Source organism: Manis pentadactyla, chromosome 11 (genome assembly GCF_030020395.1).
Source record: "Manis pentadactyla isolate mManPen7 chromosome 11, mManPen7.hap1, whole genome shotgun sequence".
NCBI classification, from domain to species: domain Eukaryota; kingdom Metazoa; phylum Chordata; class Mammalia; order Pholidota; family Manidae; genus Manis; species Manis pentadactyla.
The window spans coordinates 49,569,656-49,858,013 of record NC_080029.1 but is presented as its reverse complement, the minus strand read 5'-3'; the positions used below and the strand labels follow the sequence as shown (position 1 = coordinate 49,858,013).

The 288,358-nt window shown below is 38.6% G+C and overlaps 5 protein-coding genes, 1 long non-coding RNA gene and 2 pseudogenes across 16 annotated transcripts; 4 read left to right on the top strand and 4 right to left on the bottom strand.

Annotated features, from left to right (window-relative positions):
• The window catches only part of LOC130679650 (40S ribosomal protein S15a-like), a 3,173-nt pseudogene extending 1,463 nt beyond the window's left edge, over positions 1-1,710 (top strand).
• A 59,836-nt stretch (positions 1,711-61,546) lies between these two features.
• VCPKMT (valosin containing protein lysine methyltransferase) lies at positions 61,547-66,880 on the bottom strand. Of its 2 annotated transcripts, XM_036917226.2 has the most exons (6): positions 66,460-66,872; positions 66,252-66,362; positions 66,011-66,083; positions 65,050-65,169; positions 63,985-64,089; positions 61,548-61,865 (listed from the first exon to the last, which is right to left on the bottom strand). In XM_036917226.2, the coding sequence occupies exons 1-6, from the start codon at positions 66,723-66,725 to the stop codon at positions 61,851-61,853; spliced, it is 690 nt and encodes a 229-aa protein (XP_036773121.1). In that variant the 5' UTR covers positions 66,726-66,872; the 3' UTR covers positions 61,548-61,850. The 2 variants fall into 2 exon arrangements, with proteins under 2 accessions (XP_036773124.1, XP_036773121.1); XM_036917229.2 differs by lacking the exon at positions 66,011-66,083 and having other exon boundaries at positions 61,547-61,865; positions 66,263-66,362; positions 66,460-66,880.
• A 1,608-nt stretch (positions 66,881-68,488) lies between these two features.
• Positions 68,489-150,008, bottom strand: SOS2 (SOS Ras/Rho guanine nucleotide exchange factor 2). 2 transcript variants are annotated; one of them, XM_036917202.2, is made up of 23 exons: positions 149,772-150,008; positions 119,327-119,452; positions 116,817-116,948; positions 115,795-115,959; positions 112,383-112,586; positions 109,894-110,037; positions 106,498-106,608; positions 102,918-103,016; positions 96,934-97,061; positions 95,817-96,472; positions 95,345-95,426; positions 93,704-93,826; positions 88,002-88,105; positions 86,176-86,398; positions 83,251-83,370; positions 82,937-83,099; positions 79,189-79,306; positions 78,074-78,246; positions 75,291-75,407; positions 73,618-73,879; positions 73,054-73,095; positions 69,920-70,029; positions 68,489-69,061 (listed from the first exon to the last, which is right to left on the bottom strand). In XM_036917202.2, the coding sequence occupies exons 1-23, from the start codon at positions 149,856-149,858 to the stop codon at positions 68,552-68,554; spliced, it is 3,999 nt and encodes a 1,332-aa protein (XP_036773097.2). In that variant the 5' UTR covers positions 149,859-150,008; the 3' UTR covers positions 68,489-68,551. The 2 variants fall into 2 exon arrangements, with proteins under 2 accessions (XP_036773097.2, XP_036773105.2); XM_036917210.2 differs by lacking the exon at positions 73,054-73,095.
• LOC118928204 (NADH dehydrogenase [ubiquinone] 1 alpha subcomplex subunit 5-like) lies at positions 119,467-121,390 on the top strand (annotated as a pseudogene).
• Positions 150,009-154,620: 4,612 nt separating the features above from the next.
• On the bottom strand, positions 154,621-211,636 carry L2HGDH (L-2-hydroxyglutarate dehydrogenase). Of its 4 annotated transcripts, none has more exons than XM_036917248.2 (11): positions 211,481-211,636; positions 205,595-205,710; positions 204,772-204,923; positions 202,560-202,691; positions 179,923-180,085; positions 179,031-179,065; positions 166,804-166,971; positions 165,745-165,902; positions 164,508-164,639; positions 156,483-156,695; positions 154,621-155,261 (listed from the first exon to the last, which is right to left on the bottom strand). In XM_036917248.2, exons 1-10 carry the CDS (start codon positions 211,618-211,620, stop codon positions 156,500-156,502), a joined length of 1,392 nt encoding a protein of 463 aa, XP_036773143.2. In that variant the 5' UTR covers positions 211,621-211,636; the 3' UTR covers positions 154,621-155,261; positions 156,483-156,499. The 4 variants fall into 4 exon arrangements, with proteins under 4 accessions (XP_036773143.2, XP_057344458.1, XP_036773138.2 ...); XM_057488475.1 differs by having other exon boundaries at positions 154,621-155,181; XM_036917243.2 differs by having other exon boundaries at positions 154,621-156,695.
• DMAC2L (distal membrane arm assembly component 2 like) lies at positions 211,476-224,119 on the top strand. 3 transcript variants are annotated; one of them, XM_057488479.1, is made up of 5 exons: positions 211,476-211,599; positions 221,257-221,368; positions 222,248-222,456; positions 223,042-223,213; positions 223,986-224,119. In XM_057488479.1, exons 2-5 carry the CDS (start codon positions 221,265-221,267, stop codon positions 224,098-224,100), a joined length of 600 nt encoding a protein of 199 aa, XP_057344462.1. In that variant the 5' UTR covers positions 211,476-211,599; positions 221,257-221,264; the 3' UTR covers positions 224,101-224,119. The 3 variants fall into 3 exon arrangements, with proteins under 3 accessions (XP_057344462.1, XP_036773182.1, XP_036773197.1); XM_036917287.2 differs by lacking the exon at positions 211,476-211,599 and adding an exon at positions 211,717-211,859; XM_036917302.2 differs by lacking the exon at positions 211,476-211,599 and adding an exon at positions 212,213-212,354.
• A 2,494-nt stretch (positions 224,120-226,613) lies between these two features.
• CDKL1 (cyclin dependent kinase like 1) lies at positions 226,614-273,208 on the bottom strand. Of its 4 annotated transcripts, none has more exons than XM_057488476.1 (10): positions 273,120-273,208; positions 272,034-272,305; positions 247,934-248,055; positions 238,423-238,495; positions 235,958-236,048; positions 235,160-235,360; positions 233,053-233,135; positions 230,174-230,230; positions 228,869-229,024; positions 226,614-227,318 (listed from the first exon to the last, which is right to left on the bottom strand). In XM_057488476.1, the coding sequence occupies exons 2-10, from the start codon at positions 272,199-272,201 to the stop codon at positions 227,211-227,213; spliced, it is 1,059 nt and encodes a 352-aa protein (XP_057344459.1). In that variant the 5' UTR covers positions 272,202-272,305; positions 273,120-273,208; the 3' UTR covers positions 226,614-227,210. The 4 variants fall into 4 exon arrangements, with proteins under 4 accessions (XP_057344459.1, XP_036773173.1, XP_057344460.1 ...); XM_036917278.2 differs by lacking the exon at positions 273,120-273,208 and adding an exon at positions 272,753-272,860; XM_057488477.1 differs by lacking the exon at positions 273,120-273,208 and adding an exon at positions 272,353-272,620 and having other exon boundaries at positions 272,034-272,136.
• Positions 261,051-272,741, top strand: LOC118928262 (uncharacterized). The gene is made up of 5 exons (XR_008992497.1): positions 261,051-262,302; positions 262,494-262,573; positions 267,312-269,600; positions 271,758-271,847; positions 272,619-272,741. It is a non-coding gene; the product is annotated as an uncharacterized LOC118928262 (long non-coding RNA).
• Positions 273,209-288,358: the final 15,150 nt, after the last annotated feature.

The window sequence follows — 288,358 nt, the reverse complement described above, 5'->3', positions numbered from 1 at the left end:
CTCCCTTCTCCCAGGCCAATTCTGGGAGGCTGGAGTGATCACTTAAAGACCAGAGAGCCTCCAGGTGCGCAGGATATATGTCCCTCTGTGCTTCAGATTCTCCAGAAAGGGTCTGGCCTACACACAAGTATCAACCTCATTGTTATTCATGATACTGACTTCTGGCAGAATTTGTACTCAGATTTGCCACCCTCCCCCAACCCTGATATGGTCTGGGAAAACCTAAAAGTCTGCTGCTTCCAACATGAATCTCACTGTTATTTTAATTGTAAATACAAGCTGATGACTTTCAAATCTATACCCAGACCTGGTCCTTGCACTGAACTTCAGACTCTCAAATTCAATTGCCAGATGGACTTCTCTACCTAGATGTCCCCCCAAACTTGGCAGTTCTAAAACTGAATTCATTATCTCTCTGGTCCCCATATATCCATGACTGGGAGTCTGCTAGTAACTCACCAGTGAGTCACTGTGTTTCTTGGGTTCACCCTTCATTTCCATGGCCAGGATCCTGGACCAAACCCTCAGTTCTCTGGCTCGCACAACCACGTGAGCTCCTTCACCAGTCTTCCAGCTCCCAGCCTGTCCTCCTCCAGCTCCCAGGGGATCCACCTGAAATGCAGGCCTGCTCTCTCCCTCCCCTGTCTTGATGCCTCCACCCCCTTTTTTCTCTGCTGGTGTTCAGCCCCACAGGAGGTGCTCCCACCATGCAGAGCCCCCTGCCATTGCCTCTTGGGCACTGGAGTTCTTCTTCAGCCCCCACTGCTCTTCTCCTGAGAACCTGGCCACATGGCATGGTCTCTTTGCCCCTGAGTGAGGCAGGCCTAATGCTCTCAGTGGGTCTGGAGCCCCAGGCTACTGTGGAACATCTTCTTTAGGTATCTGCCTCCCCCATCCGCAAAGGGCAAGTGTTCTGCTCATTGCAAACACCCAATGTGCTCCTCACAATGTGGGAAAAGCAATGGCCTGGGAGCCGGAAGCCTGTTCTCACAGCAGCTCTGCCACTGACTGGTACTGCCACCCTGGGCAGGTCTGTGCACCTCTCTGAACCTCCAGTGATTGGTTTGTAAAGAGGAATACTACATTCTGGTCTACCTCATTCCTTCCATAAGGTGTCTCTACTGAGCTGTGACTGTGCCTGGGGGCAGCGTGCATACCCATATACACTCAAAGCCACTCCCTCTCTGTGCCATTCATCAGCCCAAACAGAACAAAGCCAAGCCCCAGTCTTTCCATCATCTTTCCCTGCCACCACACTGGTGCACATGAACATCCTGGGCCGATGCTCTCAAGAGCATCAGCTATGTCAAAAAGAAAGGCAAACACCAGGTTCTTACTAGGTCATGCTACACAGTTATCATCTGATTTCTAACCTTGATGATGAAGCGTGGTTACACTGGCAAATTTGAAATCACTGTTGATCACAGAGCTGGGGAAACTTTTGTGAACCTCACAGGCAGGTTAAATAAGTGCAAGCCCCAGATTTGATGTGCAACTCAAACACCTACAAAAATGGCAGAGCAATCTGCTCCCATCCCTTCAGTTTTGTTTCATTGTACTGATGACCTCAGCTGGCATCATGGAGGAAAACATACAGGAGGGAAAATCCTGGATGTTTTTTCTAGGGATGTAATACATACAAAGAAAATGTTTCAATGGACAAGAGGGACTGAGAGAGAGAAAGAACAAAGCCTTGGGTCAGCTGCCTGACAGCTGCCACCAAATCCCAGCCAGAGTTCCAGACAAGGAGGAGCTCAATCCTTCGGCATCTACAGGGGCATCTAGACTAGAGATTGTCCTTCTGGGGCAGGCTGGGCATCTGGTACATAAGGAGTTCTCACTGAGGAAGTCCGGAGCAGTTAGTGTGCAGTGAGGGACACAGGTGGTCTGTGGAGCTCCACCCAGCAGAACCCCAGGCTAGCCGTTAGCAGAAGAGTCAGGGACTGTGGGCCCTAGAGCCAATGTGCCTGCCAAGGGCATCTACGATATCTTTATTTTATCTTTTACCTGCTGAGTGGAGGGCTAGAGAGTGCTATAAACTAATATGGGGCTAGAGAACATGATTTTTGGAATGGTTAAAATTATTGTGCCGAAGTGAGATTTGAAACTGGACTATTCCTCTCCTCCTCTGCCTCCCCCATTCTATTAACAATGATTTATGACACTCTTATTGTGTGCCATGTGTAGTATTGGGTGCTTGATTTACATTTAGCATACTCTTTTCACAAAACTGAATTGAGGTCCTGGAACTCATGTGACTTTAGAACCTAAAGCAGAACCTAGAGCTTCTGATTCCCAATTCCATGTCCCTCTGGCCATTGGCTTTCCTGAAGGGTTCTAAGTAAAGTGCAGTCCAAGGGACCCTCTGTGGTGAAATGAATTTGGAGATGTTTGCATGTTGCATCCTCTTTGATTTCAGGATGCTATTAGCTGAAAAACACAGAACACCCCATTGTCTGAACAACCGAGAAACACAACCAAAAAGTTTGCAACAGCTTAACATCAGGGATTGAGATCAGCTTCCTTGAGGTGTTTGTGGCTTTTCCCTCATGATTCTAACATGACTGCAGCAGCCTCAAGAGTTCAGGATTTTTGGAATCCAAGAACCCCAAAAAAGAATTCAGGATTTTCCCTCCCCTGTGTTTTTCTCCATGCTGCCAGCTGAGGTCACCAATACAATGAAACCAAAACAAAGCAATGGGAGCAGATTGCTCTGCCATTTTCCAGGCGTTTGAGTTGCACATGAGATCTGGGGGTTGCACTTATTTAACTTGCCTGCGAGGTGCACAAAAGTTTCCCCAGCTCTGTGACCAACAATGATTTCAAATTTTCCAGTGTAATCACACTTCATCATCAAAGTTAGAAATCATATAACTGTGCAGCATGAAGCTCATGTCTTTACATGATAATGTCCAAAAATTGAAAGAGGCTTTGGTGAAGAGAACCTTTCTAGAAGTCCCCATGCCTGATTTGTCTAACATCCCTTGGGCAGGGTTGCCTCACATGCACATAGCTAAAGTAGTCACTGTCAAGAGAGATGGCTTAGACCAACCCACATGCCTTCTGTAAGTCCAGAGAAAGGAAATCCTGGGGCAAAATACCTCTAAAACCAAAAGCAGTCAAAGGGAGAAATAATAAAACCCATTTACTGCTTACAAACTGCAGTCCAGGCCCTTCTCTCTTTCCTGCTCCAGCAGAAGCAAAACTGGCCCTCCCCTTCACCTCTCAGGTACAGATAAGCCCTCCTTGCCCAGGTAATTACCCGTTGAAATGGAGATGAACTTCTCTCCACCCCTGAGGAATGATGCAAATGCACTAAAGCCATACTTCTCTCCACCCTTGAGCACCTGTTGATATGCAGATGTACTAAAGCCAGGTGAGATATTCTGGAAATATTACAATTTACCCACAGGCCACCCCTCCAGAAATCTTGCCTTACAATTTACTCATTCTCCCTCTTCTGACCAAACTAATGACATACAATAGCAACAACAATAAAATCAAACCAGAGGATTCAGCCTATGCAGAGTAAGTAAATATACTTAACAGCACAATCTCTCACTAGGCACAAAATATGTTTCTACACTTGTTTACTCATTCCTAACAACCATGCTAGATTACTCACAAAACTTTTACCAAACTGTAGACAAAGCCAAGCCTCTCTTTAAGCATGTTTTTTCTTGACAACAGCAACACAATCATGATTCTCAAGCCAGAGGACTCAGTTAGTTCAAAGTCCAATGCAGATTAAGTCCAAAGCTCATCCATTCCAGCCATCATGCTGCAGCTGCAGCCAGGGGGTGCATCCAGGACACAAGGACTGTAGAAGCAAATAACCGTGATTTTGGGGGGTCACTTTGCTGTTATTCCAGGAATACACAGGAGGCTAGCTTGCAGGCCTTTCCCCCAAGGAGCCAGAAGAGCCAGCCATCGCCGGTCCATGTGTCAAAATGTCCAGGGCCACGTCCATTTTATTCCTAATTGCTGCACCCATCCTTGCAACACATGTCCAATAAAGTAGGTGCCTTGATTGCTCTCAATCACCAGTGATGGGCCATTGGCTGCAAAGAGATGCTCTAGGCCCCTCTTGGTGGTTTGCTGATCTGCACAATGTGCAGGGCACTCCTTCCTGGCTTGGCTGACTCTTCAAAGGTCAAAGGCAAGCCCCGTCAATGGGCCCACATTGTCTTTTGCCCCATGTGCAACAAATGTTGATGTAGCTATTGGGCCACATCAGAGGCAGCCTTTCCTTCTAGCCAGCACACATGGGCCAATGCATCTGCTTCATTTTTCCCTGGGGATGCCAAAGGCCAGTCACATGATATACGGTAGATGTCTGTGCCACACCACTCCATGGCCTTTGGGTCCAGTCTCTCACCCACCCCACAATGGGATAGGTGGTTATTACTTTGGTTGGAGCTGTTCTGGTGATGGGCTCCTTAGCCAGCAAGGTGTGGTACACAGCAGCCAGTTGCTTCTCTATCAAGGTGACCTGGACCTCTGCTCCTATCCATAGTTGTGACCAGGCTCCAGCCAGCAGCAGAAGCAGCAGCAGTGGCAGAAGCAGTAGCCTTAAGCTCAGGCCACAGGTGGGGTCGGTGAGGCCAGCAGTGGTGGTGCCACCACACCCACATGAGTGTAGACACACTTCCCTCGGCGCAGGGGCCACTTCTCCCCATCATTTCTTGGGGCACCTCTCCCAAAGGTCGCACCCATTATGACAGATTTTGGGTTCAGAGGAATCCTGCCAACTGCGCCAGATGTAAGTCCGGAGAAAGGAAATCCTAGGGCAAAATACCTCTAAAAACCAAAATCAGTCAAAGGGAGAAATAAAGTTTAAAACCTGTTTATTGTTTACAAACTGTAGTCCAGCCCCTTCTCTCTCTCCTGCTCCAGCAGAAACAATACCTGCCCTCCCCCTCACCTCTGAGGTACAGATAAGCTCTTGGTTGCCCAGGGAATTACCCATTGACATGGAGATGAACTTCTCTCCCCACCTGAGGATATGCAAATGCACTAAAGCCATACTTCTTTCCACCTCTTAATGCCTATTGATATGCAGATGCACTAAAGCCAGGCAAGATATTCTGGAAATTTTACAATTTTACCCACACCTCCCCATCATGGGGAAGAGCCCTAAAGAGCACAGGTATCCTGACCAAACAAAATTCAAGTTATTGGAGCAAAGAAGTGGGGCAAAGAATGTTGAGAAGGAAATATAAAAGGTCTTCCACACTCTTAGAGATTCACACACCACATTAATACATTTAAAGCTCTCTAGAGTACAAAAACCCATTTGACTTCTTCGAACCCAATGCTTCTCAAACTTATTTTTTCCTGGAATTCTTATTAACTTCCTGCAGGCACAGTGAGAAGAGCTGGATCCCACCATGCTGTCTGTCCTCAGTGAAATAACCATCCTGAGAGCTCTTGAGCACAGCCCTGGAGCCAGATAGCAGTCCGCGCAAACCCCAGAGAACAATGAGAAATTTCAGTAATTTGAAGGAGAGATTTCTTTGGCCCAATTAACGGGAAGTAAAGGCAGGAGTTTTCTTTCTTCTGCAGGCTCCTTTTCTTTTTGGCCATTTGAAATTAATAGGTTTAAGATATTCCTTTTAGTTAGATTTCTTTTTGTGACCTTGCCCCCACAGAAGGAGAAAATGATGGCTGTTAATAACGATTAAAGAGGGACTGATGTTTAGGTCAAACCAGGACTGCACTTCCCTTCTGCATGCACATCAGCATTAGCAAAGCCTCTAAGAATGTTCTCCTTGACTCATTACCTCCCTGGCCACTTCTCCAAAGCCAACAGTTCGCAAGCAGCCCAGACAGCTGGCAGTTGGCTCTCACAAAGGGCTCATCCCTGCAAACCTCTCCCTGTCTCTCCTCTCCTTCTCACTAGTCTTCCTGTCTTCCTCACCCTGACCCCTCTTCTCCTCTGTGCCTCTTCCATTGTTGGAAATTTCTTACCAGTTTACAAAAAGGAGACCTTGAGTTTATTTGACATTGATTTGAATGAAAATAGAATCCCAGCTGTAGTCCTCTGCTTAGGAAAGCAGCTGGGTAACCTTACTCCTGAAGGTCCTCAGAACCACTGAGAAGAGGAAAGGGTTTGAGCTGGCAGGAAGGCCACATTTTGCATCAAGAAAACCAAGGTTCAACTCAATTTCACAAACATAACCATTGTTTTCTCTCCTGTTTATCCCTGGGTCCTCCTGTGGGATGATCATTGTTACTATTCTTGTATGTGGGCTTCAAGAGGCCAAGCCATCCTTCCAGGCATAGCAGGGAAGGACAGGCACCCTCAGCCTTCACTGTCTTCCTCAGACAGCAGTCCCGCAAGCTGACAAACCGAGTCCTCTGGGCTAGTGTCTGGAGGAGAAGATTGGGTGGGTGAGTCACACTTTGTTAGATGACAAGGAGCTCAGCTCAGCTCACCTAGCTTACCCAGGCATGGGAACAGTGCAGCAAACAAGGGCTATTTGCAAAGCGGAGGTTCCCAGGCCCTGGGGTCCAGGCAGGCCTGGGATGGGCCCTACCCAGGCTTGAGCTCTCTATCTTGTGGTCATCTGCTCACTCCATGTGTCTTCCTGCTCCCTGAATGCTGCAGCTGCCTGGTCGAACCTTCCCACTCCCTAGACTCTCACTTCCTTGATCTCTTCCTCTCCCATTTCCTTTACCCTATGTCCCAAAAATGTCTCCCGTCCATCTGCTTCTCTCCATTTCCATGGCCTCTACCACAGTTTAAGTCACTGTCATCTCTTGCCCAGACTGGTGAGCCGCATTTCCACTCTTCATGGCCCAATCCACTCTCCACACCACAGTCAGCATGGCCTTAAAAGGTCACTCATCTACTTGAAAGCTTTTGGTGGTTTCCCACTGGGTGAAGAACAAAATCCAAAACCTTTACAGTGACCCACAGATCCCAGCATTGTCTGGCCCCTGCCCCTCAGCTCCCGTGATCAGCCATGCTGGCCCCTCTCAGTTCTGAGCAGGGTTAGCTTCAAGGGCCTGAAACCAGTGCAGCCACACAGGGCCCTGTGCTCAAAGTGAGACAAGGACAGTGAGTGTAGTCAGAGTAGAGTGAGGGCCTCCAGGAAAAGCAGGGCGGAATATTTACAGTCAGAGCAATGTAACAATAGGCAAAGAAGTCCCCATTGAAACTCTGTTAAGCATTATGCAAAGTCAAAGTCACACTAATTCTCTAAAGAAAGATACCTAAGAATATAGACATCTTCAGTGAGATCAGTTAAGACAAAAAGCCAAGAGCAACTTGGCCTGGAATGTTTGATTGTTCTGCAAGAGTATCAGCATAACCCGTGACTCCACTGCCAGCCCTGGCAATCAGACTACGACACAGCCCACCTTGAAGACAGAGCAAGTGATGCAAGTCCACACCCCTAAGTTTTATCATGTTCTCGAAAAATCCTCAACTGCCTTTAAAACCCCCTAGACAACGCACCACTAGACTCTCTTGTCCCCTCCTGGCGTAAGCCGGGAGCTCTGTCTTTTCACTGTATCTCTAAATAAAAGCCTGTACCTTGCTCTCCTACCTTGACTGTTTGTGAAGCTCATTCTTCGGCTCCGCAAACAAGAACCCTAGCATCAAAAGGAGGACCCTGAGCCTGGGGTTTAGTACTCTGCAGTCGCCATCCTGAATTTCTTAATTATCTTTGAATTTGTGTTTGCACATGAAGTCTGATGAGACAGTGGAGCACACCATTTGCCCTGGGCCTGGGGCCTCAGCTCACACACGGTCCTGCCTGCTGCCCCCTCCCTGCTCCCTGGGCCCAGGTTCCAACCAGCCTCCCCTTCCTCCTTCTCTCCACCTCCTCCCTATGACCACTGCCACCCTCGGCCCAGTGACCAGGCACACTGGCAAGGGGAAGGCCCACATTCTACTGTCACTCTTCACCCCTGGTGGGAGCTGGACAGGGTTGTAAGTCTGGCACCTGATGTGACATCTCACGACCAGGCAGAGCAGCAGCTATATCCACCCAGGGTTGGCAGCCCCACAGTGCATTTAGCAGATGACAATTGGGGTATGTCACCCAACCTGGGTCCAGGTATCCAACACCTCCTGGGACATAAGTTACAATCCTTTGGGGTCTCCAGTCTGCTTTGGGGTGTGGCTGTGAGCCCTTGGGGTGGGGACATTGGCCTTCTCACCCCTGGCTGGGGGAGCCCTGGCTGGATCTCCGTTTGCACTGGGCTTAATTAACTATATAGTCAGCCCTGGTTCTGAATGTCTCGGCCCCTCTGCCCAGACCGCTCTTTTGATGGTTAACATCTCATCCTTCATATCGCAGCTCCCAGATCATCCTGCCCTGCTCCTCCTAAGTAGATCAAACCTCTTATCCTCTATTTGTTTTCTTCATATCATTTATCATAATTCATAATAATATATCTGTTTTACTGCTTGTTTTCTGTATGCCCAGGAAATACAAGCCCATGAGGGCAGGTTGCTTGTCTGTCTTGTCCACAGTTATGTCCACAAAACTTTGCACGACCTTTAATGTTAGGCAGGAAAATAGATATGAGTGGGGTGGAAAGAGAATAAGGCCAGGAAAGCCCACTAAAAAAGACCCAGAGTTAATAAGTTAATCAGTTAAAGCTCAAAAAAAGCCAGGAGCAACTTGGCCTAGAAGTTTGAATACCCACCAGATAAGGAAAAGTATCTCAGCATAGCCTATGTCTTCACTATATCAATTAGAACATACCATTGTATGATTTACTTTAGCCTGCTCAAAGGCCCAGCTTATTCAGGGAGAATTCTATCTTAAAGCTAAGATTGCATTTTAATCGGATGGACAGTGGCTCAGCCCACCTTGGAGGCAGGGCAGACAGTCTTGATTGATATGCTTCCAGACAGAAACTGATATCCTGGAAAGGAATCAAAGCGGTATATTTCTTGTGTTAAGTTAAAAAAAAAAAGAAACAATGTCTTATCAAAGACCATTCTGAGACCATTTGGCAGGTCCACACCTGGCCCTTTGTCACTTTCCTGAAAATCTTCAACCACCTATAAAACCCCAGACCCTAAACCTCTCAGTGAGCTCCTCTCTCTGAGGTTGCCGGCACTTTCTAAGTGCATAGCGTTAAAAATTTATTTCAACCTTTCAATGTGCCTCTTCTGTGAGGTAGCTCACACTCCCCTCTCTCCAAGTGTGCACCTGCTCTCTTTAAATAAAGTTTAAATCTTTCAGGGTGCCTCTCCTCTCTGAGGTCGTCAGCACTTTTTCTCTCTTTAAGTAGCTTTAAATAAAACTTTTACTCTGCTTCACTACTGTGTCTCTGCCCTTCAATTCTTTGTTGTGGTGGGGACAAGAACCGAGGAAAATACACAGCGCTCCCCCACCCTGCATTTAATACGTGTCTGGCATGTAGAATATGCTTAACATATATTCACTGAATGAATAAACAAATTTATTTCAGATGCTGCATGACGACGATGTTTCCTATTTAAAAAGCAAACCTGACCAAAAAACTGCATGGTGGGTCCACAAGTGTTTGTTATTTTATTCTCTAAACTTTCCTGTATGCTTAAAGTGATAACATTTCAAGGAAGTTTTAGAAAGAAAACAAAGTATTTGGGGGGTTTTATATACAAATCCTGTAGGTATTATATTCAAAATGCTCTTTTCTTCTCAGCAGCAAATGTGCAAGGGGCTTTCCACATCAGTCTGCATAGATCAATTCATGGTTTTCAAATTGCTAAATGGTTTTCCACTGTGTGCTGAAGCAGTGACACAATTTATTTAGCTGCTTCCCTATTGCTAGACAACTAGATTATTTAAATGTCTTTTTGCTATTATAAGCAAGACCTCTCCGGAAGTGTGTGTGAGCATTTCTCTAAGGCAGATACCAGAGCGAGGAAGTGCTGGGTTTATAGGGCTTGCACATTTTTTTTTTTTTTTTAATAATTATTTTTTATTGAAGGGTAGTTGACACACAGTATTACATTACATGAGTTTCAAGTGTACAACACAGTGGTAGAACATTTATATACTTAATTCTAGGTTCCAGCTATCACCCTACCAGGCTGTTACAATATCTTGACTATATTCCTTATGCTATACCTTACATCCCGGTTACTAATTTATTTTACCATTGGAAGTCTGTCCTTTTTTTTTTTTTTTTTTGTGAGGGCATCTCTCATATTTATTGATCAAATGGTTGTTAACGACAATAAGATTCTGTATAGGGGAGTCAATGCTCAATGCACAATCATTATTCCACCCCAAGCCTAATTTTTGTCAGTCTCCAATCTTCTGAGGCATAACAAACAAGTTTTTACATGTAGAACAAATTCTTACATAATGAATAAGTTACATAGTGAACAGTACAAGGGCAGTCATCACAGAAACTTTCGGTTTTGCTCATGCATTATGAACTATAAACAGTCAGTTCAAATATGAATACTCATTTGGTTTTTATACTTGATTTATATGTGGATACCACATTTCTCTCTTTATTATTATTATTTTTAATAAAATGCTGAAGTGGTAGGTAGATACAAGATAAAGGTAGAAAACATAGTTTAGTGTTGTAAGAGAGCACATGTAGATGATCAGGTGTGTGCCTGTAGACTATGTGTTAATCCAAGCTAGACCAGGGCAATAAAACATCCACGTATGCAGAAGATTTCTCTCAGAACGGGGGAGTGAGGTTCTAAGCCTCACCTCTGTTGATCCCCAATTTCTCACCTGATGGCCCCCCTGCGACTGTGCCTGTCTTAGGTTGTTCCTCCCTTGAGGAATCTTACCCGTCTCTGGCTAACCAGTCATCTTCCGGGGCCATACAGGGAAATGTGAAGTTGGTAAGTGAGAGAGAAGCCTTATTGTTAGAAATGGTTAGCTTTTTATTTCTTTGCATATTTATGCCCTGTAGCTTCCATGCCCAGCATTTGTCTTGAGGTATCTTTACCACTTGGAAGAATTATGATACTTGGTAAATTTGATATGAGGCACGAATTCTATTTAAGGGTTGTAATTAGGAAGGAAGAAGAAAAGCTATAGAAGTAGCAGGCGGAAGAAAACATGGGAAGATTGATTATTTCTTTGATATATCTTCTTGTAGAGTAACTTCAGCATGTAAAGGTTTTAAGCTACTACTTAAATTGCACACACACATTAACATAATAGGAGTATAGTTACATAACCAAAGCATATCTGTAATTACCAGCCATCTGCAGTGAAACCAAGAAAACCAGTTAGGCACCTTAGGCATTTGTGAAAACTTATCTATGATATGGTGGATATTGTCCAAATGAACTTGAACAGTCTGAGAGAAATCAGACAAATTAAAACAACCCATTCCTGGGGACTGTTCACATGCCATATGTTCTTTTAACAATAAATAGTTTGTAGTTGTAAGACTTTGGAGCGCTACAATTTGCACTTCTCCAAATTCTTGGTTGAGTTCCAACAGTATAGATCCAGTCCAATTTTGTTGTTTTACTGTATGCACAGGCCAGCTTAGATATCTCCTTCCTCATTCCCATGGCAGGTCCAGGAACTGGTGGGATGAGTGCATCTACAGCTGTAGCAGTGCGTGGATCTTTGTTGGGGTTTTTTGATGATCATCTTCTGGCATGAGTCTTCCAGAGGGTGCAGATGTTGGAAGTTCTTTTTCATATCGTATCTTAGTTCATTTTCGGGGTAGCCCAATTAGGCTTTGATCCTCTGTATAAACACAAACAGACCCTTTGCCTACACTTTTATATGCCCTTTATACCCTTGTGTAGAACTCGTTGGAGGTTACCACACAGGAACTGCCCTTTTTTTTTTTTTTTTTTTTTTTTGCTATCACTAATCTACACTTACATGACGAATATTATGTTTACTAGGCTCTCCCCTATACCAGGTCTCCCCTATAAACCCCTTTACAGTCACTGTCCATCAGCATAGCAAAATGTTGTAGAATCACTACTTGCCTTCTCTGTGTTGTACAGCCCTCCCTTTTCTCCTACCCCCCCATGCATGTTAATCTTAATACCCCCCTACTTCTCCCCCCCTTATCCCTCCCTACCCACCCATCCTCCCCAGTCCCTTTCCCTTTGGTACCTGTTAGTCCATTCTTGAGTTCTGTGATTCTGCTGCTGTTTTGTTCCTTCAGTTTTTCCTTTGTTCTTATATTCCACAGATAAGTGAAATCATTTGGTATTTCTCTTTCTCCGCTTGGCTTGTTTCACTGAGCATAATACCCTCCAGCTCCATCCATGTTGCTGCAAATGATTGGATTTGCCCTTTTCTTATAGCTGAGTAGTATTCCATTGTGTATATGTACCACATCTTCTTTATCCATTCATCTATTGATGGACATTTAGGTTGCTTCCAATTCTTGGCTATTGTAAATAGTGCTGCAATAAACATAGGGGTGCATCGTTCTTTCTCAAACTTGATTGCTGCATTCTTAGGGTAAATTCCTAGGAGTGCAATTCCTGGGTCAAATGGTAAGTCTGTTTTGAGCATTTTGATGTACCTCCATACTGCTTTCCACAATGGTTGAACTAACTTACATTCCCACCAGCAGTGTAGGAGGGTTCCCCTTTCTCCACAGCCTCGCCAACATTTGTTGTTGTTTGTCTTTTGGATGGCAGCCATCCTTACTGGTGTGAGGTGATACCTCATTGTAGTTTTAATTTGCATTTCTCTGATAATTAGCGATGTGGAGCATCTTTTCATGTGTCTGTTGGCCATCTGTATTTCTTTTTTGGAGAACTGTCTGTTCAGTTCCTCTGCCCATTTTTTAATTGGGTTATTTGTTTTTTGTTTGTTGAGGCGTGAGAGTTCCTTATATATTCTGGACGTCAAGCCTTTATCGGATGTGTCATTTTCAAATATATTCTCCCATACTGTAGGGATCCTTCTTGTTCTATTGATGGTGTCTTTTGCTGTACAGAAGCTTTTCAGCTTAATATAGTCCCACTTACTCATTTTTGCTGTTGTTTTCCTTGCCCGGGGAGATATGTTCAAGAAGAGGTCACTCATGTTTATGTCTAAGAGGTTTTCGCCTATGTTTTCTTCCAAGAGTTTAATGGTTTCATGGCTTACATTCAGGTCTTTGATCCATTTTGAGTTTACTTTTGTATATGGGGTTAGACAATGGTCCAGTTTCATTCTCCTACATGTAGCTGTCCAGTTTTGCCAGCACCACCTGTTGAAGAGACTGTCATTTCGCCATTGTATGTCCATGGCTCCTTTATCAAATATTAATTGACCATATATGTCTGGGTTAATGTCTGGATTCTCTAGTCTGTTCCATTGGTCTGTGGCTCTGCTCTTGTGCCAGTACCAAATTGTCTTGATTACTATGGCTTTATAGTAGAGCTTGAAGTTGGGGAGTGAGATGCCCCCTACTTTATTCTTCTTTCTCAGGATTGCTTTGGCTATTCGGGGTCTTTGGTGTTTCCATATGAATTTTTGAATTATTTGTTCCAGTTCATTGAAGAATGTTGCTGGTAGTCTCATAGGGATTGCATCAAATCTGTATATTGCTTTGGGCAGGATGGCCATTTTAACGATATTAATTCTTCCTAGCCACGAGCATGGGATGAGTTTCCATCTGTTAGTGTCCCCTTTAATTTCTCTTAAGAGTGACTTGTAGTTTTCAGAGTATAAGTCTTTCACTTCTTTGGTTAAGTTTATTCCTAGGTATTTTATTTTTTTTGATGCAATTGTGAATGGAGTTGTTTTCCTGATTTCTCTCTCTGTTGGTTCATTGTTAGTATATAGGAAAGCCACAGATTTCTGTGTGTTGATTTTGTATCCTGCAACTTTGCTGTATTCCGATATCAGTTCTAGTAGTTTTGGGGTGGAGTCTTTAGGGTTTTTTATGTACAGTATCATGTCATCTGCAAATAGTGACAGTTTAACTTCTTCTTTACCAATCTGGATTCCTTGTATTTCTTTATTTTGTCTGATTGCCGTGGCTAGGACCTCCAGTACTATGTTAAATAACAGTGGAGAGAGTGGGCATCCCTGTCTAGTTCCCGATCTCAGAGGAAATGCTTTCAGCTTCTCGCTGTTCAATATAATGTTGGCTGTGGGTTTATCATAGATGGCCTTTATTATGTTGAGGTACTTGCCCTCTATTCCCATTTTGCTGAGAGTTTTTAACATGAATGGATGTTGAACTTTGTCAAATGCTTTTTCAGCATCTATGGAGATGATCATGTGGTTTTTGTCTTTCTTTTTGTTGATGTGGTGGATGATGTTGATGGACTTTCGAATGTTGTACCATCCTTGCATCCCTGGAATGAATCCCACTTGGTCATGGTGTATGATCCTTTTGATGTATTTTTGAATTCGGTTTGCTAATATTTTGTTGAGTATTTTTGCATCTACGTTCATCAGGGATATTGGTCTGTAGTTTTCTTTTTTGGTGGGGTCTTTGCCTGGTTTTGGTATTAGGGTGATGTTAGCTTCATAGAATGAGTTTGGGAGTATCCCCTCCTCCTCTACTTTTTGGAAAACTTTAAGGAGAATGGGTATTATGTCTTCCCTGTATGTCTGATAAAATTCTGAGGTAAATCCATCTGGCCCGGGGGTTTTGTTCTTTGGTAGTTTTTTGATTACCTCTTCAATTTCGTTGCTGGTAATTGGTCTGTTTAGATTTTCTGTTTCTTCCTGGGTCAATCTTGGAAGGTTATATTTTTCTAGGAAGTTGTATATTTCTCCTAGGTTTCCCAGCTTGTTAGCATATAGGTTTTCATAGTAGTCTCCAATAATTCTTTGCATTTCCGTGGGGTCCGTCGTGATTTTTCCTTTCTCGTTTCTGATACTGTTGATTTGTGTTGACTCTCTTTTCTTCTTAATAAGTCTGGCTAGAGGCTTATCTATTTTGTTTATTTTCTCGAAGAACCAGCTCTTGGTTTCATTGATTTTTGCTATTGTTTTATTCTTCTCAATTTTATTTATTTCTTCTCTGATCTTTATTATGTCCCTCCTTCTGCTGACCTTAGGCCTCATCTGTTCTTCTTTTTCCAATTTCGATAATTGTGACATTAGACCATTCATTTGGGATTGCTCTTCCTTTTTTAAATATGCTTGGATTGCTATATACTTTCCTCTTAAGACTGCTTTTGCTGTGTCCCACAGAAGTTGGGGCTTAGTGTTGTTGTTGTCATTTGTTTCCATATATTGCTGGATCTCCATTTTGATTTGGTCATTGATCCATTGATTATTTAGGAGCGTGTTGTTAAGCCTCCATGTGTTCGTGAGCCTCTTTGCTTTCTTTGTACAGTTTATTTCTAGTTTTATGCCTTTGTGGTCTGAAAAGTTGGTTGGTAGGATTTCAATCTTTTGGAATTTTCTGAGGCTCTTTTTGTGGCCTAGTATGTGGTCTATTCTGGAGAATGTTCCATGTGCACTTGAGAAGAATGTATATCCCGCTGCTTTTGGATGTAGAGTTCTATAGATGTCTATTAGGTCCATCTGCTCTACTGTGTTGTTCAGTGCTTCCGTGTCCTTACTTATTTTCTGCCCAGTGGATCTATCCTTTGGGGTGAGTGGTGTGTTGAAGTCTCCTAGAATGAATGCATTGCGGTCTATATCCCCCTTTAGTTCTGTTAGTATTTGTTTCACATATGCTGGTGCTCCTGTGTTGGGTGCATATATATTTAGAATGGTTATATCCTCTTGTTTGACTGAGCCCTTTATCATTATGTAGTGTCCTTCTTTATCTCTTGTTACTTTCTTTGTTTTGAAGTCTATTTTGTCTGATATTAGTACTGCAACCCCTGCTTTCTTCTCACTGTTGTTTGCTTGAAATATGTTTTTCCATCCCTTGACTTTTAGTCTGTACATGTCTTTGGGTTTGAGGTGAGTTTCTTGTAAGCAGCATATAGATGGGTCTTGCTTTTTTATCCATTCTGTTACTCTGTGTCTTTTGATTGGTGCATTCAACCCATTAACATTTAGGGTGACTATTGAAAGATATGTACTTATTGCCATTGCAGGCTTTAAATTCGTGGTTACCAAAGGTTCAAGGTTAGCCTCTTTAGTATCTTACTGCCTAACTTAGCTCGCTTATTGAGCTGTTATATACACTGTCTGGAGATTCTTTTCTTCTCTCCCTTCTTGTTCCTCCTCCTCGATTCTTCATATGTTGGGTGTTTTGTGCTGTGCTCTTTCTAGGAGTGCTCCCATCTAGAGCAGTCCCTGTAAGATGTTCTGTAGAGGTGGTTTGTGGAAAGCAAATTCCCTCAGCTTTTGTTTGTCTGGGAATTGTTTAATCCCACCGTCATATTTGAATGATAGTCGTGCTGGATACAGTATCCTTGGTTCAAGGCCCTTCTGTTTCATTGTATTAAATATATCATGCCATTCTCTTCTGGCCTGTAGGGTTTCTGTTGAGAAATCTGACGTTAGCCTGATGGGTTTCCCTTTATAGGTGACCTTTTTCTCTCTAGCTGCCTTTAACACTCTTTCCTTGTCCTTGATCTTTGCCATTTTAATTATTATGTGTCTTGGTGTTGCCCTTCTTGGATCCTTTCTGTTGGGGGTTCTGTGTATTTCCGTGGTCTGTTTGATTACTTCCTCCCCCAGTGTGGGGAAGTTTTCAGCAATTATTTCTTCTAAGATACTTTCCATCTCTTTGCCTCTCTCTTCTTCTTCTGGGACCCCTATAATACGGATATTGCTCCTTTTAGATTGGTCACACAGTTCTCTTAATATTGTTTCATTCCTGGAGATCCTTTTGTCTCTCTCTATGTCAGCTTCTATGCGTTCCTGTTCTCTGATTTCAATTCCATCAATGGCCTCTTGCATTCTATCCATTCTGCTTATAAACCCTTCCAGAGTTTGTTTCATTTCTGCGATCTCCTTTCTGGCATCTGTGATCTCTTTCCGGACTTCATCCCATTTTTCTTGCGTATTTCTCTGCATCTCTGTCAGCATGTTTATGATTCTTATTTTGAATTCTTTTTCAGGAAGACTGGTTAGGTCTGTCTCCTTCTCTGGTGTTGTCTCTGTGATCTTTGTCTGCCTGTAGCTTTGCCTTTCCATGGTGATAGGAATAGTCTGCAGAACTGGGACGAGTGACGGCTGGAAGGACTTCCTTTCTTGTTGGTTTGTGGCCCTCCTCTCCTGGGAGAACAGCGGCCTCTAGTGGCTTGTGCTGCGCAGCTGCGCGCAGACAGGGTTTCTGCTTCCTGCCCGGCTGCTATGGAGTTAATCTCCGCTGTTGCTGTGGGTGTGGCCTGGCTCAGGCAGCTACTCCAAAATGGTGGAGTCGCGTTGGAGCAGGAGCTGCTGGGAGGCTATTTATCTCCGTAAGGGGCCTCCCTGCTCCCTGCAGCCCAGGGGTTAGGGTGCCCAGAGATCCCGGATTCCCTACCTCTGGATTAAGTGACCCGCCCTGCCCCTTTAAGACTTCCAAAAAGCACCCGCCAAAACAAAACAACGACCACAAAAAAAAAAACAAGAAAAAAAATTTTTTTAATTAAAAAAAAATTTTTTTAATTAAAAAAAAAAAAAAGGTGGTCGTTCGTTTTTCTTTATTCTCCGGTGCCAGCCTCAGGCCTCTGCTCACCGGTCTTTCTGCCCTGTTTCCCTAGTATTGGGGTCCCTGTCCCTTTAAGACTTCCAAAAAGCACTCGCCAAAACAAAGCAGCAAAAAAGCAAAAAAAAAAAAAAAATGGTCGCGCGCTTTTCTTATGCCCTCTGTCACCCAGCCTCCAGCGCCTGCTCACTGTTCTTGCTGCCCTGTTTTCCCAGTATCGAGGGCCCTGCACTCTGGCCCGGATGGCTGGGGCTGGGTGTTCGGCAGCCCTGGGCTCCGTCTCCCTCCCGCTCTGCCTGCTCTTCTCCCGCCGGGAGCTGGGGGGAGGGGCGCTCGGCTCCCGCGGGGCCGGGGCTTGTATCTTACCCCCTTCGCGAGGTGCTGGGTTCTCTCAGGTGTGGATGTGGTCTGGATATTGTCCTGTGTCCTCTGGTCTTTATTCTAGGAAGGGTTGTCTTTGTTATATTTTCATAGATATATGCTGTTTTGGGAGGAGATTTCCGCTGCTCTACTCACGCCGCCATCTTCCGCCCCCCTCCTCGGCTTGCACATTTTTAATGTAACAGATACTTGTGTTTAAACCACTCATCTCTGGCCCAGAAAGGACTTCCTGGGAGGCAAGGTAAGAGAGAAGATGCTGTGTGGGCTCTGCCAACTCACTAACAGACTTCAGTTCCTTCCCAGCCTCGCATGGTGCTGCTGCCTCTCTGCCCTCCCTGATTTCCTCACTGTTAACATAGCGAAGGTCCTGGCAATTACTTATCTCAAGGAAAAAAGAGATTCTCCGTCTATATTTCTACTTAGAGTTACTCCTCTTCCCCATGGGGTGGGTTGGGAGCAGGAAGGCCTGGAGAAAGGGTATAAGAAGTCCTATGCTTAAAAATAGCAGAGAATTGCCATTCAGTATTTTTCCTGACTTTTGTGTATTGAAAAACCTTACTCCACCTCCTCTTTTCAAGATGGATAATGGAAAGGCTTGAAGCCATCCTAGAATCTAGCATACACACATTCATTCATCAAGTCTTCACTGCACACTTCAGGGCTGTGGCATGGGCACTGATTAATCAGGACACCACAGGTCCTAATGCCCAAGTAGGACCCTGGAAGCCCCCTACTGCGTGAACCAATGCCTGCTTAATTGGTGTTAAGGACTGAATGTTTGTATTGCCCCCAAATTCATAGACTGAAGCCATAATCTCCAATGTGATGGTTTTTGGAGATGAGGCACTTGGGAGACAATCATTTCCTTCATCATATGACCAAATATATATATTTCCCAGGTATATTTGGTCTTCATCTACAGTTTCTGAAAACACTGCAGAGTCTTAAAGGTGAAATGGGTGTTTTGTCATGTTAATGAGAGACTTTTGAATCCCCCAAGGGTGGGGGCTGGAGTTTGGATCAGCCAATGGCCAATAATTTAGTCAATCATGACTATGCAATGAAGTCCTTACAAAAAACCCTTGAGAAGAGCTTATCTCTCTCTCTTTGCTCTCTCTGCTCTGCTCTCCTGGATCCTGCTTCTTGGTCAGAGAGAGCTTCGGGAACCAGAACACCTCCATGTGCCACCGAGCCAGGCCCCGAGCTCCACGAGGGTAGAAGCTCCTTTATTTGGGACCCTGCCCTATGTATCTCTTTACCTGGCTGTTAACTTGTATCCTTTATGGTATCCTTCATTAAACTGGTAAATGTGTTTTCCTGAGGTCTGTGAGCCTCTCTAGCAAATTAACCAAACCTAAGGGGGAGGTCGTGGGAACCGGTAGGTTAGAAGCACAGGGAACTAATCTGCCTAGGGCTTGCGACCTGCGTCTGGAATGGGGAATGGAGGGCAGTCTTGTAGGATGGAGGCCTTAATCTGGGGATCTGGTGCTGTGTCCGGGCAGATAGCATTAGAATTGAGCTGAGTTCTTGGATACCCTGCTGGTGTTCGAGAATTGCTGATGTAAGCTGTAAGATAAATTCCAATAAATTCCAACCAAAATAAGCAGGCAAAGAGAGGCAACAAAGGGCCAGGCAGTTTATTTGAACGCAAACCTGGGTGATGTTCCTCGATTTGAAACACAGGCCAGGGAAGTCACACCCAGCAGGGCAGGCAGCAAGTTTTTAAAGAAGGCAGGGGGAGGGAGAGCAAAGGCGTACAGTGGCACAAGGATTGGCTCATCTAGGATACATGGGGGTCTCTCATTGGCCTTTAGCCAGGTACTGGAAAGTTACCACTAATCTTTCAGCTTGGGGGAGGGCTCTAGTTGGGAGGGTTATCCGATCAGGCTCTGGAATGTTGTCAGACCAGAACCTGTTGGTCTCTTCGCCTAGTTTGGTGAGGCCTGAGCTTGTCCATCAGTCTCACCCCTTCCCCTGATGCCTCCAGCCTTACATAAGCATGTGTGGGAAGACTGCCTCCCACATACTTACACACACTGGAATTGGGTCCGGGTACCTGAATGAAGTTATAGCACTATTACTGCTGTGTATAATATTGTTATTGTTATACGTATGTGTAGAGAAGAAATACATCATCACATTTGGTGTGGGAAGAGTGGGACTTGCACATCCCAAACTGACTGAGACTACTGGGTACCTGGGAGGTACCATGGGGGTACATGGAGACTCAGACAGTGGCTAGTCACCAGTTGGATCGGAAATATTTCAGTATTTTAACAATTTGTACAGATATGCTGTCGTGTACCAGCCATGTTCATGGAGTTTATATTCCAGTGAGAAGAGGCAAACAATATTCAAAATAAGCAAAATAAAGTCAATGGTATTATGTGCTATGGAGAAAAACAAGGCATGGGGAGGATTAGGAAGCACCATGGAGGAGGGAGGTTGCTATTTTATGTTGAAGGAAGGAGGAAAGAGAAGGAAAATGGTAAGTTCCCCATCCTTTAAGGACACTCTCTAGAAGTTGCACATCACACTTAAAGCCTATTGCTCAAAAGTTAGTCACACAGCCACACCTTGCTGCAAGAGGAGATGGGAAATGCAGCCTTAATTCTGAGAAGCCATGTGCACAGCTCTTGAGAGGGAGGGGGATTCCATTGCTGAAGATGCAGAGAATGGATACTGGGGAACAATCAGCCACACTAGGGGAATACCATGACTGAATTGTGTTGTAGAGAAATAATTTTCACACATCTGCTGGGAGACAGCTCTCTGTGGGTCTCTTACATTTGTGGATGTCCTAAGAGCAGTGGCACTGGCTGCCTTTGTTCTGGACTGTCTTTCCAAGATATATAGCAGATAGTCTTGGAAGACAGAGATAGTATCTTCCCCTGGAACAAAGTACAGGCAGGCTAAATGTCCACTGAAATAAGATAGTTTCCTTCTGTAGATAATGTCTCCTCTGCTTAAGAGGAGATCTATGGCCTATTATAAAATGCTTGGGTTCCCTAGCCTTAGGGTTCCTTCCCTGTAATATAACCTACTGCATGCTCAGGGATCACCTGGCTGTCTTTGCATTGACATGTGGAAACTGGGGTTCAGGGAACTGGCATAAGAATATATATTCATTTAATTATTCTCAGGTATCAGAGGAAAATGACACTTTTCCAACAGAGAAATCTGGCAGATACACTCTTTACAAAGTGATCAAACACCACTACCCACAATGGGACAAATTGACATCATGTATCTCTTAATGTCACGCCCTGAGAAGAACCCACTTGGTATTTTTCCTGATTTCTATTTATTGAAAAACCTAACTCCAGCTCTTCTTGAGTTCAAGATGGACAATAAAAATATATAGTATGTTATTGTATTATATGCATTACAAAATGGTGAACATTTTGTAATGCATATAAATGTCAAATAACTATGTTGTACACCTGAATCTATTTATGTCAACTATACTTCAATTATATATATGGCATGAGAAGAAATAAATCATGAGAAAAAATAAATCCAATTGAGGGATATGTTGTTAAAATATTAACATTATGGAATACAAAAAAAGAATAGGGGAACTTTTCTAAACTGCAGGGGACTAAACAGGAGAACTAAGTGCAATCTGTCACCCTTGATTAGATGTTGAATTGAAAAAGGAAAGAACAACTATAATATTACCTAACATACATCCATATTCACAGCTCCCTTAGAATAATTGAACATGGATTATATATTAGTTAATATTATGTCATTGTTAAACTTCTTGAATGTGATCATGGTATTATAATTACGTAATAAAATGTTCAAGTTTTTAGGAGATACACACCAAAATATTTAGAAGAGAAGAGTCATGGTATCAACAGCTTACCTCCAAATGGTTCAGGAAAAAAACGCGTAAAAGTATATAGAGAGAGCACAAATGTGGCCAAATTGCTAACAACTGGTGAATCAAAATGAAGGATTATGGGTGAGTTTGACGTTCTTCAAAACAAAAACTTGGAAAACATGGTACAGGATCTGGGTGATCCTGTGGAGGATGGAGTGGATGGAGGCTAGAGCTAGGCTCAGGGATGGCTGAAGGAGGAGCTCCAGCCACTGAGGAGTTCTCTCTATCATTCTTCAGAGCTTTTCTCGGCAGCACAGTCTCCTCTCCTGCTTCAGACAGACTGCTTCCTGGCAGCAGGGCTCATGGTCACAGGTCCCTCTGAATTCCCAGCCTTCCGGCTGGTAACCAGAGAGGAAAGAAGTGCCCAGCAACCTGCTTTCGCTAGAAAACTCCCAGGGAAAGGGCTCTGATGAGCTCAGCTTGGGTCATGCACCCATCCCAGGTCAGGAAAAGGCAGGGGAGGGAGCCATGTGGGCCGACCCACTATGGGCTCTGTACTCCAGGTGGTGAGGGGCAGACAAAGACACCAAGAGGGAGGGTCAATTACACAGGGGGAGCGGGAGGAATTAAGGATGATTCAACATTTTCTAACTAGGGTGACTAGGAGGTGAGGCTATTAACTTAGAGAATATAGGAAGACAAGGTTGGAGTGCTCTATTTTGAACTTAATGAATTCAGAAGCTTTTGGGGCATCTAAGAGGAGAAAGTTCACAGAGTTGGACAGAGTTCTGTAGCAGAAACACATTGGCAGTTCTAGCCGCTCGATGAAGGCATGGGTGTGCTGGCTCCATCCCAAGAATGTGGAAAGTGGCCCCTTGTCCAGAAGCCTAGTGGCAGAGACTTCTTGTAATTGGGTCCCTTGGTGAGAGACCCCGGCTAATTAATGGGGAGCAAACGTTGAGAGCCGCTAAAAGACACTGCATCACATTTCTGTTTAAAGATTTGGCATTCAGCAACTCAGAGCGGCTGCTCCTGCTGCTTGTTCCAAAGCACACTGGCAGCTGCAAACATTTGAACAGCATTTAAGTCCCAAACCTGCAGTGGTCTGAGTCCCTAGCTGCAGAGCCTCTGCCCCGGGGTAGGCAGCCCTCTCAGCTTCTCCCTCAAAGCCAGCTTCAGCAGGGGCCAGGCAGTCACTCAAGCTTGAGTCTGGCTTTCCAGAAACAGCCTCCTGCCAAGAAATGTGTCACTGGGGGAAAGAAGGAAAAGGAGTTATCACCCAGGGTACTGGCATCTTCCCCTTTCTGTCTCTCCGAAAAAGACAGCTTTCCTTTCTTTACGGTGATCCTGTTACTTTCTATTCTGATTTCAGCAAAATTGAGTCTGGTTAGTCCTTGAGATCCAGAATGAGTCACGGATGGGTTTGTATTCCAGTTTCTCCATCCTCCAAAAGGGAGTAACGACGTGCCTTCCTCCTGAGAGCAAGTGAAAGCCAGTGAGATGGCCCTGGTGAGGAGCTCAGCACAGTGCTGGCGTGTGGGGAGCAGAGATGAGTGTCAGCTCCTCTCTGTGGGGAGTGTGCAAGCAGGGCTGGGGGTGGACACCTCCACTCCTTGTGCCTCTCAGCCTCCCCTGAGGCTTCCAGTGATCAAGCAGAAGAGATGGGCCTCAAATCAGATGCCCAAGGATGCAGCAGGGAGAGGCTGCAGGAGGGTGGCTGGGACCTCACTGGTGGACACTGCACACCTAAAATAAGCCCAGGCAGAGGGCTCGGAGTTTCCTATATTCTCCATGGTAAATGTCCTATTTATAAAGCTGAGTTAGTGCAAGCCATTGTTTCTTAGCCACTCAGCATGTGGCAACAGGCTGGAACAGGAAGCAAGGAGCACACCCGTGTATCTAACGGGTCCCCCACGCTCACAGAGACGCCCCGGGTCTGGCCTGGTCTGGTTCACCAGTTCTTGACAGTACCGTGACAGGTGCAGAGCATTTGTGTGACTGGACCAGGCTTACTCTCTCTCATCCCACTGACCCTTTTCCTCACTTCTTCGCTCCCAAACAGCCTCCTCTGCTTTGAGGTTATAAATGTATGTGGAAAGTCTGGCTTCCAGGCAATGCCAATCCCGTCTCCCACTGAGACCCAAGGAGTCTGGCCTCTGAGTGGGCTCTGCAGGCATCTGAGTGCTTCCTGGCGTGACCACACCTGCCTGGATGCCTCTGCTCATCCCAATCTCTATTAAAATAAATGAATTCTCCTAGGAGAGTTTCCTTAAATTCAGGACTCTGAGTGCCTGGGGGCAGAAAGAGGCAAAGGGGAGCAGAGGTCAGAGCAGCTGCACTTAACATGCTCCTCCAGCTGACCAGGGCGGGCCTTGGGCAGAGGGCCTGGAGCATACCCTCCGACTTCCCGACTTCACAGCCGCTCAGCCAGCCACTGAAACCAGCACCAGCAGCAGGCTGCTAAGCAGGCCTCCCCACCTGCCCCAGCCACCCCAGCAAATGCTGCGCAGAGGGGAGGGCAACCCCATTTCACCATCTCTCAGGCATGCGGGGGTCATTCAACAAGGTGAACAAGCTGCCCGGCTCAGACATTCTCAAGTCCTGACCCTCATCAGTGAACTTCTCTTCAGGGCCCAGTGTGGGACCCCAGCGTGGCCTTGTGGAGCCAGCTGATTTGAGGGAGTTCTGGGGACGGAGGACATTCAGAGCCTAGGAAGTTCCCAGGCCGCCAGTCTTTGGGCTCTAGGGCCACAGCAGCCCATGGTGACAAGGCTGTCACGGGGCAGGGCCTTCGGGGTGGTCGGTCGGCGCTGGCTGCCTGCTGCTGGGAGGAGGCCGGGTGCCCATGCCTGCCTCCCACCTGCTTGAGTCCCATGGCCCTCTGGACTTGGCTGCCCTAAGGTTTCTCCCTGCCCCCAGGGCTTCTTTGGGTGGCACTGCTGGATGGCAGGCCTCTGATCCAGCTACTCTTCTGAAAGCAGAGACTCTTACCATCTACTGTCCCTGATGCTTCCCAGGCCCTCAACTGACTCCCCCATTTCATCAAAGTCCCCCTCAAAAGAGCCTTCCCCTTTTCTCTGTCTTCCTCCTCTCTATCCTTCCTTCTCTCTTTTTGGTGACATCCCTCCCTCCCCTTCCCCATTATCCAAGAACTTTAGGCTGCCCTCTCTCCCCCTGCAGTGATGGGTGGCCTGCCCAGCAGGTCCCCGAAGCCATGGAGAGCCCAGCTGTCGGCGTCACAGGGCGCCAGACCCCTGCCTGGGCCAGGGGGGAGGAAGAAACATTTTCCACTCCTTCCTAGTGACTCATTGCTCCCAACTGCCCCCCAAACCTGCCACATAAATTAAGTGGGGGGTATTGTTAATGCAGCAATGGAAAAGCTAAATGTTAAGTTAGAGAAAACAAAGATTCAAACAAATTAGAACTGATAAGGTTCAGTAAGCTTGCCAGATACAGGATGAACCTGCAGAAATCAACAGCATTTCTCCTCACCCACAATAGGTCTTAGAAAATATTACTAAAAAGACACTATTCACAATAGCAACAAGAATTACAAAATGTTTAGACATTAACCAAGAATACACAAAACTTCCATATAAATTCAAAAAATTCTATTAGAGGAAACAGAAAATGATCTGAATAGATAAGAGCTCTATGCTTCTGGACTGGATGGTCTAATACAAGAGGACCTGCCTTGGATGACCCTGTGAACCTAATAAATTAACGATTAGCCTATAAATTTGGCATACTCCTACTCAAAATTCCAGTTGGATTTCTTTTTGAAGAACTCAACAGATAAATAATTAACTTTAAACAAGAAGCGCAAAGAAGGGAGACTTGTTCAATGAAATACACCATCAAACCACAGCATAGCAGTGTGACACTGGCTAGCTAATGGCAGCTATACCTGGGGAACAGAACAGAAAGCTTGGCGGCACATCCCTGTACTGCACACACATGCGCACACCTCCGTGGGTTAAGCCACAAGTTAAGGTTTTGTGGGGAAATACTGCTTACCACTAGCGTTGTACCAAGTATATCTAAGGAATAACAAAACATGCACCCTGAGGTCCTTGTGTGACTCGACATGAGCTACATAAAATTGGCTCTACAGAGAGAATAGCACTTAGCGTTCTACAGGCCTAACTTTTCAGAGCTACCTCCTACAGTTGGCAGCCACACTTCCCCGCGGCACCAGACGTAAGGAGCCCAGGCACAGAAAGCTGAGGCAGGTTGGTGCGCGAGGCCACAGGGTATCCATCTCTGCGTCAGAAGGAAAATGGCTGCGTTGGAAGGGCTGGTGAGTGAGCCAGAGGGGGCGGATTTAGGCTGAGACAAAACGACAAGACTCTACAAGGCCGCCTCAATGTGAGTGTCCAGCAACTTTAACTTCAACAAATCCATGCAAATGTTCAGTTCTGACTTCCTAAAAGCATGAACAACTTAAGAAAAGTACGGCATAAAATTCAAATCTCATAAATTTTGTCTTCATTCTCTTTACCTGATTTATTGATCACACATTTAGCACCTTTATAAAATAACATCCTTTCCCCTTGTTTTAGTCTAGGTTGTGTTGTAGTAACAAATAAGCCCCAAGTCACAGAGGCTTGTATCTTGATAATTGCTGAATCTAAGTAATGGTTATAACAGGTCTGATACACTATGTCTCTGCTTTCATATGTTTGAAAACTTCCATAATAAGTTTTTTTTTAATCCCATGGCTCAAAACAACAAAAATTTGTTTCTTGTTCCTACTACATGTCCACCATGGATCAGCTGGGTCCCTACTCCCACTTTGTCTTCAAGGAGAGGCACAGGCGGGCATGCTCCCACATCTGGAGCATGGATGGCTATGTGGCAGAGGAAAGAACCATGGGAGAGTCATGTGTTGTTCTGAAGGCTTTTGCCTGGAGTGGAACCTATCATGCTATTCACATTTCATTGACAAAGCAAGTCACGTGGCCACACATAACTTCAGTGGCTCAAGAAAATATGATCCTCTATGTGCTCAGTTGAAGACAAATTGGAACTATTTGCTGACCAGCACTAATGATTACCACAGCCCTAAAGACAGGTGAAATTAGGAATTAAAGGCAAAAAGGTGATCTGTTACAGTGTAGTTTTTCCCAGTGGATTTCACCCCAAAACAAAGAACACTCAGCTTTCTGCCTTGTGATAAAACACTCAAAATCGTCCGAGTTTGACTGTTCCACATTGTCAGGATAGTTTACCTGTCCAATACAGAGCACCCTGTCTTATTTTTAGCAGGTGTCAAGTGAAGCTTTGCTGAACTGAAGAGACACTGGAAGCAGTGTGAATGTCCAGGCATTCCCTTACAGAACCCTTTTCTTGGCTTTCTTCTCATTTTTACCACACTCTGTCTTAGGACATTTCCAGGCAAAGCAGGGAGGAAGCTGTGTTTTCTGGGGTATTGGTTATTAAGGCTGTCCTATGTAGCCAGTCCTTCTCAGCCGAGAGTCCTGAGCTTGAACCACCAATGTCAGGGCTGCAGAAGGGGGCCTCAGGGTCATCCATCCCAGAAGCATGCATCTCACAGGTGAGGGCCCGGAACCCTAGAGTCATGATTTCTGTTTAAGAGTCAGTGGCCTCCGACGTCCCTTTGCCTTACCATTCTTCAAAATGCTTGTAGCTGAACTAACTTTGCAACCTGGGTATCCTGGTCCCCAGTCCAGTGCTCTGTCTGCCATATTGTCTTGAGTCATGCTATAAACTGCCATGGGTTCAGTAAACTGAAATTAACCAAGTGGGGCAGAGAGAGAGATTTATTTAAATAGTGAAGGCAACTCTGCCTGCTATTCCACTCAGGAAAGGATATGAATCTGCTATTCCCACTAGGTCTTGGTTCTTGCCTCCTTATCATGTGTAAGAATTAGCAAGGCTTTGTGTAGTTCTAGCACAGCTCCTAAATACTGTCCAACCCTTCACCTGGGGCACTACTGAAGAGACAATATTCTGTTCCAACACTGGAGGGAAAGTTGGTCTTTTTGACTTAGTGAGGAACGGTGTGATGGTCTCCAACATGGTGACTTCTGACAGGATTCCCAAGGGTCATTTAGACCTTCCTCACTGTCTCTGGAAGCTAAGCCTGTGATTTGCCAGCACAGGAGACAGGCTGCCAAGAAAGAACCTACTCAGAACAATGCCATGTGTTTAATTACCCTTTGGTGAACTCTTGCTGGAGCATCTTGTGGGCAAGGGAGCATGGAGAGAATGGAAATGAACAAACCTATACATCACTGGACTATAAAAATAATTAAAATATTGAAGAACTTAAAGACTTAATGATCCAGCAAAGATGGAAACTACATTTAAATGCAGATCTCAGTCATTAAAAATACATTTTGCATGCCACATTTACCTCCCATGAAAATGGGAGGAAATCCAGTGAAGGCAAGATCGCCACAGCTCTCCAAGAGGGCAGGTTAGAAAATCAAGTGACAGTCCTCATTGAGTGACTAATGAGGCAAATGCTCTGATGCAAGGGTTGTCTTTCTGTGGGGGCTGGTGACTCTCTAACCATTTAAAGCTGTAGGCAGTTCACCTCTCCAGAGACTTCCAAATTGCGCAAGATGCAGGGAGCATTTTTCAGAGAGAAATGCTCTCATAGGGGAAGTTGCCAGAAAGAGTCTGGCTTGGCAGAAGCATCAAGAAGGCAGCTGGAGAAATGCATATGGCGAGAAACACCGAGGGAAGCAGCTTATCAGACAGACCAAATTAGTCTCTTACCAGTGCATGTTTGCTTTTTCTTACCAGACTTTTGTCTCTGTGTTAGTTTACTAGGGCTTCCATAACAAAGTAGCAGAGATGTGGTGACTTAAACAACAGAAATTTACTTCCTCACAAATGTGGAGGCAACAAGTCCTAAATGAAGGTGTTGGCAAATCTGCTTTCTCCTGAGGCCTCACTCCTTGGCTTGCAGATGACTGCCTTCTCTGTGTCTTCACATCATCTTCTCTGCACCTGTTTGTGCCCTAATCACCTCTTCCTATGAGGACACCAGTCATATTGATTAGGGCCCACTCTAATGTCCTCAGTTTAACTTAATTACCTCTTTAAAGACCCTGTTTCCAAATGGGTCACATTCTAAGGTACTGGGGGTTAAGACTTCAACATAAGAATTTGTGAGGGGGCATGACTTAGTCCATAATGGTTATTAAATGATTATAATAGATCTAAAAGGTTTTGGGGGGGTTATTTTGTTTTACAGAGAAATTAAAAGTTCAGGTGGGTGAAGTGTTTTCTGTCTTTCTAAGATGTTTGACTCAATGAAATTCCAACTTGCAAGGACTCCTATTGGCACAGACAGTGGGGGAGCAAATGCTGGGGCTGTTAGCCATGAACCAGTTCTGTGACCTTCAACAAATAACATACCTCTCTCAAGCCATCATTTCCTTATTTGTGGAACAAAGGAATTAAGTCAGTGAGCTGGATGTGGTGACTGACACTCCAACCCGCTTCTTCAAGCTTTGCTGTGTGGCAGAGACAAGAAAACTGAAAATTGTACTTCTCAGATTCCTTTCCAGCTAGAGTTCTGGTTATGAATTAGGTCCCCCAACAAGATTCACTGTGGATGGCGGACAGAAGCAGAGGCTGCCTTCCAGTTGCCATTAGTGCTGGCCATGCCAACCGTATGGCAAGCAGGCACAGAGGCTGGCCTTAGTACCCTAGAGCCACACAACCAGGCTGAGGGAGCACTCACGGTGAGCAGGCAGTGGCAGAGTCATGCCCTAGGAATCTCTCCCAACAATATGCTGGCAAAATATGAAAAACAGGCACAAGTTGAACATAAGTGTGAGCAATTTTTTTTCTGGACACATCTTCTCAGGCAAGGGAAACAAAATAAAAAATGAACAAGTGGGACTACATCAAACTAAAAAGCTCCTGTACAGCAAAAGATATCATCAGCAGAACAAAAAGGCAATTCACAGTATGGGAGAATACATTCGCAAATGATTTATCCAATAAGGGGTTAACACCCAAAATATATGAAGAACTCATATGTCTCAACACCCAAAAAACAAATAATCCAATTAAAAAATGGGTGGAGGACCTAAACAGACATTTTTCCAAAAAAGAAATACAGATGGCCAATAGACACATGCAAAGAAACTCCACATCACTAATCATCAGGGAAATGCAAAGCAAAACCACAATGAGATATCACCTCACACCAGTTAGGATGGCCACTATCCAAAAGACAAGAAATAACAAGTGTCGGCGAGGATGCAGAGAAAGGGTAACCCTCCTACACTGTTGGTGGGAATGTAAATTAGTTCAACAATGTGGAAAGCAATATGGAAGTTCCTCAAAAAACTAAAAATAGAAATAACGTTTGATCCAGTAATTCCACTTCTAGGAATTTAGCTGAAGAAAACAAAATCACTGATTAGAAAAGATGTATGCACCCCTATGTTTATTGCCACATTATTTAAAATAGCCAAGTTATGGAAGCAATGTAAATGTCCATAAAGAGATGAATGGATAAAGAAGCTGTGGTACATATACACAACAGAATATTATTCAGCCATAAAAAGAAGAGAAATCCTTCCATTTTCAACAACGTGGGTGGACTTAGAGGGTATTATGCTCAGTGAAGTAAGCCAGGTGGATAAAGACAAATACCATGAGATTTCACTTATTTGTGGAATACAAAAACAAAGCAATACAAAATGAACAAAACAGCAGAAGACTCGGAAACTGAGAGTGACTAGTGGTTACCATGGGGAAGGGGCTGGGTGGATGGGTGGGGAGGGTGAGGGGCATAAAGGGGCACAAAAATGTCAATCATAATATAAGCTGGTCGTGGGGATGGTAGTAGAATACTCTACCCCAGCAGGAAACCTGTTTGATATACACAGTTAAATACACCTATTTCCAGGACTTAACAATCTAGGGAACCCACAGACACACTGTAAGGTACACTGAAAGCAGGAGCAGTGGGTTCTGACACCAGTCCTCTTGCTCTTGTCAACTCAAAAATGAAAACCTGTCACTGAGCAGCCAGGACACTGGTGTGGGTGCTGTTACCTCCAGGTGGGTGTCCGATTTTCCATGGGCTCCATGTGGTCTGATCAGTGATGTGATGTCAGCTTTGTCTTTAGGGTCTTCATTACTGAGCCCATAGATCTCAGTTTGCTTGTTCACCACAGGATTCCCACCTCTCTGTTCTCTGCCACCAGTTCCCTGCCCTTGGGTTCCCAGCCATGATCATGACTAGCTCATCACCACTCCAACTCAAATCAGCCCCATCTTCTCCTTCCGAATAGGTTCCCTCTCTAACTTTTTCCATCTGCTTGATGGTATCACCTAGAAAACAGATGTTATTGTTTGGCTTTCTCCTCCCCTCTTCTCTATATGCAATCTCTTACCACAAGATGGGGCTCAGGGGGAACAGAGATGGGTCTCCTCCCTGCCTTGCCTGAGGGTTTCAGCCCTGAGTAAGGTCACTATGGAATCAGTGAGCCTGAGAAATGACAAGGGAATGTTCTTGGGGTAAAAAGGATTATGTGCAGCTTTATTCTCAGGGCTGTAGGTTGAGCACTAGAGTCACATCTGCATCCAGCAGTCTGCAGGTCGATAACCCACCTCCATCTCTGCCTCTTACCAGAGCACTGGGCAGAGCTCTTTATATAGTGACTCAGCCAATAACAGCTTATTGCCTGTGGGTGTGGAAGCATTAGCCTAGCAGTAGGTCAGTTACATCATCAAGCAGTTTAGGGTCAGGTGAGGACCCTGGCCATGTTGGCTTCCATTTTCCCTACACAGTATTACTGTCCTAATTTTACAGGTGAAAAACAGAGGCTCAGAGCGATTCAGGGCTTTGAGAGCATGCAGCTATGAGGTGGAGGTCAAAATCCAGCCTGTGCTTTCGCACTCCACAGTAATATTCAGCCTGATTTATTCTTCCTTTGGTAACTGCCAAATGTACAGCTTCTCTTCTGCCTTAGCCAACACTACCCTCATCCAGGCCTTCAGCACTTCCTTCCTGAACTGCTGTAACAGCTTCCCAGCTACTCTGTATCTATTCTTTTCTGCCCCAATTTGTCTGTGTCCAACTGTTTTACATTTATTTTATGTTTCCTGTAGTGCCTGGCCCAGGATTGGACCTGGGGTAGACCTTTAGCACATTCTGTCAACAGAATGATATGGGCCTGGCAGAGCAGGACATTTACTTTCTAGCATCTAACTATGATTTCTGACTGGGCTAGGTGTCACCTGCTTGTGCCTTGAGAGGATACAGTAAAATCATACCAGGTACACATTAGGTTCAGTAATGCAGTTGACTTGTTCCCATTGTCAGTCATCAAGGATGAGGATGAAACTTCGATGGGAAGTTAACAGCTGCTCTACAGCACTTTCCGTGGCTGACAGCTTTACTCCTCTCCTCTGATGAATCTGCAACCAGTCCTGTTTCTCTACCACTGTACAACTTCAGGTGAGGACAAAAAGCCCCAGGGTGTTCATTACCTACACATCAAACCTCCAGCCTCGGTAGGAGTCTGTAGAAACCACAAGTCAATGGAATTGCTGGATTATCAGGTGACTTGGATGAAGAAAGTTAAATAATTTGACTTAACCTGACCCAGGAATGCACACCTTAAGAAGTACATTTCAGAGGGGAAGGTGGATTTCATAGAGATGAGTTCTATGTATCTGATGTAATCAGGAAAGCATATATGTTTGAATCATAAAAATATTCCCTTGACAAACATGGGTGTAGATTAGAAAAGTATGGTGTTAGGATGTCCCAGTGAAATGTAGTAAATATCCTGCATATTTACCAGTTGCTAGATATGAAACCACACCTGACTCTTCTCTGGCTGTGAGAGTAAATAAAATAAATTCTGATCCAACCAAACAATGAAATTCTATGAAGTTATGAAAAAGAATGAGGTAAATCTTTATGTGATCACACTGAATATGGAATGTGCTACAGTATATGTTAAGTAAAAAATCAAAGGCTCAGAGGAGTGGGTATAGTGATAGCATGTGTACCATGTGTAGTGTGTAGCAGGCTTATTGTGTATAAAAAAGGGATTGAAGCATTCATTCATTTATTCAAACTTAATTGCCAGCAAGAGCCTCTTCTCCATGTATTTACTTGCTATTGAGTTTATTGTAGATTTCAGAAAACTCATTATATGATTTAATTCGTTCTAAGAAGCAAAGGTGCCATCATTTCTGAATCAAAACAAGGAGAAAGGAGACTAAGGAACTAGGTACCACATTATACAACCTCAGGAGAAAAATGCAATAGCTTTGCTGCTTTTGCATCCCTTCGCTATTCTCCTAAGTGAAATATCCTGCTCTCTTTAAGCTGATATTAGTGGGTTCTTGGGGATTGGGTTCATGTAATGTCCTTTCAAAAAATCCATAATACTGAGCCTGGCTGGCTCCTTAGGCCATTTGTGGACTGAAGAGCAGAGCTGGGTCCTGATTTTCATCCAGCAGCATTAAGTAAGGGGTGAATACTGGAGATTATAAAAGATCCCACCTATGTTTCCAGGGAATTTTCAGACCAAGTTTGATAAGGGCAGCTAGACTAGGGCATTAGGGATCATGAGATTCGGTTCCATATGCCTAACTCTGGAACGGTAATGCGATGTATGTGCATGAGGAATGTCTAAATAGTTCCTATATCCTTAAGTTTGGCACCTTCACTCTCTCCAGGTGGTAGAGCATAGTGGGTAAAAACAAGGCTCTGTAGTCAGATTCCAAGGTTCAGTCCTGGTGATGCTATTTATTAGCAATCCGACCAGGAATTGGTTACTCTCTGGTTTTAGTTTTCTCATCTGTAAAATGGGGATAATTCTAGCTCCTATCTCCTAAAGTTGTAGTGAAGATTAAAGTAAATATAAGTAAAATACATATCAAATACTTAGCAATGCTACTACATCCTTGGAAGCTAATCTATTTCAGAAAGTCACATTTCTGTACAGTAAGCATTAAAAGCCTCAACTGCTTCACTGCCCCTCCTCTCTCCAAGCTCCCTGAGGCTATGAGTTAAAATAACAGACATGATCTTTGTCTGCTAAGTTCAACACAGCAGTTTTTCTTAAGCAATGTTGTGTAGTGTAATGCAATTAATGCAAACTATTCATTTTATCTCAAAGTCATTTCAGAATTCCACAGTCATTAATTTAAAAGCCAGACTCACCTTTGCACTTAATTATTTCTTTCAGGAGTCAAGAATATAGCACTTTTCATTAATTTACCATGGTGGTGGTATCAGCAAAGATTCAACGGATCACCCGGGTTGGTGTGCTAGAAACTCTCACTGCTGCTTCAGCAGGACCCAGATGGAGTTTCAAGGCTAAAAGCATGGCAGTTTCCCTACTGTGTAGGCTGGACATCAGATTACAGAAAAGGAGGTAGTTGTGGGATCCTGAACAAGCCCTCACCTGTCTGGACCTAAGTTCCATCAGGTCTAAAACAAAGGGATTGAATTAAATGGTCTAGTAGGTTCTTCCCAGTGCAAAAGACTTTAAATGGATATGAACCCTGTTGCAGGAAGCTGGGTTTTTTGTTTTTTGTTTTTTAACTATGATGAATCACTCTCCTCTGCCCCCAACATTGCCAACCACACACCTAAACACAGAGACGGTGAGATAATAACAGCTCCCATTTATTGGGGGCTAAGTGCCAGGTGCTTTACATACATCATCGTACTAAATGCTCACAGTAAACCTTTAAGGTAGCTAATAAATTATCATACCCAGTGAGGCCAAGGTGAAGGCCAAAGTAGGAAGCTAGATTCTTCTCTGTAAAAGAGGAACTGGGACTGGATTGCTGAGGCCCCTCCCAGCTCTATATCATTCTATAAATCTAGAGCCACTGGGTCTCAAGCTTCCACTTCAGCCATTTTGGGGGCAGGGGTCTCGGAACTGGGCGATTCCTGTGGTCCTTCCTGACGTAAATGGTATAAAATTGCACCATCATTCTTGGATTTCTACTTTTTCAATTTGTTTTGTTTTAGCCGCACTGGTTTTATGAAGCAGCATCCAAGGAGTTCTCCTAGAGCCCCTGAGAACCTCCTTGGCAGACAGAGATTCTGTACTTTTGATTCCCAACCTCCTTCTCAAAAACTCAGCCCCCTCCACAGTTTCACTCAGGAGAGAGATTCAGCTGAGTTCTCCCATGGGTTTGCAGCTTGCATCAGGCAGCTGGGCAAAGCTGAACCAGAATGCGGAGTGATGTGACCTCACTTTCGGTGTCTGGTTTCAAAGCAAGTGTTTAAGTCTGATCCTCCTGCAGAGGCACATCTTCTGGGCTGTCATCTTCCATCCCCACCTTAAGCATTTCAGTCTACCCAGCCAGGCTCTTTCTTTCTTTCCCTCTATCACTCTTACTCACACACACACACACACACACACACACACACACACACACACACACACACACACACACACACACACACTCACTCCTGTTCTCATTCATTCTCCATCTCTTTGAAGATATTTCATAATTGAAAATAAACATATCAAGATTAAGATTGTTCCTCATGACAAGAAAGCACATACGAAAAAAGTGAAAGCCAGGGCTGAAAACCTCAGCCATTAAGGAATGTCTTTGGAGCTATCCTCTTTTACAGGTCTGAGAGCTGTAAAATAAAGAGACTCAGACATACTCAGAATGAGAAATGCACACATTGATTATGAGCAGCTGCATTCATTTTTTTCCCTTGAGGGATGTGGGAGAAGACTGGCATTCATTCACTCTGGAAAAGGCTGACACCAACTGCACCCAAAGCAAGTTCCCAGCGCTGTGGGTGGCGCCCACTAGGCAGCAGGGTCCACCAGGCAGCCCCCTTGCCCAGCAGCTCCACCACCAGGGGCCCAGTCTCTGGCCTCCTGAGGGCAGGGTGGGGCTGCGTGGGAGGACTGCCCGAGCCCTCCCAAAGCCTTTTTCTGAGGCCTGCCTGTAGTGCCGGAGAGGGGCAGGACCCAGCCCAGCAGCCTGCAGGCCCCTCATCATCCCTTCAGGGATGAAAGTCCCTCCATCTGCAAAAGAGAGGCACCACCTGACTGCTAGCTGGGTCTTCACTGTCAGGGGTTTAGCCAATAAAAATACAGAACACCCAGTTAAATTTGAATTTCAAGATAAGAAATGTGTCGGTATAATATGTCTCAAATACTGCAGGGAGTATACTTATTCTAAAACATTTTTTTGTTATTTCTCTGAAATTCAAATATAACTGGGTGTCCTGTATATTATCTGGCACCATACCCCCCTTGCTGTCTTCCCTGGGGCTAGGCCTTTCCAGGGGGTGTTTATTCTAGCTTTGTGCTCTCAAGCAGAAAGTTGTTCAGATCTGATTCTCCTAGGATTCCTGGTAAAAAGGCAGACTGCAGTCCACATCTACTGAATAAAATCTCCAGGGGTGTGGCTCAGAAATACATATTTCATCAAGTTGTTATCTAGTGATTCTGATGCACATTTGTATTAGTTATCATTGCTTCTAAACAAATTACCCTAAAACACAGAGGCTGAAAATAACCAATATTTATTATCTCAGTTAGTACAGGTCAGGAATTAGGGACTGATTTAGCTTTGAGTTCTGGCTCTTGGTCTTGTGATGTTGTAGTGATTTGGTTCAAGCTGCAATGATTTCAAGATGCCATGGGTGCTTGAGAATCTGCTCCCAAGCATTCAGCACTCACTCATATGGTGGTTAGTCGGCTTCAGGTCCTTGCTAGCTATTAGCTGGAAAGATCAATTCCTTACCATATGGGCCATTGGCTTTTCCCAGAGCTAGGGGTCTGAGAGACTGGGAGAGTTGGAGCAGGAATCATTGGGGCATCTTAGAGGCTACTTACCACACTATTCAAGTTTGAGAATTACTACTGCAGATCAGTCCTCAACATACTGCAACCAAGACCATATTTTGGAAATGCGAGTCAATGTCTTTTTTTTTTTCCTGTTTCCATCTCTCCTCCCCATCCATCCCTTAGAGATTTGAGACAATAAAGAAGTAAGAAGAAACAAAGAAGAAAAAATAGTAAAAAATGACCATCTTAGGAGAATAGCAAAATGTTAAAATTTAACATGCCTGTAAATATTGCTTTAGTAGAAGGAAATTATAGGCAAATCCTATGCATATATAGCTGTGTCCTCCCAAAAAATTTTAGCACTCAGTGTGGCTCTTGATGAATCTCCTATGAGGACTCCAGGAAGCATAAGTAGGGTGACCAGTGGTCTCAGTTTTCCCAGGAGTCTCCCATGTCATGGAAAACCCTTTAATCCCAGGCAAAATGAGATTGTTGGACCCCTTCTTAACAAGGAGTGAACAAGAAATCATAACAGCCACTCTGCCTCTATCTATAAACGGAATGGGTCCACCTGGTGATGAAGTGGAGTGTGGGCTTTGAGCTAGAAGCCTACCAATGAGTACCCTTAGCTGTGGGACTAATACTATCTCATCTGCAGTAGGGCCCACAAACCTGCTTTAGTGAAGCTTAAATATAATAATGGTGCATATGCAAGTGCCTTGTAAACTGAGTGATGCCTATAGATACCCTTTGCTGTCGTTTTGAAAAGAAGGGCCACTCCTAGCATGAAAGGTGGGACCAAAAATGTCACCCCTTCATACTTTTGCAACCATCTGACATTTTCTCTTTCAATGAGGCTGGCTGTGCTGATCCCCTGAAAAGATGTACATGACTCACATCACACACCTTTAATTTTCATTTTCATTTGCAATTTAATCCCCAATTGACTTACACTCTTCCCTCCAGAAAATGCTAAACTACCAAAAAAGGACAGTCATCTCTACTGTATCCTCAAGACAAGTTTCCCAAAAAATCTGTATGAAGTCTTGATGGAAAAGACATGACTCACTTTTCACAGCTCTGATGGTATGGCTGCCGCCCCAGGGAGAACACGGGCCATAGCAGCACTCCTTCCCTGGCCTGCCTCCATTTCCGTTCCTCAAGGTTTGGGAGACTTTTTGGTTGGTGAGAAAGGCAGAAATTGTGTTAAAGTGCTCATCCCCCTTTTTTTTCCTTCTGCCTTTACTAGTTCTGGGTAGACCTGCACATTTATATGATGCACAAATCTCTAATTCAAAATAAACAAAGCCATTTTGAATTGACTCTTATTTTTCTTTGCAGTGGGCCAATCAGCAAGAATGGCCATGATTTGCTTTTTGTCCATAGTTCTCTTCCAACCACCCCTATACCCTGACTGTGAGTCCCAGGCACCCAACAAAGACTGGGTGGATTATGAGGCAGGAAAAGATGATCTCAGCCTGTTCTGTTCCTGCCATTTTGCAGTCATAGAACATAGAACCTCCGTGAATCTCAGTGAGAAGAGTCACATCTGACTCTCCTGCAGTATGGGGTGGTTTGCAAGGATCAAACCAGATTGATGTAAATGAAAGATCATTTAAAATCTTAGCGTGCCATATAAATATAAGGTGCTTATTTTTTACTACAGTCCTTCCTTTTGATGTGCTTCAGATATCTGGCCAGTTGAGTATTCCTGCAGTATTATTATTTGCATTGTTTACTAGGTGAGACTTTCTATTTACTGACCTTAGCAAGCTTACCTAATAGCTATGATAATCTTAATACACAAAGCTGTTGCCTGTTTTATACTTTTTCACTGACTTCTGTTTTGGAGTTTTAAAACTTAAGAGGCTGATTTTTGCCCCTGAACTTTAGACCAGTCCCCAAACTGTGTCTTTTTCCTGACATTCAAGATGGTGATTTATACAGAATTTAGCTTTTAGTTTAACACCATTTATACCTAAGATGTTATAAAAAATCTATTTTTGAAGTTAGTAGTTCTATCTCAATGATTCTTTTAAAAATGAGCAATGCTTAAGCTAACCTTCAACAAGTACCATAATTTAAGAGAACATTGTAACATATTTTCCCTACTAGTTCATTAAGTTGCATGCAAGCTTATAGTTATCATATAATTAAAACACTATAACCATATCAAAGGAAATGGGAGAGAAAAAAAAATGCTCATCTACAACCCTATCAGCCTCATACAACAAATGAATAAACTGAAAATGAAACACAATAAATTGTTTCATTACAGCATTTTTCTCCTGAAGGAGAAAGGATAGGTGAGTAGGGCTCAAAGACTCAACCTTGTACCACAGCCCTTTGTCACCTTACCAGGGCATGTGGGGAGTAGAGGTCTGGGTCAGGGCCACGCTTAAGCTCTCAGAAAATTCTTGACGGAGCAGGGCAAAGACATTGTGATGGCTGATTTTATGTGTCAACTTCACTGGGCCACAGTGCCCAGATATTTGGTCAAACACTGTTCTGATGTTTCTGTGTGGGTGCTTCAGGATGAGATTAACGTGTAAACTGGAGGACTTTGAGTAAAGCAGATTGCCCTCCCTAACGTGGGTCTGTCTCAACAAATCAGCGGGAAGACCTAAATAGAACAAAAGACTGGAGGGCCCCAATTGAGTACCTCAACTTCTCTGTCTTTATTTCCTCATTTGAAAGCACTTTGTGAACACTGCTATATAATGTCTAGTGTTATATTTATTTGTCATAGTTTCTAAATGAATAGTAATTGCCTATATGTGAGGACTTTGTATGTGCCAGGCTTTGTACCAAACATAGTTTCATTTAATCCACCCAACAACCCCATGTGATGAATAGTAGCATTGTCCCCATTTTACAAATGAAGAAAATGAAGCACAGAGAAGTTAAGTCACTTGCATCAGGTCAACAGCTGGGAATGCAGCAGAGCTGGGACCTATACCCAGCTCTGTTAGACTGAGAGAATGTTTTCCCTAATGAGTAGCTCTGTGAACATGGAATTATTTAACTGCTTTAAGTTCTGATATTCTTGTTTGTACCATGGAGTATCTTGCAAGTCTGTTTTGAGAATTCAGGGAATCTCATTTGGGAAGTCATCTTACACAGTGCCTGGTATGCATTCAAAGAGTGAAAAGAAAACTCCTACTATAGGCCCCCTATGTCCCACACCACCAGCTCCTTTGCACAGAGGACATCTAATCACATGTGTGAACAGGGGAAGAAGCCAGATTTGCTGGAAATCAATGGCTAATATGCCAGATTTATCAAAATTTTAAGAAATATTCTTCTGAAAAGAGTCAGTGAGTTTGAACAGTGTTTTATGTTGACTTTTAATATGTTAAGTGAATATCTTCTGGAATATATTTATGAGAAGTCTAAACTACTCTAACTCAAATCTTTTGACAAATCATAAACATTCCTGAAAATACTGATGAAATATATCTCATATTTTAAAATGTAGTTATGAGATTACTGTGTTAGTTTGCTGGCTGCCATAACAAAGTCCACACACTGGGTGGTTTAAACACCATAAGTCATTTTCTCATGGAAATGGAGATCAGAAGTCTGAGATGACAGTGTCGGCAGCGTTGCTTTCTTCTGCGGCCTGGCTTCTTGGCTGGAAGATGGCTGCCTTGTCTGTGTCTTCCTCTGTGTCTGCCTGTGTCTTAACCTTCTCTTCTTAAAAGCATACCAGTCATACAAGGTTAGGGGTCCCTCTAATCATCTCATTTTAACTTGATCACCTCTTGAAAGACCCTATCTCTAAATTCAGTCACACTCTGAGTTACTGGGGGTTAGGACTTCAACATATGAATTTTGGAGGGACACAATGCAGCCACAACAAATTACATTAACTATATTCATAATAAAAATATATTCCTATTTGTTGGACATCTACAGAATCACTGACTATGCATAAAGAATATATTTATATTCACTGACTATATTTGAGAACATTACATGCATGAATATATTCATACAGAGAGTACTCCTTGAAACAAGCTTTTGGTAAATTAGTTTTTTTGGTGTATTTGGCAAGGTGGCCACATGGTGAATTGATACTTTCTGAGAATTAACAATGTAGCATATTGAGCCAGAGTTGATGTAAAATCTGTGAGCCAAAATCTAATGAGACCTCCCCACCCCTTACCCTCAAGATCATCAGTTACCTGAGAGAGAAAAAGTACCCAAAGCCATGAACACCTACTGAAATGGCAGCGGTTAGTTGACAGGTAGCCGGCAAGGGGCATTCTGAGGGAAGGGAGTGGGGGCGTCCAGACCCGGAGAAGGCCAGCTCAGGGGTGTGCACCCCTGCGAGCGTCCAGGTCCTGGTATGTGGGGGGGAGGAAGGGAAAGATGACCCTAGGAGTAGCTCCTGTTTTCCAACTTTGCATTTCCTTTTCCCTGATCTCCTCCAGCCAGGCCAAATGGCCTTTTCTGTGTCACAGATGCCACTTCCAAGTCACCCCAGCAACAGCCTAAGCTCCCTAATGTCAGGGGCCCACGTCCTCTTCATTCATTTAAACAGTGAAGCTGAAGGACATTGATGACAGACTCTTTTCCCCTCCACATTGTCCAAATTTAGCTCCATGTTCCGCCCTGTCTCCTTCCTTCCAACAGTCCTCCCTAAGAGGGGACCCTCTTCTTTCCTGAATGGACTCACCCGCCTGTGCTCTGGATTTCATTCCTTCTCTCCGGGCTCCTGCACACCTCACTGCATCCGTCATCTAGCCCCCCAGCAACCTCTCCTTTCATCCTTCAGCCACGATCTCTCCCCTTTCATCCTCTCCACGTGCCTTCTCACACCCCCACCCTCCGTCCTCATTCCCATCAAACTCCGGTGAAACATGTTACTACTCTTTCTCTACTTTACTGTCTAACTTTTCATTCACATTACTCATGTTTATTCCCTACAGGACCTACCAACACAACACAGAAGCTCAAGAAAAGGTAGCTGGATTAATTATAACCTGGATAATGGCATATTCCTCGAGCAGTAAATGCAAGGATCATGCGGGATGCAGAGATTGTTCTTGTCCTCAAGGAGGGGGCCATGGAGTTAGTGAGACAAGATAGAAACATGAAAAAAATGTCACCAGAGCCACACAAGACAAACAGCTGACTCTGAGGTAGGAGGTCCTGGGAGAGGCCTGGGCGAGGCCAACAGCTTCCTGTTTCCACCCAGCGTTGATGTGGGTGTGAATGAATGATCATAGTGAGGTGCAAGGACCAAAGGGGAACCCCATCCATTGTGCCACAGCTGGCAGAGGGGGCACAGAGGCATGTAATAAGCCTTCCAGGTCCTCTTGTGTTGAACGGGTAGTGTCCTTGGAAGGAGGAAGTCGGCGGTGGACAAACGGCTCTGAGCCATGCTCCACTGCGTAAGGGGCGCGGGATGGCCCTTGGGAAGATTGTGGCTGAGGACTGAAGCTGCACGTGGTCCTGACTTCCCTGGGAGGTGCGCCTGCAGTTTCTTCAGCTGCAAACCCAGGGATGCTGCTCTCAAGACGTGGAGGGTGCGCAGCAATCTCAGGGTGGCTTCCGCACTGCCGTCACTGCGTCCTCTGCCACCTGTATTCAGCCTCCCAGGCGGCCCCAGAATTTCCTTTCTGCGCAAAGTTGGCAGCTGAGAGTAAACACCAGGGTCCTGCAGCTGAGCCTCGCCCTGAGGTTCAGCCCTGGGGAGAGCCCTGCCCTATGAGCTGGGCCCTCGGGGCCATGCATGGCACCCCTGGAAGCCCAGTGCCCAAGCCTTAGTCTCCACAGCAGGGCTTCCCATGATCTGGGCGGCTTTAAATCGGGCCCCAGAGCCCCCGCAAACCAAAGCAGCATTGACTGAACAGTCTGCCTGGGAAGACCTGCACCCCTGAATTCCCTCAGGATCAATGAAGTAAGACATAGATGAGGAGACATGGTAACTCTGTCTGGATATTCCAATAAGACAAAGAGTGAGGGGGAAGATTGGTAAGGTCTGGCCCAAGGCCAACTCAGGAAGGAAGAATGCCTGAAGGGGACCTGAGCCACAATTTGTCTCCACTCCCTTAAACGGACCTTCACCTAAGAACCCTTGCTCATTCAGAGAGGAATAGATCTGCAGACAGCTGAAGAAATCAAGCCTTTTGTCCAGCATAAGCACCAAACACAGTAACTCACATTTCCATCCAGCTTTCAACTTGACATCTGGCTCTCACATCCATTTTCCTGCTTGAACATCCTAATGAAGTCTGTGGGTGGACAAAACAAATGTCACCACCACCACCATCATCCCCATCTTGCAGAAGGAGAAACAAACTCAGATGGAGGAGCTCACAAGGACTCACAGCTGGTCGGCAGGAGAGGTAGGAGGGCAGCCTTCACCCTCTGGCTTCCATCCAGCCTGGGAAGTTTCCACCAGATGTGCAGAGGCAAATCTTTAAACCAGGAGAGGTGACCTGAAGGGGGTCTGCATGGCCAGCCACTCTTCGAATTGGAGTCTGTACTTGGCATTGATGATTGGGAAGATGGTAGCAAACTGCCCTGGGAACTCATGGATGATTCAGAGTTGTGGGAACTCTCCTATGGCTGGAGAAGAGTTTCTGGGCAGATTTCGCCCTCCTCCTGACCAGGGGAGGCTGTGAACACCAAAGTCCTGGGCTCTCTCTTTACAGACTTGCACTCCCTTGCCAGGGTCCTCATGAAGGACAGCAAACAATATCCTTTTTTGTTGCTGAGCAACACATTTTTTCAAGGCTATTTGGCAAGTTATACCTGTGCTGTAGAGACACTGTTAGGAAAAATAAAGCTATAGAATCTTTACAGACTTTTATCAATTACACACCTACTTACAGCCTTCTTACTCCCCCACCTCCTCTCTCTGTCTCACACACACACACACACACACCATTCTCTCTGTGCACATTTCACAGGTCTGGGCAGAAATCTTTATTTAAAAGCAACACTGAATTGCTAAGTGGCAATATTAGCTTCGGTTGTATGCTATACCTGATCACATTAAGCAAGATCACATATGGTAGTGCTTATATCTATTATGACAGTCCTGAGCCCATCCATAGCCCCTCAACAGTCAATCTGGTTTCCTATTGGTTGGTAATTTAATTCTCCTACAAGTGCAACCATCACCTGTCAACCATCAAAGCTGCCTTTAAAATCAACCCAGGAATATTGTGGGAACAGTAAGTGAATGGTTGTTTTATGTCTTTCATAAATTGGCCCTTGTGAGAGTCAAGGATCATTTCAAAAACTTTTGAAATTCATGGTCTTTAGATTTTTTTCTCAGTTTGGTTTCAGGATGCTGTATGGTTACAATATAAGGACCTAAGGCACCCCAACAAGAAATTACAATTTTTAAAACTACCTTACCAATTTGTTTGGAATAATATGATGTGAGTATAAACTGTATTGACAGTTTCAAATCTGGTCATATAAAAAGATGTTAGACTTACTCCAATCTTTCCAAATCATCTTGACTTTTCTGGATTGTTACATCTAAAGTCCAGTAAAATGTGTATTGTATTTATAAAATATGCACCCCCAAGGGCCCGCTCCATTCCAGAGCACCCCTCTGATATATACGAGGATAGATGAGTTTTTATCTTGCAGCTCTGAATGGTCCAGCCAGTGTGGGTGCCCTCCCTGGCTCTTCCAGCTCTGCCCCATCCATCTGGTGGGGCCCTTCCAGAGATGTCCCTATATGCAGATGCTGCTGCTCTCTGTGGGAAGTCCCAGAGGGTGAATGTGGGGCAAGATTTTTTTTAATCCTTACCTCCTCACTTTTTGTCACATGGAGGCTATACCCAGGTGTTTGACTTTCCTGAAAGCTTTGTAACTAAAGGGAATTACAATAAAAGAGGTAAAAAATTGAAACTCCAAACTAAATGTGGGCTTAACCCAAGAGAAAAGCAGTAAAGAAGTTTAACCTTTCTTAGATGACGTCTAAGATTCCTAATCTTGCTTTGCAAATCATTTTCTGATGCAAAGGTGGTGGATTTGTTCTTTTGTTAACACAGGAAAATTAAACCACTCCCACAATGGTTTAATTTTTTATTATTTTAGTATCGTTAATGTACAATTACATGAGCAACATTATGGTTACTAGACTCCCCCTATTATCAATTCCCCACCACATAGCCCATTACAGTCACTGTCCATCAGCGTAGTAAGATGCTACAGAATCACTACTTGTCTTCTCTGTATTATACTGCCTTCCCCGTGTCCCCCCAACCACATTATGTGTGCTAACCGTTATGCACCTTTTCCCCTCTTATCCCTCCCTTCTCACCCATCCTCCCCACTCCCTTTCCCTTTGGTAACTGTTTGTCCATTCTTGGGTTCTGTGATTCTGCTGCTGTTTTGTTCCTTCAGTTTTTGCTTTGTTCTTATACTCCACAGATAAGTGAAATCATTTGATACTTGGCTTTCTCCACCTGGCTTATTTCACTGAGCATAATACCCTCTAGCCCCATCCATGTTGCTGCAAATGGTAGGATTTGTTTTCTTCTTATGGCTGAATAATACTTCATTGTGTATATGTACCACATCTTCCTTATCCATTCATCTATTGATGGACACTTAGGTTGCTTCCATTTCTTGGCTATTGTAAATAGTGCTGCGATAAACATAGGGGTGCATATGTCTTTTTCAAACTGGGTTTCTGCATTCTTAGGGTAAATTCCTAGGAGTGGAATTCCTGGGTCAAATGGTATTTCTATTTTGAATTTTTTGAGGAATCTCCATACTGCTTTCCACAATGGTTGAACTAATCTACATTCCCACCAGCAGTGTAGGAGGGTTCCCCTTTCTCCACAACCTCGGCAACATGTTGTTGTTATCTTTTGGATGGTGGCCATCCTAACTGGTGTGAGGTGAAATCTCATTGTGGTTTTAATTTGCACTTCTCTGATGACTAGCAATGTGCGGCATCTTTTCATGTATCTGTTGGCCATCTGAATTTCTTCTTTGGAGAAGTGTCTATTCAGTCCCTCTGCCCATTTTTTAATTGGCTATTTGCTTTTTGTTTGTTGAGGTGTGTGAACTCTTTATATAATTTGGATGTCAACCCCTTATCGGATATGTCATTTATGGATATATTCTCACATACTCTAGGATGCCTTTTTGTTCTACTGATGGTGTCCCTTGCTGTACAGAAGCTTTTTAGTTTGATATAGTTCCACTTGTTCATTTTGCCTTTGTTTCCCTTGCCTGGGGAGATATGATCATGAAAAAGTTGCTCGTGTTTATGTCCAAGAGATTTTTGCCTATGTTTTCTTCTAAGAGTTTTATGATTTTGTAACTTACATTCAGGTCTTTGATCCATTTTGACTTTACTTATGTATGGGGTTAGACAAGAATCCAGTTTCATTCTCTTACATGTAGCTGTCCATTTCTGCCAATACCAGTGTTGAAGAGGCCATCATTTCCCCATTGTAAATCCATGGCTCCTTTATAATATATTAATTGACCATATGTGCTTGGGTTTATATCTGTTCTCTCTAGTCTGTTCCATTGGTTTATGGGTCTGTTCCTGTGCCAGTACCAAATTGTCTTGATTATTGTGGCTTCGTAGTAGAGCTTGAAGTCACAGAGAGTAATTCCCCCCCGCTTTATTCTTCCTTCTCAGTATTGCTTTGGCTATTTGAGGTCTTTTGTGGTTCCATATGAATTTCAGAACTATTTGCTCTAGTTCATTGAAGAATGCTGTTCGCATTTTGATAGGGATTGCATTGAATCTGTAGATTGCTTTAGGCAGGATGTCCATTTTGACAATATTAATTTTTCCTATCCATGAGCATGGAATGTGTTTCCATTTATTGGTATCCTCTTTAATTTCTCTCATGAGTGTCTTGTAGTTTTCAGGGTATAGGTTTTTCACTTCCTTGGTTAGGTTTATTCCTAGGTATTTTATTCTTTTTGATGCAATTGTGAATGGAATTGTTTTCCTGATTTCTCTTTCTGCTGGTTCATTGTTAGTGTATAGGAATGCAACAGATTTCTGTGTGTTAATTTTGTATCCCGCAACTTTGCTGAACTCACATATTAGATGCAGTAGTTTTGGAGTGGATTCTTCAGGGTTTTTAATGTACAGTATCATGTCATCTGCAAACCGACAGTTTGACTTCTTCCTTGCCAATCTGGATGCCTTTTATTTCTTTGTGTTGTCTGATTGCTGTGGCTAGGACCTCCAGATCTATGTTGAATAAAAGTGGGGAGAGTGGGCATCCTTGTCTTGTTCTCAATCTTAAAGGAAAAGCTTTCAGCTTATCACTGTTAAGTATAATGTTGGCTGTGGGTTTGTCATATATGGCCTTTATTATGTTGAGGTACTTGCCCTCTATACCCATTTTGTTGAGAGTTCTTATCATGAATGGATGTTGAATTTTGTCAAATGCTTTTTCAGCATCTATGGAGATGATCATGTGGTTTTTGTCCTTTTTGTTGATGTGGTGGATGATGTTGATGGATTTTCAAATGTTGTACCATCCTTGCATCCCTGGAATGAATCCCACTTGATAATGATGGACGATCTTTTTGACGTATTTTTGAATTTGGTTTGCTAATATTTTGTTGAGTATTTTTGCATCTATGTTCACCAGGGATATTGGTCTGTAATTTTCTTTTTTGTGGTGTCTTTGCTTGATTTGGTATTAAGAGTGATGTTGGCCTCATAGATAAGTTTGGGAGTATTTTCTCCTCTTCTACTTTTTGGATAACTTTAAGGAGGATGGGTATTAGGTCTTCACTAAATGTTTGATTAAATTCAGCAATGAAACCATCTGGTCCAGCCGTTTTGTTCTTAGGTAGTTTTTTGAGTACCAATTCAATTTCCTTGCTGGTAATTGGTCTATTCAGATTTTCTGTTTCTTCCTGGGTCAGCCTTGGAAGGTTGTATTTTTCTAGAAAGTTGTCCATTTCTTCAAGGTTATCCAGTTTGTTAACATATAATTTTTCATAGTATTCTGTAATAATTCTTTGTATTTCTGTGGTATCTGTAGTGAGTTTTCCTTTCTCATTTCTGATTCTGTTTCTGTGTGTAGACTCTCTTTTTTTCTTGTTAAGTCTGGCTAGGCATTTATCTATTTTGTTTATTTTCTCTAAGAACCAGCTCCTGCTTTCATTGATTCTTTCTATTGTTTTATTCTTCTCAATTTTATTTATTTGTGCTTTAATCTTTATTATGGCCCTCCTTCTACTGACTTTGGGCCTCATTTGTTCTTCCATTTCTAGTTTCGTTAATTGTGAGGTTAGACTGTTCTTTTGGGATTGTTCTTCTTTCCTGAGGTAGGCCTGTATTGCAACATAATTCCCTCTTAGCACGACCTTCGCTTTATCCCACAGATTTTGTGTTGTTGAACTATTGTTGTCATTTGTCTTGGTATATTGCTTGATTTCTGCTTTTATTTGGTCATTGATCCATTGGTTATTTAGGAGCATGTTACTAAGCCTCCATGTGTTTGTGGGCTTTTTTCATTTTCTTCTGTGTAATTTGTTTCTAGTTTCATACCTTTGTGATCTGAGAACCTGGTTGGTACAATTTCAATCCTTCTGAATTTACTGAGGGTCTTTTTGTGGCCTAGTGTATGATCCATTCTTGAAAATGTTCCGTGTGCACTTGAGAAGAATGTGTATTCTGTTGCTTTTGGATGGAGTGTTCTGTAGATGTCCGTTAGGTCCCTCTGTTCTAATACGTTGTTCAGTGCCTCTGCCTCTTTATTTTCTGCATGGTTGATCTGTCCTTTGGAGGAGTGGTGTGTTGAAGTCTCCTAAAATGAATGCATTGCATTCTATTTCCTCCTTTAATTCTGTTTCTATCTATTTTGCAAATGTAGGTGATCCTTTGTTGGGTGCATAGATGTTTTTTTTTTTGAGAGGGCATCTCTCATATTTATTGATCAAATGGTTGTTAACAGTTAACAACAATAAAATTCTGTACAGGGGAATCAATGCACAATCATTAATCCACCCCAAGCCTAATTCTCATCAGTCTCCGATCTTCTGAAGCACAATGAACAAGTTCTTACATGGTGAACAAATTCTTATATAGTGAATAAGTTCTTACATTGTGAACAGTACAAGGGCAGCCATCACAGAAACTTTCAGTTTTGATCACGCATTATGAACTACAAACAATCAGGTCAGATATGAATATTCATTTGATTTTTATACTTGATTTATATGTGAATCCCACATTTCTCCCTTATTATTATTATTATTATTTTTAATAAAATGCTGAAGTGGTAGGTAGATGCAAGATAAAGGTAGAAAACATAGTTTAGTGCTGTAAGAGAGCAAATGTAGATGATCAGGTGTGTGCCTATAGGCTAAGTATTAATCCAAGCTAGACAAGGGCAACAAAACATCCATGGATGCAGAAGATTTCTCTCAAAACAGGGGGGGTGAGGTTCTAAGCCTCACCTCTGTTGATCCCCAATTTCTCACCTGATGGCCCCCCTGCAACTGTGCCTGTCTTAGGTTGTTCCTCCCTTGAGGAATCTTACCTGTCTCTGGCTAACCAGTCATCTGGGGCCATACAGGGAAATGTAAAGTTGGTAAGTGAGAGAGAAGCCATATTGTTTGAAAAGGTTAGCTTTTTACTTCTTTGCAGATTTATGCCCTGTGGCTTCTATGCCCAGCATTTGTCTTGAGGTATCTTTACCACTTGGAAGAATTATGATACTCAGTAAATTCGATATGAGGCATGAATTCTATTTAAGGGTTGTAATTAGGAAGGAAGAAGAAAAGCTATAGAAGTAGCAGACGGAAGAAAACATGGGAAGATTGGTTATTTCTTTGACATATCTTCTTGTAGAGTAACTTAAGCATGTATAGGTTTTAAGCTACTAAATAAATTGCGCACACACATTAACATAATAGGAATACAGTTACATAACCAAAGCAGACCTACAATTACCAGCCATCTCCAGTGAAACCAAGAAAACCAGTTAGGCACCCTAAGCATTTGTGAAAACTTATCTATGATATGATGGATATTGTCTAACTGAATTTGAATAGTTTGAGAAAAATCAGACAATTTAAAACAACACATTCCTGGGAACTGTTCACATCCCGTATGTTCTTTTAACAGTAGATAGTCTGTAGTCTCAAGATTTTGGAGCGCTGCAACTTGTACTTCTCCTAATTCTTGGTTGAGTTCCAACAGTATAGATCCAGTCAAATTTGTTATTTTACTGTATGCACAGGCCAGCTTAGATATCTCCCCCTTCATTCCAATGGCAATTCCAGGAACCAGTGGGATGAATGCAGTTACAACTGCAACAGCGCCAGGATCTTTGTTGACATTTTTCATGATCATCTTCTGGAATGACACTTCCAGAGTATGTTGATGTTGGAACTTCTTCTTCACATCGTATCTTATTTCGTTTTCTGGGTAGCCAAATTGGGCTTTGATCCTCTGTATAAACACAAACAGACCCGTTGCCCACACTTTGATATGCCCTTTATACCATTGTGAAGAACTTATTGGAGGTCACCACACAGGAACTGCTTTCTTTTTAAGAGAAAGGAATATTATCAGAAAAATGTACTTCCATAGCTGATCATCTGACACCCTTTAAATGATCAAAATTAAGGATATTTAAAGCATGCATTAATTGTTGATTTACAGTTAGTTTTATCCTATCAGAGAGTAATCGCCCTTTCTTTTTTTTTTTTGTTATCATTAATCTACACTTACATGAAGAATATTGTTTACTAGGCTCTCCCCTATACCAGGTCCCCCCTATAAACCCCTTTACAGTCACTGTCCATCAGCATAGCAAAATGCTGTAGAATCACTACTTGTCTTCTCTGTGTTGTACAGCCCTCCCCTTTCTCCCACCCTTCCGCATAGATGTTTATAAGTTATATACTCTTGTTGGACTGACCCCTTTATCATTATGTCCTTGCTCTTGTTACTTTGTTTTGAAGTCTATTTTGTCTGATACAAGTACCACAACTCCTGCTTTTTTCTCCCTATTAGTTGCATGAAATATCTTTTTCCATCCCTTTACTTTCAGTCTGTGTATGTCTTTGGGTTTGAAGTGAGTCTCTTGTAGGCAGCATATAGATGGGTCTTGTTTTTTTATCCATTCAGTGACTCTATGTTTTTTGATTGGTGCATTCTGACCATTTACATTTAGGGTAATTATTTATAGTATTTTTTATTATTATTTATAATTATATGTACTTATTGCCACTGCAGGCTTTAGATTCATGGTTAGGAAAGGTTCAGGGGTAATTCCCTTACTATCTAACAGTCCAATTTAACTCACTTAGTATGCTATTACAAACAGAAACTAAAGGTTCTTTTTTCTTTTTCCTCCTTTTTCTTCCTCCTCCATTCTTTATATGTTAGGTATCATATTCTGTACTGTTTTTCTATCCCTTGGATGACATCTATTTAGCCTCAGGAGTACTTCCACCTATAGCAGTCCCTCCAAAATGCACTGTAGAGGTGGTTTGTGGGAGGAAAATTCTCTCAGTTTTTGCTTATCTGAAAATTGTTTAATCCCTCCTTCAAATTTAAATGATAACCTTGCTGGGTATTCTTGTTCGAGGCCCTTCTGCTTCATATCATTAAATATATCATGCCACTCCCTTCCAGCTTGTAAGGATTCTGTTGAGAAATCTGATGAGAGCCTGATGGTTTTCCTTTGTATGTGATCCCCAATGGATTATTTCACTTCTGCTTTCTGACTAATTTTATGTTTACTTTTGTAGTTTGATGGGTGGTTAAGACTTCCACAGTGTGATCAGCAATCAACACTACTCTAGGAAGCTAGTGAATCAACTACTTAGATGATTAGGTTGATATTACGGACAAAATGAAGACTTTAAAAGCAGATTACTTCCTGGCATAGTCAGTAGTTAAACAGGATCTTAAGAAAGGAGTAAGGTTTGAGGAGCAGAAAGGTCAAAGTCTCTACCAGTCAGAATCTGCTCCACTGCAGGGAATAGAAGCCCAAACCCAAACCAGCAGAACAAAGTTAACTATGCTATGTTAACTGGGGTCTAGGAGTACAGCTGGCTTTGGGCATGACTGGTTTCAGAAGCTCAAACTCAAGCATCAGGACAGTGTCCCAATTTCTCTTTGCTTCTTAACTCTGCTTTCCTCTGTGTTTTTATTTTTGAGCAGCTCAAGGCTTATTTTATCCTTACCATTAGCTACCCCAGAAAAGAGGAAGGGCCTTTTATCCAGGAGTCTGTGGGGTAGCTTGGGTCATGTGGTACCAACCCTACACTGTGGCTGAGGACATGAGGCAGGCAGAGGGTCATGCAGGTTCTTAGGAATCTGGTCTTTATCAGATGGTTGGGAGAAGGTCTGACGGAGGACAGAAGTCATAGCCACAACTGTCTGCTACATGAAAAGATCATGAGCAAGATGGAAACAAGAGGAGATACACTGAGGCGGTAATGAATAACCAGTGTGGGAGTTTCTACTACTTGACAGGCTGTGGTGAAGTTTTTGAGCAGGATGACAAAGTGTCTGAAACTCCAAGTTAGGAAAGTGTTTTGTCACCATTGTTTGCACAGATGTTATGTGGAGAGATAACAGGTGAGACTCACAAGAGCATAAATTAGAGGTAATGAAGCCCAGTCGGAGGTGATGGCAGTAAAAACAGAAAGGGGAGTTAGTCCTTCCAATGCAATACACTGATTCTAGATAGAGGCAGAAGGAGTCAACGATGGTGACACAATTATGTCACCATTAGTAAAACTATAAAGTGAGGCAGAAGAGTCTATTTGGCAAAAATTTTGCTCAGAAATAGATACGCTGCTAAAAGGAGAGAAAGAAGGCAGGCAGCTGAAGAGGTGAGGTGAGAGCATAAGAGAGAGGTCAGAGAAGAGGAATCTACCAAAGCTTGTAGTTGGTATCATGAGACTGCAGATCTATGAAGGTGAGTACATACAGGTGAGCAGTCAAAGGACAGAACTCCGGGGAACTGTGAGGTAGGCAACAGAGAAGGAAAAGGAACTTAGGATGATTACTTAGGAGGAGCAACTGGACACTGGGCAGAGGTAGAAAGCTGAACTCTCAAAAGGCAAACAGGAGGGAGTTCCATTCCCAAAGAGAAAATGAATTAGATCTCCATGTTCAATACTAACATTTTCAGTGTTGTTTCGGTATTCTCAGGTGAACTCACATCACAAACTAAGTCCAATGAGCAGCACTGAGGCTAAAGACTTGCAGCCTTCTGAGCATCAGTTATTTCTAACCTGCTCTATGTGGTATTAATTCAAGACCTGAGGTTCTTAGCATTAGGGGGTCCTCTCTCATTTTTCTGGAATAAGGACCAAGTATTTTTTTTGGGGGGGTCCTCTCTCATTTTTCTGGAATAAGGACCAAGTATTAAGCGTACAAGCACTGTTGTGTGGTAGACAACTAAACTGCAGACTGGAAGGCAGCATCACTATGATTTGGGGGCAGATGTACAAAATCTGAACTTGGCTCTTGAAAGGCTAGTTGGAGGTCTCTGTACAAAGTACACAAGTAGGAGCTGTATGATCATCAACATATTTAAGTTTGAAGCCAAAAGAGAAGACATTTTCAAGATTTCTCCTTTATTCCAATTATTCCTTGAATTTTGGTAATTCCCAGGGTCTTATCTTCAATGCGTTTTCAATGTATACATTTAGGGTGATCTGTATGATGTCATCTTTGACTATCTACATTCTTTTCTGCCTCCAAACTACATATTTAGCTGCTTATTACATTATACCTCACAGGGCTATAGTGTGTGGCTGTTCAGGCTGTTCTGCAGAGTGTCACTGAAAGGGTATACAATAACATTGTAGATATCATTATTGTTTTGAAGTTAATGCAGAAATTAAAACTATTACAAAGTTGTACAATTTGTATACATGGCAATCTTCTACCAGATGGTAGTAAAGTTTGTCATTCTAATAAAAGTAGTGTATTACACTTACCCAACAGGAAGTGTTTTAAAGAAAAGGGACCCTTTCTGATGTGCACAAGAGCACATCATGTGTACTGTGGAGGCCCGACTCCACCAGGATGCTTCACGTGCATCTATATGACTATTTTCTGTTCAGTCTAGGTTCACAACAGGCCTCAAATCCATCCTTTCTTGTCCATTCTACTGCTACTCCCTGACTGCGGACACCCATCCTAATCTATTTTGTGTAGGCCATTGTTCATGCTTCCTAATCTCTGTCTCATGTTTTGCCCCACTCCAGTCCACCCACTCTCCAGACAGCTGTCAGAATGATCTAAAATGACTTGACACAGTGAATTTCCCTATTTAATATCCTCTCATTGCCTACAGAATCAACTTACACTCCTGAATATGGCACACTAGACTCTCCATGTCCTTCCCTCTGGCCAGCCAGCCATTTGCTACATACACCCTGTGTTCCAATAACACCAAAACCAGTGTCTGATGCAGCTGCAGGTGCTTGTCTAGAACCTAACAGATTATCCAATGGGCTCCAAATCATCCTTTAAAAATCAACTCAGTGGTTCCCTCATGAAATCTTCCCTATCAACCCAGGCAGAGTTAACCATAATCTCCTCTGTGCAATGCTGAGCTAATTTTTACCTTTATTATTGCACTTCTCCCAGAGTTGCAACTAATTTTGCACGTCTATCATATTATGAATGAGTAAGCAGCTTAAGAGTATGGATTGCATTTTATCAATTTATTTGCCCCTGGTACCTAACAGAGAACCAATGTGTTTTCAGGACACCTAGCATAGTACCTTTTTGTTGACAGAATTGGAAGAGTAAATAAATGTGTCTAATGTTTCAGAGAAATCATGGAGGGTATATTTGATAATGGGAGAATGGAAGAGAAATTTAAATGTATTGAGAATATTTTCTATCAGATGTTCTAGGCACTTTCTGTATGAGACCTTCACTTTTTAAGTGGAAAAACTTAAAACAGCGATAAGCCATATTTCATTTTCTGTCCCCTTTACAGTATTCTGAGGAGTCTCCAAGAACACCTCTGCTAAGTTCTGCTCTTGCCCTCTGAGGCCTCTGCTAGTCTGCTGTGTTGGGACCTTTGTGGTTTCAAAGGGGGGTATTTCTGTGTTTTTGTTTTGTTTTGCTTTGCTTTGGTATTACATCCTCTGGGGAAGTACCAAACCAGTAATGCCTTAGATCTTATTAATGTCTTACAGGATTTTTTTGGTAAGAGCAACCTCTTTCTTCTCCCCTGTGACTTCTTAGTGCCTTCCTGTGATGAAGGTGGAGTCTAAAGAGGAGGTGAAGAAGTCAGACTGTGACATAAAAGTGAATGATTGGCATACTCCCAGCCTCGGAATCCCTCCTTGTTGGCAATCGAGACTTTGCTTCTTTTCTCTGGACCACATTATATGCCTTATGCCTTCTTTTGCACCTCTGGTTTAGGAAAGCTTACCAGTCTGAATTCTCGGAGTGAGCAGTTGAGGCTTATCCTGAGAGATGCCTTTCTTCCTTACCCTTGTCCCTGTGTAATATCTAGTTTAACCATCACTACAGTGTTATCCAGTAAATAGCATTCATATTTTACAGAAAGGAACACTGACTTTCAGAGAGGTTAACTTGCCCAAGAACATACAGCTAGATTTGGTGGTAATTAAGTGAACAATTTTCTCCTGAAGTAAAAAACAATGTTCAAGGTGGATGCATAAAAGGAAGGTGACTGGATTTAGAACTCAACTGGGGCTGTCTTCCAGAGCTAGTTGGGAATTCTGTTGCTAGCAGCCATACTAAGCCTCTACTGTTCTCTCCTCTTGCTTGAAATCTCAGGTTAACAACCAGATACTTACTTCACACAGAGAGTAACAGACCATATATGAGTATCGGATATATGCTTCAGGGTGAAAAAAGAGTCTTGAACAAAATAATTTTTTAAAAACTACTTGTGACAGATTCAGAAAGAAGACAGCTATTTTAAAAGCACATTATTGTATCTACATTCATAAATGTCACTGAAATCTGAAGATATTCTCTAATTAAACATTTATTATTTGTGGGAGTATAAAACTTGTTTTTCCTGTTTTTAAGTTTCAAGAAACCAGGCCTATGTTCAATATAAATTGTACATCATGAGATTATTCTTTACACTCATGATGAATGTAAATGTAAAGCTTCTCATCTAAGTTTTGGATAAAATATGTTATTTATATTTGAAGAACCCCAATATGCAGCTATACTGTAACATGCCGTACAAGCAGGTTTCAGGACACATTCCTTAAAGAACAAGGTCAAATACTGAATGTAGATACATGGGATTGTTTGTATTGTATACAGAAAACTGCCAGTGATTTACCAAAGCAATGATGAGCCAATATGTGGACCTACAACTTAGACAGTTAATGACTGGATTTCAGTAGGTAAACAAATCAGAATAAAACTTTAAAAGAATTACCAAAGAGTACTGAAAAGCAGTGACCCATCAAGGACTTAACACACTGCAGTGATACTTCATCAGAACAACATGAAGGAAATCTGTTAACTATTCAAACTTTTAAGCCTACAAGAACTGTATCTTCAATAGCTTTAACTTTGTTTTGCAAGGAAGAAATATTGTGTTTAACCTTGCAAATATTAAGAAGCATGAACTTATTCTTCATCAAATTAAATGTAGTAAGCATTTCTAAAAATTAAAATCAGCTATTTAGTGTTATAATTTTTTCCATCAACTGAAAAAAAGGTCTTGAAAAGTTTAACATAATGCAACTAAGCACATGTGCCACATTACACTGGCTATGGAGCGGCAGATACAACCAAGGCTCTGACTCTCATTCCTGTCTACTGGTACAGAAATGGTCAGACAACCTGAGGGATTAGATAAACTAAGCTCCTGCCCATATAAATTATATGGTAAAAGATCATATGCCCAGGAGGCAACTATTGCAGAAGTATTTTAGAGTTAATACATCTAAACTCTGAAAATAGTTATGCAGATACATCAAGTCCCAGATTTCAGAAAAATGACAATGCTGCTGTGTTTTAATTACCTGCTACCTAACTGGTCTCAGTTTAACAGAGATAAGAACTGTAGAAGAATTATTTACTATGGGTCCAGGGCACTCGAAAATTAATCTTGGAGCTCCAGCAAGCAAGCCCAAGTTCCCCTATTTAGAAATGAGGATTTACTGTTTCTACTGGCCTTTCAATGCACTTGCTTTAGAATCATAAAAATGAAGAGCAAAGATTTGCTTATTTGCTCAAATAGCAATACTGTGGAACATTGCTCTCAATCTCCTCCCACCCCAGGTACCATTCCCATCATGAGGGAATGATGTTTACATGGGTCCGATGCTCTCAAAAAGCCCAGATTTCACACTGCAACAAGATAAAAATCAACTTGCATTATACACATTTTCTCAGTCCCCGTGTAAGTAATTCCATCCCTAGAATAATCACATTTACTGAACACTTACTAATGGCCAGGTACCTAAATGCATGGCATCTTTAAATTCATTTAATCCCCAAGGCATACTCTGAAGTAGATTAATTACTATGATCTTCACTTTACATATGATGAAACAGGCACACAAGGTTTAACTTCCTCAAGGTCACACAGTCAGTAAATGGCAGAACTGTGATTTGAATGTAGGTAATCTGGTCTCAGGGCCCTTAACATACTGTTTTCAGAATGCACAGGAGAAAACATTATGTTAAAAAATTCATTATGAAACATTATGAAAATATTGTAAAAAAATCATGGAGATAATTTGCTCTAACATATTAAGTCTATTATTTGAAAACAATCTTGTTATTGAAATGCATCTCACATTGATGGACTCACTAGATCTTCACAGAACTCCAGTAATACCTAAGAACCTAAGACAATGTCTTAAATGACCCCAATAACCAATTGGTGAAAATGGCTTGAAAACTTACTGTTTCCTATGCAAAATTATGTAAAGTAAAAACTTTGCTTTTCCATTAATTTTCAGTAAAATTTTATTGCCACAATTTTTTTCTGCATTACTAGCCTGAAGGTCTTTATGGTATGACAACTGATTATTGTACATTACAATGTTACCAACAAATCAAAAATTCAAATCCTGAAGTTCCTTGATGAAAAAGAAAAACTGAAAGTCAAACAGCTGGCCTAAGCTTACAGAACTGTGGTAAAGTCAGACATAGCTTCAGTTTTTGATGGAAAAGCTACTTATTACTCTAGTGAGTAAGGTACACTGGTTTGAAAAACTAATTAAAATTAATTAGAAGTTTCAAGTACCTCAGCTATAAAATCATTCATTATGTAAGAGGTACTTTCAAGGTGAATTAAATTTTTAGTACCTGAACTAATTTAGCCTTTTAAATGTCTGCCTTTTCTCACAGAATGTATCAACAGCAGAGAAATAGTTTATGAATTGCAATTTATATAGCTTTATGAGTGACATTAAAAAATTCTAAAAAGGCCATTTTCACCAATTGGGTATTTGGAGTCATTTAAGACATTGTTTTAGGTTCTTAGGTATTACTGGAGTTCTGTGAAAATGTAGTGAGTCCATCAATGTCCTATTAAAAGGTGTATCAGAATGCAATGGATAGAAAGATACATCAAATACAACTTTATAAAAAAATGGTCTGAGTGTTTGTGTCTCCCTGAAGTTCCTATGTTGAATCCTGCTACCCCAATGTGGTGGTGTTTGGAGGTGGAGCACTTGGGAGGTGAGTCAATCATGAGGACGAACCTATCATAAATGGGATTAGTACACTTATAAAAGAGACCTAAGGGAGATCCCTTGCTCCTTCTGCCATGTGAGGTTAGTGAGAAAACAGCTGACTTTGAAGAAGCAGGCGCCTTGATCTTGGACTTCCCAGCCTCCAGAATTATAATAGTCTGCTATTTATAAGCCACCCAGTCTATGGTATATTGTTACAGTAGCCCGAACAGACTAAACCAACTGTTATATTCTGAAAGCAACTATGACAGGCAGCTTTATTCTTCAAAATGTAATTCAGTTCACCTTTGAAATACACAAGTATGATTCCATTTCAAAATACCCTGTTTTAAAAACATCCTGTCTATAAATGGTTTAAAGTCAAGCAAGCAATGCCATCTGCAGGGAACCTTCAGAACAACAGTCATATGTCTATGACCCACTCTCTTCTTTAAATGAATACAGTATTGATATTCTGAGTTAATATCATTTGGCAGCATTTAACAAGGAAATTTTCAAGGAGAAGGGTTAAGAAAAATTTTAAATATATGCTGTGTAAAAAAATCCCACTAACAATCATTCTGGATTATTAATATTTCTTGACATAATTAAAAATAACCTAACTTCACTCCCAACTTCACCAAATATATGATCCATAGGTCCTTCATTATGAACTATATAGCAGGTTAAGCTTCAAAGCTATGCAACCTCAAAGACCTTTAAAGTTATAACTGATATACAAAGGAGTCTCACATCACTGGGGACTAATCTGTTAACAATTTTTCCAGCTGTTGAATTTGCCTTTCCTTTTGAGTAGCGTCACTTGTACCTTCTCAGCCCAATTCTCTAAAACAGTCAGTTTCTGTCCTGTTTATTTTGAAACCTCTTACATCATAGAAGATTCCACATTGGATTCACAGCTCTTTCCCTCCCTATGCAGTTACATCCATTCTAATCACAATTTGTTTTTATTTCTCCTCCCTTTGCTCTCTTCCCCTTGAAACATAGATGCTAGAAGTTTCCTTACTGCAATGGTACTCAATTTAGGTTAAACATTAAAACCTTGTGGAGCCCTTTAACAAAAACGCCAAGTTTCTGATTTAATTGGAACTGGGATAGGCTTGAACCTGAATATGGCTTTCATTTGTTTTTAATTTTCTAGGCACCCCTATGTGCAGCCTAGTTTGAGAAACACCACCTTACAGTGGGGACTGATTGGCTGTAACTGAATTTTTGTAAGTGGCCTATGGGTTTCATTGTGCAGAAGTAATGCCCCAACTTGCCTGGAAGACCAGAGGCTTGTTCTTGAGCATCCCCTGAAACTGGCAGTCTCTTAGGATTTGAGAATTGGCCATATTCTGGTTGGCCCTTAGCTTGTGGCGTCACACTTCACTCATCTTTTTGTTCCTGCCTTTTAACCTCCCCATGTTACTGCAGAAGTCCTCTAGCCCCCAACTCTTAGGCTGGCAGGATCCATCTTCCTTACCTGTCTGACACTCCACACCTCTCCAATTCCATTCCATGCTCTGGAATAAAACAACAGATGCACGTCTTTGCTGGGTAAATACAAATCCACCAAGGTGGAAAAAACGCTGGTCTTTCCTTCTTGGAATCATGGCCTCCCTACTGTGTTTTCTGAGTGCATATGCATCCTTTTCCCTCCCTCATGAGAGCCCAAAGAACTAAATTCCATTCCCCAACACTGCACTCCTCCAAATGGAAACCTCGCCCAGATTTCCCCGGCAGTCTGTGGAATGATGGTGACAGGACATGTAATATGAACTGCCATCCCTCAGTAAGCCCTGCAGTGCTCATCAGTCCTAACCACCTGTGGTTGTTTGATCTTAAAATGTGAGGGCCTTTGAACCTTCAGTTCGGCCTTATTCCAGAATAGGAAAAAAAAATCCCACTTGACTCTGTTACAAATATGTTAACTCTACAGTCACTTAGGTCAGTTCCCCAGAAAAAGATGATGAATGTATATACGTAACTTCTTCAAGCAAGTGTTAAGGAGTGGGCCTAGGACAGGGTAGGGGAGGAAGCACACACAAACAAGGGTATGATTTTGGTGAAGTTGCACAGCAGTAGACCTCAGCCTGACCCTCCAGGGATTTCTGGAGTATAAGATGCACCTACCTGTCCAAGGTAAAGGAGCTGGGCTTTCATACAGGAATGTCAAGGGGTACTTCAGGCCAAAGACCCACAGGTACTGTATATTAGAAATACAGTGAAAAGGGAAAGAGGGTGAAAAGGGATCTGAGGAATATGGGCGGTATTCTACCACAGCTGGTCAATGTCAAACTTTTTTTACAAGTTTCATTTTACAGAACATGCTAGAAATTGGTTGTTTGTCCTAAGACTTCACTAATAATAGTTGGTGCTACCTTAAACGAAGTATTATATATCTAGGTTACATTAACTGCTTAATGAAATGCTAAAGGCAGTGTGAACAAGTATTTTGAAAAAGAACAGCAAAACTAACTAAAGATCAAAGGAAGCCTGAAGGAAAGAATGGTTCTTTTGACTTTGATACTTGATTTCTCTATATAGGGCTGCTTTTGCTCTTTCTGGAAAGCAGTCACCTATATTATGTTCTCTCTCAAATATCTCTGAAAAAAGTCCTAATAAGATCTCAAAAACAATGTTTAACACATAAAATGTGCCACCTAGCACAATCCCTCTAAGTACCAGAATTCCATCCAGTTACTATTACTCTTTGGAACTGGTGTGACTACAGTCCTTGACAGATCACTCTGTGAGCATATGATTATCATAACATAAAACAGCAACAACACAGAATCAGAACCATTTGTTAAATGTATACAGAAACTACATTTGTAGTTACTTAATAATCTTTGTTTCATGTGAACAAGTTAATGCCAGTGATTTTAGAAACATCTTCCTCGAAGATATATATATGAGAAAAAGTACATGACCCTAAAACTGGGTTTTTTATTCTCCATCCTTAAGTGTTAAATTTTGTAAAGAGACTGTTCCCCCTCCCAGTCTCCTGACTTCTTACTTTCATTCCTACCAACTCACTACAGTGTAACTCACATAGCACTGCGTGCTAACTCACATAGACATGGTGAAGGAAAAGAATAATAGTTTGGCAGATGTGAGTATACAAAATAGTATTTTCTGTTTTTTTTTAAGTAAAAGAACATTTAAGTATGAAAGTTGTTTTAAAATTAATGAATTGGAGGATACGTATGATAAAAACCACTGCATAATTATGTTAAAATGAAAACCTTTTAAATTTCCCTATCTTGAAGACAAACTATAATTTACTGGTTTGATATTAAACATTATTATATAATACTAGATATCTCCCTCTAGAAATTAGAACAATTTATCTCTAGTTTCCAGAAAACACACCAAGTTAACCATGCTGCTTCACTGTTTTTATAGTGAATACCTGTTTTTATTGGAGAAGTGACTGATACACGTGTTTCTTTTAAGCAGAACTTGATCCGGACTTAAAATAAACTAAATTGGATTTCAGGCCCATTAGAAGGCAGGCAGGTAGTCAATCATTTTTCAAGTTGCAGGTGGCCGGCCCGTGGTAGTTGCCATTTGTATATCGGATCTCTAAGGACATGCTGGAAAATTTGTGAACACAATCTTCCCATGCTGTATTCACATGCTCCATTTACATCTTTGGCTTACCCACACTGTTAGAGGCTTGGGTAAGATGACTAAAGATTTCATGATGGAAATTTCTATAAGAAAAAAAATGGTAACTTTAAAGGTTGACTTTTTATCACAAATTAAATATTTACTGAGTACTTAATACTAGGTAATATGCCTAGTAATGGCTAAATGCCATTTAAATGAACAACCATGCATAACAGTTAGAGGTTGTTCTTTGCTGATACCTAAAGCACAAAGAAGATACACTGGACATCATAAAAATTAAAAACCGTTGTGATTCAAAGGACATACTACCAAAAAAAAAAAAAAAGACAATGCACAGAATGGGACCAAGTATTTGGAAGTCATATATCTGGTAAGGGCCTACTATCCAGAATATATTAAAAAAACTCTTACAAATCAACAGGAAAAAGACACAATTTAAAAACAGGCAAAGTATTTCTGTAAAGATATACAAATGGCCAATAAGTATATGAAAAGACATTCAACATCACTAGTCATTAGGGAAATGAAAATAAAAACCACAATGAAATACCACTTTGCACCTAAGGTAGCTATTATCAAAAAGATAGACAATGGCAAGTGTTGGTAAGGATATGGAGAAATTGAAACTCTTAGCCATAGCTGGCAGGAATGTAAAATGGTATAGTAGTTTTAGAATACAGTTTGGCAATTCCTCAAGAAGTTACACACAGAGTTCCCGTATGACCTAAACTCTACTCTTGGTAAATACCCAAGAGATTTGAAAACATATCACACAAAAATATTTACATAAATCTTCTTGGTAGCATTATTCATTCAGTAAAAAGTAAAAACAACTAAATACCCATCAAATGACTATTGGATGGACAAGGAGTATTATTCAAATACAGAAGGAATAAAGTGCTGATGCATGCTATGACATGAACCTTGAAAACACTGCTGAATGAAAGCCAGACACGGGAAACCACATAGTATGTAATTTCATTTATATGAAATATTCAGAATAGACAAATTCAGAGAGAACTAGATCGGTGGCAGCCAGGGGTTGCAGGAGGCAGCAACAGGAAGTGACTGCTAATGGGTATGGGATTTCTTTTTGGGGTGATGAAAATGTTTAAAAGCAGAGAGTGGTGATGGTTGTACAACTTGGTGAATATACTAAAAACCACGTAATTGTAAACTTTAAATAAGGGTGAATTTTATGGTATGTGAATATCAATTTAAAAAAAAGAAATGAATCTTACCAAAAAAAAGTCCTAATTGCTAGGAAACATAAAGTCTTTATATTTCAAAAAGAATTCTACTTTTAAAATTATATAACAGCTTCAGCTAATACTGGATCCCTTAAGGCATAAAACATTTTTTAATTTATCTTTGTGTCTCTGGCACCATACCACACAAAGTTTAGTTAATCTGAATTCGTAATCCCACCACTTATCTTTCCTTACAGTCCTAACACCTAGTCTGGTCCCAAATACACAAATTATTTGTTTTTGGCTAGAATTTACATAATCAGAGAACTTCATCATGAGCAATTTCAATCAAAGCAAAGAATATAGACACAAGTGGGGCTTGTTAAATTTAGCACCCTTAATTTCTAAAATTGAACATGTCCTTGCCTTATACCAGTCACACACACAAAAGGTACTGGGATACAAAAATGGATGAGATATAATTTTTTGCTCCTTACAGGCTCAAACTCTAGGCATCACAGAGGTAACTTGTGTAAAATTTAATTGTTACTAACAGGTAAAGGAAGCAATCAAAAGGGAATGTACATAAATTCTATTTAACTGAGTGCATTTTTCTTCACTGGCCAGATTTGCCTTGTTCTAGTTTACTTTGACTGTTAAAAAAAATCTGAATGGTTGTGGAATGTTCAGAAAGGCTGGAAAATGCATTTTAAAATCTGTAAGTGATAACAGAAACATAAATAGCTGAGTTACTTGTCTGAGGTAATGCCCAATTATAAAGCTATATAACTGACAACTGAAGAGGACATTTGTAAAAGAAGCCTGTTTTATTTCAGAGGAAGAACCCAAGACCAAATAGTTAAGAGATCTTAACACTGAGAGTTAGCGCCTGAGTCTAGTGAATCATCATACCTGTTTCTCCACAACAAAATCAACATCTACACCACACATTAGCTTAGAAACCATGCCTAGGTAATGAAATCTCAGGATGAAGATTTGGGTAGGTATTTACCGATTTTTTCTTTTTGATGTATAGAATATGAATATCTTCACTTCGATATTCTTCATCATGCTTTTCCAAAGGAATTTTTTCAAAGTCAAAGTCTAATTGAAGGAGCTATAAATTGAAAAGAGATACATCTTCAAATTCAATTAATATGAACTGTTTTATGGTGACAGAAGTCTGAATGATGGAGTAATACAGACTGGGAAGGGGCACAGGAGGCCTTCTGAGGTCCTAAAAATGTTCTTTATCTTTATGTTGGGTAGTGATTACTTGGGTGTCTACACATGAAAAACTGAGCTGAGCACTTGACATATGTGCATTTTACCTAAGTTGTAACTCAACTGACACTGTTTAACAATAAAAAAATTTCAATTATAGTTTCAAAAGTTCAGTAACATTCTTCATATTCAAGAAAAACATGTAAAAAAACATTTTAGTATATGTATGAGGCAGTGTCATATATTTGCTTTCTCATTTAATCAATGTCATTTTTGGTAGTTTTGTAGTTTTATCAGTGGATAAATTTCAGGGCTATATATATGTGAAGAGTCACTTGTAATTTTCATGGACTTAGGAACATAAAAATGGTTTGGTTGACCACTGGTGGCAGATGGGTGAAGGATACATTGGATACTATGTGCTACTTTTGAAACTCTGAGTTTTTATTTCAAAATAAAAGGTTAAAGAAAACCCTGAAAATAGTTATCTTGGTCTAACTTTCATAAAAATGTAGAGGAAAACACAGACTTAAAACCTATCACAAATCATGTTTGTATGATATATTCTCCAAGAGTAATATATACATCATTAATATAGTCCCCAAAGCTATCATGTTTAATGAAGAAATGTTCTCAGAAAAGACAAAGTTGTCACCATTAACTACTTTCTGTTTTTCTCTAGCTACTAAATCATATAAAAAGGAGGGGGGAGTTTAGTAGAAAGGTGGGCTATAAAGGATCCTATCCTGGGTTCACACAGGCAGAATGTTTTCCCCACTCAGTTACCATAATATACTTGAATACAGTCACACAGAGCCTCCCTGAAGGGTAATCACTACAGAAGAGTACTCACCTCAAAATATTTTTTCTCAATTTCTGGATTTTTTCCCATTGTTCGTTGTTCATAACAACATATAATACAAGTCTCAAATCCACTAAGATCTTTTAGGGTTTTCAATAATGGCTCCAAAGACTGTTCAAAAAGGAATACAATATTTATGACTTTTTAAATTTTTGTATTTTTACTGTAAAAGGGAGTAGGGGAAATGGGAAGGGGCAATTATTACTCCCCTCCAATTGATCCATCTTTGAATCAATCCAACAAAATACATGTAGTTACAGCTCATTAACTAATGACTGGCAAACTCCTCAACAAAACAGTTTTGACTTCAGTTTCCAGAGAAAGGATTCAAGTGACTGCATTTCAGATCCCCACAGGAAAACAAATGGAACTGACTTCACTCTTAAAAATTTTCTTTAATCTAATTTACTTGGGGTTTAAACAATTAGCAATTCACCTACAAAAGCAAGTCTGACCCTAACCTGAACATAAACTGGCTCAATGATCATTATTTAAAAAATGAATGATGCCCACAATGCTATCTATATAAACTCATATTTTAAAAAAATCATTCTGAGTCAATCCTTCCACAGAACAAAGAACTTTTTACAATGCAACTCAATTCTCAATGTCATCGTTAATATGTTCACTAGGAACATTTAAGTAAAAAAATGTAATTTTAGGTTTTCATAACAGATCCGAATGGCAAAATCCTTTAAAAATTTTACAGAAACCTCTAGTAAAATGCACATAACACTTTTCTCAACAGGCTTCACAGGCCTATATGTTAATCATGAGTGTATATGTATACAGGTAGTCCCCGGTGGCTTTTATTTTCTCTTCACTGTGTTATCAACTATAGGACAAATATCCTGTATTCAGAGATGTTAAAACGTAAAAAAACGTGTGCTTTGGAACCCACCAAATACAGTATATCTTCTAAAGAAAGAGACCTCACTCGCTTAATACTTACCTCTTCATAGTATATGCAGTCAGCCATCAGTATGTAGTCTGGCGGAGAAGTAAAGTCCTCTATTTCTTCCCCCCTTAAAAATGTCAATCAAATATTTTATCTGTTGCTTTAATGACTTAAAATATTTTTTTATCAACAAGACCCGTAAAGTCCCCTTCGTATTAAACATGCTTTCAGTGAAACGAAATTTAAAGCAAAATACAAATCATTATCTTAAAACAAGCTTAAAGGCCATACAAACCATTTCAGTACCTTGGCTTGAACAGAACCAGTGACAAGATGCTTGTTCATATTAATATTCATCTTCAGCAAGTCTTGTAATTCCTCAAGATCGGTGACTACAACATCTGCCCTATAAAATAACATCAACTGAAGTGTAGGCACACGGGTGGGAAGCCTGTGATCCAGGTTTCTCGAACAAAGCGGCGCCCCCTCCCGCCAGCTCTTACCCGAGGGTAGCAGCCATGAGTCCCACTGCCCCGGTACCGGAGCCCAGCTCCAGCACCGACCGCCGGCACAGAACGTGGGTCCCATCGCCGGAAAACCCGGCCGTTTCCAGGTATTTAGAAAGTACAATAGCAGCGTCCCAAACAACACAACCTACGCCTCCGGAGCCATACTGTTGCAGTCGTAATACTGTGCCATCTCGCTTCTCCAAAATTCGCACAAAGTTCTGCAGAGGGTCCTCCACGGAGGACTCCGGGGTTGTCGCCATCGCTGCCCGGCAACAGAATGCGGCGCACGCAATGACGTCACTACCAAGCGCACCGCCCTGCGGCCCCGCCTTGCGAGGGGCCCGGCACCTCCCGGGGGGCTGAGTTGACGCCACGGCGCGTGCGCGAAGGCACGAAGGCCGGAAGGCAGTGTTACCTGGGCGTAGCCAGTAGAGCCGCCGGCTTCCGCCAAACGGTGGATCTACACGCTCCTCTAAATTTAAAGTCTGGTTTAACGAACAGGCAGTTTTAAGTCACTCTTACACAGAGAACTAATATTATGATCTGTCCTTTAAAAATAAAGCCATCATCCTTACCTGGTTGTGGAGATCGCTTGTCACAGTAATTAGCCTTAAATCCAGGCAGCTTCCAAGGTCCTACCAAGGAAGGCTATAATCCTCCTTATCAAGTTTCCTGGCATGTTCCTAATTTTTCATCTGGATTTATAAAAGCAGTTGCTGGAAGCTTGATAACTGCGTTTAACTGAAGACAAAGTTGTCCCTCAAATTTACATTAAATTCTTTGGGATTGTGTAATTCGCACAAAATGCTGAAAATAATGTGTACGTATATATATTTCTACATAACAATCTCCCCCCTTGTTCTTTACAATGAACACACGTATTTTAAAAGTCTTTTAAAAATTAAGACTGGGGTGATTTATTAATCTTGTTAAGAACTCTGATACAAAGCACAGTAAAAGGCCACAGACCAGTAAATAGATAACGTGGCTTTTGGCTTCTTTACAATTGCTGCTACAGCACTATCAGCAAAACACTTTCCATCAATTTCAACGAATGAGTCCAAATGGCTAAAGTTTTACTTCTCTGATTAAAAAGTTTAATAAAGCTTTAAGTATTTTCTGGTTTAAATATTACCAATTTAAAAAAATATTTAAAAAAATTTTTAGTTAACATAAGATTTATAAAGTTACTAGGTTTTGAAGGCAAGGTAGTTGGTTCCTATGCCATAAGAAACTTTTCCTCTTAATTTTTTAATTAGTAAATAAAGTAGCAGATTGTATTATAGGCCTCAAGTCACTTAAATCTCTATAGGGTATTAGCAGTTATCTTTAAATATACAATATAAACAAAACTGTACATACATGGCATATTAACTTTTTTTTCCAAAATAATAGTCAACTCATTAGCTAAAGACACCTAGTCTGCAAAAAAAAAAAGGCACATCTGAATGAGATACATGCCCTTTTTCCCTCTTATGATTAGGTTAGGTAGTCTTTGTTTACATTTTGACAAACAGTGCATTCTATTATTTTCATTCTATTTTTCATTTTTGTCTTCAGCAGCAAATTCTGACATTTAAGACATGGCATTAAAGAGTTTAAGAACAATGGGTATTATTCATAATTTTAAATGTAAAAACTAGAAGTAAAAACTAGAAGATAGGTTTAAATAGGTTTAAAAATCCCTAACACCATACACCCCCTAATTGTGTAAATTCATTGCCTTAAAAAGGCATCTATTACTCAAATTTGAAAAATTCCACAATGCACTATCCCTTTTCAGTGCAATCAATGTCACTTTAAACCATTATTTTAGCAGATTCTACAGTGCAAATATAAATTCTTTATACTGGCCTTTTGGCAGCACTGAGGATCCAAGACAAAGCAATGCTACTGATCACCTGAGGAGAACAGTAAAAGACTTGCATTTTTATTTTCCAATTTTTAAAAGCTTATTTGATCAGTAGCATTTTTGTAAGAGCATTATTTGTAAAAAGTACTAAAATATTATGCCTTTTTTTGAATAAATTAAAAAAAAAACCTTTACAAATACCATTCCAGTGTCAATGACTACATATGGCTAAAGTCATTGAGGAGTTTCTGCATTTTCCAGCAAAGGCAGTCTATACGATGGGGGGTGCGAAAGCTCCCGTTTGTAAGTCTTTGGTGGCAGTTTTGGTAGGTGAGGGCTTGAATTCTGCCTTGGTGGAACAGGAGGAGCTTGAGGATGAGCAAGATTATTGTGACTAGAACTGAGCACATAGCATCGACGTGGTATCCTAGGAGAGGGTGTGCTAGGAGGAGTATTTGGCGAATTTGGACATGTACTGATGTCTCTGAACCAATCTGGATCTCTGTGAAGATGTCCCAGTGGAGGCAGCTGAAGATTAAATGGACAGTTTATAAAGTGTTCTGGAGGCCGAAGGGGAACTGGTGGAGGGGTATCCGGAAGAGGATCTCTCGGTGGTGGTGGAGGTGGACTGTGCAGAGATGCATCAAATGCACCAGTAGGAGCAGGAACTCTGGGTTTTACCTTTGGAGGGGGAGGTTGTCTTGGTGGAATAGCTGGGGGATCATCATCAGATTTCAGATTTCCCTCAAAAAAAAAACCCCACATAATTAAATTATACCTCTGTTCTCATGAAAGATCTGTAAGAAAAAGTTTTGAAAAAACTGAAAAATTCTTATATGTCAAGTTAAATCTAGAGACTCAATTGATTAAAATAGGTTAATTTGGTTTAATGATCAGGTTAATGAATAAATTGTTTCCAGTTTAATTCAAAGCCCAGTCATGATTTTTATATATGAGATGTTTTCATGGAAATCTTAGAACATAATGCCTCAGATTTCAAAATTTCCAAAATTTATGCATTTTAATCCTAATAGGCAAGTGAGTGAAAAGGATATATATATAGCTCTGTAGATACTAAAGGACATGATGTCAAGGGGACTTAATGCTTTCTGGTCTCTACTTCACTTTCTCCAGAGAGGCTTAGAATGGTGGTTCTCAAAGTGTGATCCAGGGACCAGTAGCATTGACACCAGTAGGGACCTTATCAGAAATGCAAATTCTTAGGCCCCACCCAGACCTACAGAATCAGAAACCCACAATCTGGTTTTAACAAGCCTTCTACAGGATTCTGATGCAGCCTAAAGCTTAAGAAGCACCAGCTGAAAGTCTGAAAAATGGTTTGAATACTAAAGTTCTTTCTACGTCTACCAGAAACAAAATGTACTTCTGAGTATCTGTGAATCTGACCAGTATGTTTTTTAGAAAAAGTGTTATGAGTATTAAACAGTTATTTAAAGTATTTTTCAAATAAAACAACACAAATGTTTAAAAACAATAAAGGGTAGCAAAAGTATAAATGACAGACTCTTTGTAAGAACAAGCATTATTTCAAAGATTCACAACTTTGAATAAGTTGAGGCAAACATAAGTCCTGTTGACTACCTTGGAATTTGAAGCATCATGATCAAACTTTTTTCGAGGTGGCAGTGGAGGAGGAATCAGTGGCTCTTCACTTAGTTTATGTAAACTACCACAGGAACTGAAGAAAGACTCTACGGGTAAGAAAGATCAAACACAATTCATGGTGTTATTGTAAGACAGAACTATGTTTCAATCTGTGATGACCTCTGCTAAAGCATCTGTCAGGTTGAACCGTAGCTCGGTACTAGTTTATCTATCCTCTCCACTAAATGTAAATTTCTACAGGGCAGTGTGTATTTATTTTTGTATCCCTGGCACCTGACACAGTGACAGTGCCTGGAATAGGGTACAAACTAGAGCTAAATGAGGACATACTATTTAATTAAGATTAAAATGAGATTTAGCTCCCTGAAAAAGCCTTTTTAAAATCTAAAACAGACAAAAACATATCTGTATAAACTGAAGTAACTTCCAGGGAAAGATCACCCATTTATCAGAGACCATGCATTTTTGAAGCAGCTAGTATCAGATACATTTCTACACATAAAACCTCCATATAAGAGGACTGTTAAGGTGGGGTTGTATCACATAACTCTTTCTCTTTGCAAGTCTCTCAGTGATAATGCACATGTTATATAACCACATTAAAGGAAATTTAAAAAATAATAAAGTACTAGGGGAGAAATTACCCCTAAATATGCCAACCAGACATAGAATAAGAACTACTTTCATTTCATTCATCTTCTTCATATGATTAAAAAAGACCTGTAATTACGGACCAACTCCCTATTTGATCTCTCTCTCCACACACTACCTTTATAAAGGTAGTGACCATGTCTTGTTCATCATTGTACTGAGATTGGGTTCACAAGAGCTAGCTGGGAAAGAAACTGATGAGTTTAATTCTAAACACACTGTGAACTATTTATGGGATTTCCAAGTAAAGATATCAAACTCATTACTCCATGTCAAAAATCGCTATCTTGAACCTGTCACTCTGCAGTCACCTCAAGGGGTGTTTGCCTCAGAGCACCAATAGTATAAACAAAAAGTATGTCTATGGGTGTTGGCAGATGGTATAGGAAGGTTAGGCACAGTACTATGTGCCGTGGATATGTTGCTTTTGCCTGCCTAAGCTTCTTTTGCCATGTCTTTGGGAGAACTCCTCTTGGTGATGATGAATCCATCCTATGTGGCTTAATCAGCCAATTCTGCCCAGTGCACCCCAATTCCAGTTAAGAAGTGGGCATGAAATGAGCACCTTCTCACCTTATTAACATGGCCAGATTTTTATCTACATCTCTTTCATGCATGCAGCCATGTGCTTCAGAGAAAGCTAACTTCACCCCTTATCTCCAGAGATGGGCCTGATCTGGTTAGACCAAGTTAACCAGAGTAATCCCATTCCTTCAGCCAGAGTGATCAGTTTAGCTGTAGGCATATGACCTAATTCACACAAGTGAAATCTGAAAGATTTGCAGAGGCTACTGAAAAGGAAGTTCCTTGTTCTCTTGGAAAAGCATTGGATCAATCTGTCTGTGTACCTCTCTCTTTCTTTCTTGCTTGACTGAACAAAAAAGCATATAACCTCTACTGTTTCTGCCACCATAATTATGACCTGGAGGGAAAACAGCCTTAGATAAACTTCTAAACAGCAAGTAGGAAAGCAAGATAAAATGGGACAATGCCTTCAATATTCCAAGTGAAAATTATTTAAAATTCTATATCCAGTCAAAATTTTAACAATAAAATGTATAAATATTACAGAAATGGAAGAACTTAAAAACTTTAATATCCTACATATCCTTTCTCAGGTAGCTACTAGAAGATGTGACCCTTCCAAAACAAGGAAGCATATCAAGAAAGAAGACAAGGAATCCAAAAAACAAGGATCCAGCACAGAAGAGAGGTGAAGGAATTTCTAGGATGACAACAAAAGAATGTTCTAGGATGGCAACCAGTCCAAACTGGAGGAGGACAAAAGGGCACAAGGAAGGAAGTTACCAAGTTAAAAAGCAAAAAATATCTCAATAGCTTCCATGAATGGTCTGACCTTATGGAAAACTGCTGTGAAAGGGCACAGGAAAACAAAAGACCTAAGCATTAATGAGATTATTATTAACTTCAGAGACTAGAGCTAGCTGTTCAAGAAAGGAAGCATAATCATAGTATACACTACCTGACTTAACAGTGAATAATATTCTCCCCAAATGTGGTAAGTATATTAGGCAGAGTAAAGGGTGAAAATCATTATTTACCATAATAGTAAATCACTAAACACTCTCTAAAATTAATTGTTCAAAAGAGAAAAATTAAAAAAACATCATTTAACAATGTGGAAGCGTCACTGGGGAAGAAAACAAGGGGTAGGGATACATGGAGTGAGGAACAGCTGCTTATTTCATTTTAAGTGTTTTAGCACTATTTGCCCTTTAGACTCTATGCATATGTCACTTTGATAAAAATTTTAAAATTAATATTAAATATAGAATTAAATATTTAAAAGACTAAAACTACTTTTCTCATAAGACAGGGACTCTCTTGCTACTATCTAAATAATATACATTTTACTATGATGGAAGCAGAAGTCCTCTAGTTGGGAGACTTATTCCCTAAACCACAGTGTTCTTTTTGGGTTATTTTGTTTTAAACAAAATGACCATAGAAAGAAAGGTGGCAGCATATATCACAAATTACGGAAATAATCAAGAATGGCAGAATAGGATGTTACTTAAAATACGGCTTTAATTAAATACGATCATGTGAAGAAATAAGTGATCAAGGGCTAGCCTGGGAGCCTGATTAACATTTAGTATATTATTCTTATGGGACAATGAACTGGAAGGGGTGGGGCAAAGAGGAAAGGCAACTGATATGAAATCACTGCTCATTTTGAGCCAAGCAATGTGCTAGGTGCTCCACATAGTTAACTCTCTCATTCGATCCTTAACAGTTTGGAGATAATAAGTAATTGGTTCAAGGTCACAAACTATACTAAAGTTGAAATAGTACCCAGTTGAAGCAAACAATTTATTCATACAAACTTGATTTACTTGTTTTTTAAAAAGTTGCTAAAACTCAAAATACTCATATAAAAATTTAATCAACTCAATTATTTTTACAGTCATGTCTTCAGAATTAATTCAAATACTTACTTGAATGTGGCAAGAGGACTGGAGCAAAGATGCTATTGCTGCCTATTGGAATGAGAAAAATTAATTTGAAAAGGAAGGTGGTATGTATGGTTTTATTTCTAAAGTATGTTTGCATAAAGTAACATATGTAATAATACATAGAGCACAGATTTTCTCATTGTTTGCCATGTTAGTTTTAAAATAAATGAACCCAGTACTCTTTGTACCTGGAATGTTTTTCCTTTCTTAATATAAGTTAGTTTCCTCTCTATCACATTTTCTTTTTAAAGTTCCTTCATAGAACTCATCTGCTTGTTTTCTTATTCATTGTCTATTGCTCTCTTTAGAGTAGACGTGGGGCCCAAAAGGTAGTAAATAAACCTTTGTTGAATGAATAAATTAGAAAATGATATGTATAAACCACAAATGATGCTTTACTCCCCTGTGTTAAACATTATTTTCACATTTAAATGCCACTTTCCATAGTAACATAGTTTGCATAGTTTGCACATGATTCTGCAGCCCCCTAATTAAAATAATGAGAATCATCTGAAACACAAAATATCTTTTTTATCAAATACATACCACAGGAACTGTTGAGATCCACATCTAAAAACACACTAAGGTCTGAAGAAGCAGATACAGGTGGAGTAGACGGTGTATTTGGAGAGGTTGGGGCTGACACTGTTGATTCAACCTCAGTTTCAGCAATCCTGCTAAAGCTTATTTTACATGGTTCTCTTTCTAATGGTGTTGGATGACCTCGCAAAGTGCCTGACGTAGAGCCATGTCGGCCTGTATTAGGCCTTATTCCAGGAGATTTTAAAGAAAAAGTTGATTTTCTAGGCTAGGAAAAGCAAACATAATTATCATTACTAACTTGTATACACTTTATTTTTATGACTTACCCTTATTAATTTACTTCTTAGCATATAATTAAGAGAGTACAACAAAATCCCATTGTGCAAGGACAGCTGTACAGTCTGGTAGAATGCTTTGGGATTTGATTGCCTTAATTTTAATATGTACTTGAATATAAGTAAACCTCTTTTCATACTGCAGAAATAAAATTGTTAAAAATCTGTGTGAGAAAAACATTTTGCCCCCAAAACACTTGAACCTAAACTGCTCCTTCAAATCATCAATATCAATTTCACAAATATTTACTGTGCACATAGGGGAATGTATACAACATATTATGCTAGGTGCTTCAGACATTTTTTTTTCCTTCCTGATAGTAAATGACCAACCTCTACAATGGCCTTTAAAGTCTTGGGAGAAAATTGTTATCAGTGTCCTCCATCCTCAACCTCCAGCCCCTTTTTTAAACTCTCACAGTGGTCACCTAATGAAAAATCACAGAACCTACTCAGATAACCTGAATTACAATCTCAACTTTACCAATATGTAGCTATGCAGCCTTAAAAAAGTTGTTATCTCTTTTGAGCCTCAGTTTTTATGTCTGAAAAATGAGACTAAGACCCATATCATACAAATGTTGAAATGTCATAAAACTACCTAGCTTACTGCTTGGCCCAAAGTTGTACTATAAACATTTTTACTTTCTTCCACATCTTGCTTCCCTTTCAGGTAGAATTGGTGTCCTACTTAGTTAGAACTGGTCTTGCATTGCTTCTGTTATCACCGCAAAGAGGACAACTAGGAATTGTAGCAGCAAATTCTAGCAAGAGAGGTGGGTTCCAGTGGCAACCATGGACCATGGTGCTCTAATGACAGGAGTTACGGTCAAGCCAGAAGAACCATGGTACTTTTTACAGGTCTTTTCATTTCCTGCCATTTCTGCATCTTTTCATTTCCTGTTTCATGCAGCTACCTGTCATTTTAGGTTCTCGCTTTCTCACAGCTTTTTCCCTTATACTAGGAAGGATTAAAAGTGGAAAGATAAGTACTAAAATAAAGGATAAGCCAGATTTTTAGCAAAAGGCTGAGAATTCCCTTCATAGTATAAGTAATTTTAGAAATAGTTCAGTACTACAAAACACTTAAAAACAGCTATTTAAGTATATTACAATTTTAATGAAAAAGGATGTTAAACACTGAAGATAATATTGTCTTAAAAAAGAGGTTTTCCGACTGCAATGGGTATGGGTGAGGACTTGATAATATGGGTGAATGTAGTAACCACATTGTTTTTCATGTGAAACATTCATAAGAGTGTATATCAATAGTACGTTAATAATAAATAAATAAATAAATAAATAAATAAAAAGAGGTTTTCAAAACTGTAATGAACTTACAAATCGAGGTGGCTGTTTGCAGTTTCGGGGTTCAATTTCTAGTGACTTGTTGAACAAATAATCTGTAAATTCCTTTTCAGAAGCACTTCCCATGGGGTTAAGGTTTTCAAAGAATCTCTAAAGTTAAATTTCCGTAAGTACATGTTTTATTTTAATACATCTTATTATAACATTCATTTCATCAGTTTAATACAAAAAATTATCAACAAAGTAATAGATCATAATGTCTGAAAGTCCACAAGAATTGCTGATTCCAATCTCTCTACTCAAATAAAACTACAGTTTCTGTGGAAATCGTATATTCTAGTTTTAAATTTCTATTAAGGTGAACAGATTTTCATTTATTACGATCTTTATGGTTTGGTATCTCTCAGTGACATTATTCCTACTCACTATACCACTAAAATGAGCATTATCAGTAAGCTATCAAAAGTATTTAGAACATAACTATAGTTATAATCCAAAATGAAACTATAATCAGAAAAAGATAAACTGGATTAAGGTCTATTCAAAAGTAATTCAATGACAGTTATAAATTTAATCTTAACTGTGCTCACGTTTTTGTCTTTATCAAAAATATATTTCCTAAGCTTAAATTTAAATTTTTAGGTAGAAAATTCAGATGATTTAGCAAAGTGAAAAAAGGGAAATAAACAGAAATCTCACTAATCAGAGAGCATTAACATTTTATTATTAGAATATCTTTGTTAACATTTAATTATTAGAATATCCTTCCAATGGTTTTATTGTATATGAATATATGCATGTATATATACTGTTTAGTCTTACTTTTTCCCCCACAAAATTAGGATCATACCATAGTTATTTCAAACTTATTAAAGTTGATATTCAGTTAATTTTTTCCCATGTGGCTTACTTACTTTATAAAATACAAATTTTAAACTCTATAGTATCTCATCAGATGGATATTCCAGAATTTATTTCACCAATCTCTACATAGGTAGTTATCCATATAGGTGCTTTCTAATTATTTACTATCATAATAATAATTATTATTAACTCTGTGCATAAATAGTTCTGTACATTTCTGATGATTTCCTTAGAAAAGTTTCTTGAAGCAAATTATTGGATACAGCTTTACTTAACTACAAAGTGGTTTAGAAGCATATGTAAAAATAAATTCAGCAGTAAGCGAAATGAGCTTTAGAATTTCAAGAACATCCTACTATTCCTTTAAAAATACTGAAACTATTTTGTACTTATATTCAGATTAGCTAAATGAAATTATATGAACCATCAATAATTTAAAGACTTTTATAAAGTTATAATAATGGTATTTTTGATTTTCTGATCCTTTGTTCCATTTTAAATACTATTTAGCTTGGTTAATTATGGTTTGAAAAGTGAATAGCTATTTTGTCTACATCTGAAATTTGTTTTCAATCAACTGTAAAGAAAGCATTCTCCATTCCTCTCCCTGGCTCCCAAAAGAATGCTTTAAATGATGTTAGGAAGTATAGACCAGATCACAAAAACTTAGTAGGAATTACTGAGATATAAATGTTAAAAGTACTGTTTAAAGTAAAGTACGATTAGCACACATACGTAGGGGGGAGCACGGGGAAGGCAGTATAGCACAGAGAACACAAGTAGTGACTCTATAGCATCTTACTACACTGATGGACAGTGACTATAATGGGGTAGGCGATGGGAACTTGATTAATGGGGGGAATCTAGTAATCACAATGTTGCTCATGTGATTATATATTAATGATACCAAAATAACAAATAAAAAAATAAAGTATTATAAAGTATATACAACATAGTATTATTTTTGTGGGAAAATATACTGTGAACTCTAATCTGGGCTTCAAAATATATTTCTTTAGCCCTATGAAGCTCCACATCAGAGAGGTTTGGCCCAACAGTGAGAGAATAGAATGAAATAGGTAGTTTATCACCACTTTCTTTAGAGCAGGTATCTGTCTATATTTTCATAATGATGTACTTTAGGTCATTCTTTCTCAGCCTCAGGGTATTTTATTTTGAACTAAGAACAAAGAATAGTTACCACCTTACAACATAGGAGAGTGGGAGGGACTGTGGCCAATTTCACTCAATATGCCCAACCTGCATACCACATCTGAAAGTTTAGCATGATTTTTAATATGACAGATTAACTTACTCTGATCCACAGTTATTATATGTTCTGAATTTCAAATAAGTATAATACAATAAAATTAATTTAACATAAACATATCATAATTCACTCTAATTTAGAAGCATCCACATCTTTTGTACATTATCAATATTATGAACTATTGCTCAAAATAGAACATCAATGACAGACTGTTAAAAAAAATTAATTTTTGCTACACATCTACCTATCTATCTATATCTACCTCTACCAACCCTTTTCCCTATGTAGACCCAGTGCTCTTCTGAAGAGATTACTTACTGCTATCTTGGCACATGTAAACATCTAAGACATCCACCAATCAGTGATAGTGCTAGTAGAGGAGTGTCTTTTTACTGCATGGCCATGAGAAAGCTGCTTTCATTCCATTTTGTCATTCATTTTTTAAAAATAGTACTTGAATCAGTTGTACAAAGAAGCAATACTTTTGAGAGAAAGTATCTAACAATATTAATAACTGCAGTTTGTTAGTGCATAATACCTAATATTTACCACTTCTATCTGTTCATTAATAATTAACTTATTATGTTATTTTCACAGCAATAGAAGTAGCATAATTTGTGGTTATGATATCTGTTAGAGTTTAACATGTTCTCTTTTAAAGATAAGGAAAGAAAATATTTACCCTCATTTCTGGTTCTATCCGTAAACAGTAAGGTTGATTCTGATACTGTTGAATTTCTCCAGTAATTTCAGCTACTTTCCTCCTCTTACTGAAATTGATTAAATCTTTCCCTTTCTTTTTTAAAAAATCATTATTCCCCTCTTCAGTCTTCAGAATATTTGTTAAGTATATTCCTAGTAAAAAAAGTATTTGAAGAAAAGATAAAATTGCTGACTTAACCACCCATTTGGGAAAACAAGTGATCTAGTAAAGTTGATAGACATCTATAATATAGCAATTCTACTCCTAAAATGTTGTCTCTGATAGACTTAATAATTAATTCTATATTGATACTTTTTTTGAAATAGGCAGAATTTAAAAAGAAAATTAAGGTTTAGGAAAGCTTAATCTGTCATTTTTTAGCCTAAAATAAAAGGGAACATTCATTCACAAAGTCTAAACTGCAAATATTAAATCTATTCTAGCCATTTTGATATTTGATTATAAATATTTAATGCCAGTGATCTCAAGCCAATTCTGGTTAGTAAAGACTACAGATTTAGAAACGAACTTTGTTTTCTCAAAGCCTGTAATTCAGGTAGAAAAATAATTATTCCTCACTCTTGGACTGAAAGTTTTTAGTTCCTTATCACACATAGTTACTGATTTGTTTAAATTAGTGGTTCTCAACTGGGGGAATTTTGTGCCTCAGAGGTATTTGAGAATGTCTGGAGACATTTTTTGCTAGCACGACCAGGTGTGTGTGCATTATGCATACATGCACATGTGTGGTATCTATGGTTTGAATGCTCAAAATTCATATGTCGAAATCCTAATGCCCAATGTGATGGTATTTTAAGGTGGAACCTTTGGGAGGTGCTTCAGAAGGATGGAGACCTCATGAATGGGATTAGTGCTTTTAGAAGAGACCCCATGGAGCTCCTTATAACAACTCTATAATTGTCATAACTTTTTTAGATAAGCAAATAGTGAGTTTAAGTTTCATTTATCAATATAGACAGCTAATAAAAGTTGTTGCACTCAGATATAATTCGGACAAGCTGCCTCTAAAGGCTGATCTGTTTTGGCTACAACACACTCTCCCTCAAAATATGAATCCACATTCAGTAACTTACCAAAAAAAGGCACACAAGGTGGATTGATTGACTTAAGTTTTACTAAGTATTTTTTAAAGTGATCTTGACTTAATTCCACAGCTTCATCCAAAATTCTCCTTTTTCTTTCCTGCAATGCCTTTAAAATATATAAATTGAGTATAATTTTTTACAATTTAGTATTTTATGGATGCAGAGATTTCAGTTTTATAACATTTTTCAAATATTTGAAAAAGGAATTTTTAAATCAAGAGATGAATAGTATTCCTTTCTGCACTTGCCTGAAATTTCTCCTCTCTATAAATATGAAACTTAAAAACTTATTTCTTCTAATATAAATTAGAGCATTAAGTGATAAAAAATTCTCTCTTAGGATCTCATTAATTATAATTCTATTCAGTCAGAGTTCCAAGTTACAGCTATAGGAGAGAAATATGATCCCTCAGTATTCAAATATTTTTCCATCAAAAGGCCTTTTGGGGCTTAAGAGTAAGGTTTTGGTAGGGAGGAGAAAGCTGTGGGAGGGAGAGAAGAATTGAACAAAAATTTAGTAAACCAAGTAAGCAGAGTTACTTCTATTGCATCATTACATTTTCTTATTTAAAATAATTTAATTATTTTATTTTTAACCTGATATGTACATATATATACAAGTCCACAGCAAACATTATACTTGATGGAGAACCATTCAACACATTTCCTTTAACACAAGGAGTAAGCAAAGGTGATTACATTGTAACTTTTATTCGATACTTTACAGAAGTCCTAACTAGCATGCGCAAGAAAAATTAAGATCTAGGGAATGAAAAGAAAAATTGTCAGTATTCACAGAGGATATGACTGTGAAGAAGCCCAATAAATCTACATGGAGTATTAATGAGAGAATTTAGCAATGTTGCTGGGTAAAAAACCAGTAGACAAAAATCAACTGCATTTCCAGATATCATCAATAAAGAAAACAAAATTCTAAAAATATTCTAACAAAAGAGGTGTGAGATCTTTATCAAGAAAACCATATAACTTTATTAAATGAATAAATAAATGAAGAGCTATACCTTGCTCATGGTTGGGAAGACTCCATTATTAGAAAAATGGCAGTTCTTCACTAATTGATTTATAGAGCCAATGCAATTCCTCTCAAAATACCAACTTTTAAAAAATTGAAACTTAAACCGATTCTAAAATTTATATAGAAGAGAAAAGGGTCAAGAGTAAGTCACTCTTGAAAAAGAAAAATATTGTGGGGACTTGCCCTACTATATCAAGAACTAATATAAAGATATGGTAATTTAGACATGTGGCGCTGGCACAAGAATAATCAAACATATCAAAGGAACAGAACAGAAAGACCGGAAATAGTCCACACATTTATGGACACCCAATTTATGACATAGCTAGCAAAACAGATCAATGGGGAAAAGGTGGACTTTCAATAAAGGTGCAGGAGCGGGCAATTGGCTACCTCTATGCAACAAAAAAATGAAGTGACACTCCAAACCTCACCCCACACTCAAAACTCATTTCCACCTGGATTAAGGAATTAATGTGAAAGATGAAACATTAAGATAATAAAGGAGGGCGTTAAACAAGACATGGAAAGCACAAATTACAAAGGAAAAAAATAAGTAAACTTGACTACATTAAGATCTTTTATCAAGACATCACAAAAAAAGGCAAAAATGAAAGCTTCAACTGGGGAATGATATTTACAACATAACTGACAAAGAATTAAAATAATCCACTATTTAAGAAAACTCATACAAATTCATAACAAAAACTCAACAAACAAAAACTAAAAAAATTTCCACAAGAAAAAATACAGCTAATGAACATTTGAAAAGAAGTTTAAGCTCATTAGAAATCAGGGTTTATAAACCAAAAACTACAAGAATGGAAAAATTAAAAGAATGACAATTCTAGTTGTTTCACATTCTCACCAACACTTGATATTTTACTTAATATTTCAAGTGTTGGTGAGAATGTTAAACTAAAATTTCATAAATTTCTGGTGGGAGTATAAACTGGTACAATTACATGTGAAAATAATTTGGCATTATCTAGTAAAGCTGAAGATATTCTATCATTCAGTACTTCTATTTCTAGGTATATAACTTAGAGTATAAATTTGTATGTGTATGTACCAGGATATATGTAGAAAATGTTCAGGGTGAAATTACTGATACTAACCCTACACTGGAAATAGTCCAAATGACCATTAACTAATGAATCAATAAGTAAGTTTTGATAAATTTCTTTAATATGATACAGTTATGAAAAAGAATGAACTATAGCTAAAAGAAACAACATGGATGAAGTTTAGAAATATAATGTTGAGTGAAATAAGTATTTGCATAACTATATATGATTAAGAAACATGTATCTTAACACCAAAAAAACAACCTGATTAAAAAATGGACAGAGGACCTGAACAGACATTTCTCCAAAGAAGAAATACAGTGGTCAACAGGAACATGAAAAGATGCTCCACATACCTAATCAGGGAAATGCAAACCAAAATCATAATGAGATATCACCTCACACCAGTTAGAATGGCCACCATCCAAAAGACAATAGATAACAGACAATAAATAACAAGTGTTGGTAAGGATGTGGAGAAAAGGGAACCCTCTTACACTGCTGATGAGTATGTAGATTGGTACAGCCCCATGGAAAGCTGTATGGAAGTTCCTCAAAAAAATAAAAATTGAAACACATACAACCCACAAAATTCCACTTCTGTTAATTTACCCAAAGAAAACAAAATCACCAATTTCAAATTACATATGCATTCCTATGGTTATCGCAGCATTATTTACAATAGCCAAGGTATAGATGTAACCTAAGTGTCCACTGAAAGATGAATGGATAATGATGATGTGGGGTGTGTGTGTGTGTGTGTGTGTGTGTGTGTGTGTAACAGACACACACATATATATAGTGGAATATTATGCATCCATAAAAAAGAATGAAATCTTGCCATTGGTAAGAACATGAATGAACCAGAGGGTATTTTGCTAAGTGAAATAAGTCAGATGGAGAAAGACAAATACCATATAATTTCACTTATATGTGGAATTTAAAAATCAAAACAAATGAACAAACAAACTGAACAGAAACAGACTTAGACTCAGAGAACAGAATGGTGGTTGCCATAGGGAAGGGGGATGGGGGAATGGGTAAAATAGGTGAAGGGGAAAAAAATTAGTGAGAATGATATCTTGATCTGGGTGATGGTTACATATCAAAATTCATCAAGCTGTATACTAAGATTTGTGCATTATATGCACCTCAAATAAAGTAAAATAAAATAAAATAAATGTATGTGAAACATCCTTCTATACTTTGTTCTCTGTAACAAACACTAAATATATACTACTTTATAATTTAAAAAAACAAATTTAAGTTTTAGAAAGGTTTCTCCCTATCTCTTTGACTAGACACTAAAGATGATTAAAGTAATTTATATATTTATATTTAAAATCTTTCATCATCTATTTGAAATAATCAATGTACATTGAAAAAATCCACTTGGAACTTCATGACATTTAAGTAAGCATATTAAACAGAGTAACAAGTCCCATATTCTTTGATGTATCCTAGGCTTACTAGTGTGTATCGATGTATTTTCTAATGTCTTAGTATCACTATATTTAAGAGACTAAAATGGATTTACAAAGGATTTACTCAAAAAGATCAGTGATAGAAGCAATCTTTTACATTAATTTTATGTTTCCCCCAAAAGGATGAAATATTTAAGCCTAAAACTTACCTCAAATGTATGATCTAATCTGTATACTGACACTGAATTTACTGCACTGACTATCTCCAGTACACCATTGAAATTATTCAAATCTTGAAAAACTTGCAGAATTTCTACAATTCTACTTAGTACTGCCACACGTTCCTCAAAATTTTCTGCTTCCACAATGCACCTAACAAAAAAGAAAAAATGGCACGGCTTAGAAAGCCATCTCCTCACTTCAAATAGAAAAGAGGAAATACATTTTCAGCTGAAATTTTAGCTTGTAGGTGACTTAATATTATGATTATTAAGAAGTAGTAAGACAGTAAGTAAAGACTTACTTTTCAAACCAAAGGGTGAGATTTGTAGTATGGCGAATCATTTTTAATAAATTTGGTGAATTTATTTCTTTATCTTCTTTGGTCCACACACTCCCTACGAGTTCAGAAGGTTGAACTTTCCTGTGGAACCAAAAAAATCAATGCAACTTAACCTATAAAGGGTTAGTATCAAAATTATTTAAAGGTCTCCTAAAACTTAATAAGAAAAAGACAATTAACCCAAAAGATAAATGAACAAAGATACAAGTAACTCACAGAATAGAATTGAAAAGCCACAAATATGAAAGAAAAAAAGTTTTATCTTTTTATTTTAGTCAGCAAGAACATTAAACCACAATGAAATCCCATTTTATTCCTGTCAAACTAACAAGTCTGGTAATATCAAATAGGTACAAATGTGAAAAGATAAGAACTCCCCAATGCTGATGTGCAAGCAAAAACTGATACAACCACCTTATAAGGTAATTTGGCAATATCTCAAAATACTCAAAATATACATTCTAGGTCAACTATCAATTCTACATCTAGGGATATACTCTAGATACACCAGGTTATAAGAAAACATTTATAAGAATGTTCAGTGAAGCACTGTTTGCAAGAGTGAGAAATCCCAAACAACCTAGAGGTCATCATCATAAATTTATGGAGTATTCATACAATGGAGCACTATAACACAACAATTAGAATAGCGAACTAAAACTATATTCATCAACTCAAACAAATACCATAAATAGTTTAAGTAAAAAACAAGTTGAAGAATAATACATAAGTATCAACCGTTTTACAATGTGAAAAACAATGCTAAATATTGTTTATGAATGTGTATATGCATATAATTATAAAGACATACATAGGAATAGTAAACACCAAATACAGGAGAGTGGTTATTTCTTGGGAGAAAGAAAAGGAAGAAAAAGGATTGGGAGAAAGAAAAGGATTGGGAATAGTTACACAAAAAAGTTCAATTTTATTGGCAATGCTTTTATTGTTTATGGGCCCTTATTATATTATTTTCCACATTTTTGGAATACCTGAAATACTTAATTAAAAAATTAGACAGAAGAGTTGATTAAATACTCATTGTATCCAGTGAGTCAGGATTACATAATTTAAAAAATTGACCAGTAACACTGCCATCAATGTTCCTACAGGCTTGGCAACTAATAAAGAAAAGTTTTTAACCAGTAGATTTGAATACAAATAGGTACTTGCTAACAGTTTTTGAAATGTTTCCTTAGGTGGCTCTATTATTTCACCATAAATTTAGTTTAGTGTCACTGCTTTATGTATATTACCCTTCTTCCATAATACAAATATCACTTATCAAAGGTTATTTCTATATGCTGAAAGCAGGTCCACATAGAACTAAATGTGCTTTTTTCCCCCTGATGTCAATTCATGTAACAGGCAGTCTATGAGGAAAAACTTGATTCAGTACTCTTTGCTTAGTTATCTCAAGTAACAAGTTCCTTCATTCCTACCTATCAAAATTCCACAATATAAAACAAAACCACCTGAACTCCAAATTACTTAAAAATATATAACATGACACTATGAGTCAGATATTGGTACCTCTGACATTTGCGCTAAATTCTGAATGGCACAGCCAAGGTAAACCAGAGGCCCAATGGCAAAGTTTTATCTTTGGTGCCTTCCTACATTCTCCATTAGCACTAAACTTTATTCTTGCTTTTCCCTGTATAATCCCTATTTTTAAAAAACTGGCTTCTAATCAGATAACTTCTTAAGAGTAATTGTATTTTAAAAGGGGCTCCTGAATGCAGAAAAGTTTTTGATGGAGGAAAAATGGAGGGGGATTATTTTTCAACAGCAGGGGGAGAGGGCTGTTAACTGCAAGGCCTGTACTCTTCACAGGATCCTATGTTGTAAATGTAAGAAGAAAGCTTAAATTAGGAGGTGGTGGGAGTGGCTAATGCACTGGGAAAGGAGAGTGGTTTAAAAAAAGATGACAGAGGAAGAAGCTGATAAAGCAAGCTGAAAGACTGTGTGATTAGAAAGGAATAAGGAATGAGATGCTTGAATTAGTAATTTTGGAAACAGAATAATACAAAGTGATAAGATTCAAAATATGACCATGGGAAGAGTCTGATTTGGAGTAGAGAATGACATTGGAAGTGATGAAGCCATGAAACTAAAAGGTTAGGTTATAAATGGGTGATCTGTGTAGATACAGGGAAATGGCAGTTATTGCCTTATACATAAAGACAGATGAAGGGATACAGATAAAAATAGACAGCCACGCACATTACTAGTGATCCTTATAAATGAAAAAAATGGTTCAGAAGTTTTAAGAATGGTTCATCAATCACACTACTTCAGAAATAACTTTTCTTTAAAGTTAATATTAGCTTAAAATAGCTAAAGTACTTGAGACTCCTTTTAAGGAGTTAAGAACTTTTTATTCCTCTAAGAATTTTGTTATTCATTTGCCAGCAGACCTAATAGAGTCAAGCCCCAAATTAAAGTTTTGATTATTACATTAATTTTAATTAAAAAAAAGAAGAAAGCTTGTCTTACTCACTATTCTATTTATTTAGCTGCCAAGAGCCTAGTATGCACACTGATGGACTTAGCTGAGCCAACTCAAACTAAAACACTCTGAGCAAGTATTGGGAGTAGGAGCTGGGTGACTGTCTTGAAAGTGTTTGCTGTTGTATTGCATTAGGATTCTCTCTGACACTCCTCTTGCAAAGGATTGCTACTAGCTATTCTGGGCCTAAAGAGCAATGTTGTAAGACTTTTACCTAAAGAACAGACTATAATTAAAACCTGTACTTGAGCTTTCCTCTAAGCCCACAAGTATAGCAGAGTTATTTTTAAGTGCTTGTGAGTAACTGGTAAAATGTTCTGAAAGTAGAGCTACGGTTCAAGGTTTTTGAATACAGAGCAGCAAATATTGTCTACCTGTAGAGGTCAGATTCCAAAAGTGTCAGCTGACGTGCAATTTCTATGGGATGAAGTGTCATGAGATCAAATGTTTCAAACTGTCCTGGTCTGCTGATATGCCATTCAATTGGTGGAGGAGGACTTTCAAAGGTAATATTATGGCTTATTCCATTTGCCTGAGCTTGTTTTTTCCTCTTGATAATCTTAGCAATTGACTCTACCCATTTCTTCATTGTTTTCCCTAGGAAAAGAACACAAAAATGCCTTTTACTTGATGGACATTAACTGCAAATCTTTGTATAATCTTTAACCCTCACGGAGCTTCAACAATCAACAACTCATGGGCAATTTCTGTTGCGTCTAACCACACTCATCCTCTCCCTCTACTCCCTATGTTATTTTGAAGTAAATCTAAGGCCATGTAATTTCATTCATATTTATGTATGTATCTAAAGACTTTAAAAAATAACTGCAATACCATTATCACATATAAAAAAATGACAACTTCTTAATAACATCAAATATCTAGTCAGTGTTCAGATTTCCCTGATTGTCTCATAAATGTTTTCTAACAGTTGGTTTGTTTGAAATTAGGATCTGAACAAGATCCACACATTGCACTGAGTCAATGTCTTAAGTGTCCTTAACTCTACAGACACCCCCCCCTCTTTATCTCTTTTTCACTTGCAATTTACTGTTGAAACTGAATTGTTTGTCTGTGTGTTTCCCAAGTCTGAATTCTGCCAATTCTGCCTCTGTGGTATCATATGCCATGTTTCTCTGTCCCTGAATTTTCTGTAAATCAGATACATAGAGGTTTGATCTGACTCAGGATCAATTTTTTGACATGGATACTTGCAAAAATATTTCCACAAGGGGGCATATAATGTCCGGTTACCTCTTTTTTCGTGATGTTACCAGGAGCTGAGAAATGGTAATATTCTATCATTCCTTCATTTATTAGTTGAAATACTTTCATAAAAAGAAAATTTCCCTCATCAATTATGTGATTATACTGAGATGCAACTTGTATAGCAAAGGCCTCTAGACATTAACTGTAACAAAATCATTTACTTGCTTTATTCTGATGTTGTGTGTATTTTAGAAGCTTCTTAGATCACATATAATCTAGTATCTTTGTTAAGAATGTAATGTGAAAATTAGTACCATAAACAATTTTAAGGCACACATGATAAAAATGTATCTTAGACATCGAAACAAAGGAATTATATTCTTTATTTTAATTAAATTTCCCTTAAAGAACAAGTAGGAAATGAAATAAACTAGACTTCATTATGGTATTCTTTTTTTTTTTCTTTTCCTTTTTTATTATGGTATTCTTAATTAATGTCTTATGCTGTCAGATAAATATTCTTGATTGGACCTAGAGTTTCATATCACGGGGCTGCTCTCTGAAACTTCACCTATCTTTCAGGTGCTAAAAATACAGCAAGAACTCTTCTAGAAGTATTATTTTAAAAAGCTGTTAACCATTCAAAACCAAAAAGTAAGAATAAGGAGAATAAGACAACAGATAAAATTACACATATTTAATTAGTTGAAGGAATGGCAACCTTGAGATAAAATTAAATGGCTCAGGCTTATTAAAGAGATCTTGTGACTTCTTTTAAAGAATTTCCTAAAAAACTTGAAACCATAAGGTTTAAGATATTAGGTAGTTCTAAACATATGTGAGCTCCTTAGAGTCTATAAATATCATGCCAAATGTTATTTCAGCTTTTTAAAAATGAAAAATAGTTTAGCTTCTTAAATTAGAAGTCACACAAGTTTAAAAATAAATTCATGTGCGACGTAAGATTCAATTAAACCTTTAAATAATATACCTCTTACACTTGAAATGAAGGAATCTAGTCTTTCAAGCAACTCCAAATCTCTTTCAAAGTCATAAAAATGGTGTTCAACCCAGTGCCGAAAAACATTTAAGACCCTGATAGAATGAAAGAATGAAAGAAACATAGTTTAGTGACTTAGCATTCAATTACATTTTTATAACATTCAGAGTCTCTAATTTGTATTTAATTAACACCATGTTTCAGTGATATGAAGACAGGTCTCCAGACTATAATTTAAAAATTATACTTTAAATATTTATAAGCATAAAAATTGTGATTCCTGGATTTAATTAGCCCTTTCTATAGGAAAAGTACCTTTTCTTTATTCATATGTAGGAAATTCATACTCTGTATAATACAAAAACTACTTTTAAATTTCTAAAAGCTCTAAATCAATATATTTTTCACATAAAATGGAAAACCAACAAAGATTTAGTGTATGGTTTTAAGTTATGTCCACATTTTCTTCAAAAGACAAAAATCCTTCTGACAGAGAGCTATTCTGTTTTGCACAAAAATGATTACTTATAACTTTGCAAATACAGATTTAATCAATCCACACAAAAATAACACTCCACTCCCCAGACTTAATTAATGTCTTATACTGTCAGATAAATGTTCTTGATTGGACCTAGAGTTTCATATCAAGGGGCTGCACTCTGAAACTTCACCTATCTTTCGGGTGCTAAAAATACAGCAAGAACTTTTCTAGAAGTATTATTTTAAATACTTTAAATAACTTTTAGTTATTTTTAGAAAGTGTAAACTAGTTAATTAGCATTTTTAAAATTATTTCAATGCATGACTATTTCTAGGTTAGCTTTTTCCCCCTAGTTAACTAGTTAAGTGACACTAGTTTTTCTCCCAAACTAAGAAAATACTTTAAATTCCCAATCTCCATCATCCTATCTCCATCCATGTTGTATGTAATACAACAACCTTGCCATTGTGTGCCCAGCTTTCTCAGTGACTTATAGAGAATATTTCAAGAGATCACAAAATTACTAGCTTGTAGTTTACACTGAGGTTAATTCAAGTAACTCTGCTTCCATTTTCTCTCCCTCCTAGTTTCTACAGCATCTAATATAAACCATCACTATCATGTTAAAGAAAAAAAAAGTCTCATCTCATAATTAGACATCATCAAAATTAAAAGCTTCTGCTCATCAAACGACTCTATCAAGAAAAGTAATAGGCAAGCCACAAACTTGGGGAAAATTTTTTTCTACAACTTTTTGTCTGACAAAAGACTGGCATCCAATCCTATTCACTTTACTCCTACAACTCCATAATAAAAAGGCAACTCCATAGAAAATAGGCAGAAGATTTTAACAGATTCTTCCCCAATAAGTATGAAGAGCCAATAAGAGACAATAAAAACTTCTCTACATCATTAGTCATCAGAAAAATACAAATTAAAACCACAGAGAGATTCCACTATACTCTAAAGTTTAGTTATAAAGACTGACATCACTAAATGTTAGGATATGGAGCAACTGATAAGTTCATACACTGGTGATGAGAGTGTAATCACTCTCTTTTGGATTGGTGTACAATCACTTTGGAAAAAGGTTTGGCAGTTTCTTTTAAAACTAAACATATATATATACCCTACAACAGCCATTCCACTCTGAGTTATTTACCCAAGATATATGAAAAAATATATTCACAAAAGACTTATAAAATAAAGTTCATAGCATCTTTATTCATAATATTAAAAAACTGAAAAGAATCTAGGTGTCTATCAATGGGGAAAACAAACTGTTGTAGGTTCATGTAACAGAATACTTCAGCAATAAAATAGAAGAAACTACTGATATAAGCAACAAGACTCTCAAAAGCATGTTGATTGAAAGAAGACACAAAAAGATATAAGAATCCACTTATATGAGATTCCAAAACAGAGAAAACTAATCTTGGAGGAACAGGAATACTACTTCGGACAATGAGAACAAAAATTGATTAGAATGGACATGAGGGACTTTCTGGGGTGATGGTAACATTTTACATCTTGAAAGGAGTTCGGATCGTAGAGATGTATGTGTTTGTTAAAATTCAACTGAATTACACTCAAGATATGTGTATCATTTATACACATTTCAGAAAAAACATAAAACAAATACTTAACTGTTAATGATATACAAGGTGAAATATTTAAAAAGTGTACTTTGAAATACATTACCAAACTTAGATGATTAATGGACCAAAAACCATAAATGAATAGATATGTGATAAACTTAAGTATAGCAAACTATTAGCAGTACATCTAAGGTAGTGGGTTTATGGTGTTCACTGCAAAACTCTCTCAATTTTGCTTTATGTAAAAAATTTTATAATGCAATGTTGTTAAATGTTACTATCATAAAAATCACTATCATTGCTAAAGTGCTTTAATGTTTACAGGACAGACTGAACAACTTGGCTTGGATTTCAAGGCAATCTTCAGCTACACCCCTTTCCATATAGCTAATCTCATCTACTACTACTTGCAATACAATGTCTTCATTTCTCTCAAGTCAATTTCCTTACCTATTTCCTCTGTACACCATTCTGACTACTGCCTTCTTGACTTTATTTATACTATTTCCCAAGACCTTCAATGCCTATAGTCATATTTGTGCCTACCTAAGTCCTACACCTTCTTAGGGACAATCACAGATTTTATCTCTTTTAAGATTACTTCTGACATCAAAAAATATATTAAGAACTCATATGCCTCACGATAAAATAAATAATAATAACCTGATGAAAAAATGGGCAAAGGACCTCAACAGACATTTCTCCAAAGAAGAAATACAGATGGCCAACAGGCACATGAAAAGATGCTCCACATTGCTAATCATCAGGGAAATGTAAACTAAAGCCCCACAACAAAATATCACCTCACAACCAGTTAGTATGGCCACTATCCAAAAGACAAGAAATAACAAGTGTTGGTGAAGATGTGGAGAAAAGGGAACACTTCAACACTGTTGGTGAGAATGTCAGTTGGTATAGCCACTATAGAAAGCACTATGGAGGTTCCTCAAAAAACTAAAAAAAAGAAATAACCATACATCCCAGTAATTCCACTTCTAGGAATTTACCTGAAGAAAACAAAATCCCTGATTTGGAAATATGTATCACCCGTATGTTTACTGCCACATTATTTACAATAGCCAAAATATGGAAGCAACCTTAATGTTCATAAACAGATGAATGGATAAAGAAGAGGAGGTACATATATACAATGGAATATTATTCAGCCATAATAAAAGTATAAAATCCTCCCATTTGTGACAACATGGATGGACTAGAGGATATTATGCTAAGTGAAATAAGCCAGGTGGAGAAAGACAAATACCATATGATTTCACTTATTTGTGGAATATAAAAACAAAACAAAATGAACAAAACAGCCACAGATTCATAGACACTGAAAAGTGACTGGTGGTTACTATGGGGAGGGGTTGGGTGGGTGGATGGGTGGGGAGAGTGAGGGAGATAAAAGGAGCACAAAAATTCTCAATCATAATATAAGCTGGTCACAGGGATAATAGCACAGCATGGAGAATACAGTCAATGATTCTGTAACATCTTCCTATGTTAACAGATAGTAACCACACTAGTGGGGTGAGGATTTAATAATAATTCCATAAATTATTATTATAATAATTATTTATATTATGTAATAATATTATTATAATAATTCCATAAATAAGTAAAATCATACGATATTTGTTTTTCTCCACCTGATCTATTTCACTTCGCATAATACCCTCTAGGTCCATCCATGTTGTCACAAATGGGAGGATCTTATTCTTTTTTATGGCTGAATAATATTCCACTGTTGAACCACTGTGTTGTATTCTTAAAACCAATGTAAGATTGTACATCAATGATACTTCAATAAAGAAAAAAGTTCTGGGAAAAAAAAACCAAAGAACAAATGGAAAGGCATTAGGAAACTAATTTTAAAAAAAAAGAAAAGATGCCTTCCCTAATTTTTCCAGACTAATTTTTGCTACTCCTGAAATTTTATAGGGAAATTTCTAAGCTACTTAAAACATTTTTTTTTCAGATTTTTTTTTATTAAGGTATCATTGATATACACTCTTAGGAAGGTTTCACAGGAAAAACAATGTGGTTACTACATTCACCCCCATTATCAAGTCCCCCCACACCCCACTGCAGCCACTGTCCATCAGTATAGCAAGGTGCCACAGAGTCCCCACTTGTCTTCTCTGTGCTACACTGTCTTACCCGTGATCCCATAGACACCATGTGCACTAATCATGATACCCCACAATCTCCCTCTCCCTCCCTCCCCAACTGTCTTTCCTCACCCCTCCCCTTTGGTAACTGGTAGTCTCCTCTTGGAGTTTGTGAGTCTCATGCTATTTTGTTCCTTCAGCTAAGCTACTTAAACATTTAAGGTAGAATAATACGTAACTGTTTCATGTATCCTTTTCCCCTGGTAAAATCATAATATCACAGTGGCAAAGATGATATTCTATGTTATTACTCACCCAGTTAAAAGTACAGGACTGACAACACAGAAAATGCTTAGTAATAAATACTTAAGGAATGTACATGACTAAGAGTCTAGGACTATATTCTGCCCCTATACAGTAACCTCATAAATGTTTGCCTCATGTCAAGGGGCTTGAGTGTGGGTTAATACAAATGCACTGTAGCTAGCAAAAAAAGAAAAAGTAATTACTTCTTTATTGCTGATGGGTAAATCGTATTACAGTCTTGTACAAAGAATGGTATGTTAAATGTTTTGGCTGAGAGACAGATAGCTGGGAGCTCTATCACTTCCCTAAAAACTGCATTTATTTGTGACAATTGTCCTGGAAAATAATTAACTCAGGAAAATAACACTCAGGTCCAAAGGTGCAATTTATTCATCAGTGGTAATCAAGGAATCTTAGTATTTACAGCAAAAAATATATAGATCATGTACACTTAGTAAGATAACTCAGTTTTCCCATGGAAAGGGGTAGATAATAGTTTGGGATTATAAAGAGGGCTAACCAAAGGACTTTCCAATTTTGAATGCTCAGTGGTTAAAGAAAAAAAACACTGGCTTAGGAAGTCAGACAGGTATATATGACCTATTTCAAACTTACTTTACCCTCACAAGTCTCAATATTGGTATATGTAAGATGGAAATAGTAATTGTGTTGTGAAGGTAAGACAAAAAAAGATAAAGCACTCAGGCACACAGTAATTACCTAACAACTGGCAGTTGCTACTATCAAATTTATTTTTAGAAATGAAATGATTTTTTAGATTCAGTAATATATATCTATATATTTTGCACAGTAGGAGTAGGGGAAGAGCTAGAACTTTCATGATTATAAACCGTAAAAAGGCTCAGGATTACTAGATGGTAATATGGGACAGGAAGAGAAAAAAAAGCAGTGGGGGAATTGACAGTAGCCAAACTCATATGAAATTTCTTAATTTTTACTTAATAGATACCCTGATCTTTAAGCACAATACATCACATGCCAGAGGTAAAGTAACACAGTATACTTTAATAATTACATTTCTTTGTCTAGCTTCACATAGAACTTTGGAAGTTTAACTTAACTTCTATGAAGTGAACAACAATACCTCTGTCTGAATTAAGATGTAAGAACTATGTGCTAAACTATATATTGAAAATTGAATGATACATAAAAAGTATAATATTCAGGCCAAACCTAAGTTGTACTGGTTGGACGTATTCCTTGCGAAATCTTTTAAGGTCTGCACTGATTGGCTGTTCACCTTTCTCTACTGCCAATTTATCTGCTTCAGTAGGTTCTGGCTCTGGAATTTCAAATCTAAGAAGAAAGCAAAGTGACAGAAACTTTGTTGTTCATGTATAAATGAAACGGATTTCAAATACAGCAGGTAAAATATTTTAACTAAGCAACTTTCTTTCTTACCACTTATGTGAAAAGCGTAATTACTGATAAACTTCCCTTGAAGTATTACATACTACAAAAAATTGCCCTTCAGCAGTACTAAGTACTAAGGTCTTATATTCCTACTTTTATCAAAAATTTCAATAACTAGCACTGATCAACATAGAAAAAGTCAGTGGAAAAGATTCAAGAAACAATCTATAGGGCACATAACCTCTTTAAAGAACATAACAGCAATGACTTAGACATAAATTTCTTTGAATAAAACGAGCATAAATACAAAGAGAAGGCCCAAATTGATTTTTAAGCAATACTTAAGGAACATAAATGGATAAGGTAAAAATCAAAAAGGAAAAATGAGAAACATTACCCAATCATAGGAAATACAGCTAAAATATAAGTCTAAGAAGTGTGCTTTCCTTATTTTGGACATGGAAATACAACTAAGTAGATTTTCATAGCACGTTATACTGATTTAGTCAGGCAAACTTAGAACAACATAATGATAGATGTCACATAAAATTCTGGCCTTAAGTTTTTTTAAATTTTTTTTTTTGCCCTAAGTTTTTAAATGTGAAATAAAAATTATTTTGGGGGGATACTTTTAGCCTATTGAAGTGCCACTAATATACTCAGGGAAAAGGAAAAATTCAACCCAAAACTTAACTTTTAAAAACTAATCATAACAATGAAACTATTAACATTTTTAGGTCTAATAATGGGATTGTGATTATGTTTTTAATAAAAGTACTTTTTTTTTAGAAATATGAAAAGAAATATTTACAGATGAAATATGTTGTCTAGGATTTACTACAAAATGAATCCTGCTGAAGTTGATAGAGAAACAGATGAAATGCTGAGTTGATAATTATTGTACTTGGATGATTGATAAATGGGGTTTATTATAATCTATTTATTCTTATATATGTTTTATAACTTTCCTTAATAAAACTTTGTTTAAAAGTGAGAAGTAATGGACAGTGATTGCAATGGGGTGGGGTGGAGGGACTTGATAATATGGGTGAATGTTGAAGCCACAATGTTGCTCACATGAAATCTTCGTAAGATTGTCTATCAATGATACCTTAATTAAAAAAAAAAAGTGAGAAGTAAAGAAGTCTCTTTTAATTAAGTACTGTTTTATTGCACAGAAAACTGTTCATTAAAATATAAAGTTTTTTATCCTCTAATGTTGGGTCTTTTTGATTACTACTATTAATATTTGGTAAGATCTAAAAAGATCTCTGTTGTAATAAGCAGAGATATCAGTGAGCATGCTGTTTGAAGAGAACAGTAAAATACTGCTAATTTAATGCTAAACAGACCATGTGCAAAAACTACTTGAGTACATATTATGTACCAGCACTTCACAAGATATAAAATAGTTAACTTTTTACAAAGTGTTAGTGTAAATGAAATAAATGTTTTTCTTACCGTTCAATCAGTAAGCTCAGCAATTCCTGTGGTTTACAAAATGAACGATATGTAGTAAGAAAAGTACGAACAAAATTGGGATCTGAAAAGGTAGAGCATAAAACAGGTTGCATGTTCAATTTATTGTTTAATTAATTCAAAGCAGTATATTTTAGAGGCCTTCCTTCCTTTCTCTTTTTATTCTGGTTCTTCCCACTGTGGCTCTTCCTGCCAATTGTGGTATTCTTGATAAATGAGGGTTGTTTTCAAATTCAAGATTCATGAATCTACAATTTTTATAAATATTTAATAATAATAAAGTCAACAATATTATATTTTAGACATTTAATTAGTTATTTATTCCTTTTGATTCTATAGAATTCTTTTTATATTTTGGAGGCAATCCCTTCTTCCAGGCCTCAAGTATTTCTGAATATCCTTGAAAAGCTTTTAGATTCTCAGCCCTTTGCAAGCACTTATGAGTTTCACTTACCTGCATACATATGATATGTTAACCTCTCAATTAATTTCACCACGGTTCCTCCTTTAATAATGGGGATTACACTTCTACTCTGCAAGTTGTCTTCAAAAACAATGTTTTCCTCAGAGTCTTTTACCACAAAGCGATACACTTCAGGACTTGGTAATCTCAGTGGTTGCTCATTTTCTTCTTTCAGTAATACTGAATCTAGCATTCGATCTAGAGTACTACGATAATGAAGAGAAATAAGTGCTGCCATCCAATTATTTTTCTCTTCAGCAGACTTTGCAGCAAATATTATGTTGTTTTCATCTTTGGATACTAATTCAAAAGCATGTTTGCACTCACATGTATCTTCTTTATCACAAATTTGTATTTTCCTCATGACAAATTTTTCTTTTAATCTGTATTCTGCACTACTGCAACCTGGAAGGCGAGACTGGCTATGATTGGGTTTACAGCTAATCATTAAGCCATCAAAGAGAAAAATATGCCGTTCATGTTTAGCACCAATTCTTGTCAATGGACCTTCCATAATGAATTCATTACAACACTGTCCAATATCTTTGCCTTCCCATCCATCTATGTTTTTCTGAATTTCATTCATTTTTTTAATAGCCAGATGCTTGCTTCTTAATTGACGATTATAAAAAGGGCAAACAGGATCCCTAAAAAAAAACCAGCAAAATAAATTTAGCTCATTCAATGACTAAGCAACCCTAATTGCTTTAAGTATAAACTTCCTCAAATCAAGTGATAAAAATACTAAATAACCAAACCATAGACTTTTACACATGGCATTTACTTTCTTCTACTTTGTCTCTAGATGATATATATGCTTTTATTTCATTATTGTGAAGAAGTACTAGAAGCTAAAATTACAAAGAATCTTAAATTTCATATATAAATTACACAAAGAAATCATTAAATATATCTTTTTAAATTTCATTAAATATATCTTAGCAATATGACAGTCAATTAAAAAAAAAGACCATAAAGAAAAATGTGAAACTAAGTATCGTTTTAAAAAATGCAACTATCACTATAAATTAAACTCCTTTAGAAAACCAGGCATCAGATATAAGTGAAGTATGCAAAAGCATTCATATTTTCAATAATTTGGAATTACCCAGGTCGGCGTCTAGGTGAATACTGCTTGTAAATTCGGTCCATACTACCTTGGAGATTCAAGAGAGCAGTAATAGCTTGGTTCAAACATTCTCTGTCTTCTTGCTCTTCACTACATGCCTTCAGTTGCTAAGAACCATAAAGAAAAATTAAACCTGCATTGTTCAATTCTTTGTTTCTCATAATTAGAGGAATCAGCAACAAATATGATAAACTCTAAATGAATTTTAAATATACTTAATCAAAACTTCTATAATTTTATATAATTATGTATACCTCCTGATCCCTCAAACCAACTCTCTTTCTACATGTATAAACTTAATACACATATAAAGTACTATTGCCATAGCAATCAGAAAAAGACACCTGTGAAAGTCATTTGGACATTTTCTAGATACATAAAAATAGATTAAAATATGTAAAACATGAAGCTTACTAGTTACTTTCATTAGTAACTATGAATAGAGAAAATAAACAATTATTTCATATTCTTTAATGATTAAATTCTTAAGTTTCAGAGGTTTCTAAAAGCTTGCATATCTTTGTTATACAACATAATCAAGTATGCTAACTTTAGCACTTCAATCCATCATAAAGATTTCTGCAAACAGCATCTCACAAAGGATTCAACTCACAATTTTTACAATTTATAAAATTCAGATACTGTAGTAAATATCATGAAACCATGAAACTTAATATCCTATCCTATTAACCCTTAGAAATAAAATTTATAAATTGCATTATTAATAATTCTAACAACTCTGGTTTTATTTTATTTATCCCAATATTTCTCTAGATCTTAGTCTCAAAATGGAAGAAAATTTACCTTACAATAAATAATTCAGATGGATGATGCTCCAATGTTTTGTTTGACAGAAGAATTTAAAGTGGAGCATTATATAGATATGATATAGAGATTGTATGGATACAAATATACACTAATGCAAGAATATGGAAAAGTTATAATTACTTCCAGAAAATTTTTAAAAATTTAGATCTATTTTATGATTTTAAGCTACCTTACCAGAAATTCTGTGATAAATCTTCTTATATTCCTTAATCTCTAGATTAAGAAATAAAAAGCTGAATGAAGAAAGAAAACACAACAGGAAGTTTGAAGAAGAATCAGCATTTAGTCATTCTAACTTCCAAAGGTAAAAATTACTAGCAAAATCATTTTACTGTGTTAAAGATTTCTTACAATATGATTTTTCACAGCTCTACTCTAAAATACTTCCTTAGCAAATCTGGATATTGATGACATAAAATACTTAATTACAAGGTTTTTATTCTTACTGCTTTTGTTGATTCAAATTTCCAAGTTATCTCTAATAATGAGACTATCAAAAGTATAACTACTTTTCAGTTTAGGTGTATAAGGATACTAAATTTCTACTGTCCACTTGGTGTTTAGGCTGTTCACTCTTCCACGTAACTAGTCTTATCATTTCTAAATATACATTAATAACTATAGGCTGTCAAGGAAAAAAAAAACTTTAAAAGCACAGGACTTCCTAGTGACTGAAGTATATAAAGCAGCAGCTCTGTTTGCTATGATCTTAGTCCAATAATTCATTAAACATTTCTTGAATTTTAATAAACATCAGTGATATTTAATAAACACCAGATAAATGAATATCCAATCTAATTCTCAATAATGCATTCCAAATATCTCAACATAGAAATTATCTTGCCGAACTATTTGCCAGTATGGATGACCCCTGAACAAAACAGAGGTCCACTATACAAAGATTTTTCTCAATATATTGGGAAATTTTTTGGAGATATGCAACAATTTGAAAGACATTTTCCTTTTTATAAGAGTACAGTATGTAATACATATAACATACTAAATGTGTGTTAATCAAATACTTATGTTATCAGTGAGGCTTCTTGTCAGTAGTAGGCTATTAGTAGTTAAGTTTTGGGGGAGTCAAAAGTTATGAGATTTTTGACTGTGCAGTGGTTTGGGGCCCCTAACCACAGTGTTGTTCAAGGGTCAACTGTAGTTTGGGGTGCCATCCTTTCAGTTCCTTGCTGAGGAAGGGGAAGCACTGCTAAAGAATCCTGAGATTGTTTTGGAATACAAGGAAATCTCAAGTGTACCACACATTACTCTCAAATAGTATCATTCCCCTTTAGTCAGCATTGTTAGCAATATATCTTAGAACAAAGATATTCTTTTACAGTATAGTGACCAATTTAACACTGATGAAGTTATATTATCTCATTTTGTGCATATCCAACTTCATCAATAACATCCTTTAGGGTAATTTTCCAACCAATACAAGATGTAAGTCAGTGCTGAACTTAGCAGTTGCATTTCTACTATCCTTTTTACCGACTTTTATTGACATGTAACCAACACACAGCACTGCATGAGTTTAATGATCGGATTTACGTATATTGTGACTTACTATCTCTCTTGATCTGCAGTAGTGCCTTGGGATTTGTCTGTCACAACTCCCCCAAAAAAGTAACACACACAGGCCAGAACAATAGGATAAAGCTTTATATACCTAACACCCATAGGAGTTTTTCTAACCTTTCCTAGACAGTTAGTTACTCCTGCCTCAGTGATCCTATAGTACTACTTCCATTAGGCACTTACTGCATTGCAATTATTTGTTTGATATTCATCTTCTTCACTAAGCCATGAACTCCTTAAAGCCAGAGGATATGTTTTATTCATTTTTAGTATAGTACCTGAATATGGTAGGTACCCAAAAGGTAATCAGAATTAGTGAATACCATATAAATACTTAAAATTTTATTGTTTAGATAAGAACAAGGATGAATATTTATTGAGTTAACTCTGTGTATGCTATTTTACGCATTAGCTTATTTAATCTTTCTCATGCAATTCTGTAGGATAAGTACTATTATATACACATATAACAGATGAAGAAACTGTAGGTTTCAGAGAGATTAAGTAATTTACCCAAGATGAGTAGAAGAGTCTATATTCAAACCCTGGAATTCTAACTTCAGCGTCTGTGCTTTTTTGCCACACTACTACACCAACCTCTCTCAATGACAGAGCCATAGCTCTGCAAAACACTGGTCTATGCCTAAATCTGATGAACACAAATTGACGGGGACCCCTGTATCTTAAAAGAAACTGGATAATTACACAGTTTAAGAAATAAAATGAAGTTAGTATGCTTTGGAAAAGCAGTCAAGAGAATAAATGCTTTGCAATATATGCCTAAACAAGGTAATAAAGTGGAAGTGGTCTTTCATTAATGTGTAATATTGTATGAACTTGACTGAAGAATATATTTCTTGCTTACCTGATAATCATTACTCTCTTTGGTTGTCTATAAGTGTATCCTGCCCAAGATTTTACACTTCATGTAAGTTTTTTCTTAACTCTGTAAGATTTTACTGAAATTCTTATCATGCTTCTCTTAAATTCCTATAAAAAGCTATATCTAGGAAAACAATTCCATTCACAATTACATCAAAAAGAATAAAATACCTAGGAATAAACCTAACCAAGGAAGTGAAAAACCTATACCCTGAAAACTACAGGACCCTCTTAAGAGAAATTAAAGAGGACATTAATAAATGGAAATTCTTCCCATGCTCTTGGATAGGAAGAATTAATATTGTCAAAATGGACATCCTGCCTAAAGCAATCTACAGATTCCATGCAAACCCTATCAAAATACCAACAGCATTCTTCAATGAACTGGAACAAATAGTTCTAAAATTCATATGGAACCACAGAAGACGCCAAATAGCAACAAAGCAACCCTGAGAAGGAAGAATAAAGCACGGGGCATCTTGCTTCCCAACTTCAAGCTATACTACAAAGAAACAGTAATCAAGACAATTTGGTACTGGCACAAGAACAGAACCATAGACTAGTGGAACAGAATAGAGAGTCCAGATATTAACTCAAGCATATATGGTCAATTAATATATGATAAAGGAGCCATGAATATACAATGGGGAAATGACAGCCTCTTCAACAGCTGGTGTTGGCAAAACTAGACAGCTACATGTAAGAGAATGAAACTGGATTACTGTCTAACCCCATACACAAAAGTAAACTCGAAATGGATCAAAGACCTGAATGTAAGTCATGAAACCATAAAACTCTTAGAAGAAAATATAGGCAAAACTCTCTTGAATATAAACATGAGCAGCTTCTTCATGAACATATCTCTACGGGCAAGGGAAACAAAAGCAAAAATGAGCAAGTGGGACTACACCAAACTAAAAATCTTCTGCACAGCAAAGGACACCATTAGTAGAACAAAAAGGCATCCTACAGTATGTGAGAATATATTCATAAACAACATATCCAATAAGGGGTTAACATCCAAAATATACAAAGAGCTCACACACCTCAACAAACAAAAAAGCAAATAATCCAATTAAAAAATGGGCAGAGGAGCTGAACAGACACTTCTCCAAAGAAATTCAGATGGCCAACAGGCACGTGAAAAGATGCTCCACATCACTAGTAGTCAGCGAAATGCAAATGAAAACCACAATGAGATTTCACCTTACACCAGTTAGGGTGGCCACCATCCAAAAGACAAACAACAACAAATGTTGGCAAGGATGTGGAGAAAGGGGAACCCTCCTACACTGCTGGTGGGAATGTAAACTAGTTCAACCATTGTGGAAAGCAGTATGGAGGTTCCTCAAAAAATTAAAAATAGAAGTACCATTTGACCCAGGAATTCCACTCTTAGGAATTTACCTCAAGAATGCAGGAGCCCAGTTTGAAAAAGATGATTATGCACCCCTATGTTTATCGCAGCACTATTTACAATAGCCAAGAAATGAAAGCAACCTAAGTGTCCATCAGTAGGTGAATGGATAAAGAAGATGTGGTACATACACACCATGGAATATTATTCAGCCATAAGAAGAAAACAAATCCTACCATTTGCAGCAACATGGATGGAGCTAGAGGGTATTATGCTCAGTGAAATAAGCCAGGCGGAGAAAGACAAGTACCAAGTGATTTCACTCATCTGTGGAGCATAAGAACAAAGCAAAAACTGAAGGAACAAAACAGCAGCAGACTCACAGAACCCAAGAATGGACTAACAGTTGCCAAAGGGAAAGGGACTGGGGAGGATGGGTGGGAAGGGAGAGATAAGGGGAAAAGGGGCATTACCATTTGCACACATAATGTAGGGGTGGGGGCACGTGGAAGGCAGTATAGCACAGAGAAGACAAGTAGTGATTTTATAGCATCTTACTATGCTGTTGGACAATAACTGTAATTGGGTATGTGGTGGGGACTTGATAATGGGGAGAATCTAGTAACCACAGTTTTGCTCATGTGACTGTATTTTTTTTTTACATGATATCACTTTATTGGCAGATCAGAATTAGCACCATGACCCAACTATCCCATCACATCCTGGAGCAGGGCATCTCCTTGGAAAATTCTTTTATTTTTTTATTAAGGTATGATTGATATACACTCTTATGAAGGTTTCACATGAAAAAAAAATGTGGTTACTACATTTACCCACATCATCAAGTCCCCACCCACACCCCAGTGCAGTCACTGTCCATCAGTGCAGCAAGAAGCCAGAGATCCACTATGTCCCTTCTCTGTGATACAGTGATTGTACATTAATGATACCAAAAAAAAAAAATAAAGGTAAAGAATGTAAAAGTAGGCAAAAATCCTCAGATGTTAGCTGGAGTCAATGAAAATCAGTAGCTTTGACATAGAGAAATGAGAATGGATGAACACCAGAAAATCTCCATCTCTCTACATGCCCACTAAATATAAAGGGAAAGTGTATATGGAACCTGAAGTGGAAAAAGAAACACTGATGAATTCTGAGGCTTGTCCCAAAGGCAACAGATACCTTATACAATTAATTAGTATTAGTAGTGATTGAAGGCTTCAAAGAAGAAAACTAAAGAGAAACCATCCATATCTCATCATTGAAACTATAGTCCTTAGAATAAATATGGAATATACTCAGGAAGCCTTTATCTTACCTTTAATAATTCAAAATAGTGCCAACAATGATACACTGGCACCAGCATAAGGCGTGGAAGGACGTAACGAACTGCCTCTTTAAAACCATCAGCAATGGACTGCAAGGCAAAAAGATATAACAGTGTATCTCTGATATCAAAAATATATAATAATAGCAATGTCTAATGGAAATGGCTTTTATACAAGATAAAGACTTAAGCTATAATGGAAACTATGTTCTATATTGAAACTGAAGTGCTATAAACCAAGCTTTTTTCTCCTTTCACCCTTTAAACTATTAGATAGATAAGTAATACATTTCTGTATCTCTGATACAGCTAAAATGACTTTTACAATAGTTCTCAACAGCTTTTCTTAAAATGTTTTGGCCTTTGCATATCCTAAAGGAATTTTGAAAGCTAAGTACCCTTTTGTGTATTTTTATGTCTTCATTTGAAATGTTTTAAGTAGTTACAAAGGATGTAGTTTTTGGATGTTATATATTATAGATGTGATTCAAATATACTTCACCAAACAATGATTAAATAAATTTTGTATTCAGATCATTTAATTTATGAAAGATGTCTGTCATATAACAAAGTTGACAAAGCCAATCTTCACTGTCCAAATCAACAGCCAGACCCAATTTAATTTCTATAGAAGGTCTGACCTCATTCTTAAGTTCAAATACACATGTTAATGTCATAGCCTTAAATATAAGAAACATCTGGAAAACCTAAAATTGCTTCGAACACAGTATATCCAGGTATGAGAACTTTACAAGCCTCCCCTCTCCATTATTCCGATGTCCAAATCGTAATGAAGTACTTAAAAGAAGTTAGTATTAATCCTTATAATAACTATCTCACTTCTTAATTCTTAGATAAGACAAGATACAGCTAGATATGACATAACATTTTAGTTACCAAAAGTTTTTAACACAATTACTCCACCCCCTTCTTTTGGAAACTCTGTTGCTTTACATTCAATGAACTCTCCTTCATGAGTAGTACTTCTATTTTCCCCCACTGGTTCCCTGCAAGTTTTTACATCTCATTTCAATGCATAATGGGAAATTCAATACGGCAAGAGGTAAAGTGTAAGAGAAGTTGGAAGTGAATGCAATAACACAAACAAGGTGGCAGGCAGACTAGAAACTGATTCTCTTAAAGCTGTCTGTGCCCTTATATCACCTAAAAAATCTTAATATATCTGGTTTTAGAGATATCCCAGTTTTGAAAGCTACTAGTCTGTAAGGTAAATGATTTTCTCAAGTTTATAAGGGATTTACAATTCATTCATGTTGGTTTTAAATGTCATTAACGTTAACTTATTTAAACTGGTATATCTCTTCATCACATAAATACAAACAGCAATATATAACATAAAGAATTTGATAAACTGTTTTTAACAAATATCCTCATAAGTAAAACTCCCATGATTCTCATACATTGTTAACTGAAGTTAAATTATAATTTATTCAATGGACTTGCTACCAGGATATACACTCTGTCAACTTATTTTCCTTAAGATTAATTTATCACTTAATTAAAGATAATATGACTTACTCTAGATATATTCATATGTATTTTATATATAGTGGTTGAACTGGAACTAAAATGAAACTTTAAAGTTAGTCCATGAAGATAATCTGTATTGTTAACTAACACTGAATGGCTACTAAAGTGCATTCTGAAATGTCAATGTAATATGTATTGACAGTGTAAGGAATATAAATAACAAATGCTAATGTTTCAGTATTTAATATGTGCCAGACATGCTTAGTGTACTGCTGTTTAACCTTCATAATAACCATAAGACATTATCCTCACCATTTTACAAATGAGCAAACTGAGTCCGAGGTAAGTGACTTGCTCAAGGTAGCACAATTACTGATTGGCCCAAAGCCAGAAGTTCTGATGCCAAATTCCTATTCTTAAAGTGTGCTACCCATCTTCTAATGAAGTTCTTTGTTTGCTTTTAGTGAACCATTACTTCTTCAACTTACACTGAATGATTTTGTTTTAGTTAATACTGTGCATGTGAGTGTTTGGCCTGAAAAAGAGTTTTATCTAAGTCTTTCAATTTCACTGAATTTCTGGGGCAATAGCTTGAATAACTGGGTCCTAAACATTCAAATCCCACAGTAAGAATTCCTAATAGAAATGAAACAAGACATGCTATGAGTGCTTTTATTAAGTATGCAAAGAACTTATAGGCAGACTGTCTCATTTCATGTTTACTTTATGGTTTATATGAATATATAAGATATAACTTTAAAAATTACTCCTTCATTGAAGTAAATTGTGAGAATTAGGTGTAATTTTTATTTTAAGTTGACAAGTTTTTGAGTAAGGTAGAAAATAATAGGAATTCACAGTAAAGAAGGCAAGGAGAAGATGGTAAATTCAGTTTGAATGTTATATTTGAAGTACCTGTTGGAATCTTCAAGTGAATTAAAGGACAGCTGTTATACGACACTGTACATACATACACACACATGCACATACATCCAGTGCCCAGAAGAGAGTTATGGTTTGAAAATACAAATAGGAAGTCACCAACATATAGGCAGTAGCTAAAGCAAAGGGTATTAATAAAGTCACCCACAGAGAGCAGAGGGACAGAAAAGGAGGGTCTGACAATAGAAGTTGATTAACACCTGCAATTAAGGAGACTGGAAAGAAGAAATCAGAGAGGCTGAAAACTAGAGAAAGTAGTATCATGGGAGTCAAAAAGACAAGAGGGGGATTAACAAATACTATAGACACATAAATATAAAATCAGAATATCTACTGGATTTGGCAATTTAGTTCATTGTCAAGGGCAGTTTTTTAGTGTTACATCTTGATTAGAACACAGATGGCAGCAGTTTGGGAAAAAGTGGTAAAAATATGAAGACAACTGGCTACACATAGAAAAAATGAAAGGGAGCAAAGCTAGAGTAAAGAGAGGTTATTTGCTTGTTTTAGGATAATAAAGGTTTGACTATATTCATATGCTAAAGGAGAAGAGCCAGTCTAGACACAGGAAGTTTCTACAGCAGTAAGTAGTCAAGAATGAACACCAATGCAACCTTTGTTATGTTTGAAAGAGTAAAATAAAATTTTATTTGTCTCCCCACTTACCTTCATTTTATCTAACTGCATTACTAAACCAATTAACTTGCAAACTTCCTGTTAATATATTTATTTTAAATTATAGGCTTAATAAAGAAATTGGTATGAGTATATATGAGGATATTCTCCATTCTTTTAATATTTCAGTTCTAGCTCCTTAGGGAGTAAGATCCTGAAATAGTTCTCCATATTCTTCTCTATATCCCAGATCTAGAATGTGCCAGATTCTTCTGGTCAATCAGTATTTGTGATTGTCGTCTACAAAAGATTTCTACATTAAGGACAGATTAAAAGAACTTAAGACAGAACATAGAAGGCAATCTAAAACAGGCTTAGATTTAACAGATTTTGGATGATTGGTGAAATAGTTTCTTACCTGCTTCATAAAAGCATTCAAGAATTGTAATATTTGAAGAGGAAGATAATGAAATATTTCTTTAGTTGCTTTATAAAAAAATAGTAACATTCAATTTAAGTTCACCTGAAAGTGTAGAGTCACTGCAGGTCTGGCCATCAACTTACTGAAATGTTCATTAAATTTTGGTGAAAGAATGTCCTGTGATAATGTTTCATAAGGATCAAATGCTTGCTCCTATTTTTTTTTAAAAAAAGGAAAATATGTTAGATTTTAAAGAACATCATGGCACAGATAACTAAATGGCAAACTTTTATTCAAGTCTTCAAATAGGTTTCAGAACTTTTGCTCTCTACTTTTCAGAGCTAAACAATAACTATGGCTCTAACTGGGAAATTTTTAAAAATGTAAGTAGTGATCTTGAAGTGATAGATGACAAGAAGATTCCTTCTTAAAATGGTCACTGACTCTGTGGTCACAAGTATCAAACTGTTAAAGCTTATGTGTATTTATCCCCATAAATGGAAACAGTATTAGTAAAAGAAGGCTGGGATTTGAAATTTCAGTTAGGCTAACTAGGTCAATATGAATTTATACAAGCAAAAAGTGTTGTCACTGTTTTATCCACTCTTCACACTTCTCAAAATTAGAAGAGTAATATACAGAAACTGCCCATATTTTGTCCAATGTAATTTTTAAATAAATTGCTATTACTTGGTAATAATCAATATCCTCCAAAGTTTAAGCTAGAACTAAGAGATCTGACTCATTTTTTTATTTTAAAAATATAGTATGGTTTTCAGAAAATAACTATTGGTGAGAATAGAGAGAATTGAAACTCATATCCACTGCCAGTAGAAATATAAAATGGTTTATTTCCTGTGGAAAACAGTTTGGCAGTTCCTCAAAAAGGTAAACAAAAAAATTAACGTATGACCCAGCAATTCCATGCCTAGGTATATACCCAAAAGAATTGAAAACAGGGACTCAAAGATATACTTGTATACCAATGTTCACTACAGCATTATTCACAATAACTTAAAGATGGAAACAACATAACAACTATCCATATAAATGGATAAACAAAACATGATATATCCACACAATGGAATATTATTCAGCCATAGAAAGTAATGGAGCTCTGGCACATGCTATAATATGGATGAACCTTGAAAACATGTTAAGTGAAATAAGCAGATACAAAAGAATATACATGATTCCATTTATATCATATATCTAGAATCAGCAAATTCAGAGACAGAAAATAGATTAGAGGTTACTAGGGGTCAGGTGAGGGAATAATAGTTATTGCTTTAATGAGTACAGAGTTTCTGTTCGGGGTGATGAAATAATTTTGTAAATAGACAGCAGTAATGGCTGTATAATACTGTGAATTTAATTAATGCCACTGAGTTACACACTTAAAACACTTAAAAATTATTAAGAAGGCAAATTTTATATCTATTTTACAACACTTAAAAACAAAATAAAAATTAGAAAATACATTATGTTTCTCAACCATGGTATCCTTCAGAGTACAGCAAGCAACCAGACTACAAATTAATATGCTAAGGTTCATAACAAAAAAGTTACTAGGAAAACTTTCTAATAGGAACAAAGGCTGAGTATTTTGTTTAGGTATCAGTAACTGAATACTTCTATACTACCAGTTTCGTTGTCTACAAAGTGGATGTAATAACAGTGATCTATAATTTTAGAAAAACAGGCAAAATTTAGAAAATGGGGAATTTTTTTACATCAAAAAAACTAAAGCACTTTTAAAACCCTGTTTCCACCCCACCCAAAAAAAGCTATGTTCAACATCATTAATTTTTTTAAAAAGGCAGAAATGAAAAACAATGGCATGCTTTTTTTCCCCATTAGACTGGCAACAATGAATGGAATAATACCCAGAGTTAGTGAAACTGGGAAAAAAAGAGGGCCTACACATACTGTAATTTAGCTGGAAGTAAATTTGGCAAAATCTTTCAAAGTACCTAGTCTTTAGTACTATAGTTCCACTTTTGGGAATATACCCTAAAATAATTATTAGACTATGAAGGCAGAGTATAAATACATTTGTTGCAGTATTGTTTACAATAACAAAACAATGGAAACAACCTACATGCTTATTTTTAGTAAATAGATAAATATGTTATGGTGTCTCCATATAACATTGTACTAATTCAGACTTTAAAAATTGTGTTGAATTATGTTTATTAACATGGAAATTATTCATGATATATTGAGTGAAAAAAGCAGGTTATAGAAAGTAATATTCTATTTCTGTAAATACACATAGGTTGGTATGTTTGTATAGAAAAATATTTGTCAGGATAAATAATAAATGAAAAGTTAAGTCATTTCTGGGTGTTGCAAAATGGAGTAATTTTCATTTTATTTATATTTGTCTCCATTTTTCTTAGTATTTTTACAATGAGCTGCATTACTTTTATTTATTTATTTTTTTTGAGGGAAAACAACTTTGAGTTTATTTTATTAAGTTATTGTTGCTTTTTAGTTGAGAGAGTAATACATACCATGGTAAAATTCAAACAGTACTAAAGATACACAGTGAAAAACTATGTCTCCTTAACCAGAGTGAACCACTGTTAAAGGTTCTTGTATATTCTTCTAGAATTTTTTTGTGCCATTGTAAGCTTATATATTTAATATTTCTACTTTTTTTGATATAGTTCATGTACAATTATTTGAACAACTTTATGATTACTAGACTCCCCCAATTATCAAGTCCCCCCCACATACCCCATTACAGTCACTGTCCATCAGCGTAGTAAGATGCTATAGAATCATTACTTGTCTTCTCTGTATATACTGCCTTCCCCATGTCCCACCCCCCCATATTATGTGTGCTAATTGTAATGCCCCATTTTCCCCCTTATCCTTCCCTTCCCACTCATCCTCCCCAGTCCCTTTCCCTTTGGTAACTGTTAGTCCATTCTTGGGTTCTGTGAGTCTGCTGCTGTTTTGTTCCTTCAGTTTTTTCTTTGTTGTTATACCCCACAGATGAGTGAAATCATTTGATACTTGTCTTTCTCCACCTGGCTTATTTCACTGAGCATTAATACCCTCTAGCTCCATCCATGTTGTTTGCATTACTTTTATAATTACTTAAAAGACAACAAAATGATTTTTACTTTGGGAAAATATTAAAATATAAACCTCCTTTTCAATTTTTGGAAATTAAGACTAAAAAAAGCTAAACAGCTATAGTCAATAAAATTCCCCTTTTTTTCATCTTAAATGTATGTGCCATTAAAAAAGAAAAACCTATAAACATTACTACTATAGTATATCAACTTCCACTATAAATATTATCATAAATACACTCTAAGTGTCACTATGAATACAGACAATGTAATTTTAGTTTACTATTGGTTAAATCTTAAATTTCTTACCATAGCCAGCAAAGTCTTTTAATTGCTACAGAGATATCTTACTAAATTTCTTAATACAGCACTTAGGATTTAAGGAGAACATAAAATAGTTTTGCAAACTTACTTCTGCCAGATCCTCAAAACAGCTGCCAGCTAAGGGATGAGGACTGCTTTCATCAGTCATTTCAACTGTGTCTTCAATCAAACCTAAGAGTTTCACAGTCAATTCATGTATATCTGAAATGTTACTGAAAATCTTTTCAATATCCTGAAAAAAGAAAAAGAAAGATTAAGACATGTGAGACTGAGAATTTTGTTTAAAAATTATTAAATATAAGAAATATAAGTGTTATGGGTATATTCTCACCCAATGGCATACTAATAAATTCCAAGGTATCTAATATATTCCAAAACATAGCAAAAATCCATCACGAATAAGGAAGGGAAATAAAGAAAACCTTGGATTGATTACACACAGTAAATTTACTGGAAAATACAGATTCTAGATAGATTTTCAATAATTCTAAAATATCATATTGTAGATGATCCTAAGCAACTCTTCTCTTAAAAATCCTAGCATTTGAGTATTTTAAAACTGGCTAAGACACCAGTCTTAATCAAGGTCTTATAGAGCTGGTTAATGACGAGAGCTGGGATCAACATGAAGATCTAGCTCCTAATCCAGACACAAACCAGCTTCACAATTTGTGGCCTGTCTCCTGGATTTGAGGAGGAATTAAAGATTTCATTCCAACTCCCATGTATGAATTATACCTGGATTAAGACATGCTAAATCCTCTAGACACAAACAAACCATATGGCTCATTTTCCAGGTTATGGCCACTGTTATTCACTCTGGAATCTTATAATGGAAAGATCACAGACTATGCAAGCTAACAGACCTGAGCTTGGATCATGGTCCCTATTAACCCTGGAGCAGGTCACTTACCATGTTCTGGGCACTGTTGTAAGTACTTGACATGTAATCTCCTAACAGCCTTATTAGAAGGTACTACATCATCCTCATTTTATGAATGAGGAAACAGGCACAGAGAAGTTAAGCAACTTGCTGAAGGTCACACAGCTGGTATACTAATACCTACCTCATAAGGTTCTCAGAAAGAACCTTACATGAGATGATTTCTACAAAATTCTCCTGGCACATAACAGACCTTTCACAAACTTGAGCTTTCTAAAGACATAGGAGTAAGATCCAAAGGAGTAAATTAAGATCAATCTTAAATCATTCATTCCTTTATCAAGTATTTGTTGAGCACTATGTTCTGATCTCAGAAGGTCTTTATTTCAAAAGTTTAAGCTAAAAAAGTCTATGTTAGTTCATGCTTTAAAAAAATTAGATATATAGAGAAAAGAGATTCTTTCTTTCTCTTGACCCTTTAGTATTATAATAGAAATTTTTTTTATCAAATCAGCACTGATTTAGTGAAATAAGCCATAACATTAATTCCTGAGGAATGAAAACTAATGGGACACAGAAAAAGTAAAGAATATGTTATTCACTACCAGCATGTCTTAGGTTTTTATTCTTCATATTACCAAAGGTAAAACCCAATTATACTATGGTATAAAAGAACCCAAATTCAAGTTCAACCTCTATAACTAGGTTATTAAGTCATAACCATTTTGTGTCAATTTCCTCTCCAGTAAAGTAGAGATGATAGTACCTGCCCTACCTATCTCAGAGGATTGTTATAAGGTCACTTAAAATAGGACACTACTTTGAAAAACATAAAATGTTGACTACTTAAGGCAGTATGTCCAGTGAAAGGGACTTATCATCAAATGTTAAATGTTAAACATACATACAAAAGAAAAACAACAGAAGCCAATTAAAATACCTTAAATTATCACTGAAGCTCACTCTTTTGGAATAGTATGAAAAAAGCTAAATCATTTCCAGATCTTAAGTACTGAGCCAGCTGTGTCTGCACATCACTTCTATTCACTCATGTAATAGTTATTTGGGGCAGGAAGTAGGGAGGTAGAAAAAAGGCTTATTATAGAGAAGGGAAGACATACAGACATCTAAGGAAAAATAAACCAAAAAGGGTGACTTTAGAAAGTTGACTTAAAGTTGACTTTAGAAGCTAGAAAGGGAAGCAAAATAAGGACAAGGATCCCTAGATCCTCATTGTGTTCATCCCAACGCCATCTTCCAAGAAACCAGCTCTACTTTTGTTTGTTTATGTGACATTCTGCATAAACTTTTATTCTTAGGAAGCTCCACTATCAACTTTTTAAACTACTGCCTTAAAGCACTTACCAAAAAACAGGAAAAAGCAGAAGCCTTTCTTTTCTACACCAAATCTCTTTTTTCACCCCTTTCAGATGAATGACTACAAGTCTCAGACACTGCATAGCAGAAAAAACTTGCATTATAGTGCAATCACTCTGTAATTTTTTTGTGTGTCTAATTTTCACTGACATCACAATGTAGCATAACAATGTATGTATTTTAAAAACCCAAGAATACTACATAAAAGAATATTTTTGTTTTAGATACTCAGAAAGTATACAAAGTTACTATTTATGACTTTAAACTGCTATTTGACTTTTGGGATACATGGAATTTCATACCAAAAAGGTACTTACAGAAGGTTTAAACAGCTTTCTGTCAGAAAGAAAGGCTTCTCGAAACACTTTTATGATCATATTTAGTTCCCGCAGATACTGTCTTTCTTCTGCAATTTCAGTTCTGACAAGGTCATAATAGTTTAGTTCACCTGAAGAACTAGGTTCATCTTCACAGAGAGAAACCAAACCTATGTCATCCTGATCAAACATGTCCATCAAAACCTGAGAAAAAGAAATCAATAATGTATAAACTTATTTTCCTTACTTTTATTAAACTTTCTCAAAGTACTTGGAATTAAAACATTATTAAACAATGAGTTGTATTCACAGGCTAATTTATATGAGAAAATTCCAAGTAAGAGAAATATGAAAAGTTAAAGGGAGAAAACATTCCAATCAAACTGGATATGGAAAAATAGGTATTTCTGGAAGGCAGACCTAAGTGAAAAAATGTGTGTGTACATACACATATATGTGTATAATACATATGTATATATACATACACACACACACACACACACACACACACACACACACACATATAATAGCAAAAAAGAGCACATCTTTGGAAAACAATAACTGGAGCCAAAATCCCAGTTCAACCACTTACTTCTCATGTAAAATATTAACTGATGAAAAAGTTAATGAAGTAGTGTACCTAAAATACATATTACTATGTCTGACAAATAACAGATATTCAAAACAGTAGTTCTTTGTCTCATTGTAAGGATGGTTATTGTACTTAGAGAAAAATGAAATGAACACTATTGTAGAGGTACATGATAGAGGCACTGTGATGCTTCTGGTGGATACTTACTAGACCAACAGCTGCCATTAAGCAGTTAAGGATGCCTACACCAGTTTGGGGAAAGACAACTGCTAGAAGATCAGTTACACAAAGAAGGATTGATCAAATAAGAAAATACATTAAGAAAAATGGAAGCAGGTTGCTCACCATCAGGGAAGGGAGTTAAAAAAGGGGAGACTAAAATGAACCCTGTGTTGTGGTATTGGGTTTGAACTGGAGAGATTGGTGAATTCATATAAAGACAGGTAACTCTTTTTCAGTAGGTACAGAGATGTTCTTGAGCTTAAGCTTGAGGGAAGAAAAAAGCAGTAAATTTTCCAGAATTCTTCTACCCATTCAGAATTAGGTAAATGAAGTAATATCTTCTAAGCAAAACTGAATTACCACCTGTCCTATAGCTTCACCCCACCTAAAAGTAAGTTAGTGCAAACATATCACCTATCTTGAAAAATACACAACTTGCAAAAGTACACTTGTATTTGCTTCCTCAGGCTGCCATAACAAAACAAAGAGATAAGAAATAAGTATATAGATGTGATATACACACACATATACATACACATACTCCCTAACTCTGGCCTCTAAGAGACCAGAGAAATGACATTCCATAGCCATGAGCTCATTTAGCACCCAGATCTTGGTTTCTACATGTAATTTTCCACTGTAAAGAAGCAGTATTTTTTTAGAAAGTGACTAATTCTAGGTTTGAGCAACAGGTAAAGAATGAGTTAAAACTGAAACCTCTTGTGATAAAACAAAATGCTCAAAGAAGAACAGGGACAGAGAAGCCAACCTGAGGGAGCTCCAGCAGCCAAATCTGGGAAAATCTGAGTATCAAAATAAGTACTGAAATAACAGACTATGGCCCACTGAATAAAACAAGAACCCATGAGTCCTGTTAAAATAAACAAATGATTAAAGTGAGGAACAAGATATTTACAGTCTCAAAATATTCGACAAAATATGTATTAATCACAAAAGGGAAAAGAGTACTTCAAAGTAGAGAAGCCTAGCAGACAACCCCTTGATCAAGGGATCAAAGAGAGCATCACCAATAATAGGACACATCAAAATGGTACATGCCATGTGAGCAAATGCAACAAGAACACAGCATTACCTCTATGATATTCTTGCCAAAAAGTTCTATAACCTGAATCTAATCAAGAGAAACATGAGAAAAAACTAAAGGGAAGTTTTAAATGATACCTGGTTAATCCTTGTGTCAAAGTCATAAAAGTTAAGGGAAGAATGAGGAACTGTTCCAGACTGAAGAAGGATAAATGACTGATTCTGGAATCAACATGACTGATTTTAAATCAACATTCTGCTATAAAACAGGGCATCACTGGGACAACTGAAAAAACTTGATTGGGGTCTCAGGATCAGATTGTATAATGTATCAGTGTTAATTTCCTGGATTTTGACTATCATACTATGGTTATGTAGGAGAACCTTTTTGTTTGTAGGACACACTAAACTATATTGACTTACCAGTGGGGAGTACCTTTTATTGTACTTGCAACTTTTGAAAAGTCTGAGATAAAATACTTTTCTATATTACTTTGCATGTAATCATAATTTTAGAAGTAAAATAGATATAACAAGGAATTCCTACCATGATATTTAAGTGAAAAATCATTTTTGAGACTATGGCATGGTACAGTGGATCTCCACCATAAGTGCACATCAGAATCACATGGGATGCTTTCAAAAAAATACTGAAGCTTGGAGGCTGAACCCAGGCCAAGTCAAAGGGAATTGCAATATTCTTTAAAAGCTTTCTGATATGCAAAGGAGAGAACCACTGGCATGTGACAGGTCCTGGGAATCATTTACCCTCAGAGGTCTACTTTAGGCATCTTCTGTAGGAACTGTTCCTGATCTTCCCATGCCAGAGTGATCATTTTCTCCACTGCACCTGTGACTTATTTGTATAATAGTATTAATCACATTGTGCTGCAATTATATTCACAATAATTTTTATTTCCCACTAAAATAAATTTCTCCTAATACGGGGATTGCTAAGTGTTTTATCTTTAATGTTCAGCACCTTAGCACACAGGTACTCAAAAATGTTGATTTAAAAGGTAGGAAAAAAAGGAGGAAAAGTAGAAAGGGATGAAAAGGAGAGGAAAATAAAGAAAAGACTCAATTTCTTCCTTTAGTAGCTTACAGCCAGGAAAGAAGGAGGTAACAAAATAATTACCAGAAGGAAGTAACTTCAGCTTGTAAACTCTTTTCCCCTCCATCTGTACCCACTAAACTATTCTGTGAAACTAAGCATATTTTTCAAAATTACTTCTTATAGTTAAAAGTACCCAAATACTCTGTATATATTCTCTAAAAATACATAATTCAAACCACTTTTCTTAAACTGGTTTGAGGCTTTGGATATTTTCTCCTGTTGGTAAGAGATTCTTGATGGAAAAAAAGAGATTCCCATCCTGTCATGTGCTGAAAAACCTGGAAATATTATGGCTGGTCTGTAACCAGCATTTTTCTGTCTTCCAATGCCAGGAATTATAAAAATTACTAATATAATCATGTATAAAAAAAAGACAGGTATAAGTGACATATAGTCACTATTATTCAAGTTAAGCTTCAATACCTTTTAATACTTACCTTATCTGCACACATTGACACTTTAATGTCCTGCTGAGATATTTCATAATGTCGGATATTAAAAACATAATTACCAGCCAATTTCAAAATATCAGCTGAGATATACTCTAGTACAGCCACAATATATAGGGACACATGGTAGTCCACTTTATACCCTAAGACTTCCTGTGGAAAAAATAAACAATTTCAAAAAATATCACTATCAAATATCAGTTAAACACTTAACATTTTTCCTTTCTATAAACTTTCTATAAGACAAATATAATATCTAAACTTACGGGCACCACAGGATATAAAATGAATCACTTGTCCCATTATCAGGTGTTTTTAATTTTTTAAGAGACATCTAATCTAACAAATTTGCCTTTAGAGTCAAGCAAGAAGAGACAGTTGATTCTACTACAGAAATCTTAGACCGGATTTCAGTGAAAACCTCTTAATACATTATCCAAAATCCATGTGACAATTATCTGCTATCTTCAAGGACCTTGCTTTAACCAATATCCCTACATTACAATAGTTTCTACTGAGGATGTGTGTATGGGAGTGGGGGAGGGGATTGAAATGACCAAAGGGATAGTCAAATCCACATATACCAAATGTTTTCTAGAGACTAAATAATATTCCCTAGCCTACTTTTCCAATGTATATAAAAATATCTGTGATAAATACAGATTAATTTAAAAAGTTCTGAACTCACAGTAGCTTTTGATATTATACATTTTCTTAATCAACAAAAGGTTGAGAATCACTCAGGAGTAGCAATCATGAGAATATGCCACAAAGATGCATTATTGCTTATCATTAACTTTTGATACTATTTTAAAGGCAATCTGACTTTATCAGAGTATATTTATTTTTACCCTGTACACATATTAAGAAATACATATATGTATGCATATAATAAGTATATACACATGCAAGTGCACATACATACTAACATAGGTCATGCTAAACACTATATAAATACTATAAAAAGAATTGTTACAAATAACTTCCCAATTTTTAATTTTTTTTTATACCTTCAATGAAGGATGGATTTTGTCCACAGGCAATAAAAGAGGATTTCTTCGTTTTCGTTTCTCTATGGCAGATTGTGCATCAGCAATAGCCCATTTATCAATTGGATGAGGAAAGGTCTTTTGAACTCGTTCCTGTTCAGATCACAGAAGTACTAATATTAACAGAAGTGCCCATAAATAGAAAATTAACACAAAATTAAACTTTATCATCCTTAATGTTAGCAGATAATAGTGATATACCATGTTCTGATTCCCGTAGTAAGTGAATTTTTGTTTTTAAAAAAATCAACAGGACTTACCAAGATTTTTCCATATACTTCCCATGGGTAAAGAAAAAGGTGATGTTTAAACAGAAAGCTTTAAGCATAAGCCTAATTAAGATGGAACTGGAAATGGGAAAAGTAATATTATTAGAAGAGATTAAAGCTAACATGAAAAACTCTATCAGTTATTTTACAATAAGGTTCCTAGGGTTAAAATTTACTTGGCTGAAGTTTTAAGATCATTATTATTAATTATTATGTAATCACTCTCCTTTTGCTAATCTCACAGTTTCAAATATAGAGAAAAATTTTAGACAGAAGTGGTATCATGTGCCTCTTGGAGCATCAAGTGGGTTGTGAGCTCAGAATGGCCTAAGGAAATACCTCTCTTGGCAAAAACAATCCCACCAAGTCTTTCAGGTCACTACTATGGTCCATCTAACCTTATCCACTGGTTGGCATGAATAATGAGAATTTATGATAACTGAATCGAACTTTAACTTAGCAGGATTTCCTATTTTTAAAATTATATTCTCAGCTATTAGCATATTTAGCTATTGAGAAGTTTGCTTTCATTACATTTATTTAATATCCAAATCTTACAGGAGAGAGTAAGGAAACAAATGCTTCAACTCCCAAAGTCCCTGAAAATCTTAAAAGCTCAATCACTCCAAATTAAGATTTTCCTTTATACTGTTGCCTTATTATGGAAACAATTTTCAAAACAAAGGTGATGTAAACAGTATAGTACAAAAGTAATTTTTGTAAGTTATACTGATAGATATTTCTAAAAATATAAAAATATTCCCATGTAACCAAGCCAAAACAAATATTTGAGCACTAATTCACATATAATCTTTAGGGGTATATATATGTGTATATTTTTAATCAATGAGTAAATACCCTTAAGATTTATCGAATTCCTTTATCAAGGTACTATTTACATGCAGTAAAATGCACAGCTCTTAAGTGCACAATTCAATGAGTTTTTAAAAATGCTTACATCTGTGTAACCATCACCCTAGTCAAGATAAAGAACATTTCTATCACCTCAGTGTCCATCCTTATACGCAGTCACCAACTTGATTATGTGGCATCATTAATTTTATCTGTTTCTGAACTTCATACTAATGTATCATATAATATGTACTCTCTGGAGTCTGGCTTTTTTTTGCTTTATATAATGTCTGTGAATTGCACCTTTGTTATTGTTCATATTAATAGTTCATTCTTTTATTAATGAGTAGTATTACGTTTTATGAATCTATCAGTTTGCTTACCCATTTTCTTGTTGATGAAAATTTGAGTTGTTTCTAATATTTGACTACTATGAATAAAACTGCTTGTATATTCATGCATAAGTCTCTTTGTGAACATATATTTTCATTTCTCTAGGGTTAAATATCTAGGAGGAAAATTGCTGGATTATAGGCTAGATACATATTTAATTTTACAAGAAAATGCCAATCTTCCAAAGTGTTATATACCATTTAGACTCCCACTAGCAATGTGTAAGTTGCTCTGCATCTCATGAACATTTGGTGTTATCAGTCTCTAATTTTATTCCTTTTATGGGTGTGAAATGGTATTGTGGTTTTAATTTCTAGTTCCTTGATGACTTACAAGCTTGAGCACCTTTTCATGTGCTTATTGGCCGTTAGTATATCTTATTTTACAAAGTGTCTGTCAAGACTTTTGCCCATCTGGGGAAGGGAGTATCTTTTTATTGTTGATTTGTAGGAGTTTTTAACATATTCTGGATACAAATGCTGTGTAAGGAATATATAGTGGAAATGTTTTCTCCTAGTCTGTGACTTGCATCTTTTTTATTTCTCATCAACTTTATTCCTTAGTACTTACTGTGTTTTGAGTCCTCTGCAAAAATGTATTTGCTTAACCCCAAGTTATGAAGATATTCTCCAGTAATTTTTCTTCTAGGAACTTTATAGTTTAGCTTTTTATGTTTAAGACTATGATCCGCCTAGAATTCATTTTTGTGTGAGTTAGGTTTCAAGAGTTTTCCTCCCACAAATTTATTCACTTTTTTAGCACTGCTTTTGCTGAAAAACCTTCCTTTCTGCGTTGATTTGCCTTGATATCTTTGTTGAAAATGAACTGACCATATATTCCACATATGATTTCAAGGGTTTTACTTTCTACAGTAATTTAGAATGATACAGATTTAGATAGAAAAGTTAATTTGTACAGTGGTTCAGTGACTTTTTTAAATAACAAAATAGTTTTTACCTCCACATCTTGAACAGTCCTTGGTTGGGCCATGCATAATTTATTAAGCAGCTGAAAAATCAGCTCTTCAATATAATAGAGAGACTCTTCATTAGCTGAGAGATTAGGATGTACTTGCTCCTGAACCTTTAAATAAAAAAGTTCTCAGTTAAATTACAGTCCAAATAATATTTATTGAACAATAGTCAGAGAATATTACATATAATTCAGAACATTATTCAAATAGACATAAAACACAAAAAGTATGGGGAAATAGCCCTGTATTTGTTGGTCTCTTAAATTTTTCTTAACTCATAGACCAGTGTCTTTTAAATTTTTTTGTACCCTGTGAAAATCTACTGAAAGCAATTCCTCCTTACCACCAAAGAAGCATATACACATAAATATTCTATACAATTTCAGAGGAATCATGGATACCCTGAGGTTAACTAATAGGTCTATTAGAAGTCTATGAATACTAACTAGATCATGAATCCCAGCAATAGAGGTATCTCTGAAGGACCATACTACTTAACAATTATAGAGCTGCTCTGCCAAGTAGATGCTAGTCAGCTTTCTTTTACAATGGCATATGCTCCTTATTGTCAACAGATAGCTGGGCTGAGCCTTGTTAAATTTCCTAAAGTTAGAACCTAGAAATCTGTCCTAAAAAATAACCTAGTTGTACTGGATATGAGAATGAAGTAAAAAACAGTGCCTAGCATATAGCAGATGTCATGTAAATATTTGTTGAAAGAATGATTGGAGAAGTCAGTATTGCTCTAACTTTATATGTCATGGTATTAGAAGGATATCAGTGCCACTGACATAAAAAGTTAATAGAAAATTTAAATAGTTTCATAGTTATTTTTAAAAACTTACTAATTAAAAACCTTCCCACAAAGAAAATAGCATGAAGTTGACTACTTCATCTAAATTCTCAAAATTCAGTATGAAATTATTCATTATAGCCTCTTGTTTTTTGTAAGATCATAGGATCTCTAGTAAAGTCCCTTCCTTCATTCCTAGTATTAGTTGTTCGTATGTTCATTCTTTTTCTTATCAGTCTCCCAAGAAATTTATCAATTTTATTAATCTTTTCAAGGACCAACAATTGACTCTGTTGATTCTTTCTATTTTGTTAGTTTTATATTTATTTATATGTTTCATCTTCATTTTTCTTCTGCTTTTTACTTAGTTCTTTTTTCTAACTTCTTGAGATAGATACTTAGTTCATTATTTACCAACCTTTCTTCTTTTGTAGTATGTATGTTTCCTCTAAGTTTCTTTAAGACTACTTTTGTAAAAAACCCACAGATTTTCATATGGGATTTAAAAAAATCATCAGTTCAAAACAGCTTCTAATTTCCATTATGGTTTCTTCTTTGAGCTTTAGAATTTAGAAGTGTATTTCTTAATGTGTAAACATATGGTATTTTTTTAAGTTATCTTTTTATTGATTTCTAGAATAACCACATTGTGGTCAGAAAACATACTTTCTCTGATTTCCATTTTTTTAAATTTGTTGAGACTTGCTTTTATAGTTCACCACATGGGCTAAGATGACTGCATCGACAAACCTATTAAACATTTAAGGAAGAAATGCGATAATCTTAAGCAAACTTTCCCAGAAAATAGAAAAATAACAAAATAAGACTTCTCAACTTATTTTGAGGTTAGCCCTGACATAAACACTAAAAGAGAGGGCTGCATGCCCCTGGCTTGTTGGTGCTGTCATGGTGGGTTTGCTGAAGGCCACAGGCCTTGTGGGATCGGCTGTATGTGAGAGTCCACACAAGAGGCTAAAAATATTGTACACAAAGACTCTTGATGCTCTTCAGTAGATTCCTAAAAATGTAGCATATGGGAAGTGTACAGAACAGATTACAAATGAGAAGCTGGAAATGGTGAAAGTGGAACCAGATGTTAAAAAATTAGAAGACAACTTCAGAGTGGCCAAACAGAAGGGGTGATTCTTCAGGCTGAACAAGAACTAAGTCTGGTGAGAAAAATGATACAGTGGAAACCATAGGAGCCTTTAGTGGAAGTCTCCTGCCAGCCAGGAAATGGAAATGGCCAGTATAATCATTAAATGACTTGTGTGTTGATGGGAAACGGATCTAATTAAATGCTCTGTTAATATTAAAAATGTATCCATACTATTAACAACCTATAACCAAGAAAATTAATGCAGAACATATTTAGGAGACTTGTTAAAATTGGTAATTATGGAAAAGGGATGCTGAATCAGTTTTTGTTTTCGAAAGCATTCATTCAAATTACTTCAAAGATGGTATTTTTTTAAATAGAGAGGTTGTAGGAAGATTTGAAAATTAACTAGAAAAATTCTTATAGATTTTCAATGCAGAGGCCTTATTTACAAAGTGAAGTATTTTTAGTAGTACCTTCAACACACCATTTAATTTTTTTTATTCTGAAAAGACAGAAAAATTACTTATTACTGTTATTTAAACAAACTTTTATAGGTCACTGTTTGAAGTGAAGTAGTAGGAGTAAAAACCATCAAATTAGAACTGTACAGTTAAGGAAGGTATCTGAAAGATTCCTTATTTACAGTGGTAATTGGAAAATCTTTTCCTTTTATCTCATTTGAGGAAGTTAGCTTTCTGGCCCTTGGTCTTTGGTTTTCTCAGTCATCCAAATTACATCAGGATAGAGATACAATTTCTGTGAAAGAAGAGATAAGAATTCCTGAAGTATATGCATCATATGAATAGGCTTATATTCAAAACATCTTAGTTGTTCGGTTATAACTTCAAAGTAGAATCACTAAGTAGTTTCCACAGAGTTTCCAGTCTAAGTGCCACTGGGTATCAAATAGAAGATAACTGTTGCTCAAGGCAAGAAGCAGTTGGCAAGTTTCAGGTTAAACAGAAGTAAAATTATTTTTCAGACATCCTCACCTTTCTTCCTAGCCCCTTATCTTTTCTGAGTACTTAGTTGAACTTGATAGTTTTTACCTTCAGAGGCAGTACTTTGGGATTTTTGTGTTGCTGCATGTGTGCACGGGCATGTATGTTTTGCTATGGCAAAGCAAAAATCTTTCAGAATTCTCAGAATGAGGAAAAAAATTATATTTTTCTTTTTTCCAATATATTTCTCCCCTTAGAGAGGTGTAAATTGGATGCTAAATAAATGCTAAAAGAAAAAAAAAAAACCTCAAGAAGAAAAATGAAAAGTATAGGCCATTGCTAATGAACCTACAAACAAAAGCCTAAATAGATTACCAACTAACTGAAGTCCATAATTTATTAAAAAAACTATATAACATGACCAAGTTTGTAAAGTTGGTTTAATGTTGGAAAATCAAGTGTTAACAGATTAAAAAAAACACTAATAATCTCAAAAACAGTATGACAATGATAAATTCAAAGACCTGAAAAAATTTAACATCCATTCATAATAAACTCTTCTAAAGAACTTATAATTTGGTAAATGATATCTACAAAAAAGCTACAATAAACATCATAGTGGTGAAATACTGAAAGGCTTCCTTTTGAGATCAGGAAAAAGACAAGGATACTAGCTATTATCATTTCCATTCCACATTTTACTGGAGGGCCTGGCTGATGGAGTAGAGCATGAAAAAAGAAAAGTGTAAGAATTAGGAAGGAAGAAACACATTTACAGATGATTTGATTTCCACTGTGATAGTTAATTTATGTGTCAACTTGCCTGGGCCATAGGGTGCCCAGGTATTTGATTAAACATTATTCCTAAGCCTCCCTAAGGGTGTTTCTGGGTGAAATTAACATTTGACTTGGTAGAGTGAGTAAAGCAGATTGCCCTCCTTCATGTGGGTGGACCTCATGCAATCTGTTGAAGGCCTGAATAAAAAAAAGCCTGAGCAAGAAAGAATTCTTTCTCTGTCTGTCTTAGAGACAGTTCTGCTTTGGAGTAAAACTTGGACTACAATTATACCATCAAATCTCTGGGTATCCAGCTTACTGACTGCAGATTTTGGACTTCTCTGCCTATAAGTATGTATATGTGTGTGTGTGTGTGTGTTTCTGTTTCTCTGGAGACCTCTGACTAATACACCCATGAAGGAAAATCAGAAAATGTGTAGATAAATTTTAATTTACAAAAAAATAAAGTTTTATTTCTATGTGACACCAATGAAGTTAGAAAACAAAATTTTTAAACATTATCATTTACAATAGAATAAAAAATGTATCATGCACCTCAGAATAAATTTTACAATTAGATGTACAAAACCCATAAGGGGAAAACTATAAACTCTTAGAGAAATTAAAGATCTAAATAAACTTAGTATAAAATACTATGTTCATGAATTCTTAGACTTAATATTATAAATCAGTTCTTCTCAAACTGAGCCATGGAGTTAATAAAATGAAAAACAAAAGGCTTGTTTCACTGAAATTGACAAGATAATCTCAAAATTTATATGGAAAATTCAAAAGGGTAAGAAAATTAGATATACTCTTTAAGTAGTATAAGGACCTGCTCCAGTTGTTGCTGGAATTTATAACAAAGCTATAGTAATTAAGTATGTGATATTGGTATAATGACATACAAGCAAATGAATTAAACAGGAGAGAGTACAGAAATAAGCCTACAGATGTATAGACCCTTGATTTACAACAAAACTGGCACCTCAGAGCTGGGGGGAAGCGTTGGTTATGGGAAGGCAGAGGAAGTAGATGAATAGCAAATAACTGGATACCCATATGGCAAAGAATGAAACTCAACTCCTATTCACATTTCACACAAAAACCAATTCTAGTTGGATTTTTTAGACCTATTAAATGAATAGAGACCTAATAAAATTCTGATAATATAAAACAAGATAACATCTTCATGACCTCAGGATAGGAAAGGATTTCCTCAACAGGACACAAAAATTACTACCCATAAAGGAAAGGATTGATAAACTTAATTGCATTAAAATTTAAAACTTATGTTCCCCAAGACACCTTTAAAAAAGTGAAAAGGCAAGTTACAGAGTTGGAGAAGATCTATGTGATAATAAAACAAAAGGGTTCATATTCAGAATATATAAAGAACTCCTAAAAATTCAGTAGAAAGAAAATTTTAGAAATCCCTACAGAAAAATTGGGCAAAAATTACTTAAACCAGCACATCAAAAAAGAAGAAATTCAAATGACTGATAAACATGAAAAGTGCTCTAGCTCTCTAGTAATCAGGGAAGTGCAAACTAAAACCACAGTGAAAATTATTACTCACTCACCAGACAGCAAAAGTAAAAGGTTTGATAATAACAAGTGTTAGTGATTGTATGGTACAATCAGAACTCTCACACACCCACTAGAGTGCAAAATGACTCAATCACTTTAGAAAATTTAGCCATTATCTACTAAAGTTCAAGATATGCATACCCTATAGTCAACAATATTGTAAAAACTTTGTATGGTGACAGATGATTACTAGGCTTATCATGATCAAATCATAATGTAGATAAATATCAAATCACTATGTTGTACACCTGAAACTAATATGATATTGTATGTCAATTATTCAATAAATTTTTTTCTAAAAAAAAGATATCCATACCCTATACCTAGCAATTCTACTACTGGACATATAAATATATTCAGATCTAAGTTATTCAGGATAAATATATATCCTTTAGAGCTATGCACTACCATATAGCAGGTACTAGCCACATATGGCTATTGAGCACCTAAAATGTAGCTCCACTGAATTGATATAGGCTGCAACTGTAAAACACATACCAAGTATCAAAGATTTAATGAAGAAAAAAGAATCTCATATATCTTAATTTTTATACTGATTACATGCTAAAATGATTAGATTGTATTAAATAAAATATATTATTAAAATCAATTTTATCTGTTTCTTCTCACTTTTTTAATGTAGCCATGAGAAAATTTAAAAATACACATATGTCTAATATTATATTTCTCTTGGATAGTACTGTTCTAGAGAAATAAGTAAGTTTACTAGAAGACGTACACAAGGCAGCTTGTAAGTAACATTAGTATTATTTCCAAACTAGAAAGAAATTCAAATATCTATCTAGAGTTGAATAGAAAAACTGTAGCATATTCATACAATGGAATACAGAAGAAAAAAAAGAATAACCATAGTTATATAAAATGTGGATATATATTCAAAATAATGTTGGCAGAAAGAAGTCAGATAAAAAAGCATACATACAATGGAAATCCATTCACAAAGTTCAAGATAAGACCAAGTTAAACTGTAACGTTAGGGACACATGCTTAGATAGTAAAACTATAAAGAAGAGTAAGGTAGTATTATCATAAAAACGATTACCTTCTGGAGAGATCTATAGGGAAAAGTGCTAAATAGGTATACCTTAAATAATATATTTATGTTCTATGCATTTTTTGGATATATATTGTATTTTACTGTAGATAAGGTTTTAAAAAGTTAGAGAATCATCTAATAAACAGAAAATTAAGAAATCTGACTTATCAATAAAATAAGTCAAAAGGGCCCTCCTAGTCCCCAGCTCAATGAATGAAATTAAAATGGCAGAACACTGGAGACAAAGAGAGTATTACTTCACCAGTCTTAGGGTGAAGGGAGGAAGCAGGTACTCTATAAAGAAGTAGACATTCGACTAGTTCCAGGCTTTAACAGCAACACTAGAAGCTGGAAGGCAAAGATTTCCAACCTAGAAAAAGATACCAACAAACCATTAATCAAACATCATGGTAAAAATGAAGACATGCTTAACATAACAAGGTCAAATATTTTATCTCCCATGCACTCTTTCTCATTAAGTTTGTATAGTTGGTACTACACTACAAGAGTATAAATCAAGGAAGAGGAAAATATGGGGTGAAGAAATGAAAGAACCAATACAGAAAAAAGGCCAAACGAATGCCCAGGATGAAGTGAAGGGAAATTGTGAGAGCTGTACAACCAACATAAGGGTCACCAGTCCAGATATGAGCAGATAAGAAGGCTCTGGGAAAAACTGTTGAGTATGGATCTAAAAAATCTTAGTAAGGTATTTAGACACTGGTAACAAATTTGAGCTTGAATTAGTAAGTACACAGAAACTATGTAAATAAGAAAACAAGACAATCATTAACTCCAGTAAAAATAAAAGGTTAGGTAGAAAAGGAAAAGTAGTTTAACTATAAATAGCTTTTAGAGTCATAATAAAATGAACTTTGAATAGTGATCCAACCAAAAGTAAGATGTAACCAAGGCAGAGCAGGAGGGGAGTACAGGGAGAAGGATGTATGTGAGGTTGGAGGAGGAAAGGAAATGTGTATGTGTATTAAAGAACTTATCTTTCACGTTAAGAAGTAAACACATAATGCTGAAAACAGAAAAACCAAGAATAAGCAATATAAACATTATTTTTCCTTAGATACATAGAATACTGAAATGAATCACTTTGAAAAGTTAAGTTATTGTCCTTAGAAAGCAAAATATTTTGTGACTAAGGAGGAGATACTGCAATTTTTCTTAACAAGCCTTATAGAGCTAGTTATCTTTTTATTTGCATGAATAACTTTGATAAAATACAAATTACTTTATAAAGAAACATGATTTTGAAGAGGGTAAGTGGTAAAAAGGAAGGACACATGAAACTGGAGACAGTAAGTAAAGACTACTTTTTGAAGAGGTTTGGATAGAAGTTTAAGTAAGGCAGAAATTCACATAGGACCAACATCCGAAAAGCTAGGCTTTATATTTTTTTAATAAATTCAAAATAGATTTGGGAAAATTAGGCATCTCCTCTTACATCCTGCACTTCCTTAACACAACAAGTGGAAACTTAATTACATCTTGCCACATATTTCTATTAGATCAATAGAATAAAAAAGACTTTCCCTTTTTAATATAAAATATTTATATTGAAAGTTAAGCAGTGGAATTCATAATGCTGTTTCTTATAACATCCTTACATAAAAGCCAAGTGCCAAAGAACACTCCTACACTATTGGTGGGAATGGAAATTGGTGCAGCCATTGTGCAAAGCAGTATGGAGATTCCTCAAATAACTAAAAATAGAAATACCATACAAACCAGTAACTTCACTTCTAGGAATTTAACCAAAGAAAACAAAATCCCTGATTCAAAAAGGTATGTACACCCCTATGTTTATCACCACTGTTTGCAATAGCCAAGATATGGAAGCAACCTAAGTGTCCATCAGTAGATAAATAGATAAAAAAGATGTAGCACATACACCCAATGGAATATTATTCAGCCATATAAAAAAGAAACCCTTCCATTTCCAACAACATGGATGAACCTAGAGGGTATTATGCTAAGTGAAATAAGCCAGGTGGAGAAAGACAAATACCATAGGATTTCACTTATTTGTGAAATATAAAAACAATACAACACAAATGAACAAAATAGCAGTAGACTCACAGACACTGAGAAGTGACTGGTGGTCACAATGGAGAGGGATTAGGGTGCGGGGGGTGGAGAGGGTGAGGGGCATAAAGGGGCACAAAAATTCTCAATCATAATATAAGTTGGTCACAGGGACGGTAGTACAGCATAGAGAATATAGCCAAAGATTCTGTAACATCTTTCAATGTTGACAGATGGTAACTGCACTGGTGGGAGTGAGGATTTAATGATGTGGGTAACTGATAAACTACTGTGTTGAATACCTGAAACAAATATAAGATTTGCACATCAATGATACTTCAGTTAAAAAAAAAGCCAGAGGAGCCAAAATGGTGGCATGAGTAGTTCGGCAGAAATCTCCTCCCAAAAACATATATATTTTTGAAAATACAACAAATACAACTATTCCTAAAAGAGACACCAGTGGATACAGTACAACAGCCAGGCTACATCTACATCTGAAAGAACTCAGCATCGCACCAAGGGGGTAAGATACAAGCTGCGGTCTGGCAGGACTCGAGCACTCCCCCACCCCCGCCCCCCCAGCAGGAAGAAAGGAGTCAGAGCAGGGAGGGAGTGAAAGCCCAGGACTGCTAAACAACCAGCTCTAGAAATCCGCACCAGGAGCACAGACACATGGTGCATGGTGTGCTGGATATTAGAGAAAGGGAAAAGTAAAATCTGAGAGTGGGTCCCCGCAACTGGCGCCACTGGGACAAAAGAAAAGGGAGTGCTTTTAGTAAGTCTTAAAGGGACAGGGTCCTCACAGCTGGACGAAGTCATCCTGGCACACTCATCCCACCATCTGGGAATCCCGGGGAACTCTAGGTGACCTAACCCCCAGGGTGGCAGCGCAGCTCTGAAGCCCCTCACGGCAATAAGCAGGCTGCCAGTCATTTCCCCAACTGGCGCAGACCCCGACACACTGACCCAGTAGCAGGAGAGCGTCCGTGCACACTGGTGGTGGCAGCGCTAGAGCAGCCCGGGAGGGGTCTGTGTAAGCCAGCAGCAGCAGCATCAGAGAGGCTTGGGAGTGGCCCATGCAAAGCGGCAGAGGTGCCAGAGGGGCCCAGGAGCAGGCCACGCAAGCCCGTGGTGGTGGCGGCGGCAGTGTCAGAGGGGCCCAGGAGCAGCCCGTGGGAGCCGGCGGCGGTGGTGGAGGAGCGGCCCAGGAGCAGCCACACCCCAAGCAGCCACCCAGAATCTGAGTCTGGCACACAGCTTCTGGGGCCAGACCCAAAGGCCACTGCCAGCACACAGCTGCCCGGCAGAGGTGCTGATTTCGCAGGAGAGCACACCCGGCGGGCCTGCCACTCCCTGCAAGGCTCTGCGCTACTCTGATGGAGACCCCACCCACAGCAGCTTAGAGGATTAACCCAGAGGCGGCTCCAGGATTACGGGTAAGCAACACAGGCAGCAGAGAAGGGCAAGGCGACCAGAAAGCAGGAATGGACTTTGTTCTCCCAGCTGACACACACGCTACCTGCATACAGCTACCTCTATCACCATGAAAGGGGCAGAAGAATTCGGTCCAGTCCAAAATTACCCAGACAACCCCTGAGTGAGAGCCTGGGGAGATACACTTAACCAATCTCCCTGAAAAAGAATTCAAAATAAAGGTCATAATCATGCTGATGGACCTGCAGAGAAATATGCAAGAGCTAAAGGAGCAAGTAGAGAGGGAGAATACAGAAATAAAACAATCTCTGGAAGGACTTAAGAGCAGATTGGATGAGGTGCAATAGGCCGTTAATGGAATAGAAATCAGAGAACAGGAATGCAGAGAAGCTGACGCAGAGAGAGATAAAAGGATCTCCAGGAATGAAAGAATATTAAGAGAACTGTGTGACCAATCCAAATGGAACAATATTCACATAATAGGGGTAACAGAAGAAGAAGAAGAGAGAAAAAGGGATAGAAAGTGTATTTGAAGAAATAATTGCTGAAAACTTCCCCAAACTGGGGGAGGAAATAGTCTCTCAGACCATGCAGGCCCACAGAACTCCCAACACAAGGGACCCAAGGAGGACAACACCAAGACATATAATAAGTAAAATGGCAAAGATCAAAGACAAGGACAGAGTATTAAAGGCAGCCAGAGAGAGAAAAAAGGTCACCTACAAAGGAAAACCCATCAGGCTATCATCAGACTTCTCAACAGAAACCTTACAGGCCAGAAGAAAATGGCATGATATATTTAATGCAATGAAACAGAAGGGCCATGAACCAAGAATACTGTGTCCAGCACGATTATCATTTAAATATGAAGGAGGGATTAAACAATTCCCAGACAAGCAAAAGTTCATGGAATTTGCCTCCCACAAACCACCTCTGCAGGCTATTTTAGAGGAACTGCTCTAGATGGACGCACTCCTAAGGCTAAATAGATGTCACCAGAGAAAATCAAATCACAGCAAAGAAAGCAGACCAACCAAATACTAACTAAAGGCAAAAAAATAAAATCAACTACTTACAAAAGGAGTCAAAGGAAACACAAAAGAACAGAGAATAAAACACCTAACATATAAAGATTGGAGGAGGAGAAATAAGAAGGGAGGAAAAGAATCATCAGACTGTGCTTACAATACCTTATTAAGTGAGTTAAGTTAGACAGTTAGATAGTAAAGCAGCTAACCTTGAACCTTTGGTAACCATAAATCTAAAGCCTGCAATGGCAATAAGTACATATCTCTCAATAATTACTCTAAATGTAAATGGACTGAATGCACCAATCAAAAGACACAAAGTAACAAATGGATAAAAAAGCAAGACCCATCTATATGCTGCTTACAAGAGACTCACCTCAAACCCAAAGACATACACAGACTAAAAGTCAAGGGATGGAAAAAGGTATTTCATGCAAACAATAGGGAGTAATGTAGCAAAAGCAGGTGCAGCAGTACTGTATCAGACGAAATAGACTTCAAAACAAAGAAAGTAACAAGAGATAAAGAAGGACATTACATAATGATAAAGGGGTCAGCCCTACAAGAGGATATAACCATTATAAATATATATGCACCCAATACAGGGGCACCAATATGTGTGAAACAAATACTAACAGAATTAAAGGAGGAAATAGAATGCAGTGCATTTGTTCTAGGAGACTTCAACACACCACTCACTCCAAAGGACAGATCCACCAGACAGAAAATAAGTAAGGACACAGTGGCACTGAACAACACACTAGAACAGATGGACTTAAAAGACATCTACAGAACCCTACACCCAAAAGCAGCAAGATGCACATTCTTCTCAAGTGCACATGGAACATTCTCCAGAATAGATCACATACTAGGCCACAAAAAGAGCCTCAGTAAATTAAAAAAGACTAAAATTCTACTAACCAACTTCTCAGACCACAAAGGCATACAACTAGAAATTAATTGTACAAAGAAAACAAAAAGGCTCACAAATACATGGAGGCTTAACAACATGCTTCTAAATAACCAATGGATCAATGACCAAATTAAAACAGAGATCAAGCAATATATGGAGACAAATGACACCAACAGCATAAAGCCCCAGCTTCTGTGGGACACAGCGAAGGCAAGTCTAAGAGGAAAGTACATAGCAATCCAGGCCTATCTAAAGAAGGAAGAACATTCCCAAATGAATAGTTTAAAGTCATAATTATTGAAAATGGAAAAAGAAGAACAAATGAAGCCCAAAGTCAGCAGAAGGAGGGACATAATAAAGATCAGAGAAGAAATAAATAAAATTGAGAATAAAATAATAGAAAAAAATCAATGAAACCAAGAGCCGATTCTTTGAGAAAATAAGCAAAATAAATGAGCCCCTAGCCAGACTTATTTAGAGAAAAAGAGAATCTACACACATTAACAGAATGAGAAATGAGAAAGGAAAAATCATGAAGGACCCCACAGAAATACAAAAAATTATTAGAGAATACTATGAAAATCTATATCCTAACAAGCTGGAAAACCTAGAAGAAACTAACAACTTCCTAGAAAAATAGAACCTTCCAAGACTGACCAAGGAAAAAACAGAAAATCTAAACAGACCAATTACCAGCAAAGAAATTGAAGCGGTAATCAAAAAACTACCCAAGAACAAAACCTCTGGACCAGATGGATTCACCACTGAATTTTATCAGACATATAGAGAAGACATAACACACATTCTCCTTAGAGTTTTCCAAAAAATAGAAGAGGAGGGAATACTTCCAAACTCATTCTATAAGCCAGCATCATTCTAATACCAAAATGAGGCAAAGACCCCACCAAAAAAGAAAATTACAGACCAATATCCCTGATGAACATAGATGCAAAAATACTCAACAAAATATTAGCAAACAGAATTCAAAAATACATCAAGAGGATCATACACCATGACCAAGTAGGTTTCATCTCAGGGATGCAAGGGTGGTACAACATTTGAAAATCCATCAACATCATCCACCACATTAACAAAAAGAAGGACAGAAACCAAATGATCATTTCCATAGATGCTGAAAAAGCATTTGACAAAATTCAACACCCATCCATGATAAAAACTCTCAACAAAATGGGTATAGAGGGCAAGTACTTCAACATAATAAAGGGCATACGCGACAAACATACAGCCAACATCATACCGAACAGTGAGAAGTTCAAAGCTTTTCCTCTAAGATCGGGAACAAGACAGGGATGCCCACTCTCCCCACTGTTATTTAACATAGTACTGGAGGTCCTAGCCACAGCAACTAGACAAAACAAAGAAACACAAGGAATCCAGATTGGTAAAGAGGAAATCAAACGGTCACTATTTGCAGATGACATGTTATTGTACATAAAAAACCCTAAAGACTCCACTCCAAAAATACTAGAACTAATATTGGAATTCAGTGAAGTTGCAGGACACAAAATTAATACACAGAAATCTGTTGATTTCCTATACTCTAATGATGAACTAGCAGAAAGAGAAATCAGGAAAACAATTCCATTCACAATTGCATCAAAAAGAATAAAATACCTAGGAATAAACCTAACCAAGGAAGTAAAAGACCTATACCCTGAAAACTACAAGACACTCTTAAGAGAAATTATAGAGGACACTAACAAATGGAAATTCATCCCATGCTCTTGGCTAGGAAGAATTAATATTGTCAAAATGGCCATCCTGCCTAAAGCAATCTACAGATTCAATGCAATGCCTATCAAAATACCAGTAACATTCTTTCTTTTTTTTGAGAGGGCATCTCTCATATTTATTGATCAAATGGTTGTTAATAACAATAAAATTCTGTATAGCAGACTCAATGCACAATCATTAATCAACCCCAAGTCTAATTCTCAATAGTCTCCAATCTTCTGAAGCATAACGAACAAGTTCTTATATGGTGAATAAGTTCTTACATGGTGAACAGTGCAAGGGCAATCATATCACAGAAACTTTCGGTTTTGATCACGCATCATGAACTATAAACAATCAAGTCATATATGATTATTCATTTAATTTTTATACTTGATTTATATGTGAATGCCATATTTCTCCTTTATTTTTTTTTAATAAAATGCTGAAGTGGTAGGTAGATGCAAGATAAAGGTAGAAAACATAATTTAGTGCTGTAAGAGGGCAAATGTAGATGATCAGGTGTGTGCCTATAGACTAAGTATTAATCCAAGCTAGACAAGGGCAACAAAACATCCACAGATGCAGAAGATTTCTCTCAGAACGGGGGGGTGAGGTTCTAAGCCTCACCTCTGTTGATCTCCAAATTTCTCACCTGATGGCCCCCCTGCAACTGTGCCTGTCTTAGGTTGTTCCTCCCTTGAGGAATCTTAACCGTCTCTGGCTAACCAGCCGTCATCTGGGGCCATACAGGGAAATGTAAAGTTGGTAAGTGAGAGAGAAGCAATATTGTTTGAAAAGGTTAGCTTTTTACTTCTTTGCAGATTTATGCCCTGTGGCTTCTATGCCCAGCATTTGTCTTGAGGTATCTTTACCACTTGGAAGAATTATGATACTCGGTAATTTTCTATATGAGGCACGAATTCTACTAAAGGGTTGTAATTAGGAAGGAAGAAGAAAAGCTACAGAAGTAGCAGATGGAAGAAAACATGGGAAGATTGATTATTTCTTTGACATATCTTCTTGTAGAGTAACTTCAGCACGTATAGGTTTTAACAAACTACTAATTAAATTGCGTACACACATTAACAGAATAAGAATACAGATACATAACACAAGCAGACCTACAATTACCAGCCATATCCAGTGAAACCAAGAAAACCAGTTAGGTACCCTAGGCATTTGTGAAAACTTATCAATGATATGATGGATATTGTCTAACTGAATTTGAATAGTTTGAGAAAAATCAGACAAATTAAAACAACACATTCCTGGGAACTGTTCACATGCCATACGTTCTTTTAACAGTAGATAGTTTATAGTCGCACAATTTTGGAGCACTGCAATTTGCACTTCTCGTAATTCTTGGTTGAGTTACGACACTATAGATCCAGTCAAATTTGTTGTTTTACTGTATGCACAGGCCAGCTTAGATATCTCCTTCTTCATTCCAATGGCAAGTCCAGGAACCGGCGGGATGAATGCAGCTACAACTGCAACAGCGTCAGGATCTTTGTTGAAGTTTTTTGATGATCATCTTCTGGAATGACTCTTCCAGAGGATGCTGATGTTTGAAGTTCTTCTTCATATCATATCTTAATTTGTTTTCTGGGTAGTCAAATTAGGCTTTGATCCTCTGTATAAACACAAACAAACCCTTTGCCCACACTTTGATATGACCTTTATACCATTGTGAAGAACCTATTGGAGACCACCACACAGGAACTGCTTTCTTTTTTTAAGAGAAAAAAATATTATCAGAAAAATGTACTTCGATAGCTGATCATCCGACACCCTTTAAAAAATCAAAATTAAGGATATGTAAAGCATGCATTAATCATTGATTTGCAGTTAATTTTATCCTATCAGGGAGTAATCCCCCCCTTTTTTTGGTATCATTAATCTACAATTACATGAAGAACATTATGGCTACTAGACTCTCCCCTTCACCAAGTCCCCCCCCTCCACAGACCCCATTACAGTCACTGTCCATCAGCGTAGTAAGATGCTGTAGAATCACTACTTGTCTTCTCTGTGTTGCACATCCCACCGTATGCCCCCCCCCCCACATTATACATGCTAATCGTAAGGCCCCCTTTGTTTTTCCCTGCCCTTATCCCTCCCTTCCCACCCCTCCTGCCCGGTCCTTTTCCCTTTGGCGACCGTTAGTTCATTCTTGGGTTCTGTGATTCTGCTGCTGTTTTGTTCCTTCAGTTTTTCCTTTGTTCTTATACTCCACATATGAGTGAAATCATTTGGTACTTGTCTTTCTCCGCCTGGCTTATTTCACTGAGCATAATACCCTCTAGCTCCATCCATGTTGTTGCAAATGGTAGGATTTGTTTTTTTCTTATGGTTGAATAATATTCCATTGTGTATATGTACCACATCTTCTTTATCCATTCATCTACTGATGGACACTTAGGTTGCTTCCATTTCTTGGCTATTGTAAATAGTGCTGTGATAAACATAGGGGTGCATCTGTCTTTTTCAAACTGGAGTGCTGCATTCTTAGGGTAAATTCCTAGAAGTGGAATTCCTGGGTCAAAAGGTATTTCTATTTTGAGCTTTTTGAGGAACCTCCATACTGCTTTCCACAATGGTTGAACTAATTTACATTTCCACCAGCAGTGTAGGAGGGTTCCCCTTTCTCCACAACCTCGCCAGCATTTGTTGTTGTTTGTCTTTTGGATGGTGGAGATCGTTAATGGTGTGAGGTGATATCTCATTGTGGTTTTAATTTGCATTTCTCTGATAACTAGCGATGTGGAGCATTTTTTCATGTGTCTGTTGGCCATCTGAATTTATTTTTTGGAGAACTGTCTGTTCAGTTCCTCTGCCCATTTTTTAATTGGATTATTTGCTTTTTGTTTGTTGAGGTGCATGAGCTCTTTATATATTTTGGATGTCAACACTTTATCAGATCTGTCATTTACAAATATATTCTCCCATACTGTAGGGTACCTTTTTGTTCTATTGATGGTGTTCTTTGCTGTACATAAGCTTTTCAGCTTGATATAGTCCCACTTGTTCATTTTTGCTTTTGTTTTCCTTGCCCAGGGAGATATGTTCATGAAGAAGTCGCTAATGTTTATGTCTAAGAGATTTTTGCCTATGTCTTTTTCTAAGAGTTTTATGGATTCATGACTTACATTCAGGTCTTTGATCCATTTCGAATTTACTTTTGTGTATGGGGTTAGATATTGGTCCAGCTTCGTTCTCTTACATGCAGCTGTCCAGTTTTGCCAGCACCATCTGTTGAAGAGACTGTCATTTCCCCATTGTATGTCCATGGTTCCTTTATCAGCAATAACATTCTTCAACGAACTAGAACAAAGAGTTTTAAAATTCATATGGAACCACAAAAGACCCCGAACAGCCAAAGTAATCCTGAGAAAGAAGAATAAAGCAGGGGGCATCTCGCTTCCCAACTTAAAGCTGTATTACAAAGCCACCGTAATCAAGACAATTTGGTACTGACATAAGAACAGACCCACAGACCAGTGGAACAGAATAGAGAGTCCAGACATTAACCCAAACAAATACGGTCAATTAATATATGATAAAGGAGGCATGGACATAAAAGAGAACAAAGAACCACCAAGGGAACAAAAAGGCATCCTACAGTATGGGAAAGTATATTCATAAATGAAAGATCCAATAAAGGGTTGACACCCAAAACATATAAAGAGCTCACGCACCTCTACAAACAAAAAGCAAATAATCCAATTAAAAAATGGGCAGAGAAGCTGAACAGAGAGTTCTCCAAAGAAGAAATTCACATGGCCAACAGGCACATGAAAAGATGCTCCACATCGCTAATCATAAGAGAAATGCAAATTAAAACCACAATGAGATATCACCTCACACCAGTAAGGATTGCCATCATCCAAAAGACAAACAACAACAAATGTTGGCGAGGTTGTGGAGACACTGGAACCCTCCTATACTGCTGTTGGGAATGTAAACTAGTTGAACCACTGTGGAAAGCAGTATGGAGGTTCCTAAAAATGCTCAAAATAGACTTACCATTTGACCCAGGAATTCCACTTCTAGGAATTTACCCTAAGAATGCAGCACTCCAGTTTGAAAAAGACAGATGCACCCCTATGTTTATCGCAGCACTATTTACAATAGCCAAGAAATGGAAGCAACCTAAGTGTCCATCAGTAGATGAATGGATAAAGAAGATGTGGTACATATACACAATGGAGTATTATTCAGCCATAAGAAGAAAACAAATCCTACCATTTGCAACAACATGGATGGAGCTAGAGGGTATTATGCTCAGTGAAATAAGCCAGGCAGAGAAAGACAAATACCAAATGATTTCATTCATATGTGGAGTATAAGAACAAAGAAAAAACTGAAGGAACAAAACAACAACAACAGAAACACAGAACCCAAGAATGGACTAACAGTTACCAAAGGTAGAGGGACTGGGGAGGATGGTTGAGAAGGGAGGGATAAGGGGGAGGAAAAAGAAAGGGGGCCTTACGAATAGCATGTATAATGTGAGGCACGGCATGGGGAGGGCTGTGCAACACAGAGAAGACAAGTAGTGATTCTACAGCATCTTAATACACTGATGGACAGTGACTGTAATGGGGTTTCTGAGAGGGTCCTTGGTGGTGGGGGGAGTCTTGTAAACATAATGTTCCTCATGTAACTGTAGATTAATTATACCAAAAAAAGAAAAAAAAAACCCCAAGTGCCCTACTCAGTAAATGTGATTATGCATCAGAATTAGGATAACATCTAACTAGACTGGATGTTTTTACTGAACAACATGGCAAAGCAACTTTAACACTGAACATCAAAGTTTCTTATGCCAAACTTCTTAAAGTAATTGCAAATATGAAAAGTCATAAAAACAAATAAATGCAGACTATTAAAGTCCCACCCATAAATACTAACAGGATATCAAAATGACAGTGAAAGTTAACCATACTTTTCACTTCTAGAGTATTTACTATCTCAGCACCCTGAGACAGCAAATACAAAATTACCACATCAGAACAAACTCATGTATCATATTTTTCTGAAAGACTAGTCAGAAAAAGAGCAATTAAAATAATTTTCAGTCTTTAACAGGAGATTAGCAAGTCATACCTGTATTTTAGTTACAGCATATTTTCAAGTTGCCAGAAGGTATTTCCTTGCACATACACTGTAAGCAGAATAGTCATACTAGTATACCTAGATCCATGCACATGCACATATAAAAGCATTAAACATTAAATTATTTTTACTCTGATAAACACTAGATTTGACAAGTTTCAGAAATGTGGTATTTCCTAATTTATATTTTTCAATTTTGCATATTCACAATCAAGTAAAAAATCTTGCTAGTGCAATTGTTCAATCAACTAACATTTGAGTTTCTGGTACAATGTAGAAATTAATCCCTTTGGCTACAGAGACAGTCTGACATTTATTTATGACAAATTCTTCATTCTGTTGCCAAGATTTCTGCAAGGATGCAAACACCTCAAATATCAATTAAGAATACTGGAGGTTTTTTTTTTATGAGAGTTAAAATTCAACTTGAAAAAAGCAACAGATTTCATTCTAAAGATATACACTGACAACCATGAAATACTGCTGATAGAAGTTTTAAAACTATATAAATGAAAAGATAAATTTTATATATTGGAAGACTCAATGCTGTCAAGATGTCAATACCTCTCAAATAATCAATACAATCCCAATAAAAATTCTAGCTGGTTTTTCTGTAGAAATTGATAGGGTGATTTAAAAATTCTTATGGAAACACAAAGGTCCTAGAATAACCAAAAAAACTCTGAAAAAGAACAAAATTGAAGAGCTAAAACTATCTGATTTCAGGAATTTTTATAAAGCTACAATAATCAAAACAGCGTGGTACTGATGTAAGGACAGGCGAAAAAAATCAATGGAACAGAATAGAGAATTCAGAAATAAAACCACACATATATACATGAATTTTGCTAATGGCATAAAAGCCTTTAGCAAAGAAAGAAACTTTACACTTTAAATATTTATTTCAATAATATTTCAATAAATAAAATTTGGGGGTGGTAGAACAACCAAACTACATACACAAAAAACATACACAAAATTATCTCATCATAAATAAAAATTAACTCAAACAGATGATAGATCTAAATGTAAAAACTAGAACTATAAAACTTCTAGAAGAAAAAATAGAAAATTTTTGTAACTCAGGTAACCAAAGATTTCTTAGATATGACACTAAAGGCAGTCTCTAAAAAGGCATGTGGATAAATTAGACTTCATAAAAATTTAAAACTTTTGCTCTCCAAAAGATAAACTGATAATTAAAAGACAAGCTACACACTGAAAATCTTTGTGGAGCATATATCTGATAAAGGATTTTAATTTAGACATATAAAGAATATTCAAAACTCAACAGTAAGAAAAGAAACAACAAAAATGGGCAAAGATCTAAAACAAACACTTCACCAAAGAAGAATGGCATGGATAGCAAATAATATGAAAGATGCTCAATATCATTAATCACTAGGGAATGCGAATTAAAACCACAAGATACTAGTAAACACCTATTAGAATGGTTAAATTAAATTAAATGCTAAGTGTTGGCAGGGAGAACTGGAACTCTCCTACAATGCTGGTGAGAATGTAAAACTGTACAGCAGTTTGAATGGAGACCAGTTTGTTAGTTACTTTTACTCAAAAAGTTAAACATACACCTTACTATCTGATCCAACTACTCTTTGGTAATTACCTAAGAGAAAAGGAAATATATGGTAATACAAAGACCAGTACACAAATGTTCACAGCAGCTTTATTTGTAATAGCCAAGATCTGAAAATAAAATGTACATCAATAGGTGAATGGATAAACAAACAGTGGTATATCTACACAATGGAACACTACAGGGCAATAAAAAGGAATGAACTATTGGTGGACGCAGCAACATGGATGAATCTCAAAATAATTATGCTTAGTGAAAGAAGCTAGACCAAAAAAAAGAGAACTATATCCTATATGAATCCATTACTATAAGACTCTAGGAAATGCCATCGATAGTAATGGAAAGCTTATCAGTGATTGCTTGAGAATAAGAAATGGGGAGGGATGAGAGGAAAAAGAACAGAGTCAAGAAGAAATTTATGGGGCTGAAGGGATATACTCAGTATCTTTATTGTGATGGTTTCACTGTTGAAGTTATACATAAAAAGTTATCAAATTGTACACTTTAATTATGTGGTTTATTGGATGTCATACTCCCCAAAAGTTAAAAGTAATATAAAAAATATAATATTTTAAGATAGCATTTTTCTGATAGGATATGTAATCAAGAATTGAATGCAGAACTGTTATCAACTCATTATGGTCAGGACCATTTTTTTATGTTTGTGGTTTCCTCCTACTTCCCCATCTCTTTAATTCCTAATACACAGGTAACCTATTGTCATGCCTTGCATAAAAAAAGTACTTAGTAAATACTTGTTAAATAAATTCATAGTAGCAAACATTTCTATGCCTCGCATAGAAAAATGGGGACTGGAAAAAATTTAAAATCCCATAAAATCTGTTTTTATTTCACTGGATATGTTCCTGGAGACTCAGTTATCCCATATAACATTACAAATAAGAGGATTCCCACTCTATGTTCTCTATTTCTACTGTTTATTAATATTCACTTCTCACTTAGATTCAGTGCTCTTAATCAGGTACTTTCTTGGCAGGTTTTCAATTAGGTTTATTTAAAATGCAGATAAGTACAGGCCAGGAATCTTACTCTATTTAGTTTAATATTAGGTGAGTGCTTACCATGTAATAATCAAAACATGTAGGGAAGACTATTAGTTGAGACTAAAATGTCTGTCATTAAAATTTTTCTAAATTGAAAAGAAATGGCATATGATCTGTAAGTACCTTCCCATACAGGCAGACCATTAGAAAGTACAGGCTAGGTCAATGGCTCCCAACTTGTTCAGTGGCTGAGCATCTGGAATCACAGTGCTCATGGCAGAACATGAAATATTAAGATACTTATATTTCATCATAGTAAGCAGGAATAATGTTAGAAAAAAATGACAAGAAAACTAAATATAAGTAGATGTTTGTAAGAAAAAACAGTTATCATAAGCTGTTTGCCCTGTAAAACCTCTAGATCTCTTGTTCATTGAGTTTTACAATCTTCCATTATTCACTAGTAAGTAAACTGCTGCAGGCACCAAAGATTGAAGAAAAATTTACGAGAGAAAAATAAAACTGAAAAACTAATTGGCTTTTTATCTGTGAACTAGGAAAAGATCACTATTATTAAATGCGTTTTACTCAAGTTTAAGATTCCTTGGGTGAAATACCCATGTCCTACAGCATACTACCAAAACTACTACATGCACTCTTCTTAAAGATCTGTCTGGCAAGGTATCTGCAGTCAAGGAGTAAAGCGGGTTCTCCTCTCACCTCCTTCACAAACGCCCTCTTTCCACTTTACTGAAGAAAGGCAGATCTCTCACTTATCTGGAGTCTCAGTATGGTGTGTAGCCATAAAAAAAAATTAAAAAATAAATCCTAGGATACTAAACAAAGAGATAATTACAAATGTTTTTCATTTAGATAAGTACCTCACTTCTTCCATTTCCTAACCTTTTGTCAAAAAATTCATCCTTACTGAGGGGAAAAGCTCATGAGAACAAAGAAAGGAAAGCCTCTTTAAGAAATACTAAAATAAATGCAACATTACCTTATTTCATTTAGGAAAAAAATTCAAAGTAAGTTTTCACACTCTACCTATCTTTCTATCTTACAATTACAATTTAGAAGTGAGATGGTTGGCATGTGACATGTATTAACACATTTATTTGAACTGAAAAATTAAGTCAGACTTCGTCTGAAAGAAGATAAATATGACTAGGCTGGTTGGCTTGGCAATTAAAACTGACCTTACCAATTAGGTTATGTGGCAGATATTTTCTGTAAAATGAATGAGTGTGCTGCAGATTTCTCAGATGGCCCCAAGAGTCTCACTGATACACAAGCCTTTGAATGTAAGTAAGTAGGACCTATGAATATGATAGGATATCACTCCTGTGACCAGGTTACTGTGGCAAAGGTGCCTAATCAGTTGACCTTGAATGAATCAAAAAGGAGATTATCCTGAGTGGGCCTGACCTATATTGGGTAAGTCCCTTAAAGGAAGGCCTAGAAGCGTGAGACAAGAAATAGCAGCAGATGCATTCCCGTTGGTCTTGAAGAAGCAAACTGAAGTGCTATAGAGAGGGTCATGTGGCAAGGAATGGCAGCAGCCTCCAGGAGCTGAGGGCATCAGACATTCAACTGCAAGGCAATGAACTATGCCAATAACCACATGAGCTTGGAAGAGGACCCCAAACCTCAGAGAGGACCACAGCCCTAGCTAAAACCTTGATTCCAGCCTTGTGAGACCCTAAGCAGAGAGCCCAGCTAAGCCCTGACTAGACTTCCAACTCACAGAAACTGTGAGATAATAAGTTTGTGTTATATTAAGCCACTAAGGTTTTGATAATCTGTTATGCAGCAACAGAAAACCAATTCAATGAGCTATACCTACAGCTCCAAGAATTCAGTGAAAATATGTTTAAAGAATGTAATAAAGTAAAATACATTTTATCAGTAAATGCTGGCACAGCTAAAGTATACTGAAATTAGTACCATTTTAATTTTCCCAATCTTTCTTGGATATATTGAACTAAACAAAGTATCTCTAAGTAAAAAATTTTTAAGTAACAGTTATTAGTCATTCAGCAAGTCCTGGAAAAGCTAAAAAATGGAAAAGCGAGTAATTATAAAGACTAGGTAACAAATCATTTTGCAAGTCAGGTAGTCTCCCAACTTTTTGCTTTAAACAAAATAGAAGGAGAACCTAAATGAGTTGCTGACTGATAATTAAGAATACTTTTTTGATGAGCTGCAATATAATTCTGGCATATAGTTTGAAAGAAGTTTAAAATATGAGTTTGACTACTGTAAGTTTTCTTCAACTTATGTTAACGAGGGTCCTCAGGGCCCATGTCTACAGAAATGGAAACAGAAACAGAACTGATGCTAAATCCTCATTTACTCCAGAAACACCCTGTGTCGTCTAGCAACAATATCCACCCATGAAACATGAACTAATTTAAAAGCAATGCAAAAAGAAGTGGGATATCCAAGTTCAGGAGAGAGGTCTGGGTCAAAAATAAAACTTTGCAAATCATCAGATACAGAATGATATGGGATATCAGAGTCATGACAGAAAGGTGACATGACACAAAGAAGTCATGATGTAAAGATGTCAAAGCTTTTTTATTTTTTCAAAATTCATTGCATTTATGTTTTTTTGATCAACTATGTCCTATTAATAATTCAACCCAAAAGAAAGGTTTTAAAGCCTTATGGCCATTGGCAAAATTTGTAACAATTCAATATATATACTTTATTGTTGCAAAAAAGTATAAATACAAAGGAGGGATCAAAGACTTTAAACATAAAAATATATTAGAATGTAATTATGTGGAGGAAGTGGCATGATAAGTTCACAGGGAAAAGAGAAAAAAGAACAATGTAAAAATTCCAACTGTTAAAAAGTACTTTGTCATGTACAGTTTAAAAGGATGAATTGTGGGTATCAAATTTAATGGTATTTAGATCTCATTGGATACATTTAAAAGGCTGATAGAACTATTTTATTTTAAAACATCAGTACTTAGAACTTACAAAATTGTGTCTTTTCCAACTATTTGAACTACAACTTTTTTGTAGATGTCTACAAAAAAGTGCAAATTTTAAAAATTCTTTTGGGGATACATAGCAAAATAGTTTAGAAAACTCTAGATTGAGGAGAAGGATGACTCAGTGTTGATTAGATGTGAGCCTAACGTAAGAAAGAATAGGGAAGGATGACGACTAGGTTTCTGGCTTGAGAACTGAATATATCATTTATACTGGAGAAGTAGCTTTATAGAAGATAATAAGCTTGGATTGAGTTATGTTGTGAACATCTACATAGGATTGTCCAGCAAGCAGGGGATATAGCAGTTTTAAACAGGCCAGAGGAGAAGGCCTCTTCAAGATGATGATGTTTGTCTGAGACTTGGAGGTAAGAGGATGTGTCATGTTTTTACCTGAAGGAAGATTGTTCTAGGCAATAGAAACAGCCAGTACAAAAACCCTAAGACTAGAGCTATGAGTTGTAGGTACAAGGAAGCCAGTGTGAGGCAGGAGTATAGAAAAAAAAGGACATTACATGAAGTCAAAGAGGTAAAGCATGGTTGAGGGCAGCAAGAGACTGTAGCAAGTCTTAGACTTATTCTGAGAAGCAATGATAGAGTTTCGAACAAAGGAATGGCATGACCTCACTTATCTCTATTGTGTTGAGAAAAGACTGAATGGGGAAAGGACAGACCCAGAGGAGACCAGTTAGAGTTGTTTTTAATATTCCAGAGGATTGGTGATAATGACTTGGTCCCAAGTGGTAGAAGTCAAAGAGTTAAGAAATGATGACTGAAGTTAGCTAGTATGAAGTAGAGCTAAAAGGATTTGCTGACAGATTAGATGTGGATTATGGAAGCTAAGATTCAAGAATAACTCAAGATTTTTATTTTGAGCAACTAGAAGAAAGGAGTAATCATTTATTGATACGGGAAATACTACAAAAGAAACAAGTTTTGTGGGGAAGAGGAGCTCAGTATTAATTGAGATGCCTATCACACATATATGTGGAAGTATTAAGAAAGAAGTGGGATATCCAAGTTCAGGAGAGAGATCTGGGCCAAAAACAAAACTTCGGAAATCATCAGATACAGAATGATATGGGAAGCAAAGAGGCTGGAGGGATCTCTAAGTCTAAGCAATCCGTAGTCTAAGAAGTGACTGTCAGAAGTCCAAAGACTAAGCTCTGCGGAGGTCAGGATGATACAGTTAGAGAGATGAGGAGAAATCAACAAAGACCTACAAGGAATAGCCAGAGAGGAAGAAAACCTGCAGTTTGGTGTCTTGGAAGCCAAATGAGGAAAGGATCCCAAGGCCAGAGAAAGAGATGAACTGTCAAATGCTGCTAATGGGTCAATTAAGAAAGAAGTACAAAGTTCTATACAAATAAGAGGTAGCATTTGAGTTTACAAAGTAATTTCATGAAGAAAACAGGGGTACTGAAACTTTACTAGAGATAGTGCAAGTGCTGGTACCTACATCTTGATGTTATTTTCATTGTGCTGTCTCCTCTCTACACATTAATGTGAAGCGTATAATACATACATAATACATTTCAAAAGCTTTCTACTTACTATTATACATTCTTATATAAAAGAAGAAAAGAATTTGGTGTTGTTAATTTTTAACATGACATGAGATAATGCTAAACCATTAGTTCCATTAAAATTCCTTCCTGATTCAAACATGCAGGTTAACATAAAAGACATACACTTGATTTATGTCAAGTAGCAACACAGGTAATGTTCTGGGTACTCAGCATAAGACACTTTAATGGAATATTATTGCTCCAAATATACCATACCAGAATTAACTGAAAATAGAAGACTATTAAATCATGGCTGACAGGGAGCTAAATACAGTAAGTTAAAATGCATTCCTAATGGTCTGTCTGATTCTGGCTGAAACCCTTGGGTCAGTTTGGGTCATGATTAGTTTGGAATAATTCCAAATGACTCCCTAGAGTTCTACTGTTACATTCAGTGGCTTTAGGAAATCCAGAACAGGTCTCATGTCACAAAAATCATTGTATCTCCTATTAGTCTCTAGCTTCCAATTGGAGTGATCTTTTCAAAAAGCAATTCTGATCAAGTTAATCTAATTACTTTGTTACATAAATAATCCTACAGGACTTCCTATTCTCAGGCAGAGAGCTTAACTAGCCTTATCTTTTCACAGGGTCTTGGTTCTAAAACAAGTCCTGTTCCTACCTTTACCTATGCCTTAAATACTTTCTCCCCCTTTCTTTGTTCTGTTAATTCCTATTGATCTGTCAGATAATTGTTTACTTCTTTATGGTCCTCTCTTCCAGGCCTCTCTACCAGACTTAAAATGGAAGCTTTATGAGAGGCAAGAGGACTTGCTACAACCTCAGTATCAACAATAGTGCCTGGCACATAAGAGGCACTCAATAAATATTTGAATATACCTTCCAGAACACAGCACAAATATTCCTTCCCTAAAGAGGCCTTTTTGACCCTCTTATGTCAGTGACACCAATTTTATTTTCTTAAAGCACCCTTTACTTTTCTTCTGGGCCCCAGAAAGATCCAGCGCTATCTTCTTCTAAAAGCAGTTTCATAATACAAACACTAGAATCTTTCAGATTTCACAGAATCATTTCTAAATCCCTCTGCTTCTTTTTCCTTTCCATAGACTGCTATTAAGTAACTCACATTCTCTCACACCTCTTTGCATTGTAGACAGAAATCTAAAAGCAAACTGTAATGTTGGGGTGGGGAGTTGATATTTAACCTGAATCAAATGTGACTCAGGAACAGAGTAATTCAACCAAATCTATCTTGCTCTCTGTCATTTGTAACTACAAGTAGTAAGATGACAGCCATTTTCTCTTTCATGGCTAGCTTGGTAAAGAACACCTTACAGCAAAGGCATCTACAGGGGAAATAGCAAGGACTAAAAACCCTGATAAGATTATTTTAAGGCATGTTTCCCATATGTAGAATGCTTACACTGATTTTTCTCAGCACACAATCAAATTGCCCATGTACAAAGTATCAAAGGTATTTCAGAGACACAGGTAACAGGCTTCATTTACAAATACATCTCTTGCTCTTTTTTCCAAGTAATATGATAGCTTCAGTGTCCTTGGAGAGTAGTGGTGAAGGCATTTACACTTCTGACTCTTTTAGGAAAGAAACAAAATTTAGCAGTAATACGTATTATCCATTAGTAATGTCATTTAGCTCTGCTTTACCCTTTATAGTTTCGTATATATTTAAATGCCCTAGGTGAAGTTCTGTTTTAAAAGTTAGAGAACAAAATAAAAAGTTAAAGAACAACGCATCTCTACTTCCAGAATTATTTTCCCATCAATCTATTTTTCAATGTTTGTGTTGCTATGTAGTGAAATGAATATTAATGTTGGTTTAAAAAATCCTTTGTGTTTTCAACGTCAAAAATGGTGACTCTGCCAAATACATGTACATTTTTTTTTTCATAAAAATTAGCCACAACTTGAAAATAAGCAAAATAGATTACTAGATAATCAGCAGTGCTGTGCTTAAATCTTTGATTACTGTCTATTCACAGGACTATTTTACAAACCAGTAAGATTAGATTTTTGTCTGGTACAGATACAAATATTTCTAATCAGTAGAAAAGATAATCCAAAACTTACTGTTTATGTTACCTGTAAGATATTAACTAATTTTGCATCTAACCCAATAATTTTATCTTTATATTCCTTTATTAAATTGCCTATAAATACCTACCTCCCCAAATTTTCATATAAAGTGGCTTCAACATCTTATGAGTTCCCTCACTAAGTAATGAGTTGAATCAAAATCACTGACACATGTTCACTTATATTTTCTTAACAGTCATGATTTTACCTTTCTGAAAATTATATTTTAACAGTTTTGGAAGTTCCACCTAGATGCCCAAGTAAGACCTGACTGAAGCAATTAAACTACATTAATCCTTTCACACATGCATATAGATATTCCTTACATAATTCTGAGCTCATAATTGCTATCTCATATATATAAATCAAACCTCGAAGTTTAGAATTTTCAGTCTAAATGGTAAACACCTTTAGAGCAGGGCTTCTGCTTTTATTCATCTTCGTATTCTTAGTATCCAGCATGATACCAAGTATCTAAAATATGTTCAATAAATGTTAACTGAAGCTTAGAGAGTATACCACATGCTCAATGGAGGAGAAAATCAACTGAAGGAGAAAAATCCTCGTAGTCTGTCTGCTACAACTAGTGCTACTACTAATCCTAATAGTAGTCTTTGTAATTATCTGGTCAGCTGGAGGAAGGGAGCCAAGTCCTAGATGCTTTGAATGTGAAAATAGAGCCTCCCTAGAAATGGCAGGAATCATTGTACAAACCATGGGTAGCAGCTATATAACAGAATTTAACACATCTTGCAGAGAAAGAGTGAACCTTGAGCTCCTTAAGAGCTACAACTCTTAGCAGGCACTACAACCCTGTACATTGCAATACCACAAATACTCAAATACCTGAAACTGGATATAACTGAAATTACTAACATCAGACATTTTCCAAAAATACAAGAATGTCTTCCATGGACTATACCTCAATTGAATAATAACAATAAATTAATAAATTAAATAGAAATTGCTTTTTTGATTCAATTCACCTCAGAAGACCAAATTTTCTAAGACGTATTTGTTCTATAAACAGGGATATATGAAAATTGTGGAATAAGGGAACACAAACCTACAAGGCACCTGAGTTCAAGGGAAAAAAAGCACAACAAAATAATAGTCTCAATTCAATGGACTAGGATTGGATGCCAGTCCTGCCTTAATTTCCAGCCTAACCTAAAGAAATAAATATCTGTGCATGAAGGATTATTAGAGTCAAAGCTACCTACTGAGTAAATTGTGCACATATACTCGATTACTATTTGCTACCAGAAAGTACTAGTAGAATAATACTTGTATCACAATGCCAACAATACAAGCCCGCCTTATAACTGCACTGAGATTCTGTGAGTGCAATTACTCACAAAAGGGTCAATTGTATCTAAGCATTTCCTCTTTTGCTTTCAGCTCAGGCCAGTGTTCATTAACACCTATCAGCACACGCAGCATTTCTCTCCCTCACCTTGTAGAATGCGCTGCCCATGGAAGTCAAGTCAATTTAATGCTTTAACACCTAATATGCCAGTGAAATAACTGACTAGCTGCCCTTAGTCACCTCCACTAAGTTCTTTACAAAGACATGGCATGGTGTTTGGCCCAAGGGAGGCAGTATCTCCTTGTATGAATTATGAAAATGGAAAGTTTGAAACTGAATGAAAAGGAAAATGTTTTTACGTTTAAAACACACTTCTTCCTTTCATTTATAGAAATGTATTGGGGATTTATTTTCCAAGTGCAGTCTTTTAAGTTAATGTTTATTCTTTATTATTTAAAAATGTATTCTTCGTTATTCAGCATAAAAGGCAGAAGGGACTAAGTTTGCACCAATGGCAAGGGAAGCCCATGTTCAGCACCCGTTTACAGTCTTTAAAATTTGTCTGGACCTTACAAAAGGGCTTATTATGAAAATTATAGTACGATTATTACCTAAATTCACAAAGACTGACACCATCTACAGGACAGATGCATCCAAACTCGAAAGATGGATTTTTATAAGTTGCACCTTTTTTATCCCCTTAAAACGATTTCAAATTCTTAATTGCAGTGAAGAAACCAAATTCATAGAGGAAATCTCTTGTAAACAGGGCAGCTTCTGCAGGAAGTGAGGAAGCACTTTAAGTTTACCTCAAGAATTGTAAAAGGGGCGGTATGGCGCACTGACACTTCACACATGACAGTAACATCCACCTTACAAAAAGCACTGCCTCTTTTGTGAGTGGGCACCCCTGACAAGCAAACTGCCTAGGGGAACATCCCTAAAGAACTTAATTAAAAGTAATTGCCGAGCCTGGAAATGTGCTTTTGTTTTAGAAACTGTAAATACCAGCAAGACTTTCTCTTGCCCGAATCCAGCCTGAGGACAACAAATTGGCCAACGGCGGAAGTTGCCTGACGAAATGACTACAACATGAAATCCAGTTTTATGATCATAACAAAACCTTCCTTCCGGGGCCAGGCAAAAACTTGAGAAAACGTCCTTTTGAATGCAACAGCCAATTATGAGCGCCCCGTCACCGGCGAGAGAGCTCGGCCCGCAGGGCCGGATCACTGGGAGGCTGTGCAGCTCCAGGTTAGAACCTTAGACGGGCCCCGAGCCGGGCCCCCACCGACGCAGCCCGCGGCCGCCCCGGCACCTCCCTCGGCCCCCGCGGGCGCCCGGGCACCAGCACTGACCTTCCGCAGGGCCGAGACTAGCAGCCCCCGCCATTTCGGACTGTTTTCTTCGCTGAAGAACTCGTACGGCTGCGGTGCCTGCTGCATGGCCCCGGCGGCAGCGCCTCCGCATCGGGGGCGGTCCGCGGGCCGAGCCGGGCCGGGCCGGTGGCCTGACAGGCAGGGCGCAGGCCGCCTTGCCTCGCCGGCCGCCGCCGCCTCCCGCCCGGGCCGCGGCTACGGCCGAGGCGGCTCGGAGGCGGCGCCGGCTGGCGGGCGGTGGCTCCGGGGCAGCTTCTTCGGCCGCGGCGGCCTCGCGCGGAGTCCGCAGAGGAAGCGCAGCTGCCCGGGAGCCCAGGCGACCCCGGGCTGCGACCGAGGCTGGCCTCCTTTCCCCGAGGCGCTGGCCCGCTCCTCGGGAGGCTCCTCCTCCTTTGTCTGGGTTCGCAGCCCAGCAGGGGTACAGCTGGCCTCGCCCCTGCTCTGACTCCCGCTACAGCCGCGACCGGCGGAGAGCAGCGGCGGCGGCTGCGGCTAGTCTTCTCATCGCCTCATCCCCGCCCTCCCAACTTGCAACGCTGCCCGGCCCACCCGAGTCGCCTCCAAAGGCCCTGGGGACCGACCCGGCGTGCGCGTCGGGCGAGCGAGCCACCGCCGCCGCCCCTTCAGCCGCGCACTGCGCCCCGGGGCGGCAGCCGAGCTCCGGGTTCCAGCAGTCGCGGCTCGGCCCGCCCCCTCGGCCCGGCGCTCAGTATCCCAGGTCGCTCGAGCAGCCTGGCGCGGAGCATGCGCGCCGAGGAGCCGGCAGAGGCGCCAGCCCGGCGCTGGGGTGCAGAGGCACGCGGGTCAGCACCGCGAGTCTGCCTTTCCCGAGCACTTGCTGTTCTCCCGAGGACTGCCTGTTCCAGACAGACGCTCCCTCCTCTTGACCTTCCCAGACAGTCCCGACTCTGGGTGACTGAGCGTCTCGAGCCCCAGGACTGCAGTAGTGGGAAACAGTATAGAGATGTGGAAAGGGATAGACAACATTTTAACGTATTTGTGTTCTACGTGGTCATTCTGTGTGTAGGAGATAGTAACTGTTTCAGAGAGTGGTGTTCTGGGGACTGGAGGTGAGGCGTGGAAAGGCCTTAGCACACAACGGCCAGAAAAGCCCCAAGACAGTGTTAATAAGCTTTAACTTAAAGGTCCTTCACTTGCACAAGCCCTTGTGTGTTCACTAAATCATGTTATTTTTGTAAAACATTCCAAAGATATTTTGAATTGTTTTCCTAATGGTGTCTCAAACTTGTAGGCATCAGGTACCACGAAACCTGGATCTGCCCTTTTGGGGCCCAGCCATACTCATTAGCAGCCCCAAAAACATCCCCATACCTTAACCTTCCCTGACTTGAAGAGGCATAGACTCTTTCTTACTAGCAAAAATTTCATCCCTCTAAAGATACTAGGCACATGAATTACAACAGATTGTTACCAGCCACCGGCAGTGAGAAAGGGAAAAGAAAAACGGTGCAAAAAAAATAAGTCTGCACCATACTTCAGTTCCAGGATCAGCAGTTGAGCAATTATCCTTTTCCAAAGCATGCACCATTTTGTCATTTTGGCAAAACCATAATCGCAGAGTTGAAAAGAGATACCATATTTCTAATCCAAGTGTTAGGCTGGAGAAAGGCAAACAGAACAGAGAGATGCCATAGGGGGAGAACAGACCAGACCCCAAAGTCCGTGCCGTATATGGAAAGGGCACAGCTCTTCCTGAATTCCATCCTGATGTGCCAAGACCTGGATGTCAGCCTCCTCCCTCTTGGAAGGAAAAAAGTTTCTAGTTGACTATTAAGTCACCTGTGGCCAATCATACCTCTCAACACCCCCCTAAGATAGTTTGCCCACTCCTCCCCCTCCTAATCCCTTATAAGCGCCCCACTTCCCTAACCGGGCGTGACTTCTCTGGCCTCAGGCAAGAAGGCCATAGAACCTCACCCGGGGGTATTTAAATAAATTATCTGGCCCTTTGTTGCCTCTCTTTGCCTGCTTATTCAGGCTAGAATTTATCTTACACCAAGTATCCACTGAATCAAGAATTTCTCCTAATAAATGGTCACATCCACATTCCCACGTACTCAAGATAAAAGATAGTGAAATGCTTGTATTGCTCAAATTAATTTTTCAATGATGGCAAAGACTTTGGCTTATTTAGTCTATGTTTATTTTTCTCTCCTCTTCCAACTCCAGATATAAACTACTAGGATGTCAAACTACTAGACTATGACTATATTTTCTTACAGGAGAATAAAGTTGTTGGTGGGAAGTTTCATTCTTGGTGGAGGATATTGGAAGCCTTTTCTGGGTCCAGTCTAGCCTGAAGACATTTTTATTTAGCCAACGCTGTACTTAAAAATTTTTAATTGTTAACATTTTAAAATCAAGGAATTTCATATAAAAATCTGGATTTCCAGCTTCTTTTAACAAAGATCTGGCAACAGTGGGCCCTGCTGCATTCCTGCAAGGGAATAACCAGCAGGTGGTGGGTAGTAGCTGCCTTCTTTAGAAAAGTATGCCATCCCATTTCCAGTTGGCTATACTCACCACCTGGCACTCTTCACCCTTTTATGTAACCTGCCTAGTCTCTGCAGGCATGAGTTGTGATCACTGGGGCAGGCAAACAGAAACATGATCCACTTGCATATGGAGGATAATCCAAGAATGACACCAGTGAAGTTTTCCCAACCAAATGGGCCACCCCAGAAAAAAAAATGGATTGATAACCCACCCTTTATACTAGGTTAAATTTCAGATGTGTCAAAATTTAATTGGAAAAAAAAAAGCATAATTATAATTTCAGAGCTCAAAAGACCTTTCTACTATGACATAAAATCTACAAGATTGATAAATTCTATTGTTAAAAAGGGATGAAAAAAAACACAAGCTAAGCAAAAAGGCAATGACAAAATAATAAAAATATTTGCAACTCATTTCAAGAGTTAATTTCCCTAATACTCAATATCTAAAAGAGTTCCTACAAATTAAAAAGACTAAAACTCAATGAGAAAAAAAAAAGGATAAAGGATCTGAAAAGATAGTTTATGGAAAAGGGAATGTAAATGCCTCTTAAACAGTAAAGATGTTCAACTTTACTCATATTACAAAAAGTGCAAATTTAAATTGTATTTTTCACCTATTAGGATATCAAAGATATCATTTTTCACCTTTTAGGATAGCAAAAATCAAAAGTTTGATTATACACTATGATACAGTATAGGGAAACTGGTACTCTAGTATTAGTGAGAATGTAAATTGATTAACCTCCATCAAGGCAACTTGAAAATATCACAATTTCGATCCAACCAGCAAATTCTAGGAATATGTCTTGTAGGTATATTTGCTCTTATGTGAAATGACTTAGCAAAGGTTATTCACTGCAGTATTGTTATAGCAAAAACAAAACAAAAAACACCCTGGAAATAAACAATTTAAATACTCATCATTAAGAATAAGGGAGTACATCAACAAATAACTTTAAATCCATAGGATGGAAACTATAAAGTCATTTAAAGAGTACCAGGCCAATTGAACATTCTCTAATATACATTGCAAATTGAAAAGAACAAGATGTATGATATAATATGAAGAGTATTCTATTACTTGTTTTTAAAAGAATGTAGGCCATTATTTGCTGTATATAAATACAATCTCTCTGTAAGACCACCTAAGACATTGACAATTTTTGTTGCCTCAAGAATGAGAACTGGGTGGATGGAGGGATGACTTTTCACTGCATACCTTTTTGTAGCTTTTGAATTTCCAATCATATGAATATTATACTTATTCAAAACACTGATTAAAAGTCATTTTTAATGAAAAATTTCCAACCTCATTATAAACACTTGCTTCAAGTGTTAAAAAATGCAAATATTAAACAAACTGATACTGTAAGAGGGCCTATATATATATATATAAAAGCTCAATCATAAATCTTAGAATATGCTGTATTAATAATTTAACATAGTAATTTTATTTTTTAGACTTTAGAATAGCTTGTAAGAGATAACTTGAATGGTCTGAGCACATCTCAAAATTTAAAAGGCAGTTAAAATTTTACCACTAATACTCTCCCACTGGAAAACATTTCAAGGGCTTATTTAACATTCCTCCCATTTATCCTCTCCTACTTCCTCAATTTATTTCAAGCTACGAGCACTGCCAGTCAGTAGCAAACCAAAGCAATGCCACAGGAAACAATAAATGTCATTGTCACTCACTTTCATGATTTGTTGTTGTAGCTAACTCTGGTCCTCCTAACAGTCCACCTGCTGGAAGGAAGTTGGAGCAGAAAGCACTCCACAGATTTTTATCAAATTTCTTTGATTCTTATCAAAGAAAAAAATGATATCTTTGATATCCTAAAATCCTTATGAGAGGTTCATGTCCAAAACCCTAACCCCCTGGTAAGAGACAGTATGTCAAAATGTCTTCCTAAGAGAAACTACAATTTTGTATGAAATTCTAAAAGATCATTTATTGGATCCTCCTCCCTTCAAAAAAGCACTGTGTATGTATATGTTATGTACATTTTGACATGGAACAGAAATAATGTTTCCTGGTGCTTTGGGATATGAAGATGACAAGGAGGTGAGCCAGATTGCCACCGCTACCAGATGGAAAGCCATTTTTGTAAGTGGGGAAGTGCTCCACTTTTTACCCCAAATATGCACTACTCTACATCATTTTTGTGTTATACATACACAGATACAGAAGAGCTTTTTTTTTTTTACGATTGGGTCCTACTTAAAGCTATGATAATTCATGTTTTACACAAAAAAATTTGAGTCAGTTTTTATGAAACTAGAAATTATATTTACAACACCAAGGGTCATTAAAATATTTTTAATAATCAATACACATTTTCTTCTCTCAGAAATACACAAAATGTTTAAATATTATATCATTACACAACAAAACCCTACTGATATAAAATGTTTTACACACAGACTAGCTTGCACATTCAAAACACTTACAGTAACTTTTTTCACTTATATTTTTGGAGGTATAGTACAGACCCAAACAAAATGAACTTCGCTTTAATTAGGACAGTTATATTTGTAATTTCAGTCTTTCACAGCTTAGTGTATATGTAATCTTACTGTTGATGAAATAGAGAATTGTAACATTTTCTGTCTCTTAATAGTCTTGTAATGAAACAGAAAAATATCTTGTGTGTCACATTATCTTGGAGGAATCAGTTGTTATGAAGAACCATTAGGGCTTGTTTCTTCTGTGAATGGTTTCTAAATGCTTTCAATATGCTCATCCCAAATGTCAAATAATTGCCTAATCTATTTACCTGGGATGTGCTACTTCTTGAACATGAGCTGATGATGTGTAGCCTTCCAAATTAATGGATGAGGTAGCTCAAACAGTGTAATCACTGAGGCTTGAAGTGAAAAGAAAGAAAACAGAAAGGATTTTCCAGTCAACCAAAATGCATATCCTTCTTATTCATCCATTACACATCTTTGGAGAGATAAGAGGAAAGAAAAAATGGAAAGGGGGAGATTAATCCTGAGATAGTGTTATGAGGGAATGGATGACAATACCTCACCTAAATGGTGGTTCTACAACAAAAGTTTCCCCAATCAGTAGGCTGCCATATTCTCATTTATATTTCTATTTTCCAACTATCTGAACTGCAAGAATAATTTCAACAGATATTACACACATATATACAGTATATACAGTATGGCACTGGGCAACAATTTAAAATACTCATGAAGTACACATGAACATAAGGCACTTCTGCGGTTTACAAAAGTGAATGCCTTGAAGTTAGGTATTTCCTACAAAAGAAGTATTATAATAGTTCACAGGATCCCTGAAAAACCAAGTGGGCATGAATCATTAGTGATCTTGGCCAACATCTGAGAACCGTGGTGTGACTGAAGAACAGAGATATAAGGTATTTATGATTTTTAAAACTGTATATTAGTGGTAGGATTCTAAAACTGCTCTCATAAAAACCTATCAGTTCGAAGTTCTTTCAGTTTCCCAACCACAGAAGACTAAAAAGTTGGCAACAATCACTCATACTGTATGTACTATTTGGATTTAGTGGTGACACCACACCACATCAGTTACAAAGACACTGGGAATAATAAAGGCTTTGTATTTCTTTTGCAAAGCTATTTCCTACAAATATTATATAGCTAATTTAGAACCTTATGCCAACTACTTAAAAATGTGAAATGTCTTGGATTTTCTTTAAGCCAAGAATTTAAAATTCTCACATACAAATATAGTTGCTCTAAGTAATGAGATATTTTCTATGACTCTTCAAAATTAAAAAGAAGTTTGCAATCTACAATATACTGTATTTTCTTGTCTAGGAGAGACAAAAAAGCTTAGATATCATAAAACCAAAAAGTTAAGAGAATAACCAATTCTTTATACTATCATATCCAGAAATTTTTTAAAAGCCAGATCTCTAGATCATGGTTGATAAGGACAGATTATTAACAAAGTCAGGGATTCAAGACAGATACAACTGTACTTTGTCTCTTCATTCAGAAAGTAAAAGAACATGGACTCTAAAAAATTATTTCTATGTTCATCATTTTAACAATTCAGTGGCTATCTAAATGGGATACCTAAAATTGAGATTTTCAAATCATTTTTCTTAAAATTAAAGAAAGTAATTAGTACATTCTTGTTGCTGAATGTGGAGATTAAAATGCATACCTATCTCCTTTCATTATTTACAATTTAAATCTTTGTTGGACTTCATCTGCAATCATTCCAGAAATTGCAAGGCAAGAAGTGGCAGCAGGGGAAGGTGCATTTCTCACATGAAGAATGCGATTTCCAATATCCCCAACTCCTCCATCAAATACAAAATCTTCCACCAGATTCCCCTCTCTGTCCAGGGCTTGAGCTCTTACTCCAGCTGGACCTCTGCAAAAGCAAGTGTGGTAGTCAACTAACTGGAACAGATAAGACACTCTATAAGTCAGTGGTTTCAAAGTATTCTTAAAGCAATAGAGTCTTTCTTCTTCTAAATTAACAATTATGTGGAAACCCAACGGTCTGTATTTAGCCAAAGGCTCTCAGTTATAACATGTTAAACTTATATCCTTAGCCTGGAGCATAATACTTGACACAACTGTGTCAATAAATACTTGTCAAATGAACACACAAATGGACAAGTTACTTATAAATATCCATTCCTTCTAAAAGTAGAGGATAAAGCCACATTTAATTAGAATAAATGCATTTTTATTTAAATTTGTAGAATGAATTTATTTTTAAAAATCAGTGGGAATAATAAGGCTTTTCTGAACTAATACAAAACAATAAAAGCAGGAGATACATGCCAGTCATATTCTCATATCCACTATAGAATTCTATCTACTTTTGCACTCTGTTTTGATTGTACACTATTAAAATTTATGGAGAAAAATATTTGCCAATGGCAACAAGTTCTTGTTTTGTAGTTTGCTTTTATTTTTAACAGTTTAGTCTCCACTGTCAGGATAACTTCTTTTTGTAATTGAAGTATCATTAATATACAATATTATATTGATTTCAAGTATACAACACAGTGATTCAACAGTGACATACATTATTCAATCCTCATCCTAACTAGTGCAGTTACTTTCTGTCAGAAAGATATTTTGGAAGTACTGACTATATTTTCCATCCCTGTGCCCACCTTATGAATTAGAAGGATAATTTTCAATTAATAAAATAGAGATGACAGGAAAAGCACAAAAATGAATTAACTTGGCACATTAATACAGTAAGAACCTTTACTACTTATAGTTCTGTTTTATAACAGAAGCTCACAAATTAGGTCTTTGTCTTAGTTTTTAAAATAGTTAAGAATTACAGATGAAATTTGAAAAAAACATTTTTGGAATTCAGAAGTACCTCCTTTGAAACTGTTCAAGAAAACTCAGTTTGAAAAGAGCTGCCTACACACACCACCAAAACTCAAGAAATAAGGCAATGATATTAAACATTTTTATTGATTTGGACCAATACAGATAAGCACTTGAAGATACAAAGAAAATATACTGCCCTCTAAGACCTTAGCCTGGCTGAGGAGAGATAATGATAAGAGCTATTATTTACTAAGTGCTTCCTCTGTACTAGGATTTCCAATTCTTAGGCTGATACAGCTTATATTTAATAGCAAAGAAACACAGAGAGATTAAGTAACTTGCCTGATGTTACACAGCTTTACTGTTCATTTGTAAAGACATAAATAAGAAGTGAAAGCTTCTTTAACAAAGGTAAGTTATCTGCCCCAAAGAAGCTTCAGGGAATCTACACAGACTTTTGAGCTACAAAAATTTCCAAGTATGAATTAGGTACAACACTTAGAACACAACAAAGATGGAATGGACTGAAACTGAAATTTCTTTGGGTACATATCAGTGTATCAGAATATGTGGTCCATTTTGGTACATGCTGTATTTGTAGCTTACCTCCTCCACTCATCAAAGCAGCATTCCTCCCACTTTTCTTGAACAATGCTGCTGTTGCTATTGAGAGCATCTCTCTGAGTTTTCCTGTTCCTCTTATCTGGTAGAAAGCCAACTTGTAGGAGACATACAGTGGCATAACTAGCCACTGATGCTGAGTGTTCAAAGTAACTTCCTCTCTACCCAGGTTTAATTAGCACATCCCCCACCTTCCTCCTTCTAAGCAAACAGAAGCTAATACTGATTAACTAGTTACAAATATGTCTATACTTAATTCTCTTACAAACACCAACTATGTTCTCAATGTCCTCTATGCTCCTGCATAAGTATTCAAAACCTGTAATTCAAACTTTAAGAAAGTTTTTCACAATATACAATATTGATTTTTTCTAAGGATATCACTTTAGTTCAAACTAAAGTAACTATTTAACATGAAATATTTAAATTACCAAATTCTTTATGTTCCCTATTCAGCACTCAATGCAACTTCAGGGTTTTTCTTTGCATGTTTACATATAGGCATTCCCCTTAAGAATACCTCAGCTTGAGATGAGTATTATCATTTATAATTTGAAATTTCAGGTAAGATAAACCATAAATGTCTTGAGGACCAGGACAGCATCTTTGTACAACACCAGTACATCACCCCTATGTCTAGATTTGTGCCTTGTACATAGTAAGTATTCAGTACAGCTAGAAACTTCTCATTTTTAACTTCTAATTCTTTAAAATCCTATTGTAATAGCTGAAATAATAAACAATTCAGCAAACTTACTATTTGTGAATTCAGCTACATTTAATTGTTTAGTGCCATCTGTAGTCATCTATTTTGCTATATTTGTAGCAAAATTTAATGGGAATATATATCCTAGACCTTCACTATGTCCACAAACAGGTGAGTATATAAGCAATGGCATTCATTCAACTGAGAAAGCTGTATTCACTGCTCTATTGTTCTGTGCCAGGCATTATCCTTTGTGCTGGAAAACAACTACTAAACACTACAGCTGACCTCCTTGGCCAATTCCAAATAGGGCAGTTTAGTATTTCATAAAACTCATCAGGGGATCTACTGTTAATCTAAAAATAGAGGCTCATGTGAACATATTTAAACTGGAAGTGCTGGTATGGGGAAAGTAAGCCACTCCATCTTAATTTCCAAAGATGAGGAAGGGGTCTATTTGTTACAAATCTTCAACCTAACTGGATTGTGACAATAGAACATGGTTTTCTCTACCCAGTTTTCAAATTCTGCTGATAATTTGGTTTAGGGCCTAGAACATTTTGAACCTTTGTAAAATCTTTTGTGAGAGCTTGAATAATACATGCATGTTCTATACATCCATTAAATCAAGTGTTTTAATTGTACTATTCAAATCTTCTAATATTTAATGTTTGATCTATCTTCTAGCAACGGACATATCTTAAAATCATCCACCACAATTGTGAATTGGTTGCTTTCATCCTGCAGTTATGTCAGTTTCTGCTTTCTGTATTTCATAGCTCTGTTATAATATGCAGAAGTTTTTTAGTGACTCTTTATCTCTAATAATTTTTGCCTTAAAGTGCATTTTATCTGAAATGAGCCCCAAACTCATCTTTCCTCTAATAACCATTTGTCTATGACACAGATGGATTTTTAAAATCCAACCTGACAACCACTGTCTTAACAATTAAGTACATTTACAAATGTTGTAATCACTGATATTTTTTATTTCTACCATGTTTTCTATGCTATTAAACCTGATTTTTCTGGGGTTTTCCCATCTCATTTCTTGACCTACTGGGTTTGCTAGTCCTTTTTCCTTCTCTATTGGTTTAGAAATTATATAATCTAATTCCATTCTTCTATTTCATTTGTTTATTCATATGGGATGCATTATGCATACCGAATTTTATGGCTTTTTATCAATTCTAGGAAATTCTCAAATATTCCTCTCCAATACTGTCTCTTCTCAATTTCTCTAGAACTCCTATTAGACATAGGCTGGAATCTTCTTGTTTTCTTCTCCATGTTTTTAAATTTCCACATGATGCATCTTTATCTTGTAACACTGTTCTTTAAAATCTTCAGATTTATCCCCCAAATTACTCATTTTCTTTTTTAAGTAGGTCTAACCAGCAGTCAACTTAGTCATTTGAATTTTAAAATCTAAGAACTGTATTTTTCATTCCTAGAAATTCTAATTAGTTGGTTTCCAAATTTGCCTAGTCTTTTTTTGTCTCATTCTTTTTTGATATTTTCCATTCCCTTTTATTTTTAACTCATTGGGTTATTTTACAATTTCTAATTTTACTATTATCCAAAGTTATTAGGGGTCCAAATCAAGTATTAATTCTCCTTACTCTTATTATGGTGCTTTGTGACTTTTGACTGTGAATTCCGATTCAGCAGGCATTATCTTCGGGAACACTGAAAGGGTGGGGGTGAGGCTATGTCCCTCTACAGGAGTTTTACATTTGTTTCTGTCAGGAGCTCCAGGGGTATTACCATCCTGAGAGCACTTTGTTTTTAATGGAAAATTTTTAACATGTACACAAGTGAGCAGTACAATGAACTGCCATATATATGTATTTAATGTCAACAATAATTAACACGCAGCCAGTCTTGTTCATCTGTATCTCCATCTACTGTCCACATCTCCCCACTAGATTACTTTAGAGCAAACCCCAGATGGCATATAATTTCCCTTCAATGTATATTTCTTTTAAAGGATTCTTAAAAATAATAACAACACGTAATAATTGCTTAGTATCAACAATACTAAGTCTGTGGTCAAATTACCCTGCTTTTTACTCTCTCTAATTTGCTTAGAGTGCAAGAGAAAGGGAGAAATGGTTAGTTTGAAGTAGGATCCAAACAAGTCTGGATCTACTTTTTAAGTTAATTTCTCAGCTTAAGGTTGCTAGATCAAGGTAGTGGCATAAATTCAAACACCAAGCACTTGTGAAGGTGGGCCCAGGGTTCTACATTTTTAGGACAGACAGAATTCTTTAATATTTCTAGCACCAAGGGTAATTTTTTTTTCTAGACTTCTTTCTCACTGAAGATGTAGTGCTTCAAAAGTCCCTACCTTTATATAGGGGTGTCAGTTCCAACTTTTTACCTTTTACAGACCCAAGGTCTCCTTTCTAGCACTTGAGTGGCAGTTAAAATACAGCTTCTTAAAATTTTATATCTTGTTTTATGTGGTGGACACATGTTTATACAATTACCAAAGTTCACTGAGCACTTATGACCTGCACATTATTATATGTAAATCAGTTAAAAATAAAAACACCAATTAAAAATAAAACTCAATTGTATTTATAACAAAACCAGCAAATCCTCGCTACCCCTCCAGGATAGCATCAGTGCCAAATCCTCTTAATACCTGTGTTTTCACTTTCCTCCTTATTTTTGCTTCTTGGATGTCTTTTACTTTCTTACACTCTCAGCTCTATATATTTCAAACGATTTTTATTATATTTTCTATAGACAGTATTTTGCAGTGTGAGGGTCACCAAATTATCTAGACTAGTGGTTTTCAACCAAGGGAGATATTTGCCCCCTAGAGGACATTTGACAATGTCTGGAGGCATTCTTGGTTACCTTAACTAGAGGAGTACTACTGGCTTCTGGTTGGCAATGGGCCAGGGGTGCTGCTAAGTACCCTGCAATGAACGGGATAGTCTCCCACAACAAAACATTACTTGACCCTAAATTTCAATAATGCCAATATTGAGATACCTGATCTAGATCACTTTTATAGTAGGAATGTTTGGCGTTCACCTTTGCATTTCACAGTGACATAGTGTAGTCTTTAGCTATCACTCATGATGAAACCATCTTGCCTGAAAATTTATTCTAAAATTCTACAAATATGAAATTTTTCAAAATAAACTGTAGGAAAAAGAGGTGATTTTGACATATATGTCTTCAACTTTTACACCCTTTTAATGTTAACAGACACCCACTACTGCTAGATTACCATGTCAAAATTAATCACAGAAAAAATTAAAGGGATTTTAGTAAATTAAGAACCTTAGAGATCATCATTTAACAATGAGAAGTTCGTACTCCTAATGCATATATTTGAAAGATTATAACTTTACATTCCAATCTTGTCACTAGCAAGTTAGGCCCAAAATGCTCTGGCTAGGCAATGAGGAGTCAAGCTGAATGCCCTTTGGTGGTTACTACAATTTAAAGATACCATCCAGAGCTAAACATCTCACTGAAAGTGCTGCTTCGGTCCTCTTTTACTATCTAAAACTGCTTAATGCTTCTGTTGCAGTTTAATGATAGAGCACTTATGGTTTTACTATACTGGGTTGCAAGATAGGCAGGACTTGCTCTTTAAAATGAGGGAAAGTCTATTTAAATTATTATTATCATTTAATATTTCAGGCATATAACAGAGTACAGAGAACAACATAATGGACACTTACTTTCTTGCCAAACAGCTTAAGAAATAAAGCATGATAGATATCACAGAAGCCCCCTGTGGAACTCTCTAGATACTATTCCCTTTTCTAACAGAGATAACCACTTTCCTGAATTAAATTTCTTCATTTCCATGCTTATTACATGTGCAATCCATAAACAATATATGGTGTTAAGTTTATATAAATGGTATAAAACATATCTTCTACAACTTCCTTTTTGTTATTGATTATTTCCTTCACTTAATAGCTATAGGAATCAAGGGAAGGAGTAAATGGAATTGCTGAATATGTTCACCTTCTCTATCTCCATTATCCGTGATGGGGTTGAATTTATCACCAAATGCACTGGCCTACAGTGCTGTATGCCCTTTCTTCTACCTGATAATGAAACTGATAACTGAAATTCACGCCCTTACACCCACAGACAGGAGTATTCACCAAAATCCACAAGCCCATAGTCTAGTTCTATCATATAAAATCTACTGGTCTAATGAGTTTTCCTCAGGTTCTAGGAAAGGGTGGTGATTATGGGTCATTAATTCACTACAACTGTTCACACACAGAATTCACTATGTCTACCTATTGTGTTTTCCGAGGAATATTAATAGCAGTAATAGACGCCAGATTTAACCAATCTATTTTCAGATATAAAACATAACAAGTCTACTAAAGCAGACCACTGAAAGCATAAAAGCTTTTATTTATATGTGAGTAAAAGAAAATAAAGCCTAGATATTTTTATCCCTTCCATTCTAGAAGGTGAATAGAGGGGTAAAAGAGAGAGTATAAAAACATTAACTGGGTTTTAATAGTTCTTCTAAGGATTCAAAGAGGCTGGCCTGATAATGACACATTAGAGTCAGATTTAGGCCAGTCCACTCCCCTAAGGGAGACAGCTGACATGATTATTGCTCTCTTTTTGGACATAGAATCAAGCCTGCTGACATTTTATACCAGGCAAGCTGAGCAGCTGTTACTGAGCAGACAGACACTTAGTGCCCTAGAGACTCATGGAGGGAGAGATTCATGGAAGTTGAGTACCTCTAAGTACACTGCCGATTAGGCCTAACAAATGGCTTGTTCAGAGAGGAAGGTGAATAAAAAATATCACCAAAGAAAAGAGAAAATAGGCTTGGGTGGTATTTAGGACAATCTACGGATCAAGTCCAGAAAGCCTTGTATGTGTAAAAGAAAAAAAAAATTTAAGTTGTCCTTCTTTTGCCCCACATCCCTGCAGCAAGGACTTAGATTCGTACCACACTACTTCCCACTTCTGTCTCCCAAGTAAACTCCAAGTGGAGTTGGACCCAAGAAAAGAGCAAAAATGGTAGCGAGGAAGCAAGGTAAGATGCCAGGTATAGGGGTGTGTTTCTAAAAGGTTGTAGGATTAATCAAAATATAAATTTTATGTATTTACTACCTAATTAGTTAAACATAGTGATCAATGATCTTATGTACAATTAAAGTCAGAAGGCTTTGGAATCACAAGAGTAAATGGCCAAGGAGATTAAAAATTTCAGGCAAGATGTTTTTATCATGAGTAATAGCTAGACACAAAGGCAAATGTGGCACCACAATACAGCTGCAACGGAGACTGCAGTGTAATGCCATAAGGTAGTCTAGGTAACTATACATGGACCTAGCTCAGGCACTAAGGGCCATGATGCCGCAGTGCCTAATACATGCACTGCAAAGGGAACTCAGCAACTTCTTGTGCAAAAGAGAGCACACACAGACTCGGTGAACACGCTCACTGCCTCTGGAAGTGTGCTTACAAATCACCATGTCAGAACCACCTCCCATGTTCACCTAGGTCATTACTATATTTATTATCCTTATGGCTTTTCCTTACCTAAGTATATCACTGATAGTAATTTCAGGGATAAACTTTTGAAGGTGCTTCACTGTTGCACTGAGGAAACAGGCTTTATACATTTCATTAACACCATAGGAGAAATTCTGGAACACCAGTTTAATCAAGCCACTGAAAGTAAAGCAAAGAAAATATTTATGAAAGAAAGGAATTCTTTATTACTATAAAACACATTTATAGTTATTAGGGTTTTTGGAGGGGGTTGTGGTTTTTTTTGTGGTTTTTTTTTGGTGGTGGAGTGGCACCACAGAAATCTGAGCAAAGTCAGGAAAACCACACAATAAAGGAAAACCAACTTTTGGGCAATACAGGAAGGAAACTTCATCAAAGGAAAACCTTCCAAACTCCAAATGTTAAGAAGCACCTTCCAAACTCAAATTCCCAGGGAATGCTGGTTTCAAACTGGGATCCTAGAAAGCCTGCCAACAGCAATTGTTAACATGCTTTCAGAACACAACTAAAAGGCTTTAACAGATCTTTAAACCAGGGCATAAAACAAGTAGGACATTTACCTTATTTTTCTTTGGTCAGCCAGAGGTGAGATACTCTAGTAGTGATTCTCAAGTGAGACTCTGCAGAGCCTACATATATATGTATTTTTATAAGCACACAAGCTGGGAAGCCCCATTCTAAAACTTCTGTTTTAGAATTTGTGGAGGGTGAAACTCAAGTATAGATTAAAAAGCTTTCTAGTAATTTTGATGTGAAACCCTCTAGAAAGCAATACAGCTAAAAGGACCAAATCACCTCATTGAATTATTTCTTAAAACAGTAAAGAATCTGTGATCCAGGTCAATGCTATGTGTTTTTAGTTTTTTGCAAAAGGAAACAACTTTGAGTATCAGGAATTTTTCTAGTGGTTTTCGAAATGATGGTGACTGGCTTTAAATGATCTTATCACAGTAAGTCATCAAAGGATTTTGCTGGAAACTTTTTTTTCAGACTCAATTAGGAGTTTAGCAAAACAAGACTGAAATTGTCAGATATGCTCTTGGTCTTGGGATTTTTAACCAAGACATCACCCTGGCTCAGCAGAATTTTCTTGAAGTAGTTAAAACATTATGCTTACTCTACAATGCTCTTAATTTGGAACAGTAAAAAAATCAATATACCAATCACAAATATGAGGATTTACCCATGATCAGAATGTTTAAAAAGAAATTCTCACATCAAAAATATAAGCACATAAAATCATTTTTTAAGTAAATCAGGTTACCTCTTGATTATTATATCCATAACATCTGTGGTACTGAAGTCAAAGGGTCTGTAGCCCTCTCTTTTAAAGGCAAGAACTGCATTGGGCCCTAGCCAAATATTGCCATCCATCCTTGGTGTGAAGTGAACTCCTAGGAAAGGAAACCTGCTATCTGGGACCTATGGATTTAATACAGCAAATAACTATTAGCCCTATTTTGTACTGCATTTTATTATGCCTGCAAATATTCAACTGGTAATATAAAACATTTTATTCCCATATATTTCTTCTGTATTACTTTTGATCTGTACAGAGATACACTTTTCTTTGTACATGCTTCTGCCTAGAAATACCACACAGGAAACAATGATGCTATTGACATTAGCACACATTGCCTCATCTATTCCTCTTTCTGGGTAAAGAAAAAATAAAAAGAACTTTCCTACTTTAGGTTATTCTCTGCCGCCATCCCCCACCCCTGCCCCCAACTAGGGATGTATGTGGTTGGCAAGTAAAATCACTTTCGTAGCACAGGCTTTTGTAAAGTGGTAATGTATCAGGTTGAAGCAGATGAAAAGGACGTTCTGGCAATGTCAAAAACATTAAATAGCTGAATACTGGCACTTTCATCTGGCTCAGCCTAGTAGTTCGAGACAGAAGAATGAACATTTCATTTAAACAGCTCTGTCTTCTACACCAAGAAACTACGAAGCGGCCACATCCCTTTTCTGCACCTATAGACAGTGAACTGAGAAAGAAGGAGGGGAAGGTGTCTACACATGCTTAAGGGAAAGCTCTCTTCTGAGTGCTCCTTCCACAAAAGACGAGGAAGAATCTGGTTCTTTCTTGATAACCCTTCCCATGGTACATGCATGCTTTCTGGAGCTATGTACTTGTGGGCAATTCATTATAATAACTATGATACCAGAATAAATATTTAGGGATTTAACCACAAAAGAAATAGGTAAAATGCTTGTACAAAAAGCTCTTCAAAATATCTCTTACTTCTGACCCAGGTAAAAGTTTTTGTTTTATTCCATTTTTGCCCATAACCATCTTGAGAAAGGTACGAAGGCCTACCGGATAAATATTTCCTTTTACAAGGTAGCTTTTTTCCGGCTTCAAGAGCAGGTAATCTCCCCGGAATGGTACAATTCGAGGATCGGGATTACAGCCACTCAACTCTGAAATGCGGTCTGAGTAAAGTCCCGCACATGTCACAACGTACTGACACTGAACTTCCTCTCCCTAATACAAAAGAAAAGAACAGTGGTTTGTAGGAAATAGACAGGAGAACAGGTCAGGGGTGGGGAGAATCAGATGATAAAAAAGACAGTAAGGGTACAGAAATGGAATTTTTTCTTTTTATTCCTTTTAAAAGAGGAAATTAAATACAATTATTAGCAAAATAAGTTCCTCAGCATTCAGGTAGCAGCTAGAAACAGGGTAGCGGCATGCAAGAGAATGTCACCTTAAATTTTGTACTTTAACTTATAGATACAACAGTTGACCTAGTGAGGACACTTACCAAGCTACACTCACACACACACACTGCTACTTTACTAGACCTAGCATGGAACTTAACTGTTTGTTGTAACAAGAAGCAAACTTCCTTTATATGGTCCACACCAATTTGGCAACCTCTTTATTTTGGACAGCTTCTCCTGTTTCATCTATGAATAACTACCCTGTTACTTTCAGGTTGCTTCACACTCAATAACCTTACTCAGTTCCAACTGTAACCTATTCACCGACCAATTTCTCCTTCCCGATTGATACCTGCTTTGCAAACTGAGGCTACTTTCAAAACCGCATTCATTCAATCCACATTTACTGAGAACACACACTATAGTCAAAGTTTACTTTAATGACTAAGAGACTGATAATCTTAAAGGGCTGTTGTATTTTCCCATAAACTTTGTGATTATCATCTGCATATTTTTAGCCTTACCCTGTCAGAGTTAGCCATTTGCCACCCTACTTCCTAAATGATTTCATTTAACTTGGATTCACCACACTGTAAGTCCCATATCTTTACTTCTTACAGAATAAACATGTAGCACCTCCTTTGCTCCACATAATTTCTTGTTCCTAGATTTCACTCCCAGATGACCTGTTTCTGAAGTCTTGGTGTTCTCAACTGTCTCAATCTTCTCTTTCTTTCCAGCCCTTACTGATTCAGCCTTATTCTATCTCTGAATCCTATTTCTGCCTGCCGACAAAGGTAAGCCTCTTTTCAAGACTTATACAAGTCACACTTCTGACAAATACCAGATGAAACTTCTTTTAGTGAATTCAAATTAACTAGACTACAGCTAGAGAACTTTAAGCCTCTTAAAGCCGAAAGGGCAGTCAACAAAAACAAAAAAATGCTTCTTCTAAATAGGCTGGTATCTCTCCTGTTCATCTAAATTTATATACCAGAAGTACAAAAAATACTTTTATGTGATATAAATCTAGTAGTTCCCACTTGAAAGGTCAGCAATTCTTTTATTCTTGGAACATAAAATGTAAATAAATTAGCTTTATGATAAACACAAAAATAAGAGAATTTGTAGAATGGTACCAGCATGCAATAACTTACCAGTTCTCTTTAAAAACTCAAAGAACAGTTCCAAAGAAATAAATGATTAAAAACTGTCAAAGTTTTATGAAGTAATTTTATGTCACACATGAAACAATCATTAAATTCAGCAATACATTAACTTCACAATCCAAAATGGGAATTTAGGTAAACATTGAATGATACATTTGTTCAAACACAAATTCCTTTAAAAAATAATCGGTGCATCTCTATTATTATTTCATAGCAAAACAGAATTGTTCCTCATATGTAATCTATAAATCTTTAGCTTGCAAATTCTCTCCCTAAAAACTTATATTTAAAATTCCTTTTAACCTCTCATAGAAGCATAGATATTCAATTTACTAAGTTGACACAAAATTTTTAGTTATATTATTTAACTATACTAAAGGTAAATGCCAAAATAAAAGGCAACAACTATAGCAGCTGTGGATGAAAAGCAAGTCCATGGTATCCCACTGGCCCTGTATTTATCTTCTATCACATGATGTAACATTCTAGTGAAAATGTTCTTTAGATGAGGACAGGGGCAGAAACAGACTTTTAATCCTTTGAGTGGAGACCTAGATGCTCTGTCACATGGGCCACATGACCCAGCAGATCTGATGGTAATATAAGTGTCTGTGGCGGACAGCAAGCTACGTTTTATGGAGACTTTGGTAGACTCCTACAGGCAATCACAGCACAGAACCTTAGGATTCAGAAGGAAAGTTATACCATCCTCTACAGATAACTACCCTCCTTTTGAGAAAGTGTTTTTGGCTTTGACTCAATACTTGACCACAGGTCACTAAGTTAACATGTGAACATTATTAACTGAGTGTTCTCTGACTCACCAAGCCACAAAATTGGGTGTGTACAGCAGCACTCTGCCATCAAGAGGAAATAGAATATTCAAGATCAGAATTGTACAGGTCCTGTGGGCACATATAAATTGCAGAGGCAAGTGGTTCAAATCTCGAAGACCCCTACCTACTCCTGCTATATTACCTCTTCCCTCTCAAGCTGCCTCTGCAGCCCCATGGGAAGTTCTCTATGATTAGCTGACCAAGGAAGAAAAAATACAGGCTTGATTTACAAGGGTTTCTGCACAACATTCCGGTATCACTTGAAAGTGAACACTGAGTGGAGTGGTCCTGCAGGATTGTGGTGAAGGGAAATCTTCCCAGTGGGCCAAACTCTGAACACCATACCTGATTATTTATCTTGCCTAGAAGGCGAGATGGCTACTAAGTATAGATCTATACTGCTTCATGTGCAATAACTAATGGTTTGGCTGGATGGTCAGGAAAAGGAACTTTGGAGAAAAGGCCTATGAATGGACCTCTCCAAAAAGACTCAGAGGGGAAAGATATTTCAGTTCTGTATGAGTGCTCCCTGAAGGGTAACGATGACAGAGGAATATTTTAATAATCCGTAGATAAGATGACCGGCTCTGTGACATCAGTTGGCCTCTTTCCCTGGGCACCCTGCCCTTAGCCAATGGCCTAATATATTAAATGTCATGGCAGTAAGGATGGAGGTTATGCACAGGTTTAGCAAAACAGACTTACTTACCAAGGCTGATCTGTCTACACTCACTGCTGAATGTTCAATCTGACAACAGAAGAAATCAACAGAGCCACTGATATGGTCCTTGGACCAGGTCAATCAGCAAAACAAAAAGCAAAAAGCAGCACTTAGTCCTCACTGGAATAGATACTTGCTGTGAATAGAGATTTGTCTTCCCTGCCCACAATGTTTCTGTGGAAACCACCATCTATGAACTTACAGGATGCCTTATTCACCATTATGGTATTCCACTCAGAAGCATTACTTCTGAACAGTGAGCTTCTTTTAAAGCAAATGAAGTGTAACAACAGTCTCATGCTTGTGGAACTCACTTACTTTTTTACCATTTCCCCCAACATCTTGTGTCACTGGGCAAACAAAAGTGGAATGGGCTTTTGAAGGTTCAGTACAGCACTAGCTGGATAGCAACACCCTGCAGGGCTGGGGCAATGTCATTGAGGGTGCTCTACATGCTCTCAGGACTGGTATATGTTTCTCCCATAGCCAGGATTCACAGGTCTGTAAATCAAGAGGTAAAAATGGGAGTAGCTCTTACTATTAAAATATATTCCACTAGAGATTATTTTTACATCCTGTCCCCACAACTTTGGGCTCTGAAGGTCTAGAAGTCTTAGTTCCCAAGGGAGAGAAGCTTTCATTAGAGAATAAGCAATGGCCCATTAAGCTAGAAGTTGATGCTCCCATACCTGACTTTTTTGGGTTCCTTGATCCAGCGAATCAACAGGCGGGGGCAATTACTGTACTGAATAGGACCACTGGTCATGACTCTCAAGGAGAAAAAGAGTGTTACCAGAGAACCAGGGAAGATAAAGAGGAATTCTAGAACACAGATCCCCTGGGGTATATTTTAGTATTCCCATGTGTTGTTATAAAAGTTAATGGGGAGGAGGAGCCAAGATGGTGGCATGAATAGGGCAGCAGAAATCTCCTCCCAAAACCATATATATTTTTGAAAATACAACAAATACAACTATTCCTAAAAGAGAGACCAGAAGATACAGTACAACAGCCAGGCTACATCGACACCTGCGAGAACCCAGCGCTTCACGAAGGGGGTAAGACACAAGCTGCAGCCCAGCGGGATCTGAGCACCCCTCACCCCAGCTCCCAGTGGGAGGAGAGGAGTTGGAGCAGGGAGGGAGTGGAAGCCCAGGACTGCTAAACACCCAGCCCTAGTGATCCGCACCGGGAGCACAGACACACAATGCATGGTGTGCTGGATACTAGGGAAATGGAACAGTAAAACCTGCAAGCGGGTTACCACAGCCGGTACCCCTGGGAAAAAAGAAAAGCAAGTGCTTTTTGAAAGACTTAAAGGGACAGGAGCCTCACAGCTGGAAGGAAGCGTCCCGGCACACTCAGCCCAGAAGCTGAGAATCCCGGGGAACTCCAGGTGCCTTAACCCCCTGGGCGGCAACGTAGCTCTGAGGCCCCTCATGGCGATAAACAGCCTCCCACCTGTTCCCCCTCCAGCATGGCCCATAGCAGAGCAGCAGCCTGAGACCGGTCACGCCCACAGCAGCCGCAAAGAGCATCCTCCACAGCTGCCAGGGCCAGACTCAGAGGCCCCATTGGCGTGCAGCTGCCCAGCATAAGCCACTAGGGGTCACCGTTCTCAAAGGAAGGGTAGACGACAGGCGAGCAGGAAAGGACTTTGTTCTCCCAGCTGACACATGCGCCAACTGCCTATGACTACCTTTAACTACATGAAAAGGGAGAAGAATTTGATACAGAAAAGAATAACCCAGACATACCCTGAGAGGGAACCTGGGGAGATAGATTTAACCAATCTTCCTGAAAAAGAATTCAAAATAAAGGTCATAACCATGCTGATGGAGCTGCAGAGACAAATGCAAGAGCTAATGGATAAAGTTGGGAGGAAGAATACAGAAATAAAACAATCTTTGGAAGGACTTAAAAGCAGAATGGACAAGGTGCAAGAGGCTGTTAATGGAACAGAAATCAGAGAAGCTGATGCAAAGAGAGATAAAAGGATCTCCAGGAATGAAACAATATTAAAAGAACTGTGAGACCAATCCAAAAGGAACAATATTCACATTATAGGGGTACCAGAAAAAGAAGAAAGGGAAAAAGGAATAGAAAGTGTATTAGAAGAAATAATTGCTGAAAACTTCCCCAAACTGGGAGAGGAAATAGTCTCTCAGACCACGGAAGCACACACAACTCCCAACACCAGGGACCCAAGAACGACAACACCAAGACACATAATAATTAAAATGGCAAAGATCAAGGACAAGGACAGAGTATTAAAGGCACCCAGAGAGACAAAAAGGTCACCTACAAAGGAAAACCCATCAGGCTATCATCAGACTTCTCAACAGAAACCTTACAGACCAGAAGAGAATGGCATGATATATTTAATGCAATGAAACAGAAGGTCATTGAATCAAGAATACTGTATACAGCACAATTATCATTTAAATATGAAAGAGGGATTAAACAATTCCCAGACAAACAAAAGTTGAGGGAATTTGCCTCCCACAAACCACCTCTACCAGGTATTCTAGAGGGACTGCTCTAGATGGAAGCACTCCTAAGGCTAAATAGATGTCACCAGAGAAAATAAAATCACAGCAGAGAAAGCAGACCAACCAAATACTAACTGAAGGAAAAAAATAAAATCAACTATTCACAAAAGCAGTCAAAAGAAAGACAAAAGAGCACAGAATAAAACAACCAACATATAAAGAATGGAGGAGGAGGAATAAGAAGGAGAGACATAAAGAATCATCAGACTGTGTTTATAATAGCTAAATAAATGAGTTAAATTAGACAGTAAGATAGGAAAGAAGCTAACCTTGAACCTTTGGTAACCATGAACCTAAAGCCTGCAATGGCAATAAGTATGTATCTTTCAATAATCACCATAAAGGTAAATGGACTGAATGCACCAATCAAAAGACACAGAGTAATAGAATGGATAAAAAAGCAAGACCCATCTATATGCTGCTTACAAGAGACTAACCTCAAACCCAAAGACATGCACAGACTAAAAGTCAAGGGATGTTAAAAGATATTACATGCAAACAACAGGAAGAAAAAAGAAGGTGTGGCAGTACTAGTATCAGACAAAATAGACTTCAAAATAAAGAAAGTAACAAGAGATAAAGAAGGACATTACATAATGATAAAGGGGTCAGTCCAACAAGAGGATATAACCATTATAAATACATATGCACCCAATACAGGAGCACCAACATATGTGAAACAAATGCTAACAGAATTAAAAGAGGAAATACAATGCAATGCATTCATTATGGGAGACTTCAACACATCACTCACTCCAAAGGACAGATCCACCAGACAGAAAATAAGTAAGGACACAGAGGCACTGAACAACACACTAGAACAGATGGACCTAATAGACATCTATAGAACTCTACACCCAAAAGCAACAGGATACATGTTCTTCTCAAGTGCACATGGAACATTCTCCAGAATAGACCACATACTAGGCCACAAAAAGAGCCTTAGTAAATTCAAGAAGACTGAAATTCTACCAACCAATTTCTCAGACCACAAAGGTATAAAACTAGAAATAAATTGTACAAAGAAAGCAAAAAGGCTCACAAACACCTGGAGGCTTAACAACATGCTCCTAAATAATCAGTGGATCAACGACCAAATTAAAATAGAGATCAAGCAATATATGGAAACAAATGACAACAACAACACAAAGCCCCAACCTCTGTGGGACGCAGTGAAAGCAGTGTTAAGAGGAAAGTATATGGCAATCCAGGCATATTTAAAGAAGGAAGAACAATTCCAAATGAACAGTCTAAAGTCACAATTATTGAAATTGGAAAAAGAAGAACAAATGAGGCCTAAAGTCAGCAGAAGGAGGGACATAATAAAGATCAGAGAAGAAATAAATAAAATTGAGAAGAATAAAACAATAGAAAAAAATCAATGAAACCAAGAGCCGATTCTTTGAGAAAAATAAACAAAATAGATAAGCCTCTAGCCAGACTTATTAAAAGAAAAAGAGAATCAACACACAACGACAGAATCAGAAACAAGAAAGGAAAAATCATGACGGACCCCACAGAAATACAAAGATTTATGAGAGAATACTATGAAAACCTATATGCTAACAAGCTGGAAAACCTAGAAGAAATGGACAACTTCCTAGAAAAATACAACTGTCCAAGACTGACCAAGGAAGAAACAGAAAATCAAAACAGACCAATTACCAGCAAAGAAATTGAAGCAGTAATTAAAAAACTACCCAAGAGCGAAACCCCCAGGCCAGATGGATTTACCTCAGAATTTTATCAGACATACAGAGAAGACATAATACCCATTCTCCTTAAAGTTTTCCAAAAATAGAAGAGGAGGGAATACTCCCGAACTCATTCTATGAAGCCAGCATCACCCTAATACCAAAACCAGGCAAAGACCCCACCAAAAAAGAAAATTACAGATCAATATCCCTGATGAACATAGATGCAAAAATACTCAACAAAATATTAGCAAATCGAATTCAAAAATACATCAAGAGGATCATACACCATGACCAGGGATGCAAGGATGTTACAACGTTTGAAAATCCATCAACATTATCCACCACATCAACAAAAAGAAAGACAAAAATCACAAGATTGTTTCCATAGATGCTGAAAAAGCACTCGACAAAATTCAACATCCATTCATGATAAAAACTCTCAAAAAAATGAGTATAGAGGGCAAGTACCTCAACATAATACAGGCCATATATGATAAACCCACAGCCAACATCATACTTAACAGCGAGAAGCTGAAAGCTTTTCCTCTAAGACCAGGAACAAGACAGGGATGCCCACTCTCCCCACTGTTATTCAATATAGTACTGGAGGTCCTAGCCATGGCAATTAGACAAAACAAAGAAATACAAGGAATCCAGATCAGTAAAGAAGTCAAACTGTCACTATTTGCAGATGACATGATATTGTACATAAAAAATCCTAAAGACTCCTCTCCAAAACTACTAGAACTAATATCGGAATTCAGCAAAGTTGCAGGATATAAAATTAACACACAGAAATCAGTGGCTATCCTATACACTAACAATGAACTAATAGAAAGAGAAATCAGGAAAACAATTCCATTCACAATTGCATCAAAAAGAATAAAATACCTAGGAATAAACCTAACCAAGGAAGTGAAAAACCTATACCCTGAAAACTACAAGAAACTCTTAAGAGAAATTAAAGAGGACACTAACAAATGGAAACTCATCCCATGCTCTTGGCTAGGAAGAATTAATATTGTCAAAATGGCCATCCTGACCAAAGCAATATACAGATTCAATGCAATACCTATCAAATTACCAACAGCATTCTTCAAAGAACTGGAACAAATAGTTCAAAAATTCATATGGAACCACAAAAGACCCCAAATAGCCAACGGAATCCTGAGAAGGAAGAATAAAGTGGGAGGGTTCTCGCTCCCCTACTTGAAGCTCTACTACAAAGCCACAGTAATCAAGACAATTTGGTACTGGCACAAGAACAGAGTCACAGATCAGTGGAACAGAATAGAGTCTCCAGACATTAGCCCAAACATATATGGTCAATTAATATATGATAAAGGAGCCATGGACATACAATGGGGAAATGACAGCCTCTTCAACAGCTGGTGTTAGCAAAACTGGCCAGCTACATGTAAGAGAATGAAAATGGATCATTGTCTAACCCCATATACAAAAGTAAATTCGAAATGGATCAAAGACCTGAATGTAAGCCATGAAACCATAAAACTCTTAGAAAAAAACAGGCAAAAATCTCTTGGACATAAACATGAGTGACTTCTTCATGAACATATCTCCCCAGGCAAGGGAAACAAAAGCAAAAATGAACAAGTGGGACTACATAAAACTGAAAAGCTTCTGTACAGCAAAGGACACCAGCAACAGAACAAAAAGGCATCCTACAGTATGGGAGAATATATTCAAAAATGACAGATCCAGTAAAGGGTTGACATTCAAAATATATAAAGAGCTCACGCACCTCTACAAACAAAAAGTGAACAATCCAATTAAAAAATGGGCAGAGGAGCTGAACAGACACTTCTCCAAAGAAAAAATTCAGATGGCCAACAGACACATGAAAAGATGCTCCACATCGCTAGTCATCAGAGAAATGCAAATTAAAACCACAATGAGATATCACCTCACACCAGTAAGGATCGCCACCACTCAAAAGACAAACAACAACAAATGTTGGCAAGGTTGTGGAGAAAGGGGAGCCCTCCTACACTGCTGGTGGGAATGTAAATTAGTTCAACCATTGTGGAAAGCAGTATGGAGGTTCCTCAAAAAGCTCAAAATAGAAGTACCATTTGACCCAGGAATCCCACTTCAAGGAATTTACCCTAAGAATGCAGCAGCCCAATTTGAAAAAGACAGATGCACCCCTATGTTTATCGCAGCACGAGTTACAATAGCCAAGAAATGGAAGCAATCTAAGTGTCCATCAGTAGATGAATGGATAAAGAAGACGTGGTACATATACACAATGGAATATTATTCAGCCATCAGAAGAAAACAAATCCTACCTTTTGCAACATGGATGGAGCTAGAGGGTATTATGCTCAGTGAAATAAGCCAGACAGAGAATGACAAGTACCAAATGATTTCAGTCATCTATGGAGCATAAGAACAAAGCAATAACTGAAAGAACAAAACAGCAGCAGAATCACAGAACCCAAGAATGGACTAACAGTTACCAAAGGGAAAGGGACTGGGGAGGATGGGTGGGATGGGAGGGATAAGGGGTGGGAAAAAGAAAGGGGGCACTACAATTAGCATGTATAATGTGGGGGGAGGCACAGGGAAGGCTGTGCAACACAGAGAAGACAAGTAGTGACTCTACAGCATCTTACTACGGGGATGGACAGTGACTGTAATGGGGTTTTTGGGGGGACTTGGTGAAGGGGGGAGCCTAGTAAACATAATGTTCCTCATGTAATTGTAGAGTAATGATACCAAAAAAAAAAAAAAAGTTAATGGAAACTACCACAATGCAAATGGGCAGGGCTGCTAATGGTACAGATACTTCAGGAAAGAAAGTCTTGAGTTACCCACCAAACTAGGAGCCAAGGACAAAGAATTATGGAATTGGTAGTGGAGAAAGGAAATTATAAACATCAGCTATGATTACATGATTGGTGACAGAAATGAGGAATGTAGTAGTTATGAGTATTTCTTTCTAACTTTGAAATAAATCTATTTGTCTCTGTATCACCCAATTCTTTCTTTATCCTCATTACTATGAACTGAACTGTGACCCCCATCATACATTGAAGCTCCAGCTCCCAATGTGACTATATTTGGCAACAGAACCTTTATGGAAGTAATTAAGGTTAAATTTGGTCACAAGAGTGGGGCCCTAATCTGATGGTCTGGTACCCTCATAAGAAGAAGAGACACTAGAGGTTGCCCTCTTTCTCACATGTGCATGCACAGAGGCAATGTGAGAGCACAGTGGGCAGTAGGCCCTCTACAAGCCTGGAAGGCAGATCTCATCAGAAACCATCCCTGAGGGCACCTGATCTTAAGACTTCTAGACTCCAGAATTGTGAAAAAAGAATAATCTCTGTTCCTTAACCCACTCAGACTGCAGTATTGTTATGGCAGCCCAAGAAGACTAATAGACCTGCCTCTTCCATTTCCCCATTATCTAACAGAGTTTCTCAGCTTCAGTCCTACAGACATTTGGGGCCAGATATTCTTTACAGTGGAGCCTGTCCCTCACACTCTCAGATGTTTAGCAGTATCCCTGGCCTCTACACACTGAGCACCAGTGCACTTCCCTCCCTTCACCACTTGTGACAACCAAAAATGTCCCCAGATGTTGCCAAATGTCTCCTGGGGGGGGCAAAGTTGCTTCCAATTGGGAACCACTGATCTATTATAAGATATTTAAATAGTGGTAAACCTTCTACCTTAAGTTACAGGACCTCAAAGGGGAAGTGTGACTCAGCTAGAAAAGAACATCACCCAAAGATGGTTAAAGTGGACTTCGTATCTTTTTTGGAGAGTTAGCAGGTCTTCATTTATATCAAAGATAGTTGCAAGGTGGAAGCATAATTTTACTACTGTCTTTACTTGGAAGTTAAATGTGGTTATAGGGAGTGTGAATGCAGTTGAGGGGATGGACTGCAGGGGTTTATACTGCATCACTTTGGTCAGGCTGGGAAATGCTTGATAGAATCCCCCTCCCTGTAGGGGAACTCAAAGTTGACAGGAATTGCACATGATTTGGCAGACAGCAGCTATTTAGAGCAGAAGCTATTACAGACTATTACAGAATAGAAGATTATTCTCTGAAGGTCATTCTAGTTCAATGTAGTGAAAAAACCCACTGCCAAGTGAATTATAGCTCCATATCCAACCTTGCTTCCCAACTGCTGATCCTACTGACCAAGAACTGCCCCAGCCCAATACTCGAGTGTAGACACAGACATAGAGATAAGAGCTTCCTCAGACTGTCTCATGGCTTCTATTTGCAGTCCCACTTCAGCAGCTTGACATACTTCGCTTCTCAAATTGGTTGGAGATGCCTCTAACCTACCAACTCCTCTTCTGAACCTTTGCTTCCCCAGATCCTTTCACAATTTTATAAGGCCTAATTCCTGTAATAAATCATAAAACACCCATTATGACTCTGCTCTCCTGATTGAATTCTGGTCCTAGAGTGAACATCAGTGAATGCATGCTGCTATGCCATTCAATAGCTCTTGCTTTAGACTATGTGAAGATGCAAGAAAGTTACATGTAAGAGACAGCTATCCCCTCTACACAACCTGGCCCCCACAAAGTTTTCTAATTAATAGAGAGTTAATAAGTTAATGTAAATAAGTAGGCAAAGCAATAAAATATTTATTAGTTTTGCCTTAAAATTAAACACTCCAAGTGCTTATAATCCTAGTCTTTGCCAGCACAACCACTTTATGAAGCCATTTTCAAGTTAAAATTCTTCTTAGAATAAAAGCCATTACATTAATCTCATAAGAATTTATCTCGGAAAAACTCCTATGTTAGAAAAATTTCATTCAATGACAAAAAATACAGCAGTGTGGTTAATGCAATTTTTTTAGAAAGCAGAGGGGATGAAAGTACATGAAAGCAGTTTTGCTTATGAATCTTTACCTTTGTATTCCTTATAACAATAGGATATTTCATCCCTGGGAGAGAGAAAAAAAGAGTTAGTGAAATATTTGTTTAGCAAAATAAAGCCTACATTATTTTGCAATACTATACTAGTAACTAATTTAAGTGATTTTCTTCTGTCATAACTATGACTGCCCCCACCCCAACTTTTCATTCTGAAGCTTTCTACCAAGTAGTAAATTAAACTACTTCATATTTGACAATATATAAATCTCTGGCACTTTTTCTTTTTACTATAATTCATTTAACTTATGTTTAGAAGCCATTTCCACCTCAGCTCCAATATAGGTAGTTTCAGCTTTTCTCTGAACTATAATCCTAGAAACCAACCTGGAAAATAGACCATCATAAATCAGTACATATATTCCCAAAGGACTAGTTATACGATGCTTGTTGACACATGTTGGTAACCTGAGTCTCTGCAGATTCTAAGTAGTGTAGGAGGTGAGGGACTGGGGCAGGGGGTGTTTCAGAATGGCTGAGTCATGCGCTATCTGCAGACAGTCTGCTTCAGTAAGACTGGGTGATGCTAAAATCATTTTAAACAAGCAACACTCAAGGGATTCTGACTAAAATCTACAAAATAGGGAAGGGTTTGGGGGCTAACTTTCCACAAACAGCATTGGCAATTCAGGATTTAGCCCTAGTCGTAAGTATCTGATCAGTGTCTAGTTCTATCAGCACAAAACTCACCAGAAGTCCCAGTCTCCCACGTCCAGTCTCACCTTCACCCCTTCTGTACCTGCGCCAGCTCTGCACCCTACTTTAGCCTAGCTCCTGGTGGCTCTCCCTCCAGCACCACCTCAGCCAAAAATATTTTCAAGTTTGTTTAGAAGTCCATATAAGTATTCAAAAGACAAGGATGGCTTACCATCTTTACTTCTTGAAGGACTTTCTTTAGCCATTTCAATATCTTTTACTTCAAAATTGGTCAAGACAGAGCCACCTGCTTCTTGGAAATCCTGGGCAAATGACAAAGCCACCTGTCGATAGTCCACAATGCCAGTACGTGGGCAATCAATAGCCATTAGACCCTGAGACAGGATTATGAGAAAATCAAGACGATATTTGTGGATGGAATTTTTTATTGTTTATTTCAATGGATAACACACATTATCCTTTCCTGGCAAAGTCTGATACTCTTCAAAAAAATAAAATAAAAGCTTGTTCTGTTCAGTGCCTATGTTCAGTACATATATAGTAAGTCTAACAGATAAAAGAAATCATACTAGCTAAATAGAAAAATCTCTATAACCTAGAAATAATTCTCCTCCTTAGGAGTTAATTTTGCCAGGCTCTTCCAGCTACTTCAATGAGTTTTTTCAGTTTTATTCATCCCTCACCATATATGATTCCGATTCATATGTGATTCTGAGTCAAATTCTGTATCACCAAACTGTTTTAAATAAACTTCACTGAGATTTTCCCAGTAGTATATCATATGTCATGCACACTCAGTGAGAACTCAGAGCTGTTCTAGCTATTTACAATGTTTACAGAGCATTGATTTGATTTGCTGCAGACTCTTCAAGACTATAAATATTGAATGGAGATTTTATGTGGTTAACTCAAACTTTCTCTTTAGATAATGTAAGAAATTAATAGCCTGAGTATTTGTTGTTGTGTTGTTGTTGTTTTGTGAAGTTTTTTTTTCCCTTTTTTTGCCACTCAAGACATGTCCAAATTACAGATCAATGAATTACAACCATACTTCTTAAGTTTTTGGAATAAATGTTGACTATGCACTGGCCTTTCTAATTCTTAAGAATGAGAGTAGAATTTCAAACACTAAGTATACATTTTGGTGAATTCTTGGTAATGGCACCAATTTCTTTTGCCTTATTGTGCATGAGTATATCAGTTCTCCCAATCAGTTTCCCTTAATTGGGTAGCCTGCCTCCTAGGGGAACTAATGCCCAGAAACTAAGTGTGACTGGTAAATGCTGCCATCCTCCTTGTGGCCAGCATAGCACTGTCGTTGTAGTTTTAAAATATTATCTCATATTATTTTCAATATCTCATTCTTGTATTCACTGCCCCCACCCTACCCTAATACATTTACCTGCTTAGCCTTTAAAAGCTTTGCCTTTACTGACCTCTCTGAACAATGCTTCCAAATGGCCAGATTACACTGAGGGTAAAGGCTCACAAAACACCCATGGTCTCTTTTCACAAACTGAAAGCAACATTTGGCAAACTTCATCATTTTCCTAATCATCTTGCTTCTAGAATATGTGAGTATTTGCCAAGTATAGGAATTCATTCCTTCCGTCTCAAAATAATAGATACACGTAAGATTTTACATTAGACCTTACATTTTCTGACAATCCCTAAATGCAAAAATCAATAATTATAATTTAATTTCTATCTACAAATAGTATTTTGGTCATAATAACCTTGGAAACTCACTAAGGATAATACCAAGAGTTTAGTCACAAAAACTTCCTTACCTAGCATAAAACTATATGACAAGTATGATAAGAGAGGGGATAAAAACATGCTGTAAAAGTGCTTAATATATCAACAGGTTTTTGTAATCCCAAATAGTCTCCTTTTTCATCTTATTCTATTACCCAGTACAATGCCTGACACACAGAAAACACTCAAATATGTACTGAATGAGTGACTTTTGAGGACGGTCTTTAAACACATTAGATTATTTTCCCTCAAGACCTTCCCTAAAAGGTCTCTATTCTTTGCTTTCATTTTCTAGTCTCAGCTTTGTCCCTCCTCAGGAGAGGTTGGTGTGTCCCACCTCTAATGTGTGTTGGGATAAGACAGACCAAGTCACTGCTGCCAAGCAATTCACTGCTCTGGCCCAGGAGGGGCTGGTGGACAAGCTGGCTGTCAGCCAGGAGACTGGGCATGCACTGTCCAGGTAAGTAGGTCAGAGCTTGAAATCTGAGGCCATAGCAGGTCAGTTGGCTGGAAAAGAACCAGACAAGCAGGACAGGGCAAGCTGGGAGTTAGAAGTCAGTCAGGAAGACAGAGGAACAGATGAATGTGCAGGTGACCAACAGAATTACAGAAAAAGGCAGACAGATCAGCACAGCTAAGTGCAGAGGAAGCAGTCAGGATTTGCCCAGAGAGAGAACTGTCAAGAGGTATGCTCCAAAGTCAAAGTTTACAGGGGCAGTTTGAAATTTTCCAAGATGCTTCTTGTGGGGGTACTTAATCTTCTTCTTAAAAGGATCTGATCCAAGAAGTCCTTTAGAGCTGCCCTGATAAACTTTTTCTGGAGGGCCGAGAAGAAACAGAAGTGACTGTACCATGGAAATTCTGCCCACCATGCAAAATGGATAAGGGAGAAATTTATTCAAGATATCTTTATGAAATAACATACTATATTTTCCACTATATATTGCCACCCTTAAATACATCTAGGCATTGATATTACAATGTGGCATTATATAAAGTATCATTTCTGTAGAGGCCTCCAAAGAAAGAAGTGTATGCCTCTTTTATAAGTTCACTACTTACTATCTTTCAAGTGCAGGTTCACCTCTGAGAAGGCTGTCTTAAATTATCAAAGTAAGATAACAGCTCTCCCTTATATTGGCACAAGACAGAGTATCAGTTTGATCAGAATGCTTATCTGATTAAAATTAAAATTCTATCTTCTACTGCACATTCCTTCAAGCTGACCACCATGTCTTACTCATCTTCGTATCTACAGTGGCTAACATAGTTTCACAACCACATTCCATTAAAATCACACAGTTTTAAAACAGCAACAGGTAGAGCACATTTTCAGGAAGCACTCAATAGTTGCTGTAAACACTTTGCAGATAATGGACAGGAAGTGAGTTTAATATCTTAATTTTTTTTAGTAGACTATTTTTTAGAGCAATTTTAGGTTCACAGCAAAATTGATCAGAAGACACAGATTTCCCATATACTTCCTGCTCCTACATATGAACAGCCTCCTAATTTCTTTTTTAATAATTATTTTTTATTGAAGGGTAGTTGACACACAGTATTACATTACATGAGTTTCAAGTGTACAACACAGTGGTAGAACATTTATATACATAATTCTAGGTTCCAGCTATCACCCTACCAGGCTGTTACAATATCTTGACTATATTCCTTATGCTATACATTACATCCCGGTTACTAATTTATTTTACCATTGGAAGTCTGTCCTTTTTTTTTTTTTTTTTTTTTTTTGTGAGGGCATCTCTCATATTTATTGATCAAATGGTTGTTAACGACAATAAAATTCTGTATAGGGGAGTCAATGCTCAATGCACAATCATTATTCCACCCCAAGCCTAATTTTTGTCAGTCTCCAATCTTCTGAGGCATAACAAACAAGTTTTTACATGTAGAACAAATTCTTACATAATGAATAAGTTACATAGTGAACAGTACAAGGGCAGTCATCACAGAAACTTTCGGTTTTGCTCATGCATTATGAACTATAAACAGTCAGTTCAAATATGAATACTCATTTGGTTTTTATACTTGATTTATATGTGGATACCACATTTCTCTCTTTATTATTATTATTTTTAATAAAATGCTGAAGTGGTAGGTAGATACAAGATAAAGGTAGAAAACATAGTTTAGTGTTGTAAGAGAGCACATGTAGATGATCAGGTGTGTGCCTGTAGACTATGTGTTAATCCAAGCTAGACCAGGGCAATAAAACATCCACGTATGCAGAAGATTTCTCTCAGAACGGGGGGGTGAGGTTCTTAGCCTCACCTCTGTTGATCCCCAATTTCTCACCTGATGGCCCCCCTGCGACTGTGCCTGTCTTAGGTTGTTCCTCCCTTGAGGAATCTTACCCGTCTCTGGCTAACCAGTCATCTTCCGGGGCCATACAGGGAAATGTGAAGTTGGTAAGTGAGAGAGAAGCCTTATTGTTTGAAAAGGTTAGCTTTTTACTTCTTTGCATATTTATGCCCTGTGGCTTCTATGCCCAGCATTTGTCTTGAGGTATCTTTACCACTTGGAAGAATTATGATACTCGGTAAATTTGATATGAGGCACGAATTCTATTTAAGGGTTGTAATTAGGAAGGAAGAAGAAAAGCTATAGAAGTAGCAGGCGGAAGAAAACATGGGAAGATTGATTATTTCTTTGATATATCTTCTTGTAGAGTAACTTCAGCATGGATAGGTTTTAAGCTACTACTTAAATTGCACACACACATTAACATAATAGGAGTATAGTTACATAACCAAAGCATATCTGTAATTACCAGCCATCTGCAGTGAAACCAAGAAAACCAGTTAGGCACCTTAGGCATTTGTGAAAACTTATCTATGATATGGTGGATATTGTCCAAATGAACTTGAACAGTCTGAGAGAAATCAGACAAATTAAAACAACCCATTCCTGGGGACTGTTCACATGCCATATGTTCTTTTAACAATAAATAGTTTGTAGTTGTAAGACTTTGGAGCGCTACAATTTGCACTTCTCCAAATTCTTGGTTGAGTTCCAACAGTATAGATCCAGTCCAATTTTGTTGTTTTACTGTATGCACAGGCCAGCTTAGATATCTCCTTCCTCATTCCCATGGCAGGTCCAGGAACTGGTGGGATGAGTGCATCTACAGCTGTAGCAGTGCGTGGATCTTTGTTGGGGTTTTTTGATGATCATCTTCTGGCATGAGTCTTCCAGAGGGTGCAGATGTTGGAAGTTCTTTTTCATATCGTATCTTAGTTCATTTTCGGGGTAGCCCAATTAGGCTTTGATCCTCTGTATAAACACAAACAGACCCTTTGCCTACACTTTTATATGCCCTTTATACCCTTGTGTAGAACTCGTTGGAGGTTACCACACAGGAACTGCCCTTTTTTTTTTTTTTTTTTTTTTTTTTTTTTGCTATCACTAATCTACACTTACATGACGAATATTATGTTTACTAGGCTCTCCCCTATACCAGGTCTCCCCTATAAACCCCTTTACAGTCACTGTCCATCAGCATAGCAAAATGTTGTAGAATCACTACTTGCCTTCTCTGTGTTGTACAGCCCTCCCTTTTCTCCTACCCCCCCATGCATGTTAATCTTAATACCCCCCTACTTCTCCCCCCCTTATCCCTCCCTACCCACCCATCCTCCCCAGTCCCTTTCCCTTTGGTACCTGTTAGTCCATTCTTGAGTTCTGTGATTCTGCTGCTGTTTTGTTCCTTCAGTTTTTCCTTTGTTCTTATATTCCACAGATAAGTGAAATCATTTGGTATTTCTCTTTCTCCGCTTGGCTTGTTTCACTGAGCATAATACCCTCCAGCTCCATCCATGTTGCTGCAAATGATTGGATTTGCCCTTTTCTTATAGCTGAGTAGTATTCCATTGTGTATATGTACCACATCTTCTTTATCCATTCATCTATTGATGGACATTTAGGTTGCTTCCAATTCTTGGCTATTGTAAATAGTGCTGCAATAAACATAGGGGTGCATCTGTCTTTCTCAAACTTGATTGCTGCATTCTTAGGGTAAATTCCTAGGAGTGGAATTCCTGGGTCAAATGGTAAGTCTGTTTTGAGCATTTTGATGTACCTCCATACTGCTTTCCACAATGGTTGAACTAACTTACATTCCCACCAGCAGTGTAGGAGGGTTCCCCTTTCTCCACAGCCTCGCCAACATTTGTTGTTGTTTGTCTTTTGGATGGCAGCCATCCTTACTGGTGTGAGGTGATACCTCATTGTAGTTTTAATTTGCATTTCTCTGATGATTAGCGATGTGGAGCATCTTTTCATGTGTCTGTTGGCCCTCTGTATTTCTTTTTTGGAGAACTGTCTGTTCAGTTCCTCTGCCCATTTTTTAATTGGGTTATTTGTTTTTTGTTTGTTGAGGCGTGAGAGCTCCTTATATATTCTGGACGTCAAGCCTTTATCGGATGTGTCATTTTCAAATATATTCTCCCATACTGTAGGGATCCTTCTTGTTCTATTGATGGTGTCTTTTGCTGTACAGAAGCTTTTCAGCTTAATATAGTCCCACTTACTCATTTTTGCTGTTGTTTTCCTTGCCCGGGGAGATATGTTCAAGAAGAGGTCACTCATGTTTATGTCTAAGAGGTTTTCGCCTATGTTTTCTTCCAAGAGTTTAATGGTTTCATGGCTTACATTCAGGTCTTTGATCCATTTTGAGTTTACTTTTGTATATGGGGTTAGACAATGGTCCAGTTTCATTCTCCTACATGTAGCTGTCCAGTTTTGCCAGCACCACCTGTTGAAGAGACTGTCATTTCGCCATTGTATGTCCATGGCTCCTTTATCAAATATTAATTGACCATATATGTCTGGGTTAATGTCTGGATTCTCTAATCTGTTCCATTGGTCTGTGGCTCTGCTCTTGTGCCAGTACCAAATTGTCTTGATTACTATGGCTTTATAGTAGAGCTTGAAGTTGGGGAGTGAGATCCCCCCTACTTTATTCTTCTTTCTCAGGATTGCTTTGGCTATTCGGGGTCTTTGGTGTTTCCATATGAATTTTTGAATTATTTGTTCCAGTTCATTGAAGAATGTTGCTGGTAGTTTCATAGGGATTGCATCAAATCTGTATATTGCTTTGGGCAGGATGGCCATTTTAACGATATTAATTCTTCCTAGCCACGAGCATGGGATGAGTTTCCATCTGTTAGTGTCCCCTTTAATTTCTCTTAAGAGTGACTTGTAGTTTTCAGAGTATAAGTCTTTCACTTCTTTGGTTAGGTTTATTCCTAGGTATTTTATTTTTTTTGATGCAATTGTGAATGGAGTTGTTTTCCTGATTTCTCTCTCTGTTGGTTCATTGTTAGTATATAGGAAAGCCACAGATTTCTGTGTGTTGATTTTGTATCCTGCAACTTTGCTGTATTCCGATATCAGTTCTAGTAGTTTTGGGGTGGAGTCTTTAGGGTTTTTTATGTACAGTATCATGTCATCTGCAAATAGTGACAGTTTAACTTCTTCTTTACCAATCTGGATTCCTTGTATTTCTTTATTTTGTCTGATTGCCGTGGCTAGGACCTCCAGTACTATGTTAAATAACAGTGGAGAGAGTGGGCATCCCTGTCTAGTTCCCGATCTCAGAGGAAATGCTTTCAGCTTCTCGCTGTTCAATATAATGTTGGCTGTGGGTTTATCATAGATGGCCTTTATTATGTTGAGGTACTTGCCATCTATTCCCATTTTGCTGAGAGTTTTTAACATGAATGGATGTTGAACTTTGTCAAATGCTTTTTCAGCATCTATGGAGATGATCATGTGGTTTTTGTCTTTGTTTTTGTTGATGTGGTGGATGATGTTGATGGACTTTCGAATGTTGTACCATCCTTGCATCCCTGGAATGAATCCCACTTGGTCATGGTGTATGATCCTTTTGATGTATTTTTGAATTCGGTTTGCTAATATTTTGTTGAGTATTTTTGCATCTACGTTCATCAGGGATATTGGTCTGTAGTTTTCTTTTTTGGTGGGGTCTTTGCCTGGTTTTGGTATTAGGGTGATGTTAGCTTCATAGAATGAGTTTGGGAGTATCCCCTCCTCCTCTATTTTTTGGAAAACTTTAAGGAGAATGGGTATTATGTCTTCCCTGTATGTCTGATAAAATTCCGAGGTAAATCCATCTGGCCCGGGGGTTTTGTTCTTTGGTAGTTTTTTGATTACCTCTTCAATTTCGTTGCTGGTAATTGGTCTGTTTAGATTTTCTGTTTCTTCCTGGGTCAATCTTGGAAGGTTATATTTTTCTAGGAAGTTGTCCATTTCTCCTAGGTTTCCCAGCTTGTTAGCATATAGGTTTTCATAGTATTCTCCGATAATTCTTTGCATTTCCGTGGGGTCCGTCGTGATTTTTCCTTTCTCGTTTCTGATACTGTTGATTTGTGTTGACTCTCTTTTCTTCTTAATAAGTCTGGCTAGAGGCTTATCTATTTTGTTTATTTTCTCGAAGAACCAGCTCTTGGTTTCATTGATTTTTGCTATTGTTTTATTCTTCTCAATTTTATTTATTTCTTCTCTGATCTTTATTATGTCCCTCCTTCTGCTGACCTTAGGCCTCATCTGTTCTTCTTTTTCCAATTTCGATAATTGTGACATTAGACCATTCATTTGGGATTGCTCTTCCTTTTTTAAATATGCTTGGATTGCTATATACTTTCCTCTTAAGACTGCTTTTGCTGTGTCCCACAGAAGTTGGGGCTTAGTGTTGTTGTTGTCATTTGTTTCCATATATTGCTGGATCTCCATTTTGATTTGGTCATTGATCCATTGATTATTTAGGAGCGTGTTGTTAAGCCTCCATGTGTTCGTGAGCCTCTTTGCTTTCTTTGTACAGTTTATTTCTAGTTTTATGCCTTTGTGGTCTGAAAAGTTGGTTGGTAGGATTTCAATCTTTTGGAATTTTCTGAGGCTCTTTTTGTGGCCTAGTATGTGGTCTATTCTGGAGAATGTTCCATGTGCACTTGAGAAGAATGTATATCCCGCTGCTTTTGGATGTAGAGTTCTATAGATGTCTATTAGGTCCATCTGCTCTACTGTGTTGTTCAGTGCTTCCGTGTCCTTACTTATTTTCTGCCCGGTGGATCTATCCTTTGGGGTGAGTGGTGTGTTGAAGTCTCCTAGAATGAATGCATTGCAGTCTATATCCCCCTTTAGTTCTGTTAGTATTTGTTTCACATATGCTGGTGCTCTTGTGTTGGGTGCATATATATTTAGAATGGTTATATCCTCTTGTTGGACTGAGCCCTTTATCATTATGTAGTGTCCTTCTTTATCTCTTGTTACTTTCTTTGTTTTGAAGTCTATTTTGTCTGATATTAGTACTGCAACCCCTGCTTTCTTCTCACTGTTGTTTGCTTGAAATATGTTTTTCCATCCCTTGACTTTTAGTCTGTACATGTCTTTGGGTTTGAGGTGAGTTTCTTGTAAGCAGCATATAGATGGGTCTTGCTTTTTTATCCATTCTGTTACTCTGTGTCTTTTTTTTTTTTTTTTTTGGTGAGGGCATCTCTCATATTTATTGATCAAATGGTTGTTAACGACAATAAAATTCTGTATAGGGGAGTCAGTGCTCAATGCACAATCATTATTCCACCCCAAGCCTAATTTTTGTCAGTCTCCAATCTTCTGAGGCATAACAAACAAGTTTTTACATGTAGAACAAATTCTTACATAATGAATAAGTTACATAGTGAACAGTACAAGGGCAGTCATCACAGAAACTTTCGGTTTTGCTCATGCATTATGAACTATAAACAGTCAGTTCAAATATGAATACTCATTTGGTTTTTATACTTGATTTATATGTGGATACCACATTTCTCTCTTTATTATTATTATTTTTAATAAAATGCTGAAGTGGTAGGTAGATACAAGATAAAGGTAGAAAACATAGTTTAGTGTTGTAAGAGAGCACATGTAGATGATCAGGTGTGTGCCTGTAGACTATGTGTTAATCCAAGCTAGACCAGGGCAATAAAACATCCACGTATGCAGAAGATTTCTCTCAGAACGGGGGGGTGAGGTTCTAAGCCTCACCTCTGTTGATCCCCAATTTCTCACCTGATGGCCCCCCTGCGACTGTGCCTGTCTTAGGTTGTTCCTCCCTTGAGGAATCTTACCCGTCTCTGGCTAACCAGTCATCTTCCGGGGCCATACAGGGAAATGTGAAGTTGGTAAGTGAGAGAGAAGCCTTATTGTTTGAAAAAGTTAGCTTTTTACTTCTTTGCATATTTATGCCCTGTGGCTTCTATGCCCAGCATTTGTCTTGAGGTATCTTTACCACTTGGAAGAATTATGATACTCGGTAAATTTGATATGAGGCACGAATTCTATTTAAGGGTTGTAATTAGGAAGGAAGAAGAAAAGCTATAGAAGTAGCAGGCGGAAGAAAACATGGGAAGATTGATTATTTCTTTGATATATCTTCTTGTAGAGTAACTTCAGCATGTATAGGTTTTAAGCTACTACTTAAATTGCACACACACATTAACATAATAGGAGTATAGTTACATAACCAAAGCATATCTGTAATTACCAGCCATCTGCAGTGAAACCAAGAAAACCAGTTAGGCACCTTAGGCATTTGTGAAAACTTATCTATGATATGATGGATATTGTCCAAATGAACTTGAACAGTCTGAGAGAAATCAGACAAATTAAAACAACCCATTCCTGGGGACTGTTCACATGCCATATGTTCTTTTAACAATAAATAGTTTGTAGTTGTAAGACTTTGGAGCGCTACAATTTGCACTTCTCCAAATTCTTGGTTGAGTTCCAACAGTATAGATCCAGTCCAATTTTGTTGTTTTACTGTATGCACAGGCCAGCTTAGATATCTCCTTCCTCATTCCCATGGCAAGTCCAGGAACTGGTGGGATGAGTGCATCTACAGCTGTAGCAGTGCGTGGATCTTTGTTGGGGTTTTTTGATGATCATCTTCTGGCATGAGTCTTCCAGAGAGTGCAGATGTTGGAAGTTCTTTTTCATATTGTATCTTAGTTCATTTTCGGGGTAGCCCAATTAGGCTTTGATCCTCTGTGTAAACACAAACAGACCCTTTGCCTACACTTTTATATGCCCTTTATACCCTTGTGTAGAACTCGTTGGAGGTTACCACACAGGAACTGCCCTTTTTTTTTTTTTTTTTTTTTTTTTTTTTTGCTATCACTAATCTACACTTACATGACGAATATTATGTTTACTAGGCTCTCCCCTATACCAGGTCTCCCCTATAAACCCCTTTACAGTCACTGTCCATCAGCATAGCAAAATGTTGTAGAATCACTACTTGCCTTCTCTGTGTTGTACAGCCCTCCCTTTTCTCCTACCCCCCCATGCATGTTAATCTTAATACCCCCCTACTTCTCCCCCCCTTATCCCTCCCTACCCACCCATCCTCCCCAGTCCCTTTCCCTTTGGTACCTGTTAGTCCATTCTTGAGTTCTGTGATTCTGCTGCTGTTTTGTTCCTTCAGTTTTTCCTTTGTTCTTATATTCCACAGATAAGTGAATCATTTGGTATTTCTCTTTCTCCGCTTGGCTTGTTTCACTGAGCATAATACCCTCCAGCTCCATCCATGTTGCTGCAAATGATTGGATTTGCCCTTTTCTTATAGCTGAGTAGTATTCCATTGTGTATATGTACCACATCTTCTTTATCCATTCATCTATTGATGGACATTTAGGTTGCTTCCAATTCTTGGCTATTGTAAATAGTGCTGCAATAAACATAGGGGTGCATCTGTCTTTCTCAAACTTGATTGCATTCTTAGGGTAAATTCCTAGGAGTGGAATTCCTGGGTCAAATGGTAAGTCTGTTTTGAGCATTTTGATGTACCTCCATACTGCTTTCCACAATGGTTGAACTAACTTACATTCCCACCAGCAGTGTAGGAGGGTTCCCCTTTCTCCACAGCCTCGCCAACATTTGTTGTTGTTTGTCTTTTGGATGGCAGCCATCCTTACTGGTGTGAGGTGATACCTCATTGTAGTTTTAATTTGCATTTCTCTGATAATTAGCGATGTGGAGCATCTTTTCATGTGTCTGTTGGCCATCTGTATTTCTTTTTTGGAGAACTGTCTGTTCAGTTCCTCTGCCCATTTTTTAATTGGGTTATTTGTTTTTTGTTTGTTGAGGCGTGAGAGCTCCTTATATATTCTGGACGTCAAGCCTTTATCGGATGTGTCATTTTCAAATATATTCTCCCATACTGTAGGGATCCTTCTTGTTCTATTGATGGTGTCTTTTGCTGTACAGAAGCTTTTCAGCTTAATATAGTCCCACTTACTCATTTTTGCTGTTGTTTTCCTTGCCCGGGGAGATATGTTCAAGAAGAGGTCACTCATGTTTATGTCTAAGAGGTTTTCGCCTATGTTTTCTTCCAAGAGTTTAATGGTTTCATGGCTTACATTCAGGTCTTTGATCCATTTTGAGTTTACTTTTGTATATGGGGTTAGACAATGGTCCAGTTTCATTCTCCTACATGTAGCTGTCCAGTTTTGCCAGCACCACCTGTTGAAGAGACTGTCATTTCGCCATTGTATGTCCATGGCTCCTTTATCAAATATTAATTGACCATATATGTCTGGGTTAATGTCTGGATTCTCTAGTCTGTTCCATTGGTCTGTGGCTCTGTTCTTGTGCCAGTACCAAATTGTCTTGATTACTATGGCTTTATAGTAGAGCTTGAAGTTGGGGAGTGAGATCCCCCCTACTTTATTCTTCTTTCTCAGGATTGCTTTGGCTATTCGGGGTCTTTGGTGTTTCCATATGAATTTTTGAATTATTTGTTCCAGTTCATTGAAGAATGTTGCTGGTAGTTTCATAGGGATTGCATCAAATCTGTATATTGCTTTGGGCAGGATGGCCATTTTAACGATATTAATTCTTCCTAGCCACGAGCATGGGATGAGTTTCCATCTGTTAGTGTCCCCTTTAATTTCTCTTAAGAGTGACTTGTAGTTTTCAGAGTATAAGTCTTTCACTTCTTTGGTTAGGTTTATTCCTAGGTATTTTATTTTTTTTGATGCAATTGTGAATGGAGTTGTTTTCCTGATTTCTCTTTCTGTTGGTTCATTGTTAGTATATAGGAAAGCCACAGATTTCTGTGTGTTGATTTTGTATCCTGCAACTTTGCTGTATTCCGATATCAGTTCTAGTAGTTTTGGGGTGGAGTCTTTAGGGTTTTTTATGTACAGTATCATGTCATCTGCAAATAGTGACAGTTTAACTTCTTCTTTACCAATCTGGATTCCTTGTATTTCTTTATTTTGTCTGATTGCCGTGGCTAGGACCTCCAGTACTATGTTAAATAACAGTGGAGAGAGTGGGCATCCCTGTCTAGTTCCCGATCTCAGAGGAAATGCTTTCAGCTTCTCGCTGTTCAATATAATGTTGGCTGTGGGTTTATCATAGATGGCCTTTATTATGTTGAGGTACTTGCCCTCTATTCCCATTTTGCTGAGAGTTTTTAACATGAATGGATGTTGAACTTTGTCAAATGCTTTTTCAGCATCTATGGAGATGATCATGTGGTTTTTGTCTTTCTTTTTGTTGATGTGGTGGATGATGTTGATGGACTTTCGAATGTTGTACCATCCTTGCATCCCTGGGATGAATCCCACTTGGTCATGGTGTATGATCCTTTTGATGTATTTTTGAATTCGGTTTGCTAATATTTTGTTGAGTATTTTTGCATCTACGTTCATCAGGGATATTGGTCTGTAGTTTTCTTTTTTGGTGGGGTCTTTGCCTGGTTTTGGTATTAGGGTGATGTTAGCTTCATAGAATGAGTTTGGGAGTATCCCCTCCTCCTCTATTTTTTGGAAAACTTTAAGGAGAATGGGTATTATGTCTTCCCTGTATGTCTGATAAAATTCCGAGGTAAATCTATCTGGCCCGGGGGTTTTGTTCTTTGGTAGTTTTTTGATTACCTCTTCAATTTCGTTGCTGGTAATTGGTCTGTTTAGATTTTCTGTTTCTTCCTGGGTCAATCTTGGAAGGTTATATTTTTCTAGGAAGTTGTCCATTTCTCCTAGGTTTCCCAGCTTGTTAGCATATAGGTTTTCATAGTATTCTCCAATAATTCTTTGCATTTCCGTGGGGTCCGTCGTGATTTTTCCTTTCTCGTTTCTGATACTGTTGATTTGTGTTGATTCTCTTTTCTTCTTAATAAGTCTGGCTAGAGGCTTATCTATTTTGTTTATTTTCTCGAAGAACCAGCTCTTGGTTTCATTGATTTTTGCTATTGTTTTATTCTTCTCAATTTTATTTATTTCTTCTCTGATCTTTATTATGTCCCTCCTTCTGCTGACCTTAGGCCTCATCTGTTCTTCTTTTTCCAATTTCGATAATTGTGACATTAGACCATTCATTTGGGATTGCTCTTCCTTTTTTAAATATGCTTGGATTGCTATATACTTTCCTCTTAAGACTGCTTTTGCTGTGTCCCACAGAAGTTGGGGCTTAGTGTTGTTGTTGTCATTTGTTTCCATATATTGCTGGATCTCCATTTTAATTTGGTCATTGATCCATTGATTATTTAGGAGCGTGTTGTTAAGCCTCCATGTGTTTGTGAGCCTCTTTGCTTTCTTTGTACAGTTTATTTCTAGTTTTATGCCTTTGTGGTCTGAAAAGTTGGTTGGTAGGATTTCAATCTTTTGGAATTTTCTGAGGCTCTTTTTGTGGCCTAGTATGTGGTCTATTCTGGAGAATGTTCCATGTGCACTTGAGAAGAATGTATATCCCGCTGCTTTTGGATGTAGAGTTCTATAGATGTCTATTAGGTCCATCTGCTCTACTGTGTTGTTCAGTGCTTCCGTGTCCTTACTTATTTTCTGCCCAGTGGATCTATCCTTTGGGGTGAGTGGTGTGTTGAAGTCTCCTAGAATGAATGCATTGCAGTCTATATCCCCCTTTAGTTCTGTTAGTATTTGTTTCACATATGCTGGTGCTCCTGTGTTGGGTGCATATATATTTAGAATGGTTATATCCTCTTGTTTGACTGAGCCCTTTATCATTATGTAGTGTCCTTCTTTATCTCTTGTTACTTTCTTTGTTTTGAAGTCTATTTTGTCTGATATTAGTACTGCAACCCCTGCTTTCTTCTCACTGTTGTTTGCTTGAAATATGTTTTTCCATCCCTTGACTTTTAGTCTGTACATGTCTTTGGGTTTGAGGTGAGTTTCTTGTAAGCAGCATATAGATGGGTCTTGCTTTTTTATCCATTCTGTTACTCTGTGTCTTTTGATTGGTGCATTCAACCCATTAACATTTAGGGTGACTATTGAAAGATATGTACTTATTGCCATTGCAGGCTTTAAATTCGTGGTTACCAAAGGTTCAAGGTTAGCCTCTTTAGTATCTTACTGCCTAACTTAGCTCGCTTATTGAGCTGTTATATACACTGTCTGGAGATTCTTTTCTTCTCTCCCTTCTTGTTCCTCCTCCTCGATTCTTCATATGTTGGGTGTTTTGTGCTGTGCTCTTTCTAGGAGTGCTCCCATCTAGAGCAGTCCCTGTAAGATGTTCTGTAGAGGTGGTTTGTGGAAAGCAAATTCCCTCAGCTTTTGTTTGTCTGGGAATTGTTTAATCCCACCGTCATATTTGAATGATAGTCGTGCTGGATACAGTATCCTTGGTTCAAGGCCCTTCTGTTTCATTCTATTAAATATATCATGCCATTCTCTTCTGGCCTGTAGGGTTTCTGTTGAGAAATCTGACGTTAGCCTGATGGGTTTCCCTTTATAGGTGACCTTTTTCTCTCTAGCTGCCTTTAACACTCTTTCCTTGTCCTTGATCTTTGCCATTTTAATTATTATGTGTCTTGGTGTTGCCCTTCTTGGATCCTTTCTGTTGGGGGTTCTGTGTATTTCCGTGGTCTGTTTGATTACTTCCTCCCCCAGTGTGGGGAAGTTTTCAGCAATTATTTCTTCTAAGATACTTTCCATCTCTTTGCCTCTCTCTTCTTCTTCTGGGACCCCTATAATACGGATATTGCTCCTTTTAGATTGGTCACACAGTTCTCTTAATATTGTTTCATTCCTGGAGATCCTTTTGTCTCTCTCTATGTCAGCTTCTATGCGTTCCTGTTCTCTGATTTCAATTCCATCAATGGCCTCTTGCATCCTATCCATTCTGCTTATAAACCCTTCCAGAGTTTGTTTCATTTCTGCGATCTCCTTTCTGGCATCTGTGATCTCTTTCCGGACTTCATCCCATTTTTCTTGCGTATTTCTCTGCATCTCTGTCAGCATGTTTATGATTCTTATTTTGAATTCTTTGTCAGGAAGACTGGTTAGGTCTGTCTCCTTCTCTGGTGTTGTCTCTGTGATCTTTGTCTGCCTGTAGCTTTGCCTTTTCATGGTGATAGGAATAGTCTGCAGAACTGGGACGAGTGACGGCTGGAAGGACTTCCTTCTTGTTGGTTTGTGGCCCTCCTCTCCTGGGAGAACAGCGGCCTCTAGTGGCTTGTGCTGCGCAGCTGCGCGCAGACAGGGTTTCTGCTTCCTGCCCGGCTGCTATGGAGTTAATCTCCGCTGTTGCTGTGGGCGTGGCCTGGCTCCGGCAGCTACTCCAAAATGGTGGAGTCGCGTTGGAGCAGGAGCTGCTGGGAGGCTATTTATCTCCGTAAGGGGCCTCCCTGCTCCCTGCAGCCCAGGGGTTAGGGTGCCCAGAGATCCCGGATTCCCTACCTCTGGATTAAGTGGCCCGCCCTGCCCCTTTAAGACTTCCAAAAAGCACCCGCCAAAACAAAACAACGACCACAAAAAAAACAAGAAAAAAAATTTTTTTAATTAAAAAAAAAAAAAAAAAATTTTTTAATTAAAAAAAAAAAGGTGGTCGTTCGTTTTTCTTTATTCTCCGGTGCCAGCCTCAGGCCTCTGCTCACCGGTCTTTCTGCCCTGTTTCCCTAATATTGGGGTCCCTGTCCCTTTAAGACTTCCAAAAAGCGCTCGCCAAAACAAAGCAGCAAAAAAGCAAAAAAAAAAAAATGGTCGCGCGCTTTTCTTATGTCCTCTGTCGCCCAGCCTCCAGTGCCTGCTCACTGTTCTTGCTGCCCTGTTTTCCCAGTATCGAGAGCCCTGCACTCTGGCCCGGATGGCTGGGGCTGGGTGTTCGGCAGCCCTGGGCTCCGTCTCCCTCCCGCTCTGCCTGCTCTTCTCCCGCCGGGAGCTGGGGGGAGGGGCGCTCGGCTCCCGCGGGGCCGGGGCTTGTATCTTACCCCCTTCGCAAGGCGCTGGGTTCTCTCAGGTGTGGATGTGGTCTGGATATTGTCCTGTGTCCTCTGGTCTTTATTCTAGGAAGGGTTGTCTTTGTTATATTTTCATAGATATATGCTGTTTTGGGAGGAGATTTCCGCTGCTCTACTCACGCCGCCATCTTCCGCCCCCTCGAACATCCTAATTTCTTAATACTAGCATTTTTTCCCTTTCAGTATGGTATCAGTCTAAATAACCAGCTCTGCTATAAACTGAGTGTTTATGTGCCCCCAAAATTCATATGTTGAAACCTAATCCCCAATGTGATGATATTTGGAGATAGGGCCTTTGTGAAGTAATTAGGTCATAAGAATGGAGCCCCATGAATGGGATTAATGCCTTTATAAAAAAGACCCCAGAAAGCTTCCTTGCCCCTTTTGCCATGTGAGAACATAGCTAGAAGACAGTCGCCTATGATCCAGGACATTCTGCCACAACCTTGATCTTGGATATCCAGCTTCTAGAAATGTGAGAAATAAATTTCTGTTATTTATAAGCTACCTAGACTATGGTACTTTGATATAGCAGAACGAGGTAAGACAAATTCTAATACGGGTTTTATGATATGGCAGGAATTTTATGATATCCTAAGATCTCTCTGCAATGTTTTAAAATAGCCTATTTTACTCTACAAAGGAATTAATATGGCTTAAAGGAAATAAACAGAATAAAATAATGAGTTACAAGTAAAGAAACAGGGAAGGGGGAAATAAAAACCAGGGGAAATGAACACACATAACCAAGTATCCCTAATTATCTTAACAGGTATCATAAAAAATACCCAATCATTCAAACAAAACCAATTTAAATTCACTCTAATTGTTTAAATAAGCATATAATATCTATCACCACTTGAGGATTAACATATATGGATGCCTTATGCATATCATTTCAATTAGTTCTCAGAACAACTTCCATTTCATAAATGGAATCTGAGGCTTAGAATAACAGCTGTTAAAGAGACAAGTGTCAGATTTGAATTATGTCTGTCTGACTTCTCAGTCACCACACTGCTCTGATAACCTTGTTAGATTCCAGTTTATGGGGGAAAAAAGGAGATATAGTGAGATAAAATAAAGGATAATATGTCAAAATTCCCTGAAGTCTGGGAATTACTGACCTATGACGTACCAAAGATATCAGATAGGAATCATATACTCCAAACATAGCTATACATAAGTAGTTTTGGTAGTACAGTGGTCAGCATAGCTACCTTCCAAAAATAACTAATAACCTCCCACTTCAAGGCTCCCCTTTCCCAGGTCCAATCTAAATCCATTGTATGAACCAGAACTTGATTAACTTGCCTAAATTATATTTTACATGTCATTCTCCTGCCAAATCCCTCAGTGGCTCCCTACTACTTAGATCAGAGGTTAGCAATCTTTTCTATAAAGGGTCAGGTGGTAAATATTTTTGTCTATGTGAGATTTGGGATCTCTCTTGGCTGTTTGGTACAAAAGCAGCCACAGACAATACTATATAAATGAAAAAAGGTGGTTGTATTCCAAAAAAACTTTATTTATGAACAGTGAAATTTGCATTTCAGGTAATTTTCATATGTCACAAAATATTGTTCTTTTTTTTCCAACCATTTAAAAATGCAAATGGTTAGAAATGAGCTATTCTTAGCTCACTGCCCATAAAAAAGCAGGTGGAGGGCTAGATTTGACCCATAGGCTATAGTTTGCCAACCCTGGTTTAGATTATGTAGCATTTGCCCAAAGACTGAAAGAAATATACAGCCAAAATAAGACATTCAATGAATGTATCTTTTTAAAAAGTCAGTCATTAATTCACCATCTCAGAGAGACAAGAAATACATAGGGGGGATAGAGGATATCCCCCCTATACAAGAGGAATAGAACACCTAGTATATCTCACAAGTAAAATACTTTGATTATAGTGACTGAGTCCCAGGGAAGGGAAAGATGAGGTTTACTGAAGCTGAAGATGCTATGACCTTCTTTGCAGGAAGAACTCATTCAACATTATTTGGAATCCTAGGTACTATCAGCCTATTGGGAACGTTACACTAATTAAGAAAATACATTTTCATATATTTTGACCCAACTTTATACAATTAAAGATAACTTAAGGGAAAGTAATCTATTTCTATCTTATCTTTTTACAAAAGGGATTTGGAACATTTTGTAATAACAAACACATACAAAACAACAGATACTAGCATTAAAAATTGAGCTAGCCAAGTATATTGATTGGAAAAGAAGAAATATTTATTGCAGATAACATGACTATACACAGAAAATCTAAAAGGATTTAGAGACAAGCTATTAGAATCAATAAGTGAATGTAACAACCAAAATGGATACAAGATCAAAAACCAATTACATTTCCATATATTTGCAATGTACAAATAGGAAATGAACTTTAAATATCAATACTATTTATCAAAGTATCAAAAACATTAAAACCTAGAAATAAACCTGAGAGGCATGCAAGACCACCACACTGAAGAATGTAATACCTTTTTTTGCAATAAATTAAAACTGATACAGATAAATGGAGGATCTACGATGTTTATGGACTGGAAGTCAATACTGTAAAGGTGTAAATTGTCTTCAAATGGACTTACAGATCCCCTGCAACCCAATCAAAATCACAAAAGGTTACCTTACAGAGTTTAGCAAGTTAACTCTAAAATGTATATAGAAATGTGAAGATCCAAGAATAGCCAAGATCATGTTGAAGAACAAAACTGAAGGGCCTACTCTACCAGATCTTTAGAACTACTAAAAAACTATAGCAATTAAGACATTATAGTAGTGGTACAGAAGAGAGAAGGGAACAGAAGAGAATCCATACATAGAGCCCAATATCACAAAGGCAACACTGCTGTGCAGTAGGGAAATAATGTTTTTTTTGTTAAATGGTGCTGGAACAATTAGATATCCATATGGAAAAAAAAATGTACCTTGACCTCTACCTCATATCATATACAGATATCAATTCCAAATGGACTGGTGATTTAAATGTGAAAGGCCAAACTATAAAGCTTTTAGAAAAAAAAGCTTCTTCATTCTGATTTCATCAGAATACATTTCTGATGTTGGAATAGGAAAAAATTTCTCAGAGCACAAAAGCACCAAGCATAAAAGAGAAATACATGCATAAATTGAGTACATTAAGAACCTTTGTTCATCTAAAAACACTATTAAGAAAGTAAAAAAATAAGACATAGAGTGGTATAAAATATGTGCAATATATATATACACACACACACAACAGAAGACCCATATTCAGACTATGTAATGAACTTATAAAATTAATAAGACATGGGGGTATCAAGTTAATAACATTTTATTGCATATTTGAAAGTTGCTAAAAGAGATCTTACAAGTTTTCATCATAAGAAAAGTTTTTTGAACTATTATGGTGGTGCATGTTAACCAGACTTATTGCTCTCATTTTGCAATATATACAAGTATCAAATCATTATACTGTAAACGTAAAACTGATGTAATACTATGTCAATTATACTTCAGCTTTTTAAAAACAGGAACACTGCCTCCAAAAATTAATAAGAATTAATTATTGACAAGAAAACAGTCAACCCAACAGAAAAATGGGCAAAAGACTTAATAGGTACTTCCCACACACAGAAAAAATATCCAAATGTCCAGTAAACGTATGAAAAGGCATACAATTTTATGAGTCATCAGGGAAATACAAATGAAAACAATAAGATTGTACTACTGCATTACCCACCAGAATGGCTAAAATGAAAACAAACAATACCAAGCGTTGGTAAGGATATGGAACATCTGGAACTCTCATACAGGTCTGATGAGAATATGATTAGAACAAAAACTGTAGAAAACTCTTTGGCCATACCTGCAAAAGTTCAACATATGTATAAATTATGACTTGACAGTTGTTGTCTTAGATATATACCCAACAGAAATGGGTACATGTGTTCACCAAAATATATGTGCTAGTATGTTCACATAAGCACTATTTGGAATTGCTCCAAACTGGAAACTACCCAAATGCCCATTAACAGCAGGAAGAATCATGCTACATGCATATACCTGTTATCACAAAGGCAACTGTGCATGCAGTGGGGAAATAATGGTTTTTTTGATTAATGGTGCTGGGTCAAATGGAAAAAAAAAATGTACCTTAACCTTTACCTTTATACAAAGGACTATTACACAGCTATAACAGCAACCTACAACTATATGTAACAATATGAATGAATTTGATAAATACTGAATAAAATTAAGTACAGACACAAATGAGCACATCCTATATGATTTCACTTACATAAAATTCAAAAACGAATGATGTAAGAAGTCAGGATAGCAGTTACCCTTAAGGGATACTGGGAGGCTGGTAATGTTCTGTTGTTAATCTGGGTGGTCACACTTTATGCAAATACATCAAACTATGAATTTATGATTTCTGTTATACGTTAAGATTCAAGAAAAAGTTCCAAAAAATTGGAGCAGATAGTAAATGGGGGTAGACAGATAAGATGAAATGAAGAGGGAAGTTAATGACATAAAAATTAAAATGTATGTTTAAAGCCCAAGATATCTGGCATGAGTGGGGCACAAATGTCTCTGAGCTTCCTCATGACCAAGGCAAACAAGACAATAGAATCACTTAAATGATTTGCAGTATCCATAAGATAAAAACAAGCCAATTGTGCTCAGGAAGAACAAAATCATTCTCAGAACTGAGGTCTGAGAGGAAGTTCTCCTGAAGGTTCTCAGAGACAGATGTCATATAACATAGTGAACGACCTATGTCCTCAACCACATACTCAGAGCAGAGGCTGCAGTGACACAATGACTGCCTGCACTGGCCAATGCCAGAAAACTGCAGAACAATTCACAGGAAATAATTTGGAGTCAAGAAGTAGGATGGGGAGAACACAAGACTGTAGTGGAGGTGTGCTACTCTGATGGTCTAGAGATGTGGAGGAGTGAATGGTTTACATATCCTCCAGGTCATCTCCCATAATAGTGTTTTTATCTCCTATAAAACAAGCTTTTGATAAGCACCTGCCTGACAGTGAGTCCAAGGTCACACTCTCTAAGACAGATACCTGGAGTCCAGCTATTGTATATTATCTATAAAAAGGTGGAGGAGGGGAAACAGGAGATACAGCCATTCACTGGAATAGTCAGTGGAACTAGGGTTGGACTGAGGACAGCCTCTGAAAGGCTATCAAAGAAAGCTGATATGCAGAATTAACTATTATATTATTATTCCTGTTTCTTTCATGAATAAAAGAAAAAAGATCTGCTTTTACCCATATCATATTTTAAGCAAGATCATCTACAACCCATCCTTCACACTCATGTCAGCCTTATCTTTCTGAAATACAGACTAGATACTGTAGCCATTTTCTTAAAAATTTTCAATGGCTTCCCATGCCTACTGGAAACATTTCAAAGTTGTTAGCATGAATATCAGGCCCTTTGTGCAGGCATAATCCTGCCTTTCCCATCTCATCTATTATCTCTCCCTATTCTCCCTATGATCTAACCACATCTCACTCAGTGCTTTCCAAACATGCCATGTGGTCTTAGAATTCCTCTTGCCTTTGCTCATGTTCTTCAAACCTGGTACTCTCTCATACAGAAAAGAAGAAATCAGGTGTCCAGAGTTTATGGCAATGCCTTCTTATGTCTGTCACCTTCTGTGACAGAACTATCTAACAGTTTTTATGTGACTCCTGCCTCCTAAAATTCAGCCCTCATGTCACAGGACTGAACCTAAAATGACAGTGTCCGTGTGAGCATGTGCGCTGGGTTTGTAAATCACCTACCCTACAATATGGCTCCTTCTTTTTTATATCCTCCGGCTGGATCAGCCTCAGACCCTGGACACCATTCTGCAAGCCTCTCTCATACAGAGCCTGAAGTCTGGGAATTTCTTCTTGTTCAACAGCTACTATAAGCTTCAAAAAAAAAGATAAAGAAAAAGAATATGAATAGAATTAAATATATCATCAGCTATGAAAGATAAAGTCAATATAAAATCATAAGTTATCGCATGACTAAAACTGGGTTGATTTTTAAAAATTGAGGAAAGACACCCCTGGCCACTGTTGGAATAAAGAAATCTGGCAAAAAAAACAAGCTGTTCCTTGTACCAAAGGCCATGTTAATCCTTAATTCCATTCTTGTTTAAATATTTGGATTCCCTGCCATAATTATCTGTTGCCACTTACAGATAGAGAATGAAGTGTTTGGAGCCTGTTATCCATTTAAGGATAAACTTTTTTTTTTCAATTTTTTATTAACGTATCATTGAAATACAATTTTCCAAATACACAATGCTTCAACAGTTACCCGTATTATCAGATCCTCACCCCCTCATGTGGTCACTATCCATTAATGCAGTAAGATGTTATAGAATCATTAACTGTAGAATAAACTTGTTTAAAAAAAAAAATCGAGCATTGGCTCATCTTTTTTTCACTTAGCCTTTTCTACTTTAGCTATGAGGTCAGAGTAAACCCAGCCCAGAATCCTGCACAAAGTCTGCTCTTCAGTTTTTATTCTACCCTAAATTCTGTACCACCTGGAATTAAACCAACTCATTTGGGGGAAAAAAGTCATCAGAGATTTAAATGTCAGAGTTAAGGCTATAGTAAAACACTTAGAAGAAAACATAGGAGTAATTTTTTGTGATCTAAGGTTAGGCAATGATTTCTTAGGTATGACACTAAAGGTACAAGCAACAAAAGAAAAAAAACTGGACTTCATCAAAATTAAAAGCTTCTACACTTCAAAGGATGCCATCAATAAAGTAAAAAAGGAAAATGTATGAATGGGAGAAAATAATTGGTAGTGTTTAAAATATTACTATTATTATTACCATTACTATTATTTTACTTTAAAAATAAAACTATTTTAATATTTTAGTAGTTTAATATTTAATAATAAATATGATATAAGTGACTTTATCTGGAATATATAAAGAACATGTACAACTCAACAACAAAAAGACAAATAACCCAATTTTAAAATGGGCAAAAGATTTGAATAGGTATTTCTCCAAAGAAGATAAATGAATGGCCAAAAAGTATATAAACAGATGCCTAACATCATTAAATGCAAATCAAATCCACAATCGTATTCCATTCACATCCACTAGATGGCTAAAATAAAAGCGACAGACAAAATAGGTGCTCCGAGGAAACGGAGGTACTGAAATCCTCATTAATTACTGACGGTAATGTAAAGTAATGCAGCACTTTGGACAACAGTTAGGATTTCCTCAAAATGTTAAGCAGGAAGTTACATATGACCCAACAATTCTACTTCTAGGTAGATACCCAAGAGTAATAAAAGCATAACTCCACAAAAAACGTGTACATGAATATCCATAGCAGCATTATTCATAATAGCTAAAAAGTACAAACAGCCTAAACGTCCATCGATTCATAAATGGAAACACCAAATGTGCTATACCTATACAATGGACTATAGAAAGAAATGAAGTATTAATTCACACTACAAGATGAACAAACCTGGAAAACATTATGCTAATTGAAAGAAGCCAGTCACAAAAGGTAACATACTACATGATTCCATTTACATGAAATGTCCAGAACAGGCAAATCCAGCAAAAGTATACTAGTGGTTTCCAAGGGCTATAGGGAGATGTAGGAATTAGGAAGTGGGGAAATGGGGAGTGACTGTTAATAAGTACAGGGTCTCTTTTTGTGATGGTGAATATATTCTAAAAGTAGATGGTGGTGATACTTGCAAAATTCTGTGAATACACTAAAAACTGAATTGTATACTTTAAAAGGGTGAATTATATGGTATATAAATTATATGTCAATAAAGCTGTTATTTTTTAAATGATATAGAGTTAGTCACACAGTCTTTTTTTTTTAAGCTTTTCCCTAACATTTTACAAATTACAGAGATATAAAGAAAGAAAAGCCAAGTATTTTTTCTTCAACATTAAACATCACTAAGAAATGCTAATTATAAATATGTCAAAGGTCTAGCAAAATACCATACCTTGCCACATTGCTTGTAGGAAATTCCCCTTTGGTTACAATACTCATAGATGAGGGCTGAGCCTTGTACACATAATTTAGCTTTCAGAGATTCAGGTTTATAATAAATTCCACTATGTATGACACCACTGTTATGTCCAGTCTGGTGAATAGCTACCAAACAAGAAAACAGGGTAAGAGTGGAGGAACTCCATATAAATCCTAAGAAGTGGAGGAACAAACATAGTTGAGGCTATCAGAAACCACTACTATTTAAAATTCTGCCTAAGTTTGCTCTTAGAGTCAGAGCAACTTTCTCTAGCAGCTATCCCTGGTCTCCACATCACAACCCTCCAGTCCATTTCTGCTTTCAGTTACAACTCTGGTGCACAAACTCACCCCTCAATACCAGCAAAACACTTCAAGGTCTTACTACAGCTCTACTCATTCTGTCCTCAGGGTCTTCCCTAATTCAGGATAAGGAGGACCTCAAAATCACTAGTGGCATTCCTCAACCAATAGGAATAGGAGCTGATCCTGGGAGCAAAATCCTGGGAAATGTTTACATAGCTTCTCAGAGGTCCCTGTGGAATCATGCTCATAACAGGACAGCGCACCTCCATGTGGCTTTTCCTCCTTTCCTCGATACTCTCTTCACCCCCTCACTCTTGCCTTCTAGATAAACTCTCAAATAAAACACCTATACCCAAGTCCTAGTCCCAGATTCTACTTTACAGAAAACCCAAACTAGGGTTCTAATGTTGACATTTGGCACGGAAGATGCAGAACTGACAAAATGAGGTGCTCAGGTCAAGGCCAAAGAGCAACACTGATAATATACATACCTAAATCTTTCTCCTTTTCCAGAACACCAACGGAAAGTGCTTGATGTTGCAGGATGAGTGCTCTGGCAGAGGCAAGCCCCACAATTCCGCCACCGATAACCACTACATCAAATGAGCTTTAAGAGAAAGTCACCTTTAAAGTAATACATGTTTACAGTAGACCCTATCAAACTTCACATGTGTAATTTTCATCACCAGTGGACTAATAATTTGTAATCATTAAAATCAAGTATGTATTAGACTTTGTGCTATATGGCTTTATGCTCATGAAGAAACCTTTAAGAGTTACATGCATTCCTGGTCACTAGTATAATCAGCTACACCCAGCAGGCAGGGTGGCTAGTTGCCCAGGCTGCTCAAATCTCCACAGTACTCTGCCTGGGCTGGCTACATGAGTGATTATTTCGTGTTAGGCATCACACTCTTTCTTCTCTACCATCTATTTTTTTAAACTCAAGTACAATATCCTTGAGGATAAGCTAACATATTAAAGTCTTTAATGTCACAGTGTACAAGAATTTACCAATTTTTTTTCTGTTGAGAAGGGAACAGCCAGTGAGAACATCAAACATTTAGGAAATAAGTGGTCCAGAAATAGGTTCAGAATCATAGTTTAAGCTATGACAAACTCTGATTATACAACCATTCCAAAAATTAGAAACGGCATGTATAGTCTATCCAACTCTACAAGTGTAAAAGATTACCTTTAGCACTGACCTCCTACTCAACAAATCTAGGTTTTATAGGAACATAGCCAACCCACCCGTTTCACATCCTCCTGCTACATTATTTTGATGCAAACCCTAAACATCATCTGTAAATATTTTAATATTTGTTTCCAAAGGGCACCAATAAAACACGCACAATACCATTATTTAAACTTATAAAATTAACAACAAATGTTTTATATCACATATTCACTGTAAAACTTTTAGAAGAAAACACAAGAGAAAATTTTGGGGATTTAGGGCTAGGCAAAGTGTTAACACCAAAAGCATGATCCATGAAAGAAAAAAATTGATCAACTAGGCTTCACTGAAATTAAAAACTTCTGGTCTGCAAAAGATCCATTAAAAAGACAAGAAGACAACCAACAAACTGGGAGAAAATACTTGCAAACCAAATTATCTGACAAAGGAAGGCTCACATCTAAAATATATAAAGAACTCTCAAATAAGCCATCTAGAAAATGGGCAAGAGATATGGACAAATATTTCATCAAAGAGGATAGATATGTACCTCAACATAATTAAAGGCCATATATGACAAACCCAGAGCCAACATCATACTTAACAGCAAGAAGCTGAAAGTTTTTCCTTTAAGATGAGGAACAAGACAAGGATGTCCACTCTCCCCACTTTTATTCAACATAGTTCTGAAGGTCCTAGCAACAGCAATAAGACAACACAAAGAAATAAAAGGCATCCAGATTGGCAAGGAAGAAGTTAAAATGTCCCTGTTTGCAGATGACATGATATTGTGCATAAAAAACCCTAAAGAATCTACTCCAAAACTACTAGATCTAATATCTGAATTCAGTAAAGTTGCAGGATACAAAATTAATACACAGAAATCTGTTGCATTCCTATACACTAATGATGAACTAGCAAAAAGAGAAATCAGGAAAACAATTCCATTCATAATTGCATCAAAAAGAATAAAATACCTAGGAATAAACCTAACCAAGGAAGTGAAAGACCAATACTCTGAAAACTACAAGACACTCATGAGAAAAATTAAAGAAGATATCAATAAATGGAAACACATCCTGTACTCATGGAAAGGAAGAATTAATACTATCAAAATGGCCATCCTGCTGCCTAAAGCAATCTACAGATTCAATGCAATCCCTATCAAAATACCAACAGCATTCTTCAGTGAACTAGAGCAAATAGCTCTAAAATTCATATGAAACCACAAAAGACCCCAAATAGCCAAAGCAATTCTGAGAAGGAAAAATAAAGTGGAGGGGATTATGCACCCTGACTTCTAGCTCTACTACAAAGTCACAGCAATCAAGACAATTTGGTACTGGCACAAGAACAGACCCACAGACCAATGGAACAGACTAGAGAGCCCAGATATAAATCCAAGCATATATGCTCAATTAATATACGATAAAGGAGCCATGATGTACAATGGGGAAATGACAGCCTCTTCAACAGCTGGTGTTGGCAAAACTGGACAACTACATGCAAGAGAATGAAACTGGATTACTGTCTAACCCCATACACAAAAGTAAATTCAAAATGGATCGAAGACCTGAATGTAAGTCATGAAACCATAAAACTCGTAGAAAACATAGGCAAAAATCTCTTGAATATAAACATGAGCAACTTTTTCCTGAATGCATCTCCTTGGGCAAGGAAACCACATAAAAAATGAACAAATGGGACTACATCATGCTAAAAAGCTTCTGTACAGCAAAGGACACCACCAGCAGGAAAAAAAAAGGCATCCTACAGTATGGAAGAATATATTTGTAAATGACATACCCAACAAGGGGTTAACATCCAAAATATATAAAGAACTCACATGCCTCAACACCCGAAAAGCAAATAACCCTATTAAAAAATGGGTAGAGGATATGAACAGCACTTCTCCAAAGAAGAAATTCAGATGGCCAACAGTCACATGAAAAGATGCTCCACATTGCTAATTATCAGGTAAATGCAAATTAAAACCACAGTGAGATATCACCTCACACCAGTTAGGATGGCCAACATAGAAAAGACTAGGAACAACAAATGCTGGCAAGGATGCAGAGAAAGGGGAACCCTCCTACACTGCTGGTGGGAATGTAAACTAGTTCAACCATTGTGGAAAGCAGTATGGAAGTTCCTCAAAAAACTCAAAATACAAAGACCATTTGACCCAGGAATTCCACTAAGAATTTACCTCAAGAATGCAGAAGCCCAGTTTCAAAAAGACATATTCACCCCTATGGTTTATCGTAGCACTATTTACAATAGCCAAGAAATGGAAGCAACCTAAGTGTCCATCAGTAGATGAATGGATAAAGAAGATGTGGTACATATACACAATGGAATATTATTCAGCCATCAGAAGAAAACAAATCCTACCATTTGCAACAACATGGATGGAGCTAGAGGGTATTATGCTCAGGGAAATAAGCCAGACAGAGAACGACAAGTACCAAATGATTTCAGTCATCTATGGAGCATAAGAACAAAGCAAAAACTGAAGGAACAAAACAGCAGCAGAATCACAGAACCCAAGAATGGACTAACAGTTACCAAAGGGAAAGGGACTGGGGAGGGTGGGTGGGAAGGGAGTGAGAAGGGGAATAAGGGGCATTACGATTAGCACACATAATGTAGGGGGCAGCACATGGGGAAGGCAGTATAGCACAGAGAAGACAGGTAGTGACTCTACAGCATCTTACTATGCTGATAGACAGTGACTGTAATGGGGTATGTGGTGGGGGACTTGATAATGGGGGGAATCTAGTAATAACCACAGTGTTGCTCGTGTGACTGTATATTAATAATACCAAAAAAAATCAAAACAAAGTGAAAAAAAAAAGAGCACAGATATACAGAAGGCAAATAAGTACATGAAAAGATGTGTAATACTATTGGTCATTAGGGAAATGTAAATTATAACTACAATGAGGTATCACTACACCCCTATCAGAATGGCTAGAATTTTTTTAAGTGTCAACACCAAAAGCGGTGACTATGAGGAGGAACATGGCTGGTAGACCCACTCTAGAAAAGAGTAGTTTCTCAGAAAACTGAGCATATATCTTTGCCATAATATAACACACTACACTCAAGTCACTGTTTTAGGCCTTGGTGTTGGCAAACTTCCCTTGTAGGTCTCTTCTATTCTAACTCATACCTAGGAAAAACAGGTGTTGGGGCTTTCATCTAACCCAATTGGGGCCAGATCATTGACTTCCCCCTATTTCTCAGGCCATTCCTTGGATTGTTGAAGATGTGAAAAGATAAAGTTATCTCTTTTGCATCCCAAATATGGATTCCACTCACCCCAAGTCTTTCTATAAGGAAATTCTAATATTTAGAACCTGAATCCCAGGGTGCATGACTTCCATGTTTTTTATACTTCCTTGGGAACTCTGTTGTACTTTTCTTTTATATACTGATACTCAATATTTCTCAATGGATAGTCCTTTTATGACCCTACATTAAAAAATATGACTTAGACAGGAAAACTAAATACATGCTTACTACATGTCTTAGCAACTGCACTCTTAGGCATTTATACAAGAGAAATGAAAACTTATGTTCATGCAAAATCTGTTCATAATGTTCATAGCAGCTCTATTCATAATAGTTCAAAACTGGGAAAAGCCCAGATATCCTTCAACTGGTGAACAGTTAAGCTATAATACACCCATACCTTGGAATGCCACTCAACAATTAAAAATACACTATCAGTACAGGTAATACATGGGATAGAGCTCAAGGACATTATACTGTGTGAAAAAAATATCTCAAAAGGTTACACACCGTGTCATTCCACTTATTTAACACTTTCAAGATGACACAATTATAGAGCTGGAGAACAGATAGGGTTGCCAAGAGTTAGGAAGGGTGGAGAGAGATTGGCTGTGAAAATAAAGGAGTAAGTAACACAAGGGATATCTTTGTGGTGATGCAACATTTCTGTATCTTAATTGTGGTGGTAGTTACAGAAATTAACACACAATTAAATTGCATACAAAACACACACACACACACACACACACTGATGAGTGCCTGGAAAACTGATGAAATATGAATAAGGTCTGTGATTTGTGCCAATGTCGATTTCCTAGTTTTGATATTGTACTATAGTTATGTAAAGTGTTACTGTTGGGGTAAATTGGGTGAAGGGTACATCAGATTTTTTTTCAACTTCTTATGGGCCTATAATATTTTCAAAATAAAAATATAAACAAAACCTTCACCAACCCTGATTTTCTTCCCTTAGGAAAACCTTCCGAAGAGTTGTCTCCACATTCCCACCAGGAATCACAAATCCTATCCCATTCTAATCCTCCTCCAATTCAGTAACACACAGCAGCCAGAGTCAACTTTTGAAACACCAACATTTAATTACTCCCCCTTCTTAAAAACCCTTTAAAAGCCTCCAAAGCCTCTTAGAATAAAATTTAATGTGTAGTTTAAATAAAATTCCTGCTGTGATGTAGCCCTTCTCCAGTGTCATTCCACACCATCTCTGTTCCGCCAAAGTCCAGTCACACTCATCTTCACCGCTTTCTAGTTCCTGAAATAGCCAAGAGTTTTCTAGCTTTAAAGACTTCGCATAAACCATTCTCCACAGAAAGCAGAGAAAGTGGTTTCGAATGGGACCTCCGAACTTCAAATCACAGGACACTGAATTCTTCAGGCTTTGATTAGCGCATGAGCTGCTTCTCACAGGAACAACTCTAGTGTTTGCTGACAGCTGACTGACTTTAAGAACGTTTCAGATCTTCCAAGCAACACCAGGAATGCATATTTGATTGCTTACAGCGCGGTAGTTCCTTTAATCCTTAAAACGACCGCCTACGGGAGAGACTAGCACCCAGTTCACAACTGAGCCTTTAATGAGCTTAAGTAACCCGCCCAGAGTTGAAAAGGAAGTGGAGAGCTTGTAATCAAAGCCAGAACTGCTTCTGACCTCTACGCAATACTGCGTGTCTTATCCTCTTCCTCCAGCCCACGAACACAACCAGGGAATCCTGCAGGTAGCTAGCTCCCTTGGATCCTGGGATCCAAGACTAGAGACGGGCTCCACATGATCCCAACTTTCCCTCACGCCCGAGACGGGAAGACCAGCAGGGGCAGGACAGCGCGAGGCGCCTCTGAAAGAAGCAGCATTGCAGGCGGCGAGCGCACGTCAGCGGCTACTCACCTGGTGCTGGCTCGGCGGCCACCTTGGCACAGTGGCCAGGGCCTCCCCAGTGCCCGCCAGCCTGCCGCGGAGAAGCCCCCCGGGAGAGCCCCCCTGGCGGGTCCGCAGGTACTGCCCAGGTAACGCAGCACCGGTACCATCGCCCGCGTCCGTCCCCTGCCTCAGCCCCAGGGGTCGCTCCTAGGGCCGGACAGAGCCAGGCTCCCTGCGCTCTCTGGGCCCGCCTCCCACGCGGGAGCCAATGAAGCGCGCGCCTCTGCCCCACGTGGGAGCGGACCAGTGACCAATGGAAGGGCGCGGAGGAGGATGATGGGGAGGTCGGCGACGCTGTAGACGCGAGGGACTGCCACTCGCTCGCTCGCTCCCGCCCTCGGACGCTGTGAGTAGGAGTTAGGCCCCGAGCGGGGCAGGACTAGGGTGGTTGTTACGCTCTGCCCTTTCCCTACTCGCATTGCTAGTCTGACTGAAAACCCGGCTCGCGCAGTCGCGCGTCTTCGTCTTCACCGCCGATCCTATTGCGGGCGGCGGGAGAAAGTGTGGGCTCGGTTACGGTGAAAACTCTCCTTTGGGCGAACCCAGCTGCCTCCCTTCCTCCCGGCCCCGCCCCGGCCCCTCGAGGCCTGGGCGGACGTGCCCAGAGAAGGGGCCGGAGCGATCCCAGGATCCAAGGGAGCTTGCTTCCGCCCCTACACTGTCTATCCGGGCCAAGACCCTTGCGCGCCGCAACGCCTGATAGCCTGCGGTCTCTGCGCCGCCTCTGTGAGCTCCCGAGGTGTCTTTCATAGTCACTTATTGGGCCTGGGAACACCGACCGCCTACATGAACCACACCATGCTGCCGTCATTTAGCAGTCTCTCTTAAATACTGGGCCGAGGTACAGTTTTACATATGCTGTGCGTGCCTGGAATAGCGACTCACCTGTACAGGTCACTTCACCCATTTGTTTATCTGTAATATGCGGGAGTTGGGCAGTGTAATCTCTGAAGGACCTAATTCTGTAAAATTACGTGATTCCCCTGCATCGTGCCAGTTTAACTCACATTCTCTGTGCCCAATGATGGATTTTGATTTTTAGGGTCAGGACAGCTGAACAATAAAAGTAAAATGATATAACTTTATTGCTGGAAGGACTAATTTGGCTTCAGTCTTTAATCAAGTGGCTTGGGCAAGTGATTTCACCTCTTCGCCTCAGACCCTCTGTGAACTAGGAATAATAGCAGAGCTTTCTTCGTAGGGCTCTTATGTTGATTACATACATAAAGCGTTGAGCACAGTGAAGTACTTAATAAATGACTGCTTTTATTATGTTTAAATGGTTTTACCCCCCTGGAAAACTGTACATAATTTGCTTTTTTTTGAAAACTGTGTAGAATGTTACCTGCTTATTCCATCACAAATGAAAAAAAAAAGTAAGAGATGGGTTTTTTTAATTCAATGTCTTATTTTGAGATAATTTCAGATTCCCATGTAGTTGTATGAAACAATAGAGAACCTGTGTACCCTTTACCCAATCTCCCCCAATGATAACATCTTGCAAAGCTGTAGAACAATCAGAACCAGGATATTGACATGGACACAATCCATTGATCTATTTCAGATTTTCCCAGTTTTACGTCTGTTTAGTTCTATATAGTTTTTAGTATAGTATAGCCTATGTATTTAGTTCTGTACAATGTAATTTATTATAAATTCTTGCATACCACAGTCAAGCTACAGCACAGTTCCATCACCACAAGGATCCCTCCCTCCTGAGGGCACCCATTTCCCTTATCTGTTTTCCCTTTATAAAATCTTGTCACTTTTTCATTTTAAGAGTATTCTATAAACAGAATTATACAATATGTTGCTTTCCAGACTTATTGCTGAGTAAGCAGTATATCATGGTATGGATATATCCCAATAGGTTTAACCATTCATCCATTTAAAGGACATCTGAGTGGTTTCCAGTTTTTAGCTATTTTTAATAAAGCTGCTGTAGACATTAATGTATTGCTTTTTGTATGAACCTGTTTTTGTTTCTCTGAAGTAAATGCCAGAGAGTCCAGTTGCTGGGTCATATGATAAGTACATGTTTAGTTTTGTAAGAAACTGCAAATGGTTTTCCAAAGTGGCTTTACCTTTTTACTTTCCCACCTGCGATGTTTCAGTGGTCCAGTTCCTCATTGTCACCAACATTTGTTATTGTCACTACTTTTTATTTTAACCACTCTGACAGGTATACAGTAGAGGTATGTTATTTTTAAGTTTGTACAGGATGTAGTGGATTTATTACTAGGTTGAATAGAGGATCATGTATTTCTAGGTTCATGGTCAGACTTTCATGGAAAAACTGGGCCCATAGTAGGGACCCTTTTTACTACTCTGTGACTTTGTGTATGTGCTTCTTAGTTTAGCAAGAGCTAAGTGAAAAATGCATGCTCAGCTCTCTTTATAAATTTTCTGCTTACCATCTCCCATAGGTTTGAGTATACTTTCAAATCAAGAGCTCGCCTTACACTTACACACCCTGTAATGTCTTTGGCTAGATAATTATATTTATGACACCACCCTCCTCACCTGAAAGTTTATGTTTATCTTCTTTCATCTATGTCAGAACCTAGAAGATGTTAGTTCAATGAATGCCAAGTGATACTGGCCTAGGAATGAAAGGCTTTAGGACCTTTGTTTCTAATTCCTATAGAATTGCTCTGTTGTTCTATTTTACTAGATTGTACACATCTCAGGAATAAGAACTGGCATCATAATGGGAGATTTGCAGTGAGTTGGGGTTGTAATTGGGAAACAACTCTCCAGTTCTGATACCACTGTACCCCTCTCCCCACATTTTATACCTTTCGAGAACTGGTTTGATAGTTCACTCTTTTTGACACTAAATTAGCCATAACTGAGTAGTGCTCGCCCCTACCCCCACCCTGCACCAACCCAATTACTTACACTTAATACATAAACACAGAACTTATACTTAAAAAAAAATCATTGTTTTTATGCAATTGGGAGCTCTCAGTCAACCTAGTCAGACGCTTGTTGTATATCCTCTTTTGAGTAACACATCAGAGGTCTGCGCTCTAAGACACCAACATAATTGTGACTTTTAGAAACATTTGGTACAAATTTTTGTCTCAATACCATGTTGTGGTAGTAGGAAGTTTGATATGTGGGTTTTTTTTTTTAATGAATTTAATTCCTAAATTATCAAAGCAGTAATTTAGTGGTGGTTATTTTTTAACCTATTTTTAACTGGTTTAATTCATTAGAGCTAAATTCACCAATTCACCACTAGAGGTCTCCTCTTTCACTGTAGTAAGCATTCCCAGAGGTAGCTGCTTGAATTAATCTGAAACTCATTAGCAAAGTCCAAGTTGAGAATGTGAAAACCTACCATTTTTTTTTCTAACCTTTGCAGGCAAACCTAGGTGATGTCCCGGGTTCAGGGCCAGACCACCACAATAAAGCAAATATCTCGATAAAGCTAGTCAAATGAATTTTTTGGTTTCCTAATGCATATAAAAGTTACGTTTTATACTATAGTGTAGTAAGTGTGCAATAGCATTATGTCTTTAAAAAAACTATGGAAACCATACTTAAAAATACTACATTGCTAAAAAAAAGTGCTAACCATCATCTGAACTTTCAGCAAGTAGGTCTTTTTGCTTGCAGAGGGTCTTGACTCAGTGTTGATGGCTGCTGACTGATCAGGGTAGTGGTTGATGGTTGGGGTGGCTGTGGAAATTTCTTAAAGTAAGACAACAATAAAGTTTGCCACATCAAGTGATTCTTCCTTTCACCAACAATTTCTCTATAGCATGTGATGTTGTTTGATAGCATTTTACCCACATCAGAACTTCTTTCAAAATTGAAGTCAGTGCTCTCAAACCCTGATGCTGCTTTATTAACTAAGTTTATGCAGTCTTCTAAATACTTGGTTGTCATTTCAACAATCTTCACAGCATCTTCACCAGGAGTAGATTCCATCTCAAGAAATCACTTTTGCATTGATACAGTCACATCATCAGGCTCCATTTCTGATTCTAGTTCTCTTGCTATTTTCCCCTCATCTGCAGTTAACCTCCTCCACTGAAGTCTTGAACCCCTCAAAGACATCCATGAAGGCTGGAATCAGCTTCTTCCAAACTCCTGTGAATGTTGCTATTTTGACCTCCACCCATGAATCTCAGATGTTCTTAATGGCATCTAGAATGGTGAATCCTTTCCAGAAGGTCTTCAAATGACTTTACCAGATCCATCAGATGAATCACTATCAATGGCAGCCTTAGCCTTATGAAATGTATTTCTTAAATAATAAGACTTGAAAATCAAAATTACTCCTTGATCCATATGGACTGCAAAATGGATGTTGTGTTAGCAGACATGAAAACAACATTCATCTCATCGTACATCTCCATCAGAGCTCCTGGGTGACTACTCAGTGAGTAGTGCTATTTTGAAAGGAATCTTTTCTTCTGAGCAGTAGGTCTCAATAGTAGTCTTAACATATTCACTAAACTATGTTGTAAATAGATGTGCTGTCTTCCAGGCTTTATTGTGCCATTTAGAGAGCACAGGTGGAGTAGATTTAGCATAATTTTTAAGGCCCTGAGATTTTCTGAATGGTCAGGAGCACTGGCTTCAAGTTAAAGTCACAAGCTGCATTAACGCCTAACTAGCACTTCAGCCTATCGTTTGAAGCTTTGAAGCCAGGCTTTGACTTCTCTCTAGCTATGAAAATCCTAGATGACATCTTTTTCTAATAGAAGGCTGTATTATCTACATTGAAAATCTCCTTAGTGTAGCCACCATCATGAATGAGTTTAGCTAGACCTTCTGGATAATTTACTGCAGCTTCTACATGAGCTCTTGTTGCTTCCCCTTGCCCTTTTATGTTTCGTAGATGCCTTCTTTCCTTAAACATCATAAGCGAACCTCCACTAGCTTCCATCTTTTCTTCTGCAACTTCTTCACCTCTCTCAGCCTTCATAGAATTGAAGAGAGTTCAGAGAGAGGGCCTTGCCCTGGATTAGACTTTGCTTAAGGGAATGTTGCCGTTGGTTTGATCTATCCAGACCACAAAAATTTTTTCCATATCAGCAATAAAGCTGTTTCACTTGCTTATCTTTCATATGTTCACTGGAGTAGCACTTTTAATTTCTTCAAGAACTTTTCCTTTGTATTCACCACTTGACTCTTTGGCACAAGAGGCATAGCTTTGGACCTGTCTCAGCTTTTGACATGCCTTCTGCACTAAGCTTAATCATTTCTAGTTTTTTATTTCACTGAAAGACATGCAACTTTTACTTTCACTTGAATACCTAGAAGCCATTGGAGGGTTATTAATTGGCCTAATTTCAATATTCTCTCTCAGGAACTAGGGAGGCCTGAGGAGAGGGAGAGAGTGGGGGAATGGCTGGTCAGTGGAGCAGTTGAACACTCAGTTTATTGATTAAGTCCCATCTTATGAGAGTGTGGTTCATGGCTCCCAGAACAATTACAATAGTAACATCAAAGATCACTGATCACAGTTCACCATAACCAATATAGTAACACTTGAAAAAATTTGGAATATTGCAAGAATTACTGAAACATAACACAGTTAGAAAGTGAGTAAAGCTGTTGGAAAAATGGTGCCAAAAGACTTGCTTGATGCAGGGTGCCACAAACCTTCAGTTTGCAAAAATCGTATCTGTAAAGTGCAGTAAAGCAAAGCACAATAAAATAAGGTATGCCTATATTGCCAAATAAAAATTTGATTTTCATGTTTAAATTATTTTAAATATAATATCTAGTATTCTTAGAGATCATAGCTGAAGTAAATTTGACCTTCCCTTTAAGCTGAATTGTAAGGTGGGCCAAAATGAATCAAGTGAAAACACTTCAGTTTTCATAGTTCACTCTAATTTACCTGCTTAAAAATAGCTTCCCTAGTTTTACCTTTCTGTATGAAAATATGTCAAACCTTGAAAACTACATTTTCATTGAAGTCTTAAATTAGGGATGGCACTGTGGTAGGTGCTAGGAAAAATGGAAATGTGTAAGATGTGTTCTTTGCTTTTCCTTTTCCTCTACATACCTTTTTTTCTGCCTAACTAAAAACACTTAGTCATCCTTTGAGACCCATCTCAAAAGATTCCTCTAAGGTGAAGCCTTCTTTTCACTCCCTCCTCTAGGCTTTCACAGAACTTGTTCATACCTTTATTAAGATACAATAGAGCATGTTACTTGTTTATGTGTCATATGTCTCCTTCACTGAACTATACATTCTATGAGGACAGGAACCATCTTTCTGTCTTTGTATCTCCTTTGTTCTGTTTATCTTACCATTGTATCTCTTGCCCTAAGTATAGTGGATATTCAATAAATATTTATTGCATGAAAGAATGAGTAGATGGATGAAGATGACATTTGAATAAGATCTTGAGGTTGGTTACAATTTCCAGACAGGAAGAAGGACCTGTGAAATTAGACCAGGGGCCAGCGTTACTCAGGGCCACCAGTGTAATGTGATGGCCTCAACAACCTGAAAAAAACAAGGAAACAAGTTCTTTCCTAGAACTTCCAAAAGGAATGCAACCCAACTTATCGATGTTAGGTGTCTGGACTCCAGAAAAAGTTGCAGTAAAAGATCAATCCAAACACAAAAACATGTAACTTTGTTTATGAAATTTCAGGATTAGAGAAATTATTTCCTAAATCCAAGTGATGATAAATTGACATGTGATCCACTTATGAAGAAAATACACATACTAGAGGACAATATTATGATTAAAAAAATATTTTAGCCTTATGAGATATACCTAGTGTCTCTCCAACAGATATTATCAGAAGAATTGCAAGAAAAACTATATATTACAAAGGCCAGTAACACCATGGTGGGGACGTAATTGTCTCAGGTCTCTCCAAAACTCAGATTAACTGCATGACAGAGCAGCCTCCACAATAAGTGCCTACTGCTGGTTAGGATATACATCATCTGAGGAGAAAATGGAGATGGGAAACCTGCGGCCCATAGAGAATAAGTTTCCCAAAGTCACAAAGCTGGAAAGTGGATTCAAACACAGTCAGTCTGATTCTAGACTCCATGCTTGCTATGAATTGAATTGTGCCTCCCCAAAAGATATGTTGAAGTCTTGATCCCTGATGCTTGTGGTTGTGAAACTAATATAATACTCTGAACAGCTGTGCTATAGTGCTTACTCAGAGTGAATAAGAAAAAAGGTAGAAGTAAGAAGTGCTGGCAGGGATGTGGAGAAAGGGGAACATATCTGCACTGTTGGTGGGAATGTAAATTGGTGCAACTACAGAAAAAAGTATGGAATTTCCTCAAAAAATTAAAAAGGGAAATATTGTTTAATCCAGCAATTCCATTTTTAGGTATTCATCCAAAGAAAACAAAAACACTAACTTCAAATATATGCACCACCATGTTCACTGCAGCATTATTTGCAATAGCCAAGATACTAAAACAACCTACATGTTCATCAGTGAATGAGTGGATAAAGAAATTGTGGTATGTGTATATACAATGGAATATTCAGCCATGAAAAAGAATAAAATCTTGACATGGATGGATCTCAGGGGCATTATCACACACACACATATACATACCAAGCTAATAGATACAGAAAACACATTGGTGGTTGCCAAAGTTGGGGATGGAGGATGGGAGAAATGGGTGAACTGTTTTTGTCTAAATAAATTGAATTTTAAAAAGAGAAAAAAAATTCCAGACAGGATTGGGAGGGCGAGGAGGGATGGCAATAGAGGGAACAGCCTGAGGAAGCTGGAGAGCCCAGATTTCTAATGAGATTGGCAGCCCATGGAGTTACTAGAAGTGGGCATAGGTGGAGAGAGTTTTAACAAAAAGCTGGGGAGGTCTGAGAAGATGAGACTGATCACAGGGGAAGAGGTTTGCAGCAATAAAGGCAGAGTGATGGTGGAAGAGGGATGAATAGGGTAGATAACCCAAGGGTCTGCCCTCAGACCTCACTTCTCACTACTGCATAACCTCAGGGTCCTCAGTCACTTCCTCAGCTCTATGGTGGTTCCCACTCAGGTCTCTTTCTAGTCCTCTTTTTTCCTGGGTTCTAGAACCATTCAGTGACTCAGGAAAGAGCCCTTGACTGATATGAGAGAATTAAGTTCAAGTTTCAGCGCTGGCACCATTTAGCCATGAAACATTGGGCAAATCCTTTTAAACACATGCATTTATTAATACCCTGCCTTGTTCCAGAAAGGATTTAGGGTGTCAGCAAGTTACTTAATATCAGGGCTTCAGTTTCCTCATCTCTAAATGAGAGGTTTGGTCTACATAATCTTAAATTCCTTCCAGCTCTACCATTTTGTGACTCTAATGACTTGGTCATCTCCACCTAGAAGTTCTGTGAGCACTTCACATTTAGAACATGAAAAATTGGGAAAAAACCCTGAACCCATAACCCTGTCCTCCTGACATTGGTATCTGTTAATAGCATCAGCATCCTACCAGTGACCCAGAACCAAAACTTAGTGTCATCTTCGACTCCTCTGGGCCTTGCCCCAGCATCTCACTTACTGAATCATGTGGAATCCACTCTGTAATGTCATTCCCCATTCTTGCCCCACTTGGCCCTTTCTTGTGGCCCCGTGTAGTTGAAGTTCTTATTAGCTATCTCTCTGTCATGCTGTGTTGACCCTCAGTCTTCAAGCTGTTGTCTTAGTAATAGTCCTTCAGCATAGGTCTTCCAGTGCCAGTGCTCTGTGCTAAAACCTCAGTGACTCCCTCCTGCCTACAGAAGACAGTCCAAATTCCATGGCTGAACTGGCTGATCATATGAGACCCTTCCTGTTGGGACTGTGTAAATTGCCTCCTCTTCTCACCACAATCATGTGCTAACCAAAGTGGACAAAACATGCCTTAAATGTACCTGCCTCAGCTAATTACCTGACGTACCTTTTCCTGGCATCTTTGGCTGTTGAAATCCCAGTATGTCCTCATTTTAACTCTTTGAGATATTCATTAGGTTCTATCATTGATTTTTAAATACTTGGTAGTTTGTTTTACCCTGCATTAAGTTGTCAGCTCCTCAAAAGCTGAAACCATGTATCATTTATCTTTGTTTTCTCCTCACTTGGCACACTACTAGAGAAACTTGAGGTAAATAAAATTGGACCCAGCTCAGAAATCACTTTCTCAATTCATGGTTGTAGATTTGTATAGCTGGAAATTCTCTGTACAAATCATCTATCTCATTTTACAGATGTTAGTTACCAAAGGTCAGGAAGGTGAAGTTACTGCCCAGTCTTTCCCAGCCGCCCTTGCACAGTTCTTTGCACTGTTCTGATGACAGTACACGCAGCCTTGTCATAAGATTTGTTTTCATGTCTCCTCTTCCTTCCTGGATGTACGTTCTTAACCCCAACACATGCTCCCTAGGTGATTTTTGCTTGTATGGAAATGTAGATTAGCAGTGGAGCTGGTTTCAGCAGATTCGCTGGTGCACTGCCTGCATGGACACCAGGGGGGGCAGCACTGCAGGCAGATTCCAGCTGAGGACTTGAATGGTGGAATTCAATGTCAAGGCTGGAACTTCATAGACTATCCAATCCAGCTTTTTTTTTGCAGCAAAAGAAACCAAGAAAGAAACCAGACTGACTTGCTTAATAACCGTTGAGTGGCAAGTGAGTCATCAGCTTTACTGGCATAGGAACATTGACCTTGCAGTTAAAGTAAACTAAGTTACTATATGTACAGGACTCTGATTGCCAGCTGACGACCTAATATGAATACTGCTTTGTTTGTCTAGATAAAATTATGCTGTTTGGAAAAATTTCTGGACAGTTGTGTGGCTTAAAGAAACTCCCATGGTCATGTGACTCCAGACACTTCTGGGGCTGGTTGAATGCAGTGTTCAATAAGTAAGTTACTCTTAACTAGAGTGAAGAAATGTGGGGATTATCCCAGCTAGATGAGTTCCCAAGAGCTATTTTGGTTATTCCTTGTATATCAGATGTTTTCTGTACAGGGTGTGCAGTATGATAACTAATGTTGTTTAAAAACAAATAAAACACACACAAGCATTGAATGAATACCAGAAAAATAGATTACAACATATTAACTGTCTGGGTTGCAGGATTTCAGTGATTTTTCGTATTGTCCTTTTAACACACTTTCAAATTTTCTACAATAAACATTTATTATTATGATGATCAGAAAAACTCAGTAAATGTAATTTTATAGTATTTTATTTTATGGCTTCCTAAGGAATATAGTTAGCTTTTTGAATACTATCAAGGGAACTCAAGTTCTTAAAAACTTAGTAGGTAGCATGCTTAGAGATACCATTTTTGAAACAAATGAACCTTCTTGTTGCTTAATATAAAATTAACACTAGAAAAAAAGGTACATGTAGAAATTAGTATCACTTAATGAGATTGAGCATAGGCTCAAAATATTCCATCATTTATAAAAATAAGTATAATCATTTATTCAATACATAATTACTGAGTACCTCCTGATGTCAAGCATTGTGCTACATATGAATCAATGAAGACTTGTGTCTGCCTGATAAATTCATATAAAAATAATATCCCTTGACAGAGTTTACATGGAAACAAAAATAAAGGCAGAAAAGGTAGCAGGTAGAGCCATTGTATGTTTTTTTCACATGATTCTCACCAATATCTCCCTCCTCAGTCATTGAAATGAAAAGTTGCTTTTCTGTATTTATGTTGGTGATTAAAGTTAAAGCTAGTGAATACACTAATCGCTAACTGCTTTTGTTCCCTTGCCAACAGAGTGGATCATGAACGCATCAGGGCTGTTGGCCCTGACAGGGCAGCGTCCGAGTGGCTGCTGCGCTGCGGGGCCATAGTGCGCTACCACGGGCAGGAGAGGTGGCAGAAGGACTACAACCACCTCCCAACAGGCCCTCTGGACAAATACAAGATTCAGGCAATTGATGCCACTGACTCTTGTATCATGAGCATTGGATTTGATCACATGGGTAACTACCCAGTCATTTGCTTTAGGAAATGAAGGTGATTTGCAGTGACATTTTGATGCAGTTGACTCACTATTATAGTCATAGGTGGGTCCTTTTTGCCCTTTTCGGTGCAGTCCAGCTTGTTTGTTCCTGTATATGACATTTATTTTTAAATTAAATAGAGGTTACAGTCACCTTCCTTTCCTCCCTCCTTCACTAAGTTTGTCTCTATACCTTTATTTTGTGGTTTATTGACTTAAAATTCGATGCCTTGTTTGTCAGATTAGCTCGGTAAACTTCTGTCACTAAGAAACCTTCAATAATATAAGAATAATTATATCCTCACAATTTCTGCTTGTATGGTCATTTCCTTCCTCCAGTGCATGGGTCTCTGACTGCAGAACGGCCCCGTCTGTCAGAACAGCCTGAGTAGTGAATACCTTGTATGGTTAATAGTGTAAATAATTGTCCCCATTTTCCTGGGACTGAGGTTTCCCAGGACATAGGACTTTCAATCCTAAAGCTAGAACTATCCTGGGTAAACTAGGATATTTAGTCATCTTAGTGGTAAAGTGGATTCTTCAACTGTGCTTTTTTATCCTCCAGAGGGCCTACAGCATGTTGAAAAAATAAGGCTATGCAAGTGTCATTATATCGAGGATGGCTGTTTGGAGAGACTTAGTAAACTTGAAAACTTACAAAAAAGCATGTTGGAAATGGAAATAATTTCATGTGGGAATGTCACAGACAAAGGCATCATTGCTCTGCATCACTTAAGGTAGGTGGTCATTTCCACCAAAATGGAAACTTGATAATGATGATAAAGAGAATAATTAGAATTTAAAACAGCTGAGCGATTCTTCTTTTAAGTTCTTTTTTTTAGGTCTTTTTAGTTCTGATAAGTATAAAGAAAATAACTTTCATCTGTAATAGTTTGAAACAGCTACAATTATCAACCTTAAATATAGAAGTTTTACTTCATTTTTTTTTAGGTGGCATCTTTTAAAAAATTAAATCTACATAAAGCACTTAGCATGGTGCCTGCTACAGTAAGCTGCCAGTAAGCATAGCTATTTTGCTTCTTATTCACTTTTTAAAGCCATTTTTCCCATGTTCTGTCAATAACCTCAGTATCACAGGAAGTTTGGGAGGTTTTAAACCTAAGAACCAAAAGTACTAGATTGTTTTCTCTTACACTAGTTGAGGCTTCAAGGCTTCATCTTTTAATAGAAACTTGGTTTAAGAACTTTACCAATTTTTTTCCCTTTCTGGGTAAGATTCATATTTTATATTTCACATGCAAAGGAGTTCTATGCTATAATATACATGTAGTATTTGGAAAGACTCAGCTAGAATTGTTGGTGTAATTCAGAACTAAACTTTTCAAAGTTTGGCTTAGTTAAAATAGTATGGTAAGACTACTGTTCTAAAAGTTATTTTAAAAATGTAGGGTGATAGAAATATTCTGTAATTTTTTCTAAAAGTCAAATTGAGTTTGGTTTTAATGCTTTAAGAGTAAATTGAAGTAACTTTTTTCTTTCTTTTTGCAGAAATCTCAAGTATTTGTTGTTAAGTGATCTTCCTGGAATAAGAGAAAAAGAAAACCTTGTCCAAACCTTTAAAATAGCACTGCCTTCTCTGGAACTAAAGTTAGACTTGAAGTAAAATAATAATATTCAATAAGTGTCTTATTTCGTATCATTTGAAATTGTTGGTCCTAAATAGAAACAAATATATAATCATCAGAACTATAAGGATATCATATCATGACATTTCAGAAGCAGAGAGTCCATCATGTAGAAAATAAATATTCAGGCATAACTCAACTGAAGTTACTAAGTTGGAAGTGAGAATTTATGTACATTAAATCATTTTAAGAAAAATGCAAACCAAGTAGCAATTTTAATATATTTATTTTTTTGTAGGTATCTCTTGATATAGAGTTCTTTAAAGTGATTTAAATGTATAAGTTATTCTTTATTGTATTTTAATAGTAATGTTATATTTTCAGGTTATTGAAGCATGTTACTATATATGAGAACTTGAAAGCTAAATTTCAGACTGATTGATGGAGTCAGTTATGCAAAGTAGTCAGTGGTTTTTGAGACATTCATATTGCTTCCCAGGATTTGCATGCATTTCTCGTGATCCTGAATTTCTGTGTTCTTTTTAACATACATATTTTATCTGAATGAATAGTTTCTAGCTGATACGTCTACTTTGTAAACTTAGTCTGGTGTTTTATTAAAACTAGACATACATACTTGGCTGAATTCACATTGTTTTGCTGACTCCAGTAAAATAAGAAACAATAATGAAGACTAGCACAGCTATACTGATTTTTTGCTTAAGTTAAAAAATTGCTTTTGGCAGAAAATTTTAACATCAGTTAGAAACTAATTTTTATTCCCTCACCTATGTTGGATACTACTTCCTATGAGCTCAAGGGACATCAAAAAGAAGTATAGGCACAAAATTCAATGTGTATCTAGAAAGCAGTGATAAAGAATATCACAAATACATAAAAACAGATCTTTATTTTTACCGGCTTGAAATGGCCCTGATTCTATTATTGTTAGTTATATGCTGACTGTTCATAGATTCCTGTATGTTTGGTCTGAATTAAGCTGTTGAACATAACCTTGACTGGAAATAGTTTTAAAATAAGCACTAAGATGCAGCATTCAAGTAGAAAAATGAATTTTAGTTGTGTTTAGAAAACAGCTTATGTAAATAGCACATATCATAAATGATATACTATTTACTAACATAATTGCCACTGTCATTTTAAAAAACCAAATTAATAAACAAAAAACAAGGATGTACAACAGTCTCATATGAAACAGTGACTCCATGTCAAAGAAAGGATAACAAGTATAATTAAATTAAGCATAAGTATATATTTAATAAAACTCATTAGAAAAAAATTTTAGTACTTCTATCTCAGGTTTGTTTGATTGCTGTGTGGTGAGGCAACTGATTGAAAATTTAGTCTGGAGCTACTTTTTCTATTCTGAATGGTCTTCTGTAAAACTACTGAATGAATTAGACAGTTATAGTCATCTGCCTTGTCAAGTGCATTGTTTTGGTTAAGGGAAAAAGAAAACAACAATGTATAAACTATTCACAGAAGTCAGATGTCCTTCCTTGTCATTTGAATCAAAGCTGCATAACAAGATTTTGATAATAGTGGGACTAGTTTTAACCCACTATCAGCTCTATGCAAGAAGTTACATATGTCAGGATGCCTTAGGATACCATTAAACTGGCTGGGGTAGTCAAAATTATTGAACAGATGCCAGAATTTGGTGGATTACTTAGCAGTAAGAGAATAAAGTCAAATGCTCTCATGAAGAAAATTACCACAGCAGTAAACTGAGAGTGCAAAAGAAATGTTCTGAAGTAAAATACAACTTCAAACAGGGCTGAGAGTTGCTAGGAAATATAAGCAGCAAGTCAACCAAAAATGGTGTTAAGCTATAAAAGAACAGACATGAGCTTCAGATTGCCCTCATGTCGAGGGGATGAGATGAAAAAGCTGTTTGAATCAGAGCAAAGGCCACTTCAAAGCTAATTAAATGTTACCATTTTAAGTATCACTGTGCAAAGCCAGGAATCTTCAATAATAACCATTTTGGACTACTTTCTTGTTATCAGTTGTTCACATAGTATACACACACATATATGTAGATATATGTGCATGTGTATGTGTATATATGTGTGTGTGTACATATATATATGTACACACACACATATATATATGTACACATATATATATGTACACACACACACATACATTATGAAAAGATACTTCAGAGGAAACATGAGTTTACAACTTAATATCTTTGATGACCAAACAAAAGCTCACAAGTAATTTCTTCCAAAAACCCAGATCACTATATACAGTTCTGTCTGTAGGTCTGCCTGCAAGACAGGGGCTGAGCTGGGGAGAATGAAGTACTAATTATTTGCAGCCCAACAGGCTCAGTTCCTGCAGATCCTGTAGGTCCTGTTCTACCCCTTGATCAGCTTCAAGCTTCACGCCACAAGGGGAATTGGGTGAACAAGTGTAGACAGATTACAGTAAATTCATCTTGCCTGCAAAAATGACTAAGATGCATCCTTTACTAAAAGTAAAGTATATGTAAGAAATTTCTATAAACAGATCATTAAATATATAAGCAGATAAATTAGTCTTTTAATCCACATATTTTAAATATTCTGAACTCTTAAATATTCCAACAAATGTTTTAAAATATAAAAACCAAGCAATAAATGGAATTTTAAACATTCTGATTTCAAGAACCAAAACCCCATACATATGATGGTGAGAGAATCTGAAAAGGCAGAAGATAGGACTTGAGGTAACAGAGATCTGAGGAAATACACCAGGGCAGTTTGTAATCCATTTTTCACTTGTTCTGTCCGGTATGTTCTGTGCGGTATGACTGAAGTATAAATCTTTTTTACATCTCTGATTTTGCCAGAGGTATGGGCAGTAGACACAGTTTATATTCTGTCCATGAGCTCAGATACTTAGATGCCGCAAAAATACAAGTGAAAATGCAAGTGGGCTTTTCCTTCCTGTTCTGGATACCATGGTCAAGCATGGAATGCTCCCTCCCAAATTTCCCTTCATACCTTGCCAAGTGGCCTACCCCAGTTTGTCACTTGTTTCCTATCTTGATGTTTTTTCAACACTGTGATTGCTTTCAAATGTTTTATTTTTTCAAATTATGGATCAATTCCTTTTTAATCATCAATCTCTAAGCTCCTTAAATATTTGGAAAATGGTAGTTAAGTTTCTTCATATTACAGTAGTACTTCTTATTATCCAAAGCTGGAAGGATGCTGCTGCTCGTCAGCTGAGGTAGGCACTGCAACTGAAAATACACAACACAGAATTAGGTTCCATACTGTGCACTCTTCATTATTGATTACACATCAGGGAAGAGGTACTAAGTAACCTTTTCAGCACAGAAACACTTTCTCTGCACAGAGTCTGAGAGAAGACAAATGCTTAAGTTTCATCTCTGCTTTTCCTTGTTAAGGTTTATTTTATATTAAAAAGCAAAACATGCACATTAAAATTTAGAGAATATGACAAGGAAAAATCTACATATTAACATTCTTGGGAAAAAGCATAGATTCTCAGGAATTTAGAACTTGTAGGAACCTTAGGAATCATTTAAGCCAATGGTTTGTCTTACAGCAAAGAAAACTCATGTCTGGAGCACTTAGGAAATAAGGCAAAACTGCTCAGTTCATGCTCCCAGAAGGAAAATGTCAAGTAAAATGAGAACATACACATATTTTTGGCTTGTACTGTAGAGCCTTAGATATCTGAAAAGCAGGTACTTTTTAATATTTATAAATAAGTTGAATCCTTCAGGAACTATAAGCGATACACCAGTTGGTGGGGTTCCCCTCTTCATGTAGAAATATTTCTATCAAGACCCTGGACTACTGCACACAAACAGCAAGCTAAGGGGTTACTGGAGGGAAGTCTTACCTCCAGTCTGCTTTGCTACCTGGGTCGTATATGACAGAATATAATAAGCCATTCTTAATTCTATAACTCTGCTCTATCTTGGGGCCCTGGAGTTCACACTGTATCTGTTCCTAATGGACTATCCACCCACTTCTGTCCTCCAGACCACCCCCCACACTACCTAGATGCCATTCAGCCTACCGGGAAGAGGCAGCAAAGGCCAAGGTATCATAACTTAGAGCTGATGGGCCACCTAGGCGGATCCAGAAGTGACCAGGAGTAGCACACCCATCTTGGTTGTGGTTCCAACTAGCCCATTCTAAATTATTACAGCTTTTGACTTAACAACGAAACACTTAATGTAAGGCCATCCTGCCACTTTACACCAGTCACATTGTTCTTAGGCTCCCTACAAGATAGATGCTATTGTCTGGTTAAATGTGCTGTTCTGCTTATATCACGGTACTTAGCCCAGCCAACTCTGACCACTGAAGGATCAGGGAGGAAAAAGTTCCTTTTCTGGATAAACCTGAAACATCAATCAATACTGAAGGTAAACATGATGACAGAGCTGCCTGGGATAAATGAGATTTCATTTTCCAAAGCACAAGCTGCACACGGAGCAGGACTTATGCTCTTGTACTTGGCTGAGACCTGTGCTCATGCATGCCAAAAGCCCTTTCTCCTGTGTGGCAGCAGGGAACTGCAGGGAAAGGCCACCTTTAGAATGAAGGGAGAAGGGGCCCATGGAGGCAGACATCCCTAAGCGCCCTGGTTGGTGGGTCATGTGATCTGTCTCCTTGGCTGGAATGAAGGTTTTGGAGCTGCAAGCTGCAACCGCCACCTGAGTGTAGGTGCAGACGCCCTGCACCAGGTGGTAGGCATGAGATCATTTGCAACCGCAACCTTGGATGTTCCTGTAAAGCAGTGCCCCATTTTTACCCCAGGCAGGTGCTTTCGGCTCTGTCTGAGAGTCTTCCTCGATGGTCTGTCATGCTCTTTTGGTGAATCCCCTATTTCTCTGATGCTGTCAAAATATGTTTGCCTCAGCAGCTGTTCACACGTCAGTCTCTCAGCTGGGTTCATGTGGAGACAGCCCTAAAAGGACAGAAAATTCCCTCTGCTTACTTAAATAACATTTTATTAACTTATTATCATTTTTTCTTCTTTGAAAGATTAAACTCTTCAGTTGGGAACTGAGTGGAATGGGGCAGGGGAGCAGCGAGGGGGTAGGAAAAACACACCAATCACGATTTTAGTTCTTTCCACAATTATTCCTAAATGGCCAACCACATAATAAATAAATAGTTTCTAAAAATAGTAACAAAAAATAATTTTCTCCACCTTGTTCTGTTCTGGAGGCAATTGATGCTCTGTCCTGAAGAGGTAGGATATGATTTGGGAGTTCATCTCAGTGCCCACCTGGAACAACCCACTTAACCAAACAAGTTTGGGCCATTGTATATACTTTGTAAAATCTAGTTTATTTAAAAAATACCTACCTATGGTAAAAATAAAATTCATACAGGATATAGCAAAATCTCTCTGCCACTCTAATTCTTCCATTTCCCATCTAGTATCAGCTACTTTTGGGGTGGGGGAGCATATTCTTCCAGAAATAGCCTTTGCATTACAAGCATATATGTGTATGTATATAAATGCCTATATATCACATCATTCTTAACTATTTGCTTTGCCACTGAGTAGGCAATGAGTCATACTTGAATAGATTAAATCTCAGCTACATACCCCAAGGAACTGTCTTAATTTTTTTTATTACAAATGCATCAGTAAATGTACTAAATGCTTTTTGAAATGGGTGGGACATTGACTGTAACTTGCAAATATTTTAATTGTAACTCATTTTACGTAAGAGCTATAAAGTTTTGAAAATCAAGTTTCAAAACCAAAACATGTTTCAGAGATACTAGGATTTGGCTATTAAAGTGGTTCCTATGGCCAAACATTTGGAAAAAAAAGATCCCCTTCATAAAATAAATACCATCCCTCTGAAATATCCTTTTGTGTAAATTTAGATTTCAAATACAATGTTAGGTTTACTTGAAGTGAAAAACACAGATGTTTTCACTGTAACAGAATGTGACCCATTTAAAAAATTTGTATTTTTCAAAGGAGAACAATTCTAAAAGGAACACTTCAATTCATGGATTGACAAAAATCATTCAGATTCCCTGATGGCGAACTGCTGTTGTGAGCTGCCTGGTCTGTTGGAAGCCATGCCTTTACCTTTAAGAGCCCCAGGGCAGGATAAGAGATGTTTGGAAATTTTAATTCAAGTGGTTCCTGTTTAAAAAAGAAAAAGAAAAGGGGAATTTTATTTACAGAATGTATTCAAAGATAAGTTTACCTCAGATTGAATTTCTTTAGAGTCAGAGAAGCATCTTCTGGGCACTTTTCTTGCTTCCTCCACCCTCTGCCCACCCCACCTGAACCCCCACCCCCATCCCATGCTTGTTTCACAAGCTCCTCTGACCTGGAGTCGAAATTGCTTCTCCAGATTTTCTTCCTAACCACTCCCTGTCTCCTGAAGAACTGAGCAATTTAACAAATTATGAAGGAACACTAATGCAAGGGAAAAAACCCACTTGGGCAACACTCCCCCGCTTCAATTTCTGTAACTTGCTTTCCTCAGAATAATTTTCGGCATTTACATTGGCATTTATGTAAAAGGAGGCCTTAATTATTGCATTTATTGACATTTACATAAAGGGACCTTCAAAATGAATTTTTTTTTTCTAGTTAGGTGAACAGCTGCTTCTTGGTTTTCTGGAATAAACACTATTTTCTCCCCTGACAAGAGTCTGCTGTTTCCCAGCTTATCCTACTGGTTACAGTCTCCTGAGCAGACATTCATCAATCGGCCTTTGGCCCTATAAGGCTGTTTTGCTCCAGTTGCAGGCTGGAGACAATCAGGAATAACAAACACTATAAAGTGGGAGGAATGCTGAATGTCAGGCAGACACAGCCAGTTAAAGAAATATACCACTGGCAAAGAGGCAAATCAAGGAGGGAAGCGGAGAAAATAAGGGCCAGGCACACTGAGCAAAATGAATGTCCAGGGTGCGTAGTGTGTATAAAGATGGCAGTGTGCAAGCAGAGGCTGGGTGACCCGCCAGACTCATTCTAAAACACAATCCTGAGAGCTGTGGTCAAGCTTAAGAGCACAGTGTTATTTTGGACTGGGAATCAACCCCCAACAATCAATTTCCAAGTGTGTACTCACTAAGCACTGTTAAAAGTAAGAGCCTTGGTTTTGAAGTTCCCGAACATCACCAGGAAAAAAAAAAATCCGAAAGCAGATTTGTATTAGCCCTTGAGAACTGCCTCTTCCCCCATGCCACCCATATCTTCAATATTTCTCTTGTTATTCCTGTGTGTTGAATCTGAACACCGCTGGGGACTGACATGACAGTGCTCACACTGAGCTCTGCTGTCTCAGCCACAATGCCGGGATGAGGCCGGCTGCTTGGCTGTGATATGAGGGGCCCATCCTGTCTGCTTAGCTGGTTTCCTGGCCCCAGAAGCAAGCAGGCCTCCCTCCGGCAGGGTTACTGACCAGCAGAGGGACTCGGGCAAAGATGTTAGCTAGCTGCAGCCTCCACGCTGCTTCTTCCGGTGTTCTGTCAACAGGAAATCCCCTGCAGGACAACCTCTGGGAAACCATGGGAAGCTCTCACACTGATGAAACCCGGTTGTTTCTGAGGCTTCACTGGCAGACCAAGCAAACAGGACATCACTAAGGGATAGTCAGTATGGCACTGGGAGTGCCCAGGTCAGAAAGGAGTCGGTCATCTCCCATATGCCAGGTGTCATTCCTGCCTCTCTGTCCCAGCCTGACCCACTTTTCCTCTTCCTAGTGCAGCAGGAGGGAGAGTGGGGACGTGGAAGGTGGAAGCCTTCACTGGGCAAAAGCCAAGAGGTCGAGGGAACACAGCTCAAATGCAACCTAATGGAATGTGCATCTGGATCCTGAGCAACTGGAGGGTTAGTCTCAGTCTGAAAGTACCTTCCTTAGACAGTAGAAATGTGGGATCTCACAAATCTTAACTGTGCTATGAAATGTTTTTGATTATAATACAGGCTCATTAGAAGACATTCAAAAATAGAAGGAGAAAGAAACCAAAGAATAAAAAAATCACCTGACCACAAAGAGTTATCTACTGTTAATATTTTGGTTAATATCTTTGTAGCCATTTATTTCTCAGATGTAAAAAGCTTTGTGTGACTTTCCAGAGGTTGTCATATTATTTTATATTTACATATGTAAATGTATGTATATATATATAGTATATTTATTAAATATTTTTATAATTATGTCAAATAATTTATACTGTTTTAGAACCTTTTTAACAATAGAACCTTTTTAACAATAGAACCTCATTTAACAATATGCTGACATTTTTTATTATTTTTCCCAGCTGTGTGGTATTTCTATTGTAAGGTTATACCATCATTTATTTAATTAATCCCCTGCTGGTGGAACACTAAAGAAAGATTATTATTAAAGAATGCTACATATTGATGCATTTTTCTAATGGTTTCATTGTAATAAATTCTTAAAAGTGGGTTAAGGTTATGCAAATTTTTCAGTTTTTTTTTAAATGAGTGTTTTCCCCACATTGGCCATAGAGAACAGGTACCAGAATGAGGCTGGCTAAGCAAGTTCATTATCGTTTTCCCCCATGGTCTGGGAAGTGAAGGCACAGTAGAGTAGGCTATTTGGACCATGTTGGATTTTCCTGGATGAGTCATTGCCTAAAAGTTGATTGGCTCTGAGCTACCAGGTTTCAAGTGCTGAAAATGATGAAGCACAGGTGAGGCTGGGAGGGCTGCTCCACACTCCTGTCCAACTTGCTGGCTAACCTCTGCTTGCAGCAGTCTGTAGACCAGTATTCAAGGCCAGGGTCTCCCTAGCCAACTTGCCCCAACTTGCTTTGCACCCTTAGACTGACTTTGCAGTGCAGAGTCATGGGGCTCAGGCAGATGAGTACTTACCAGAACCTAGCTGTCCTGCAACTCCCCACATAAACAGAATGATCACCACTTGAATGCCCTGGTAGCCTTAGCCCTGACGTACAGAGCTCTTTCCAAAATGGGCCACTCACCATATCTTCAGGGTCTGGAATTTTCACTCCACTGAAGTACTGATTTGTGCTAAATACTTGCTGGTGCCTAGGAATGAGATCTCCTTTGGACAAGAAGAAAGAGGGGGTAAAATGAGATCAGTTAGCAAGCACTGACTAATGCTTTTCCATCATCGGAGCTGTGTCTGTCTGCACTTATGCCTATGAAGGCTACAGTTGGCTCTTCTAATCAGGGGGAGAGGCATGTAGGCAGCCCTCAACAACCTATACATACTGTGACCTGTGGTGGATGAAACCCTGTGTCAGGTGGAGGAGGCAAGCACAGAAAGCTCTTGCCCCTCTAAGGCTCACAGTGCATTGGAGGAATCCAAACCAAACAATTCAGGAGCACACATACCCACAGATAATATAATGCCTTTCTCTTTATAACAAAGTACAACTGCAAATCAAAATCATAAACTGAATCCTGATGGGTGGAGATAAAAGTGTGCTGGTCTACCACTTAGAACAGCGCTGACACACAGCAAACAGTCAACATGTATTTGAGAGAGAAAGGGAGGGAAAGAGGAGAGAGGAAGGAAGGAAGAGGGATGGAAGGAGGGAAGAAATCAAATGATGGAAGATCTTCTAGAAAAGAATATGTTTCCAATCTGGGACTGCATTTTGTTGTTCCACCAAATAGCCATCACTTGGAAATCCCATTTTATCTACTGTTTAGAATCACTTACAATGTGAAGCAATGAAACAGGAGCATTTCTGTCTCCTGGAGGATTATGTGCAACTCGCACTGCCTACGTTTCAGCCAAATCAGTTAAAATCAACCTCTGTAAAATTCTAGGGGTGATACACTTGAAGAGGAATTTTGTTAGGAGAATATGAAGAGATACTTGGAAGGATGCTGCTGGGGCAAGCCATGCTCACTCCCAGAGCAGAGTGAGCAACAAAAAACCTCCCAGCCAGGACCACAGAAGTGCTGCCATTGAACTGGGCTGGAATTCCTACCCCACGATATCAAATCTGATTTTACCAATTTGTTCTGGAACTTTACCTATCACTCAAACCCAAAAGCTGCCATCCCACCCCATTTTGGACCAGCAGACAAAATACACTCTCTGGATGCCTTGCCCCATATCTCAGTGAGCTTCCTCATGAGCATCCTGTATCTTGATAACCTTCGTCCATCAGATAGTTGAAAGTGGGGACATAAAGAGGGTACCTTAAATCATCAGGAGAAGCACTGCAAAGGAAGGCTGAGTGCCCATGGAAGGGCTCCAAGGTGACTTACATGTCACCCCAAAAAAAGCTATCAGCAAATGTTCATTGCCTACTACGTACAGATGTTGGTAGGGTATAAATAGAAATATAAGACATGATCTCACCCTCAAATAGCTTATGGTATCTTTGGGAAGATTAAAGTACAAGACATGGTGACAGCAGATGCTACAAGAGTTTAGAGAAGGAAAGCTAGCTTTAAATTGGGATAAACAGGGGACTAGTACTCAAGCCCCTAAGTTTTGAAAAGGGCAATCACTGCTTATAGATCTGCTCATCTGCCCCTCTTCTTTCTCTCCCAGCCCCACCCCAAGAGGAGAAAGAAAGGAAAAAGCATCGGGATGGGAAAGCAAGACAAGAGGAGCGACATAAGAATGAGCCTTCCCTTCCTGATGCTTAGGTTTAGAATCTTCCTCTATAACATCTGAATAATCCAAACTAGCTTGGCAGGCTGGAGTCAAGGACATCCAAAGAATGAATGACCACATGACAATAAATGAAATAAAACACAAGAGCATTCTGTAAACTGTTAGGACCTTACAGAAATGTAAGCCTTTATTGATACTATGGTCATTATTCAGAGTTTAACTTAACCCAAACTATGCTGAAGAGAGACTCTTGTATCTTCGTGGACAATTAGTATATACTCAAAATTGCTCATTCTTTTTATTATTATTTAACAAATGTGGACACTTTACATAGATATTTTGATGGAGTTATTTAAATGAGGCTTTGAGAGTTTCCCTCTTTCATAACTGCAAAGGGCATTCGGGAAGACAAGGGACTCGGCTCTGCCCTGTACTGACATGGGTGAAACTATCTAGTTTCCTAAAAGGTGAGACAAAGTACTACTTACCCAAGGTTTTCCTAATCAGATAGAGCTGATCCACATCTGACTGTCCTGGCCACAGAGGCACCCCTGACAGCAGCTCAGCAAAGACACAGCCAATTGCCCAAACATCTACTGGAGGGCCATACTGTGTATCCCCCACCAAAAGCTCTGGGGAGCGGTACCACCTGGTAGCCACGTAGTCTGTGTAGTAGGCATCTGGTCCAGCTGGCCAGTGACAGGACATGGAGAACAAGAACAGTGGAAGCCTGGAATCAATACTGGGGTGGGTAGTGGGCTAAGAAATCAAGCTTGTGCCCCATCATGTGGCTTTTCTAGATCAGTATTTCTCAGTACTGCTATACATTAAAATCACTTGGAACACAGTATTTGGTAAATGACTACTTCTTGGGTCTCACCTCAGTCCAATTAAACCAGAAATTCTGGGGGAAGGCCTAGAGTTATTAGTATAGTTCTTATAGTTTTAGCTTGTAGTTCCCCCAGAAGATTCTAATCTGCAGACAAAGTTGAAAACCACTCTTCTAAAATAGTACCTCTGAAAAGTACTATTTTAATAAAAAACAGTAGACACCAGGAGGGTAATTTACTTTTTAGGAAGCACTTTCATGTGGTATGATTCACACCTAACATAGGGTTTTAAACCACTGTATGTGTCTACATGTTTTTAGTAATTACAGAATTGTGCTTTATAGCAAGCTCATGCCCTAAATATACAAGAACTAGCTTTCTATAGCATTTAGTTCCTTTATCATATAAAAAACTTTTCATCTTTTATATTTAACTAAAGAAAACATCAATACTCACTCAAAAGCCGAGCAAACCCAAAGTCACAAAGCTTAATCACTGAATGTTTTGTGATGAGGATATTTTCTGGCTTCACGTCTCTATGTATGCACTAGTCACAAAAATCAAAACAAACAAAAAAAAGATTACTAAGGGGTAACTATATGAGATAAATAAAAGCAAATCTTTTGAGATATAATTTAAACCTCTCACTGGCTTTTGGGTAATAGGCTGCAAAACAGCAGCCTAAAATACATCTAGCGCCATACCTGTCACAGCCTGAATCATCCCAAATTCCTGAAGGGCCAGAAGGACCAATGAGGGTGAAAGGAAAAATGAAAGTAGGGTAGCCAGATGCACACAGACACATTTCTTTAGTATGAGTATATCCCCTGCTGTATTTGAGACATGCTTCTACTAAAAAGTGATGATTGTTCATCTGAAAATCACATATACCTGGGTGTCTTGTATTAAATCTGGTAACCCTAGGTGAAAGGGAAAATGTTAAAGCTTCCCAGTGATGCCTGCATCACGGTTGCAGAAGCTGCAAGCTGGTGCATCAGCAGAATTCACAATTCAGTTGTTTAAGTGATAACAGGACATAGGCCGCCTGGCAAACAGGACAAGCCCTGGGTCTCCTGAGATAAGCTAGGGAAGAAAAGGGCGGAACCATGAGTTTGCCAAGAGACCTCCCTTCCAGCTCTGACATTTGTCCTGATAAGATAAACAAGAGTAGGCAGCGTTTACCCTCTGGAGACAGTCGCTAGATGTCAGCTTGGTCCCACATCAAGCATTCTTAGTGCGGTATCCACCCCACGGGAAGTAGACCCATGCTAGTTTAGACAGAAATCACCTGCGGTTTCCAGACCACAGCTGACATTGTTTAACAGGGTGCTGTTAGAATGGCTAAGACTCTTCACATGATTTTCTTATTGAGTAACAATTTTCTTGGCAAAGAACAAATCAACAACCTAATTTACAGTTACCTCAAAACAGTTGGGTCAAAATCTTGTTCAAGGTTCCCAATAATCTTCCCTTCCTCCAAGTGTTTTCCTCTCTGGAGAAGAATGTTGGAGCCTCCTGTAACCCTCTATGGCTTGCAGCTGAAACCCTCAGGGATTCTTTACTTTCTAGACTAGAATTTGGAGAGAGGACAAAGGTTCTTCTTGGTTCTGACCTAGTTTTCATTCCCAAGGACCTTCAGGGTGAGGGATCGGTGTCATTGTTTCCTCTTGGGTATTTATTATTCTGGAAACATTTGGGGGAGATAATTTCCAAATTATTTTATTACAACTTATTTGGCTCTCAGCAGTTAATGGCTCTGAGATCTCCACTCTTTCACCACTGGCTTCACATATTGCTGTAAATGGGTACACCCACGAATATCATGATGACAGATGGGCAGAAGTACTTTAAACAAGAATGTGCTCCTATTCTGTTCTGGGAATTCTTTACAAGTTTCTACGCCCTCCCCCAGTCAGTACATGTGACCAAACAGAGCTGCAGCAGCTCCCCAGAGAACTGTGGTATGCAGTATATTTATCTTTAGTGTCTCTGCTTTTCCCCACCAGTGCCTTTATGCAGCCTCTCTTGTTCTTGCATTCTAAAACCTGCCCTCTGAAAGTGCTAACCCTCACTCTCAGTAAATAGCAATATAAGGTGTCCATGCTCCTGGCATACATGCATTTTGACAAGGATTGTAGCCTTCAGCTACCATCAGCTACAAAGTGGGGAGACTCAGTAGAGAGAAGTGCTGGCTACTTGGAGATTTTCTCCTTCTGGAAAGGCAGCTTCAGGAAAAATCATTTAGAACAGCACAAGGAAAGGGATTCAGCCCTGTTAGCTAAACTGACCCTGGCAGTTGGCAGGATGACATATTACAGTCAAATTGCCTTTGTGGCCAAAATGAAGCTCCAGTACTGAATCTGGCTTTTGCAAGCAGGGATGGGCAGTGCTGTTATTGGAGGGAGTGTAGGTTTCCCAGCATCTGTGAAGTCACAACACCTAGGCAGTGGCCTGGTCATGGCCAGAGTGTTGAGGGTTTCCACAGGGCTGCTGTGTTCCTGACTTGGCACTCATGCCTCACCAATGCAGAAACTAGCACTTGGGCATCATGCCTGGGACTCCACCGACTGCAGCTGAACAGGCGGGAGTCACCTGGGTTCCCTCCCCAGCCTCAGAGCATGGTGAGGCACCAGACCAATAGAGCCTCCCCATGAATGGGATTTTGCCTTAAATCTGAGTAGTTTCTAATCAATATAAATATGTAATTACTTCATTAAAATCATGAAAATGCATCTTATATTAACCTGAAAGAGAAGAAATGGCTAGGTTGGCATTTTTAGTATCTATTTACTCCAACCAGGCTTAAAGAAGATTTGGATGAAATATTATATCCACAAGAGTATGATATAAACTTTGTACAAAGGCTCTACCTCAGCTTAAGGGCAGCATTCTGATTTCTCAAGGGAGATCATGAGACTTACGTCGTGTTTATGGCAAAAATTTACTGCTTGCAATGTCTGCCAAGTTATGCTCTTCACGAGATGTTCTGGTACCCTAATAAAAATAAAGAAGCAACACAAACACATTCTTTAGTGTAGCCATGAAATTCAGCTCAGAAAAAAAAAAAAGTAAACCAAGACAGGCTTAAGTAAAAATTAAGGAAAACTCCTAGGTGACACAATCAGCTAAGTCACAGAGCAATCAGTCCATAGGTCCCAAGTGTAAAGACATGTGATTAGCACATTGCTGGATTCTAGGAACAGCAAGATAAGAACACTGCTAGTATCTACTTCTACAGGGAGGGATCTCAAAAACTCACAGGGATTTCAACAAGTATTTATGACCACCGACCAGCCTCAAACATCTGTGGCACCATTGGGAACCTGCCAGGCAACCTGAGCTCCCTTTCTATAAGGAGCTTTGGTTAATAGAAACTCAGTTAACATATAGTGTAAAGGACGTTTACTTTTTCAAGCTGCCCCAAACTGATGGCTTTGAAGCAGAACTCACTCTTCGTGTGTTAGCACATCATTTCTCTAGACTCCCTGAAGAGCCTTTTTTATAAGGTAACGAAGATTTCACGGAAGACAGGGAAGAGGTTTACATTGTATACCATGTAAAAAAGTTAATGATAATTAAAAATCCATGTGGCCAGCTTGGCTTTTCCCACACTGCTTCTCTCTGGTAGCTAGCTGCGCCCTCACATCCTTCCGCCCCGTCCTCTGTCACAGCATCTAAACTTCATGCTACTGTTCTCAGCACTTCCTCCCTGACCCAAAGCTTCTACATACAACCAGGGCAGCCAGTAGCCCCAGCAGGTCCTTTGTGCAAGTCAGAAAAAGGTACCTCCTCTGGGAGTATTTAAAAGAACGTATTAGGTATGAATGAAGTGGACTACAGAGAAAGTACATTTCTTTTCAGAGAACCCCACCCACCAGCTGGACATACTGTTTTTATGAATAAAATATTAAATGATATTGTGGCCCACAACCAGAACTAAAGAGTAAACCAGGGAGGAAACTCTTGGGTAGTTGTGTTAAGGGGAACAAAAAAAAGTCACTTCTAGCCTTGGGGATGGGCGTGGTTGGGCCTACAAGGCCACTGTTGTCAGAGACCAGATGTTCAGGAAATCCTTTTAGGCGAATCAGAGGATGCTGTGCCATGTGGAGGAAATGAAGAGGCCACTCGAGGAAGAAGAGCAGGGACATTTCTGGCCCAGAACCCTGTTCCTGGGCTCGAAGTAGCATCCTTCCAAAGTCTCTTCCTTGTTCTCCTGACATACAGGCACAGACACTAGAAAAACTCACCTGTCTAGAAAAGACCTAGAAGAATACAACCAAGAAGGGGACATTTCAAGAGAAATCCTTTTTCCAGGTTCCACTTTTTATCCAGGAAAAAACTGGAATGCATTTGGATTACTTAATGAATTAAGTATTAACATAAGTTCATCGGTACCAGGCCACTTTAGTCTAGAAGAACATTTCCCAAAAGAGATTATGTCAAAGGAGCATTTAAAAGTAAATTACAATAGCAAATCATTAATGCTCCTCTAAGGTTGAGCACATTATTACAGATTCTCAAATGTAAACACTATGTACAAACTACCTGCTGTTGTCTTTAGTCAGCTACTTACTTGCTTCTTTTTCAGTCCATTTCTTCTCTGAAATACCAGGCCCTCAGACTCTACTTCTAATAAATATTTTTTTGTTGATGGTGATAGGAGCCAGGTTTTTCACTGTTGGAGAAGGGAGTTAACAAATATGGAAAGGAAAAAAACCAGAATCTATTTTGTGGTGTTGGATTAGAATTGGATATACACATCTGCACAGAGGATGCTGTGCTCCTTTGCAAGGGCTCTGTCTTCTGTAGGGTACTCCAGACAGCTTCTGGGCTTAAGACAACATCTGAAGTGGTGGTTAAGGTAGTGAGAAGTGGCCAGACTTAAGCTATATTTTAAAAAAGAGTCTTTAGGATTTTCTGAGAGAGTGAATGTGAGAGACAGAGAGGAGTCAGAAATGACACCAAGGTTTTAGCTTGAGTAGCTGGTTCACGGTGGGGCCTTATACTGAGGAGAATGCTGGGGAAAGAGGTGGTTTTGAGGAAGGAAAGGTTGATAAGTTGAGATGCTTATTGGGCATCCCAGGGAAGACTGAGGGTAGGCAGTTCTGGATTTAGAAGGAATGTCAGGCTGAAAATGCAAATTTGGGAAGCAGAAGCATATTGATGGTATTTAGAGCCATAGGACTGAATGAAGCCTCTTAAAGAGTGAAGAAAGAAAAAGAAGAAAAGGTCAAAATCGTGAGGCCCTACAACATGTAGAGCTCAGGAAGCACAGGGGATCCAACAAGAGGCGAGCTGAGCACGGAGTGAACTGAGATGACAGCCAAGAGAACAAGACAGCGTCACCAAGGCCAAATGAAGGGAGCGTTCCAGGGGACTTCTGGATTAACATGGTGGATTGAAAAAAAACACTCAATTCCATTCTCTCCCCAAACCTGACTATAAACTACACTGAGAGATTTTTTTTTTAAGACAGAAACCCACATGATCAAAGAGAACAGAAGAGATAATAGCCACATATTTTGGAATGGAAAGCAGGTGGATGAATGCTAATTGACAACAGCTCTTAGAAAGCTGTAACCTAAACCAGGAGAAGGGGAAGTGGGAGACCAACCAATTTACCCCAAAGAATCCTTAGAAGCCTCAGGAACCAGCAGCCAAGAGCTCTATGTAAGTGGAAGAGAAGGAGCAGCGTGGAAAATCTGTCTGGGAAGCAATTAAACCCCTAGATCCCTACCCTATTCTAGTCCAACAGGGAGCACTCTTCCCCTGTCTTGTAGAAGGCTGGAGTTTTGTTTTCTGGAGAGGATAAAAGAGGGGATGTTTGATTCAGTTGCTATCATGGATACTGTTCCAAAAACAGGAGATTATGTGATTGTATACAGACTAACTGCTGAATGTTGAGACTCCCCACCCTCTTCCCTCACACAGGTTCTGAGAAAACTGATTGCCAGACTCCACTCTTCAAGGAACATACTGGAAGGTATTTTGGGAAGAAGCTCAGGAAAAAAGATTAAGATTCTGACACTGGGGATCCCCTTTAGAAAATGGCCCAGCCAGATAACCCCACAGTGAAGCTCTGAGCTTCCAGTAGTTCCCTACCCTTAACCAAGGGCATTACACCAGAGGTCAAATGACACTCCAGATAAGCCTCAAATAAGAAAGTTAGAGGTAAAAACAAACAAAAAAGCAACTTAAAGAAACAGAAACTCTGGAGAGTGAAGAGAGCATTTTAAAAAGTTAGTAACCACAGAAAGAAAAGGAACCCTATTAGATCCATGAAGTAAGAACAGGACACTATGCCATCAATAGATGAATGGATAAAGAAGATGTGGTACATATACACACTGGAATATTATTCAGCTATAAAATAAAAGAAATCCTCCCATTTGCAACAACATGGATAGATCTAGAGGGCATTATGCTCAGTGAAATAAGCCTGGCAGAGAAAGACAAATACCAAATGATTTCACTTATTTGTGGAGTATAAAAACAAAGCACAACAGAAGGAACAAAATAGCAGTAGACTCATAGACATACTGAGAAGGGACTAATGGTTACCAAAGGGGAGGGGTTGGGGAGGATGGGAGGGTAGGGGGAAGGGGATTAAAGGGCACAATAATTCACAGTCACAATATAGGACAGTAGTACATCATGTAGAGTACAGTTAGTGATTCTGTAACATTTTACTACGTTGATGGACAGTGACCACACTGAAGGGGGTGAGGAATTGATAATACGGGTCAATGTTGAACCACTGTGTTGTGTATTTGAAATCAACATAAGATTGTGTATCAATGATACTTTAATTTAAAAAAATAATAATAACAGAATACTATGAGAAAACAAGAACACCAGTCAGAGTCCAACAACCGGATAACAGAAAGCCCAGAAAAAGAAAATAGAGAAAATAAAGGGTAGGAAATCAATAGCAAAACAGTTTAAAATTTTTTTCTCAGAAAGGGCCCACCCCATGCCAGCATACTGGATGAAAAACAAGGCCCACGATTTTCATACCTCAGAATTCTGTGAACAAAGACAGGATTCTACATGCATCCAGAAATGAAAAAGAAACAGGACTCACAAAGGAACAGAAGGTAGGAACGACAACAGACTTCTTAATGGCACTAAAAGAGGAGGCACTTTAAATTGCCTTCAAAAATTTTAAGGAATATTATTTTCCACCAAAAACAAACATAGAAACCTATACCCAAACAAAATAATTAATCAAGCATGAGGAAAGAATAAAGACATTTTAAACATGTCAAGGCCAAGGTCTCAATCTCTCCGTCTTATTTATGCTCTCATACGCTTCTCAGGGAACCTCCAGAGGATGCACTCTCCCCAGAAGGAGGGAACTGTAGACATGACATGAAACAGAGGGAGGCCTGATGAGAGGGAAGCAACAGGCATCTCCAGGATGGTGAGGGGAGATGACAAGATGATAGCTGCATTCTGGGCAGAGAAAGCGACCACTCCAGATTGGAAGAACATGACTCCAGAGCCAGGCATGTTGGAGGTTGTGATCACCATGCCCTCTGCCTTATACCATATTAAATTAAGTATGAAAATATTTAACAAACAAAAGCTTTGGAAGAGGCTGGGTGACTGGCAAGACCCTTCGGGCTAAGGCAGATGTTCTTAAAGTGGTAGCTGTGCTGGCAAGGCTAAGAATTCACTCCACGTCACAGTATGTGTTTCCATACTAGTGGTAAATGGTGGTCATGGCTGAGCTCTGGGGCAGAGTTGGAACGGACTGAACAGGGACAAAGGGAAGGGACCCAGTTCTCTCTTACTCTTTACCACCTTTAAGAGCCCTATTGGGATTCCAGCTCAAAAACAAGCTGTCCATTTAGAGGAATCGTGCTTAAGCTCAACCTTAACCTGTAAGGGAAGGTATCTGAGCTTTTCTTCTGGGCCTGGTTCTTCTGCTATACCTAGAGATTAGGCAATTGAACTTTAGACAAACCATATCTCCAGTAAATTGTACTCGGAAGGAGCTGGACAGGATCCAACCTGAAACTCCTGTACTGCCAGCCAGCTGGGCAGGTTTGGTGGAATTTGTACTCCTGAAGATGTCCGCTCCCCAGACCTGGGGGTCTAGGCGAGGTATGAGAAAACTGAGCAAGGACACTTCCTTTATTCTCTGTCCCAAAGCAGAAGGGAGGTGCTTGGGAAGGCATGCCTTCATCCCAGAGGTAGTCCTCCCTGGGGTCTTTAGCTGCCTCTCTGAGAGCAATAGTATGTCCCTCTGGAGCCCACTGGCCTGTCGCTTGACTCAGCAGAGGCCCTCCTGAGTCCTCCACCAGCATGGCCTCCCAGCATTCTTCCTGCTTGCTTTGGGGATTTGCTTTGCCCCCAGGAACATAAAGGGTTCCCAGCTGATTGACTCCTAGGAGGGTTGAGGTTTGGGGGAGGGGCATCACTAGAAATGTCTGTAGTCTAGATTTCTGTGTAACTGTACCATATTTTTAATTGGAGATGGGTGTGCTTGGCCAAAATAAGCAAGTAAACTCAGAAATAGGAAGACAGGAGGTCCAGGAAGTAATGAATCCAACCTTAGAGAAATGCAGAGGGAATTCTAAGGAAGAGAGCAAAGGGAAGTCCCAGGAAGACAGGTGGACAACAGGCTTTGAGTATAAGACAGATGGCAGATGGGGGTCTAAAAGCAAGATGTCACCAAGAGAGAAATGGAACTAATGGATTATCTGACGTGATGATCCTGTGAAAAAGTATACTGAGAGGCTATTAAAAAGAGTGGGCAAAGTTACAATAGAGTTAAAGATTATCAAGCAAATTTAAAAAGTAAGGCTATTGGATAAATGTAAGTTTTCACCCAGCATTTCCTACCTGGACTTGGCCTATTTGCATAGCAATGGGCCATCATAGGGCTGCTACCACAGGCATTCTCTCCTCCCCCCCACTTTCTGGTTGGTAATTGGTCTGGTGCCCATCAGTCACCAGGGGCCCACCCATGGAGTTCCTTCCAGAAGGGGCAGGTAGGGCAAGTGAGCAGCGCACCTCAGCCACAGGCCCTGACAGGGAGCTGTCTTGCGGAGCCAAGTTTGAGGAGGCAGAAAGCGCTCAGAGAAAGACAAGTGTAAGCAATAAAACCTTTCCTCACCACCTGGCCTTTCCTTGTCTTCTTTTGGTTTCATCAGATTCATAGGGAACTTACCCCAGGCAGGGAACCCCCTTACTCCTGGAGCAACAAAGGCAAATTTAATTTGTGGGAAAGCTACAAAAAGAAACCCTAGTCTGGTAAAATACTCACCTATCAGTACTATTCACATAGGCATAATAATGGAGACAGTGAATACTGATTTAATAAAATTTTAACATAACTATTTTGGGAGATTAGAAAGGAAAAAAAGAAGGGACAATGGTTTAAGGCAGCAAAATCCTCACCTATTATAAAAGAAAGTCTATAGATAATGTCTAAAACTGGTAAAACAAGAAACAGCAGTATATCACTCTTTTGATATTATATTACATCCTGTGTTTGGTTTGCTGATAACTTTGCTGCGTTCATGAGGGATGTTCATCTGTCGTCTTCTTTTCCTGAAATGTCCTTGTCTAGTTTTGGTGACAGGGCATAGAGGCCTCATAAAATTATTTGAGAAATGTTTCCTCCTCCTATATTTTCTGAAAGAGTTTGTGTAGGATTGTTATCATTTCTTCCTGATATGTCTGATGGAGTTCATTCATCAAATATTTTAACAATAGAACCCAAGGTAGCATAACTATAAAAATATATAAATCCACCTCACTGGTGGTAAGGTAAATTTATTCAGTTTGACAAACCCTGACTCAACAACCTCATTTTGAGATTATTTCTCAAATGAGAAACCTCATATATATGATTATTATCTCATATATGTGTGTGGGTGTATAAATAACATAAATATAAAACAGTGCCATGCTGTATGGCAAACTAGTGGAAAATAGGGCTGTGCAGAAGAGGGAGGTATTGTGTCCCATGCTAGGACCATGTCAGTAAGCTTTGGCGAGCTATAAAGAATTTTATGTAGGAGGAGTGGCATGATCCACTTGGTATTTTAGAAATCTGTACTGAGAAATATAATAAGTGATCACAGGACATTCTTGGGGTAAACCTAAGGTGTAAACCTAAGAAGGACCCACCCTAGCTCCAGGTAGGGAGAGCACAGCCTTAACACACTATTCTTCATTGATACTGTCTAACAGATCAAATATGCAACTAAAGGAGAACAGCAGTCTTCTGACATCTAGGGAACTGGATCATCAATTCAGAGTTAGAGAGCTGGAAGTCCCTTAAATGTCACCTAGTATCATACTCTCATTTTCACAAGTGTCCTCACACCTGTGAGCAACTTGCTGGCAGTCACACAGACGATGCTGACTCACTTTTACTGGGAATGCTTAAATGTTTTATTTTACAGTATGAGATCACTAAATTGAAAAAAAAAGGTTTCCTATGAATTTCAAAATCTTTGGTTGACACAATTTAATGACACTTACTCCTTAATGATAATAAACAAAAGTTTGGAAATGAAGTTGCTTGTACATAACCACACACGTATCTACTGGTCTTTTCCTTCTCTAACCCACCTCTGTACTGAAGCATTTTCTATTTCCTGGAACATACATATTTTAGCCAGTAGAGTTTAAAATAATCTGCTTTCAAAACTCTAATCACTCCCCATGTCCTTTTTTCCTTCTGTTCAAACTATATGCCAAAAAATAACTAACTCCCAGTTATTTTCAACCCCCCATGTGTTTCAACCCATAATCACTGTTTCCAGGTGACTCAATCTAACATGATTAGTCAAACTCCTGGCGACATCTCCCTAGCACCAAGAGGAACTTATACTAGTAAGTTTAATTGAAGTGTCACTTGCAAGCTGTCAAAAGAACAAATATCAACTTACCAATTCTTTTGTCCCTTGAACACATTTCTCTATGCCCCAATGATTTTCTGAAGGGAGGTGTCTGTTCTCTTGGCTCTCTGGCTGTGTAAACTGGCATGAAAACCTATGAATGGTCACCAACAGACCACGAGCAACTTTAATATCATTTGCCTGAAGGTTACGGCAGACCATACATAATCACTGAGATGTGGCAGAGCACGGTCTTGGCCAACCCTTGAAAGAATTGTTCCAAGAGCCTCAGCCTCCAGCCACCAGAGTGAAAGTGAGCCAGGATGGGACACCATTCCACCACTCTGAGCTGCAAGGCACTGTGCACTGTCCCTAGTCAAAGTTGGGCTCCCCTAAGCAGAATAAAAGGAGATAATGGGTTCCTTGCTCACTCCTTAAAATCTCACCTTTCAACTTAAAGGCCACCTCCTCTAGGAAGTCTGCTTTGACTGACCCACTTTGAATCTTATCTCTCAGGGCTTTCAAATCATTCTACTCTCTCCTTCTGGCACAGTGATTGGCTCCAGGGATAACTGCATCACTGAAGCTGAGCCAATTTAATTTATCCTGCTATCAATAGGTATGATAGATACATTCCACAGATGATAATCAGGACTTTATATGCACATGATACCTTCTTCTAGAACTTCCTTTCTTCTAGAATGGCTACACAGGTTGATAAAAGCCTGTGGCATGCTTCCTATTTCATATTTTTCCCTTCCTAATTCTTTCTGTTCCATGCCACACACATACCCTCCAAAATCCACCTTATAAAGGATATGCAACCTCAAGGCATGATGAAGCCAACACAGGGAAGAGTTGTAAGTGAGGAGGAGGGGGCGGAGGGTAAGCCACCACCTCTGTCACTCTGCCTGAAATCACCCAGCTGAGGAATGGGTGTTCTGCTCACCCTGGCAAGGTGCCACCTCAACCAGAGGAGAGAACCCCCTGCTTTTCAAACAGAGGCCCTGTCTGCTCACCAATCCTTCTTCTAATGCACATGCTAGAACCAGAAGTGTGACAAGATCAGCAGAGCCCCCAGAGTCACCCCCATCCCTCCCAGTTTACAGCCATTCCACGTTCCTTTTCCACCTATGCTTGCTTGCTTCAGTTGTGCTTTGTCACTTGCAACTAAAGAAGTCCTGACCAATACCAGACTGCTTCAGATGAAACACCACGTTGGTTTTAGCCTTAAGCTTCCTATTTACCATCATCTTTGGACTCTCCATTTCAATCTGCAAGTCTATAAACTCCCCTAGTCAGACACGGAATAATATCCTTCCTTTTCTTTGCAGAGATAGCATAACAAAGAAATCAAGTTCAACCTGATAATGCTGTTGCCTTCTTCCCGAGAATGAGTAGTTATGCTCCCTTTCCTAATGTTCTTGGTAACTGCTCCACTGCCAGCCCCAGCCGCAGAGGTGCTGTCCAAACACTGGCTGTCTTGCCTAATCTGAAGAAGGGTCATTGCTGATTCTTCCTCCCAAATTCTGGTGAGTTGTTGTGTTTTGTTTGTAAGGGATGGACCACTCACCCTCTCTGGTATCTGTCCAGCTCATGCAGGACCGTGTGGGCACAGTACTCGAACACCAGGTGAAGCCTCCGCTTCCTCCTGAAGACTTCAATAAGGTTGACAAGGTTGGGGTGCTTGAGTTGCTGGAAACAAAAAAAGCAAAGGTGCTGAAGTGGGCTGTGAACCCAGCTTTCTCTGATTTGATACAATAAAAAGAAAGCCGTTCATCCTTTAAGATGGTTCTGGCCTTGGACTGAAGGAGGCTGTATGCAGTATTATCTTACTTGTCTTTATAAGCTGTTTGTTAGCAGCTTGTAAGTGCAAAGTGATTGTAACCCAGCTGGTCGGTGAAGACAAAGAGAGATTTGAGGAGGCTGGAAAAGAAAGGACAGTGACAAAGAGGTGGTGAGTTTTAGCTAATACAAACCCATTTTTAAAGGCTCAGATCAAATGTCCCCTCCTAAAGAGGTTGCTCCTGATCTCCCCTGACTGGTTCAGTGTTCCTGTATGTCTTGTCATCCCCCTGAAGTATGTCTCCTTTGGAATCCTTCAGAAATGCTATATGACTGTTTAGTCAATTATTTAATTTCTCCTGCTATCAATAGATCTGATAGATACATTCCACAGACGATAAGAACCATGACATCAGGGTCTGTCCTCGTTTACTCAAAATGATGTTACCATCCCCGAGCACGGGGCCTTGCACATAATAGGCATTCAATAATGATTTGTCAATGAAAGAGCAAATCATGTTTCCTAGTCTGATAATACATTGTAAAACAGAAAAATGAGGAAGACTAGAATCAGATGTGTCTGAAGGTGTGTATCCAGAAAGAAAGGGCAGGCATAAATGCTGGTGTTGGCAGAGATAAACCTCATACTTGGCTTTCTGGTTTCTTCTGTCCATAATCCTACCAGAAACATTACAACTAAGCAAACTAATCATTGTGAAGAGAGCAAAAGTGGTTAACTTTCTTCAGGCTGTGAAGGCCTCCAGGCATGTGGTGTGAGGGAGAAAGAGAGGAAGCATGACACTTCTTAAGGCCAAGTCTCAGAGCTGAAGTGACACTGCTTCTGCCTCATCCTCGGGGTCAGAGCAAGTCCCAAGACCCACCCTGACTCAGTCTGGAAGAAGCCCAGGATGAAATAAGCACCACAGGAGAGAGACCTCCAGCCGACCCCCCACCTAAATTCAGCTGCATGAGTGGACCCAGGCGACACCAGCCGCCGGAACATTCAGCCAGGCCACAGAATTGTGAGAAAGGGGAAATTCCTGTTTTCAGCTACCAAATTTTGGGGAGGTTGGTCATGTATCAATAGATAACCCTAGAATCACTGGGAGAGCTTTTAAAAACTACAAATGCCTGGCCCATCCCCAGAGATCCTGAATTGGTCTTTGGTGGTGGGGAGTGCGGAGGTTGGGGAGGGCAGGCATGTGGTTTTTCCCAAAATTCGCCAAGTGATTGAATATAGAGCCAGAAGAATCATCACAGGCAGGCGGATACTTCATAAATGATAAAAGGTGGAAGGAGGGAAACTGAAGTCCTTGACTGCACTCAAGTCCTTGAACTGCATGCTACAGCACATTGTACAGACAGTGAGATGAGAAGCAGCCAGCAAGAATACTAAAGAAGACAGTTTGCATTTTCTTTGTAAAATTCCTCTGTATCCTCAAGGTATGAAATTCCTCCTCCAGACATTACACTTGATTAAACAAACATAAAATAGCCAAAATATTGTAAAGCCTATTATGTGACTATGTTTGGGCACTCCAAGCTATAAAACCCCACATACATGTTATTGTACCTGGAAACTTTTAGCCTGAGCTAACATTTTCCAGGCATAGCAGGACAGAACTCACTACTGTCGTACACTAAAGCACTGCATTGGATCAGTGCCTCAAATGGAAACCCAGAAATTCAGTTCAAAGGGGCTAAAAAGCAGCATTCTGACAGACTTAGTGGAAAGCAGAGGTTTTCTTTCAGGCTCTGTGTAGGTCCGGGGAAAGGAAATCCTGGGGCAAAATACCCCTAAAAACTAAAATCAGTCAAAGGGAGAAATAAAGTTTAAAATTCGTTTATTGCTCACAAACTGCAGTCTCAGGCCGTCTTTCTTCTCTGCTTACCCACACTCTGAAAAATCATTGTTCATGGGCCCAGACTTTGAATCTTGAGTCTTTCAATTTTCCATGTCCCTTATATAGTCCTCACTTTACATCTGTAACTCTGGAGAGAAAATATTTTCCCAGCCTAGGGCCAAATTCCTTTGAAACCAAAATTAGTCAAAGGGAGAAATAAAGTGGGAGAAACCCATTTATTGCTTACAAGCAGTCATCCACTTCTGCTCACCTGTGTCTCTTACAACCCTACTGCAAAAAGGGGCCCCACCCAACCTCTCTGGTTCATATATGCTCTCCCTCCCCCTTGTAATTACTTATTGATATGGAGACGGACTACTTCTCTACACCCCTGGGAAATACCTATTGATATGGAGATGTACTAAGGCCACGCAAGAGATTCTGGAAATATTGCAATTTTATCCATAACATCTCTAGCCAACTTTTTTCACAAAAATACAAATATATCAGTTCTACCAAAACAAATACCTGGACCTTCTCTGGATGCCAAGTCTGGTGCCTTCAACTTGTCATGCACACACCTGCAGGGCACCGCTACCTCAGAATAAAACCCAGAGGTCCTCTCAGTTTGGCCTCTGCTTACCTCTCCAGCCTCTTAGAACTCCCCCAAGACAAGCTGGATTTCTCTCCCTTCCTTGAAGGCTGGCACTCCCGCTCATCTCAGGCCCTATCTGCCTGGTTCTCCTGAAGCGCTCCCACCCTGTAGATGTTGCTTTCTCTGTCTGGCCTCTCCTGCCCCCCTGACACACATGGTAGGAACTGAAAGAGCTATAATGCTGGGGCACAAGCGTGGGCCCCTGTGGCAGGCTAGGGGCACTTTCACAGTCTGGGTGGGACTGTCAATATTCTACTGTACCCATCTTCCTGTTACTACACACCTTTTGAAAACCTAGATTCTGACAGCTATAAGATATTCTTTTCAAATAACAGGTAGATTCTTTAACACATTTTGGGCTACTTATAAACAAAGTTTTGATGAACAACTTGCTGGCTGGTTAACCTTAACTTTGAAACTTAACTTCTCTAGGCCTCAGTTTTCCATCTGGGAAGGTAGGAAGCTCAGAGACTGCTATGACAATTAGCATATAGGGCACAGACAGTGGTGTCAGGAACAGTGTAACCTCTCCATGAAGGTTAACTGTTAATATTATTATTTGGGGTTATACCTATTTTTATTTAGGATGATTTTCTCTATTGTTTTTATTCAACAATTACTTCTTTATCTTAATGTGCATAAGGCACTGGGATAGTCCTAAGGATACACAGACAAATTAAGCAAGTCCTGCTCTACTCACATGGAGCTTACAGTCTAAGAGGGTAGACAGATGTTGAAAAGTTAAGTATAGATATGGTAAAGGTTACAGCAAGGACCTCCCATGTGCAGGAGATTTGGCTGCTTCAGAGAAACCGTCCCTGAGGAAGTGGCCTCGAGCTGAGGCCTGGAGAGTGAGAGGGGTGTGCCCAGACCAAGGGCAGGGGTGGTGGTGGAGGGATCAGGGCTTTCCAGGCAGAGTGACTGGCCCTGTGCCAGGAGGAAGCCCAGGCCACTTAAGGAACTGAAAGAGTGTGTCTTGAGGGTCAAGGGCATGGAACAGGGGTCAGTAAGGTGAGTCCTGCAGGACCTTGTGGGCCATGATAAGAAATTTACACTTTATCCTAAGTACAGTGGGAAGCTACTAGAAGGATACGATATACCATTAGGGTTTTAAAAGCTCACTATCGCAGCAACATCCAGAATGGGTTGTAGGCAATATGGGGAGAGAAGACCAGTGAAGGGCCTGTTGAGATGATGGCAGCTTGGACCAGGGCAGAGGCAGGGAGATGGCGAGAAAGGCAGTGTGGAGACATATTTAGTTACTAGAATAGTCAGGCTATGCGGATGGACTGGAGGTGAGGGGTGAGAGAGAGGGAGGTGTTAAGAATGACCAAAGGTTTGTACAATGGGGCAGACAGGGGTGCCATCCCTGGGTGGAGGAGCAGGTCTGGGAGGGAAACTACTGTTTTTGGCATGTTGGCTTGGCAGGGCCTCTGAGATATCAAAGTGACCTGTCAGGCTGGCAGGAGTTTGAACTGAAGATGAAAACTGAGGCATCAGCATGAGTGTAGGTGAAGCTGTGGACAGATGTGACTGCCCAGAAGAGCAAGTGAGAAGGGAAGAAGGTCCCCCAAGATAAGTGAGAAGACAGCAGAGCATGACACTGAGGCGCACCATGGACGGAGGCAGTGGGCCAGGGGGCCAGGTGCTGCTGATGGGCCAAGTGGACAAAGACCTGAGAGTCCCTGGTGGACTTCCCCAGGTGAGGCTCATGTGACCTCGCCGGACACAGTGTCAGTGCCGGTGCAAAACCAGGAGCCAGATGGTGTGGATTTGGCATTTCAAACCACCTTACTCCTCTCTTTCCACTGACTCACCTGACCTCTGGGCCAGAACTCAGAGGGAGACCCCTCTGGCCCCGAACCTAGTTTGCATTTGATAGCCTGGAGGTTTCTATCAAGAGTTCTAATATTATGAATGTCTGCATTCACAAGGGTTTGGATGTTCCTACTTTAACACGGAATGGGCTTCACAGAAGAATCAGATGAGAGGAACCAAGCAACATGCTGGATAGACTATTCACATGCTTACTCAACAGGCTTGTTATGCAAACAAGTAATCTTAATAAAACAAACTGAATTACCATATACATCACAAAGATGTGGTTCAGGGCTTATTTAATTACAATTCCCTCCTGTTTGTGTGTATGTGAAGCCAAAGTCTCAGGCTTGGTCATACTCCTCAGCATTGTGATCAGTGCTGGTCCAACCTTGAGGATCTCAATGGTTCTTACCAGGCCAGTGACCTTCCTTCAGGTATGCTGTATCAAGAAGCCTGGGTCTGCTCAGACTCAGATTCAGTTTTTTGTGTATAAAGTTTCTGCCTTTGCTGCTGCTATTCTATTTTGGTCTCCCCTTTATTTTTTCTCTGTATTTTGAATACTGACATTTCATATTATGCTGCCAAGTGAACATTACCTCTGACTTTAAAAAAAGGGCTCCATTTCTATCAGCTGAACTTAACCTGAGCTCTGCTTGGTTTCCCCTGCAGAGCTGAGAATGCTACAGATCCTTCATGAGCAGCACCTCCATCTCATCCTTGGCCGTCTCTGCTGACCGCCATTATGATAAGCTTGGGCTTCTACATCCTCTAAGGTCAAATGTTCAGCCTGTTTAGCCTACAGCATTTTGAAGAATTTTGTACTAGCTGCCAACATTGTAGCTTTTTAACCCTGGCTTTTAAACCCTGGCTACCAGGATTCTCTTGAAAACTCTGGGGACTAGTCATACTGGGCCTGCAGTCTCTGTGGTATCAATGAGCTGGGGCTGAAAAGCAGCTGTTCACTTTAGATAAGGCCTGTGTGCTTTAGTTCATCACAGTCCCTACCAGTCTCTGACACAAAGGCCAAGTGAAAGCTGCCCTCTACCATCACTCTTACATTATTAATTTTCTTATGTTAAAGTTAAAAGTGATATTTAAAGTATCCATGTTTTTATCAAAAGTGGGGAAATGACTGGAATAGAGATGAAGAAGACAAAAAAGAAAACACATATTTATTTGTGAAAGTGAGTCTTTTCTCCCGTAAATGCCTGGCCCCTGTAGGCACTGGGTTTGTGACCTCTACCCAAGGAAGACCTCACAGGTCCATGTTTCTGGATCGGCCAGTGCACAAACCATTTTATCTGTGGTCTCTCTTATCCTTCAAGCGTCAAGGATTCTCCCATCTATGTTCTTTGTTCTTTGTGGGGAGAGTAGGAGGATATTTATCCTGTCTGTGCTTCAGAGAAACAACAGACTTTTTTCTCAGTGATCATATGCTGTTTTCCTTTCAAAAATATTCCTTTTCTCACATGACTGTGGTAAATAACAAAAGATCAGAGATTAAAGTTTAGAGAATGGGAGATGTCTTAATGAAATGGTATTTTATAAGCCTTTACAATTTTTGAGCTTGACTCTAGGTCTTGGTTACACACACACCTTTGCAGGAATCCTTAATCAGTTAACATTAATCCAGAAAGAAGAAAAGTGATGCCTCCCTCCTTTCTCAGGGGCTTGAGATTCCTCAGGGTTTAGAGCTTGTCTGAACTAAGAAGCAGAGAGAGAAGAGAGAACCTTGATTCATATTTCCTCTCAATCTTTCTTTTCATCAGCATGAATGCTCTCAATTAAATCATGCAACTCATTGTAAGAATTAATGGCAGCAGTACCTACTTCTGCTTTTGATTCAGAAAGAAAGCTCTAAAGTTTACCTTTACTCCACTTAAGGAGTTTGGAAATGCAGGTATGGTCCTGATAAAATGCCACTGAAAAACTCATATCATGAAAAGATTAGTTCTTCTAAAAATAATATGTAGATGTAATACAATTACAATCAGAAGCCAAAAAGGATTTCTTTTGAACTATATAAAATGGTTTTTAAGTTCATATAGAATGATAACTGTTTTAAAACCACCAAGGAAAAAACAGGTTAGGGCAACCTGCTTTATCAGGCAATAAAATTTTTGATAAACTGCCTAAAATTGCCATCAGCATTAGAAGGTGGGGGCAGCAGGCTATTAACAAAGACATGAACAAACAGAAACTCATAGAGTTTAGAATCAGGTCCAAGTATTTAAGGGAAATTAACGCATAACCAAGGTAGTACTGCAATATATATATTTTTAAGTGCTTTATTTAATAATCCTTCTGGGAAAATTAGCTACCCATTAGGAAAATTATCTCTCACCACCCCACATACAAAGATAAATTTCAGATATATTAAAATTTTTAATATTAGATACTATAAATATTTTTAAAAACTTTAGGAGAACCTGTGTATTATCTTAGGATGGGAGAAAGCATCCTAAAAAACAGCACAAGAGATCCAGAAGAAAAAAGACCAGTTTGTTTGTAAGTTTGGCTACATAAAAATAAAATAATGTTTGGAAGATGATGAAAATTACAGAGATGAATGCTGGTGGTGGTTACACACCAATGGAAATGCACTTAATGTCACTGAACCATACACTTATAAGTGTTTAAAATGTAAGTTTTATGTTATATATATTTTATCATAATAAAATATTAATAAAATAATGTTGGTTTGTTTAAAAAAAACACAACAAAACCACTACAAACAATATCAAAAGACAAACAATTGGCAGGGAAATATTTGTTAAAGTAATGACAAATAAAGGGGTATAGCCCTAATATTACAAAGAAGCTTTATGTGTTATGAAGAAAAAGACAATCCAGTGGAAAAATGGGCAAAAGATATAATCAGAAGAGTAAATATAAGTGATCGAGAGACATGTGAAGATAACTCAATCTCAAAAGTAATAAGAGAAAGGCCCATTAAGGCAAAAACATGATCAGAGTTTTTTTCCTAACAGGCAAAAGCTTTATATATAATTGCCAAAAATCAGAAGCTCACAAATTGCTTTGCTATAGGTAAATGGATACACTAAGTGTGCTACATCCATAGAAAGGAATGTTATTGTGATAAAAAGAAATGAACTATCAAGTCCTGAAAAGACACCTATGAAACTAAAGTACATATTGTTAAGTGAAAGAGGCCAGAGTGAAAAGACTATGTAGTGTATGAGTCCAGTTGTATGTCCTCCTGGAAAAGGCAAAACTACAGAGACCCTAAAAAGATCAGTGATTGCCAGAGGTTCAGAGGAAATGTGGGAGAGTAGAACAAGTGAAATACACAGGCTATGAAACTGTTCTGTAATGGTGGCTATGTGACATTATGCATTTGTCAAAACCCACAGAACTTTACAGAACAAAGTGTGAACCTTAATGTATGTAAATTTAAAAAAATTATTTAGGAGGCTGGGGAATCCTATGATAGAATGCAGAATGTGACAGAAGAAGCTAACTATCACAAATATATGAAAGCACCTCACTAAAGGGGGTTAGGAGAAAAAGTGCTGACCTACATAACTTTGGAAATGGGTACAGTTCATAACTAAAAGCAAAAGCAACTACATAAGCATTGTACTGTAGCTGATAAAGTTGTTTCTCATGGAAGTGGAAGCTGGCCATTCTGATAATGCTATGTAGGTATAGTGGAATTGAACAATTAAATAAGTGAATGTCAGATAATGGGAGCCAGGTTTCTCCCTGTTAAGAATGGGAGTTTACAGGTAAGCAAAGAGAGGAGGCTAGTATAAACCAAGATCTAATCTATACCTGGATTAGAGCAGAGACATCAGCATGAACTCATGTTTAGTTTAGTAGAGATACACATGGTTGCATGTAGGAATAACTATAGGTATGTGTATATACACAGGTTAGTATACACACATCTATGACCTTGCTCTGTCAGATGAGAGGGCCTGGAAGCAACCACAGCTCAGCAGTAACATACACACCTAGTCTCAGATCTTGGTTCTCTAATGAAAGGAACCAGGGCTCCCTGTAGAAAATGGATTATTTTAGGTAGGACAGGAGAAATACAAGATGAGGCTGCATTGATGGGGTTATGCCAAAGGGACACAAATATCCCAATTTCAAACTGATATAAATAAGTGATTGAATGAAGGAAAGAAGGGAAAAACAGAGAATAAACAAATCTATGTAGAAGAATTCCAAATAATTTATGTAGCTACTCCACCTTCAAGGAGGAGAGCCTAATCCCCCACTTCTTAAGTGTGAAGTGCACATAGTGACTTTCTTCCAAAAGGGAATAGGATGGAGAGGCAGAAAAAATTATAGTAGAGAAACCTGACAAACATCTCAGGCAGGTGAAGGTCAACATCAGTATTAACAGTATGTCCACTTGATATGATGTGATGTGATCTTCCTCCTCCAAAACTTGTAACTCCAGTCTAATGAAAAAACACCAAGTTCCAATGAGGGGTATTCTACAAAATTCCTGACTCTTCAAAACTGTCACAGCCATCAAAAACATGGAAAGCCTGAAACTGTCACAGCCACGAGAAGCTTAGGGTCACATGACAACTAAATGTAATGTGGGATGTTTGATGGCATCCTGGAACAGAAAAATGACATTAGGTAAAAACTAAGGCAATCTAAATAACTTATCAATGACAATGTATCAATATTAGTTCATTAATTATAAAAAATGTACCACACTAATGTAATGTAAGATGTTAATAATAGTTGAAACTGGATGCAGAGTATATGGAAACTCTATGTATGATTTTCTCAATTTCTCTGTAAATCTAAAACTGTTCTAAAAATAAAGCTTAATGACACACATGCACACACATGCACATACACACACCCTCTTAACCCAGCACACCACTTCTGGAAATACACCTTGTATAAATAAACACCATTGCATCAAGATATATGTACAAGAATATTTATTGCAGAATTGTTTGTGGAAGCAAAACATTGGAAACAACACAAACATTCTTAAATAGAGGAGGATGGCTAAAGAAACTGTAGCAAATTCAAACATGAAATAATATGCAGTTATTAAAAGTAAGTAAATTAATAGAGTTCTATCTATTGACCTATGACAATGATGTATTGTTGAGTGAAGAAGACAAGCTACTGAGAAATTTTATAAAAACATATTAAAATAGAAGCTATTGAGTATTGTAAAAATACATGAAGATAAAAATTATATGGAAAAATGTGAAAAGTGCTTCCATTTTCATGTATTCATTATTATTATTATTATTATTCAAAAACATACTGAGCCCTACTCTGTGCCAGATATTATTCTAAGCTCTGAGGTTATATTTAACAAAGTTGACACAAACCTCTGTTCTCATGGAGCTTACCTTTGAGCACGTTAGACAGCAATAGGTCTTAGAGAAAGAAATAAAGAAGGTAGGGGGCATGGTAGCATGGTGGGGGACGCAATTTAAAACAGGTCATCGGGGAAGACTTCACTGAAAAGGTAATAAGGAAAAAAAGATCTGAAGATGTAAACGCATGAGGATGTCCAGGAAAATGTTCCAGGCACGAGGAACTACTTACTATTCCAAGGCTCTCCTGTGGGAACTGCCTGGAGTGTCTGGGGAACAACAGGCAGATCCATGTTTTAGTCACCTCTCCTGTCCCGCTTCCCACCCTTTCTGCCCATCTTTTTAACTGTTGCTGCAGAGACCAGCTTTGTGCAGATGTAACTGAGAGCCCCTTGCTTCGGCTGCATTCTGTATCTTTTGCTTTCTGCCCAGGGCCTCTGGAATGCTGAGGTATGGAACACTGGTGGGACAATTCCAACGTACAGGAGCTACCACTCCCCGGGGGAAATCCTGGACCCATGGGAGACCAGAAGTAGCAGGCAAATACTCCTCTCCTCTGGTCCTCAGGCTCCTCAGACCCGGCAGGACGAGTCCCTGCTATCTCCTTGCAGTGGCTTTTCCTCTTTCCCTATCTCCCTCTCTCCTGCTCACTACTGCAGCTCCCTGGTGTCGCCTCCCAAAATGAACTCCTACATGCAATCCCCCGTCTCAGGCTCTCCTCTCTGGGAGGCACACAGGCCAAGACAGTTGTTGCCAGATGTGGCCCTAGCTCTTGGACCTGCAGGATGGGATTTTGCAAGAAGAACCCCACTGCTGGTGGCAAGTGGGGCAAAAGGGAGCTCTGGGGAACTGCAGCAACAGAAATACTGAACCTGTCACCAGTGGTGGTTTTGAATGAGGTGCCGGCTGGCTTATGCAATAGCTGTGGCCCATGAGCGATATGGGCAGTGGTAATTATAAGGACTTGAACGAGCTGGCTTTTGTTAACACCTTTAGGTTGTTGAAAAAAGAAAAGAGAAAATGACAGGTTTAGGTTAGCCACCAGTCAACTGTGGGAGTCGCAAAGCCTCTAGGCAGTATTTAAAAAGACATTTACCTCCTATAGATGCAAGACAGACCATGCTAAAATCAGGCTCAGAACTTAACTTTAAGAGTAGCAGAGATGCAGAGGACATAAGGCACAGCCTCAGTGGGGCTCTGAGGCCACAGTCAGGGCTCTGGAGACAAAAGAGAGGGACGCTGAGATGCAGAACAAGGACATTCAGGGGGATGAGCTTGAGAATCAGAAACTCTCAAATTTCCCTGAAACGTCTGGGCTGAAAGAAGCAGCTTCTGCCTTTGCCCAAAGTAAAATGCTTCCTCTTAAACGGACCTGAAACTACCTCACTGAGGCAGGTGCCAGGTGTGGTGTCTCTACTGGAACAAGTACTCTGAGTGTCCAGTTAAGACACATGTACGTCAGAGGGTGAGAGGAAGTGCTCTGGGGCATGGCATATGGGTACTGTTCTCAGGGTCCAATGGCCTGAGGCATGCTGAGACATCCCCTCTGAAGGACATATTGCACCTTGTACTCCCACCACTAAAAAAGAGGCATTGTGCTTGGGGGGGTCTCTTTAGATTTTGGAGGCAGCATGTATAGCCCTTGGGAATACTCGTCTAATAGACCATGATCTGGATACTGAGCAGGACCCAAAGCAAGAGAGAACCTTACAGCAGGTCAAAGCTGCCCTACCACTCAGGTTCATCCAGTCATGCTGGAGGTGACCAGCTCCTGGTGTGTCCTAACAGAGACTGAGCAGCTGCCCTTGATATCAGTGATTAAGCGACCCAGAGCTGCCCACTGAGAACTGGGTAACAGAGATCCACTGCCATAAGACTGCGTGGAGGCAGCAGTCCACTATACCATGAAAACTATATACCAGGGCTCAAGCAGTCTGAAGAGAATAAAAAAGTTTAAAAAGAAGTGGCCTATTCTCCCATGTCATCAATTTTTATTGTTGTCTCTCCTTCAACTTACATGTACGGTGTAATGGGAGTTTCCACGTAATGGAAGAGAAAAAATTTCAGGTCCTGCTCACAGATGGACCAGCCCATTATGTTGGCACTAACTGAAAATGGACTGCCACCATCCTAAGACCCACTAGCAGAAGCCTTGAAGTTCAAGGGTGGAAGGGAATCCTCCACTAAGCAGAGCTTCAAGTGGTACACTTGATGGTTCCCCTTATGCGGAGGAAGAAAGGACCTGAGATATGCATGGACCTGCGGGTGGTGGCAAACAGCTTGTTCAGTGATAAAGAGTCTGGAAGGAACTAGACTGAAAGATCACTGGGAGAAGACGCATAAACTGTACTTGTGGCAGTGAGCCCAGAGCTTGAGGATCTCCAGGCCTCCCATATTAATGCCCACCAGAGAGGATCCACTGCAGGGGAAGCACTGAGCAACCAGACAGAGGATGTCTTCTCTGGTGGGTGTCAGCCTGCTCTGTCCTTGGCCACGCCAGTGCTTGTGTAAGTGACCCATGAACAGAGTGGCCCTGGCTCAGGGATGGTGGTTATGCAGGCCCAACGGCACTGGCTCCCTGTCTCCGAGGCTCACTGGCTCCTGCGGCTGCTGAGTATCCAACCTGCCAGTAGCAAAAACAATACTGAGGTGCTCATCTGCAATGTCCTCTAAGAAGACCAGCTGCTATGTGGAAGGGGCAGTGATGTCCTTACTGGAATTTATACTATAGATAGGGGTTTTGCCTTTCCTGCCTTCACAATCCAAGGCTTAGAGAATGCCTGTGTTGCATGGGAGTCCACCCAACATCAGACCAAGGGGTCTATTTTACAGCAAAGAAGGCATGACAACTAGCACATGGAATGGGATCCATAGGTTCTATCATACACCTCCTCACCTACACCAGCCAGCCTAACAGAACCATGGAATCTGTACCACAGCCCCTTGAGGGTGCATGCATTATACCAGTGGCCATATGGTGCTGTGTTATCAGGAGCGAATTCATAGGTTTGGGGACAAGGAGGAAAGTAGGACTTGACTCTCATCATCATTCCCAATGACCTACTTGTGGAAATCATGCTTTCTGTCCCCCAAATTCTCTCATATTTGCAGAGCTTTATGTATACATAATAGGCCATTGGAAAAACACAAATGTCCATCAATAGGTAATTACTTAAATATAGGACTTCATAGTAGATTTAAATGATAAAATAGTATGCAACTGTTAAAAAAGAATAAGGCATATCAATATGTGTTGACTTAAAAAGATGTCCAAGATACAGTACCAAGTGTAAAAAACCAGAGTAGTATGGATTTGATAGAATATTATAGCATTTGTATCTGTTTTTTAAAAAGGAAATATGTGCTTTTGCACAAGCACAGAAATCTTCTGGAACAGCACACGAGACTGTTTGTTTGGGGAATGAGAATAGCTGGTGAAGGGCAAGGTCGATGTCCTTTTCACTTTACAATCTTCTGTACCTTCAGGGTTTCTTCTTACATAAGCAAAAACTATTTTACAAATGATTTGCATATGTCTACCTGCTATACTATAAAACCAAGATAAATATTTTGAAGTTCATTTCAGTGAACTAGTTAATACATCAATTTTAGGAGGAAAAGCTGTTTTCATTATTTAAAAAGCTATTTAATTATTACCACCATCTCCAATCTACAGGAAAATATTCCGCACCCCTCATGGTGGTGCTGAGCAATCATTCTTTAACTCTCTTTTGGGAAAGGAAAGCTGAATTGATCCCATATTTCCTCCAAATGCCAAGAGCCTCATGTAGACACCCAGGCTAATATTTTTTTCCCCAGGGATGGCTAGAGAAGGAGATGGTGTGACATATGGTCAAAAGTATTGGAAAAGCTGGAATTCCAATTGGAGTTCTAAGTGGAGAGGGGCGTGAAGTTTATTTATTTTAGATTTGCCATAGGCAACATAGATGAAACAGAATGTGCCAGGCTGGTCGTCTGGCCAGGGACCTTCACGGAGGTCTCTTCTGGATTCCTCTCAAGACCCAGCACAGGCTAAGTATTTGCATAGTAGGCGCTCCATCTGTTTCATTGATTAAAAAAGTATATGAAAAGTACCAGGAAAGAAGCAGTAAAAATGTGATCAAAATGAAAATTAACAATGCTAGCCAAAAATTAATGCAGCAATGCACTGACAGTTATAAAACAAACTGGTTTTTATATATGGTTGTTAGCATCAGGTGGCTTAGAAACTCACTTCTCATTATCCTAACAAAAAGAGTAATCGAGTTCAAAGATTTTCAACTAGGCAATTTTATCCAACAGCATTTGCAGTACAGAGCTTTTAAAGTTAATAAGTAATAAAGAAGGTTAATAATTAGCAAGCAAATATGCCTGTGGAGGCAAATTTGTGACCTGAAACATCAATACCACTAAACAGGTGAATTAAAACATGAAAAAAGTTTAAAGTGAAAAATACAAGACTGGACCACTTAGAAAATTTTCCATTCCACATAAAAAGTACTATCTTCTAGTATGGTCTGACTATTTTATAATTACTATACGTAACACAGTCTGTCTATAACTTTTATTTGCTGGAAATAAAAATAGGGGGCAAAAAAAAGCAATGGCATAATTATATTTTGTATCAGTGTGCATTATAAACTCTTATTCTGCCTCCTGATCTGTAATATTTTTTTTTTCTAGAGTCTAAGTGTGTGGCAGGATGTGTGTAGGAGCATTTTGGGCACTGACAGATGGCAGTATGTGCTTAATCTCCTTACAAACTGGGTGTCTTTATAAAGGTAACGAGCCAGCCTGTTGATTTCTGCTTCTTTTGTTCTAAAAGTATTTGTGTGGCAGCTTTATTACTTAGGAGTTCACTACACAGCAGGAATACAATCTTTTAAGATAAACACATTGTGAACTAAGCCAAAAGATCTTCTAACACACAAACAAAACAGTCTGTTACTATTTACAGTTAGTATGTTATGTTTAAAAAAAAATTAAACAGGTCTCCACTTGTTGAACAAGTAAGGAGAGATGATGATAAGGAGGATTTGTTTGGTTTCTATCATTGTGGGCAAGGAAATGCTCTGCTCTGTCTTCTATGCTACTGACCGCCAGTTTCCATAAGGCCCCACATCTATCAATATATTAGTAATGAACATCGAGGAGCCAGAACTCCCCGTCTCTAAGAAAAACGTCTGCCTATGACTGAAGTTGTATAACTCAAAGGTCCAAAACAGCCTGCAGGCCAACAATTAGTGGCAGATATGTTCTGTTTGGCCTGAATGGTGTTTAATTTTTTATAAAATTACTTGTCAGCATTTTAAAGTCAGATTTCATTCTCACTAAAAGGAACCAGGGCTCTTTGGAAAAATGACTGATTCCAGAGCTGGGGCAAGAAAAGCCTGGGACATTCTGTTGTGATACACAATAAGGAAGTGCGGGCAGGAATGAGGGGCATGTGTCAGGACAAAGGAGCTGGATCCACGGGGCCCCACGGGACCAAAGGCATGACAACTGGAGAGCCAAAAGGAGAGTGGCAGTGATGGTTTGCGATATGTTGGGAAAAAGCCCATAGATTCACAGTGATACTAAAAAGTGTGTGTCTGAGGTGCGAGTGAAGGAAAGGTTTTTTTCAATATAAAAATTATAAAGAGACTAAAGTGATATGGCAACTAAATGCAAACATATGCTCATTGATTAGATTCTTTAATTTATTTAAAATGTTTTAAATTAAATTTGATACAGCCTATATTAGATGATAATAGAGTCAGTGATAAATTTCTGAAGTGTGAAAATCATATTGTACATATACAGAAAAATGCCTTTTGTTCAAGAAGATAATGCTGCATACTCAGGGAAATGATTCAGTCAAAGAATTGTGTGTGTGTGTGTGAAAGAGAGAGAGAGAAGGAGGCAGGGAGAGAGACAGAAAGGAAATAGAGCAGAATTCTAAAAACTGACTAATCTAGTGGAAAGGACTCAGGCATTCATTGTGTTCTTTCCACTTTATGTTTTGTAATTTTTTCAAAACAGTTGTGCAGAAAAACCCAGATTTTACATAAAATTCTTATTTCTAGCTTTTTAAAAAAAGATTCTGAAAATCAAGCACCCTCGGCTTGTGGTAGTTACCCAGTTCACATGAGACAGGAAGTCTCCAGCTTGCCCTAGTTCCACCTCTCCATCTTGTCTGACTTTTGGCCTGCTCCATTCATTTATGTTACCAGTTTATCCCCATAGAGACTTGAGTTTGTAATCTCATATAAACCATAATAGGAAATGCTGAACATAGCTAAAACAATTTATAGAAATAAGTTATGGACCCATTTCAACAATCAAACAATTTGAAGAGAAGATACCTAGAAAATGGCACCTACTAGCAACAGCAGGACTCAATTCTTAAAGATTGTCACAGGATTTCCCACTGAGACTCAGTATTAAATTGGGAGATAATTCAACTAATATTGGGAGTGCAGAAGGCTTAACAGCTGTAAAAGCTCTGACTAGGTTCTAGTACTAGGGAGCATCTACTGCATCTACTCTAAAGTTAGCATTCAGTGCTGAGTGTGGCCTTGACACAAGAGCACCTGGAATTAAGCACTTAATAAATGCTTTGGATAACAGCACACCCTGATATTAGTACTTCCCACAGCACCTACCATCTGCGGGATGGTAATCTGCCCAGCAGTATTTCTGGTCTGGTATTTTAAAATAGTGAACCTCTTGGGAGAGACCACATGAAATGCTTCACCTCTAGCGCCACCCATGTTTAAATTCCACCTTTCTGCCTCCCCACCTGGGTGGTTTTCCCTCCTATGCCACTGCTCTTCATGACCCTCTACTTTCCTGCCCTTGCTTGGCTACTGGTAGATGTGCAGCCCAAGATCCCCGCTCTCCTCAGCAAAATGTCAGCAAAGCAATGCCAAACAGGCATAAAGCAGGGCGATGGGTGGCCGGGCCTCTGGAGCTTGCCCAAGGGCACCCAACAGCTCTGAGCCAGATGTGAAACTGCGATCCCTAACTGTGGCTCCTGTCCGCATGCCATCACTCAGCCCCACAGCCTCACTGGAAGGTTACTGAAAGTGAAGAGGCAGTAGGAAAAAAGGGAACACTCCGGAGACACTGTGTAGGTTTTTACTATTCATGATTCATTGACATCAAAGGAAAGCACGTTTCTGGCACATGGTACACATCACCTTCCCACACCCCGTGGACCCTTGTTTGTCATATTTGTCCCCCAAAGGAGCCTTTCTGCATTGTTTCCTAATCGCCTCTGAGTGAAATTTTAATTCCACAAATAAACTGTGTATCTGTACATGCACTTTGTGTATAATTGTGCATTCTGCAATAAAAAAGCTAGGTTCCTTCCACCTCCCCAGAACAAATTTTCATCTTCTGGGATGTGATACTGGTCTAAGAATGCATGTAATATTTATAGTAAAGTTTTAAATGGACATTTCCCCCCATACTTATTCTTATCTCTGTTGGTGACAAACCATAACTTTTTGACTTTTAAAATCATCTACATGCTTATGGAAGGAGAGTTGGAAGGAGCTGCTGTTCCTGTAAGAATCTGCACTCAGGCCCCATGGCAGCCCTGGGTCCCACAGCAAAGTCCCTGCCAGTGTGAGGGCAGAGTCAGTCCTGAGGCCCAGTCCCTGGGAGCTGGTATAGCATGGCGGGAGCAGCAGGGCATGGGCTTGGGGACCGACAGAGCCCGTCTGCATTCCAGCTTACTAACCAGAGGCAAATCATTAGCCATCCTAAATCCATCTGTAAGTGAGGGTAATAATACCTACCTTCTAAGGTTGTTATAAATGTAATTTGTGCATCCTAGGCAACAATATTGGCCCTTGCCGAAGTCTACTGGGTCGCCAAATGGCAATATGTGATTCCTTCTCCTTTCTTGTCCCTCGTTTTTCTTGTCTTCTGGAGGGTGGCTTGTCACAGACAATGTCCTTTAGCTGCTGCTTTTAGCCCTTGGCTGATGTTGGTCTGATCTACTCTAAGGCCCCTGTACCATCTGCCACACTGTTGAAGGTCTACCCAGGCAGCTCAAGGTGCCTCTGTTCTGTCCTTCATCTCAACTCTGCTGGGGGCATCTACTCCTACCATTGCTGGTTGAATTCTTTGCTTCCTCCCACAAGAGTTCTACCATTATCACTCCACAGAGAGAAGATATAGCATCATAAAGGCTTGGAACCTTAGTAATACAATTATTTTGGGTCAGTTGGTTCATGTTTGTTTTGAACCAGTAGTCCTTTTCTTTCTGGACACATAGACACTCCCCAGGGAGCTGGACTGGGTTCAGTAACAGCCACCTGCGTTAGCAGAGCCAGTGCTCACTTCCCCCTACAGGGCTTGTGATGACTACCGCCTATCGTGCCAGATTTCTGGATTTAAGGTGATTTTCTCATAGGGATCTTGCCTCTCTGTAATCTGGCTTCTGTCATGACCACTCCACTTCCCATTCAAAGTATTTTCATATATTTGAACCCTAGTTATGGAACGGAGTTAGATTTTTTTCCCAAAAGGTTCATGGGCAATATGCAAATCAGAAGCTGTTGTCTGTCCTGGGGGAAGAGGTTCTGCACCCTCACCCTGGAGACAACTGTGAGTCCTGCTACATTAAGATTAAGGCCAGTATAATAAAGAACCTAGCAACATTCCAGATAAAATCTCCTAGCTAGTCCATGAATTGGTCTTTTATTATGCTGTTATAGCTATTTTTGGTCAAGATTCAGGTGGGTAACTCCAGGTCCTAGCTCCAGGAATCCTCTCCAATAACATCAAGTTTTCTCTCTACTGGACTGATACCATTAGCACATAAATATACTTAGTTCTCCCATATTAAAAGCAACGACTACAAAAATTCTCTGTTGATCTCACATCTTACCAAGCTCCTACTATCCCATTTCTCAGCTTCCTTTTATAATAAAATTCCTCAGAACAGTTGCTTATAGTACCATCCCCACTTTGTTCTTCTCATTCTCTCCTGAAACCTCTCTGGAAAAGCTTTCTTCCTACCACTCCACCCAAACAGCTCCTGTCCAGATCTCAAAAGACTCTCAGGTTTCCAAAGCCAATGGTTAATTCTAAGTCTGTACTGATGGTGATCTTAGACACTGGGACCATCCCCTCCTTCTTAGAACATTGTCTTCACTAACCTTTCAATAATGTTGCCCTTGGGATTTTCTTCACCCTTCTTGTCTCCTTTGCTGGTTCCTCCTCACCTTCCTGATCTCTAAGTGCTGGAGTGACAGGGGTCAGTCTTTGGTACCTGTCTCTCCATTCCCCCAGGAGAACCGGTCTCACTGCTTTAAGTGCCACTGGCATGCTGATGACGCCCAACTTTATATCTCCATCCTGGACTTTCTCCTGAAAGCCAGACTTGTGTATTTAATTACCTGCCTTATAGTCTCTTTGGATTTGCATCTCAAACTTGCATATCCAAAAAAGAACTCTTGATTTCCTTTCTCCCAAACTTGCCCCTGGGTCTCCCTATCACAATGGATGATCTCTTTGTTCTTCCAGTTATTCAGAAACTTTGGAGTCTTGATTCCTCATCCAACCATCAGATTCCTAAGTGTTCTTCTCTCAAAATAAGTCTTGAATCCAACCACCTCCACTGCTACCACTCTGAACCCATCACCTCAGACTTGGATTACTCCAGCAGTCTTCTAACTGATATTCCTGTTTTTGGAGTTGGAAAAACTGGCAACTAGAGGAATCCTTCTAGAATGTAAGTCATGACAAAGCACCCCTCTGCTCAAAACCCTCTAATGGCCCCTATCTCATTCAGTGTAAAATCCACAGTCCCTATCATGGACCACAAGGTCCTCATGTCTGACCCCCTTACCTCTCTAACTCCATCTCCTATGATCCTCACCCTCACTTACTCTGCTACAGGCACACTGATCTTTTTGCTCCTCCTAGAACATACCAGAACATGCCTAGAATACACCGGGTGATCCTGCCTTGGGGTCACTGAACTTACTATTCCCTCTGCTTGGATTGCTTTTCCCCCTCTGGAGTCATATCTTCCCATTTTGTTTATTTCAAATGTCATTCATTAGAAAGGCTTTTCCTAACCACCCTATATAAAAAAGCAAACTCCACCATCTCTCTATACCCCCTTATTCTGATTATTTTTCATTTTTATACTTGACATATAATTATTTGTTTACTGCCAGTCTCTCCTTAGTTGGGAGGGCGGGACCCACAGCAGGGTCTGGTACATAACAGGGGTTCTGTAAAAACTCGCCAAATGAACACATGTCAACTATATTACACACGGGCACCTCATCAAAAACACTGAATGAGAATACTGAATTCTTTTTTTCCCCCCACAATGGAAGGTGAGTTTGAGAAAGGGTGGGATAGTTGTTGTGAGCTCAGGTACTGCAGTTTAATTTATTATGGTCAATTTATACTTAATTTGTTCTTGGAGTATGAGCTGATTTTAACTAAAGCAATTGTTTATTTTTTAAATCCTAATTATGTAACCTAGAAACAACATGATTCAAAATTAAAACATTAAAGGATTGATTGCAGTAGGACTTCTAGCTGAATGGTGAATTTTATTTAGCTTAGGAAACAATTTATTAGTACAAATACTGAATTTGTCTCATAAAAATGTGTCACTCTCCAAATGGCATGAAAGAATGCTATTTGAAATGTATTTCAATTTTTCAGGAAAAAATGTTTCCTAAAAATATTAGTAAAATAGGTTTTTAAAAAAATAGTAATTATCATCCTTGAAAGAAGATACCAATGGAGACTTACAATACAATATATGCTTCTACACCAGGAATGGGATGCATTATAAATGTGCTGCCTTGAAAATTGCACAACTGGTTGCTGGACAATTCAGTCCCATGATCTTAACTGCTTGAGAGGAAAAAATTACAATTTTTAAAAGACTCCAATAGCAACTACTGGGAGTTGCTTTAAGTGACTAAATAAACAGTTTAGAAACATAACACACAAGGAATTCTCTGAGGATAGACACAGGACAAATTCTATTATAAAATCCAAGAGACTATTCAGCTCTTCTGTATGCTAGTATTTCGTTGTATCAGAATTAGATCCTATAAGCATGACATCATCTGATCTGGGGAATATTTGTGTTCCCAGACATAGTGTTAACTTTCACGAAATTTCGGCTGCACAAAACAAATGGTGTCACCATTTCCATCAATGGATAGTGAAATGAGAAAGATAAGGGCAACAGTACACACACATATACATTCATATACACCAGAGAAGTGTATATACATAGATGTTAGTTTTTTTCTAAAATTTTGTCTTCCTTAGTTTTTTAAAAAGTATTAAGATGGCCTTTCTTATTAACAAAATTGGGACTTTTCAAGTGCCTGCATTCCAAATACCCAAATAAAGTTCTCTTGTTAATGTAGCTTTAAAAAATGCCTTCTTTTATGAAGTGATGGTGATTATAGTTGGTTGTTGGTTTTAAAAATGCTCACAACCCTATCTCAATCTGCAAAAAAAAAGTGTGTGTGTGAAATTTTTCTGGTCCATGAAATCCAAAACTCTGAAAATCACAACTTATTAATAAAAAAATCTTGGCTGGCTTCCTTCTTTTCAGGAGAAAGCTAAGCCTCTTTAGCGTAGAATTCAAAACCTTGTGTATTTGGTCTTAATCTACTGCTCTTGTTTTTCTTATTTTGATACGAGCCGTCAAGGGTCTGCCCCCTGCCTGGCCTCACCTCCATTGGCTAAGATCACCAGGCACCTTCAGCTTCAGGCCTCCTAGGTCCTCATTAGACTCCCTAGCAGGGCTCACTAAGGCCCAGTTCTCTGGTGGGTATGCAAGAAAAACCCTAGGAGTGCCAACTCACTGAGCCACTGGGCTGCCACCTTCCCCTGAGCCCGAGTTGCTTTGCTCAGTTTAGTATTCCTCTTCCTGTTGCCACATTCCAGCTCAGATGGGGCCCTAACACACTTGCCCTAGACCTCACCAGTTTCCTGTTCTCAGGGACTACAACATGTCCCCTAGAGTCAGGTGTCAAACCTCCAAGGTCTCCTGGGACCAAGATGCAGCTATGTGCTAACCATGACATATCCCAGGCCAGACCTGTATCCCAGGAAATATCTCCCGGCCCTCCTAGTAGACCTGACTTCCTTTCCTTCCATTCTCCCCCTAGCATGTTAGCACCCAGCAGGCTTCTTGGCTAATACTTTGGGGTTAACACCTGTGTTCCCTCAATATACTGCTTTCTATTTACGCACCTTCTCCTAGGAGAGGGTGCCTGAATGCCATAGCTCTCATTTCACACCACCCTAAGTATTTCAAAGTCTAGTTCAAATGTGCCTCCAAACATTTTATTTAGAGGGTTCATACTAGGCATGGGGACACGAGGTGAATGAACAGGCCCTGTCTGTTAGGAACCCAGTCTGCCAGGAGTGAGAGCAGAGGGGAAGTCCATCTTGCTTCCCTTCCACAAGTTAACTGTCTGAAAGGCAAGGTGAAAACATTCTTTATGTGCAATGGGGCTGTGTAAATATTTAGTGAACAAATAAATGGGGGAAACAGTACTTCATTTAAAAGACCCTCAATTCATTTATTCAGCAAATATCTAAAAACCCATCATGTGGTAGGAACATCACAGAATTTTGAAGGGACAGACTCTACCAATAATCTAGTCCCAGCATCTCACATAGATTAGGGGAGCGTACACCTGTGCACTTCATTTTGGAGAACGGGGTGTTATGTGCTTTGAAATAAGACTCCTGTGCATGCACCTCCAGCCTTCTGAGCACATCAATATTCAGTTATTTAAGAGAATACACCTGACTTCCTATTTATGGCAACACCTACCCTTTCTAAATGCTAATTTAGTAACATTTTTTTTCAACCCAACAATAACATTTATTGGAGGCCTACTATGTGCCATGTAGTTGATACAGAGATACAGAGGCAAACTCCCCATCTTAACTCAGGAAGCTACACCTGTAAACACAGTATTGCTAATGAATGGTGAGAGGTTTCAGAGGCATCCACAGTTGACCTTACAAGTCAGAGAAACAATATTTTCCACCAGAAACAGATCATCTTCATAAATAAATCCAAATCCAATTCACTTTCTCCTCTAGGAAACAACAGAGACAGTGAAAAATGCCCATCAGCCCAAGAGAAATGCTGAGAATCTGTCCCTCTGTAGAGAGCAGGGCAGAGCACTGCTTTTCTGACCCCTTTCTTGTGGAGCACTAGTTAGGGAAGGGAGCTTTAGAAGTGTCTTCTCAGAACAGATAACATCCTGCTGCTAAAGAACATCCTAAACCCAAACAGAGAAAGGTTTCCTATTATCCACCCATTTTAATTTAATTTATCCAAAGCCTGCCACTTCCCATTCAGGGTCCTTATCAAGAGATCACCCCACACACTCAATTCATGGTGAACATAAGACTTTGAGGGTGGTCTTGTGGAGAAGCAAGGATAAGAGAAAATCCCCTGGATGTCCCACTCATCTCCCACTAGGCTGCTCTTTTCTTCTCATAGAGTTAGTTATACACGTCACAACGCAGAAGGCCAAACTGTCTGAAAACAAGCTAACCCCACTGTGTTCATTACATGTCATATTTACATTCAGATTCGGGTTTCATCTTCACAGAAATTCAGAAAAGAAACCTCTTCCACTACAGGAAAAAATACTTTCAACTTGGAGTAAACAACATGTCCACTCCACTGTATAATAGTCTCCTAGGGTCAACTAATAAATATTTTTAAAGTGATCATTTCACCTAGTTAAGAAAGGTCCATCTACAGACAGGGCATTATGATGCTTAGCAGTAGATAAATGCGAGTGGGAATGAAAACCTAGCATGTCAGCTTCCTAGCATGTTGAAAACAGGTGAATGATTAATTCTCTGAATGGATTGAGACTTTCAACAGAACATAATCTACATGTTTAAAAATAATGAATTCTACTTGAATTTTGCTGTTCCTGTTCTCTCCAGGTTGATGGCTCTTGAGGAACCAGATCTACAGAGGACATGGGAAAGAAGCGACTGGCAAAGAAAATAAAATGCCCCACAGCATCTCTGAAGGTGACCACCACGGTTCCCTGCACCTCCGGCTCTGCTTTCAAGCTTACTATATAATTGGGAACTTGTGCATAGACATCCCGCTTGTGTCACTGAGAGCAAAAGTCTACATCTCAAGGCATTTATTTAATATAACACACCTTACTTTAATTTTTTATCTCAGAAAATTCACTTAAAAGAATACATTACCTTGAGCATGCGGATTTCTCGAAGGGCGATTTTCTTTATGACAGGGTCATCTTCTGATTCCAGAAACCTCTTGATGGCCACAATCTGACCCGTGTCCCTGTTCCTGCATTTGAAAACCACCCCATAGGATCCTTCGCCAATTTTCCCAATTTTTTCATACTTCTCCATCACAGAGGAATAAATCTTCACATAGTTTGAAAATGTCGCTTATAAATTATTGGCAGGACAGCCCGCACTAGAGCCCCGCTCAACGATGGGTCTTTGCCAAGGACCTAAAACAGAACAAGGGCATTTGTTACAGAATTAGGAATCGACTCACATCTAAAGCCTTGCTCCTCAGCAATGGCAGTGTGATCGAGGATGACGGCCTGGAGTGAGCTGCCTTCAATAACCCAGCTGTAATCGCTACCTACGCCGCAAGTTAAAATGTAACCCGTTATCCTTAAACGAACCCAGTTATAAGACAATCTATCTTTTAAAATGTTATGGTTCATCCGATCTGAGACACATGAGCTGGCTGCAGACGGGGAAGGCTGAAGGCTTCCCCGGTTCTAATTTCGGGTCTTATTTTCTTATTTCCCACAGGCAAGAAGACACCGCCCGGCTGCCCGCGGGCCAGGTGGGCGGGGCGCCGTGCCCTGCAGTGTGCGCCCCGGCTCCGCCGCGCCCCGCCGTCCCGCGAGGGCAGGCAGCAGGGCCGCGCGCGCGCGCGCGCCCACCTCTCCCTCCCGCGGCGGCTGCGCCCTCCTTCCCGCCCGCGCCGCGCGCCGCGCTGCGCAGCCTCGAACGGCGCCACGTGGCGGCCCCGCCTGCCGGCCCGCGCCTACTTCCCCGCCTGAGACCCGCTCGCCGCGGCTGCTGGGCCCGGCGGAGCTCCCTCCTGGCTCACCCTCGCCCGGCCCCGCCCCCGCCCCCGTCTCCGCCGACCCGGCCCGCGATCGCTAAGGGAACGGCCCCCGCTCTGGGCCGGCCTGGGAGGGGCCGTCGCGGCCGGCTTCCCCCCAAACCCCGGCCGCGCCGCCGTCCTTGCTGTGGAGAAGGGCCCTGGCGGGCGGCCCCTCAAGCCCCAGCAGAAGCTGTTCTCACAAGGGTCCGGGTCCCTGCGCGTCCTTCCGTCGAGAGAGGCGGCTGCAGGCCTGCAACCCGCAGATCGTAGAAAACGCAGGGATAGGAGAGTGCTGGGAAGACGCCTGCGCCAGGAGCCCCCTCTCCGCCTTCCGCTTGCAGGCCGTGCCACACGGGCAGGGCCGTTCCCACACCGTGCTGTAACTCGCCCGTACTCTGTGCTCGACTGTAAACGCCTTGAGGGCAGCTTGTATGTCTGTCCCAATCAGTGTTGTAGCATCCAGTCAATGAATGAATGAATGACAGAGAGAGAAGAAAAGAGTAAGGTATTGTGACTGGAACTGATTTAAGTCAGAATTTCCCTCCACAAGCTGGGTTGGGGAGGGTTTCCGTGACCAACGACTTCACTGTCGCCAGGCTCCTGATATGGGAGATGGAAGCTTAAGTACCTGCCTTGTTTTGGGCTCCTTATCGCATCCTTCTCCCAAATGGCTCTTGCTCAGGTCTGAGCACAGTGGTGAAGTTAATGGACCCGGGGAAATCACGGAGTAAAGCAATCTGCCACTCTCCCTACGCCAAACATTCAGATGGGTGTTTCCCCTGGAAGCAGTACCTGAGGAGAGAAAATAAACATACTGCCTATGAAGCACGGTCCAATACTGTTTCAAGAACCATAGCACTAAATATAAATCGGGATAGGGCACAGGAAGGAGCTGGAGGTAGGAGGAAAGAGATTGATTGGTGGCTGCCTTGAAAACAGAGTAGTATGCAGGCAGGGTCGAGGGCCAGAGGTGGTCTGTGAACCTAGAAATTGTTTGCAATTACAAATGTTTGCAAACCACTGATAGGTTTTCTGTCCCTATAGTTTTGCCTTTCCCAGAATGTCATATAAATAGAATTATACATTATGTAGCCTTTTGAGCCTAAGCTTGTTTTACTTATTATAATGCATTTGAGATATATACAAATTGTTGCATTTATCCTTCCTTTTTATTACTCATTTTAGTTCATTCCTTTTTATTTTTCAGTAGTAGTCCATTGTATGGATACAAAACAATTTTTTAAAAATCCATTCCTATTTGAAGAACATTTGACTTATTTCCAGTTTTTGTGAGTATAAACCAAGCTACTATAAACATTCTTGCATTGTCTTTCATGTGAACGTATGTTTTCATTTTTTGGGGAAAAATAATATGTAAGAGGAGGACTGCTGGATCATATAAGTATGTGTTACTGTAACTGCTAAGATGTCTTCCAGAGTGACATTCCTGCCAGAGATATTCCAGTCACTCTGCACCAGTGCTATCACTTGGTTTTGTTTTGATTTTAGTAATTCTAATACGTGGGTGAGGGTCTCTTGTGGTTTTAATTTGCTTTCCTTAATCTCTCATGTTGAGCATTTTGTTGTTGTTTATTTTTTGTATTTTTTTCCCCATCTGGATGTTTTCTCCCTTCCAAGTTCTTTGGGGTTTTCTATGTAGACAATCATGTCATCTGCAAATAGAGGCAGTTTTAGTTCTTTCTAACTGGTAATCCTTTTGTTTCTTTTTATCTTACTGCACTTGGTAGGTCCTCCAGAGTGATAGCAAATAGGAGTGGTGAGAGCAGACATCCTTACTTCTGATCTTCAGAGGGAAGCATTCACCAGTAGGTAGTATGCTAGTAGACTTTATAGATGCTGTAGCAGGCAGTTTCTAAGAGAGCCCTTAATGATCCCTGCTTCCTGGTATTCATGCCCTTGTGTAGTTCGCTTCCCTGTATTGTTGGCTTGACGAACAACTGTGACTTGCTTCTAAGGAATAAAATATGGCAAAGTAATGGACTATCACTACTGAGATTATGTTACAAAGAGACTGTGGTTTCTGCCTTGGGTGCTTTTTTAAAAATTTTTTATTAAGGTATTATTGATATACACTCTTATAAAGGTTTCACATGAAAAAACAATGTGGTTACTACATTTACCCATATTATCAAGTCCCCACCCATACCCCAATTCAGTCACTAGCCATCAATGCAGCAAGATTCCACAGATCCACTATTTGCCTTCTCTGTGCTACACTGTTCTACCTGTAATCCCCCACACCATGTGTACTAAACATGATACCCCTCAATCCCCTTCTCCCTCCCTCCCTCCGCACCCTCCCTCCCATACCCTCCCCTTTGGTAACCACTAGTTCCTTCTTGGAGTCTCTGAGTCTGCTGCTATTTTGTTCCTTCAGTTTTGCTTCGTCGTTATACTCCACAAATGAGGGAAATCATTTGGCACTTGTCTTTCTCCGCCTGGCTTATTTCAATGAGCATAATGTCCTCCAGCTCCATCCATGTTGTTGCAAATGGTAGGATTTGTTTCTTCCTACGGCTGAACAGTATTCCACGGTGTATATGTACCACATCTTCTTTATCCATTCATCTACTTATGGACATTTAAGTTGCTTCCATATCTTGGCTATTGTAAAAAGTACCGCAATAAACACAGGGGTGCATATGTCTTTTTGAGTCTGAGAAGTTGTATTCTTTGGGTAAATTCCAAGGAGTGGAATTCCCGGGTCAAATGGTATTTCTATTTTGAGCTTTTTGAGGAACCTCCATACTGCTTTCCACAATGGTTGAACTAGCTTACATTCCCACCAGTGGGAGGGTATTCCCACCAGTGGGAACCCTCCCAGCAGTGTAGGAGGGTTCCCCTTTCTCTGCATCCTCACCAGCATTTGTTGTTCTTAGTCTTTTCGATGCTGGCCACCCTTACTGGTGTGAGGTGAAATCTCATTGTGGTTTTAATTTGCATTTCCCTGATGCTTAGTGATGTGGAGCATCTTTTCATGTGTCTGTTGGCCATCTGAATTTCTTCTTTGGAGAACTGTCTCTTCATATCCTCTGCCCATTTGTTAATCGGGTTATTTGCTTTTTGGGTGTTGAGGTGTGTGAGTTCTTTCTATATTTTGAACGTTAACCCCTTGTCAGATATGTCATTTACAAATATATTCTCCCATACTGTAGGATGCCTTTTTGTTCTGTTGATGGTGTCCTTTGCTGTACAGAAACTTTTTAGTTTGATGTAGTCCCATGAGTTCAGTTTTGCTTTTGTTTCCCTTGCTCGAGAGATGCGTTCAGGAAGAAGTTGCTCATGCTTATATTCAGGAGACATTTGCCTATGTTGTCCTCCAAGAGTTTTATGGTTTCATGACTTACATTCAGGTCTTTGATTCATTTTGAGGTTACTTTTGTGTATAGGGTTAAACAATAATCCAGTTTCATTCTCTTTCATGTAGCTGTCCAGTTTTGCCAACACCAGCTGTTGAAGAAGCTGTCATTTCCCTATTGTATGTCCATGGCTTCTTTATCATATATGAATTGACCATATGGTTGGGTTTATATCAGGGCTCTCTAGTCTGTTCCATTGGTCTATGGGTCTTTTCTTGTACCAGTACCAAATTGTTTTGATTACTGTGGCTTTGTAGTAGAGCTTGAAGTTGGGGAGCATAATCCCCCCAGCTTTATTCTTCCTTCTCAGGATTGCTTTGGCTATTCAGGGTCTTTTGTGGTTCCATATGAATTTTAGCTTGGGTGCTTTCTTATACTCTCATTCACTGTCTGAGGAATCCAGATGCCATATTGTGAGCTGCCCTATGGCAGGAACTGAGGAGGCTAACGTCCAAGAAGGACTTACGCACTCGGTCCAGTATTCTGTGAGGAACTAAATCCTGCCAACAGCCACGTGAGTGGGCTTAGAAGTGGACCTCCCCACGCCTACCCCAACTCCAGTGAGCCTTCAATGAGACTGTAGCCCCAGCTGACAACGTAAATTCAATCTTGTGAAAGACTTTGATTCAGAGGCACCTAGCGAAGTCATTCTTGGATTCTCAATTTCCAGAAACTGTAATGTTTGGTATTTATGTTTTAGGGTTATTTGTTATACAGCAATATAGAACTAAGACAGAAGCCTATTATTAGATTAAGAAAGTTCACTTTAATTCTAATTTGTGTTTTTTTTAAAAAATAGTGAATGGATGTTGAATTTTGTGAAATACTTTTCTGCATCTGCTGAAATGATCATGTGATTTTCCTTATTTAGTCTGTTGGTATAATGAATTACATTGGTTTAAAAATGCTGTACCAACCTTGCAGTCCTGGGATAAAACCAATCTGGTTATGATATCCTATCATTTTGATAACATTGCTGGAGTCTATTAGTAATATTTTTTTGAGGATTTTTGCACTGTTTCTGAGAGACAGTGACCTATAGTTTTCTTATTTTGTAATGGTTCTCTCTAGTTTTGATAGTAAGTAATACTGATCTCACAAAATGAAATGGGAAGTGTTTCCTTCTCTTCTATTTTATAGAGAAGTTTACATTAAATTGGTATTATTTATTCCTTAAAATGTTTCATAGAATTTCCAGTAGAGTCACCTGAGCCTGGAATTTTTGTTGTTGAAGTAGTTTTAATTACAAGTTCTATTTAATAAAATAAAGAACTATTCACGATCCTATTTCTTCTTGAATGAGCTTTAGTGTTTGGGTCTTTCAAGGAGTTTGCCTATTCCACCTAGATTTATGGGCATAAAGTTGTTTGTATATAACAACATTATGTTATTATCCCTTTAATGTTCATATGTAATAATATTACCTTATTATCCTTTTAATGTCCATAGGATATATATAATAGTGTTCCCTGTGTCATTCTTGATATTAGTGATTTTTTTTTCCTTTTGCCTTATCAGTTTTATTAAGGCTTATCAATTTTATTGATCTTTTAGAGAAACACCTTTTGATTGAATTATTTTCTCTCTGGTGTTTTGTTTTTCACTTCACTGATTTCATCTTCATTATTTTTTTCCTTCTTCTTTGTTTTTAGCTGCTTTTTCTACTTTTAGATGGAAGCTTAGATCATTCCTTTTATCTTTCTCCTTTTCTAATATAAGCCTTTAATGCCATAAATTTTGCTCTAAGTCCCACATTAAATGCATCCCAGAAATCTTGATATTTTGTATTTTCATTTTGATTCATTTCAAAATATTTTCTAATTTCCATTGTGACTTCCTAGTTGATGCCTATGTTATTTTGCTTAACTTCTGACTATTTGGGGTTTTTCTAGATATCTGTTATTGAGTTCTAGTTTAATTCCATTATTTTTCAGTGAAGTCCCTTTGTGTGATTTAAATTCTTTGAAATGTGTTGATATTTGTCTTATGGCTCAGAGTATGGTCTATGTTGGTGAATGTTTCTTTTTGACAATTAAAAAAACTATTTTAAAATGAGGTGGGAAAGTCAGTGTGACCTTCTCCAGAAGTTCATACCAGGCTAAAGTCAGTCTGGAAAATAACTCTATAGACTCCACAAAGTTCAGTGCCCAGGGCACCTGGACCTATGCCAAGCCCAGTGATAGTTAATGTAGGGAGCAAGGGCACCAGTTATTTATGCCTTAGTAGGCAGTGGACCAGAAAGCTAGCGTGACTTCTACCTGCACCAGTTGTTTTGTTTGGAGGAAGTAAGAGCAACATATTAGAAAAAAACTTTGCACGGGAGACAAACCATTTATGTCACCATTTAGCACAAGAGAAGATATGATGGCCTTTATACTGTCAGATCACAGGGAGTCCTTTCAGTTGGCGGGACAGAAATTGGTTTTGATATCAAATATTTATAACTCCTGGGAAAGATAGTTCTTCAGAAGCTGAGCAATGGTCTGATATGTGGCTCTTCTTCACAAACAAGTGCAAAGAACAGTGAAACAATATTATTTTCCGCTTACAGTGACCTTTAGTTTGCAGCTCTGCATAATAGAATACATTGGCGTCCCTGGATAACAAACAGTACTGTGGTATTTTAATAATTTAAGAAAGTAATAAACATTCAATAGAGTAACACATGGTAAGAGAAAGAGCCTGGAATTTGGAATCAAAAGACCAGGATTATGCCTTCTTGCCAGTGTTCAATCTTGTACAAGATAATTACTATGGCCTAAACAACAACAATAACTATTTAACTAGATTTTACTTCATGGCAGGCATTATGCTAAGAATATTTCATGCATAAGCCTCATAACAACCCTAGGAGATGGAGTTCAATGTTGTCCTGCGGTTTCAGATAAGGAAAGTGAGTTTTGGGAGGGATAGGTATTCGTCTAAGGGATTCGTCACAAAGCCAGTGAGCTGTGAAGAGGGGATTGGAACGGAGGCTGTCTGACAGAACCTTTGCCCCAAAACATTTTGCTAATGCCTAGGGTGGTTGCCAGGACTTTGGAGCTAATGTTTAGGACATTGGGGGTTGAACCAAAATACTTACAATACGCAGTGTGGCACCCACTCTTTTTTAAGCTGCCAGGAAAAGGGTTTTGCCATTATCTTCCCTCTCACAGTAGCTCAGCAGCTTCATCTGCAGACGGCCCCTGTGCTCTGGAGCACATGCCGCCATGCGGCTTGTCAGCACACTGACGCCCCAGCCGAGGGTGAGCCAGCGGACAGGGCTTGAAGCATTCCGTCCCCACCCCCACCTGTTATGTTTCCTGTGAGGAAAAGGGAGTTGAGTCACTATGATCTTAAATTGACACTATGCAGGCACTTGAGGAAATACTTGACTATGCTTTCCCTGATTTAAGTGGATTTGGAAAGGAAATTATTTCCAGGGCAAATACAGAAAATACTTAATAACAACCATCGGGGCAGTTATGTTTCAGGCTTAATAACTACATTATCTCTAATCATTATAACAATCCTACATGGTTGGATTTATTAACTGGTTGGAATTATTAACTGCCCCCATTTTATAAAAGAAAAAGCGAGGCTCTGAGAGGTTGGTCAGCATAGACATGGCCACCCAGCTATCCAGGGTGGGAGGCAAGTTTCAAACCCAACTCCACCTATTCCGAAGGCCATGCTCGGGTGGTAAGGGATGGGGTTTGACATCTAAGAACACCTGGGGGCAACCTACCAGGAAGCCAGGTGTCAGCCAAGTCGGTTTTGACCAGTCACTGTTAAATGTTACAAACCCAGGCATGGGAATAATTATCCCCTTAGCTGGGACTGATGAATCAATGCAAATATTGGAAACTAAATTTAAGTAATATAAGAGCCAATGTAAATATTGGGGAAAAAAAGTAAATAAGAGCCAATTTCTACGTGGGCACAGCCAGTAGTGAAATAAAGTGTATTTATCCCTAATTAACATACCTTTAGTTATCTTGTGTGGGCTTTTCCCCTTAAATACTTATTTCATGTTATATTATGGCAAGCATCCTTTTAAAGCATCTCTTCTAAAAGCTTTCTTTGTTTCTGGATCTTCCTTTAACAAGCTCAACACTTTTTTGCAGTTCCAGATTTTAAAACAACCACCCAGTAATTTTGCCAGCGAACCCAAATGCCGTAAGAACTCAGCAGTGTTAACGCTAAAACCCTGGAGGGTTTCCATGAACCCTGGGCTTCAGTGGGTGAATCGATGTATAGGTGATCCTTCAGGAAATAATTTTCAAAACCTCGAGATGTACACCTCTTTGTCACTGTGGATAGCTGTTTGCTAACCATGCTTAATCTTAAGAAAATCTATGAATATTTCTGTTTTATGATTTTTGAATCATTATATTCTAGGAAAAAGGCACATTTCTGAGACTAAAGAAATAGGAAAGAATATTTACTTTCTGAGCTTCAGCTGTAAGCTATGACACAGAAAGAGCTGTTTGGAAAGCAGAATTTTTCTGAGTGTTGACATGTGTCAGACACCATGCTGAGCCCCGGAGCTGAGGGAGTGGCTCCCAGCTGCAAGCAGGGATCCCTGCGCCTGGCGAGTTATGCTGCCTCCTCACCCAGAGGAGGAAGCCAGAGGGGAGAAAAATGGGTGGGCTCGTGTTCACGGTGTACTGTTTGCTGTTCAAAATACTTCATGAGGATCTGTGAAGGAGAGAGGGTGCATCTGGCATTTGAGGAAACAGCTGCAGAAAATTTGAATCACTTGTTCAGAGTCAAAAAACAAATTTGTTCTGGGCAAAAAACAGACCTAGAACCTGGGTCTCCATCTGATTTGCATTCTTTCCACCTGCTGTGCTATGTTGCACCTTCAAATGAGATAGCACACTTATTATGTGCTTAAAGAAATAGAAATTTGCCTTAAGAAAACCCAATGGAAATATTCATGTATGGGACAAGGTGGGGGAGGTGGAAGGGGAAGACAGGGATTATGAATTATTTGCATTTGAAAAATATTTTTCACTTAAAGTGAGATTTCTTTTCACACAGTTTTAGGAATGCATCCATTGCTTTGTGGAGTTAATACTCTAAGTCCTCTCAACTTTCTCTCCTTTGTAGAAACTTTGTGAGGCTTATTCATTGCTGTCGAAATAACCTTGTACAAACAGAAACCACTGTCACCCTAGATACATTTCCCATGTCAACCATTGAATTTTAGGCATCTATTGATCCAGAACATCTAAATAGTTTCATAAGATCACCTTGAAGCTGCGTGCATGCCCAGGATTGAATGAAGATCATAGTTACGACCACATACAAAAATCCTCATTGTAAATAGCTCTCACGGGAATGGCGCATCGCCAAATATTCGTAGTGAGATGTTATCGTGAGACATCTAAGACAAATCCATGTGCCGTCCCTTGAAAACAATATGCATTTAAACAGTCTCCACCCAAACAATAAGAAATCCTTCACCTTAAACAGCAACATACTTCTTTTTCTAAGTATCATCTGACCTGGTTTCCCAGTGAAAGCATGCACTCTGTAGCCAGACTGCCTGGGATCAAACCCAGCTCTGCTCTGCACCATCTGTGAGGACTCAGGCAAGTCACTCAACCTCCTCATGCTTCATCTGTGTCATCTGCAACATAGAAACTAGCCATCTCTTAAAGTTGCTGTGAGGACTAAACGAGTGCTATATCCACATCAGCTTTTATTGTTGTTATCGTCATGATAGTAATAACCTCTGGATACTATTTTCTGTTTGGGGAGGGAATTTCATTTACAAAAGCATATTCCATACTTTACTGAAAACATAGGTAAAATTTATAGATTCACTTAAGACCTAGGAAAAACATCTTTTTAGTCACTCAGAGCCCTAAGCAACACTCCTAAATTCATTCTGGAAGTCAGTGCATCCTGCTGCCAGGGCCACCCTCTTTCTACCACATCATGCTCTGCTCCTGGGATGAAGTCTCAGAAAGGAGACCACATGATAGAGGGCAAACCAGGCCCAGATTCCTATTTGGGTTCTACCCTTCTTTTGGCTTTGTGAAATCAGAAAAATTACCTTATGCATTAGTCTGGGATTTTTCTTTTTTAGTTTTTAAAAAATTAACCTGTTTGAGTTAATTGTAGATTCATTTGCAGTTGTAAGAAATAATAATAGAGATCCCATAAACTCTTTGCCCAGTTTTCCCCAATGATAACATCTTGCAAAACCATAGTACAGTATCACAACTGGATATTCCCATTGACAAAAGCAAGCTATCCTACAGTTCTGCCATTAGTATCCTTCATGTTACCCTTTCTCCCATCCCTAATGCCTGATTGTGAATAAGTTCCTCTGTGGGTGTTATGTCTGTGTTCGTTTCTCTTGGGTAAATAGAACTGGAATGGCCGGATTGTATGGTAAATGTGTGCCTAACTTTCTAAGTTACTGCCATGTGGTTTTCCAAAATGGCTGTAATACTTTGCATTCCTGTCAGTGATGTATGAGAGTTCCAGTTGCCCCACATCCTTGACAGCATATGGCATTGTCAGTCTTTTCTTTGTTTTTAAATTGTGGTAGAAACACATCACATAAAATTTACTATCTTAATCATTTTAAATGGACAGTTCAGTGGTCAATTAAGCAATTCCATGTTGCTGTGCGACTATCACCATCATTGATGTCAGAACTCTTCAAAAGCTTGCAAAATGGAAACTCTATACCCATTAAAGAATAACTTCTCATTCCTTCCCCTTCCCCAATGCCCCCCACCTCTGGCCACCAGCATTCTGCTTTCTGTCTCTATGATTTTGACTACTCCAGGTGCCTTTCCCATTTTAGCTGTTGTGAATAACGCTGTTATGAATCTGGGTTTACAAATCTCTTCAAGACCCTTTGGATCATTTGGGAATATGCCCAGAAGTGGGACTGCTGGATCATACAGTAGTTCTATTTTTAATTTTTTGAGGAAGCACCGTTCTCTTTTCCACAGCAGCTGTACTATTTTTACATTCCCAACAGGGCACAAGAGTTCCAGTTTCTCCACATTCTTGCCATAACTTGTTTTCTTTTTCTTCCTTTCTTTTCTTGATAGTAGGCATCCGAATGGCTGTGAGCTGATATCTCATTGTGGTTTTTCTTTCTGGACTGGGATCTTAGTTGCCAACCACAGAAGCCACTTCAGCTAGTATAAACAGTAAGGGATTTGTGAAGGGATATGAAGTCGTTTGTGGAATCTGCAGGGGAGTCAGAGGGTCAGACCTGGAGGCTCCACAGCCAGAAGCTATACCAAGACCACTCTGCAGGGCTGCTCGGGCCGGCCGAGCGCTGCTGCTGGGGCACTGCAGGTGGCCAGACACGGCACACAGACCCTCCGTCATTCAGGCCTCTGAACACCACATGCCTCCCTACAAACTAAGCCAAAAAATGGATTCAGGACACCACCTGCTTCCTCATGATGCTCTCTCTTCAACGAAGACTGGAGTGAGTAGGTCTGGCCGGGAGAGCCTGCACCCTAGCTGCTCTGGTGCTGGGGAAGGGAGGTTGAGCTTTTGCCTTGGAGAGTCCAGATTCATAAGGTGGAAAATAACTCCAAAGCAGGAGACGTTTTCAAAGACAGCCACAAAGCATGAGAAACATCTACTGTATTTTTCTACTCTATTTACAAACAAAGATATGATAGCTACCTCACTGACTTGTTTTAAAGATGAAATGAGATCCCACATGTAAATGTGTAACAGTATCTGGCACATTGCAGGAACCCATAATGTTGTCCTTTCTCTCAATAAAATGTAAGCTGTGAGCTACTTCCTGTGTGACATAGGCTGTTATGTAAGCAACTATAGATACAATTTTAGGAATCTCAGAAGAGCTCTATGACCCCCCTTATATCCTCTCCAACAAAAATTGCCATGTTACTGTTTTACTTAAGTTCTGATCTTGAGAAAATACAAATATATCTGAAAAGGGAGTGAGTGGTATTTTCAGCTACAAATGACAATAATGGGAGGCCACGTCATATGTTAGAACACTCACTCACTTGAACATTTAAGATGACTGAGTTCAAATCCCATCTCCTCATCACTAACTGTATGATCCTGAGCAATTGGTTACTCTTGTCAGCCTCTGCCCTCCACCAAAAGGAGGGAGGTACTGATTCACTTATAGCTCTGTAGTGTCACATTGCTATAAGTGGAGACTCTTGAGAGCAGGTTTTGGGGTGAGCAAAAGGAGAAATCAGGAATGACCTGGCCCTTGAAGGACTCACACTGCTAACCGAAATGTAATTTCCATTGCATATTCCATTCATTGGTTTTATAATCTACTTTACCTTTATCTTTGACCTACCATGAGTGTCATAATTTTACGTGTGACAGAAATAGTTTAAAAATATACTGTCTGGTGCTGGGTAGCAGTTACCTAATTAAAATTTGTTGAATAAAAATGCCACTAGAGGAGGGCTTCAGTGCATTGTTCCCTCACTGCTAGTTATTTCCCTAACTTAGTCCCAAGATGTTCATAAGTCATAAAATAGGTGCTTTATATGACACTTATCAGGACATTGGTCTCTCAAATAAAAATCCCATGAGTCAGGAATAAATTGATGGGAAAAAGAGTCTTTGTCCCTGTTTGCATGCAATGATAGTGATAGTAATGGAAGCTGATTAATTATTTTTCAGGTAACTATTTCCTGTAGCATACTGTAGACCCAAAGTCTAATCAACCTACAGTCTTTGTTCTCAGGCATTAATTCCAGAGTGATAACAGAAATATAAATAATTAGAATACAGTGTGGCAAATCTTAACAGAAGAGAGTATAAAGTGTGGTATTATATTAAGTTATTTGCATTTTGGAGAGTTAGATATGGAAAGGCCAACAATTAAAAAATTTTCTTCAAGTTTTCTATGGTCTGGTAGTTCCCAACATTACTATCTTAAGATCAAGTAGAGACAATTTGATAAAGGAGAATGCAGATTGAACATAAATACATATACATTGTTTCAAGTTGGGAGGACAAAATTTAACTTTTAATATAATGCAGACTATTGTATGCCTGATAAATATTATCAGATTATCAGGCTGTTCAGATGACATTGGCAAAACATTCTTCAACTTGTCTCAAAAGAAAAGTGAAACCATCTTTAACATAAAGGTCAAACTCTATGTTGTACAAAAAGTCTTACCAGATCCTCTAGCTGAAATCCATCTTTCTCCACTATGCTGCCAGTTGGCCTGGTATTAAAGCTACTCTGCCTATGTCCATGTCAGATTAGACTGCATGTTCACTGAGAGCACTGACTTCATGTTACCCATGTTTGTACCCCTCCCAGTCTGCAGTACATTGCCACACCCATAGTAGGTGATTGGTATGCATGTGCTGAGTTAAGCTGAATGTTGAAGGATCAAAGAAGGATATGGTATATGTTAGAAATTAGAATCCATGTGCATTTTCAAAGGCTGAGAACAGTTTAAGCTTACCATTCAAATAAATGAAACCACAATGAAAAAGCAGGCTGAGTTACTATATTTTGGATAATTACAATTGACTAGATGACATTTTATTAATTTTAAGATATATGTTAAGAATATCATTGTTTCTTTACCAGGTACTTACATTTTCTGTTCTAAGTTGCTCTTGCTAAAACGTAGTGGTATAGAAGTTCAGAGAATTATGTGGAAATACAAAGAAAAAGTAGTGTGCAGGTTTGTTTAGACATCAGTTGCTAATAAATATCACATGAGTCTCCCCTTATTAAATCTTCCTAAAAAGCCCTGTCTAGATAAAGGGTACAGTAAAATGGATGTAAAGCAGTTATACATCCATTTGGTGCCTTTAAAATTCCAACTTTCCTGTACAAATATTAGAAAATAAATTAGGAGAAAGTGACACAGATATAATTTAACAGGTGACAGCCTTGCCAGTTGTATTGTTTTAGATGACATATTAGCCCCTTTTTTGGGCATCATATTTAAAGTGGCCCCTATATAAACATCTAGGTCAAATATATTGCACCTATATATTACTCGCCAATTTATTGTCTCTCAGCTCCAAATTAACCCTTCTGTATTCTGTTCTGTTATGCTGGCGCTTCAACTCCATAAACTATATTTTCCATAATCCATTCCAGTCTGGTTGGACCAACTGGAGACACTAGAAAGACAATGGATAGTAGAAAAAGGAGAAAAAACTTTTCAATTTCTTCCTATTTCTTAACTGTGGAAGTTCTCCCTAACTCCAGCTTCTTTCAGCCTTTCCAGTAGCAGCCTTATTAGGCACCTTCGGAGGAGCCAGCACCAGCCAGGCAGCTCCTTTTGTCAAGGTGTGAGCCCCAACTTCACAGGACATTTTCTCTGAGCCCCCGATGAGCTCAAGCAGCAGCCCCTCCACAGAGGTCAGAGCAACAATATTGTGCGTCTTCTCCAAGCCCCTAGAATCTAATAATCCTAAAGTGTTTCCCTTTGCTCCTCCAACCCTATTAGTGGTAACTGCTTCTTGTAGTTATCTTTGCATTATCTTAATGTCATATTTTTGCTCTTTTCATTCCTCCAACATCTGTATGAACATTTCCTACATTAATTCTGCTTTAGTAAAATATTTAGTGTGGCTTCTTATTTGGTTGCTTAGATTGTGATGTAACTGAGCTCCATATTTTTTTTTATTAAGGTATCATTGATATACACTCTTATGAAGGTTTCACATGAGCAACATTGTGGTTTCAACATTCACCCATATTATCAAGTCTCCCCCCAAACCCCATTGCAGTCATTGTCCATCAGTGTAGTAAGATGCTACAGAGTCACTACTTGTCTTCTCTGTGCTACACTGTCTTCCCCGTTCCCCCCCTAAATTATGTGTGCTAATCATAATGCCCCTTAATCCCCTTCTCCCTCTCTCCCTACCCACCCTTTCCACCCCTTTCTCTTTGATAACCACTAGTCCCTTCTTGGAGTGTGTGAGTCTGCTGCTGTTTTGTTCCTTCAGTTTTGCTTTGTTGTTATACTCCACAAATGAGTGAAATCATTTGGTACTTGTCTTTCTCCACCTGGCTAATTTCACTGCTGAGCTCAGTATTTTTAAATAATTTACTCACACTACTTTCCTCATTTTCAGAAAACTGGCAGGTACTTGTAATGTGTATTTTACAGGAGTCAGACTCCTGAGTCAAAGAAAATGTTTCTTAGTTATACCCATGAATGAGTTACTCCATTACTGACTCTCCATGTTCATACTATTGTAGTTTGATACAACACCTACTATGTGTCAGGAACTGTTAGGTACTGGGTATACAAATATAAGAGAGAAAAAATACCTACCTACTATAGAGTAGCAGAAGCTTTAATAAAGGAGTACAGGAGGTTGTGGGATCCTGGAGACGGGGACGCTGGAACTGGGCTTTTAGGAGTTTAAGTGGATTTTCAGAAACCATAAACTGAAAAATCGTTACATGCTTGAAAGCTTGATATAGCATCAGTGCTTTATATGGAGCATTTACGTATCAAACGGCTGGGGTCCTCTGGCAAGTGCTCAATGACTACCAGATCTTTGGATTTTGTGTGTCCTTTAGTAATCACATGACATCACAGTGAAGTGACTAATCCAGGAAGACTCAAGATTTAAGAAACATGACCATGATGGTCATATACCCCTAAATTAAATGTCATATTTAAAGCATGCTAAATCTTATACTTACCAAAATTACTGAGGAAAGAACCTGTGGCTGAAAATCATATGATTTAATGAGCCATTTTGCTCACACGTGGTGAGTGGTTTTGTTTTTTTAAGCTTCACAAAGTGATGGTTTCTAACTGTACAGGATATGAATATAGGACATGGTTTTTACCAGCCCAAGATCTATTGCTTCTGCTGCTTTGGTATGTCTCAGTGAGATTATCATTCAAAGTACCTCACTATTGCTAAGAGGTAACCAAACCAAGACCAGACTCTCTTCCCTCGGACCTGCATCTTGCATGAAAGGATACAGTGCAGAAGGCTTTTGGAGTGGATTAGTCATGAGGGCACAAGGGACAATCTACTGGCTCCTGCTCCTAGGTCTTCTCTGAGCTATTTCTTCAGCTTCTTCTTTAATCCAT

Coding starts and splice junctions, on each gene's coding strand:
- VCPKMT (XM_036917226.2), bottom strand. CDS start 66,725: ATGGCGACAACCCCGGAGTCCTCCGTGGAGGACCCTCTGCAGAACTTT. Junction 66,084..66,251: donor CAAGCCAAGGTACTGAAATG/GTTTGTATGGCC, acceptor GACATTTTTAAG/GGGGGAAGAAATAGAGGACT. Junction 65,170..66,010: donor ACTGCATATACTATGAAGAG/GTAAGTATTAAG, acceptor CTTTTTGAACAG/TCTTTGGAGCCATTATTGAA.
- L2HGDH (XM_036917243.2), bottom strand. CDS start 211,620: ATGGTACCGGTGCTGCGTTACCTGGGCAGTACCTGCGGACCCGCCAGG. Junction 179,066..179,922: donor TCCTTCAAGAAGTAAAGATG/GTAAGCCATCCT, acceptor TCTCTCTCCCAG/GGATGAAATATCCTATTGTT. Junction 156,696..164,507: donor ACTATCAGTGATATACTTAG/GTAAGGAAAAGC, acceptor TTGCTTTTGCAG/AGGTCCAGCTGGAGTAAGAG.
- DMAC2L (XM_057488479.1), top strand. CDS start 221,265: ATGCTGTTTGGAAAAATTTCTGGACAGTTGTGTGGCTTAAAGAAACTC. Junction 221,369..222,247: donor TTGAATGCAGTGTTCAATAA/GTAAGTTACTCT, acceptor CCTTGCCAACAG/AGTGGATCATGAACGCATCA. Junction 222,457..223,041: donor CATTGGATTTGATCACATGG/GTAACTACCCAG, acceptor TTTATCCTCCAG/AGGGCCTACAGCATGTTGAA.
- CDKL1 (XM_057488476.1), bottom strand. CDS start 272,201: ATGGAGAAGTATGAAAAAATTGGGAAAATTGGCGAAGGATCCTATGGG. Junction 229,025..230,173: donor CTGCCCTGGGGCTCTTAAAG/GTAAAGGCATGG, acceptor CTGTCCTTTTAG/GGCTGTCTCCACATGAACCC. Junction 227,319..228,868: donor GCCGAAAGCACCTGCCTGGG/GTAAAAATGGGG, acceptor GTGTATTTTCAG/TTGCAGTGCCTACCTCAGCT.
- SOS2 (XM_036917202.2), bottom strand. CDS start 149,858: ATGCAGCAGGCACCGCAGCCGTACGAGTTCTTCAGCGAAGAAAACAGT. Junction 119,453..149,771: donor TAGTCTCGGCCCTGCGGAAG/GTCAGTGCTGGT, acceptor TTTTATTTAAAG/GTTCAGGAGCAAGTACATCC. Junction 110,038..112,382: donor GAAAGCTGTTTAAACCTTCT/GTAAGTACCTTT, acceptor TTCTTTTTTCAG/GATATTGAAAAGATTTTCAG.